The sequence below is a fragment of the Chlorocebus sabaeus genome, chromosome 5, assembly GCF_047675955.1.
Source record: "Chlorocebus sabaeus isolate Y175 chromosome 5, mChlSab1.0.hap1, whole genome shotgun sequence".
NCBI classification, from domain to species: Eukaryota; Metazoa; Chordata; class Mammalia; order Primates; family Cercopithecidae; genus Chlorocebus; species Chlorocebus sabaeus.
The window spans coordinates 71,930,824-72,186,706 of NC_132908.1; the positions used below are offsets into that span (position 1 = coordinate 71,930,824).

The window sequence follows — 255,883 nt, forward strand, 5'->3', positions numbered from 1 at the left end:
CGAAGCCCTGGAAGGACTCAGGTATAAGGTGTATGGGGCTGTTCTCGGCACCTGGTATGCAGGAAGCTCTCAGTTAAAACACTGACGCTGTGGGGGTCGCGGTCTGACTCAGTCTCTCCAGCGTCACACCACCAGACTGCACTTCTGCCTCTGGAGCTCCACTACAGCAGCAGACAGCCCCACCCCTCCGGAAGGATGCCCTGTTCTCCACGGGGCTGAACAGACGAGACTAGTTAGGATGCTGGAGGCTGGCCCAAGTTCTGGTCTCTTGGATAACCTCGGGCAGGGCCTTTATACAACGCCCTTGGGCTCAGTGTTTGACAGGGGAATGTCTGGCAGAAGATTCCAGACAGAGCTGCACATTTTCCAGATGACAGAACTCCTGATGCCATGGAGCGATGCTCACTGAGGTCTTACTGTTCCATCTGGGAAACATCCCGTGAAAGTCAGGATAAGGCCTTGATGCGTGGAGATGGACTCCGACAGAGTAGCCGCAGTCGTGGGGCCTTTCCTCCTGGCCTGCCAGGGATTGGCAGAGGCTTCCTGAAGGAGGTGGCCCTGAACAGGAGTTTAAACAATGAGTCAGGGGCGGCTCACCTCCCAGGGCCTACCTCAAAGTAGATCAAGCATCTGGCTGCTTCACCTCCATGTCTACACTCTGGTACAAGCCACGTCAGATCATGACAATGACCTCCAACTGGCCTTCCCACCTTCACCTGGGCCCCTAAAACTGCTTTTCTACAGAATCTTTAAGAAATTTTTTTTTTTTGAGATGGAGTTTCGTTCTTGTTGCCCAGGCTAGAGTATAATGGCATAAACTTGACTCACCGCAACCTCCGCCTCCCGGGTTCAAGCAATTCTACTGCCTCAGCCTCCTGAGTAGCAGGGATTACAGGCATGTGCCACCATGCCTGGCTAATTTTTATTTTTAGTAGAGACGGGGTTTCTCCATGTTGGTCAGGCTGGTCTCGAACTCTCAACCTCAGGTGCCTGCCTCAGTTTCCCAAAGTGCTGGGATTACAGATGTGAACCGTCACGCCCGGCTGCCTTTAAGTAATTCAAAGAAAGAAAAATTATTAGGCCATGTCCCTTTCCTGCTGAAACTGTTCAATGTCTTCTTTGTCCACTCAGAATAAAACCCAGAGATCTACAAGGGTTGACATGTGTGGTTCCCAGCCCCAGGCTGCACGTTAAAATCACTGGGGCATTTCAGACGCGTCCAGAGGTGTTCTGATTGAGTGGGACTGGAAGTAGGATTCAGCCATCAATTTCTTCTTCTTCTTTTTTTTTTTTAATAGGCCCTTGCTCTGTCACCTGGGCTGGAGTGCAGTGGTGTGATCATAGCTGACTATAGCCTTGAACTCCTGTGCTGAAGCGCTCCTTCCACCTCAGCCTCCTGAGTAGCTGGGACTACATGTGTGCATTACTAGGCCCGGCTAATTAAAAAAAATTTTTTTTGTAGAGACAGGGCCTACTATGTTGTCAAGTTGGTCTCTAACTCCTGGGCTCAAGCAATCCTCCCACCTCAGTCTCCCTGAGTGCTGAGATTACAGGCATGGGCCACCACATACAGATAGTCATCAATATTTTAAATAATAATAATATAGTTCCCTGGCTGGGTGCTTCTCGTGTGCAGCGAGGGTTGCAAACTCCACTCTTCATGACTTAGCCTTGCTAGATTGAACCCTGCTGGCTTCAAGTTGGTGCCTTCCTGCCCAGGGCTTTTGCACTGCTCTTCTGCCCTTGATATGGGCCCCCAGAGTCTCCTCTGATGCATTCCTTCCTTCCTTCAAGTTCTATTCAAGATTGCCTTCTCAGGAGGCCTTCCCTGATTTATTTTTGGTCATAATGGAAATATTATCTTGTCATAGGTTGCTGCGAAGATTAAATGAGATAATCTAGGTAAAACATTTAGAACAGGGCTGGGTAATCTAGGTAAAACATTTAGAACAGGGCTGGGTACATGGAAACCAACAAGTGGGAGGAATTTTTATTTGTGGTATTTACCACTTCCTGATATTGTATAGCTACTTGTGCATTTGATAGCTGTCTATCTGCTCCTGTGAACTATAAACTCCGTGAGGGCTGAAATCATCTTGGCAAATAGTAGGAGTTCAATGAATAACTTTCCTTTTTATTTTTTATTTTTAGAGACAGGGTCTCACTCTGTCACGCAGGCTGAAATGCAGGGGTGCAGTCGTAGTTCACCGCAGCCTCGAGTTCCTGGTCTCAAGCAATCCTCCTGCCTTAACCGCCCAAAGTGCTAGGATTATAGGCATGAGCCAATGCACCTGGCCTCAGAGGCTGTAAAATAATCAATCATTCATTGTACAGGATTCCCACACCTGATTTAACCATTCTCTGCATGTGGATGTTGCGATTCTTTCCATTTTGGGCCAAATAATGTACAAATAATGCTGAGATGAGTGTACTTGTAAGTGGATCTTTCTCCGCAATCTGATTACTGTACTTTCTGAGAATAAATTCCTGGACATTGAATCACTGGGTCAAAAGTATGAAATTTTTTAAAAGTAGCAATCCGGCCGGGCGCGGTGGCTCAAGCCTGTAATCCCAGCACTTTGGGAGGCCGAGATGGGCGGATCACGAGGTCAGGAGATCGAGATCGAGACCATCCTGGCTAACACGGTGAAACCCCGTCTCTACTAAAAAAAATACAAAAAAACTAGCCGGGCGAGGTAGCGGGCGCCTGTAGTCCCAGCTACTCGGGAGGCTGAGGCAGGAGAATGGCGTGAACCCGGGAGGCGGAGCTTGCAGTGAGCCGAGATCCCGCCACTGCACTCCAGCCTGGGAGACAGAGCAAGACTCCGTCTCAAAAAAAAAAAAAAAAAAAAAAAGTAGCAATCCGTTTAATAACATGTCTTTTGTATTCATAAGTAACAAAAAGGCCCTAAATTCTTCAAAGTTTAAAACTAGAATACAAAGCGCGGGATCACTTGAGGTCAGGAGTTAAGAGATCAGCCTGGGCAACATGGTAAAATCCCTTCTCTATAAAAAATACCAAAAAACATTAGCAGGGTGTCAGGCCGGGCGCGGTGGCTCACACCTGTAATCCTAGCACTTTGGGAGGCCGAGGCGGGCAGATCACCTGAGGTCGGGAGTTCGAGATCAGCCTGGCCAACACGGAGAAACCCCATCTCTACTAAAAAAATACAAAATTAGCAGGGCATGGTGGTGCATGCCTGTAATCCCAGCTATTTGGGAGGTTGATGCAGGAGAATTGCTTGAACCCAGGAAGTAGAGGTTGTGTAAGCCAAGATTGCATGATTGCACTCCAGCCTGGGCAACAAGAGCAAAACTCCATCTCATAAATAAATAAATAAATAAATAAATAAATACATACATACATAAAATCAGCTGGGTGTCATGGTGTGTGCCTGTAGTCCCAGCTACTTTGGGGGCTGAGGCGGGAGGATCACTTAAACCTGACAGGTCGAGGCTGCAGTGAGTCAAGATCGCACCACTGCACTCCAGCCTGGGTGACAAAGTGAGACCCTGTCTCAAACAAACAAAAAGCCTGCAATACAATTCAGAGAAACAGGTGGCAACTTTAACTTATTCAAATAGCAGGTTCTGTTTTTTGGGGAAGTTAAAACACCTCTCTTGGAGAATCTTTCTTTCTTTTTTTTTTTTTTTTTTGGTTCCATCACTTGGCTATAATATAGGGTATGAATTTTTATGTATGTATTTATTTTTTTTTGGAACGAAATTTCGCTCTTGTTGCTCAGGCTGGAATGCAATGGTGTGATCTCAGCTCACCGCAACCTCCGCCTCCCAGGTTCAAGCAATTCTCCTGCCTCAGCCCCCTGAGTAGCTGGGATTACAGGCATGTGACACCATGCCCAGCTAATTTTGTATTTTTAGTAGAGACAGGGTTTCTCCATGTTGGTCAGGCTGGTCTCCAACTCCCGATCTCAGATGATCTGCCCACCTCAGCCTCCCAAAGTGCTGGGATTATAGGCGTGAGCTGCCACGCCAGAGTCTCACTCTGTCGCCCAGGATGGAGTGCAGTGGTGCGATCTTGGCTCACCACAACCTTCGCCTCCTGGGTTTAAGTGATTCTCCTGCTTCAGCCTCTTGAGTAGCTGGGATTACAGGCTCACACCACCACGTGGCAAATTTTTGTATTTCTAGTAGAGATGGAGTTTCACCATGTCGGTCAGGCTGGTCTTGAACTCCTGACCTCACGATCCTCCTGCCTCAGCCTCCCAAAGTGTTGGGAATACAGGCGTGAGCCACTGAGTCCGGAAAACCCTCCTTTTTAGTGGAACAGAGCTCACTTACCCTGAGAGGTGAGAGGATAACAGGATTCAGAAAGCACATTCACAGCAACTCACAGATGAACGCACCACAAGGCTGGGCTTGAATGAATCCGGGTCCTTGGGGCAGCATATCCCTCCCATCCAGATGCTGCCTTTAGAGACAGAGCCCTGGGCTGATATGGCAGAAGGTTCTGGAATTCAGGGACAATCTAGTCCAGTCTGTTCCTTGGATGGTCATTCTCCTCCTAGTTCAGACAAGTCTCTCCCAAAGCACCGGGCTCTCTGCTCAAACAGGCAGGCAGGGCTTCCTCGATGAGTCCTCTCCTCTCAGAGGGTTCACATAAGCAGAGAGGGGCACACTTGCCCTGTCTAAATGAGAGAACCCTTTATGGGAGGTAGCTGGGCATTCCATTTTGTGGCCTTGAAAATATGTGCCCTGCCCAACACAACAAACGCACCTGTAGAAGTAATCTAGAAAGAATCAGGGATGTGGAAAATGATCTAAGGGCTAAAGCAGTGCACCACAGTGTCATTCATAATCACAACAGTGGGTGACCTGAATGGCCAATGGTGGAAGATCGGTAAAATAAACCATGGCACAACCACAAATGGCATGCTCTGCAGTCCTTAAAAACCGTGTGCTTGGCCAGGTGCAGTGGCTCACGCCTGTAATTCTAGCACTTTGGGAGGGTGGATCACTTAAGGTCAGGAGTTCGAGATCAGCCTGGCCAACATGGCGAAACTCCATCTCTACTAAAAATACAAAAATTAGCCAGGCGTGGTGGTGAATACCTGTAATCCCAGCTACTCAGGAGGCTGAGGTGGGAGAATCGCTTGAACCTGGGAGGCAGAGGTTGTGGTGAGCTGAGATCGTGCCACTGTACTCCAGCCTGGGCGACAGAGTGAGACCCTCTCTCTCAAAAAAATAATAATAATGTACTCAAACAATGTTGAGAATGTTTACGTAAATGGGGAAATGCTTAGCACGTAACACTTGGTTAAAACTGCACACACCAGTGCAGGCTGATACGACTGTGATGATGGAAACGTTCTGCACCTGCCCGGTCCCTTATTCCATAGACAATAACCATAGGCTACTAATGAACACATGATGTCTTGGGCTAGCACAACTGAAGAACTGAATTTTACATTTTAACAAATTTAACATTTAAAGAGCTGCATTTGGTTAGTGACTTCTGTATTGAATTGCACAGGTACACTAAATCCCAAGTATGTTATGAAAAGGTGTGGGTGGCTGGACGTGGTGGCTCATGCCTGTAATTCTAGCACTTCGGGAGGCCAAGGCAGGCAGATCACTTGAGGCCAGGAGTTCAAGACAAGCCTGGGCAACATGGCAAAACCCCGTTCCTACAAAAAAATACAAAAACTCGCCACGTGTGGTGGTGCACACCTGTAGTCCCAGCTACTCAGGAGGGTGAGGCAGGAGAGTCGCTTGAGCCAAAGTAGAGGACGCAGTGAGCTGTGATCACAGCACTGCACTGCAGCCCAGGTGACACACCCCGTCTCAAAAAAAAAAAAAAAAAAAAAAAAAGAAAAGAAAAAGGTATGAAAAACACATTAAACACATAAAAAATGGCTGAAAGAGTATTCCAAAGTGTATACAGTAGTTTTCTCTGTTAGGCAGGTTATAGGAGATTTAAATTTTCTCTCATTTTCCTGCTTTCAAATTCTCAGACAATGAACAGATTTCTTCTCCATCAGAACAGCAGAGGAATATCAGGAGGAGAAAAAAGGAGGTAAGAGGAGTGCCAGGGGAACTCAGGTTGGCAGGAAGAGCCCAGCGGGGCTCCCCTGGCTGAGCTGGCAGGAGTGGGAGTGGGGAGAATCCGCCTAGCACAGGGCTTGTTTTGACAGGAGTGTGGTGCGTGGGAGTTGGGTCTTCTCCAAGAGGCAGGGCAACCTAGCTGACACACTGCAAACTCGGCTTCGTTGGTGTGAGTGTGTGTGTGCACATAGGTCCTACCATCTGTTGCCCACCTGGCAGGAAAGTGTTGTCTCTTCAGCTGTATTTGTGGGGTCTTCAGTGGATTTTGTTGTTTGAATTTCTCACTTGCTTCCCAGCCTGACTTCAGCTGCTTCTCCCAGTTACCAACAACTTTTTCTTACAAAACACCTGAGACAGTCTCACTGTGTCACCCAGGTTGGAGTGCAGTGGTGGGGCAATCTTGGCTCACTGCAACCTCCACCTCCTAGCTTAAGGGATCCTCCCACCTTAGCCTCCCAAGTAGCTGGGACTACAGGTGTGTGCCACCATGCCTGGCTAATTTTTTTTTGAGACAGGGTTTCACTCCCGTCACCCAGGTTGGAGTGCAGTGGTGCGCTCTCGGCTCACTACAACTTCTTCCTCCTGGGCTCAAGCGATCCTTCTGCCTCAGCCTTCTGAGCAACTGGGACTACAAGCACACACAACCACGCCTGGCTAATTTTTGTATTTTTAGTAGAGATGGAGTTTCACCATGTTGGCCAGGCTGGTCTTGAACTCCTGACCTCAGGTGATCCACTGGCCTTGGTCTCCCAAAGTGCTGGAATTACAGGCATGAGCCACTGCACCCGACCTAATTTTTGTATTTTTTTGCACAGACAGGGTCTCACTATATTGTTCAGGCTGGTCTCACAACTCCTGGGTTCAAGCGATCAGCCCACTTCCACCTCCCAAAATGCTGGGATTACAGGTGTGAACCACCATGCCCGGACGCCGACCCCAACAACTTTTAGGAGACTTCAGCCAAGCTCTTTGGAAAGTAGGAGGAAGTTCCTGCAGGTGAGTCTCGGCAGACATCAGGGATGGAACCTAGGCTGGCTTATTCATTGTGGCTTTGCTGGTGCAGCAGTTTAGGAATTTGAGTTATTTGAAGTGGCAAGGATAAAGAAAGATGTAATTTTCCTAAATACATAGCTGGAGGCCTTTTAATTATTTTACTGCCAAGGAGGTCATAAGCAGTGGTTCTCAAGCTTTGGAGTGCCGAAGAATCACCTGGCCGCTTGTTAGAAGTGGAGATTCCTAGTGTTAAGCCCCAGGGATAATTTAATCAACCCCCTCATTTTATAGACAGGCCAAGGGAGGCAGAGGGCCAAGCCATGTGCCCAAGGGCACCAGCTGGTCAGCAGTGCTGGGATTAGGATCTGGGCATCTGATGTGGGTGTCTTTCACTAATTGCCTTGCCTCTCAATTTGCCTGTGTCAGTTGTTTGCCTTAAAGGAAGTGTTAGATAAAAAGGGCTCCAAGGTTTTTTCCCACCACCAACCAATTCTCCATCACCAACTGGACGTCCGACAATTCAATTCTGACACTACCCCGAATTAGCATACACCCCACAGGTTAAGGACTTGGTCCTACAAGACTGCCCACACTTCTGACACCAGCTACAAATGGGGTGTCCAGGCTACCCATACTTCTGCCCAGCTGGGTATAAATTTGGAGGTTCCCATGAACCCTTCTTTCTATTGGGCTTTTTTGTTTTGTTTGAGACAGGGTCTTGCTCTATTGCCCAGGCTAAAGTACAGTGGTGCAATCTTGGCTCACTGCAACCTCCACCTCCTGGGCTCAAGCAATCCTCCCACCTCAGCCTCCTGAGTAGCTGGGACAACACAGCTACCATGCTCAGCTAATTTTTAAGTTTTTTGGTAGAGACAGGGTCTCACTATATTGCCCAGGCTGGTCTTGAACTCCTAGACTCAAACTGATCCTCCTGCCTTGGCCTCCCAAAGTGTTGGAATTATTGGCATGGGCCACTGAGCCCACACTCCTATCAAGTTTGATAATTTGCTAGAAAAACTCAGACTCAGGAAAGTGCTCTATTCACCACTGCCGTTTATTATGCAGGATGAGAATGAACAGCCAGATGAAGTATATAGGTGAGGTCTGGAAGGGTCCTGAGTGTAGTAGCCTCTGTCCCCATAGACTTGGGGGGCAAGGGGGTTTGGGGTTTTTGTGAAGGTTTCATTACATAGGTATGATACATTAAATCACTGGTCCCTGGCGATTGAACTCCATCTCTGGCCCCTCTCCCCACCCTGGAGGCTGGGAGGGGAGGGCTGAAAGTCCTGTCCCTCTAATCATGCGGTTGGTTTTCTGGCACCCAGTCCCCATCCTGAAGCTATCTAGGGCTCCCCTATGATAAGCCATGGTCTCTCATTAGCACACAAAAGACAGTAAATTCCAAGGGTTTTAGGAGCTCTGTGCCAGGAATACAAAAGCCAAATAATTAATTAATAGTTAATTGAGACAGGATCTTGCTTTTGCACACCCAGGCTGGAGTGCAATGGCATGATCCCAGCTCACTCCAGCCTTGACCTCCCAGCTGTGATTCCCCTGCCTCAGCTGCCTGAGTAGCTAGAACCACAGGCACGCGACAATTTTTTGATTTTTTAGAGATGGGATCTTGGTATGTTGCCCAGGCTGGTCTTGAACTCCTGGGCTAGAATGATCCTCTTGCCTCAGGCTCCCAAAGTGCTGGGATTACAGGGGTGAGTCATATTTTTTTTATTACAACACATGGGGTATTTGCAATTTTTTTTTGGAAAATACCACTGCATTGCAAAGACAAAATAAGCCTTTATAATGATAATGCTTATTCCGGTCGTCTCTAGCTCAGTTGTCTACAGACAGCTCAAAGGCACACGTCGGACCCTGTTGGTACAGGAGGGCTGGGATGTGGGGGGAATGGTGACTGGGAGATGGGCAGGTTTTCCTTCCCATGACTCAGGACCTTGAACTTCAAATTCAAGGAGCCAATAATGGAGCACAATTGCAGAGTGGTAACAAAACTGTGAGCCTGCTAGAGACAACCTGACGGGGTGTTCGATACAGGAAGGGCTCAGCCTGCTGCAGACAGCGCCCTTAGGCACCCAGTGAGCTTAAAAAATGTGTTCCATTTGTCAGTTGGGGTGCCTCAAACTCTGGCAGGCCCAGGTTATAATGCAAACGTGTTAAGTGGAAGAAGGCATGAAATCATTCAGAGATGAACAGGGCTCCTCAGTGGGCCTGGGAGAGGAGGGCTCTGCCCAGTAAGACTCCTGCACACCCTCAGGAGATCTGGCCACACCTCCTACTGAGATAAGGCACTCACAGGAGGTTCAAGGCACAGCCTGGGCCTACTGGCCCAGGGACAGTTCAGCATATGGGGCAGTTTGAAGACAGGCAACTCCATAACTTCTGCCAGAATATACAGACATTGAGTGTAATTCGTTTTGGTGTCTTCACATTTCAAGCTCATTTATCCAGGTCAGGAACCATTTATTTTGCATCTAACAAGTCGAGGCCTGTGCAGCATCCTTCTAACATATGGCCTGTTCATGCCCTGCCTCTGAACATCTGTCACAGCCATGTTTTGGGAGGAGACTGACTCAGCCAGTTTCGCATCGTCAGCTGGCGGGGCAATCCCACTGTGCAGCTGCTTGAGGAGGGGCACGTGGCCTGGCCCAGCCCCCTTGGCTTCCCCAGCCCCTCAAAACCTGCTTTTTAGAGAAAGAAAGGAAGGCACCTGGCAGGCTACTTGTGAGTCACTCATCTCCTGGGAAATGTTCCAGACGCCACTTGGAGGAGATCACTCTGGAAAGCTCCCTGATGCCCAGCAAGCCCATCACCATGGCAACCTATCCATCCTGAGCTGCTCTTCCCGTAGGCCTCCAAAAAGGAGGCTGACTGGGGTGACGCAAGTTTCTCTGAGATGAGGCTCATCTCTTATCGAAACAAAGCTATCTTGAAATATCTCAGATAAATAGATATAATGAATAATATAAGAAATACCTGTGCCACGGCTGGGCATGGCGTCTTATGCCTCTAATCCCAGCACTTTGGGAGGCCGAGGCGGGTGGATCACTTGAGGTCGGGAGTTTGAGATCAGCCTGACCAACATGGAGAAACCCTGTCTCTACTAAAAATACATAAAATTAGCCGGCCGAGGTAGCGCATGTCTGTAATACCAGCTACTCGGAAGGCTGAGGCAGGAGAATTGCTTGAACCCGGGAGGTGGAGGTTGCGGTGAGCTAAGATCGTGCCATTGCACTCCAGCCTGGGCAACAAGAGGGAAACTCCATCTCAAAAAAAAAAAAAAAAAAAAATGTGTCACTACCTCCCAATTTAAGATATAAAACCACAGCTGTAAATAAAGCTCCTTTTTTGTTTAACAGAGGGTCTGGCTCTGTTGCCCAGGCTGGAGGGCGGTGGTGTGATCTCAGCTCACTGCAACTTCCGCCTCCTGGACTCAAGCCATCCTCCCACCTCAGCCTCCCCAGTAGCAGAGACTATAGGCACACACCACCATGCCTAGCTAATTTTTTTTGTATTGTTTTTAGCGATGGGGTTTTGCTGTTACCCAGGCTGGTCTCAAGCTCCTGAGCTTAAGGGATCCTCCGGCCTCAGCCTCTAAAAGTGCTGAAATTACAGCAGTGAACCACTGTGCCTGGCCCAGAGCTCCTTTTTTTAGCGGGGGGGACAGGGTCTTGCTCTGTTGCCCAGGCTGGAGTACAGTGGCGTGATCTTGGCTCACTGCAACCTGCACCTTCTGGGCTCAAGCCATCCTCCCACTTAACCCTCCTGTACCTGGGACCACAGGTGTGCACCACCATGCCCAGCTTATTTTTTTATTTCCTACTTTTTTGCAGAGATGGAGTTTCACTATGTTGCCCACGCTAGTTTTGAACTCCTGAACTCAAGGGATCCTCTTGCCTCGGCCTCCCAAAGTGCTGGGATTACAGGCATGAGCCACGCACCTGGCCCAAAGCTCTTTTTTGATCTCTTATCATATGGCCTTCCTTACCCCACAAGAGACTTCCTCTATGCTGAGCTTAAGGTTTATCACTATATATATACATACATGCATGTTCTGACCCACAGAACATAAAAGCTTTTAAAGTGTATAGAATTATACATCACAAGGGTGGGCAACCAATACCTCTATATTTGCATGTTTTAAAATCTGTACAACTGGGATTGTACGGCAGGTCTTTCACAATTTGATTTTTGCATCAATGCTGCTTACAAGGTTCGTCTGTGTTGATGCACACAGCCGCCAGCTTGTGCACTTCACTGCTAAATCGTATACCATTGTGTGACTGCTTTACAATTGACCCATTCTCCTGGCAGGCATTGGGCTGTGAAGGTGTTCACAACATGCCACCCCAAAATATGCCACTCTGGCCTATTGACTATTTTGAGTTAAAGGCACCTGTGGCCTGGTGAGGTGGCTCATGCCTGTAGTCCCAGCACTCTGGGGGGCCAAGGTGGGAGGATTGCTTGAGTGGGAGGATTGCTTGAGTTTGAGACCAGCCTGGCCAACATGGTGAGACCCTGTCATTAAAAAGAACAAAAAAATTATCTGGGCGTGGTGATATGTACCTATAGTCTTAGCTACTCAGGAGGCTGAATGTGAAGATCACTTGAGCACAGGAAGTTGAGGCTGCGGTGACCTATGATTGCACCACTGCACTCCAGCCTAGGAGACAGAGTAAGAACCTGTCTCTAAGCAAAGGCACCTGAAAAACAGGTGTAAGGACACTCTGACCGTCCTTCTTTTTCTTTAAAAACAGATAAAATTGTCATGTGAAATGAAATCTTTTTTTTTTTTTTTTTTTGAGATGGAGTCTCACTTTGTCACCCAGGCTGCAGTGCAGTGGTGTGATCTCGGCTCACTGCAAGCTCCACCTCCTGGGTTCACGCCATTCTCCTGCCTCAGCCTCCCGAGAAGCTGGGACTACAGGGACCCGCCACTACACCCGGCTAATTTTTTGTATTTTTAGAAGAGACGGGGTTTCACCGTGTTAGCCAGGATGGTCTCGATCTCCTGACCCCAGGATCCGCCCACCTTGGCCTCCCAAAGTGCTGGGATTACAGGCGTAAGCCACCGTGCCCGGCCTATTTTTTTTGATATGGAGTGTGTCACTCTATCACCCAGGCTGGAGTGCAGTGGCATAATCTCAGCTCACTGCAACCTCTGCCTCCTGGGTTCAAGCGATTCTCCTGCTTCAGCCTCCCGAGTAGCTGCGATTGCAGGCGTGTGCCACCATGCCCAGCTAATTTTTGTGTTTTTGGTAAATATGGGGTTTCACCATGTTGGCCAGGCTGGTCTCAAACTCCTGACCTCAGGTGATCTGCCTGCCTCAGCCTCCCACAGTGCTGGGATTATAGGCATAAGCCACATGCCCAGCCAATGTATCCTTCTTTTTTTCTTTTGAGATAGAGTGTTGCTCTGTTGCCCAGGCTGGAGTGCAGTGGCATAATCTTGGCTCACTGCAAGCTCTGCCTCCTGGGTTCACACCATTCTCCTGCCTCAGCCTCCTGAGTGGCTGGGAATAAAGGCGCCCGCCACCACGCCTGGCTAATTGTTTTGTATTTTTAGTAGAGACAGGGTTTCACCCTGTTAGCCAGGATGGTCTTGATCTCCTGACCTTGTGAACCACCCGCCTCAGCCTCCCAAAGTGCTGGGATTACAGGTGTGAGCCACCGTGCCCGACCCAATGTATCCTTCTTATACCAGAAGGAAAGAGACGCTCTTATCACCAAGGAGGGGAAGTTAAAGGCTGAGAGAAATCTGTATGAACCTTGTTAACAAACCTGTATCTTCCCACTTTTCCAACCAATGTAACTCCCCTAGCTCAGGCCCTTTCACCTTGTCACACTTACTACTCTCTGCCCAACCCAGTATATGAGCTTTCAACTCTTGTTTCTTTGGGTCTTCATGTTTCTTGTGAGGACAACTATGTACATGTAAAATAAATAAATAAATAAATAGAGTAGAAGAAAAATTTTTCCTCCTCTACAGTAGTTTCCAAGTTTTTATAATTATCAATACAGGTTAAGCTTTCAAATCCAAAATGCTCCAAAATATGAAACTTTTTGAGTGCCAACATGATGCTAAAAGGAAATGCTAATTGGAGCATGTTGGATTTCAGATTTTTGGATTTGGGATGCTGGATCAGTCTAATGCAAATATTCCAAAATCCAAAGAAATCTGAAATCGGAGACACTTCCTGTCCCAAGCATTTCAGGTAAGGGATACTTTTTCTTTTCTTTTTAAAAATAGAACGCTTCGTGAATTTGCATGTCATCCTGTATTAGTCCATTTGCACGCTGCTGATAAAGACATACCTGAGACTGGGAAGAAAAAGAAGTTTAATTGGACTTAACATGGCTGGGGAGGCCTAAGAATCATGGCAGGAGGCGAAAGGCACTTCTTACATGGTGGAGGCAAGAGAAAATGAGGAAGATGCAAAAGCAGAAACCCCTGATAAATCCAACAGATCTCGTGAGACTTATTCACTATCATAAGAACAGAATGGGGGAAAACGCCGCCATGATTCAAATATCTCCGACCAGGTCCCTCCCATACACGTGGGAATTATGGGAGTACAATTCAAGATCAGATTTGATTGGGGACACAGCCAAACCATATCACATCCTTGTGCAGAGGCCACGCTAATGTTCTCTGTATCATTCCATTTTTATTTTAGTATATGTGCTGCCAAAGTGAGCACCAGACAAGGGGTACTTAACCTGTACTCCTGTCTCTTTGTGCACGTGCTGATGCTTCTCCAAGATGTATCTTGGGAGTACAGTTGCTGCATCCGGGGCCAGGTACAACTCCGGATTTATTAGACATTGCCAAAGTGCTCTGTAAAGTGGCACTAATTTATACTCCTGCAAGTTTGGCTGTCTTGGGGAAGGAGGACTCATGGGCACAATTTAATTACAGTAACGTGGATGGTGTATTTCACTTAATAAAGTGTTGTGAGCTAGGCAGAGCAGGATTATTCACCATCCTCAGCAACCTTTCCAAGGTGAGGAATCTGAGATGCAGGGGTGGAGGGATTTAGCTGGATCCTGGAGATAGGAGGGTTAGAGGCAGGATGTCAAGTCATGTGTCTGACCCCACAGCACTCTCCTTATGTTAGTTTCTCTCCCTCCTCCTCCCTAGCACAGCCACCTTGTACCTCATATGAGCACAGACTCAGCCTATGCATCAGCTTTCTGAGACCACAAACAATGAAAGCTGGCTGCATAGCAGGGAGAGAGGCCCAAAGGAGGGGCTCTGTGGTGTGACCCTGCTGGACTTCTCCATCCCAGTTTCCTTGTTGGGGTCAACTTGCTGTGCACGAAGATTGCATCTGGTAGTATTTTTGGACTTAAGTTGCTCTAGGAGGGCATAAACAAAACCAATAGTAAAAAAGACTTAGCAGGCTGGGCGTGGTAGCTCACACCGATTGCTTGAGCTCAGGAGTTGGAGACCAGCCTGGGCAACTTGGTGAAACCCCATCTCTACCAAAAATATAAAACTTAGCCAGGTGTGGTGGTGCATGCCTGTAGTCCCATCTACTCAAGAGGCTGAGGTGGCGGGATTGCTTAAGCCCAGGGAGGCTTAGGCTGCAGTGAGCTGAGATCGCCCCACTGTACTCCAACCTGGGCGACAGACCAAGACTCTGTTTCAAAAGAAGAAATAGCAGAAGAGGCCAAGACGGGAATCTCTAGCCCAGAGAAGGCGGGGCAGGGGAGTGGCACTCAATGTCCCTGAGTTGCTGAACCTCCCACACACCAAGTGGCTGCAGTCATCTGGGCATCTCCTCTCTTCACTCCCTAACCCCAGGCAGTGTCTCAAAGCAAAGAGGGCAGCACCCTTCACTCAGAAACGCTCAGCACAGAAACGTGACCATGGAGCAGAGCTTAGACGTGGGTGACACCTGGCCACTAGGCCTGTCTGAAGCAAGGCGGGAGTCCTAGGTAAGGACTTCTCAGCAGCACCCCCTCTCCTCTGCAGAGAGTGGGTCAGAAGCTGCCCTAGACTGGGCAGTACCAGAGCTGAGGCCAGGGTGCCTCAGCTGAGCTCATCTCAGTGAACTCTTGACACAAAAATTCGGTACCAGCAGGCAGGTGCCATTCTCTTCATCTGCAAGAACCTTCTCAACCTTTGGTTTTTCTGTCTCCTTGCGCTCAGGTCTTTCCTTCCCAACATGGCGCTGGGATCCAGGGGGTGAAGAGAGGCTGTTTAATCTTGCTCCCTCCCACATCCTGCCCCCCAGCCATGCCATGTGTGTGCAGCCCTGGCTGTGTTACCGGATGACCTCAGGCAAGTTTCCTCCTCTGAAAGGGCAGAGGATCTAACAAGATAGCGTGCCAGGAAGCACCTGGCACGCAGGACCAACCGATCATTTGCTGATGAAGCTAAAAGCTTCTGATCCTTCCCAGGAGCCCACCATTCTCAGCCCAATTCCTGTTTGTTCACCTGTGCTTTTTGGTAATTAAAAAAGTCGTAAGTCTTACCCAATATGCCTGAGCAATTCCAGATCTGGCTAAGGACTGATACCAAAAAGCAGAAGACTGCTCTTGAAAGCCTGTTCTAGGCCCTTTCCACCACCCCGTGTCAGACCGCAGACCACATCACACCACACCACATTAACTACGCCACACCACACACTCCCATCTCGCCACACCAACCACACCGCCTCTGTTCTCCTGCCACGAGGCAGCATGGCACCTGGAAAGCCTGTCACTGGCCTTCCTGGTCCCTGCCCAGGTGCCAGAAGCACCATCACTCCACTCCTGCCCAGGAAGTCTCCCTTGGCCTTCGCAGTGCCAGCCACTCAGTAACCTGCACTGCCCAGTTCTGAAGTCAGGTGCCAGCTAAGTGTCTGTCAGGCCTTAGTCCAGCACCTTTTTATGGGCGCTGACAGTGTACAGCTCACTCAGGATTTCCTTCTTAATGTGTCCCCTTTTGCCCCTAGAGACCTTATGCAGAGTTCCTAATTAGAGCACTGCGTTCCTTAGAAAATAGGTGAGCAGAGCACATCAAGAGGTTTATTTTATTTTTGACATTATCCTGTTTTAGGACAGCTTTTTTCAGTAATGAGAAGGTACCAGATGCCCTGGAAATCTGACACACCCATTTGGGACTTGAAGAGGACAAGAGCAAGGCCACGAAAGTCAACTCCAGGGGAGTCTCTGGACTCCGCAGGACCAGCTAAGGTATCCTTGGACTGTCGTTGTCAGCCATTCACACCACAGCAGGGGACAAGCACTGTGCCCTGCAGAAGGCTGCCAAACACCTCTTAGCACTGACTCACTCTTTCCACTTCCCACTTCCTGCAAACAGTTTCCTTGACAATTTCCAACTCCTGGATAAAGGGACATCACTTCCTTTGGGAGTTAGATAGATGAGTTTTCACTAAATGTGGATGTGAGAGCTAGATAAAATATTAGTCACTTTGGGCAGGATGGTGTCTGTCATGGTTCAAATCAGACTTGTAATTAAAAAAAGGTGATTTTTTTTTTTTTTTTTTGAGATGGGGTCTTGGTCTGTCGCCCAGGCTGGAGTGCAAGGGCACAATCACAGCTTACTATAGCCTTGAACCCCCGGGCTCAAGTGATCCTCCCACCTCAGTCTCCCAGGTAGCTAGGATCACAGCCACGTACCACTATGTGCAGGTAATTTTCAATTTTTTTGTAGAGATAGGGTCTCGCTATATCTACAAGTATATAGCGCCCAGGCTGGTCTCAAACTCCTGGCCTCAAGCGATGTGCCTGCCTCAGCCTCTCAAAGTACTGGGATTACAGGTATGAGCCACCGTGCCTGGCTGAAAAGGTGATTCTTGATTGAAGGCAAACACACTTTAATCAGTCCCACCCATCAGCATGGTCTCAGTGGGTCGGTCCCTGAGAAAGGCTAGGCATTTGCTGCGGAGGCTCAGTCCTTTGAGCATGAGGTAGGAAGAGGGTGGGACAGGTAGCAATGCTGGCAGAGAAGGTAGGTCCCACTGAGGGCACAGATGGGCTCAGGCAGCACAGATGACCAACAGGAATACCCAAGAGTGGTCCATCCCCATCTTGGCACCCCCATGGACACCCACCTGCTTGGTCCTCTGCCTGGGTCACTGGCTGGTGCCAAAGGCCTGCTCCATTCTGCAGCCACAGCACCTAGCCCTTGGGGATGGTCAGGCAGGGCCTGAGAAGACTCCTGCCTCCTGGGGCCTGGCTTACATGTACAAGAAACAGCCACCCATTTGCAGATACCCACTGCCAATGCCCAAGGACCCTGTCTTGCTGGCCAGTTCCCCTGTCCCTTGAACTTGATCCACACCAGTAAGGAGTAAAAAGAAGGGGCCAAAGGAAGTCCTTCAGAGTCTGGGAAGATGATGTGACATAGAATCTGCAAAGCTTGGTTTCCAAGTTGTTAAAACAGGCATAGTTAAGACCAGCCTGGGCAACACAGTGAGCCCCCATCTATACAAAAAATTAAAAAGTCAGCTGGGTGCAGTGGCGTATACCTGTGGTCCCAGCTGCTTGGGAAGCTGAGGTGAAAGGATCTCCCGAGCCCAAGAGGTCGAGGCTACAGTGAACCATGATCATGCCACTGCACTAATTGGGCAACAGAGCAAGACTCTGTCTAAAAAAAAAAAGAAAAGAAAAGAAAAGAAAAGAAAAAAGAAAAAAGAAAAACAGGCACAGGATCTTAGGAGCCAGAGAGGACCTCCTTCCTGGACCAGAGTCCCCTCTACCACACTCATGGCCATTGTGAGACTTGCAGGGTGGGGAGGTGAGCCCTGGGAGGCTGCCCACACTCTCCTAAAACAGCCTGAGCACATCAAAGTCCTTCCTTAGAGCCTCTAACAATCTTTTTCTTTTTCCAGATGGAGTCTCACTTTGTCACCCAGGCTGGAGTGCAGTGGTGCGATCTTGGCTCACTGCAGCCTCCACCTCTCGGGTTCAAGTGATTTTCCTGCCTCAGCCTCCTGAGTTGCTGGGATTACAGGCGTGCAAACCACATCTGGCTAATTTTTGTATTTTTAGTAGAGATGGGGTTTCACCATGTTGGTCAGGCTGGTCTTGAACTCCTGACCTCAGGTGAACCACCCACCTTGGCCTTCCAAAGTATTGGGATTACAGGCGTGAGCCACTGTGCCTGGCCTCCCTGTGACAATTTAAAAAACATTATGCAAAATTCAAATCTATATAGAAGTAGAGAGAATAGTATAATAAATCTAATATACTCCTCTCCCAGCTTCAATAAACCCCACCTACTCCTCTGGGGACAATTTTATTTATTGAGATGGGGTCTCACTCTGGGACCACCTAATCTAATCTAACCTATCTAGTCTAATCTTATTACCTACGTATCTACCTACCTAGTTACCTATGTGCCTCTCTGTGACCATTTTTTGTTTGTTTGTTTTAGACGGAGTCTTCTTTGTTGCCCCGGCTGAAGTGCAGTGGTGTGATCATGACTCATTGCAACCTCTCAACCTCCTGGGCTCAACTGATCATCCCACCACAGCCTCCCGAGTAGCTGAGACTACAGAAATGTGCCAGTGCAACTGGCTAATTTTTAAAAATTTATTTTTTTTAAGAGATGGGGTCTCCCTGTGTTGCCCAGGCTAGTCTCAAACTCCTGGGCTCCCAAAGTGCTAGGACTATAGGCATGACCCACTGTGCCCAGCCTGGGACAATTTTAAAGAACAAATAGAGAAAAGCCCGTTGGTTTATAACAAAGACTTGGGTGTGTCAGGTACACTGGTTAGCTGACCTACTACATACTCCTAATCACCCCCTTCCTTGCCTGTTTTCCATGACACTCACTTTTCCAGCCTTTCCTACAGGTAGAGGTAGTTCAATGACCCAGCTATGGGCACTGAGACATAAATGAAAGTCTGATATGAACTCTCATTGTAAGATGACACACGGGTACATAATACATACACACAGATGCATATATATCAGCCAGAGGAAGCAGTTCATTAGTGAGATGAAGTGAGGTCAGTACAGGAGGCTTTTAAAGAGGTTCCATGTAGATCAAGAGAGTGACAGCTGAAGTCAAGGCAAACAGCACAGTTTAAAGTGGCAAAGTGTGAGACTCCGAAGTAGGGATCTACAAATTGGGAAACAGGGCACCTGTAACAGGATTGATGCAAATAGCCATGTATTCCCTGACAGGCAGCCAGAATCTGTCAAAAAAGACTAGACTAGAGGGGTTTTCTAAAAGACTCATGGAAAGGTAATGGGTGATTGTGTGGAAGTCAGATGTGGGCAGCAACCCTGCTGGGAAAACGGGCACCAGTCAAGAGACAGCAGAAAGGAACCAACATTTCTCCAGAATTGTGACATTAACTGAACACAGGTACAGATGGAGAAACCTGTGTGGGGGCTGGATCCTGAACAAGACAGGCAGGGTCCAAGCACACAGCTATGACTTTCACTGACACACCTGACTTCTCTCTTCATGGCTTGGAGCAAAACAGGAATAGCAAACCCACCTGTAAGAAGAACCCAGCAGGCTTTGCAGCTTTTGTCTTAATCCCTTAGGCTTCACAGGTGTTAACACTGGCTAAAAAGAAAAACCCTAACTTACCACGAACTCAGCACCATTCATTCTATTGGATTCCAGATCATTTTTCAAACAGGGAGAGCGCCAGCTCACGTGTTGCTGAGATACTGGCTGCTGAGATGAAGAACTTTGTGAAACGCAATGGAAGAGGGACTCAGAACTCCAGAGAAAAGTTAGGGAAACAGCTGCCAAATGGTGGTGAATGACGGATGATGAGCCAGAGAGTACCATGTGGGAGGACGTTCACATCAAATCTTGGCTGCTACCTCCTGAAGGTCTGGATGTCCTCTCATCAAAATACTGGCAGCTCTTAGGTTATTCTTTTTTTGTTTTTGAGACAGGGTCTCACTCCCTTTGCCCAGGTCAGAGTGAAATGGCATGATCTTGGCTAACTGCAGCCTCAACTTCCAGGGCTTAAGTGATCCTCCCACCTTAGTTGCCTGAGTAGCTGGGACTACAGGCATGCACCACCATGCCTGGCTAATTTCTTTTTGTATTTTTGGTGGAGACTGGGTTTCATCTTGTTGCCCAGGCTGATCTTGAACTCCTGAGCTCAAGCAATCCACCTGCCTCAGCCTCCCAAAGTGCTGGGATTACAGGTATGAGCCACCTCGCCCACCTTCCTCTGTTATTCTTATGTCCCATTTGGGACCATAACTAAGACCTCGCAGGCCGCCTGTTGTGACGCTGGCCTGAAATGCTCTATAATCACTTAGAATTATTTATCAGAGGGGATGTGAATAGACACTGTGTTCAAATTTAACTTGTAAACTACCTTTCTGAGTAATAAGATCCATAGCCCATAACCATCTAGTGTTGACAGTCGGGTCTTTGCTGCTATGAATTCTCACCACATTAGAGGCCTAGATTGGGAGACCTGCCATAAACTAGCACTCATACCCGCCGGGTGTGTTGTTAGCTTACTCCACCCGTTGGAGGTACTGGTGTTATTCATGCCATTTGCAGACCAGAAAATGGAGGCACAGAAAAATGACCTGTGGTCAGGGCCACAGAGCTGGTCCAGCAAGAAATGGAATGCAGTCTTAGGGATCCTGTCATCACCCAAACCTGTCATGTTACTCGAGTAACACACGGGCACATGCAGGCACACACACCAGGAGCAGGTTGTGGGGTTTCCTGCTTTATTAATATGAATGCTCTCTATCCCCCTTTCCCTCTTCACTGAAGATTTGTTACTCTCCTCTCTGCTGTTCTGCAAAGAATGTCTGACTCTAAGCAGGAAGCCTGGAATTTACATTTTCTTATGAGTATAAAAAAGAAAATCCTTCAGAATATTCTCTGACAAACTAAAAATTAATGAACTATTGAAGTGGGAGCATATCTGAATTTAACTTTTCTTTGGGAAGAGGAAAAAGGCTGAAGGGAAAAAACAGCTAATTCAGCAATACTATATCCTTCTTTTCAGCCTTACATGCCATCAGTAGGAATCCATTCAGGAGAGAGATCAGGAGAGAAGCCCGAGTGGAAATGAGAACAAGCTGCAAAGGGGCCTGGCATTCCAGTCACTCTAGTGAGCCACCTTCTCTAGGTCTTCGGGACAAGGCTGGCTGCAGAAAGAGCCTCTTGGTCCCAGAAAATTCACACCCGGGTTGGTCAGCTCTCTTCACCATGCCTGGCAAGACCTCTGCCAACCTGGACAGACCTGGAATGTGCTGTCTTGAACTGGGTGGGACTTTGCAGCAGAATAAAAGGAAGGTGAGTGAGGTCGTCATCTTCATCATCCTCTCACAGGACCAACTTTTATTTTATTTATTCATTTAAGGACAAATTTTTAAAAGTAAAGTGAATGAAACCATTTGTGATTAAGATACATAGACAGAACTTCAATGTAGAAAAAAAAAAAGACCTTGCTGGGAAACAGATCATGAGAAACACTGGGAAACATTTCACAGACGCACAAAAAGCTCACATTGTAAACAGGATTAAGCTGCTCTTGATTTTGCCTGTAACATCAAGGTTTCATTTTGCTCAGCCTGAGATCTCGCTCAATTTCAAACTGCCTGTGATCCACTCGGTCGAGGAAGGCTTTCCGTTCAATGTACCTAGAAGAAGATGAAAACAGTGTTTGTCAGTAGAATCCAGTAGGAGAAACTCCTTCCCTGCATGGTCCCGTGCCCCAGGGATAAACTAAGTTACAGTAAATGGTGCTGAGAGTGACCACCCATGACTCTTCCAGTACAATCCAAACCACTCACATTTGGTCTAAACAAGGATGGTGAAAATAAAAGGAAGGCAACAGCTTATCAAAGGGAAAGTATATCAGAGGCTGGGTGGCAGGAAGATGCTGCAATTTTCTAACAGGACTTTAAGGTAAGAAGAAAGAATACGGGTTTACACAAGCATGGGTTCAAGTCCTAGCTCTAGCTCACTGATTAGCTGGGCAAAGGAATGAACATCTTTGAGCCTCACTTTTCTATACAGCAGCATGGTGATGCTGTATTTCTTGGCTTTAGTGGTGTGTTGAATTGGTGGGTAAGAGAAAGCTATGCCTCCTGCGTACATACATCAAAACGTGAAATGGGGGCATGTGGTAATGAAGGAAAGAAGACAGTAAAAATGACCTCACAGGGCTGCTGTGAAGATGAAGTGAGCTGAGGTTCATAAACTGCACACTTCAGAAGCGATTTAAATGCTCTGAGCTCTTTTCTTCCCCCCTCACCCTTTTCTCCTCTCCGTGGTATCCCCTCCACCCTGTTTGGGTCTAGGTTGCTTCTGCTAAGATGACAGGAGAACTCTTTCCCTAAATTCCTCTAAGAGAATGAAGTTAAGGGCCTCTGTGGCCTGTAGTCCACACACAGGATCCCCTTGAAAGGTGGACACTCTGCTCCCGAATCTGGTTGGGTTCAGCAAACTTTCCCTCTGTCCTCCAGGCAGGACGGGAAAGCAGCAAGGGCTGAAGCACAGGCGTGCTTGCTGGGAGCGAGGCTGGCTGCTTAATGAGACACAGCTGCATCTTAATGTATCTCCTCGCCATTAACTGTGCTGCGATTTGCCTGGGGGGAGGAGATCTCTGCCGCTAATTAATCTATCGAGAGAGCAAAAATTGCTATCGAAAACGGGAGACATAATTGAATCTCTGCACTAATTTTTCTTTTGTTGCACTGTGGAAAATGTGCATTTGTCATTACAAAGTCATTACATTTATAGTGAGAATGCTACTGGGTTCAGGAACCTGTGTTCCCCTGCGGAGGCCAGGGCCTTGCTTTCCCTCCCAGCGGCATCCTGGGAAGTACCATCCATCATCCTACCTCATTTCCAGCTAGGCCTGACTACTTTGACCCTTCTGGAGGGCTGGCCAGAAATGTACAGGCTCTGAGGCCAGAGGGCTGGAGGTTTGAGTCCTGTCATTTGCTGTCTGTGTGACTCTGGGCAAGTCACTTAACCTTGCTAGTTCTGTTTCCTAATTTGTAATAATGATAATAAATAATGGCTAGTCGACTCCATTCTGAAGGACTGTTGTGTGGATTAAATAAAATAGTGTCTACATCACACCGGGCACAGAAAAGATGCTCAATAAAATGGTAGGTAATGTTGTCACCATGGTTTTAGGAAGCCAGCTTCCAACAGGCTCCTGACGATAGTAGATGGCCCAAGTCTGGACTTACGGTTTCAGCAGTGAGGAACCAAAACACCTGGTCTGGCTCAGATATTAAGCTGCTGTGTCAAAACCGTCCATGAGGCCAGAATGGCTGGAAACACAATGACAGGGCCTGCTCTTAGGTTTGATAAAAGCCCCTGGGGTCAGGGTTGTCAGATTCAACAAATAAAAATACAGGCTGCCTGGTTGAATTCAAACTTCAGAGTCCCTGGCAGTCAGGGAAGCTGCAGACAGTGTGGACCCCTTTGGATAAAAAGAGAAAAAGGGGAGACAGGTAGGGAAGTGTAGACATCTAACAACAAACTCACTTCCCACCTCCCACTAAGAGACCTGTGATTCTCAAGTGGGGGCTGCTAACCAAAATGGCCTCAGAGGCCATTTTGAGGTTCACTACATTTTGAGGTTCACTACAACTGGTCATCTCTCCACCCCAGCCCCACCAGCCCCAGGGAGGCTCACTACCATGGGGACCAGGATTTTAACAGCACTGAACTTTAACTGTCCCTTGGAAGTGCCAGCAGAAAAAAGAGAGGTGAGCCTCAGCATGAGATCTTGCTGTGCTGTTGTTGGCCCGCGGGTGCAAGAAGAATTTAGGGTATGTTTCAAGAGCCATCTTCCAGTGCTACCTGTCTGGGAGATCAGGTGGAGGAAAGGAGTAAGTATGTGGCTTTAAGCATTTGGGGTCTTTCTTCCTGACTTTATTTTTTTGAGACAGGGTCTTGCTTTGTTGCTCAGGCTGGAATGCAGTGGTGCAAACACAGTTCACTGCAGCCTTGACCTCTCAGGCTCAAACAATCCTCCTGCTTTCGGCCTCTCAGGTAGCTGGGACCACAGGCACATACCACCTGGCTAATTTTAAATCTTTTGTAGAGATAGGGTCTCTCCATGTTGCCCATGCTGGTCTCGAACTCCTGGGCTCAAGCGATCCTCCCACCTTGGCCTCCCAAGTGCTAGGATTACAGGTGAGAGCCATTGGGCCCAGCCCTGACTTTCCTGTAAATAAGAAGTGACACTTAAATAAGGATGCTAATTGGGTATGAATAAAGGTCCTGCACGTTCCCAGAAGCTGTGTTGGGTCCAGCTAACCTTGAGACTATCAAGAGTGAAGCCCAGGTTGGGTGCTAAACAGGCAGGTGCAGTCGGAGTTCAGGTTTAGGGAGGCCTCAGGCAGCAATGAGGGGCACATGTGCAGGATGCAACTGAATTCTCAAGGGCAACCCAGACAAAGGCCATCAAGGCAGGTCTGGCGACTATTCCCCAATTCACAGCTATGTGCAGCTGCTAACAGGATGCCTGTGACGGCCTTGGTTTACTGCCAAGAGCTGACCATGAACAAAACTCTTGATATACTCTCCCACTGCCAAGAGACAGAAAAGGTGCTAAGGATGACAGTAGCTCTGACATTTAGTTTTTGTGTGACTTTGGGCAAGATACTTATTTTTATGTGCCTTTTTTTTCCTTCTCTGTAAAACAGGAATAACAATTACAATAACCCTCTGGCAATACAATGAAACTGTGAGAAGTGCTTTGTATACAATAAAACAAAAAAACAGATATGGGATTTGTCACGGGCTTGGGGTTCTTGCTTCCCGTTTCTTCTTCTTTTTTTTTTTTTTTTTTTTTTTTTGGCATTTTTAGTAGAGATGGGGTTTTGCCATGTTGGTCAGGCTGGTCTTGAACTCCTGGCCTCAAGTGATCTGCCCGCCTCAGCCTCCCGAAGTGCTGGGACTACAGGCGTGAGTCATTCTGCCTGGTCTTGCTTCACATTTCTTCTGACTTGACTTTACCTCTACAAGACCCTCAAAACCCAGGGCAACTGGAACAGAGACCGAGAGACTAAATGTCCCCAAAAGAGGAAGGGCTCATTAGGAAGGCCACCTCCTCAAAGGTGGCCACTGAGACTCAGGACGTTTTCATGCACTTTAAGTGGGTCGTGGCCCCAGAACAGACCCACCTGAGGACAAGTGCAATGGGAATCATGGCTCTTGCTCTTGATATGTCCAGGTGCTTTTCTGGCCTGTGAGCAGCCCTTTTGGGGGCCCAGCATGACTCAGCCCAGTCCACAGGGAAGCCCAGTGGTGGGGGGTGCATCATCCCTTTCTGCTCCCATTGCCTTCTGTGGCCCAATTAAGAGGCTCTTCACTTTCTTTAATAAAATATGCTAAGAACCTAAGGGATTTTCTAGTTTTTCCTTTTAGAACCAGGTTAGGCACAACAGGCTCTGACATCTTTTGAATCTTCTAACCCAAATTATTTATCTGCCACCAATTTCCCTGAGATCTAGGCCAATGAAGAGGGAGGGAGAAATGGAAAAGGAAAAGAGAAGGGTAGAAAATGCTACTAGCGAACATGTCAGTACAAGGTGAGCATCCCAAATCCAAAAATCTGAAATCTGAATTCCTCCGAAATCAGAAACCTTTAAAGCACTAACAAGACACAAGTGGAAAATTCCACACCTGATGCCTTTGCTTTCTGATGGTTCAATGTACACAAGCTTTGTTTCAAGCACACAATTATTTAAAATACTGCATAAAATTACCTCCAGGCTTTGTGTATAAAGTACATATAAAACAAATGAATTCTGTGTTTAGACTTGGGTCCCGTCCCCAAGATTGCTGATGATGTAAAAGCAAATATTACAAAATTCAAAAAGGTATGAAATCCAAAACACTTCCAGTCCTAAGCATTTCAGATAAGGGATATTCAACCTGTATCTGGGCACCCACACTGCAGGAGGACAGAGGGCCTCTGAGGGTGGTAAGGTCCAACAGAGTGCTGATCAGATGTGGTCACCCTGGCTGACGTCCCTGAGATGCCTCCTGCACCGCTGGTCAGGAAACGGGAGAGCACAGGGAAGCGTAGGGAAACCTGAGGCAGTCACTAAGGACACACTAAGGCTGCATTACCATCACGCTGCCCAAAGCTAGCATTCTGTTCCCCAAGTGAGCATTCAAGGCAGCACAGACACAGGACAAAAAGTGGGTAAACGCATTTTCCAACACCACAAAGCAATGGGCTATGGAAGCACTCCGAGGCTAGAATAAAGCTCTGGGAATGATGTACAGAGATACAGACTTTGCTATCCTGAGAAATGCAATTGAAAGAAGCAGTTTGCCCAATAGTACATCTCCCCACTTCCGGAGGATTTAACTTGCAAACATCTCAAGGGTTAGACTGGAAGGGCGGTGATTCTAATTAAGTTTCTTCTCCACTGCCTTCTTCCCCTATCACCTCCAGGTTGTGCTGGTTCTGAAACAGTAACTCTGAGGGGTCATGAAAAAAGATTTTTTTTGAGAAAGAAAATTATTTTCTCCAGTCCCTCCTTCATGCCTCTCCAACTCACAAAAACACCTGGTCTCCAATCGTAACTTCAATGGATTGGTCAGACAGCAGCAGCTGGCATTAGCCAGTATTTCTCTTCTCTGTGCATGGATTCCTCCCCCTAAGTCAGTCGGCCCCTGCCTTAGCACTGCTAGATGCCAAGCTGCTGCTGCTGATCACAACCAAGATACCTGTGTAATGGGTTACAGGACTGCAGGGCTGACTCTGATCCTGGAATGCTGTACTGGGCCCTGGGAGTCTGGAGCTCAGAGGAAAAGCAGCAGTTCTTTCCCGGACAGATGACTGTCTCCAGCACAGGGACTTCAACCATCTCCGCTTACTGAAATGACGCCTGGATGGAAGCATCATTCTGATGTATTATGCTCTTCTTTTCTAGGAGGTTAATTCTAATCCTACTGGACTGCCAAACAAAAGCCATGACTATCTGCTAGCTCGTGGGATGGGTGTTTAGACACTGCCATGGTGCAGCACCTGCTCTGGGCTGGTAACAGAATAGGGAACAAGATGTTGCCCTCAGGGGCTTACCATAGATGAACAAAACATGACAACATGCATCAGATGATAGTAAATGTCACGGAGAAAACCAAACAGGGTAATGTGACTGAGGGTTCCTTGGGTTGGGGTTACTCTAGAATGCCATCCGTGTAGAGCCCTGGATGACAAACCAGAGCCTCCCGGGGGAGGAGCACTACATACAGACAGTGAGGCTGGCCTGCAGCGAGCTAGGGGAGAAGAGGACAGAGGTAGGCAGGGGACAGCTCGAAAAGGGCCTGGCTAACACTGATTTGAAGGGCTACCGGGGGGCGTTCCGCAGGGAAGAGATGAAAAATGGTATTTTTAAATGACTGCTTCTGCTGCTGGGTGGAGAATGGATGAAAGGGTACAGAGGTAGAAGCAGGGAGCGGAGGAGATGTCTGCGGCCTGTACTGGGGTGGCGGTAGTGGGGCTGCACGAATATAAATGAGCTGAAGTATTTTGTGATGAAACCATCAACTGGAATTGTGGGATGTTGGTGGAAAGACAGGAAATCAAGGATGAAGCCCAAGTTTTTCTTTTCTTTTTTTTTTTTTGAGACGGAGTTTCGCTCTTGTTGCCCAGGCTGGAGCGCAATGGCATGATCTCGGCTCATTGCCACCTCTGCGTCCTGGGTTCAAGCAATCCCAGCCTCAGCCTCCCGAGTAGCTGGAATTACAGGTGCCCACCACCATGCCCGGTGGCATGAAATACAAAAAAAAATAATTTTTGTATTTCAGTAGAGACGGGGTTTCACTATGTTGGCCAGGATGGTCTCGAACTCCTGACCTCAGGTGATCTGCCTGCCTCAGCCTCCCAAAGTGTTGGGATTACAGGCGTGAGCCACCATGCTCGGCCCCAAGTTTTTCTTTTAACAGTAGGGTACACAGTGATGTGCCATTTTCTAAGAATTCTGAGGAGTGAGGGTTCTGTTTATGGAGGGAAGGCAAGTATTTGGTTTTGAAAGTTAAGTTTGATGTGTCTTGGACAACCAGAAGGAGATGTCCAACTAACAGCTGAAATGTAAGTCTGGACCTTAGTGGAATGGTCAGAGCAGGGGATACTTTTTTTTTTTTTTTTTTTTTTTTTTGAGTCTTCAGTTAAGAATGGTAGCTGCAACTTGCAACTTGTGAGCTTTCCTGGGGAGGAAGAGATGGCTGCCCAGGGCCCAGCCCTGGGACTTTCCAAGTTTAAAGGCCCAGGGAAGGAAGAAAAGCCAGCCAGGGAGTCTGGGCGGAGATGCCACCAAGCTCTGCTTCCCACCACTGTGGAAAATATTCCTGAAGAGTTGGCAGGAACACATCAAGAAGAAATTTAAAGGAATAAAGCATCTAGTTTTCCAGTAAGGCCTGAGGTATGGTGGGGTCAGTAATGGCAGGTGGGAGAAAGAAAAGTGAGCACAGGACTCATGGAAAAGGGAGAGGACTCCTATTGAAAAACATGCCCGGCCTTTCCTCTACTTATGTAATTCCCACAATAATCATGAGAGGTATATTAAAATGTTTCTCCTTTACAGATGAAGAAAATGGGGCTGGTATCCATGGTATGGGAAGACCCAATATTTGAATTGCTTATTGTAAAACATACATACAGAAGAGTGCATGAACTGGGCAAGGGCAATGAATCATTATAAAACAAGTGCTCGCGTGGCTCTGACTTGGTTAGAAGTAGAAGGCTGGAGCCCTGAGGAGGTGCCTGTATAATTCTTCCCCAAAAACCTGCAGCCCACTCAGGTGACAGCCTGCCCAGAGCCTGTGTCTGTGTGTTCATTTCCTTGCTTTAAGTTTCTTTTTTCTCAACATTAGAGTTTCGTTGTGTCTTTTTTTTTTTTTTTTTTTTGTAAAGAGACAGGGTCTTTCTCTGTTGTCCAGGCTGGAGTGCTGTGAGTAGCTGGGACTACGGGTGCATGTCACTGCACCTGTCTTATGCCTCTAGAATTTTGAACCTGTGGTCTTGTGATTCTCAACCTTGGCTGTGCATGAGAATCACCTGAGAAATAAAATTTAAAGATGCAGATATTTGTGACCTACCTGTTCTAGACTCTTGATTCAGCAGCTGTGTACAGAGGTGGTCACCTGAACTTTGGAAAATGTCACCAGAGGATTCTCATGCTCAGCCAAGGTGAGGAACAGAGCTCCAGTCCCTTCACTGGCCTTCACTGGCCTAGGGGCTGGGCTCCCTTAATCCATCTGCAGGAGCCAGAAAAGGAGAGTGAGTGGAGGTATGGGGCTGGGCACTCAAGAAAGCAGATGAGAAGGGCTGAGGCAGAGCACAGAGCCAGTAGATCTGCACTGAAAACATGTAGTCACATCTGTGGAATCTGGCTGGGTGAATGAGGGGAGAAGCCTCAAACAAAGGAGGGGAAAGCAGAGCATAAAGGAGAACAGTATAAGTTAGTTGTTCTCTAACCCAGTTATGTGACTTTCCCCTCCTGAAAAGTTCTCACTAGGCAGATGTTATTTTTAATCTTGTCTTCTCTTCTAGTCTACATTTTGTTAACTCTTCCTATCTTTAACAGCACCACTCCTTACCTTTTTTTTAATTGAAAATTTTTATTTTTTGGGACAGAGTCTCACGCTTTCACCCAGGCTGAAGTGCACTGGTGTGATTACAGCTCACTGCAGCCTCGATCTTCTGGAGGTGAGTGATCCTCACACCTCAGCCTCCCAAGTAACTGGGACTACAGGTGTGCACCATACCCAACTAATGTTTTGGATTTTTAGTAGAGGCGAGGTCTTGCTATGTTGCCTAGGCTTGTCCTGAGCTCAAGCAATCCTCCTGCCTTGGACTCCCAAAGTGCAGGGACTGCAGGAGTGAACCACTGCTCCCAGCACTCTTTACTTTTCTAAGACCGCTATTAACTCAAGCAGAGTCAACACTGTCCAACTCAAATAATCAATATTCAGAAAAGCAATAATGTGTAGCACACACTGATAGTTCCTCTGCTGTCTCAGATCACTGGGCAAGAGTGGAGAACAGGACGGAGCCGCAAGTTACTAGAGCTGAATCTGAATGGAGAGGTTTGGGGCGCATGTCAGAGCTGCCACTCGTGAAGAGACAACACTGCACTTTATCCGGAGCCTTCCCCTGATCACTCTGGCTCCTTTTCCCTGTCCTGTAGCATTCCAGCTTAGACTGACCTAGAAGTCTGCTAGTTAAACAAGCTCATGAAGCTGTTTAAAATGTTTTTTTTTTTTTTTTTGGGCTGGGCGCAGTGGCTCATGCCTGTAATCCCAGAACTTTGGGAGGCCGAGGTGGGTGGATCATGAGGTCAGGAGTTCGAGACCAGCCTGGTCAACATGGTGAAACCCCATCTCTATCTACTAAAAATACAAAAATTAGCAGGCATGGAGGCACATGTCTGTAATACCAGTTACTTGGGAGGCTGAGGCAGGAGAATTGCTTGAACTCGGCAGGCGGAGGTTGCAGTGAGCCAAGATCGCGCCATTGCACTCTAGCCTGGGTGACAGGGTGAGACTCCATCTCTAAATAAATAAATAAATAAATAAATAAATAAATAAATAAAAATACTGGTCAGCTTCCAGGTTCATTTAGATAATCTCGAAGCCTAATTTAGAAATATGACCCCTCCCAAAATAAATCCTTTGCCTATCATTAATAACCTGAATGAGCTAGGTGCAGGGATGTGCCCCTGTAGTCCTAGCTCCATAGGAGGCCGAGGCAGGAGGATTGCCTGAGCCCAAAAGTTTGAGACCAGCCTGGGCAACATAGTGAGACTCTCTCTCTTAAAAAAAAAAACTTGAATGACTTGGACTTAATGCAAACCTTTATGTGACAGGTGTTCCGTAAAGTGCTTTATGCATATTACATATATGTAAGCAATACATGTATTATCTCATGAGATCATCACAACCACATAGTGAGGATGGTATCATTATCCCAATTTTATTGGTGACGGAGCTGTGCCTCAGAGGTGTCCAGCATGCTGCTGGAGAAGAGCTTACTGGTGAGGGGCAGAGCTGCTGAGCAGCCAGGGCTCTCTGAGTGCGACACTCAACATTTCCTTTCATGGCTAGGGGTGAGGACTATTGATTTTGAGCCATGAAGTCACTTCTGTGGTAACTTCCTTAGTGCCTTCTGAGGTCCCTAAGTACTTATGAACACCATTTCTTTCTTTCTTTTTTTTTGAGACAGAGTCTTGCTCTGTCACCCAGGCTGGAGTACAGTGGTTCAATCTTGGCTCACTGCAACCTCCGTACCTTCCAGGTTCAAGTGATCCTCCTGCCCCAGCCTCCCAAGTAGCTGGGATTACAAGCGTGCACCACTATGCCTGGCTAATTCTTGTATTTTTAGTAGAGATGGGGTTTTGCCATGTTGGCCAAGCTGGTCTCGAACCCCTGACCTCAAGTGATCTGCCTGCCTCAGCCTCCCAAAGTGCCGAGATTACAGGTGTGAACCACCATGCCTGGCCACCATTTCTTTCTTGATGTTTTGTTTAATCACCAGTAAGACAAATATGACAAGGAAAGGACCCTTTTTACAACTGAATACATAGGTTATGAACATCCTCTTTGTATTCCACAGTGAAGAGAAAGAGGTGCAAGTGATGGCCTGTGGTGCTGTCTGAGGGCCTGGCCTATCACACAGGCTATAGCCAAGGGTAAAGCCCCACCCTGGGCCATGATGACACAGACAAAAAAAAGAAGTCACAATAATGCAACATCTAGGCACTCCACTGGCTCTGTTTTTGAAGGATTTGAACTAGTTTGGCTTCTCAGAAGGACAAATGATTCAGATAAGGCCAAGGCTGCTACCATGGGCCAGATCCAACCACTAGGCAACTTATAGTTCACTGGAGCTGTAATTCAGCAAATTCAGCTTGGCAGATGTAACTGGCCCTGAGAGTACTCCTCACAAGCCCCGCCTTCCCTCCATCCGCAGTGGCCTTCCCAGTGACACGTCCTGCCCCACACTGGAACAGAGCCTTACTGACAAACCAAAGTGCTCACATTTTTAGTTCCATCATGAAAATCTCCTGCTTGCTTCCAGTGGGCAGTCTGTCTCCAATAAATAATTTGATTTCAGGGTTCTGAGGATTTTCCAAGGCATATAACCTACTCCTTCTTACCCCTCTTTCCCTCGATTATGGATGGCCAGTTCTTCACCAATCCCCTCTTCCTCCTTGAAGCTCTCCCAGTCCAGTTTGGACTTCTCGAGGGTGCTCATTTTCTGTTTCTTGGCACCAATTTTCCCCAAAAGGTTGCTCATGCCACTTGATCTTTTTAACCTAAGGAAACAAAATATGAAAGAGGTAGCAGGTAAAAACTCTGATCTCTAGATTAACACTTTTTCTGCTGCACATGGGAATCCCCTAGATTGGAGCCATTTATCTTAGCGGAAGTCATGTTCATATTTGGGGCATTTCCTTCCTGGTGTGGAGAGCACTGTAAGTAAACTGGAATTCTAATGTGCTTTTCCTGCTTAACACCACTGTCTGCTCTCCTGAGCTGCGAACAGGAAATCCTGCCTCCTTCAGACTTCTGTGGGCTCTGTGTGGCAGGTCTCTGCTTGCAAGGAGGGGAGGAGCAGCACTTCAGGCAGGACTTTGGAGTCACATGCCAAGGTCCAACTTCCAGCTTAACTGTGCGACTCTAGGCTAGTTATTTACTGCATGTTCCTTGGTTTCCTAATCTACAAAGCGAATGCTTACTCACAGGCTGTGGTGTATCTTACATGTAAAGGGCTAAAATTGCACTTGGCACAGCGTCAAGGTGCAATAAGCATGAGCCACTCTGAGTCACTGTCATCGTTTAAACTTAAAGCCCCAGGGGATTCTTTTAACAGAAAGAGAACCAGTTCCCAACACTGATGAGTGAAAAGTCACAGTACTGTAAAAGGATTCTAAAATCAGTTTCCTTTCAACTCCTGTGAATTGGGCCCTGGTTTTTCCCAGGAGGTGGAGAACATTCCTCACTCTGAAAGCTCACATGCGGAATGTACAGCCTGTGCTCCACTTGCTGGTGATGCTATCATGGACAGTGGGAGAAACCCCAGATGCCCAAATTCAAGTCTTGGCAAGTCAAATATTTCCAGTCATTGTTAAACATATGAGATAATGTAAGAAAAGCAAAATGCAGTTAAGAAGATGGTATGAGGGAAGGTTTGGTCTCTTTATGAAATGAAACAAAATCATCTACCAGCATGTAGGAACTTGGAAGTTATTTTCTGCCTCATGGGGATATGCAAGAAAGTTAAACATTTAAAAACTATGAGCTAATGTCAAATGGTCTACTGATAATAATACCTTTACTTGTCTAGAATGTTTGTTCTCCAAGTGCTTTTGTAGCCATGATCTCATCTAACTCTTACTAAGGCCTGTGACACAGGACCCAGTCTCAGAGTTGGAAGGGATCACCTTTGAAATAACCTAGTATCACCCTAACCCATTCCAAAACCCCACATCCCTGCCACACAGCACGGTGAACAACCACTCACCCACTGTGCCTGGGGTGAGCCAACAGGCCAACGTCCACACTGAACACCAGACTGCTGGGACTGAACAATGACCCTAAGCATTCTCATTCTATTAACTTTAGTAGAGAGGATGTCAGCTTCCCTGTTTGGGTCACACCCCAGTACATGCTGAGCTTAAGATCAACTCAGAATAGGCTGGGCAAGCTTCATCATCTTTGTATTAAGTTGGACAAATAAACAAAGTTCAGAGAGGTTAAATGAAAAAACACGGGTCAAAGCAATAGACAACACAGATCCGGGACAAAGCAAGACCTCTCCCGACTCTCAGTCTGCACTGCACTATCTCACCTCCAGATGAGAAGTGACTGGAGAGATTTTCTCTTTAGTTACTTTACTTCCCAGTTTGCTTAAGGGCACTCCAATAGCTCTTTATGAGCTTTCAATTCATATCTTCTAAGCGCTGTTTTCTAGACAACTCAACTCCTACAACGTCACGCGTGCGCACACACACACACTCTTTCTCTTTCACCATTTTACCAAGAATGGACCATGAGTGGGGATATGGAAACTTACTGTGTCTCAAATCTTTTTCCTTCTCATCTTCCTTACTGCTACTGCCCGACTTCTCATTCTTATATCACCTGGATAACTAAAGAGCCTCTTTACTGGTCTCCCTAACCTGTTTTTCCCCATCCTCACTCAGTGGTCCTATCCTGGTATCTACTGACATGCTGTAATTAGACTGAATATTCCAAAACACAAAGCTTATCATGTCTTTCTGCTTAAATGTCTCTTCACTGACTCCTTTTTATTTTATTTTTATTTTTTGAGATGGAGTTTCTTTCTTGTTGCCCAGGCTGGAATGCAGTGGCATGATCTCAGCTCACTGCAACCTCCACCTCCCGGGTTCAAGCGATTCTCCTGCCTCAGCCTCCCAAGTAGCTGGGATTACAGGTGCCCTCCACTACGCCTGGCTAATTTTTTGATTTTTAATAGACAGGGTTTTGCCATGTTGGGCAGGCTGGTCTCAAACTCCTGACCTCGGGTGATCTGCCCACCTTGGCCTCCCAAAGTGCTGGGATTACAGGTGTGAGCCACTGAGGCCAGGCCCATTGACCCTTTTTAAAAATATAATAATTAAAATAAATTTTTATGTATTTACTCTTTTAGAGACAGGTTCTCACTCTGTTACCCAGGCTGGAGTACAGCAGTGAAATCACAGCTCACTACAGCCTCAACCTCCCTGGGTCAAGTGATCCTCCCACCTCAGCCTCCTGAGTTGCTGAGACTACTGGTGTGTGACACCACGTTCAACTAATTTTTTTGTTTTCTAGAGATAGGGTCTTGCTATGTTGCCCAAGGCTGGTCTCAAACTCTTGGACTCAAGCAATCCTCCTGCCTTGGTCTCCCGAAATACTGGGATTATAGGCATGAGCCACCATATCAAGCCTTATCTCAGCTTTAAAACCACTTCCTCCAGGAAGCCTTCCCTAATCTCTGGGTTAGGTGCCCCTGTTGGTATTTCTATCACACCAGTTCTTTTCATATGGGAACACTGATTTTTCTTTAGATGCTTGTGAACTCTTATTTCAGCTGCAGCTGTACTAGACGGTTCTGGGCAAGTGCAGGTTCATTGACTGTTGACAACACCACCAAAAGCACATGCCTGAAGGCTTTCCATTTCTGGCTGCAGGATCTCCTCTGAGCCTGCCTGCATGCCACAAGTACTGCCTGGACAGGTGGTGGAGCTCAAGCCATTGGGGCTAGCCAGAAGGAACACAAAAGCTGGTGGTTAAATGGCCAGCCTCCTACCCCTCACAAGGTAGTTGTAGGAGGTGCCCTGAATGCTTCTCAGAAATTCTCGTGCCATCAAGTCCTTGTGGCCTTGGAATTGTACTCTTATATTAACTTTTCCTTCTTCCTTATCTCATTCTTTCCACCACTCACACCTGCTGCCTGGGATCATTTCCCAAATAAACTCTCTGCACTTAAAATCCTTGTCTTACGTTCTGCTTTGAGGGGAATCTAACTAAGGCTGTTAGGAGAAAAATTATTTTCCTCGTGTAGTCTTTATCTTTCTGTGGCTATTTAAGTTCCTGGGTCTCCAAACCTCTCTAACCATTGACAGAGTTCTGTGAACAATGAGCACTCAATAAAGTCAACCATGTCACCTGGATTACAGAACCAATTCATGGAAGAGAATCAGATCTTTGTAGAACAAAATGTTTTTTAGAGCACTTCTACACTGAAGATTTTACAGGGAGAAATTCACTTTTATTCTTCCATCAGCTCTCAACAGCCCAGAGTTTGCCATTTAATTTGGGCAGCACCACAGGCTATGTATGCCACCTCTCCCATTCAGCCTACAGCTCCAGTGGTATTCCTGGGTTAGGCCATCTTTTTGACGAATTACTTTGAGAAATCTATGAGAAACTTGATTTTTTGATGCACAGCAGTGAGAAGGTTTCCAGAAAGGAAAAAAACCATAATACCCCTTTGGCTTGCTCACCATAAAACATCAGTAAAATGTCAACTGTGCTGTTATGCTTTTGGGGAAGGCTTCCAGCTCTCCTTTCACTGGGTCATCAACATGGTGTAAGATGTCCTAATGTGCTAGTCTCTAAAGCAAAATGATATGTCTTTTATTTGAGGCTAACTCAAAATGAATGACACACTGATAGCAGCAGCCAGGACACACAGGGGGGCTCATCATAACCAGGAGACCAGCAGCTTCTTCCTAGAACCTGGTGTGTGGGCTCCCTCAAGGTTCTGAGCCCTCCCACTCACCCTCCCACCCTGACAGGGGTTTCAGTGTCCTAATCCTGGCGTCATTTCAGCACAGCTTTCAGAAAGGCAGATTTACTATGACCTTGCCCCTTTCTCTGCCACAAAGGTACATCAACCAGGCTTTCAGGAAGCCAAGGCAGGAGAGAATCAGTCTCTGGGCAGAGGCCGCTGACCTTACTCTGAGAAAGAACACAGGAAAACCTACTTCAGCCACGTACTTAACCTCTGGGAACTGTGGCTAGCAGGGGACAAACCAGCACTGGCTCTCCAGGCATCTGGCAGCTGTGTATATTGGAATGGGGAAGTCAGAATTCCCTTGTAGATTTGTTTTCATCAAGAACCAATCCAGTTCCAGACCAACAGAACCACTGGTTTCTTTGTTCTGGATCCTAAGCCGTAGGGCAAAGTACTGCCAGAAAGTACTTTAACAGACCACCCTTCAGACGACGGTACTTCATTGAGTCAAGAGACTCCTCACCCACCTGTTGCAAGTCAAAGTTCAAAGAAATGCACCATGCACTTGCTCACCCAGATTACATCCCGAATGTTATGCTGAGGGACTCTGGAATGTTATTACCAAGATGTTTCCAATGTCACAATGACATTGCAACCACCTCCTCCTGAACATAACGAGACTTTGTTGACCTTACTACCATAAATTTGATGTAAAGACTAATCCTGTTCAAGGAATGTGGCCTTTGCTTTCACCAGCCAGCTTCCATGCCGTAAGAGAGCGTGGCTGAGTGCAGCTCATACTGGTGAAAGAGACACTTATTTTCCAAGCTTATCTTTCTTGCGTATTTTGTTCAGTTATCCATCAATCAGCAATTATCTTTAACTCCCTTCCCACCATGCCAGACCAAGACCTACCATAACACCAGACACCAACCAAGACCTTGATTAAGAAACTAAGAAAAGTAAAAGAGACACAGAATGTAAAATGACAAGTCATGTTTTTCCTTTCTAGGTTCAAAGTTTATAATGATAATTTTCTAGAACTTACTCTGCTTCTCTTTAGCAAAATAAATGTAATTTTAACAAAAATGTCATTGTAACTAAACAATAAACTTCATCCTGTTGAGTCTGTCACAGAGATATTATGGTAACTTGTTTACTTTGTTCCATGTCCATTAGCATGGACTTGGATTTGTCCAACCGATTGATTTTGTAGCAAGAGCACTGTTCTATCTGACCACCCTCAGCAATGCCTGCTGTTTGCTTAAAAGAGGCAGTGGAAAGGAGCTGGGAGAGTAACTTGCCAAGTGGAAAGGCTGACAGGGCTTACCAACTGTTTGTGAAGGACGGTAGGAAGATCTTTCCTGGTGATCTTTAAAATCATCCCCAGGTACCCAGCCATCTCACAGAATAGAATTGTAGGTTTGGAAAGGAATTCAGAGTCTTTCATTCATTGTATTTATCCAACAGAGATTACTGAGAACTTACTCTCTACCAGACACTGTGCTCAGAATGGGGATATAAAAATATATAAAGCTTAATTTTCGGCTTCAAAACAAAAATCCAGTGGAGGACAGATCAACATACAGGCAAACTGTAACCACATATTATGAGGGCACAAAAGAAGAAGAGCTGAAGGGATGTTTAGTCCAACCTCCTTATTTTATAGATCAGTCAACTAAACTCCAAAAGGTTAAGAAACCTGCCCAAGTTTATAGCAGGAGACTTGGGATTAGTACTCAGTGCTCTTGATGCCCAGACTACTGTCTTTTCTGCCTTGCTTGGTGCTAGATTTAAGTCCAAGTAGCTGGGACTATACACATATGTCACCAAACCCAGATAATTTAAAAAACATTTTTGTACAGACAGCGATCTTGCTATTTTGCCCAGGCTGGTCTTGAACTCCTGGCCTCAATCATCCCACTTTGGCCTCTCAAAGTGCTGGGATTACAGGTGTGAACCACTATGTCCAATCTATTACATTTTTAATGGACTAAATCCCCATAATTTGACAATGGACTTACCCAAACACTTTTTTTCTCATAACAAAATATTCAACACTACACTTGAACTGACAGACCAGTACCAAAAGTGGACCGCAAGGGTAGGGTTAACACGTGTACAGAAGCACCACTGACCTTTACTCTAAACTTCAACAAGTGAAGGCTGGATTAAGTCTATGCCTTCTATCTAATACCCTGGATAATCACTAAAATGTAACTTATTTGGAACAAAAATTCTTTGGCAGAGATACGCAGTTTCCCTAGTATTTGTCATCTGCTTACAATGTAGGAATGGACCTTTACAATTTTTTTTTTTTTTTAAGAAATAGAGTCTTGCTATGTTGCCCAGACTGGCCCCAAACTCCTGGGCTCAAGCAATCTTCCTGCCTCAGCTTACTAAGTAGCTGGGACTATAGGCTCACACCACTGCACCCATCAGGAATGAATCTTCCTGTAGCTCATTCATGAACTATTAATATTGTCCAGAGTCATGGAAGGTCTGACACTGGCCTGGGACTCTCTGAGAAACAGGAAGAAAGCAAGCTTACGAAGCTAATTCTTCGTTGAGGGTTGTCTGTCTGGAACCAAGGTTTCTCTTTCACATTTTCTCTGGAATTAGCTAAAATCCATAAGACTAAAAAGTACAACTCAACCCTGGGCAAATTTCACTACCCACCTGTATAAATCTCTAAGTAATCTCCCCAAAGCCCAAGATTAGACCACTCAAGGAAATGGACTTAGAAGCCACTGATGGCATATTAGGGAGCTAGTTTAACTCCTGTTCACTTCTCAACACTGTATTGACAGTACTCTACAGGCCAACGGCCTCAGGAAAGCAGAAAACCAGAAGTATGACAAGTTCCAAAGATTTTAAACCTCTTATGGCTTGAAAAATTGTCAGTACTTTTAAATCTATTAATAAAGTTGATAACAGTGCCAGTAAAAAAAGTGCCATCTATCAGCAAAAGGCAAAAAGAAAAGCTGGCAAATAGCAACAGCTTTACTGTTTTTATACAAATAGAAAATGATTTATTCCTCAGTTCTATTGTTCTTTGCTAAGCCAATAATGAAGGGCACTTACATTTGTCTGATTTGATTTCAGCTGCTCTACGTCTTTATAACGTGTGCCTGAAACATACCTATTTTAGTGACAGAAGTCCTGAATTCTAGTATCTCCTGAAACATATTACAGAAAGCCCTTGCCAACCCTTCCTTCCACGTGTTATTGAGCTGAGGTGTGTTTTGCCCTGTTCTGGCCTCTCAGCTGACTGCCAGGGAGAACTAAGAAATTTTAGCTGACTTTGGTTCTATTTAAATGAAGAGCTCTTCCTATATAAGATACCACCATCCGTTTGTAATTACTAAGACAAGGACTGTTTTCCCAAAAGCAGTAAAGGTACTCTAAATGCACAGACTCCTAGTCTCTCTTATAATCAAGGGCATTCATTTTGAGAATGTCAGATGGGGATTGGGGCTCTCAAGGGACACTGAAATGGACCTTTTCTCTGGGACAAGCTAACTGACCTGCTGGGCAGTCTCAGTACAAGGACCAAGAGAAAGCTAACATTCTTCTCTATGAAGAACAGTCCTTTACTGGTCTATTGTTCCACTGCAACCAACCAACTCGGTGGCTTTGGGTCTCTTGCTACAAGCAGTAATGTGTTGTTTGTGTTTATTACTCTGTTTATTTCAGACTTTTCAGAGAAGCTCTACATTTGATAAGTGTTAGGAAAGTGCAGATCCTCTTCCACACCCTTTCCTTGGTGCATGTAAAACATCTGTGATGCTTGGTTCACGCATATAATGCAGAGAGAAATGCTGCAGGAAGATGTAAAAGAACTTGTGCTACCAGGTAAGCATGTGAGAGTTTTTTTGTTTTTTTTTGAGACAGGGTCTCACTCTGTCATCCAGGCTGAAGTGCAGTGGCATGATCTCGGCTCACTACAGCCTCTGCCTCCTGGGTTCAAGCGATTCTCTGCCTCAGCCTCCTGATAGCTGGGATTACAGGCACCCACCATCACACCCAGCTAATTTATGTATTTTTAGTAGTGATAGGGTTTCACCATGTTGGCCAGGCTGGTCGCCATGAGGCCCGGCCTCAAGTGATCTGCCCGCTTGGGCCTCCCATGGTGCTGGGATTACAGACGTGAGCCTCCCTCCGTGCCCAGTTGGCATGTGAGTTTTAATGTGTGCGAGTATTCATTCCACTCTTGCCTCTGAGGGAAGTTATATGGTGAAACATGCCTTAGTTCTTCAGAAAGCAAAATATCATCAAGCTGTCTTCTCTCTTTGCATGTATTCCCTTGAATTACATAAAAGAAATTCCACAGAGAATCTCACATTGAAAGTTTGAGTTGCTGCCCCTAACCAAAGCAAATGAGATGTCTTAAAGTCAAATGAGTGTTAGTTTTTGTTTGTTTTTTGGGTTTTTTTGAGACAGAGCCCTGCTCTGTTGCCTGAGCTAGAGTGCAGTGGCATGCTCTTGGCTCACTGCAACCTCTGCCGCCGGGGTTCAAGCAATTCTCCTGCCTCAGCCTCCGGAGTAGCTGGGGTTACAGGTGCCTGCTACCACCCCTGGCTAATTTTTGCATTTTTAATAGAGATGGGGTTTCACCATGTTGGTCAGGCTGGTCTCGAACGCCCAACTTCAGGTGATCCGCCCGCCTCAGCCTCCCAAAGTGCAGAGATTACAGGCGTGAACCATCGCACCTGGCCTTGTTCATTGTTACATTTGTCTATTTGAACAGAAAGAAAAGGAAGTGAATAACTACCTTCAATGGCAGTAAGATAAGTTACTTAACGGGCTACAACAAGGAATACCAATACATGGAAGTGCCAATACATGCTACAACATGGATGGACCATGAAAACATTATGCTAAGTGAGAGAAGCCAGGAACAAAGGACCATATATTGTATGATTCCATTATATGAAATGTCCAGAATAGACAAACCTACACAGAAAGTAGTTTAAGGGTTGCCAGGGTCAAGGAGAAATGGGGTTAGGAGTTGGGGGTGGTAGTTGCTGACAGCTAATGACAAATAAGGGGTGCAGGGTTTCTTTCTGGAATAATGAATATGTCCTAAGTTGTAGTGATGCACAATTCTGCAAATATACTAAAAGTCATTTAACTGTAGACTAGTATGGGAATTATACCTATAAGCTGTTTTGAAAAATGATAAATGACTACTCTTTCTCTAGGTACTGGATTTATACGCTCAATTTATCTTTTATTATTCAGGAAAAATAAAAGGAAATAAAGGAAATTTTTATTTTTATTTTGACACGGAGTCTCACTCTGTCACCCAGGCTGGAGTGCAGTAGCACAATCTCGGGTCACTGCCACCTCTGCCTACTGAGTTCAAGCAATTCTCCTGCCTCAGTCTCCCACATAGCTGAGATTACAAGCACCTGCCACCATGCCTGGCTAACTTTTGTATTTTTAGTAGAGATGCGGTTTCACAATGTTGGACAAGCTGGTCTTCATCTCCTAACCTCAAGTGATCCGCCTGCCTCAGCCTCCCAAAGTGCAGAGATTACAGGTGTGAGCCACCATACCCGACCAGGAAAATGTTATTAAAGCAAAAATGTGTTTCCTGGACTCACAAAAGCATCACATAATTGGGCCATCGTTTGGCCAACCTAAAGAAAGGCTTTAGCCTAGGCGACATGGCAAAACCCCGTCTCTACAAAAAATTTGCCAGATGTGATGGTGTGTGCCTGTAGTCCCAGCTACTTGGGGTGCTGAGGTGGGAGGATTGCTTGAGCCTGGGAGGCGGAGGTTGCAGTGAGCCGAGATCATGCCACTACACACCAGCCTGGGTGACAGAGTGAGACCCTATCTCAAAAAAAAAAAAAAAAAAAGAAGAAGAGTTTCCTAGCAGAGCAATTTATAATAATGATATTCAATAATGAGAAATGGGTGCTGGCATTAATCAGCTTTGAGGCTGGCTCTTGCTTTTTCTCCTTTGTTTTTGTAACCTTAAGGTGGTAACTCGGAAGGGTTATGTACAAGAATTTCATTATGGTCTGGTGAGGAATTCCAGTATGGTCTGGTACGAAATTTCCTCCAACTTTATAGTTTGAAAAATGTCAAACTGAAAGAAAAGTTGAAAACAGAACCACTATTTATCTAAACATGCCTCACTTAGATTCAATTGTTAACATTTTGCCATATATAACTTTTCTTTCTAAATTTACTTTTTTGTGGCTGTGTACAGTCATTGCATCACTTCACCTCTACACACTTTAGCATGTCTCCCCCAAGGACACTTTCCAACATACACCCAAAAAATTTAACATTGATATAATGACACAATATATAGTCCAATATAAAGTCCAGGTTCAAATTTCCTTCAACGCACCTCCCAAAATGGCCTTGTCAGTTGCTCCCCATTCTCTCCCATCATGCATCACATTTGAAAGTTTCTTTAGTCTCTTTTAATCTTGTAATCTAGCAGTCTCTTGCCTTTGGTTTTGTTGTTTTGATTTTTGGTCTTCGGTGTCTTGTTCATTTTTAAGAGTCCAGTCTGGTTGACCTACAGAATGTTGCTCATTGGATTTATCTGTTTCCTATGACCAGATTCAGGTTAAATATTTTTGCCAAGGATGCTAAAAAGATGAGGTTGGGTACTTCTTACTGAACTATCATCAGGGGCACTAGTGTCAGGTCAGCCCATCCTGGCGATGCCAAGTGTGATCCCTTTGGTAAGGTTCTGACTGCCAGAACTCTCACTTGTAAAGGTATATTTTCCCTCTGTAATTAATTTGTAATTCATGTAAAATATGTGGGATAATACCCTCAGGAAGTTCAGGAAGTTCTGACCGCTTCTTACTTCTTACGCCTCACTCTATAACGTCTTTGGTTATGTCTACAGACAGACTAGAGTGAATTAATAGTAAAGAATCCTATTTGAAAGGCCAGGCAGTGTGCTGGCTCACACCTATAATTCGAGCACTTTGGGAGGCCAGGGAGGGAGGATCGCTTGAGCCTAGGAGTTCGAGACTGAAGTAAGCTGTTATTGTGCCACTGCACTCCAGACTGGGTAACAGGATGAGACCCTGTCTCAAAAAAAAAAAAAAAAAAAAAAAAAAAAAAAAGTCCTATTTGAAGGACAAATATACAAATATTCAGGAAATCCCCAAAGGAGAGTAAAGCTCTAGCTGTAAAAAAGTCTTTAAAAAGTAAAAGAGCAGTTAACTAGAGAAAAGGCAAAGGGCTATGGGATCTTCAGCAGAGTCCTAGATTGGACAGGCAAGTGGCGAGGACAGAGGCCTCTCTGGTCAATATGGAGGCCCTCACCTAGATGAGTGGAGACTCTTCTCATGGCCTGGTGCCTGGTACGCATGAGGGTTAAATGACATGAAGTCAGCAGCAAAGAAAACCTCTTCTGACCTGCCGCCAGACCTCTAAGGAAATAATACTTCTGAATTTCCCTTCCCCTTTGTCCACTCAAATGTGGTTTCATCTCCTCCCCGGGAAAGAGATAATGCTGCAAGCCCTTCCCGCCTCTGCTCTAGCAATTTCCTTCTTTGAACCACTCCATGGTGGGGGAGTCCTGGCAAAGCAGAGAAGGACACTCCACCATTTCACAGCAGTGTGGGAGTAAAGAAGGCCAGGGGGCTCTCCAAGGAGGAAATGTTGAGTGTAATGGAAACTAGATTCTGCCTGGGGAGGAGATGCTTTGCCCCTGAGCTGCAAACTGCTGTCGCTTTAATTTGTATGATTAGACACAGCTGGGGAGAATAATTTACTGACCAATACAGACAATTTACATTTCTGAGACACAATTTTAAAGGAATTATTAAATACAGCTTCTAACAAAGACCATAATGACATCTTTCTTTATGCAGAACCCTGGGAGCTCAACAGAGGAAAACACAGCTTATTTTCCAGATACTGGTTCCATATGGGCTACCACCAGTTACAGCTGCAGAGGCCAAAAAAAGCTGAGGCATAGTGAGCATCTGGCATTAAAAGTCAATGGCCTGGCCAGGTGTGGTGGCTCACCCCTTAATCCCAGTACTTTGGGAGGCCGAGGTGGGCGGATTACCTAAGTTCAGGAGTTGGAGACCAGGCTGGCCAACATGGTGAGATTCCTTGTCTCTACTAAAAAAATACAAAAACTTAGTCAAGCATGGTGGTGCACGCCTGTAATCCCAGTTACTCAGGAGGCTGAGGCAGGATAATTGCTTGAACCTGGGAGGCAGAGGTTGCAGTGAGCCAAGATTGTGCCACTGCACTCCAGTGCGCCACTGCACCCCAGCCTGGGCAACAGAGCAAGACTCCGTATCACCAAAAAAAAAAAAAAAAAAAAAAAGTCAATGACCCCTTTCAAGGAGAACTGTGCTGTGCTGTGCTGTGACTGTGACTGGTCTGTGCCGGTCTGGAGCCACACATTCTCATGAACACTCCCCTGATCGTTCCCATCAGGGACAACACGGCCAGGCAAATAGCACATCTCTCCAACTAAGTCAACAGGACAGACAAAGCACTGGGCAGAGGATCAATGTGCCTCAGTGGTGGGTTGTTTGGCTGACTGCTGATTAGGGAGTTGGCATGCTTTCTTAAACATCAGCATCCTGCTTTTAGACATTCAGCTTTCTTTTTTCTCCCACGGATGCAAGTCTCTGTCTCTTCATAACGAAACCTGAGGGTGTTAACATAAATTTTCAATTCTTGGGCACCTCTCAGGTTGAGACCAGGCTAAAGTTTCAGGATACAGGGGTGTCCTCAGTCAAATCAGAAATAGTTCCTTACATCATAGACACCTCTCTTAAAACGAGCCATGCCTGCCCCTTTCTAGAAATGAGTAGGCACATTAAGCACACGGTTTTAAATGAAACTCATATGAGCTGAACACATTTTGCAAAATTACTCCCTCTCAATACCAAACTTACTTATTTATTTTTTTGAGATGAAGTCTCTGTTGCCAAACTGGAGTGCAGTGGCGCGATCTCGGCTCACTGCAACCTCTGCCTCCCAGGTTCAAGCGATTCTCCTGCCTCAGACCCCCGAGTAGCTGGGACTACAGGCACATGCCACCATGCCCAGCTAATTTTTGTATTTTTAGTAGAGACTGGGTTTCACCATGTTGGCCAGGATGGTCTCAATCTCTTGACCTTGTGATCTGCCTACCTCGGCCTCCCAAAGTGCTGGGATTACAGGTGTGAGCCGCCATGCCCAGCCCCAAACTTCTCACTGCTACTAAATAAGCATGCAAAATTCCAAATGAGGACGACAGACAGACATTGGACACAGCTGTGATTCTTGACACCTCAAAGTTACGTCTGGGGTTGGAGGGGAGCGTGCTTTATGGTCCTTGCATCACAGGAGGCTGAAGTGGTGAAGGTCATTTTTCAGCACTTGGCACTCCTGCTAGGGTCCTGACTCCCAAATCTATTTTCTCAGTGGCATCCACAACATCACTTGCTCATTCAGTTGCCAGGGTAGCATCTCTGGCTTCCTACAGGCCACAATTCTACTAACATCAATGGGAAACTTTATGAGGCTCAGATCCCAACCTGCCTCTCTTCCTCCAGAGGCAGCTCCCACCTCTCCTTACAAAGCTGGGATACGGCATCATCAGCGTTCCCCCTGTGGTGCCACCCCTCACAACCCAGGATTTAAAGAGCCCTTAGGAAGCAATCTATACAAGGGTGATCACAAGAATGGGGTTACTTAAGCATGAGCATTAAGTGTCACTTTGCTAAGGCAATGCAAGGGATTTCAACAAAGAAATATTCGTTCTCACGTAGTTTGATACTGAAAGCAGAAAACTTTCTTTTTACTGCATACAGGAAATGGTTTTCATAGATGCCAACCACAGCTGAGCCATCTGTAAACCACAACATTGTTTCTCTTTAACAAATGAAAGATTTTTACCCATGGCATCACTGACCATCAAAAAGAATTCCCATCCTCCATCTCTAGAGCAAGAAAAAACAGTAAGTAGAGTTTCTTTCCTTAATCTGCTAGCCAGAGGTTGCTAAAACAGCCTTTTCATTCAGAAATGTAGTTTGTCCTCCAAGGTTCATGTCACCAATCCCTACTGCTAGGTGATGTACAAACCCTTGAACAAGTCCAGTTTCTTTGCATTCTGAGAACCCCTTGGAGCATGCGCTTTTATGTGACCATGACTCACACTGGATCATAATGTAAAACGTATAACTATGATTGAAGGCCAAAAAGTCTGAAAGAGATGCTTTAGCGTGCACTGGCTGGCAGACGAAGGTCTGTTGAAACAAAGCTGGCTGGCTCTGCCAGCATAGACTGAAGGAATACTAGTTAAAAAAAGAAAAAAAAATCAAGTGCAATCAACGAAAGTAGGGCAGAGCCTTCTATTCTTTGATTCTTCCCTATGTATTATTCATTTGCTTTGGGAAACTTGGCATCACGATCTCCCTGCTGTGAGAGCAAGGCCTCTGACCTGGCGCTCCTCACCCCAAACTGTGAGACTGTGTGACTAACACCCTCTCCTGGGGGACCAGTGGCTTTGTTATGGCCTTCCAGTCACAGAGAGGCTCAGCTGGTAACTCTGCAAGGATTGCATGAGCGTGTTCATTGTTCTCAGTGTTCTGATGAAGGAACGGGGCTCAGAATATGGGACACTGATGGTCTCATGTGAATGAAACAACTGAAAGGAGGGAGACTCATGCAAATAAAAGAACAAAATCCAAAAACATGACCTCAGTCACACCAAGGAAGAGTTCCCTCTAAGAATGAAGAGAAACAAGAACCTAAATATAAGCTACTAAATTTACTTGTACTCTGGAAGAATGCTGGAAAATCTGATGACTTATTATTTCTTATTCTCAGCTAGCATTTTTTTTTTAAGAGATGGGATCTTGCTGGTTTTGAACTCCTGGGCTCATGTCATCCTCCTGCCTCAGCTTCCTGAGTAGCTGGTACTCACAGGCACATGTCATCATGCCTCACTCAGCTAGCAGCTAATACTTTAATATTTTAATTTATTATTATTATTATTATAAGACAAGGTCTCACTATGTTGCTCAGGCTGATCCTGAACTCCTGGGCTCAAGGGATCATCCTACCTCGGCATCCCGAAGTGCTGGAATTACAGGTGTGAGCCACAGCGCCCAGTCTGGCTAATACTTTTATAATAGCTTTACTGAGATGTAATCTACATTCTAAAGATTTCACCTATTTAAAATGGTACAACTCAGTAGTTTTTAGTATATTCATTACCACAATCTCATTTTAGAAAATTGTCACTAATGCCAAAAAGCCCCTTATATCCAGTAGCAGTTACTCTTCATTCCCCCAACCAATTCTTGGCAACTACTACTTTCTGCTTCAACAGATTTACCTATCTCTCAGGCAATACTTTAAACCAACCTTGTCCAACTTGCCTTATTCTGTTGTTACTGTTTTGGGCTTTTAGCAGCCTGAAGCCATGTTTTTTAGTTTCTGTCTGTAGTGATAAGCGGAAAAGAGGGGTGAGGAAGGGGCTTTATTGGCTCACCCAGATATAGAAACTAAGAACCCATGACTGGTCTTATTTTCTCCCTTGGACACCCCTGTTTAAACCATAAATTTAAGATTATATATAAGCATCCAGAAGAAACAACACATCTCTCAATTGGTATCTATCACAGCCTCCTACAGGAAACACATTTAAACTTTCCTAATTTGTTTTCTACATGATGGTCATGCATACATTTTGTAAGAAGAATCAGAAATCTAATCTTTACACAGGAATATTAGAATATCTGAGCATTGCTTGAAAAGTGAAGTCCCAGATATCACCAACAGTATTTCGGATCTGTGTTTTTAAAGCACTTGGGTACAGTGGCTTTGCAGTCAGTGTAGAAACCTGTCCCTTCTGCTTAATCAATTTTTATTTATAGTCATGTGTTGCTTGTGTTCTGAGAAATGTGTTAGGTGACTTCATTGCTGTGCCAACATCATAGAGTGTACTTATACAAACCTAGATAGTATAGCTTACTACACGCTTACATTGTATGGTAAAGTTGATTGCTCCTAGGCTACAAATCTGTATAGCATGTTACTGTACTAAGTACGGTAGGCAACTGTAACACAATGGTAAGTATCTGTGTGCCTAAACACATCGAAACCTAGAAAAGGTACAGTAAAAATATGGTACAGTTGAGCATCCTAAACCCAAAAATCTGAAATCCAAAATGTTCCAAAATCCAAAACATTTTGAGCACTGACATGATACTCAAAGGAACATTTCGAATTTTGAATTTCCAGATTTGGGACACTCAACCACTAAGTAAAATACAAATATTAAAAAAAAAAAATCCCAAATCTGAAATGTTTCTGGTCCCATGCATTTTGGGTAAGGGATACTTAACCTGTGTATAAAAGATAAAAAAATGGTACAGCTGTATAGGACGTTTACCATGAATGGAGCCTGCAGGACTGGAAGTTGCTCTGGGTGAGTCAGTGAGTGAGTGGTGAGTGAATGTGAAGGCCAAGGACATTATTGCACACTACTGTGGGATTTTATAACGTCTGTACACTTAGGCTACAATACATTTATTTAAAAAATTTTTTCTTTCTTCAATAAAAATTTAACCTTAGCTTACTGTAACTTTATAAACTTTTTAATCTTTTAAAACTTTTTTTTTTTTTTTTTTTTTTTTGAGACGGAGTCTCGCTCTGTCACCCAGGCTGGAGTGCAGTGGCTGGATCTCAGCTCACTGCAAGCTCCGCCTCCCGGGTTCACGCCATTCTCCTGCCTCACCCTCCAGAGTAGCTGGGACTACAGGCGCCCGCCACCTCGCCCAGCTAGTTGTTTTTTTTTTTGTATTTTTTAGTAGAGATGGAGTTTTACCGTGTTAGCCAGGATGGTCTCGATTTCCTGACCTTGTGATCTGCCCGCCTCGGCCTCCCAAAGTGCTGGGATTACAGGCTTGAGCCACCACGCCTGGCCCTTTTAAAACTTTTTGACTGTTTTGTGGTAATGCTTAGCTTAAAACATAGCACAGCTGTAGAAAAACTTTGTATCCTGTTTCCATAAGGTTTTTTCTATTTTAAAATGTTTTCATTGTTTTTACTTTTTAACATTAAAAAAAAAAAAAAAACTAAGACAAACACACACATTAGTCTAGGCCTACACAGGGTCAGGATCATCAATATCACTGTCTTTCACCTCCTTACTTTGTCCCATTGGAAAGTCTTCAAAAGCAACAACAGGTCTGGAGCTGCCATCCCCTATGACAACAATGCTTTCATATGGAATCCTTCCTGAAGGACCTGCCTGAGGCTGTTTTACGTTAACTTTTTTTTTTTTTTTTTTTAAACAAGTAGAAGGAATACACTCTAAAATAACAATTAAAAGTACACTATAGGGCCGGTGCGGTGGTTCACACCTGTAATCCCAGCACTTGGGAAGGCTGAGGCAGGTGGATCACCTGAGGTCAGGAATTCAAGACCAGCCTGACTAACATGGTGAAACCCCATCTCTACCAAAAATACAAATTTGCCGGGCCTGGTGGCACGTGCCTGGAATCCCAGCTACTCTAGAGGTTGAGGAAGCAGAACTGCTTGCACCCAGGAGGTGGAAGTTGCATTGAGCCGAGATCGTGCCATTACACTCCAGCCTGGGCAACAAGAGTGAAACTCTGTCTCCAAAAAAAAAAAAAAAGAATAATAATAATGATAAGTACACTATAAATACATAAAACAGTAACAGAGCTGTTTATTCTATTTTATATGACTGGCAGCATGGTAGGTTTGTTTATACCAGCATCACCATGAACACACGAGTGGTGTGTGGCTGTATTTATTTTTACTCTGAGCAAGTTAATTTCTCTGAGGCTCAAATAAGTAACCAATTAGTAAAATGAAGATAATAAGAACTACCTTGCAGGGTGATGATTAAATGAGATATTCATCAACTCAGCCCTTATCCTTGAGTGCCTTCAGTGTGCCAGACTCTTTTTTGGCCACTGGAGATAGACAGATTTCTTACCCTCATTTAATTTAGTCACAAGAGACAGATACACAAACAAGCAATTACATTAGGAGAAAACCACTACACAGGAAGTGCAGTAGAGCATGAGTCTGAGATGGGGAAAGCTATAGAGAGGGTGGGGGACGTGTCTGAGAGTTGAAGGATGAGAAAGAATTTGCCACAGGGACAAGGTGGGATAGAGAAGTCCAGAATAAGGCAATAGGCACTGAGATGTGTGTGAATGCACTTAGCATAATGCCTGGTGCACAGCAGATCATCAATACCTCCCGTCGTCCTCACTCTTATCCTCGTGTTATGAAAAAAACTCACTCTAGAATCCAGAAAGAAATTTTAAAAATTGCTGTTGCTGGCCAGGCACAGTGGCTCATGCTTGTAATCCCAGCACTTTAGGAGGTCAAGGCAGGTGGATCACCTGAGGACAGGAGTTTGAGACCAGCCTGGCCAACATGGTGAAACCCCGTCTCTACTAAAAATACAAAAATTAGCCAGGAGTGGTGGTGGCAGGCACCTGTAATCCTAGCTACTCAGGAGTCTGAGGCAGGAGAATCACTTGAACCTGGGAGGTGGAGGTTGCAGTGAGTTGAGATCATGCTATTGCACTACATCCTGGGCGACAGAGTGAGACTTTGTCTCAAAAAAAAAAAAAAAAAAAAAAAAAAAAAAAAATTGCTGCTGCTAGGAAAGATTAGTGGATCTGGGACTTAGAAGTTGCTTGTTCTTTTTCTGAGGCTAAGTCATCTTTGGCAGCAAAGTGTATTTTAAATTTAGATGGCTTCTTTCCCCACAAACTTTTAATTTTGAGAAATTTCAAGCCAAGAAAAGCTGATGTCCTTTAATCAAGAACAGTCCCCCTACCTGGAGAATGGCCTGCTATTTGGACTTGTCTGATTGTTAATTTGAGCTTCTTTGACGGCATCTGGGAGTCTTCTAGCATGGAAAAAGTCCTTGAACTTTTCTCCATCTATACCCACTCTTTGGGTGACTGCATCCAGTCCCATGGTTTAAATACTATTTGTATGCCTATGACCCCCAAATGTCTTACCTTCAGCCCAGACTCTAACTCCAGCTTTATATACCCAACAGCTTTGAGTGCCCTACTCTGCTCTGCTTATAGCCTTGCACATCTTAGTTGTGGGGGACAACATCTGTCCAGTCCTTACCTCCCAGACCCCCTCTCCTAGTAGAGCCCCTTGTACAGTCCCCTTCAAGCATGCATCCACCTTACAGGCCTTGCCTCAAGCTACCCCTTCTCCCCAATGACTCTCTGCCCAGTTATCACCTTGGCTAACTTCCTGACCTCCTTCAAGTCTTTGGTCAAATCTCCATTTCTCAATGAGGCTTATGCTGACCATCCTATTTAATACTGCAAGCTTCCTCTTCATCCCACATACCTGATCCTCCTCCCCTCCTCTGATTGTCTTTTCTCTATTACACTTAGCATTTTCTAATGTACCCCATGATTTATTTGTTATGCTTATTCTTTTACTGTCTATTTCTCTGCTGTAGTGGAAACTCTACAATGGCTGGAACAAATGTCTATTTTGTTCACCGATATAACCCAAGCACCTGGCATGGTGCCTGGCACTTGGTAGGCACTCAAAAAATATTTGTTGAAAGAATGTATGGATCTTGGGAAACCATATCAACGTCACGCATAAATCCCAGTGAAGTGATACTGATTAAAGTAACAACTCCGCATTGGCTAACCTCTTAGTTGCTACTCAAGCTAGCTAGGTTTTCTACAGGGGAACTAAGTATTTCAGAGCAAGCACAGGGAACCATTTATTCATTGCAACAGACATTCTTGAATGGCTGTCAATAGCCTGGAATTTGTCCTAGGCTGGCTTAGGCACCTCTCATGAGAGCCTGCAGAATGTTCAATGATTTTGTCATAAACCGTAATCTGAGGTACAGGGTTTAAGATATCTTAGTTGACAAACAAATAAGGAACAGAATTAAGGAGAAGTCTGGACAAATTTTTCTTTGTTTTTTGGTCCATGAAAACAGAATTTTGTGGTATTGGAGTCATTTTATGACTTTTTATGATCAAAAAGTGTTATTAGAGTCATTTTATGTGAAAATGAAGCTCTATAACAACCAAATCAGGGGATCTACTGAAAGACTCTGGTGTGCCAAATGAGTTTTTCCCCTTGTCACTGGCTACACTGCAGCCAGGTTGCTTTTGTTTGTTTGGTTTTGGAGGGCTAGTTTTAAAGTCATGTACACTACCACGTTATCAGCCAGGAGCAATGCCTTAGTCCACTCTGGAAGCTAAAAACCAACAGTGGATGGACAAAATTGGAGCAATTATCTCACTCAATACTCAGTCAACTGAACAACTCCTCGTCAGAATCTGCCAGAAAGAATTAATCTAGGTGTACAAATTTGCTACAGGCAGCAAGCTAAGCTGCAGAAAAGATGGCCACTCCCTAAAGCTGTCACATCCTGCCACGGCAAGGTAAGAGAATTATGCAGACACAAACTTCCTCTCTCATTCAGTGGTCTGAGCTGGGAAGCACAGTGAACAGGTAAGGCGACTAACAGCAGCTGGAAAAAGATGCAAAAAGGAACTGGTGCTTCTTACCGCTGGGGACCATGGTGCCTGGTAGGAATGTCAGGGATAAAAAGAAGAGCCTAAAATCTTCCAAAGAGAGGGGTAAAATGAGGTCATATATACAGATTCAAGACATCCAAATGGCTTCAGATTTCTCAACATTAGAAGCTAGAAGACTGACGAAAGCATTTTCCACCTATAACGCTATACCCAGAAAACCACAAATAACATGTGAAGGGAGAAAAAAATCATTTCCAGACATGCAAAGTTTCAAAAATTTAGCTCCCATAAACCTTTTCCTAAGGAAGTTATTAGAGGATGAGTTCTATCAAAACAGGGGAATAAACCTGGAAGAGGAAGACATGGAATCCAAGAAACAGAGCTCCACAAAGAGGAAAAAAAAAGGCAGAACAACAGCTGTACAGAAAGCAAAGAACAAAGAGCCCAGACTTGTGCAGGAGGATGGAAGGCTCCAGAGGGATGTTATGGAAAATGGGACAGAAGGGGAAGGATGGGACTGACAAATTATAGAATATAGTAGAATAGTATAGACTATAGTCGAATATAAAGTATGGTAGAAACAGTATTCGGAAGGATTTTATGGCTTTGTTGAAGAGTTTGGAAAAAAAATTTGTGATGGGGACAGAAAATCATCCAGCCAATCAAATATACACATATATACATGAAAGGAAATATAAAAATAGTCCATGCCATGGCTCAGTAGTGAACAATACCAGATAATCAGGTCAATGCCAAATTATTATTATTATTATTTTGAGACAGAGTTTAACTCTTGTCACCTAGGTTGGAGTGCAATGGAGCATTCTTGGCTCACTGCAACCTCTACCTCTAGGGTTCAAGCGATTCTCCTGCCTCAGCCTCCCAAGTAGCTGGGATTACAGGTGTTCGCCACCATGCCCGGCTAAATTTTTTGTGTGTATTTTTAGTACAGATGGGGTTTCACCATGTTAGCCAGGCTGGTCTCAAACTCCTGACCTCAGGTGATCCACTCGCCTTGGTCTCCCAAAGTGCTGAGATTATAGGCGTGAGCCACTGTGCCTGGCCTTTTTTTTCTTTTTTCTTTTTTTTTTTTTAAAGAGACGGAGGTCTCACTATGTTGCCCAGGCTGGTCTCAAACTCCTGGCCTCAGGCAATCCTCCTGCCTTGAACTCCCAAAGCACTGGGATTATAGGTGTGAGCCAGGAATTAGTACATTTTAAAAACTAGAGTGATGGCCAGGCATGGTGGCTCATGCCTGCAATCCCAGCACTTTGGGAGGCCAAGGCAGGTGGATTGCCTGAGGTCAGGAGTTCGAGACCAGCCTGGCCAACATGGTGAAACCCTGTTTCATAGAAAAATACAAAAAAAAAGAAAAAAGAAAAAAAATTAGCTGGGCGTGGTGGCAGGTGCCTGTAATCCCCACTACTTTAGGAGGCTGAAACAGGAGACTCGCTTGAACCCTGGAGGCGGAGGGTGCAGTGAGCCGAGATCATGCCATTGCACCTCAGTCTGGGCGATACGAATGAAACTCTGTCTTTAAAAAAAAAAAAAAAAAAAGCTAGAGTGAAGAAGAAGTCAATAAATAATGATAAATAAAGAAATAGCAGTACAATAAGCACTTTTTTTTTTTTTTTTTTTTTTTGAGACGAATTCTCACTCTGTTGCCTGGGCTGGAGTGTAGTGGTGTGATCTTGGCTCAATGCAACCTCCACCTCCTGGATTCAAGCAATTCTCCTGCCTCAGCCTCCTGAGTAGCTGGGATTACAGGCACATGCCACCATGCCCAGCTAATTTTTTTTTTTTTGAGATGGAGTTTCGCTCTTGTTGCCCAGGCTAGAATGCCCTGGCGCAAACTCGGATCACCGCAACCTCCACCTCCTGGGTTCAGGCGATTCTCCTACCTCAGCCTCCCGACTAGCTGGGATCACAGGCATGCACCACCACGCCTGGCTAATTTTTTGTATTTTTAGTAGAGACAGTGTTTCTCTATGTTGATAGGCTGGTCTTGAACTCTTGACCTCAGGTGATCCGCCCGCCTTGGCCTCCCAAAGTGCTGGGATTACAGGCATGACAGCCACTGCACCCGGCCAATTTTTGTATTTTTAGTGGAGACAGGGTTTCCCCATGTTGACTGGGCTGGTCTCGAACTCCTGACCTCAGGTGATCCACCTGCCCCAGCCTCTCAAAGCACTGGGATTACAGGCATGAACCACCATGACCAACCTAAGCACAGAATTTTACAATATGGACAAAAATACCAAAAGAAACAGCTAAGAGTTTAAAGTGAATGCCCCTGGCAAGTGGACCCTGGACTGAGTCAGGCAATTGTACAGTAGTACATTCTGACTTTTCAAATTATGCATCTGCATGATTTTGATGTTTAAAAAAAATCCCTGATAACCAATTTGACTTAATCAATATCAGTTTCTTGGCTGCTGCTGCTGCTTTTTTTAAGAGACAAGGTCTCACTGTAATCAGGCTGGAGTGCAGTGGCATGATCGTAACTCACGGCACCCCTGAACACCTGAGCTCAAGCAATCCTCCTGCCTCACTGACTTCCCTAATTTTGAACATGTGCTGTTTTATCTCTGCTACTGTTGTCACTTAACATGTTTCTTATTTATTCATAATAAAGATTTTCTACATGTGCAATCCTTTTTATAACATCAAAGTACCTGAAGAGAGTTGTATTTGATAGCATCCTATGTATAGGTCATTTATCCATTTGTTTTAACTAATTTACTCACTCAAAATGTCTTACATTCTCACTCAGTGCTAGCAACCATGCTGATGCCAGGGATACAGAGAGCAAGCATGGTTCCCATTTTTGGGGAGCTATGGCCCCTGACAGTCCCTGATAAATACCAAGAATGAATTCCTCTTTCCTCCTTCTCCCCCAAACACCTGTTATATTTTTTAGTGTTTTTCAGGGCTAAGAACCACTTGCTTTAGAATTCCCAAAGGTTATTAGAAATGCAAACTCTAGGGTTACTTCCCTGACCCCAAGATTCTCAGGGAACAGGGTCCCAGTATTTGCATTTCACTAGCAGCACACTAAGGGTTGAAGGCCACTGTTTAAGTTCCTGATATTCCTCAATGACCCACATGACCACTTCAGTAATTATCCACACATTATGGCTTGGAGATAAACTGAAATGGGCAAGGCTGTGGACTCAATTTAGGTCAGCTGGACCTAGTCATTAAGACAGCCTGAGGCTAGTTTTCAAAAATAATGATCAGCCTGGGATGGTGGCTCATGCGCATAATCCCAGCACTTTGGGAGGCCGAGGCGGGTGGATCACTTGAGGTCAGGAGTTCAAGACCAGCCTGACCAACATGGTGAAACCCCGTCTCTACTAAAAATACAAAAAAATTAGCCAGGTGTGGTGGCGCATGCCTGTAATCCCAGCTATTCGGGAGGCTGAAGCAGGAGAATCACTTGAACCCAGAAGGCGCAGGTTGCAGTGAACCAAGATAGCACCAGTGCACTCCAGCCTGGGCAACGAGAGTGAAACTCCATCTCAAAACAAAAACAAAAACAAAAACAAATGATGAAAGTCTGGCTTTAGGACAGAGGGAAGGCCAGGATGGAGAAGTCTTTCTTCTACAGCTGGTTTTGAACTCTCTAAAAAACACTCAATTTATTGCTCTTTTCCATTGGAAAAGCTGATGCAGAATCATATTTATTTCTTGGTAATTCTGTATGCTGTTAACTAGACATGAAGAGTTTACAACTCTTGTAAATGAGAATGTCTTTCATTTTACTAATTATCAAGTTCCACTGTACATCCCCAAGTACACTGAGTCCAAGTAGCACAATTTGCTATTATTCTGAAGGCTGCCTCTGAGGCAGACAGGCCAGTCCTTATGATAAAATGAAGCAAATTCCAATTATTTAAAAAAAAAAAAAATGTGAGTCTTATTCACCAGGGATACTTCAATGGGCAATGGGACTTATTTCACAGCTATTCAGGACAGGCCTCCTCTGCCACAAGGTGCTGCTTGCTTCTGCACCTGCCCTGTTCCAATGGGGGCTAAATGCAGTTTGTGTCCCTCTCTCCACATCAGAATTCGTGCATTGACAGCAGGGGAGAAGGATGAGTGGCCAATGGCTCAGTCATTTCCATCTTTCCCAGGGTCCTCTCCTCCCTTGACTTGGCATCAAAACTTACATACAGTGAAATGCACAGATTTTTAAAAATTTTGATTTTTATTTTTGTAGAGACAGAGTCTTGCTATGTTGCCCAGGCTGGTCTCAAACTCCTGGACTCAAGCAAACCTCTCACCGTGGCCTCCCAAAGTGCTGGAATTATAGGCGTAAACCACCATGCCCAGCCTGAAACTCACGGATTAAAGGTACTGTTTATCTTCCATCAGTTTTGGCAAATGTATACCCCTCCACAGTCAAAATATAGAACATTTCCACCATCACAGAAGTTCCCTTCCCAGTCAATTCCCCACCCTCCAGCAATGACTATTCTGACTTTTATCATCATAGATAAGTTCTACCTTGTTTTGAACTTTATATAGATGGAATAATAGGGTATTTTTTCTTTTGTGTCTGATTTCTTTCATGCAGCACAATGTTTTTGAGTTCATCCATGTTGTGTGTAAAATGGGTTGTTCCTTGTTATTGCCACACTTTGTTTATCCATTCTCCTATCGATGGACACCTGGTTGTTTCCAGTTTTACACTATCAGGCTTGTATAGCTTTTGTAGAGATGTTTTCATTTCTTTCAGATGAAAACTTAGAAGTAGACCACAGCCTGGGCAACAAAGCAAGAAAACCCTGTCTTGGGGGAGGAGAAAAAAAGGGTTGGCTATATTTTTTTATTACTAAGTCAGTTCTATATATATTTTTATATATCTATATATAAATATATATAAATTCTCTAAATATTTTTATATATTTACAATTCTATATAAATATATATTTATATAAACATACTTCAGATATATATTTTACAATTTTTTCTGTCTGTGGCTTGCCCATTCATGTTCTTTTTTTTTTTTTTTTTTTTTTTTTGAGACAGAGTCTCGCTCTTTCACCCAGGCTGGAGTGCAGTGGCGCAATCTCGGCTCACTGCAACCTCTGCCTCCCCGTTGAAGTGATTCTCCTGCCTCAGCCTCTGGAGTAGCTAGGATTACAAAGGCCCGCCACCATGCCTGGCTAATTTTTGTATTTTTAGTAGAGACGGGGTTTCACCATGTTGGCCAGGCTGGTCTCGAACTCCTAACCTCAGGTGATCTGCCTGCTTTGGCCTCCCAAAGTGCTGAGATTACAGGCATGAGCCACTGCGCCCAGCCAACTTATTCATGTTCATTTTTTTTTTTTTTGGAGACAGAGTCTCGCTCTCTCGCCCAGGGTGGAGTGCAGTGGCACGATCTCAGCTCACTGCAAGCTCCGCCTCCCAGGTTCACGCCATTCTCCTGCCTCAGCCTCCCGAGTAGCTGGGACTACAGGCGCCCGCCACCATGCCCGGCTAATTTTTTGTATTTTTAGTAGAGATGGGGTTTCACCGTGTTAGCCAGGATGGTCTCGATCTCCTGACCTCATGATCTGCCCGCCTTGGCCTCCCAAAGTGCTGGGATTATAGGCATGAGCCACCACGCCCGGCCTATTCATGTGCTTAACGACATCTTTTGATGGGCAGAGGAGAATTATTTGCATGGCTACCAAGTCAACAAACAAGGAAAAAAGTAGTAATGTTACAGATTTGAAGAAACAAAACGATCAGCATTTCTTCTTTAAACTATTTGCTTTTAGAAGCCAATTCTCTATCTTAGCAAATGCAGAACCATTATACTTATTGCAGGCTAAATTTTAAAAGACAAAAATATTTGATGGATGCCCCCTTCAGATATATGCTGTGCTGCTGAGCCAACGCTGATCCCAGGAAATGGCTCTGTCAAATGAGAATTAGGAAGGGAAGTCCTGAAATGCCACAGATTGTCATCAAACCAGAAAGTTGTTATTTTTTGAAATAGAGGGAAGTAAAAAAATATGAAGAAGGAAGTCTGTAAAGCCTTTCATACCACATTCTGGTTTTTAAGACAGCCCATTACTTTTTTTGCTCTCTCCACAAGCAATTCAAAAATAAGGAAGGAAGTTATGGTGGTTAGAGCAAGGCATGAAGATGCCAAGACTTCTGGGCTGCACTCCTAATTCATCTGCTGTGTGGGCTGCCCCCACCCTGGATATATCACTCCTTCACATTTTCTACTTCAGTGACTGAGACACAGAGAGGCCAGCGTAACTCTGTGAGAGGCTGTGAGCATTATTAATCATTAATGTTCTGCCAGAGCCTTTGTACAACAGAGGTATGGAAATACCAGCTACCTCACAATCATCTGCAAGGGCCAGTCATTGCCAGCCTTACCCCTTCCCACACATCCATGACTTGACTTGCCTCCTCCTCACAGTACCTTACCCCCTGCAGCTAAGCGAATGTTTGCCTTTTTTCCCTTCTGTAATTAATCACAACAAAACCCTTTAAAACAATGGGTGAAAAGGACCGGGAAAGACGATGGTTAATGAAGATAAAACTGCACAGTCCCACCTGTCGAGACAATCCAGCCAGCCCGAAGTGCTCTAGAGAATATCTGCACTTCCCTGGGATGCAAGCCCCAGAAATAGGCTACTAGATGGCCAGCTGACCTAGAACCAAGCAGAAGCCATCAGTAGGAGGCAGTGCAGAGGGTGGAGGAGGTTTCTATCAGAATAAAGGAGGAAGGAAGGGAGAAAGGTGACTTAGGCATAAGCCCCTTGCCCCTCTTTTACTATTCATGTTGAAATCTGTCAAGACAAGACTTACGAAGAAACCAAAGCACAAGCTAAACCTTGTGAAATTGAAGTCTAGAAGCCAGGTGCAGTGGCTCACATCTGTAATCCCAGCACTTTGGGAGGCTGACAGAGGCAGGTAACTGGAGGTCAGGAGTTCAGGACCAGCCTGGCCAACATGGCAAAACCCAGTCTCTACTAAAAGCACAAAAATTAGTCAGGTGTGGTGGTACATGCCTGTAATCCCCGCTACCTAGGAGGCTAAGGCACAAGAATCGTTTGAAGCCTGGAGGTTGCGGTTGCAGTGAACCGAGATCATACCACTGCACTCCAGCCGGGGTGACAAAGCAAGACACTCTGCCTCAAAAAAAAAAAAAAAAAAAAAGAAAAAAGAAAAAAGAAAAAGAAAAGAAAAGTCTGGAGACAAAGCAAAACATCTATTCGACAGGTCAACTGATAGACTAAGGGCATGTGTATGGAGGCAGAGAAATGGCTCATGTACCCCTAAAATTATTCTTCATGTGGGTTACAGTCCATGGACCTACCTAATCCTTTGATCATTCTATTTCAGGTTAGTCTTGCCAGCTCATAAATGTGGTAAGTTGCCTCCTGGTTGGGCTTCAAATGCCCTCAGGTATCTTGATTTACAATTACATGTTTGAGCTATTAGAACATGACACAGTAACTTGTTAGATGTCTTGTCAGTGCCCCTTTGCCCTTAGGGGGGAAAAATAACTTAAACCTTTATTTGGCTTATGCTCATGGTCAAAATTCAAAATGATCAAAAAAGGACCCACTGAAAAAAATCTCCCACCTGTTTCCTTTCCCACCAAATTATTTTTTCTCAAAGGCAACCACTGTTACCAGTTTCTTATGTGTCCATCCAGAGAGATTTTCTGCATACATAATCATTAACAGTTTAGACTATCTCCCCTTCCATTGATTTCCTACTTGATCTATAAGCATTTGTGACAAATCTCCATATATTTAGCTTACATTTGTGTTTGGAAATAAAGCTCTGCAAGCAAGAATAAAAAATACCAAGGATATAGTAGGGGCTTGATCTAACACAAAAAATAGATGACTGACTTCAAAATGATGACAGAATTGGGGGGAAGACAATTAGAAGGGGATGAAAATCATCTAAATGAAATTAATATAAGCCTCTCCCAAATAAGTGGGGAAAAAATTGCAGCTGCCCCTCTGCCCTTTTCTTGTCTTCTTTCCTCCCACCATCATCAGAATCACTATCACTTAGGATTTTAGTTTTTATTAAGCAAACACCGAGCACTTTCTCTGAGCCAGACAGACACTGTTCTAGGAGGTGGAAATACAGCAGAGAACAAGACACTTTGCCCTCAAGGAGCAGAATCCTTGTGGTGCAGACAGGTAGCACAGGAACCTGTGTGAAGATGCTAGACCCTGGCAGGCACACGAGTTAAGGGGGCAGGGAAGTTGTGCTGCAGCTAGAGTGCTTGGGGAGGCCTCTCTGAGAAGGGACAGTTGAGAGCTCAGCGATGAGAGGTAGGTAGGGAGCAGTATGGAAACGAGAGAGATGAACATTGTAAGCAGCAAGAACAGGCAGTGATCCTGAGCACAACCTGGTCAAAAACAGAAAAGAGAGTTTGGCTTGAGCCAGAAGGCCCTCCACTTCTTCCTTTCCTGCACATACAACAATACATATATGCCTCTTTAACAACTTAAATGGCTGTATGCCCCTTCACTATTCTGCTCCTAGCTTTTTCAGTTATCTAATACGTATTTCAGGGACCATTCCTGATCAGCACAGAAAACATGTCCTCATTCTGTTAAAGCTTCATGTTATTCCATTGTAGGGAAGAGCCGTAATTTATTCAACAGCGGTTACTGCTGGACTGCCAATGGCAATCCTGTGCCACTACAAACATGGATAGCCACACCCTTGTCAAAACTGTGTTATTTTAGGATTTCCGCCAATAGGTGGAAAATGGCACATCCTTGTCATTTAAATTTGTCTTTTTATTTGCAAAATTTAAGCATCTTTTCTAATGTGTAAGAGTCATTTGTATTTCCTTTCTTGCGAGCTTTTGGTCCCTTGCCCTTTAAAAACTGGACAGTTCCCATGTTTATTGATTTGCAGGGGATCTTATGGAAATCTGCACCTTGTTTGACTCTGAGTTGCAAATAGTTTTCTTCTGGTTTGCTGTCTTTGTTTATGGCGGTCTTTGACATGCACAAGTTTTAAAAAAAATTTATGAATGTATCATTGTTCTAAGCCTTTGAAGGATGTTGTCTCAGTTAAAATGAACTTTCTACTGAGGCGGTGGAATCTGCTCGCTGACGCGAATAATCCAGCTGAAAGGGAGAAGACAGCAATGTGAGAGGGACTAAGTGCAGGAATGACGACACTGGGAGAGGGAGTGAGGCCCGGCACAAAGGTGGAGCAGTGGCCACAGGCAGTACCACAAGGCAGGCAGGATCCACGGGTACTGGCACTGTAAGGATGGTGGAGTCACTGCTTCCAAACTCTCCCTCCTCTTTTCTTGGCCAAACACAGAGCAACTTTGAGGCGCAGGCCATTAGGCTTTACTGCCCTTTGCCCCTCCTTATTGCTGCCACAACTAACTTCTCCAGTCACTCAATCCCCTGTCACTGACTTGTATTAGTCCGTTCTCACGCTGGTATCAAGAACTACCAAAGACAGGATAATTTATACAGAAAAGAAGTTTAATTGCCTCATGGTTCTGCAGGTTGTACAGAAAGCATGGCTGGGAAGGTCTCAAGAAACTTTCAATCATGGCAGAAGGGGAGGCAAGCGCGTCTTACGTGGGTGGCACAGGAGGAAGAGACATAAGTGGGAGGTGCCACACACTTTTAAACAACCAAATCTCATGAGAACTCACTATCATGAAAACAGCAAGGGGGAAGTCCACACCCATGATCCCACCAGGCAACTCCTCTAACACTGGGGATTATAATTGGACATGAGATTTGGGTGGGACACTAATCCAAACCGTATCACTGACTGACAACTTCAGCGCTTGGGAGGGGTTTGCTCTTGTTTTCCTTTTTCCTCTCTTTCAAGTGACTTCAGCATCCACAGATGATCCAAACCTGGCCTCAATTTTTTCAACCTTCTCAGAGCCAATCAACTTTGTCTTTCACCCAGCTTAGCCACTTATTCACACGGCATTCTCTCATACCCAATGAAACTGCTGCAGCTTTTACTTCAAAGGTTCTGTTCTCTGTTCATTTCCTCATACCCTTCTTAGCTTGGATACTTTTGTACTTCCACTGAACTCAATGGCAAATCCAGGAGAGAGAGAGAATTTGTAAGCAAAGATGGGTTACAAGGGAGACATTTACTTCACCTCTCACTCTTCGGGAATGTGAAGCATGGGAGAAAAAAGAGCCTCTGCCTGAGGCTCTTTTTTCTGAGGCAGGTGGCAGTGTTTCCAGGGAACCACTGGGCCATTTCAGAGAAGGCAAGAAGGTAAAGGGATCATTCATCAAGGAAGCAGAAACTGAAAGGAACCAATGGGTTCTAGTGTGTACACAGAATGAGAGGATAGGGAGGGGTTGATTCAGGGAATGTTCAGGGCAGAGTACAGATGACATCTTAAAGATGAGCATGATCTGGAGGACTGGATTTCTGGTGACAACTGCGATGGATATCAGAGCACAGCACGGATGAGAACTTCTGGGTGGCTGTTTCTACGTGTGTCTAGAGATGTCACTGCCGTTGAGAGCGTGCAGCTGCTCACCTTCCAGATGGTTACTGACCTAATGCATTTTCTGGTTTTTTGCTCATCAATTCTTTTTGATCCCCCCTTTCATGCTTCTGGAAAACATCCCTTTGATAATTCTATAAAATAGGGATTATGAGTGAGAAATTGAGTTCCTTTACACCTGAAAAATGTCTTCATTTGCCCTTAATACCTAAGGGATAGCTTCTGTGGGTACAGACTCCTGGGTTCTGGACTATGCTGTTTCAGAACTCTGAATATGTTATTTTATCATCCTCTTGTGTGTTGCCAGAAGACTCTGATGCCCGCTTGATCCTTGATACTTTATAGGCTGGCCAGTTTTCTCTCTCTGGAAGCTTCCATTATACGTGTACAATTTGAGTCTTCTTAAACTCATAACTTCACAGTGGGCACTCAGTGGTCTCTTTCAATCTACAAATTCTTGCTTTTCTTTTTTTTAATTTTTATTTTTTTTTAATTTTTTTTGAGACGGAGTCTCGCTCTGTCGCCCAGGCTGGAGTGCAATGGCCGGATCTCAGCTCACTGCAAGCTCCACCTCCTGGGTTTACGCCATTCTCCTGCCTCAGCCTCCTGAGTAGCTGGGGCTACAGGCGCCTGCCACCTCGCCCGGCTAGTTTTTTGTATTTTTTTAGTAGAAACAGGGTTTCATGGTGTTAGCCAGGATGGTCTCGATCTCCTGACCTCGTGATCCGCCGTCTCGGCCTCCCAAAGTGCTGGGATTACAGGCTTGAGCCACCGCGCCTGGCCCAAATTCTTGCTTTTCTTATGTTCTGGGAAATCTTCTCCCGTTATTTCGTTGGGTTATTTGCTCCTTCCTCCACTGTCTCTGTCTCCTCCTAGAAGTCCTACTTAGATGAACACTGGAACTTCTGAAATGAGCCTCCTTATTATATTCACTTTTCTGTCAGCCTTTCTATCTCTTTGTCTTATTTTATATTCTAGGACAATTCTTTGGCTCGTTCATCCTGCTCACTTACTTCCTTTAGTTGTATCCGTTCTGCTATTCAACCCTTTAACGAGGTTCTAACTAAAGGATCACGTTTTATTTCCAAGGTCTAGGAAATAAAAATCATTCTTTTTTCTTATTTCATGAGTGCAGTATTCTCTTTTTATCCCTTTCAGGGATAAATTCACTTCTCTTAAAGTCTTCTTTATGTTCTACTTATAACGATCCTCCAATGTGAGCTTTTCAGTTCCTTCAGTTTGGTGTTTCTTTTATGATGATGATTTCCCGCTAATGTTTGGTGACTGTTATGTGCTTGCTCATGGCTGTCTAGATCCTCGGTGTGTAAATGCTGCATTACTTCACCACCGCCAATCTCCACTGGTTACAGGGGAAGGGCAGGATATGCAGGGCTTCTGGACTCTGACTTCCACCTTTAATCTGATTCCCTCAGCCTTCTGCCCTTTAGGAATTCCTCAGATTTCTAGACTTCTCAGGAAGCTTCTTTTCTTCTAGCATTGCTAGGACATATACCTAATATATTAGGGATTTGGGGCATACATATGACATGTGTTCAGCCTGCCAACTCGAGAACCATCTTAACAGGAGCCCTTTAGCACTCACCAGGTAGAAGCTGTTCTAGACATGAATCACTAATACCAAGGATCTTACAGTGGAAGACAAAGATTCCTTAAAAATCTTTAAATGGCACATGGAGAAGATGTCTTCAATCCATTTTCTTTGCTTTGCTTACCAAACAAATCTTCCTGTTACTTTTTATGATTTTTCTGGTTTTGTTTCTTTATGATTTTCTCATACTAGTTTTGGGATGCCTCAATAGGACAAACTCCTCTAGTTAGTGAAACAGTAATTATAAGTTAATAAGCAAGCATTTGAGTTTTCTAAAACAAATGTAACATCAGCCTTATGATTGTCATGAATCAATTAATCACAATCTAATCAACTGATAAAATCACATTTCCAGAACCTCAATGTTCCTATGATGATCCTGTAACAGAGATATGGACAATAACCCTGGAGCCTCCTTCAAATTATGGGACATCACCAACAATCAATCACTAAGAGAAGAAATAATTTGGAAGAAGAATTCATTTTTGGTTACTCAAATATAACCCAATTTAAAGGAGATTGTTCTTTCTCTTCTCTAGTAAGCTACAGACAGGATCTGCTTCCTTTAATAAGATGCTTGGTTAATAACACTTATTTACCAAAGTAAAAATTTCTCTTTATTTCCCTCCACACTAAAATATTTACATAAACTCAAACCACTTATGTTGCTGTATTCCAAAAAGTTTCCTGTCAGAGTGAGGGGAAAATTCTTCAATAAATGTCATTGCCTTGAGGGTAAATAGAACATAAATGAAAAACCAGTTTTATTAAGGTTCTGCAATAAGAGAACTATTTTTTGGATGAAATTTCTTTCTGCAAGTGAAGTTAAAGTTTTAAAAAACTTAAGAAAGAAAAGCCCATTGATAGACGCTCTACTTCTCTGTCACAGATTCTTTTCTGTTTTGTTTCTCATTTGCTGAGTAAGAAAAGAGTTAACTCATAAATGAGAGGAATGTTGTTTCAGCTCTACAGAAAGCTTTTAAGGATGAGGTCAATGTGAGGACCAGCTTCTTCATTAACTCATTAACATGACAGGTCACTGTGGCCTCAGGGTTCATTTATCAGCAGGAAAACCTCAGCTGGTAATGGCTGGTTGTTTCCTGCACATCTCAAAATTCCAAGCAGAGAAGTAGACTCCATTGTGAGTCTGTTTCCTGACTTGGAAGAAAAAAAAATATTTTCATGATGACCATTCTTTTCTCAGGCCGGTGTTACATTTGGCCCAAAGACACACTGGGCATGCACAGTGCTTCCAATCCCAGAGCCCTTTCTAATGCTTTTTTCCCTCTCCAGTTAATTATTCCTAATGATGTTTTGTGTATCTCATTGGGTTTTACTGACAAGGCACCAGTTTTTAAATGAATTTTTATGTAAATATTAATGGATGTAAATTAGGCAAGTTGCAATAAATTAGGCAAGTTGCAGCAGTAATGGCCCACCCGTCCACCTGCACCACATACCACCAGCTACAATTCTCCTTGACGGCTGCTGTTCTTCTCTGGGACCTACTATTCCTAGTCCACAATGGGATTCAAAGTTATTAATAACCCTACGGCAACCCAATTGGCTTTGCTATAATGTTCGGAAAGGTTTTCTTTTGTAATCTTGTTCCTAGCATCTACCATGGAGGAAGGAAACTATGAATAGATTATCTTGAGGCTGTCAAGAGAAGACTGGTAGTTTTTCTCCAAATAAGAGATTGGCAGATTAGCAGAGGGTTTAAAGCAAATCTTCGAGGGAACCCTCTCAGTGAGGGGATTATAAATGGAAATCCTATGTTTGCCATTGCTCTGGCAATTTGGGAAGGCTTCTTTGACAGCAGAAGGTTTCAGCAGAGTATAGCCTGACCCTGCAATGCTGACACACTTTCCACAGCTCCAGCCATAGCATTTCTGGGGGAGGCCAAGCTGCCCTGTTCTCTTTCCCCTTCCTGTTATGGCATTTTCCACCGTTTCTAGGACTCCCTTTCTGTGCTTAGTTTATTGCTGTAGTCAAGCAGCCAGGTAACGAGGCAGCGTGGTTCCACAGAAAAATAACTCTAGCTGGAGCAATCAAAACACCTAGGTCTTTTGACGCTCTTCTGGTCCTTTGCCTCTCTGAACTTTACCTTCTGGCAAAAGAAGCAGGTCCCTGTGGTCTCTTTCTCTTCTAAAACTCCAATGGCATTTTATTAATTCCAAATATTTGTATAGTTCACACATTCTAAGTTAAATGCTTTAAGGATGTACCTCATACCTGAGTATCACAGGCCACACCAACAGATGTTTCCAAAGGCCAGCACACTGCCAAAACTTCACTGTCAGGATTGATTTGTGGTTTCTGCTATGCCAATGATTTTATAACCCTCTGTTAACATTGAAGTTTACTTTTTACTTTAAGATGTAGAGAACACTGGTTCTTTTGAATGATCATTGCTGGAAAAATCTGGGATGTATTGTTTTAAAAAACTACTACTTGCTACAGTCACAAATCCTTGCTGGCACTCCTGTCTGCACTAGTGTCCTTCCTCATTCGCCAGGAAGAAAAAGTCAGTAAAACAGGAACTTATGTGTCCAAAACTCTGCCATGTCTCAGCTTCAGAATAGCTTTGGAAAAGGAGATAGTTTTCTTTACCAGCTGACTCATTAACAGAAAGGCTATAAAACTTTGTTTACTTGGAACAAGAGGGGCAGGTAGTAAGGAGGTCACTGCTGGCTCATCACTTCCCATCCCTAGTGGTAGCCAAAGCCAAATGCAGAGTTAGACTTCTGCCTGGCCCTGTACATCCACACACGTGGGCTCTATCTGCATACTACAGTGGAAAAGACATCCTTTTTCTAGGTTCTGACTTGGGGGAAGAACAAATATTTTGAGGTTAGGTGGCTAGGTTAAGAATCAGGAATCTTCCTCTTGCCTTTGGAAGAAATCAGAAGGCAGTGATTCTCAACCTTAGGTGATTCTGCCCTCAGGAAACATTTGGCACTGTCTGGGGAAATTTTTGGTTGTCACAATTTGGGGAAGATATTACAGACATCTAGTGGGTAAGGTTAGGGATGCTGCTCAACATGCAGTAATGCGCAGGACAAAGAATTATCCAGCCCAAATATCAGTGGTGCTAAGGTTGAGGAGTCTGCCCTAGGTTAGATGGCATACCCTCCATCCAACGGGGTCATTGCCGATCTGCTGCAAGGAGGACGGCAGTCTCCCTAGTAAGGCACTCTGAGCTCCCTGGAAGAAAACAACTAGATTTAAGGTCAGGACCATCAGTGAACAAACCCCATAGGTACCAACTTCTGGTTGTTCTTGGGGAAGACAGAGACTTGCTTAGTCCTCAGAAAAATGGAAAAAAGTCCCTGGGCTAAACTGAAAGACTATCACATGACACTAAACATGTTAAAAAATGTTCCAGCAAAAACTCCTTTACATTTTAGCTGCCTAGAGAACAAAATGCTGCTGGCACTAGATAGCAGGCTTCTCCACACACACATGTTCTCTCTTGCTTAACAGCAGTTCCTTTGTTGAGGATTTCACCTCTGAGCAGTCCTCAAGGGGTCTGGGAACAGCTAGGCTATGGTTTCTTTACACTAAATGTGTGGACTCCATTTTTTTCCAGCAAAAAAGGTGCAGTTCCACATGATGTAGATGAGGAACAAATGCTAATGGAACAGTTCCAAGATGGAAAGGAATTGTAGAGAAAATGTACGTATATGACAAAACAGCTAGGTCAATTCCCAGTCATTTGGCGGGTTGGGGGACACAAGGCCCCAGGGCACCTGAGGAAGCCTGGGAAAGAATTCATGACTTCATCACTAGCTCAATTATTTTACAAACTTCCAAAAATAAACTAGGCAATAAGTTTCAGAACTGCCTTGGCCAGTAAACTGAAAATTGTCAATATCCTAGTACTGACTAGCCCTAGTCTCTTTCCTGCCATACCATTCACTGTAACTCAGTTAATCAATGCAGGGTCATCTCGTGCATGAAAGACTGATTTCCTAAGAAGGCAAAGAAAAGGAAATAATTATGTAGATGATTTCATAGTTGAGTAGACTGGGCAATACATAAGCATGCAACATTTTATGCAGAATTTTTAAAAGGCATTTGCAGCCGGGCGCGGTGGCTCAAGCCTGTAATCCCAGCACTTTGGGAGGCCGAGGCGGGCGGATCACGAGGTCAGGAGATCGAGACCATCCTGGCTAACACGGTGAAACCCCGTCTCCACTAAAAAAAATTAAAAAAAAAATACAAAAAATTAGCCGGGCGCGGTGGTGGGCGCCTGTAGTCCCAGCTACTCGGGAGGCTGAGGCAGGAGAATGGCGTAAACCCGGGGGGCGGAGCTTGTAGTGAGCTGAGATCCGGCCACTGCACTCCAGCCTGGGCGACAGAGCAAGACTCCGTCTCAAAAAAAAAAAAAAAAAAAAAAAAAAGAAGGCATTTGCTTGTGACATTTTAAGAATCTCTAGTAGGGTACTCGCTTCAGCAGCATGTATACTAAAATTAGGATCTCTAGTAGGAATCAGTTTTCCCCCATTCCCAAATTAAAGCAGCATGAATAATTTTAGAGGTCTTATTTAGTGCAATTACTGTATGACAACAAGCTGTAATAAACCAGTTACTTAAAACCCAACCGATGAATTGCTTGGCTGCTGGATGAAACTAACTTTGGCGGTAGTGCATAAATTCTGAAACTGATGAAAAGCTTGCTCTGTCAGTGTATACAAGGCTTTGAGGGACTGTGCATGTTTTTTCACTGCTATACACAAACATAAAAAGGAACCAGAGTGATGGCTATACAACATTGTGTATGTACTAAATGCCACTGAATTGTACACTTTAAAAGGGTTAATTTTATGTTAGGTGTATTTCACCACAGTAAGAAAACAAAGGAAATCAGCAGTCAAATCACTTTAATTGCTTTAGAAAACAAAATCGTGGGACTTATGTCCATTAGAAAAATATCTATAAAATATAGGTACAATTCGTGACTGAACAACCATATTATAGCTTATGTTCAGTAGACATGTATTCACCTAAGAAAAACTAAAATAAGAAGAAAAGCTGAATGAAAAGCTACTCAAAACAAATCTTCAGAAAGGGAATAATAACCCTTACGAAGAGCCCAGAAGTAACATAATTTAGAAAGAACATCCTGGCCGGGCATGGTGGCACACACCTGTAATCCCAGCACTATGTGAGGCCAAGGTGGGTGGATTACAAGGTCAGGAGTTTGAGACCAGACTGGCCAATATGGTGAAACCTTGTCTCTACTAAAAATACAAAAATCAGCTGGGCGTGGTGGCACATGCCTGTAGTCCCAGCTACTTGGGAGGCTGAGGCAGGAGAATCACTTGAACCCAGGAGGCGGAGGTTGCAGTGAGCTGAGATTGTGCCACTGCACTCCAGCAACAGAAGGAGACTCCATCTCAAAAAGAAAAGGAAGAAAGAAAAAAAAGAAAGAACATCTTCAGGCTGGGTAAAGTGGCTCATGTCTGTAATCCCAGCACTTTGAGAGACTGAGGTGGGAAGATCACTTAAGCCCAAGAGTTGGAGACCAGGCTGGGCAATCCCAGCACTTTGGGAGACTGAGGCAGGAGGATCACTTAAGCCCTAGAGTTTGAGACCAGCCTGGGCAACAAAGCAAGACCCCATCACTACAAAAATAAAACAAAGGCTGGGCGCAGTCGCTCACACCTATAATCCCAGCACTTTGGGAGGCTGAGGCAGACGGATCACTTAAGGTCAGGAGTTTGAGACCAGCCTGGCCAACAAAGCAAAACCCTGTCTCTACTAAAAATACAAAAATTAGCTGGGCATGGTGGTGCATGCCTGTAGTCCCAGCCACTCAGGAGGCTAAGACACGAGAATTGCTTGAATGTGGGAAGTGGAAGTTGCAGTGAGCCCAGACTGTACCACTGTACTTCAGCCTGGGTGACAGAGTAAGACTCTGTCTCAAAAACAAAACAAAAAACAAAACATTATCTGGGCATAGTGGCTGTGCACCTGTAGTCCTGGCACTTGAGAGGCTGAGCAAGAGGCAGGAGACTTGTTTAAACCCAGGAGTTCAAGCCTGCAGTCAACTATAATCATGTCACTGTTCTCCTCCCTAGATGACAGAGACTCTGTCTCTTAAAAAAGAAAGAAAAGAACATCCCAAAATCTGCGAGAGAGTTTGGTAGTAAGAGATCAAGATCATGTGTTCTTTTTCATGCCATGAGTTATTAAACAAAACATCATTTGTTTTCTTACTGTGATCAATTAGACCACCATGAGGAATATAATTAAGTCAACTTTAAAATCTTGAAAAATGCTGAAAACCTTGAAAAATGTTCAAGGCACATGATAATGGGTCCTACGTTGGTGCTCATTTGCTGTAAGACCTGGTCATGTCATTGGTGACTAAGCTGAGGCTGCACCAGAGGATATAATCAAGGTCTTCTAGATATGAGCTCTGAGGCTTCCTCGTCTCTACTCAAGAAGAAATCTGAAAGTATGCAAAGTGAAAAATAATAGAATTGGATGGCAGTGTGAGCAACACGGAGTAATGGCTCAAATGTCAATGTTCAGTACTCCTAATGCATCTCCCATTAGTACTTCACCGTGCTTAAATTCTGCTGAATCCTCAGTGCTTACTAGCACATGCGTAATGCTAGTAACAGAAAGGTGGTGAGATTGTGTCCTGGATTCTGGAACCAAAGCTGTAGGTAAATGTAAACGAAGTAGCCCAAGGACCAGGAATGTCAATGTGCTGAAGTTCTCTAGGGGTAAACTCTCCACTGTACAGAGTACCAGGTGGACAGACAGCATGAAGGAAGCAACAATAAACTAAGTTTTATATAATCAATACTGCATATACTTTGATTTTCCAAGATAGCCTAAAATCTTCCACTAAAAAAAAAAAAAAAAAAAAAAAAGGTCAACACCTATTATAAGGAATTGATATGTCATCCAAACTCTGAAAATAACCCTGCCCCATCCCATTCCTCTCCTATGAGGTGCCTAATCAAAACTTGAAAATCTATTTAGTCAACAGGACTCGCCCACCCAACTCCTGAAAAACAATTCTGCTTTGCTTGGGAAAACAGAGATGGTCTCGTCTGTCCTTCCATGTGACAGCAAATAGTTGGTGCCACAATGCATCCTGGGAGCTGGAGTTCAGTAACAAGGGTCTGCATTTCTTTATTAATACCATGAAAATGCATCCAAACTGACCTTAAAAATAGAAGGAAGAACAGGCCAGGTGCGGTGGCTCACACCTGTAATCCCAGCACTTTGGGAGGCCAAGGTGGGTGAATCAGGAGGTCAGAGTTCGAGAACAGCCTGGCCAACACGGTGAAACCCCGTCTCTACTAAAAATACAAAAAGTTAGCTGGGCATAGTGGCGGGCGCCTGTAATCCCAGCTACTCGGGAGGCTGAGGCAGGAGAATCACTTGAACCCAGGATGCGGAGGTTGCAGTAAGCCAAGATTGCGCCACTGCACTCCAGCCCTGGCAACAGAGTGACACTCCGTCTCAAAAAAAAAAAAAAAAAAGGAAGAACAAAGCAATATAAAACCATAAATTTAAAGGGAAAACTTTACAGTGGAGACATCTGACAAACTCCACCTTGACCAAATCATTAAAGGTAACATCAGTAATACATCAGTAATACATTGATATATGAGATAAGAAGGGCAAGTCCCCTCTCTGGGGGTCTCTTCAACATCCATAACCTCATTCTAATGAGAAATCACGAAGCAAACCCAAATGAAGAGACATTCTACAAAATACCTGACCAGCACTTTCCAAAGGCAATATCATGAAAAATATAGGCTGAGAAACTGTCATGGGACGGGAGGATACCAAGGAGACATGACAATTAACTAAAGGTGGAAAATGGGTTTGGGTCCTGGAACACAAATGATTATTAGTAGAAAAACTGTCAAAATCTGAAGTCTATTGTTTAGGTAATGGCACTGTACCAATGTTCATTTCTTTCATTTTTAGAGACAAGGTCTCGCTCACTATGTTGCCCAGGCTGGAGTGCAGTGGTGATTCACAGGAGTGATCACAGCACACTGCAACTTCAAACTTCTGGCCTCAAGCATTCTTTCCTCCTCAATCTCCAAAATAGTCAGGACTGCAGGTGTGAACCATGCTTGGCTCCCAATGTTAATTTCTTAGTTTTGATAAATGTACTAAGGTTATAGAAGATGTTAGCATTAGAAGAAGCTGGGTAAAGCGCTTATGGGAACTTTGTGCTATCTTTACAACACTTCTGTAAATCTAAAGTTATTTCAAAATAAAATTTAAAAACAAGAAACAAAAAAATCAATTTTAAGCCCAAAGCCTAAAATTTCCTGGGCTCTGCTTTTGTGGCTCATCTTGAATGGGAAAGAAACGCTCATTTAAAATTAAAAACCTGCAGTAGATCATGAGTTTTTTCCTCTTTCGGCTCACTTTATAATTTTTGTTTTTTTTTTTTTTTTTGAGATGGAGTCTTGCTTTGTCGCCCAGGCTGGAGTGCAGTGGTGCGATCTCAGCTCGGCTCACTGCAAGCTCCGCCTCCCAGGTTCACATCATTCTCCTGCCTCAGCCTCCCCGGTAGCTGGGACTATAGGCATGCACCATCACGCCTGGCTAATCTTTTGTATTTTTAGTAGAGACGCGGTTTCACCGTTTCAGCCAGGATGGTCTCGATCTCCTGACCTCATGATCCGCCCACCTCGGCCTCCCAAAGTGCTGGGATTACAGGCGTGAACCACCGCGCCTGGCCTTATATTTTTAAAATTCAAATTTTACTGCAGTAATTATTTACTGCAAGCTTTTTTTTTGTATTGATATAATTTGCACATCATAAGATACAGCTCTTATGTGAATCATGTCTGTGTTGCCATATTATCTTTCAATTCATGAACATTAAATGTCTTTACTCAGATTTAATTTCTTTGAACAGTATTTTGTAGACTTCAGCAAACAATCGTGCACATCTATTGTCAAACTAATTCCTATTCTTTTTGATGCTTTTGTAAATGAAACTGTCTCCATTTAATTTTTGTTTTCAGAGACAGGGTCTTGCTGTCTGCCACCCAGGCTGGAGTACAGTGGTACGATCACAGCTCACTGCAGCCTCAAACTCCTGGGCTCAAGCGATCCTCCTGCCTCAGTACCCTGAGTAGCTGGGACTACAGGGGCATGCCACCACACCTGGATAACTTTGTTTTTTTTTTTTTTTTTTTTGAGACGGAGTCTTGCTCTGTAGCCCGGGCTGGACTGCAGTGGCCGGATCTCAGCTCACTGCAAGCTCCGCCTCCCGGGTTTACGCCATTCTCCTGCCTCAGCCTCCGGAGTAGCTGGGACTACAGGCGCCCGCCACCTCGCCCGGCTAGTTTTTTGTATTTTTAGTAGAGACGGGGTTTCACCGTGTTAGCCAGGATGGTCTCGATCTCCTGACCTCGTGATCCGCCCGTCTCGGCCTCCCAAAGTGCTGAGATTACAGGCTTGAGCCACCGCGCCGGGCCCAACTTTGTTTTTTTGTTTGCTTTTTCGTAGAGTTGGAGTCTCACTCTGTTGATCAGGCTGGTTTTAAATTCCTGGCCTCAAGCAATTCAGCCTCTTAGAGCCTCCCAAAGTGCTAGGATTACAGGCATGAGCCACTTCGCCAGGGCTGTCTCCTTAATTTCATTTTTGGATGGTTCACTGCTAGTTTACAGAAATATAGTTCCTAGGCTGGGTGTGGTGGGTCACACCTGTAATCCCAAGGCACTGTGGGAGGCCAAGGCAGGTGGATTACTTGAGTGCAGTTCAGTACCAGCCAGGACAAAATGGTGAACTCCCATCTCCACTACAAATACAAAAATTAGCTGGGCGTGGTGGCAGGTGCCTGTAATCCCAGTTACTCAGGAGGCTGAGGCAGGAGAATCACTTGAACCTGGTAGGTGGAGGTTGCAGTGAGCTGGGATCGTGCCACTGGACTCTAGCCGGGGTGACGGAGCAAGACTCTGTCAAAAAAAAAAAAAAAAAGACATATAGTCCCTAGCACTTTGGGAGGCTAAGGCAGAAAGATGGCTTGACCCCAGGTTGAGGCTGCAGTGAGCTGTGTTTGTGCTGCTGCACCCCAGCCTGAGTGACAGAGCAAGACTGTCTTTAATAAATATATATAGTTGATTTTTACATATTGATCTTGTATCTTGTAACTTTGCTGAATTGTTTATTAGTTCTAATCATTATTTAGTGGATTGTTTAGGATTTTCTACATATTAGATCATGTCATCTGTGAATAGTTCAACTCCTTTCTCTCCAATTTGGATGCCTCTTGTATCATTTTCTTGTCTAACTGCCCTGGCTAGAAGCTCCAATACAAAGTTGAATAGAGATGGCATGAGTAGACATACTTGTCTTTTTCCTATCTTAGTAGAAAAACATTTGGTTTTTCATGATTAAGTATGATATTAGTGGTGGATTTTTCATCAGATTGAGGAAGTTCCTTCTATTCTAGTTTGCTAAGTGTATTTTGTTCCTTTTTATAGCTGAATAACATTCTACTGTTTGGACATATATTTTTTTCATTTGTATTTATCAGTTGAAAGTCATTGAGTACTTCTACTTTTTGGATGAATAATGCTGCTATGAACACGTGTGCAAGTTTTTGTGTGGATATATGTTTTCATTTTTTGTGAGTATATGCATAGAATTGTTAGGTTGTATATAGCTCTACGTTTAACTTTGAGAATCTGCCAAACTTTTTTCCTGTGTGGCTACACCATTCTCCATCCAACCAGCAAGGTATGAGAGTTTCAATTTCTCCATACCCTTGGCAACACTTGCTATTTCCATCTTTTTAAATTATAATCATCCTAGTGGGTGTGAAGTATTACCTCACTGTGGTTTGATTTGCATTTCCCTAATGAATAATTATGTATTATAAGCTCTTTTAAATTAAGTATTGTTATTTTAAAATTATTACAGACATTTAATCAGACACTTAATTGGCCATAACTTAAGTAGAGGATAGCCTTAAATTACACTGAAATCCTTGCCAGAAACCACAAAAACATACAAGCATAAGACTATTCATTGCAAGACTGTAATAACAAAAGACTAGAAGCAACCCAAATGTTATCAAAGAAAACTAATTGAACAAACTCTGGTAATTCATACAATGAAATACTTTGCATCTGAAAACAAAATAAATGAGGAAACTCTTAAATGAAATAAAGTAAACTGTATATGCTCTACTACCGTTAATCCAAGATACGCAAGACAAATAAAAATTTAAATGGAAACAAAAGCAATTCCCAAAAATAAATGAATCTAATGTGTCCAACTGGTAACATTACTACAAACAGAAAAACTACTTCAAGTGACTTTAGAACACAGAAATTTGACTATACATTTCTAGTGAAATAAAATCTAATGACAAAAAAAAACTGCAAAAAAAACAAAGCACAACAAGCCAATTTAAACCATTTGTACTAATCATACATAAAACAGATGAGTGTATGTATTGTGAAATAAAATAAATGGATATTTATGTGACATTTCATCATTCCAGTGTTTTATTCTTAGGAAGGTAGAAGCTGCAGATTTAAGATAACCTGAGAGTTCTAAATTTGACTTGGAAGTAGCTGTACTGTTTCTAAAGTGAAGAAATAAACATAGTACAAAGCAAAATATAATTCTTTGCTCTATGTATTGATAAATCTTTGAAACAATGACCAACTCAGTAGCAACTGGCACTCTTATCCCTAATGTCTTGAAATAATGTTTCTCACAGAAAGAAAGCAGGGCTTCCAGATTAGATGACTAATACCAGGTCTGGAACAGGAAATGTACAAAAGGAGCCTGGAATGTTTTGTTACGCCATACAGGCATGGAAGCTAGCAAAAACTATTAAGGTCACTATCAAAATAACTTACTAATTTGAAGAACTTATTTGTCAAATATAAAACAATTTGAGAATCAATAAGGATAATGACTGCAACGGACTGAAACAACATCAAATGTTTAAATTCATGAGTTCATAATAAAAAATACAAATCGGTTACTACGGAGGTTAGTGTACCAACTCATTTTGAAAATGAAAGGAAAAATATTTATCTTTCCTAAATGAATTGGGAAAATAAAAGGATACGAAAAGGTCAATGTCCAAGCTTGGTTGCTCACTCCTATAAGCCCAGCACCTTGGGAGGCTGAGGGAGGTGGATCATTTGAGGTCAGGAGTTTGAGACCAGCCTGACCAACAAGGTGAAACCCTGTCTCTATTAAAAATACAAAAATTAGCCGGGTGTGGTGTCATGTGCCTGTAATCCCAGCTACTCAGGAGGCTGAGGCAAGAGAATCGCTTGAACCCAGGAGGAAGAGGTTGCAGTCAGCCGAAATCACACCACTGCACTCCAGCCTGGGCAACAAAGTGAGACTCTGTCTCTCAAAAAAAAAAAAAAAGAAAAGGTAAATGAAAGAATTTATTCGCTGGGCTCTGTGGCTCACACCTGTAATCCCAGCACTCTGGGAGGCTGAGACGGGTGGATCACTTGAGGTCAGGAGTTCGAGACCAGCCTGGCCAACATGGTGAAACCCCCTCTCTACCAAAAATACAAAAATAAGCCACGCATGGTGGTACATACCTGTAGTCCCAGCTACTGGGGAGGCTGAGGCAGGAGAATCGCTTGAACTCAGGAGGCGAAGGTTGCAGTGAGCCGAGACCATGCCACTGCACTCCATCCTGGGCAACAGAGTGAGACTTTGTCTCAAAAAAAAAAAAAAGAACTTAAAAATCAACAAAAAGACCACCCAATTAAAAAAAAAAAAAAAAGAATTTTTCTTCCTATATGAATTGGGAACCAAACAGAGGAGGAGATGAGATTTATTATCTTTAGAAGCATTACAACAAATAAATGAAGAAATGATAAGATTAGACTGCCATCATTTCATAACCATAAGTGTATCTAGGATCATCAACAGCTACTAACATCACAAAAAAAGAAAACCAGACTTTATGTGTCCCGAAATAGAACATCACTCTAATACAGTCTTGATAAGAAAAAATACATATGTGAAACTGAAATCTAGTCAAATCTTTAGATAAAACTACCAATTTACAAGAAACACACAGGACAGAGAAACATGTTAAACTCTACCATGAGGATGTAACCAGCAAAACCCATGAGGATGTGGGCAACATCCTCAGTTTCTTCAGCTCAGTTTCTTCAACAAATACATTCCAAGTAGAAAAACAAAAAAAAAGATGGAATAGAAATCTGATGATTAAAAAGGACTGAGACAGTGTCAACCAACTGCCATGTATGGACCATACTAGATCCAAACAAACTGTAAACAATTAACCAAACGTATTAGACTAATTAGATATTTAAACACTGACTGGGTATTTGGTCATATCATGAAGACATTATTTTTTCTGGGGTATGCCAATAGTATGTAGTTATGTTTAAAAAGAAGAGATACATACTGAAATGTTCATGGGTAAATATTTTTAGATATATATCAAAAATACATGGGTAAAATTATATACAATATCTGAGATTTGCTTCAAAACCATATGGCTGGGTAGGTAGGAATTCAGGTGATAAATAGTCATAATGGTTAATTACTGAAGTAGATTTTAAAAATGGACCATGGTATTAAAAGAAATAATGACAAAAAATTCCTTAGCAGGGTTTTCAAACCATTTTCTCCTTCAGTTTTAAAGCTTTTTGTTATTTTACTGAATCTCTGTTCTAAGCCCTTTACTGGGAACAGAAAAGACTATGTCCCTGACTATGGTTTGACTTACAAATTTTTGCCTTTATCGTGGTGTGAAAGTGATATGCATTCAGTAGAAACTACTCTGAGTACCCATATACCCATTCTGGTTTTCACTTCCAATACAGTATTTGATAAATTACATAAGATAATCAACACTTGATTATAAAACAGACTTTGTGTTAGATGATTTTGTCCAACTATAGGCTAATATAAGTGTTGTGAGCACATTTAAGGTAGGCTAGGCCAAGCTTTGATGTTTGGTAGGTTGGGTATATTAAATGCATTTTCAACTTATATTTTCAACTTACAATGCATTTATCGGGACATAATCCCATCACATGTCAAGGAACACGTGTAGTTACTTGCTGAGTACCTGCCACGTACTCGCACATTCTCTCATGGCTCTGCATTTGTTCATTTGTGGAGAAGGAAGTTGAAGGAGACCACACAGCAGTATATGGCCAGGGACGAATGTGAAGTCCTGGTCTGCCTAACTCCAGCCTTATAGTCATATGAGCATGAGTCTCATAGCCTTGGTGTTCCCAAAAAAAAAAAAAAAAAAAAAAAATCCAAGACGTATCTCCAAGAGAAGTGTCCTCATGATGTATAAAAACGTGGTGGCACTGTTAGTCTCTCAGTTGTGACAAATGCACCATGGCTATGCAAGATGTTGGGTAAAGGTACATGGCACTCACTGTTCCATCTTTCCAACTCTTCTGTAAGTCTAAAACGTACTTGTTTTCTTAAATGTGGTGAGGAAAGGGAAAAAGTGCTGTTTTAAAAGTCACTGCTTAAATGCAGCAGGGTATCCTGAACTGGATCCTGGAATAACATGTGAAAAGACACTTGTGGGAAAAAGGGAAATTATAATAAAGAGTGGAGTTTGGATAATAGTACTGTCCCATTGTTAATCTCTTAATTTTGACAAATGTACCACTGCCAAATATAAGATGTTAACATCAGAGAAAGCTGGGTGACACCTGCAGGCAGGTACACCTAGGAGATATTTTGGGTTCAGTTCCAGACCACAGCAATGAAGCAAATATCACAGTAAAGTAAGCCACACAAATTTTTTTGATTTCCTAGTGTATATGTAAGTTATGTTTACACTGCACTGTAGTCTATTAAGTGTGTAATAATAGCATTATGTCTAAGAAAAACAATGTACAGATTTTCATTTTTAAATATTGCTAAAAATGCTGATGATCATCTGAGCCTTCAGTGAATCAAAATCATTTTGTTGGTAGAAGGTCTAGCTTCAATGCTGATGAATGATGACTGATCAGGGTGGTGGTTGCTGAAGGCTGGGGTAGTTGTGGCAATTTCTTAAAATAAAACAACAATGAAGTCTGTCACATTGACTCTTCCTTTCATGAAAGATTTCTCTGTAGCATGCAATGCTGTTTGATAGCATTTTACCCACAGTAAAGCTTCTTTCAAAACTGAAGTCAATCCTCTCAAACCCTGCTGTTGCTTTATCAACTAAATATGCACTATTCTAAATCCTTTGCTGTCATTTCAACAATGTTCACAGCATTTTTACCAGGAGAAGATTCCATCTTAAGAAACCACTTTCTTTGCTCATCCATAAGAAGCCACTCCTCATCTGTCAAAGTTTTATCATAAAATTGAAGCAATTCAGTTACATCTTCAGGCTCTGATATGGTTTGACTCTGTATCCACATCTAAATCTCACCTTGAATTATAATAATCGCCACATGTCAAATGCAGGACAAGGTGGAGATAATTGAATCATGGGGGCAGTTCCGCCATGCTGTTCTCGTCATAATGAGTGAGTCTTCTGAGATCTGATGGTTTCATAAGCATCTGGCTTTTCCCCTGCTTGCACTCATTCTCTCTACTGCCACCCTGTGAAGAGGTGCCTTCCGCCATGACTGTAAGTTTCCCGAGGCTTCCCCAGCTATGCAGAACTGCGAGTCAATTAAATCTCTTTTCTTTACAAATTACTCAGTCTCGGCTATTTCTTCATAGCAGCGTGAGAATGGACTAATACAGGCTCTACTTCTCATAGTAGCTCTCTTGATATTTCCATCATATCTGCAGTTACTTCCTCTACTGAAGTCTTGAACCCCTCAAAGTTACCCATAAGGGTTGGAATAAACTTCTTCTAAACTCCTGTTCCTGTGGATACTTTGGCCTCCTCCCGTGAATCACAGATGTTCTTAATGGCATCTAGGATAGTGAACTCTTTCCAGAAGGTTTTCAATAAACTTTGTCCAGATTCATCAGAGAAATCACTATCTATGGCAGCTGTAGCCTTATTAAATGTATTTCTTAAGTAGTAAGACCATCACAGTTTGCCACGAGTGAAAATAAACAAATAAACAAGTAACACTTGAAAGCTGAAATTACTCCTTGATCCATGGACTGCAGAATGGATGTTAACAGTAAACAACACAACATTAATCTTCTTGTACACATCCATCAGAGCACATGGGTGACTGGGTACATTGTCAATGAGCAGTAACATTTTGAAAGGAATCTTTCTGTCTGAGCAGTATGTCTCAAAAGTGGGGTTAAAATATTCAGGAAACTATGCTGGAAACAGATGTGCTGTCATCTATGTTTTGTTGTTTCACTTAAAAAACACAGAGTAGATTATAATTCTTAAGGGTCTTAGGATTTTTAGAATGGCAAATGAGCACTGGCTTCAACTTAAAGTCACCAGCTACATTAGCCCTTAACAAGAGAGCCAGCCTATCACTTGAAGTTTTGAAGCCAAGCATTAACTTCTCCTTCCGAGCTAACAGAAGTCCTAGATGGCATCTTCTTTCAACAGAAAGCTGTTTTGAAAATATAAGAAGAAGAAAGGAAAAAGAAAAGGCTGTTCCATTTACACTGAAAATCTGTTGTTTAGTGCAGCCACCTTCATCAATTATCTTAGCTAAATCTTCTGAATAACTTACTACAGCTTCTGCATCAGAACTTGCTGCTTCATCTTGTACTTCCATGTTATGGAAACAGCTGCTTTCTCTTTCTTTCTTTCTTTCTTTTTTTTTTTTTGGAGACAGAGTCTTGCTCTGTTGCCCAGGCTGGAGTGCAGTGGCGTGATCTCAACTCACTGCAACCTCCGCCTCCCAGGTTTAAGCAATTCTCCTGCCTCAGCCTCCCAAGTAGCTGGGACTACAGTCGTGTGCCACCATGCCTGGCTAATTTTTGTATTTTTAGTACAGATGAGCTTTGCCATGTTGCCCAGGCTGGTCTTGAACTTCTTGCCTCAAGTGATCCACCCGCCTTGGCCTCCCAAAGTGCTGGGACTACAGGCGTGAGCCACCTCAACCAGCCCGCAAACAGCTTCTTTTTTAAAATTACTTTATTTATTTTTAGTTTTTATTTTTTTGAGACGAAGTCTCACCCTGTCACCCAGGATGGAGTGTGGTGGCGCGATCTCAGCTCAGTGCAACCTCCACCTCCCGAGTTCAAGCGATTCTCCTGCCTCAGCATCCTGAGTGGCTGGGATTACAGATACATGCCACCATGACCAGCTAATTTTTTGTATCTTTAGTAGAGATGGGGTTTCACCATACTGGCCAGGCTGGTCTCAAACTCCTGACCTCAAGTGATCCACCTGCCTTGACTTCCAAAGTGCTGGGGTTACAGGTGTAAGCTCCTGCAGCTGGTGAAACAGCTTCTTTCTAAGGGAAGAATCTCATGAACAACCTCTGCTAACTTCAAACTTTTCTCCTGCAGCTTCCTCTCCTCCCTCAGCCTTCACAGAATTGAAGGGTTAGGCCCTTACTCTGAATTAGGCTTTGGCTTAAGGGAATGTTGTGTGGTTGGTTTGGTCTTCTTATGCAGACCATTCAAACTGTGTTCAGATCAGCAATAAAGCTGTTTCACTTTATCATTTGTATGTTCACTGGAGTAGCACTTTTAGCTTCCTTCAATAACTTTTCTTTTGCATTTACAACTTGGCTAACTGTTTGGTACAAGAGGCCTAGCTTTTAGCCTGTCTTGCCTTTCAACATGCTTTTCTCACTAACCTTAAATCATTTCTAGCTTTTGATTTAAAGTGAGAGATGTGACTCTTCTTTTTACTTGAACACTTAGAGGTCACTGTAGGGTTACTAACTAGCCTAATTTCAATATTGTTTTGGCTCAGGGAATACAACATTTACCAATTAAGTTTGCTATCCTATGTGGGTGTGGCTCATGGTGCTCCAAAACAATTATAATAGTACCAGTAAGGATTACTGATTGCAGATGGCCATAATAATAATAATGACAAAATTTGAGATATTATGAGAATTACCAAAATAGGACAGAGACATGAAGTGAATACAAACTGCTGGAGAAATGGCACTGGTAGACATGCTCAACTCAAATCTTCAATTTGTAAGAAACAGAGTATCTGTGAAGCACAGTAAAGCACAGTGCCATCAGATGAGGCACGTCTACATATGGGAACTCTCCATGTCATTTTAGCAGCTTTTCTGACATAATAATCTCTTCAGATATTCAATACATTATTCTAAAGTTTTTTATTAAAAAAAAGAATGAAGCAGCAAGTTATTAAGTAAAATAAATATTTTACATAAAATGAGGTAATTTATTAAATCTTGATTCTTAACTAGGTATCTTGTAACTATTTTTTATGAAAATGAAAGTGATCATAAGCACTTCTGCCAAGAGTGGGAGTCTCCAGGACCCCATTTGTACAACTGAATTGCAAGTTGAATTATCTACTTTTCCTCATGAACACCATTTTTACCTGAAAAAATGACTGGCAGATAAACTATAGTTATTCACACTTAAGTATTTGACAGACATTTTCTCTTTTCTCGAAACTGAACAATGTCTGTCTGTCCAAGACCTGACAGTATCTGTTGACAGTGATAAATTCTGAGCTTTAGAATTTTGGAAAACTTGTTGCCTACCATCGTGAACTAAACAGCTTCCCTGTAAAGATGTTTCTGATTGGCACTGATATTAATGAATGTGACTTGTTGAGAAGGTCTAATGAAAGTAGTCAGCGTTAGAAGAGCTGTATAACCCAGTAACCAGTAGTTTTGAATGCATGCTGTTACATCACTGTTCACATTAGGTTTTGTAGAGAAGAGGGTCTATGTTGCCCAGACTGGTCTCAAACTCCTGGGGTCAAGCGATCCGCCCGCCTCAGCCTCTCAAAGGTGCTGGGATTACAGGCGTGAGCCACCGTGCCCAATATCTTTTTACTTTTTCAATAGGGCTACCAGATAATTTAAAATCATGATATCCTTCCTTCTCCCGCTTCCTGCTCTCCTTAGAAACCTCCCAACCAGGACCTCTGGAGTTGTCACCTCTGGAGTTGACATATCAGGTTTTGAATTCAGAGCAAAACGGTAACAGCCTCTGGCCCAACAGGGAAATGTTTCACTGCCTTCTTGACCAAACCCAATTTCTTTGAGTGCCAGTGTTTTATAAGTAACATCTATAGTTTTCAGTGTTTTATTTGTTGTGCTATCAAACTTAACATTTGCATTGCTAATGGCAACTCTCCAAAGAAAGCTGAAAATGATCCGCTGAGAGACAACAGCTTTCTGCTTGGTTGAATCATGTATACTTTCTACCTGTTAAAACACTTAACTCCCAATAGAGATTGGAATACTTGGTTTTGTGACTTACCCACACATACCTCTTAACAAATCAAAAGATCGCTTCTGGAGGGAGGTAATGTCAGAAAGTGAACACAAGAGTCCTTATAATACAGCTTTATTTCAGACTTGTGGACTCAGCTGGAAGGTGGGGAAGAGCTAGGGGCATCTCAGAAGACAGTATCCCATCTAATTAAGTGTCATGCCCTGACTGGGTATTGAGTCAAACTGCTTGTAGTGAATAAAGTTCCTTGGACCAAAGCAGTGGGGCAGACTCTAAAACCTGGCATGAGATGAATAAAAGAAGCCTTAGGGAAAACAGCTGAAAGATTCTTGTGGCAGATAAAGAAAGCATAAACAAATTTTGTTTTAAGATCAATTTACACATGTGGAATTATAAACACCTATTAGCTGTATCAGTAGCATGGACAGATTAGGTTGTGTATATCTGGAGTTCACGTAACTCTTATCAGTTACCAAGGTGTCACCAAGGCCTCAAGGCTACTGGATTAACCTGTCCATTAAGACATAAATAAAATTGGTTCAATCTACCATTTCATATGTAGGGAAAACAAGCATCCCATCTACTCTATCTGGGTGGTCTTAGGGTCTTTCTTTTACTAGTTGCTTCCAGCTTCATTTTTGTTGGTTGTGACAAATTCCTAATGTTGGCTCTGTGACTCATGGCTCTGTGACACATCGCTCTCTATGTTGGGGACCCATGATGGACACAAACTCAATTCTGCCACCAATGCAAAGCTGCAGGCCATATTAAATGTCTATGGAAGGTTACTACGTTGAGGGGTGTGGGGGCGGAGATCTCAAGCCAGCAGAGTAAACAACCCAGACTTAGATAGAACAAAGTAATAGCCATCTCTTGTTAAGAGTCCTTGGGAACTTTTCATTGACTATCCATTCCCTGGAAGGTCCTAGAATGACCAAGAACATGCTGAAATTTTATGTCAAATTTACACAAACACAAACACACACACACACACGCACAGTATTTTTCTGGGAGGCAAGTCCATAATTTTCATCAGATATTCAAAGACCTCTCTCAAGATCCAAGAAAAGAGTTCCAATTTACCTTGTATTAGATAAACACCACAGTATACTCTAAGAGTAGAAAGAATTTTACCTAGGAAGAACTCAGGTCAGAAATGACTTCTGAAATTCTAAATGCCTTCTTATAGCAACCTTCTGAAAGCCCTTATTTGCAGAACTCTCCCTGACTGCCCCAGGATCAGGGAGGTGCTTTAATCTCTAGTTTTCACAAACACCATGTGCGTACCTCTACCACTACACTGTAATACCATCTGTGCTTCCTGTCTCCTCACTAGCTAATCCAACTAGTAATGGGAAAATACAAATTCAAACTCTAGGACATGCCATTTTATACCCATGAGACCCTCAGAACAGTTTGCCAACACCAAGGATCGGGGCAATAGGAACTCTCACCTGATGTTAAGACTAGTTCAACCACTTTGAAAAACAAATCAACATAATCTTTTTAGGTTAACATTTAAACGTATTCTACAGCCAGCAACTTCGTTCTTACAGTAGTTTTGCACATTGCTGGTTGTTACTCAATGGGTCCCAAATCAATTTAGAGGATCATAGCCATATTTTAATGAAATAGTGTTATATTTTTACCTCATTACACTAAGTACTGCATTTCATTTTATTATACATTAAGTATAATAAAATTTTTGTTTCAGTCATGTGTAGGTTAGTGTGTGTGGGTATACTGGAGTCATGATGAAACTATATTTCTTACTATGGGCTCATGTAAAAACACTCTGCAAACATGGCAACCTGGAGAAACCCCTACACATATGCACAAAAAAGCATGTATGGGAATGTCCACAGCAGTATTTTCCCAATAGCAAAAAACTAGAAATAATACAGGAAAACACAAAAATTGTGGCATATTCATACAACAAACTATAATAAAGCAGTGGATGCTACTGTGCTACTGCATCAAGGTAAATCTCAAAATAACGTAAAGTGAAAAGTAAGTCACAGAAAAATACATGCTGCGAGATGGCATTTATTTCAAGTTCAAAAACAAGCAAATTCAAGTAACAACTATCTAGGGGTACTCGTATAAGTGGCAAAAAAAGAAAAAAAAAAACTATAAAGGAAAATAAGAGGCCGGGCACAGTGGCTCATGCCTGTAATCTCAGCACTTTGGAAGGCCAAGGTGGGTGGATCACTTGAGGAGTTCAAGACCACCCTGACCAACATGGTGAAACCTCATCTCTACTAAAAATACAAAAGTTAGCTGGGCGTGGTGGCACACACCTGTAATCCCAGCTACTTGGGAGGCTGAGGTAGGAGAACTCTTGAACCCAGGAGGCAGAGGTTGCAGTGAGCCAAGATTGCGCCCCTGCATTCCAGCCTGGGTGACAGAGCAACACTCTGTCTTAAAAAAGAAGAAGAAGAAGAAGAGAATGATAAAAAATTTAATATGGTGGTTACTTTCCTCTTTCGGGATGAAAGGAGATGTAAAGAAGGCTGGGTAATAAGTGCATGGGTGTCCGATTTATATTTTTTGCATGTAGAAAATATCTTGTAATTAAAAAAATAATAAAGTTGTCACTAAAATTAGTTTAACAGCAACAATAGAAGTTTCACTGATCACCACCCTCCGTGAGTTTCCTTGAACCCAGATTTTAGGTGTTTTTCTTTTTGAGACAGGGTCTCACTCTGTCACCCAGGCTAAAGTTTGGAGTGCAGTGGCACCTTCTTAGCTCACTGTAGCCTTGAACTCCTGGGCTAAAATGATCCTCCTGCCTCAGCCTTCCCAATAGCTAGGACTACAGATGTGTGCTCGTTTCTAAAATTTTGGTAGAGAAGGGGGTCTCACTATGTTGGGCAGGCTGTCTTGAACTTCTGGCCTCAAGCAATCCTCCCATCCTGGCCTCCCAAAAAGTGCTGGGATTACAGGCATGAGCCACTGTGCCCAGCCCAGATTTTGGTTTCTAATATTACCTACCACTAAAGGAACCAGGAACCTAGATGGGAGATGACTCCATGTCTTGGGCAAAAAACCAATAAAGACCATTCTGGTATTTTCTAGTACTGCCAGAAAGTAAGAATACTTTTCAAAAAAAAAAAAAAAAAAAAAAAAGAATACTTTTCAGACTGCCAGAGTCAGTGTCAAAAGGACAAAGGAATCAGCTCAAAGATAATGCCATTAGCCAATCTATGACAATCTGAGCTTCAAAAAGAAAATAACTATGGTTAACTGAAAGAAACCGAAACAAAACTAATTTTGTAAAAATAATTTAGCACCAGAGGGTCTAAAATGGGTTTTTGCACATGGAAAGGAATACTAGCCCTCTTCTTACATCTCAGTAACTCCCAATGGAAGCACAAGTTAAAGACAAAAACAGAGCATACATAACAATAACCTTTCTGTGGCTGCTTCTAGTAGAAATTGTTGAAAATCAAGATAACTGGAAATCTGCCACTAGTTTACCCCAAACCACACAGAATAGGTCTTATTATAATTGTATTTATATTTTATCTGTTAAGATGTTTAAAGTGCTTAAAAGAACAAGCCACGTTAAATTAATTTGTATGTAATATTTAAGCAACGTTAATTTTCAAGACAAATTCAACAACTGACCATTAAACAAACCATAAAAATATTACGGGTAAGATGTTAAAAAGATTCACATAAGAATTCTTTTCTAAAAGGAAATAGTAAGAAACAGCAGTTAATCTTCCACACCATCTCTAGAAACATCACCCAATGTTAAGACACATTTTTGGCTATCCCTTCAAACATTCCACCCATTCACCAATTTTCTTTTCTTTTCTTTTTTTCTGAAGCAGGGTCTTACTCTGTGGCCCAGGCTGGAGTGTAGTGGCGTGATCTTGGCTTACTACAACCTCTACCTCCTGGGTTCAAGTGATTCTCCTGCCTCAGCCTCTGCAGTAGCTGCGAATACAGGTGCGCACCACCACACTCGGCTAATTTTTGTATTTTTTGGTAGAGATGGGATTTTGCCAGGTTGGCCAGGCTGCTCTTGATCTTCTGGCCTCAAGTGATCCACCCGCCTCGGCCTCCCAAAGTGCTGTGATTACAGGCATGAGTCACTGCACCCAGGCAAGCCAGACGCTGTTTAAGCTTAAAGCCGGGTGCAGTGGCTCATGCCTGTAATCCCAGCACTCTGGGAGGCTGAGGCAGGTGGATCACTTGAAGTCAGGAGTTCAAGACCATCCTAGCCAACACAGTGAAATCCCACGTATACTAAAAATACAATAATTAGCCGAGCATGGTGCCGCACGCCTATAATCCCAGCTACTCAGTAGGCTAAGGCACAAGAATCACTTGAACCTGGGAGATGGAGGTTGCTGTGAGCTGAGATTGTGCCGCCGCACTCCAGCCTGGGTAACAGAGTAAGACTCTGTCTCAAAAAGAAAAACAAAACAAAAAAACACAAAAATCAACTTAGGAAGGGATAACCATGTAAAAAGCTCAAAGAATAAAAAAAAAGTTGTTTTACAACACACAATAGAACTGTCAAAAGGCACTTGTACCCTCCATAAATAAACTGTAGAAAACAACTCTGAACACATGAACATGTTCTCTCCTTGTCTGGTTTCTTTTTGAATTTCTCAATGTCTGTTTCCTCTTTGGGTCCCAGGTTTCCTTGTATTTGTTTTCAGAAGTATTTTTTATTATTTTTCGCTCTCTTCCTTCTCCTATTCTGCAGTATGCAGCTATGGCATGAGCTGAAAGCATGGCCTCAAAAAAACAAAGCAAAAGAGCCTATCTTGACCAATAATTCCCATACCTACAGGAAGTCATTTGTACAAAATGAAGGAACTCAGAAAAACCCAAGAATTCAATGAAGTTATTCACTGGGAGATGCTTTTCCCGCAATCGAATGCTTGCTAGTTCCTAGATTGCAAGATCTACACAAATTGGGTAATATGTCAGATGGGACAGTCCTGGGTCAGTACTGTCATCTCCTTTTCCATGTCTGCCCTACAGTCTTCAAGGCCAGGCAAAAAATATCCTTCATACTAAAAATCAAGTCTCCATACAGATCAGTGGTCTTGCCTATGGCCTATGGTGTTGCATCCTACTTTGGGCAGAGAGGCGGGGCCCAGCTGCAGCTATAGGAGGGCTGATATCAACACTGTGCTCAAAGGCCAGTGGAGTGAAGTTTAAAGTTCAGCATACTCCTCCTTTAAGTAGTCCAATTTCTGTCTTCCAGGCAAGGCATCCCTATGTTCTGGGTTTTCCTGGACAGTCTCAACTTTTAATTTTACTTCTAAATGTATAATTACATTTGACTTTAAAAAATATTGTCAGAATAGGTGTCTTGATTTTTGGTTTGGAAAATATGCTCACCATAGCTCAAGAAACCATGTAACATAATAATGCAGCCAATCTCGACCTACAACACAAGCTGTAAGTTAAGGTACCCTCTAGAACACTACTCTTTGCTCTTCATTCCTTCAGTTGTTATAAAAGCAAGCTTAAGTTAAATTTCTATTTCCTAAGAGGGAAAAGAATTTGCTTTACAATGAAACTGTAGTTCGCAGTGGCCCCTCTTACTACTGACTGCAAAGCTTCTGCCCCACAGTGTTGTTTTACACAGAACAGACACTAATTCTTTTTATAAACAATATTACATGGAACCAGAAGCGAGAGCAGGAGGTCTACGAACAGACCTCAATGGCTGCAGCACAAGTTCCAGCTGAGGTTATGTTATTATGGCAGTGGCAGATCTTACGGCAATGGAGGGCCTTGCAGCTTAAAAGCAAACTGTTGGCTCTGAAATCCAGATACTTGTCTTCTGACAACCCAGTGGTATGTGAACTGAGAATACTGAAAGACTCACCACCAGGAAACAGATGTAAGCATTTGGCCAACTTCATTCAGACACAAGTAAGTGTTAAGTTAGTATAATGCTCTTTATCCTGGCACTGGAGTCAGGTTTGACAAATCCAATAGGGTCTTAAAAAAAAAATACTATTTTGTTTTTCTACAGAAAAATGTAACAACCAAAGAATGACAAAGAATTCTTTGAAATAGTAAAAAGACTTAATGTATGAAAGTCTGAACACCCCAAAAAAAAAAAACAAACAAGCATTTTGCCATCCCCTCTCGTGACACTCCTAAATGGATTATTAATATTTACGGATCGTCTAGTGCACAGTCTTAGAGGAATTAGAACAAATGCAAGAAGCATCGTTTTTTTTTTTGAGATGGTGTCTTGCTCTGTCACCCAGGCTGGAGTGCAGTGGTGCAATCTTGGCTCACTGCAACCTCTGCCTCTTGGGTTCAAGGGATTCTCCTGCCTCAGTCTCCCGAGTAGCTGGGATTACAGGTGCCCGCCATCACACCAGCTAATTTTTGTATTTTTAATAGAGATGGGGTTTTACCATGTTAGTCAAGCTGGTCTCAAACTCCTGACCTCAAATGATCAACCCACCTTGGCTTCCCAAAGTGCTGTGATTACAGGTGTGAGCCACCATGTCCGGCCAAGAAGCATTTTTATCTACGCAAAAAAAGGTGTTTGGTCAAGAACTATCTTCTGGCAACTGTCCAGAACTGCTCATACTGACACAGGAAATTGGTAGGAGTTTCCCAAAGATCCTCATTCATTAATTCAATAAATATTTACTAACAAACTATTATGAACCAAGTACTGAACTGAGAATAGTGAGCAAAACAGATTTAATTCATGCCCTCAGGTAATAGTTTAGTGGGAGAGAAAAGAGGTGAAACACACACACACACACACACACACACACACACAGCCATACAATTATAAGCTGAGGTAAGTGCTAAAGAAAATAATTAGGGGCTATGAAGGTTCATGCCAGTGGGAACCTAATGTAGATTGGAGATGTGTCCTCTGAGGTACTTCTCCCCTCTAGATCTACGTGTCTAAAGTGAAATTAAAAAACAAAAACAAAAACAATTACTTTAAGCAACTTTCTGCCAGAAGGAAGATAAGGGCTTTATTTAACAATTCACTTTCAATGTACCAAGTAAAATACTCAAAAGGTATTTTAAAATAAGCCTCCATTCTACCCTTTGCTGTCTTTTAACTGCCAAATTCCCCTTTCCCCAAGACAAACACTGTTCTTAGTTGCTTGAGTATCCTTCCAGAGATGTGAAACCTGAAGTTCTCAGTGTGGTTCAGGGACCCCAGAGAGACGGGAGATACTTTCAGGGAGCTGAAAAGGTTAAAACTATTTTCATGACAACATGAAGACATTATTTGCCTTTTTCTCTTGTATTCTGTCACAAGTGGATTTTTCCAGAGGCTACAAGGTAGGTGATGGTATTATTGCTCTGACAGCTAATGCAACGTGAGAAGATGCAGAGTCGGCTATCTTCAATTAAGACAGATATTTAAAAGATTTGTAAAAATGTAAAACAATGCCACTCTTCTCATGACATTTTTTTTTTTTTTGGAAAATATACTTATTTTTCACAAAAATATGCTATTTATGTTAACATGTAATGAGTTTACCACTGTTATTTGAAAATAAGTTAAAGTTTTAAATTTCTCAGTTTTAATTTCTACTACTGTAAATATCAGTAGGTATTAAGAGCTCTTTGGAGTCCTCAATCATTGATATGGATGTAAAGAAGTCCTAAGACCAAAGAGTTTGAGAACCACTAAACATTTATAAATGTATGTTAAGTGCTAAACACTGCTAAACACTGGTCATTAACTGCATCATTCTGGGAGATGTTTTTTAGTGTATTTTAAATAGATGGATGCTGATAAGGAAATCAAGTTACTTATCTGTGGCTATAATGTGTTGTGGATTATTTGGCTATCAACACAACACAAATTTCACCATGGTGACTGGCTAGTTGTTTTTCCATAGCATCTTAAATATTTGGTATATTAATATGTGGAGTTACTCCAAGCCCGTAAACATCTTACAAATCAGAAAGTAATTATAACTTTTATGTGATAACTGAAGTTGAATGGCAAGGTTAAACACATCTGTGTTGAGTCAAAAGAGAAGCTATTATTAAATGGAATAACATAGTAACAAAGCAGTTTTGGGGACTAACCCTCCCTCACACAGATAACAACCATATACTCTGGCCAATATATAGAAAATTCTTGCCTATTTGAAGACACTGGAGAGCAACCAAAGCCAGGCAAAATTGGAGTGGATTCAACCTTTGAGAGAAGGGGACTGACTGTGTGAGATTAGTCAGTCTCTGTGGCACAGAGGGACTAAAACTTGAGCAGAAAGATGCTTCTCTATGGGTTAAGGAGACAGGAGACAGTACTAAGTCTGGCTGTCAGACAGCTGGAAAGTGAGGGAGGAAGCCCCAACTCAGTAAGATACACAGTCAGGCATAGTAGCCTGTGCTTATAGTACTAGCTACTCAGGAGGCTAGGGTGGCAGGATCACCTGAGGCCAGGGGTTCAAGGCCACTATACCTCACTATACTCCAGCTTGGGCAATACAGTGAAACCCTGTCTCAAAAAACAAACAAAAAAACAAAGAAGATATACAACTCATAATTCATCAGAGAAGATATACAAGTGGCCAGTAAGCACATGAAAAGTTACTCAACATCATTTGGCATTAAGGTAATGCAAATTAAATACAATGAAGTACCACTACCCATCTGCTAGATCAAAAAGGCCAACACTACCAGCTGTTGATGACGAAGTGGACAAATGGGAACCCTCATGCACTGCTGGCAGGAATGTAAAATGGTGTGACCACTTTGGAAAACAATGAGCAATTCCTTAACATTTATTTGAAAATAATTTACCAGTCAGCATATTTCATTCCTAGGTATTAACCCTAGAAAATGAAAACATGTCCACATAAAGACCTGTACACAAAATGTTCATAGCAGCATTATTCAAAAAGCCAAAAAGTAAAAACAACCCAGTGTCCATCAACTGATGGATGGGATAAGTATAATGTGGCATATCTATAAAATAGAATACTTAGCCAAAAAAAGGAATGAATTATTGATATATACTACACAAGAAGACATCTGTCTTCTGGCAATTGTCCAGAACTGCTCAACACTAACAAATGGGAAATTGATGAGTTCCCCAAAGATCTTCATTCATTCATTTTTGGATGAACTTCAAAAACACCTTATAGGGAGCACACCTATAATCTCAGCACTTTGGGAGGCCGAGGTGGGCAGATCACTTGAGGTCAGGAGCCCAAGATCAGCCTGTCCAACATGGTGAAACCCCATCTCTACTAAAAATACAACAATTAGCCAGGTGTGGTGGCACACGCCTGTAATCCCAGCTACTGGGGAGGCTGAGGCAAGAGAATCGCTTGAATGTGGGAGGCAGAGGTTGCAGTGAGCCGAGATCATGCCACTGTACTCTAACCTGGAGTGGACAGAGTGAGTGAGACAGAGTGAGTGAGACTCTGTCTCAAAAACAAACAAACAAAAAAAACATTATAGGGAGATAGACACTGAAACACTGTATAGTGAAATTTCCAGACAAGACGAATCTACAGAGACAGAAAGCAGATCAGTGGTTTTCTGGAGGGCTCCCATCTTTTGGGGCTGAAGATGGGAGCAGGAACTGACTGCAAATGGGCAGCAGGGAACTTTTCGGGTGACGGAAGTGTTCTAAAATGATATCGTACATGATGAAAGTTACTACTTTAAAAAATTTACTATAGGCCGGGCGCACTGGCTCATGCCTATAATCCTAACACTTTGGGAGGCCGAGGCAGGTGGATCACCTGAGGTCAGGAGTTCAAGACCAGCCTGGCCAACATGGCAAAACCCCGTCTCTACCAAAAATACAAAAATTAGCTGGGTGTGGTGGCGCGAGCCTGTAATCCCAGCTACTCGGGAGGCTGAGGAAGGGGAACCACTTGAACCTGGGAGACAGAAGTTGCAGAGAGCCTGAGGGACAGGAGCGAAACTCCACCTCAAAAAAAAAAAAAAAATACTATAAACTATTAAACTACACATTTGCATTTGGATGAATTTTATGGTATGATAAATCCCCACCACCACCCAAAAAAGCAGTTTAAAACAATAGAAAATTTTAGGGAGAGTATTAACAAAAATAGCTAACACATGCTGGGCCTAATGCCTAGGTGGTGGATGGGTTGACAGGTGCAGCAAACCACTATGGCACACGTTTACCTATGTAACAAACCTGCACATTCTGCACACATACTCCAAAACTAAAAAAAAAAAAAAAAAAAAATTGCTAGGGATGAGGGGGCAGGGTGGGAGAGATAAAATGAGACTTAAAGACTTAACAGTCAGCTGGGTGTGGTGGCTCACGTCTGTAATCCCAGCACTGTGGGAGGCCAAGGTGGGCAGATCACCTGAGGATAGCAGTTCAAGACCAGCCTAGCCAACATGGTGAAACCCCATCTCTACAAAAAATACAAAAATTAACCGGTCGTGACGGCAGGTGCCTGTAATCCCAGCTACTCGGGAGGCTGAGGCAGGAGAATCACTTGAACCCAAGAGGCGGAGGTTGCAGTGAGTCAAGATCCCGCCATTGCACTCCAGCCTAGGTGACAGAGTAAGACTCCATCTCAAAAAAAAAAAAAAAAAACTTAACAGCCAGACCGGATACAGTGGCTCATGCCTGTAATTCCAGCACTTTGGGAGGCCAAGGCAGGTGGATCACTTGAGGTCAGGAGTTCGAGACCAGCCCGGCCAACATGGTGAAACCATGTCTCTACTAAAAGTACAAAAATTAACTGGACGTGGTGGTGGGCACCTGTAATCCCAGCTACTCAAGGGGCTGAGGCAGGAGAATCGCTTGAACACAGGAGGTAGAGGTTGCAGTGAGCCAAGATCGCACCACTGCCCTCTGGCCACAGAGAAAATTTCATCTCATACAAACAAAACAAAACAAAACAAAAAGATTTAACAGTCAAATGGAGTATGTGGACCTTGTTTACATCCTGACTCAAGGAAAGTAGCTATAACAAAAAACTTATGATACAATTAAGGAAATATGAACACTGACTAAATACTTGATATCAAGAAATTACTGTTATTTTTAGATGTAATAATAGGAATTGCTTTTAAAAGAATACTTACTTTTAAGTGATATACACTTGAATATTTACAGCTAAAATGACATCACGTTAAAGTTTTGCTTCAAAATATTCAGTGGAGGTTTTGGTGGTGGAGTGGATGGAGAGCTATCATAGATGATGTAAAATGGGACATATGTTAAGTACTGAAGATGGGTTACATGCATATGGAGATATGGAGATTCATTATGCTAGTCTCTCTATTGTATGAAATTTTCCACAATAAAAAATAAAAGGGGTATAGTAATATCTACCTGCAAAGATTTGAGTATTCAACTTGATAACACATACAAAGGACTTAATATAAAAGACTGGCAAAATACTGATAACTGTTGAAGTTTAGTGATGGGTACAGGGATTCATTATACCTTACACTTTACTTTTGTGTGTATGTTTGACATTTTCTTTTCTTTTTTTCTTTTTTTTTTTTTAAGACAGGGTCTCACTCCAGCCAAGGCTGGAGTGCAGTGGTAACATCTTGGCTTGCTGCAGCCTCAACCTCCTAGGCTCACACAATCCTCCCACTTCAGCCTTCTGAGTACTACAGGCACATGCCACTACGCCCAGCTAATTTGTGCATTTTTTGTAGAGATGTAGTTTTGCCATGGGCCTGGGCTGGTGCAATTTTTCATAATAAAAAGTTTTTTTGCTTTTTTAAGGAGTCTGATACTTACACATTTTCATTACGGGTATCAGCACTTTCCTTTTTACATTTTTCAACAATTTAAACAAAGTAAGGATAAAATGGAATAAAATATTCCAATATTAGCACAAACATGTCTTGCTTTATGAAGACCCAAAACATTTATGTGGCCAATCAGCTAATGTATCAAATTCAAGGTTTGGTTAAAAATAGGCAGATCAGAAAGGTAAGTGTAATATGTGTAAATGAGTTGCTCAAAAGTCCAAAGTAAATACAGTCGTCTCTTCAGTATAGTTTTTGAACGTAAATAAGACTGATTTCATCAGGCATAGGAGAAATTCTTTTTATTTAGGGAATAATTAAAAAAGTAGCTTAAAATACATATTGCAGGCCAGGTGCAGTAGCTCATGCCTGTAATCCAAGCACTTTAGGAGGTCAAGGCAGGATTGCTTAAGCCCAGGAGTTCAAGACCAGCCTCAGCAATAGAGCAAAAGTTTGCTTCAAAAAAAACAAAAACAAAACAACCCACAAAAAAACAAAAAGCCAAAAAACCCACATATTGCTAGGTAGAATTCTAGCTAGATGCAGGCTTCTGCTTTAACTATTATATACATGTAGACACAAGGTTTTGCAGTGGGTTGCCTATTTATTCTCCAATAATCTAAACAGACTATTGATAGAGATGTATGTGCCCACACTTATTTCTTCTGATGAAACTGGAAAAGCAATTTGCAAACCTGTCTACCAGAAACAAAGAAAACTAAGTAAGACCAGGTTATTCTCTGCTGCTCAGAGTCTCAACAATAGGTTAAGGAACCAGAGTTTCCAAACTGGCTCCTTTTGCTTGACCCACACTTTACTTACTGTATTTATTTATTTATTTATGAGACGGAGTCTCACTCTGTCACCCAGGCTGGAGTGCAGTGGAGCGATCTTGGCTCACTACAACCTCTGCCTCCCAGGTTCAGGTTCAAACGATTCTCATGCCACATCCTCCCCAGTGGCTGGAACTACAGGCCTGCACCACCAAGCTCAGCTAATTTTTGTTTTTTTGGGTTTTTTTTAGTAGAGACAGGGTTACACCATGTTGTCCAGGCTGGTCTTGAACTCCTTACCTCAAGTGATCTGCCCACTTCGGCTCTCAAAAATGCTGGGATTACAGGCATAAGCCACCATGCCTGGCCTTGAATTTTTTCCATTATTTATTATTTTTTTCTTTTTTTTGAGATAGAGTTTCGCTCTTGTTGCCAGGCTGGAGTGCAGTGGCGTGATCTCAGCTCACTGCAACCTCTGCCTCCCAGGTTCAAGCGATTCTCCTGCCTTGGCCTCCTGAGTAGCTGGGATTACAGGTGCCTGCCACCATGCCCAGCTAATTTTTGTATTTTTAGTAGAGATGGGGTTTTGCCATGTTGGCCAGGCTGGTCTTGAACTCCTGACCTCAGGTGATCCATTCACCTCGGCCTCCCAAAGTGCTGGGATTACCAACATGAACCACAGCGCTCGGCCAAATTTTTTCTATTTAAAAAATAATGTAGGTGGAGGGATAGCATTAGGAGATATACCTAATGTAAATGATGAGTTGATGGGTGCAGCACACTAACATGGCACATGTATACATATGTAACAAACCTGCATGTTGTGCACATGTACCCTAGAACTTAAAGTATAATAAAATAATAATAATGTGTGGCAGGGTACAGTAGCTGACGCCTGTAATCCTAGCACTTTAGGACGCTGAGGAGAGTGGATCACCTGAGGTCAGGAGTTCGAGACCAGCCTGGCCTACATGGCAAAACCCCGTCTCTACTAAAAATACAAAAATTAGCTGGCATGGTGGTGTGTGCCTGTAATGCCAGCTACTTGGGAGGCTGAGGCACAAGAATTGCTTGAACCCAGGAGGCAGAGGCTGCAACGAGCCAAGATCACACCACTGCACTCTAGGCTGAGTGACAAAGCAACACTGTCTCAAAAATTTAAAAAAAGAATTAAACAAAAATTAAAGGTCCATTTGCAGAAATCAACTCACTTGCAAAAGTACTTGTTTACTACAAAATTCAGGTTGAGATCTATCTTACTTTATTAGTTTATTCATTCATCCAACATGCCCTATACGAGCATACACTGTGCCAAATGCAGAAAAAAGCCAATTCCAGAACTGTAAAAAACAAACAATCACATGTTCATGTGGACTTCACTGTAGTGTTTCGCAGGGCTTCTTAACTTGGGAACTACTAACATTTTGAACATGACAATTTTTTGTTTTGAGGAGCTGTCCTTTGTACTGCAGGATGTTTAGCAGCATCTCAAACTTTTTACCCCCTAAATGCCAGTAGCATCCCTTGCCCTGCCCAGGTTATACAACCAGAAATGTCTCTAGACACTGCCAAATGTCCCCTAGAACAAATACAAGTTAAAACATTTTAAGTAATGTCAACATAATATGATACAACTTCATAATCAATTATATATCTCTCTAAAGATGATTAAACACTGGCTAATATCTTAAGTAAATAAAACTGTGGACATTAAAAAAATAGTGATGTCAAAGCAGACTAAGAAACTTGAATGGGGGCAGGGTTCTTATATATTCATATGTTTTTTAAAAACTAATCTCTAAGCCCTTTGGTTACGTTTCATTTGTAGTTGGGAAATTCCTGTTCTGCTAATTCAGGCTCTTTTCTGAATACAGGTTTATATATTTTAGTGCATGAAAATATTACTATAGCCTAACATTCATAGGAAGAATCTCTTGGTCTTTTTTGAGAACCTCTCAAGTGTTTTGTTACATATTAGAATAATCAGAGGAAAGAAAAGTAAGTGAATTTCAGTCTTGGTATATTCTCCTCTAACTCAAAGGTTTCATTTAGTAGGAAGAGGATGAAAATATTGATTAAATCTATATAGGTTTTTAATTGTTTTAAGTTTCACTTATTTGTTAAGTCTGCTCTCGTTTCCTTGATGATTTCATAATTTCTTTGTCCTAATATGAACTAGTAAGTGAAGATTAACTTTGTTATTTAAAAAGGGGAAAAAGTGAAAAATTACTAATTTTCATTGTGTCCTTCCGTACCAGGAAGTGTAGTAAGACACCTTATTTCATGCTCAAAACAGCTCTATGAAGTAGGAATTACGATCCCTATTTTACAGCTAAAAGAATTAAGTAAAACTATTATTTTGCACCAGGCAAGCCTGTTCAAGTTAAAGGCATACATAATACTCTACCTATTTCTAAAACAGGAGCCAATAATATCCATGACAACATTCTCTTCCCTATACTGTAAAATAGAAGAAGTCCAAAGTAATAGCTATAAGAAGGGTTTTAATCTGAAGAGTTTGACAACAAACTAAGAATCCCCAAATAATCAAAAAGAAAAAATCATCACATCTAGTGGTAAAAAAATTCGGATATATATGGTTTTCATATCTGTTCATGAATAACTCAACAATGGGCAGCAAAAACACACCCACACAATTTCAAGACTCCGGCCAGGAGTGCTGACCAGCCTCAATAAAATGTCAGCTTGCTGCCAAAGGATCCAGATCAGTGGAATTTTCCAGTTCTCTAAGGAGACAAAGCAGAGTTGCCTGCAGACTGGTTCTGAAATCGAACCAGAACTAGAACTTAAAAACAAAAAAACAGACCAGGCTCTAGGCATCAAATTTCTTCTTCCTGAAAGAATCAACAGAAAACCTAAGTGAGTTACTCTAGATGTACTCAATCCAGGGTTTCGTCTGGAAGCCAATTTACTTGCTCGACTGCTTGCAAAGTTCAACTGTTCCTCCCAGGTTTTGTTTCATGAGAGAAAAATAAAACCATCATCTTTTGGCAAGATGAAGTATTAACTTTTCTCATGGTATTGCTGTCACTCACAGACGTAAAAGAAAACGCACACACACACAAATACATACCCTTCGAATGTCTAATTTAAATCCTAAATAACCCAGAGTACATGTGAGGGAGGGGAAAATAAAAGCCTTAGCAAGGAATATTTTAGTTTCAAAATTCTAAAGACAAACTGCTAACTGAAAAGGGAAATTAACTTTATCAACTGTAAAAGAAAAAAATTCATCATCTTCTTGTTTTAAAGGAGTTCCCGGTGTGGAAGCAGATCATACACTTGATTCCTAGTGTAGGAACTGAAACAACTCTGGCCCAGAGATAAAAGGGTGACAGTTTGCTTGACACACCTATGCTTGAGCAGCTACTCCCATCTGTCTACTTTCCCTCCTTCCCCTAAAAGCTACTTAAGTCTCGGTTTATCCAGTTACACGTGCTAAGTGAAAAGAAGGCATAACTCCCAAGCCACGTTTTTGGAAGTAACATGGTGACCCATTTCAACACTTACACACACAGATGTTAAATTGGCCAAAGTATATTTAAATAATCTCATCTCATTCACTCTTGCTAATGCTCACAGATTCATTCTCTTATTGGACTTTCTTCCCACAAAATGACTGGCCTTATACCAAGTTTTATAAACATGAAAAAGGTTGTTTTGTACTAAAAAAGAAGATAACTGCAGGAGAGGGAAGCTTTTCAAAAGAACTTTCACATAGTGGGCAATAAAAATGTCTCCAAGATAAGATACAGAAAACTGGGATCTTTTTCTCTATGACTCCTGCCCACCCCCCTTCTACCTAAACTCACTGAGTATCTAATCATGAACAAAAGAGAGGCACAGTTTGAATTTCAGCTAGAGGTATACACTATATTCAAAGGGTTTGCTTCCCTAAAGACTGTATTTTTTTTTTTTTTTTTTTTGTATAAATGGTGTCTCCCTATGTTGCCCTGGCTGGTCTGAAACTCCTGGCTATGAAACTGTATTCCGCTCTAGATATGAAGCCATTTTGTCCCTTACGAGGGAAGCCTTGACTTCCTCTACACAACTTACTCATCCTAGTTGTAATAAGCATTTTCATTTGAGAAAAAAATTCTGATAGGCATTGTATCATCTTTCTAAACATGAGGCAATCTTTATAAACATACTGTTTCTCAGAAAGAAAATGATAAATAACCTAAATGTCCCCATAGGGAGTCAGTTTTGAAAATTACAGAACTGGCCAAGCTCAGTGGCTCATGCCTGTAATCCCAGCACTTTGGGAGGCCGAGCCAGGTGGATGACCTGAGGTAAGGAGTTCAAGACCAACCTGGCCAACATGACGAAATCTCATCTCTACTAAAAATACAAAAATCAGCCAGGCGTGGTGGTGGGTGCCTACAATCCCAGCTACTTGGGAGGCTGAGACATGGGAATCGCTTGAACCTGGGAGGTGGAGGTTGCAATGAGCCGAGATCACGCTATTGCACTCCCGAGACTCTGTCTCAAAAAAATAAAATAAAATAAATTGTAGAACACTATGCTAGCCATTAACAAGAATCAGATAAATGTATAGGAAATAAGATGAAATATGTTAATATACATTTTTTTTTTGCATTTTCAAGCAAAAAATACAAACTTCAGGAAAATAGGCTTAGATGACTCCATTTATGTAAATAAAAACACTTATATGTGAACAAAAAAGTAGCTCATACAGATACACATTCATATACATAGATTACTAAATGCTTAGGGAAAGGTCTAGAACAGAGCTGTCAAATAGAAATAAAATGGGCGGGGCATAGTGGCTCACGCCTGTAGTCCCAGCATTTTGGGAGGCTGAGAAGGGAGGATCACTTGATCCCTGGAGTTTGAGACCAGCCTGGGCAACATAGTGAGACTCCATCTCTTAAAAAAAAAAAAAAACACGGAAATAAAATGGGAGCCACATACATAGTTTAAAAATGTATTGTAGCCCTATTAAATATAAAAATAAATCAGTGAAATTATTTTTAATACATTTAACCCAATATGTCAAAAATGTTACTATTTCAACAATGTAACTGAAATAAAAATTGACTGATTTTTTCTTACTAGTTCTTCAAAATTTAGTGTGTATTTACACCTATAGCACATCTCAATTCAGACCAGTCACATTTCAAGTGTTCAACAGCCACATATAGCTAGTGACTACTCTACTGAACAGTGGTGACCTTACAAAAACCCCACCAAATTATTAACTTTCATTTTGTCTTCTATATCTCTGTGTTGTTTGAATTTTTAGAAGAACATGTATATATTACTTCTATGTTTCTAAAAAAAAAAAAAACCTAAATGTGTCCATATATGAAAATTAATTCAAGGTAAAACAAAAATCTAAGCATCAAAGCCAGGACCATTAAAAAAAGGCAAAATCTTCTCAACTTTATAGGCAGATTTCTTAAGACACAAAAAGCACTAACTGTAAAAGACAAACTGAACATCAAAATTAAAAGCTTTGCTTATCTAAACACACCACCAAAAAAAAGAAAAAAAAATAGGCAAGATAAACACTAAGAAAAAATTCACAGCATTTACATCTGACAAACTATCCATATTCAGAATATACGAAGAACTCCTACAAACCAATAACAGAATGAAACAACCCAATAAAAATGGGTAAGACTGAAGAGTCACTTTACACATGAAAAGATGTCATTATTATTAGTTTTCAGAGCAATGCAAACTAAAATCAGAGGAGATACCATTTCACACTTACCAAAATAAAAAAGACTGACAAGGCTGGGCAAGGTAGATCACGCCTGTAATAATCACAGCACTTTGGGAGGCCAAGACAGGTGGATCACCTGAGGTCAGGAGTTCAAGACCAGCCTAACCAATATGATGAAAGCCCATCTCTACGAAAAATACAAAAATTAGCCAGGTGTGGTGGCATCCACCTGTAGTCCCAGCTACTCCAAGGCTGAGACAGGAGAATCATTTGAACCCGGGAAGTGGGGGCTGCAGTGAGCTGAGATCACGCCACGGCACTCCAGCCTGGGCGACAGAGCAAGACTCCGTCTCAAAAAAAAAAAAAAAAAAAAAAAAAAAAGACTGACAACATTAAATGTGAACAAGGATATGTACGGACCAAGTAGAACCCTCATACGTCACTGGTAGAAATATAAAATGGTACAACCATCTTGGGGAACAGTTCGGCAGTTTCTTATAACATTAAGACTGAGCATTGTGGCTCATGCCTATAATCCCTGCAGTTTGGGTGGCTGTGGCAGGAGGAGTGCTTGAGCTGGGAGTTTGAGACCAGCCTGCAACATGGGGAGACCCCATCTCTACAAAAAAAATTAAACATTAGCCAGGCACAGTGGTGTGCACCTATAGTCCCAGCTACTCGGGAGGCTGCAGTGGGAAGATCTCTTGAGCCCTAGAGTTCGAGGCTGCAGTAAGCCATGATTATGCCACTGCATTCCAGTCTGAGTGACAGAGCAAGACCCTGTCTCAGAAAAACCAAATCAAAACCCAAACAAAAACATTAAACACATATCTACTCTATGACCTAGCAATTCCATTCCTAGGTATTTAGGTACCCAAGATAAATAAAAATATATGTCTTCAAAAAGATTTGGAAATAACCCATATGTTTATCAGCAGGATAGATGGATAAACTGTGGTATATATGAACAATAAAAATAAAAAACAATGAACCACTGACATACACAGCAACATGATGAGTCTCAAATACATGTTCTTTCACTGTAGGTAAAAAAAAATCCAGGCACAAAAAGTTAAAAAATGTATGCTTTGATTTCCATGGCATTCTGAAAAAGCAAAACTAATCTATCATAATAAAAATCAGTAGTTGCCTGGGGCAAAGAGCATAGGGCAAAAGCAACTGGAAAGGGGCATGAAGGAACTTTCTGGGGTCATGGAATCATACTATACCTTATCTTGGATAGTGGCTATGAAGTAGTAGGCAGGACAGGACTCCGGAGGCGGGGCTTGGACACCCAACCAAATTGATGACTAGCTAAAACAGGTACGGGGCTGAAGCAGCTTTCTGCAAGACACACCCACCAGTGTGCCATGTCAGTTTACCATTGTTATGACAACACCTGAGAGTTACCGCCCCTTCCCATGGCAATGACTTGATGATCCATAAGTTACAACCCTTTTCCTAGAAATTTCTGCATAAACTGTCCCTTAATCTGCATGTAATTAAAAGTAGGTACAAATATGACTGCAGAAATGCCCTGAGCTGCTACTGCTACTCTCAGCACAATGCCTATGTGGTAACCCTGCTCTGCAGGAGCAGTCAAGGAGCTGTAACACTGCCGCTTCAATAAAGCTGTTTTCTTCTACCACCAGCTAGCTCTTGAATTATATCCTGAGCAAAGCCAAGACCCTCCAGGGCTAAGCCCCAACTGGGGGCATGGCTGTGCCCTGTATCAGTTATATGGATGTAGGCAATTGTGAAAACTCATTGAATTCAACACTTAAGGCCCCTGTGAAAATGAACCTACCTACTGTCATAAAAGTCAAATGCTATGGAAACCAAAAAACAGTACTTAATGAATGCTGTTTGATACATGATGAATAGATGAAGACTGAGAAAATATTGAAGTGTGGAGTATAATTATCATTAAAATGCTCTCCATCATTCTTCTACCACTATACTGGTGTGAGTCCACACAAATCTCTTCAATTTACTTGACCAATCACAATTAACATGATATCCTTGTCTCTCTGAAATGCTGCTCTATTTATAACTCATCTCTTTCTCGAATATTTCCAATGAATGTTCATATAACAAGGTTTCCAGCTGAAGTAACAAAAGAAATAAAAGAAAAAGGTGGCAAAGAAGACACTAAGCGTGAGAGAAGATATGAAAAAGACTCCTTGTGTTCAAGTACAACCTAGTCAATTTAGTTCCAAAGGAAGAAAAACATGAAGTCACTAAATATGCTCCTAGTTGAAGGTCAGGGAAACCACTCAGAAAGGCCAACAGTTTACTTCTCCACTTCTCCAGGTTCACTCAGTTCTATTGTGTTCTCACAGGCAGTAAAAACCATAAGAAAATCCTCCAAAGCAACAAACAGACAATTGCCCCAAACTGCCTTAGCAATAAATAGAATTTCACATTGAGTGGCAGAATGTTTAGCTCACATTCCTGTAATGTCCCCTACATCTATTCCATGCAGCAACTTTGCTAGCAGTCACCAGCCACAGTCTGAACACTAGTAACAGGGTACATTATACATCAAAATCCCTTAGATACATTTTAACCCAGAATCTATGGTAGAAAACAACCAACAGTTTCTTGTTATCCACAAGGCAACCCAAAGTTAAGTGCAGGAAAGGCTGAGGGAATACCATGTGCTTCCTTTCTGACTGGAAAACAAGGCTTCCAGGCAACATAGCAGGGTTTCTGCACACTCTGACAGGGATGTGCACTGTAAACTGCATTGCTATAGAAACAACACTTCTACAACTAGAGGACAAGTCAACCTGAAATAAAGGAAATAGCAGGAGCTGCAAAATAGGTCTTGTGGAATGAGTAAGGAACTTCTCACATGTCTCTACTTGAACTATGGCATGATTAAGTCTAAATAAAATGGCATTCCAATCATATAATAGACATTTACAGTCTGTTTCTGGGGTCAGTTACTTGCTGAACACAAGCTATGAAACCAAAACCACCCTGCTTTTAAGATGAAAACTGACAAAATACACAAAACTAAAAGGATAAGAATTAAATGTCCACAGATCAAAGTTTTAAAAAACGGTGATCATTAAAAAAAGCTATTCATTTACTCCTTAATCAAATACTATAAATTATTTGCCACGTAGCAGGCTGGACACATACCAAAAAGACAAAATCTATGCCTTTAAGCTCACAGTGTAGTGATGGAGACTAGGGTGTAAACTGATGATTAGAGAATATGGGATAGTTAGTGCTACAATAAAGGCTATTAAACAAATGCAGTTGCAAAGGGGTAGTAATTAGAGTTTTTAGATACAAGATACAGACACTGGCTGACAGAAAAAGAATTTATTTAAAAGATATTGGGGTAAAAGCAAAGATACTGGTCTTTCCAAGTGTCCATAGAATATACAAGACATAAAATTAATATCAATGGCCCATTAAATTAATATCAACAAATTTAAAAGAGTTGAAATCACAAAGAATGTATTCACCAACAACGTGATCAAACTAGAAAGCAACAACAGAAAGACAACAGAAAACTCTCTGAACACTTGGAAATGAAACAATACACTTCTAAATAATGCATGGGTCAAAAAGAAAGTATCAAGGGAAGTAAAAAATAATGAACGGAATAAAATCATACATGTATCAAAAATTGTTGGACATAGCTAAAGCGGTGTGTGAGGGAAATGTGTAGTAATAAATACATACAGTGTAAAGAGGAAAAGTCTCAAATCAATTATCTAAGTTCCAACTTCAAGAACCTAGTTAAAAAAAAGGCAATATACAGGCAAACCAAGCAGAAGCAAGGAAATAATTATAGAAGCGAATGAAACTGAAAACAAAGACAATAGGGAAAGATCAATGAAACAAAGAGCTGGTTCTTTGAACGGATCAATAAAATCAACGAATGTCTAGCAAGACTGACCAAAAAAAAAAAAAAAGGAGAGAGAGAGAAGGCACAAATTACCACTATCGGAGGGAATGAAATGGGATATCACTACAGGTATCAAAAGGATAAGAGAATATTATGCAGAATTCTACCCAAATAAATTTGACAACATAGACCAATTCCTCAAAAATGACAAACAATAAGACACTCAATATGAAAGAGCCCTGTAACTATTAAGGAAACAATTTGTCATTTAAAAACTCCCAAAAAGGAAATCTCTAGATTAGTGATTACCAGAGGTTAAGGAGGGGGTGAGGGCAGGAGGAAAGTGTATATAACTATAGAGAACATGAGGAATCTCAGCAGATATGAAAATCTTGACTATATGTGTCAATGTCAATATCCCATTTGTAATATAATAAGATAGTACCATAGGGGGAAACTGGGTCAAAGGTACAAGGAATCTCTGCATTATTTTATATGACTACACATGAGTATACAACCTCTCAAAATGAAAGGTTTATTTATATGTTTTTTTTAAAGTACTCTTTAAAAAAAGGGATCGCTGGGCATAGTGACTCATGCCTGTAATCCAAGCACTTCGGGAGGACAAGATGGGCATATTACTTGAGCCCAGGAGACCAGCCTGGGCAATATGGTGGAACCCTGTGTCTACTAAAAATACAAAAATTAGACAGGTGTACAGGTACACATTGGTAGTCCTAGCTACTTAGGAAGCTGAGGCGGGAAAATTGCTTGAACTCAGGAGGTGGAGGTTGCAGTGAGCTGAGATCAAGCCACTGCACTCCAGCCTGGGCAACACAGTGAAACTCCATCTCAAAAACAAGAAAGAAAAGCTACATAGGGTATCTGCACTTAAAGCCAATGAACTTCTATTTTAGGCAAGATGAATGCTTAAGATAAGCGAAACATTTTCCAGATAAAGATCCAGAAATGCTAGATAAAATATACCAAAAAATTATTTTAAGCATATAGCTAAACTCATAAGGAAGAACGGGCAACCCCCGGGTGTTTGGATCAAAGAAGGAACTGAAAACCACAGTAGAGGACATGAGCTGATATAGTGGTTACAGCGGGCGGGTGGGGTGGGGGAAGACAGTTTCAATAACTTCCAGTCTGGGTTTTATTTGCCACGTGATAATAAAAATGGTCTTGAGCTTATGTGCAGTAGAAAACTAGAACTAAGACTGAAAGTGGAAAGTCTACACATCCTCAATGAAAGGATCGAGTTAGAAAAAAAAAAAAAATCATGTAACAGCCCAAGGAACAGAGAAGAAAGTGTATCTAAGCTTTGGGCTGTAGGGGGTAGGAAAAAAGGTCTCTCTTAAGAATCAGAATGAAACCTTGGGCCTGCAACCCACATAGATTTGGGCTTCAAAATTATACTTTCAATTATAATATCTGAATGTTCCAGGCACTCCAAACCAAAGAATTAACATAAAAATTGGCCCAGGCAAGAGCATCTAGAAGAAGCAAATTCATCCCCACTTTTAAGAAAAACAAGTTTAACCCCAGGTCATATAAGATCACACCACAGATAAAACCTCGCTAAAGAGTAAAAACATATTAAACATAAAAGGAAATACTGACAGTGAACTGAAGGATTTTTTTGAGAGTTAGCAAGACAGTAGCAGCTAAATCAACTAGAACTTACAGACAACAAAGATAAAATTTTTGAGCATGTGACACTATCTAAGCTAAATCTCTGCCAAATTACCCTAGCAGTGGCACGTAGAGAGAGGAAGAGTGACTACAGGCTTTATGTAAACTTAGGAAATGATTACAACAGTCCAAGCCTTTCAAAAGACTTTAGAAAATATTTTAATTACATAGCAACAGATGCTTCAGAATGTAAGACCCAGGGCCAGGAGCAATGGCCTATACCTGTAATCCCAGCACTTTCAGAGGCCAACACGGGAGGAATGCCTGAAGGCAGGAGTTGGAGACCAGCCCGGGCAACAAAGTGACCCTGTCTCAATAAAAAAAATTAAGATTAAAATAGTTTCTTTAAAAAGGAAAGAAAGAATGTAAGACCCAGAAAAAGGCAATGAGAGAGGAGATAAAATGAGAGGAGGGGGATATGAATGAATACTTAGAGACATCTTTAAAGTAGAGTTAAACTCACTGGATTGGGCAGTTAGGGGCTAGGGGGAGAGACAAGAAAGGGAAAAACTAAAGGTGACACTGAGGTTGGGACTCAACTACTATTGAGGAAAATAGTGGTACATTCTCCCTTCACCGACAATGGCAGTTTTGGACCAGCAGATGAGAACACTAGACTGGAAAGAAGCCTCAGATTCCAGTCCAGGTTCTCTTTCTTTGGCAAGCTACTTAATTTCACAGATTTGGTTTCTTCACTTCTGTAATACGGGAGGATTTAGGGAAAATGAGTTAAATATTGGACCAGTTGTGGATCAAGGGGTTTCAGAATAAATCTCTTGCAAGCAGCGAGAGATATGGGTCTGGAGCTCAGGAGAAAAGCAATACTGAAAGGACAGAGCAGAGAGAGAATCATCAATGTTGAAAAAATGGTTAAAGCTGCAGCAGTAGATGACTTTTTTTTTTTTTTTTTTGAGACGGAATCTAGCTGTGTCACCCAGGCTGGAGTGCAGTGGCCGGATCTCAGCTCACTGCAAGCTCCGCCTCCCGGGTCCACACCATTCTCCTGCCTCAGCCTCCCAAGTAGCTGGGACTACAGGCGCCCGCCACCTCACCCGGCTAGTTTTTTGTATTTTTTTTTAGTAGAGATGGGGTTTCACCGTGTTAGCCAGGATGGTCTCGATCTCTTGACCTCGTGATCCGCCCGTCTCGGCCTCCCAAAGTGCTGGGATTACAGGCTTGAGCCACCGCGCCCGGCCGATGACATTATTAGATGCATAAAGACAAGAGGCCTGTGAATCTTGGGAAAACCCTGAACAAATACAGAAAAGGCTCAGAGGCAATAAGGCAGGCATGGTGGTATATGCCTGTAGTCCCAGCTACAAAGGAGGCTGAGGCAGGAAGATCACTTGAGCCAGAATGCAGAGGTTGTAGTGAGCTGAGATCTCGCCACTGCACTCCAGCCTGGGCGATGGGAGTGAAACCCTGTCTGAAAAAAGAAAAAAAGAAAAAAAAAAAAAAAAAAAAAGCTCAGAGGCATACCAGTCTTACCGAGAAGGGGTATTCTGAGAGAGAGTACCACAATTAGATGACATACTACACTGGCACAGAGTTGTGTTCCATTTTCCATTGCCAACTAATTTCCTGAGTGATTGATAAAATACAAGCAAAATAAAAGCCTTTGTCACAAACCTTCCCTAGTATCCCTTGAAAACACTGATTTCATTATGATGTTAAAAGTTCTTTCATTGTGGTGTTAAAAGTTCTACTTCAAAGGGTTTAAAATATATATTCTATAAAGACAGACAGATACTTCATAATCTAAGCCTTTACACAGCTGAAATTCTGCCTGGCTTAGGCTTGCAGGATACTGTAAAACACACAGCTGACCCAAGTTAGCCCAACAGGAAAGCTGGTTTCACCACATCAAGACAGAGAAATTGAGGTCACACTGGTCCAACACAGGCTAAATCAGTGTGCCCTTCTAAAATGGTATCAAAAACTTGGATTTAGTTAACCTCATGGCGCAAACAGAAACATGGCTGAAAAGCAGACGTGATGCTTGTGGTTATTGCTCTAAAGGAAACTTCCTCCAAGTTTTGCTTTGAAGCAAATAACACTATACAAGAGACCAAGATCAAGAGAGTTTTGTACATGATATTCCTTGGACCTTCCTAATTCTCACTTCTGGCCAAACAAGTCATGTCATGCTGTATCTGACTGTAGGGAAAACTCTTCTCCTTTTGTTTCCACTTCCTACAGGCACATCATGTCACAAGCAGCTAGGACTATAGGATCTCAGTTTAAAGCAGAAGCCGATGCAAAGCATGAGTTTTTCCTGTGCATTCTCAAATTAGCAACTGTTGAAATTGTATTACATTTCAAATTCAAGGAAATGCTAATAATCAAAAGGTTATGTTTTATGGTCTTAAGCATCCAGAATTACTAGGTCTAAAGACGAGTGTTTGATTAGAATCTTCCATTTCCTCAATGATGGGAAAATATTAGCCTGGCTTTAAATTATTTCAGCTTAAATTTATCATAAATTCGCTTGGGTAATAGGGTTGTGGCACAATCCAAAATTCAAGTAACTGAATATAGTTAAGTGCTGGACTTCAGACGAGCCTGATTTTCAGTCCTTGACCAAAATAATTAAAACACAGCTGCTCAGCCTCTCCCAAAAGAAAAATTCCTCAATCCAAATTAAAGTATTTATCTAATATGAATCTTTCTGTACAGTTAGAACCATTCAGGAAATGGCAGCAAGTTGCCTTTATAAGAACCTTAATCAGAACATAAAAATCACTGATTGCTATGATTAGGAAGAATGACATTCTTCCCTGATGTTGAAACATTTTGAAATAGTACCTTCCAACACAAAGAACCTAAGAGTGAAGCAGCACATAGCATTTGCAAAGGATCAATAAGATACAGCCCCGGCTGGACACGGTGGCTCAAGCCTGTAATCCCAACACTTTGGGAGGTTGAGGCGAGTGGATCATGAGGTCAAGTGATTGAGACCATCCTGGTCAATATGGTGAAACCCTGTCTCTACTAAAAATACAAAAATTAGCTGGGTGTGGTGGCAGGCACCTGTAGTCCCAGATACTTGGGAGGCTGAGGCAGGAGAATTGCTTGAACCTGGGAGGTGGAGGTTGCAATGAGCCGAGATCGTGCCACTGCACTCCAGCCTGGTGAAAGAGCAAGACTCCGTCTTAAAAAAAACAAAGATACAGTCCCAAATTTGGCTCACAATTTATCTCAGTGTTTATAAAATTTAGATTTTTTTAACCTGATCTCTTAAATGACTGAGGATTAACTAACCTTGATAATTTGATACAATATGGAAACTACCTACAGGTAATATGCAAACCTTAATTTATTCATTCCATAACATTTGACAAATGCACAAAATAGTATTACTTTAATAAAAAGTCTGTTTTGGTAACGGTTTTCAAAAGACGAAAAATTTTGGCTGGGTATGGTGGCTCACACCTGTAATCCTAGCACTTTGGGAGGCTGAGGCAGGCGGATCACCTGAGGTCAGGAGAGCAGCCTGGCCAACATGGCGAAACCACATCTCTACTAAAAATACAAAAATTAGCCGGGCATGGTGGCACATGCCTGTAATCCCAGCTACTTGGGAGGCTAAGGCAGGAGAATTCCTTGAACCCAGGAGGCAGAGGATGCAGTGAGCCAAGATCACACCACTGCACTCCTGCCTGGGTGACAGACCAGACTCCATCTCAAAAAAAAAAAAAAAAAAAAAAAAAGAGGAAAAATTTTAAACCACCACACAAACCAACAGGTTATAAAGATACAGTTACTACAATTATTGTGGAGAAATGCAAATAAATACATATTGGTCATTGTATGGAAACTGGTCTTCTCACATAATACTGGCATGACTTCAAATTGCTACTGCCTATTCAGCAGCAGCTATTAGAATTTAAGATGCACATACCCAATAACCCAGCAATCCCACTTCTAAAATTCTGTTCTTCAGAAATAACAGCCTGAGAACATGAAAAACTTACGTGTAAGAATTACCACAGAATTATCAATAACTGTAAAATTTGGAAAACTAGTAAATGTTCATCAATAAGAGAAGGGGCACTCAAACTATGGAACAGTCACAAAATGGAGTACCAGGCAGGCATAAACAAATATAGATGTTTATACTGAACCTGGAGAGATGCACAAGATAAGACTGTTAGGTAAAAATATAAGTTGCAAGAAGAAACTAAATATATGTGTGTATATATATACTGCAGACCAGTACAGACAGGGCAAGTCCATTTTTGTTTTAAGTATATATGAATGCAATACATATGTATGTATACAATATATATGTATATATTCTTTTTCCTGATCATTGATTTTAACTTCTTAATTTATTTTTATATAAACCTTGATAGGTATTGCAGGTACAGAGTATATAGATTAGAAATTGAACAAGGAAAATAATTTTTAAAAGATGTTCCCATGAATACTTGGAATATTTTGAATCTATTAAAGGGAATTTCATTCACATTCTTGATTCAAAGATATTATCCCAGGCCAAGCTAGCTAGTAACTGAGATAAGTATGAATGGAGAGTCTTGTGAATAACATTAATACATATGAATACAATATATTATCATAGCACAGGGAAGGATCTGCACAAAACTGATCATCAGTTAACAGCTATCAGCTTCTAGGGATGAGAATTAACAACTGGACAGGCAGAAAGGAACTTTCACTGCTTTCTCTCTGAAAAAATTTAAGTGGTGGGACTACAGGTCATTTTTACTTTCTTATTTGTAATTTAAAAAAAAAAAAACTCCAAACAACAAGAGTTTTTGTATCCCAAAGAAAAAAATGAGAGAAGAAAAATCATTTCTCACTTTCTAAGCACAATGGTAGAGTTGAAAAAAATAAATTCTAATAAAAGAAAAAAAATAGAAACTGCAGAGTACATAGAAATCTCATACCAAGAGACTAATCTAATTAGGCAAAGAAAAATGTACAACACTCTTTTACCCAATCTTAAGAATGCTGCTTAATGCTTCCTGGGATCTTGGCCAAGACGAGCTATCTTTTCAGGTGGAATTCTGCCCTCTAGTGTACACTAAAAGAAGTTAAAGTCCTATGAAACAATAATAAAGTACTGTTTTAAAGTTAACCAAAATATTTTCACTTCATTCCTAGAGTACCACAATCATCTTCTTAAATGAAGGTCTTCCTTTTCTTGTTCCCAAATCAATTTATATTATCATACTAAGTAAACTGTATGACTATCGTAACTTCACATACCTATTCTATTCTTCCCTACACATCCAAGAAGCACCTAAAGCATTTAACTGACTCATTTTTCTCACCAAGACAATTTGGCACAACCAAGGGTACAGGAATATGACAAAATAAAGTTTTAAAAGCCTGTGATCCTAGCAAACCACCATGGCAAATGTATTCCTATGTAACAAACCTGCACGCTCTGTACATGTATCCCGGAACTTAAAGTAAGATTTAAAAAAGAAAGAAAAAAAAGTTTGTGATTCTGATAGACATCTGGGTCTAAAATCACAGATGTTTGAAACTTATTGGCACTATAATTTGAGGCTAAGAGCAAAGCAAAAAGGCTGCTGTGTGTAATAAAGTTCATCTCTTCATAGAATTTTCTAAGAACACTAGAATTTATTTAACTCCAGGCAACCTTGAAAATCACTATAGATAATTCCTAGGTTCAGAGTATTTGCTGTAGGTATTCAATCCAAACTGATAGAGGTTACATCATCCTGGTGACCATAAATGAAAAAAGTTTTTGCTTTGAAAACTTTTTGGGCCAGGCGCAGTGGCTCAAACCTGTAATCCCAGCACTTTGGGAGGCTGAGACGGGCCGATCACGAGGTCAGGAGATCGAGACCATCCTGGCGAACACAGTGAAACCCCGTCTCTACTAAAAAAAATACAGAAAACTAGCTGGGCGAAGTGGCATGCGCCTGTAGTCCCAGCTACTTGGGAGGCTGAGGCAGGAGAATGGAGTGAACCCGGGAGGCAGAGCTTGCAGTGAGCTGAGATCTGCATTCCAGCCTGGGCGACAGAGCGAGACTCCACCTCCAAAAAAAAAGAAAACTTTTTGGCCAGGCACAGTGGCTCATGCCTGTAATCCCAGCACTTTGGGAGGCTGAGGCAAGTGGACTGCTTGAGGTCAGGAGTTTGAGACCAGCCTGGCCAACATGGTGAAATCCCGTCTCTACTAAAAATACAACAATTAGTTGGGCATGGTGGCAGGCTCCTGTAACTCCAGCTACTTGGGAGGCTGAGGCAAGAAAATAACTTGAACTTGGGAGATGAAGGCTGCAGTGAGCCGAGATCCTGACACTGCACTCCAGCCTGGGCAACAGAGCGAGACTCCATCTCAAAAAAAAAAAAAGGAGAAACCTTTTCTACGTTTGGAGTCTCATTTAGATGCTCAGATTGGCAAGGACTTTATTTCATGATCCGAATTGTCAGATATCCTCTTCCCTCCCAAAAGGATATCACTAGACTCTCCATTCATACTTATCTCAGTTACCAGTTTAGACTGGAATAAGAGCATTGAATCAACAATGTGAATGAAATTGCCTTTAAAAGATTCAAAATACTCCAGATATTCACGGGAAAATCTTAAAAAAATTACTTTCCTTATTCAATTCCTATTTACTCTGTACCTGCAATACCTATAAAGGCTTATTTTAAAACAAATCAAGAATAAGTTAAAAACAAATGAAGCAGGGTATTAACATCCACTGAAGAACATGAAGGCGAGTTAGGTACAGGGTATTCTTACTTATACACAAACCACATCATTCTGGAGTCGATAAGTAAGATAACAACAGTACCACCAGAGCTGCTAAAATCAATCATTTCCATTGTCACCACTAGTTCCTGTAACATTCTATTAAAAGCTATCTCTAGCTAGTCCTATCCTGGAACAAATGATCACTAGAAGAAATGCACTTGACACAAGCTGGGCAAAGATACTCTTACCTGGCTCTCCATCAACATATAAGTTGCCCACAACGTAGGATTCACACCTCAGTAGGAGATGATTACCCTCTAGAAACAGTAATAGCCACTATTTCCCACATCACATCTTGTCCACAGCTTCACTGTTGCTGCTGACAGGTATCAATGTACAAACACACCTGGAACTCATTTTTTTTTTATGTGCTAGACCTTCACTTTCTTGAGACAGGAATGAAACAAAAGTATAGAAAATGGTTATATTAATGAGGAAAAGCTTACAAAGGAAAAGGGGAGAAACAGTCCTCTCTCTTTCTTTTTTTTTTTTTTTGAGACAGAGTCTTGCTCTGTTGCCCAGGCTGGAGTGCAGTGGTCAGATCTCAGCTCACTGCAAGCTCCGCCTCCCGGGTCTACGCCATTCTCCTGCCTCAGCCTCCCGAGTAGCTGGGACTACAGGCGCCCGCCACCTTGCCCGGCTAGTTTTTTGTGTTTTTTTAGTAGAGACGGGGTTTCAACGTTAGCCAGGTTGGTCTCGATCTCCTGACCTCGTGATCCGCCCCTCTCGGCCTCCCAAAGTGCTGGGATTACAGGCGTGAGCCACCGCGCCCGGCCACTCTCACTTTCTTCAAAAGTAACAAAATAGCTTTCAAAGAGTCCCTCATCAGTTATGAAATTGAGGAGAGATTCTTTTTAACAACAACAACAACAAAAAAATCTATCAGGAGGATAAGAAAGAGCAGCGGCAATGGCAAAGTGGCTGAGAGCCCAGGCTTTGGTCTCAAATAGATTTGGGCTGAAATCCAAGCTCGACCAATCATCAACTATGTAACTTCAACGAGTGAAGGGTGCCTCTCTGAACCTCAGTGTCCTGATCTGTGAAATGGGCACAAAGTTAGTGCCTACATCTTGGAATGTTTATGTGGGTTAAGTGAAATAATATATGTAAAACATTTAGAATTGTGCCTTAAATGTGGTGAAGCAGTCAATAAACAGGAGTTATTTATTCTTTCAAAAAGGGTAAAGAATATTTAACCTGCAGTCTGAGAAGATAGTAGGTTTGGTATTTAATCCAGAGAACAAATTGTTTCCAAAAGGAAATTAACATGGTCATCAAAGGGAAACATGTTACCCTAGAGTGGGAAAAACAGTTGCCTACAGGAACCATGCAGGTAATATAAATGAGTAAAGCCACTGAGTAGGGACCACAAAAGGGCAAATCTCATCTACTCTGTGCCAACCCAGTGTTACCATAGGTGAAGAGGGAAGGTAGTGGCAGAAGTTTTCATTTCTCAAGAAAAGCCAGTAATCCAGATTTTTATGTCAACTTTCTAGAGTTTAAAATATTGGCCAAATGAGGAGACTGGGAGAGATCACACCATTAGCTGCTCAGACAGGACGACTCTGCTCAAAAACCAAAGATTGCTGGTGACTGATTACATACACGGAATTTTGGCAAACCACAATGGTCAGCATTACTGTCTTCTCAGTCCTGAGTCTGGGTCTTGTATCTTCAGGATGGTACTGTGAGGGATTCTGTGTCTTCTATCTTTGGGGAAAACATTGCTACACTGACATCACCTATGATGTTGTTTGAGACTCAAAATGAAGGCCTTCTTTTTTTTTCACTCCACGGATCAAGAAGGCTAAAACTATATGGGAAAATGATATCTTTCCGTCTTAAGTTATATTGCTTTAGGTCATTCTCAATCTATAAAGAGGCAGCTAAACAGCAGGCCCTTAATTAAACAAGTCAATGCCTAAGGGTAGGATTACAAATTTTAATGACACTGATGGTGGCCCGTTGTTGGAATAAAGTAAATAGTAAATGTTGGCTTGAAAATAGATAGCAAATGTGGGGTTGAAGCCTGGCCAGCCAGATACCAGCAAATGTTGAGAAAACTGGATGCAAGTAGCTAACAGTACTGGTAGTAAGGACTGGGGAGTGAGGGAAAAGGCGGATCAAGAGCATGGAATGACAAGACCATGAGAATTTAGACACACTAAGCTTTGTGCTTTACTACCAAATGTAGGAGAGTAATTTTTGTAGTCTGATTCCTGCCTCTAATTAAAATTGGGCTTATTCCATTCCCAAAACATAAACTTTGGCTTTTTATAGCCTAAGCAGTGTGCTATTTTAAACACATGGAGGAAATGCATTTTCAGTTACAAACATTTGCTCCTCTAAATCTGTTCTTATTTCTGAATCTGTGCTTATGTTAGCAAAAGATGTGGGACAGGATGTTTTACTCTCCTGCTCTGGTTTTCCTGTATTGCTTAAATCTGTTTAGAGGAAAATAAACAAAGTGTTTCTTTAGGACAATTTCTATAAACTAAAGCAGCTCCCAAAATGAAAAAAACTGTGGGAAAAAAATTTGACTGCATTAATATAATTTTATTTTAATATACTAGATTATTCCTGTAGATCCTTCCTTTGAAAAGACTTTCTATACCCTGCATGTGGAGTGTGTTGACAGATACTAATATTTACACTGATAAAATGTGCCCACTCAGTTACCCCAGATCAGCTGAATTCCTCTTGGCCCCGTCTTTTCCCAAGCACAATTGTAATTGTAAAGCTTTCTGAGATGCATTTCATAAAATGAGCATACCAACCTTGAAGGTCATTCTGGATTTACTCAGAAATCCAAGGTTCACAGTATCATAATTAAACATGTACATTTTAATGTACAACTCTGAAGACTTTTACTCAGGCACTTGGCAGACATATCCTTGTAATGTGTTATGTTCCATCAGGGCTTTCAAAGAAACTGATTTTGGTCAAATTTCACTTTACCCTGTTTATAAGGGAGTCAGCATTCTTTACTGAAAAATATTTCACTTGTATAGCTCCTGGTTGGCCCCTAGATTCCCTCTATACCCTTTCCCACATGGCTCTCTGCTCTAGGAGCTGTTCTATAAGGACAGCCTGATGAAGACTCCCTTAAACCAAACTTTAGTCAGACTCCAATGAGCCCTCTTCTCAACTAAGGCTTGAAATTGGCCCCTGCCCTTGCTGGGCCTGCACAGCCCAGTTTTAGAAATAATTCTGCGCTAAGTCAGTTTAGAGAGAATCCCCTACCCTTGATATCTGATCACACTAGACTGCCTTGAGCAAGAATATCCCTATCCTTGATGTCTCCTCTTAGTAATTTTCCATCCACTGACCACCTGCCTCCCGATTCTGCTAAAAATCCCCAGCTGTTTTTGCTGTATTCAGAGTTGAGCCCTCTCTCTCTACCCTAGAGATAGTCTTGACACCCATTGCAATAGTTTTGGATAAAGTGTTCTCACAGTTTCAACAAGTGTCGGAATATTCTTTAGTAAGTCTCAGAGGGCAATGGAGCTCCCTGAGAGGCTGCAGAGAGAGAAGAAACAGATCTGGGTATTTATTCCCTTGGCTTCCCTCTGGGGGAAGTCCATTACTTAACAGAAGGTCTCAGCTCCTGTCAGGAGGTCCATTCTACCTAACCCTGTCTTCCCCTGCCATTTAACTGCTCCCATTCTTGCCCTTTCAGGCCTAGGGGTAGTAATAGAGTCTCATTATTACCAGCCCCAGGGAGGCCACACCAATATTTGTATCCCCATGGTTTTCCACCACTTTGTGAGTTATTAAACTCTCCTCAAAGTATTGTATTTGAGAATGCCATCTGTTTCCTGCTGGATCTCCCTAATACAGATATCATCTCAGCAGATTTCTTATTCTAAAAAGGCTATTAGCTCTAAGGCAGACAGGCACAGATATGACAAGCAGTGAGATTTCTACATGAGTGACTTAAATAAGCTGATTTTAAGCTGCCATTTCTCCATTCTCTAGTTATTTTTATAATTATAGTAGCAGAGTATTTTCTGAAACATATAGTTTCCAAGTAGAATCTCTAAGCATCAACAGGGATCATTTTAAGAAGAAATATCCAAGGAAACTAGAAGTAAAAACTGTGTTAGCTAAAACTAACCAGAAACCTAAGAAGAGCTTCTTTGCCTTTATTTCCATCTGGTGGTTATATCCAGAGGTAACGTTCATAGTAATACTTCTAATAAGTGCAAGAAACACCTTAATAATACCACATACAAACCTGGCAACTCTTAATCACCTGCTGAAGGCTAATTCCATACACAGTCTAGAGCAGTATTTGTCAAATTCAGATTGTAGTTGATTGTGAAATCAATTCAGCAGGTCCTAACAGTTTTTTAAATGACACTTCTATACGCAATAATGTAAAACAGAAAATCAGAGCATATTATACATAGTAAGCATAAATATTTCACCAAATTTTTGTCTCACCTTTTCACATACCTATTTTTATAGGTGTACAAGGCATAATGTAAAATGTATTCCTTATGATGGGTGGCAGTCAAGAAAGTTTGAAAGCTACTGGTCTGGGCGGCCAGTCGTGATGGCTCACACCCGTAATGCCAGCAGTTTGGGAGGCCGAAGCAGGTGGCGGAGGTCAGGAGTTCAAGACCAGCCTGGCCAACATGGTGAAACCCCGTCTCTACTAAAATTACAAAAATTAGCCGGGCATGGTGGTGGGCGCCTGCAATCCCAGCTACTCGGGAGGCTGAGGCAGGAAACTGCTTGAACCCAGGAGGCGAAGGTTGCAGTGAGCAGAGATCCCGCCACTGCACTCCAGCCTGGACAACAGAGTAAGACTCTGCCTCAAAAAAAAAAGTAAATAAATAAAGGTACTGGTCTGAAGAGAACTCCCTTCAAACAATACAATAAATATAAAGCTAAAAACATGTTTCAGCCTACAGCTTCAAATTTTAAAAATCCGAATCTTTATTAAAAATACAGCTTGCTGGATGGGCGCAGTGGCTCAGGCCTGTAATGCCAGCACTTTGGGAGGTCGGGGGGGCGGGAATGGATCACGAAGTCAGGGGTTCGAGACCAGCCTGGTCAACATAGTGAAACCCCATCTCTACTAAAAATACACAAAATTAGCCAGGCATGGCGGCGCGCGCCTGTAATCCCAGCTACTCGGCGGAAGGCTGAGGCAGGAGAATCACCTGAACCCGGGAGGCAGAGGTTGCAGTGAGCCAAGATCACACCATTGTACTCCAGTCCAGGCGACGGTGCAAGATTCCAATTCAAAAAAATAAAAAATAAATACAGCTTGTTGCCAAACATAAGCATATCAGTAACTGAAATAAAAGTTCTATAAAACAGTATTTATTTATTTATTTATTTATTTTTCTTTTGAGATAAGGTCTCCGTCGCCCAGGCGGGCGTGCGGTGGTGCAATCTCAGCTCACTTCAACCTCTGCCTCCTGGGTTCAAGCGATTCTGCTGCCTCGGCCTCCCAGGTAGCTGGGATTATGGGCAAGTGCCACCAACGCCCAGCTAATTTTTGTATTTTGAGTAGGCATGGGGTTTCACCATGTTGGCCAGGCTGGAAAACAGTATTTACTCTTACCACATGTGATGTGCTCTGATATTTTCTCTTAATTGATGATTCCAAACCACAGCGTACAAAGTACTTGCCTAGAGTATTAACAGGGCAGGTCTGTAGAATTCTGTTCTACAGCTGCCTTCATCTGATTTTATGTCATTTCTATTGTGGTAGCAAGCAATCAAATCCTCTTCCTCCTTAGGCTTCTGTGTAACTACTACATGACTTCTGCTCAGTGGGAGAGAAATATCTCGAGTATGAAGCAGATAAAGATGTAACAGTTGAGGAACTAGCCCCATCCACATGTCCTGGCATTCAGTGCCATGGTACATGCGGAGAGCAGCATCTTACTGCAAGCACCTGCAGCTCCCAGCCTGAGGACATAGGGCAAGGAATGTGCGGAAGCAGCTCTGCAGCTCTGAGCCAATGTCCGATGGGCAGTGGAGGTTAAACATTCCACCCTCCTCAGCCCTCACTGTGTTCTTTCCAATCTCTAAGTTTCCCAGCAGGAATGAGTGCCAGCCACAACTAGCAGTCACCTGCTTGATAACTCAACATTTACTGGCTTCTTTCCTCTCTTGTACCTCTCCACTGGGGCTTCCTGGAATCACCTCTCATATAAACGACATGCACTTAAACCTTTATCTCAGGGTGTATTTCTGGGTATATGCAACCTAAGAGAGTACACTAGTATAACTCTGTTGTTTAGAGCCAGGGTTGCAAAGATGGGGAAGGCCCACCGTAAAAAAGCTCACGCTCCAATAGGAAAATCAACTCTTTTTAAAAATGTGGGGCTGGGCACGGTGGCTCACGCCTGTAATCCCAGCACTTTGGGAGGCCAAGGTGGGCAGATCACAAGGTCAGGAGATCAAGACCATCCTGGCTAACATGGTGAAACCTAATCTCTACTGAAAATAAGCCAGGTGTGGGGGCCTGGCACCACACTCGGGAGGCTGAGGCAGAAGAATGGCATGAACCCAGGAGGCAAAGCTTGCAGTAAGCCAAGATTGCACCACTGCACTCCAGCCTGGGCGACAGAGCAAGACTCCATCTCATTTAAAAAAAAAAAAAAAAAAAAAAAGTGAAACAAAACTTTACTGCTCATAGCAATGACAGGTATGTTCAAGGAGGGAAGGAAGAGGGGACAATATCTGACTGAAGGGCCACAGAAGCCAGTGTAGGAGACTGCAGAACTCCCTACAGGAGTCAGATGGGTAGTCAGGGCTATCCATAGTGTGGGTCTATGTTCACTTCCCTGTGGTAAGTCTTAAAGCCTCTCTGATTTAGTGTAATACTTTACTTCTCACATTTAGGTTAAGAAAATAATTTTTACTTCTTCCAAAAAGAAATAATTCTAGCCTTCAGCTAAAAATAACTCAAGTAATATGAAAAATATGAAAGGAGAAAAACTATTAAGTTCCTGACAATGCGTTAAGAAAATTATTTGTAAATCATCTTTGATCTTTTTATGTTCCTCTGAAATCACAGAGGATGGGAGTGAGTGTTCAACCCAAATCTTCATGAAAAGTTCCAAAGGCGGCTGATATTTTCATTTGAAAAGCATTATTTTTAAATGTAAAATTTACATGTTCAGCTTTGTGTTCAATCCTATAAACCAGGACTTCTTTAAGGCTGGCAACAAATAAGAAAGCTACAGCTAATTTTCTCCCTTCTTTTTTTTCTTTTTAAGAGACAGGATCTCTCTCTGTCACCCAGGCTGCAGTGCAGTGGCACAATCACGGCTCACTGCAGCCTCAACCTTCTGGGCTCAAGTGATCTTCCTGCTTCAGCCTCCACAGTAGCTGGGACACAGGTGCAAGCCACCATGCCCAGCTAATTTTTTTTCTAAGAGACAGGGTCTTAATGTAGCCAGGCTAGTCACAAACTCCTGGGCTCAAGCAATCCTCCTGAGAAAGTTATGGCTAATTTTCCTTTGCATCTTCCATTCTGGTAAACATTGCAGCAAAGGCAAAGCAGCATCATAATTCTCTCTCTCTCAGGCAAGGAGTTTGATCTGTAGTGAAAGCAGGTATTTGCACTGAAAGCTTCTCCAACATGCCAAGTACATCAGGGACTGAGACTCAAATACTCACCCTGACCCAGCAGGGAGTGACGGCAGAGCTGAAGGGACATTAGCTGGTGGTTTTTCTTTCTCATTCTGCTTGAAGAAGGATTTGGCCTCTTTAGATGTAGCATCCACTTCCTTAGTCACCCTGTGCCAAGGAAAAAGACATCAAGCTTACAAGAAGAATAAAGACAAAGAAACAAGCTAGAAAAAGAAATAAAGACAACTAGAAAAAGATCCACTGGGCTTTCAATAAATTATGGATTTTCCCGGCTGGGTACGGTGGCTCACGCCTGTAATCCCAGCACTTTGCAAGGCCGAGGCAGGCGGATCATGAGGTCAAGAGATTGAGACCATTCTGGCCAACATGGTGAAACCCCGTCTCTACTAAAAATATAAAAATTAGCTGGGTGTGGTGGTGGGAGCCTGTAATCCCAGTTACTCAGGAGGCTGAGGCAGGAGAATCACTTGAACCCAGGATGCGGAGGTTGCAGTAAGCCAAGATTGTGCCACTGCACTCCAGCCCTGGCAACAGAGTGACACTCCGTCTCAAAAAAAAAAAAAACAAAAAAAACAAAAAAAAGGAAGAACAAAGCAATATAAAACCATAAATTTAAAGGGAAAACTTTACAGTGGAGACATCTGACAAACTCCACCTTGACCAAATCATTAAAGGTAACATCAGTAATACATCAGTAATACATTGATATATGAGATAAGAAGGGCAAGTCCCCTCTCTGGGGGTCTCTTCAACATCCATAACCTCATTCTGATGAGAAATCACGAAGCAAACCCAAATGAAGAGACATTCTACAAAATACCTGACCAGCACTTTCCAAAGGCAATATCATGAAAAATATAGGCTGAGAAACTGTCATGGGACGGGAGGACACCAAGGAGACATGACAATTAACTAAAGGTGGAAAATGGGTTTGGGTCCTGGAACACAAATGATTATTAGTGGAAAAACTGTCAAAATCTGAAGTCTATCATTTAGGTAATGGCACTGTACCAATGTTCATTTCTTTCATTTTTAGAGACAAGGTCTCGCTCACTATGTTGCCCAGGCTGGAGTGCAGTGGTGATTCACAGGAGTGATCACAGCACACTGCAACTTCAAACTTCTGGCCTCAAGCATTCTTTCCTCCTCAATCTCCAAAATAGTCGGGACTGCAAGTGTGAACCATGCTTGGCTCCCAACCTCTGCCTCCTGGGTTCAAGCAATTCTCCTGCCTCAGCCTCCCAAGTAGCAGCTAGCCGAGATCACGCCATTGCACTCCAGCCTGGGCGACAGAGCAAGGCGCCATCTCAAAAAAAAAAGACACTTTCCCTCACTAAAATTAACAAATGAAACAACGATATATATACGATTTATATATAATTGTATCTCCCTAAAACAACCCAAAGATGAAACAAAATCCCTTAAAACTGCCTAAATTAGCAATAATTTGGGAATGGACGAAAGTAACATGACTGAGAATTTTGTCTAATTTCAAATCTGAAACAATTATCTTCATTAAAACTGAGTCCTAAAGGATCAAATAAAGGTATTTATGGTACCTGAGAATTCAGATAAAGAGAGAATGAGAAATGTCTAATCTCTGCCTAGGCTTTCCAGGTTAACAAAAACACCTGAGGAATGTTGTTTAAATATAGTCTATCTCCCCTCCATGACTTCTCAGCATGAAATACACTGCAGCAGTCAATACTAAATCTCCATACTGGGTTACTGACGTGAAGGCTGAAAAACGCCCTCACACTGCACCCCACACGCAGATTAGCACTCAGACTTAAAGGCCCAGTGAAAGCTGAGATGGGGAGATGGAATATTGGGAATATGGGTGATAGAACTGGGAAATAATGCCTAGGCTGGCACTATTTCAAGGAGAAAAATAAGAGTTTGAAAAAAAAAAAAAAGAGGCCACCAGGCGCGGTGGCTGATGCCTGTAATCCCAGCACTTTGGGAGGCCAAGGCAGGCGGAACATGAGGTCAGGAATTCAAGATTAGCCTGGCCAACATGGTGAAACCCTGTCTCTACTAAAAATACAAAAAATTAACTGGGCGTGGTGGCGGGCGCCTGTAATCCCAGCTACTCGGGAGGCTGAGGCAGGAGAATTGCTTGAATCCAGGAGGTGGAGGTTGCAGTGAGCTGAGACCACGATACTGCACTCCAGCCTGGGCAACAGAGCGAGACTCTGTCTCAAAAATAAATAAATAAATAGAGAAGGCTCCTGTTTTATATCCAAAACAACCCAAAGATGAAACAAAATCCCTTAAAATTGGTTAAAGTAGCAATAATTTGAGAATGGACGAAAGCAACATGACTGAGAATTTTGTCTAATTTCAAATCTGAAAAAATTATCTTCACTAAAACTGAGTCCTAACGGCTCAAATAAAGTGTATTTATGGTACCTGAGAATTCAGATAAAGAGAGAAGGAGAAATGTTTAAACCCTGCCTAGGCTTTCCAGGTTAACAAAAACACCTGAGGAATTTTGTTTAAATGCAGTCTATTATGGCCAGTAGTGGTGGCCTCTTTTTTAGCCCTCTGATAAGTTTTTTCTTGTTTTGTTTGTTTGATACGGAGTCTTGCTCTGTCTCCTAGGCTGGAATGCAGTAATGCAATCTAGGCTCACTGCAACCTCCACCTCCTGGGTTCACACCATTCTTCTGCCTCAGCCTCCTGAGTAGCTGGGATTACATGTGCCTGCCACCACGCCCGGCTAATTTTTTTGTATTTTTAGTAGAGACGGGGTTTCACTGTGTTAGCCAGGATGGTCTTGATCTTCTGACCTCGTGATCCACCCGCCTAGGCCTCCCAAAGTGCTGGGATTACAGGCGTGAGCCACCGTGCCCGGCTTTTTTTTTGTTTTAAAACCAGGTCAGGTACAGTGGCTCATGCCTGTAATACCAGCACTTATGGGATGTGCTATAATAGTAAGCCCAGGGCCAGGCACGGTGGCTCACGACTGTAATTCTGGCACTTTGGGAGGCCGAAGAGGGCAGATCGTTTGAGGTCAGGACTTCAAGACCAGCCTGGCCAACATGATGAAACCCTATCTCTACTAAAAATACAAAAATTAACTGGGTGTGGTGGTGCGTGCCTGTAATCCCAGTTACTTAGGAAGCTGAATCGCTTGAACCTGGGAGGCAGAGGTTGCAGTGAGCTGAGACAGCATCACTGCACTCCAGCCTGGACAACACAGCAAGACTTCGTCTGATAAAGAAAAAAACAGGCCGGGCGCAGTGGCTCACGCCTGTAATCCCAGCACTTTGGGAGGTCAAGGCGGGCAGATCATGAGGTCAGGAGTTCAAGACCAGCCTGGCCAACATGGTGAAACCCTGTCTTTACTAAAAAAAGTACAAAAAATTAGCCGGGCATAGTGGCAGGTGCCTGTAATCCCAGCTACTCGGGAGGCTGAGGCAGGAGAACCACATGAACCCGGGAGGCAGAGGTTGCAGTGAGCCGAGATCCCACCACTGCACTCCAACCCAGGCGACAGAGAGACACTACATCTCAAATAAATAAATAAATAAATAAAAATAAAAGGGCAAAACCAAACCAAAACAAAACAAATACTTCCCTACTCCACTGATGCTGAGCTTGGATACATGACTTGCTTCAAAGGCAAATGAAGTATGAGCTGATCTGAGAGGAAGAGAAGTTTAAACATGTTTGTGCTGTTTCTCCTGCCCCTTGAGTCATAAGGAGAATACACCTCAACTGGCTGCTGGTCCAGAATGGCAGAAAGACATGCTGCAGACCTGAATCCAACAAACAAGCAGCTTGGAGCTGAGCTGAGCCGAGTCTAAATCACTCAATCTCAGATACTTAGAGGAACACAGGCAACAAGTAAATGCTTATCATTGTATATCACTGAGTTTTGGAATGGTGTGCCACACAGCACTAGTGTAGCAAGAGCTGACTGACACATTTACATTTTGTGAGTAAGAAAACTGAAATATAAGGTTAGGTTACTTATTCAAGGCTATCCTGAGATTAAGCAGCAATGCTAGAGAGAACCCTATAGCAGATAGTATATTTCAAAGATGGTTGCCACAAATTTCCCATCCCCACATGCTCTTCCAGAAATCTGATACTATCCCAGTTAGAGGGTGAGTCTGTGTCATCACCCCTTGAGAGTGAATGGGCTTTCGTGGCTGTCTCAACTCAAAGAGTTCTGTGGAAGTGCACGACATGACTTCTGAGGCTAGCGAATAAAAGATGATACAGTTTCCACCTGGCACGCTCTCTCTGTCTGTCTGTCCCTGTCTCCGTCTTTCTCAAGAATGTACCTTTGAAACTCCAAGCTACCACAAAACAAGTCTGGCTACTCTGCAGCCACTATGTTGGAGAGATCATATAGGAAGATCACACAGAGACAAGACGTCTGAGAAGCCTGTGCCAACCCCCAGGTGTTTGAGCCTTCCTAGCTCTGGCATCAGACATGGGAGTAAGGAAACTTGTGAAGTGGTTCCATACTTAGCCACTATCTGATTACAACTGTACAAGAGACCCTGAGTAAGAACAGCCTAGCTGAGTCCAGCTACCCCTGGAATCAAGAGAAATTAAAATAAAACAATTATTTTTTAAAGTCACTAAATTTTGAGGTGCTTTCTTACACTGTTTTAAAAATTACAAAATAAACCCACATCCAAATCTCAGGCTTAATGCAGTGTTCCAGAGTACTAAACTAGAAAGGGTACCTTTAAATTTCCTTGCTCTGGGTAAAATCTGGGGCAGACCAGCTAATGAAGAACAAGCAGAAGCTGCCACTTACATATAGTAATCTGAACACATGCTTTATTCCAATCCTGCCAAAACCCTACTAAATAGTGGTAAGTTTAAAAAGATGAAATTACACAAGGATAATGAGAAGAAATGTAATAGAAAAGGGATGCCAATAGAATTTTCTTCTTTATGTTTTAAAGACAGGGTCTCACCATGTTGCCTGGGCTGGATTCAAACTCCTGGGCTCAAGCGGTCCTCCTGCCTTGGCCTCCCAGTGCTGGGATTACAGGCGTGAGCCACCATACCCATCCCAAATTTTCTGACAGTAGAAAGCAGCCAGGTGCAGTAGCTCGGGCCTGTAATTCCAGCACTTTGGGAGGCCAAGGGCGGGAGGATTACATGAGCCCTGGGCAACACGGCAAGACCTTGTCTCTACGAAAATTTTTAAAAAATCGGCCGGGCGCGGTGGCTCACGCTTGTAATCCCAGCACTTTGGGAAGCTGAGGTGGGCGGATCACCTGAGGTCAGGAGTTCGAGATCAGCCTGATCAACATGGAGAAACCCTGTCTCCACTAAAAATACAAAATTATCCAGGCCACCATGGTGGCACATGCCTATAATCCCAGCCGCTTGGGAGGCTGAGGCAGGAGAATTGCTTGAACCCAGGAGGCGGAGGTTGCAGTGAGCCGAGATTGTGCCACTGCACTCCAGCCTGGGCAACAAGAGCAAAACTTCATCTCAAAAAAAAAAAAAAAAAAATTAGCCAGGCATCATGGTGTGCACCTGTAGTCCCAGCTGCCTGGGAGGCTGAGGCAAGAAGATCGCTTGAAGCCAGGAGTTCAAGGTTACAGTTGGCTATTATCGTGGTACTATATATAGCCTGGGCAACAGAGTGAGACCCTGTTTCAACAACAAAAAAAAGACAGTAGAAAGCAAGTAGACAAGTAATAACTAGATTTGGTTTTTGTTTTCTCTGATCTCCTAAGCCTATAGCCATGTGGAATGGCCAAAAACAGGCAAGCCAATGTGTACTACTGTACCCTAGAAAGGCTCATTAAATTGAGATACCAGGAACCTTTCGAGGTAGAGGAAAGGAATAGGGCTAAAACCAGTTCGAATTCTCCATCAGGAGCAACTAGGTCCCAGATCTCCTTCAGCAGCACCTCATACCATAGGCTACTGCTCTACCCCATCCCCAATTCAGCAGAACCCATTACTCTGGAGAAATGAAAACCACAGAAGTTCCAGACTCAAAAGGCATGGCTGAAGTCCATTCTGAAAACAGAGGAACTACATGAAAATCTATGTATTCATGCTTCCTTTGCCAGAGCAACCCTGAAGCCTAGGTGTTCTATACAATTGAGTTACAAGATAGAGTGCTACCCACCTCACACTGGACTTTACACCAGTAAGAAATAATGTACTGTATTATGATACTGAGTTGCTGAGTTTGTTACCTCAGCCTAGCCTGCCCTGGCCTGTCATATCAATTCTACTAATATGAATTTCACAAAAACAGAAAATACGGGGAAGTTAAAAACAATAAAAGAAAACGTCCTAGAAGTGAAGGATGAGCTTCCATAAAAAGAGCCATAGAACAATGGATGCAGCCAATTTAAAAGCATCCGGCTGGACGTGGTGGCTCACACCTGTAATCCCAACACTTTGGGAGGCCAAGGTGGGCAGATCATGAGGTCAGGAGTTCCAGACCAGCGTGGCAACATGGTGAAATCCTGTCTCTATTAAAACATACAAAAATTGGCTGGGCATGGTGGCTCACGCTTGTAATCTCAGCACTTTGGGAGACCAAGGCAGGTGGATCACGAGGTCAGGAGATCGAGACCATCCTGGCTAACACGGTGAAACCTTGTCTCTACTAAAAATATAAAATATTAGCCAGGCGTGGTGGCGGGTGCCTATAGTCCCAGCTACTGGGGAGGGTGAGGCAGGAGAATGGCGTGAACCCGGGAGGTGGAGCTTACAGTGAGCCGAGATCATGCCACTGCACTCCAGCCTGGGCAATAGAGCAACATTCCGTCTCAAAAATAAACAAACAAACAAAAATTAGCTGGGCGTGGTGGAAGGCACCTGTAATCCCAGGTTCTCGGGAGGCTAAGCCAGGAGATGTGTTTGAACCCGGAAGGCAGAGGTTGCAGTAAGCTGAGATCGTGCCATTGCACTCCAGTCTGGGTGTGACAGGGTGCGACTTTGTCTCAAAAAAATAAAAAATAAAAAGATTCACATCAAGGCAAATCACTGTGAAGTTTTAGAATGTCGGTGATAGAGAAGATAAAATCAAATGACCTAAGTGATAGCTTAAGGAAAAGTAGCCTCTATGTAATTCATGTTTGGTTTTGTTTTTTACTACCTTTATAGAAATGACAAACCTGGAAAGAGTCACCTAAGACAATCAGGTCAACATTTTCTGAAAAGTGACCTAGCTCCAAGCACTGTTAGATGTTGAACATATAAAAAAATACGGCATAACCTTTGTTTTTAAGGAGCTCACAGTTCAGCAGAACAGTCAACCATGAAAGCAGGTCATGGTAATACATGATATATAGTAAGTGGCATAAAAACAGCATGGAAAAAGTATAAACTGTGGGAGTTCTCTCATAATTTCTTAGTGCCAAAGTCCCATCTATATTCACTAGGAAACACTGGTATATTTATCTCAGGAACTTCAGTAATTGACACCAAGTAATACTAGCAGATTACTCTTCATTGACAATATGCCTAGAACAACTACACTTTTAACAAGCAATAAGGGATTCAACCATCAAAATATCTTCACAGTTACTTTATAACTGTGAACACTTAAATTATTATAGACCACCTCTAATGCACAAGAGGGAACCCTGACAGGAAAGGCCTATTATTAGCAATAGTTAATTCAAGTGTTCTCAGCAGAAATTCCATTTTAACTTTATTTTCACTTACTCAGAACTTCCTGAAAGTCTTTATTTGGGAAGAAACTTTCCATGACTGGCTTTTTCCAAAAGGTGAATCATTTAGGAAAGTCTGAGCTAACTGGCTCAGCTGGTTATGTGATAGGGCAGAATACAAAATACTATATTCCCCCATTCCCCTAGGTTAATAAGCTAAACATTTTTCAAGTGTGGACAAAAACAAAATGAAAAGACCAAAGCCCAAAATTTAACATTAAAATACAGTTAGAAAACCCAAGACTAACTTTGTGCTAACACTACCTTACACTTAGACCTACAAATTCCTTCCCATCATCACTAGCTCTTCTCACATTTCTTAAAGATGTAGTAATGTTCTTAACTTGATACAGACACAAAAATAATTACATGAAGAAATTAAAACGTATGCTCAAATCCATACAACAAATTTGTATCTGGTTATCAATGAAAATTCAGATCTCGTAAGTCCCCTCATGAGAATTCCTTATAATGCCTAAATTTAAGTGTAAATAATTTAAGTAAAAAAAAAAAAATCCTGTCAACATGCCCATTATTAACAGGGTTTTTGTTTTGTTTTTTTTTTGAGACAGTCTCGCGCTGTCGCCCAGGCTGGAGTGCAGTGGCCGGATCTCAGCTCACTGCAAGCTCCGCCTCCCAGGTTCACGCCATTCTCCTGCCTCAGCCTCCTGAGTAGCTGGGACTACAGGCGCCCGCCACTGCGCCCGGCTAATTTTTGTATTTTTAGTAGAGACGGGGTTTCACTGTGGTCTCGATCTCCTGACCTTGTGATCCGCCCGCCTCGGCTTCCCAAAGTGCTGGGATTACAGGCGTGAGCCACCGCGCCCGGCCAGTTTTTGTTTTCTTTAGGGGAAGGGAGTTACAGAACTTTCACTTTTCATGTTATATATCTCTGTAACGTATGAATTTTAAAGTAATAAGCATGCATCATTTTGAAATATAATGTAATTTATATGAAAAACCGTGCTTCCATACTCATTTGTTTTTTTATAGACATGGTGCTGCCCTCTCCTGGCAAATTATGAAAACAGCCGACTCCCTGAATACCCATCAAGTACATTTAAAATTACCATCCACTTGTTTTCAAACCCGAAACAGGAAATTTATGGCACAAAACTATCTTAGTATTTATTAACAAGTCCACAACATTATTTTGACCGAAAATTTATGACTTTTTTTTGAGACAGCATCTCACTCTGTCACCCAGGCTGGAGTTCAGTGGCACGATCTTGGCACACAACAACCTCTGCCTCCTGGTCTCAAGGGATCCTTCTACTTCAGCCTCCCGAGTAGCTGAGACTATAGACACACACCACTTTTGTACAAATGGAGTTTCTCCACGTTGCCCAGGCTGGTCTTCAACTACTGGACTCAAGCAATCCTCCTTCCTCAGCCTCCCAAAGTGCTGGGATTACAGGCATGTGCCTCTGCGCCCAGTCTAATGACTTCTTACAGCAACAGTTATTCACCAGCTTTTTGTACACTCTGTGTGAGGGCCACTGGTGAAGTTATAAATAAATATTTCTTAGATAGTCTACATAACACACAGAAAATAATTCAAGCCAAAAAAGACTTAACTTCAAAAAAACTTTTAAACCTATATTCCTAATGGTACATTAATATACTTTCTATACTATGTTTATAGGACTTTCAAACTATTAAAAGTTTATACTGTCAGTGTTCTGTTGGTCCCCTACTGGATGGACAACTCAATAGCTTCCGGAATGATTTCAGGCAGTAAAATACATTACTAATTCATATCATCAATAATTATTTATGGGGCCAGGCGTGGTGGCTCAGGTCTGTAATCCCAGCACTTTGGGGGGCCAAAGTGGGTGGATCATTTGAGGTCAGGAGTTCGAGACCAGCCTGGCCAACATGATGAAACCCTGTCTCTACTAAAAATACAAAATTTAGCCAGGCGTGGTGGCAGGTGTCTGTAATCCCAGCTACTCATGAGGCTGAGGCAGGAGAATCGCTTGAACCCAGGAGGCGGAGGTTGCAGTGAGCCGAGATCGCACCACTGCACTCCACTCTGGGCAACAGAGTAAGACTTTGTCTCAAAATAATAATAATAATAATTATTATTATTATTATTTTTCTTTTTTTTTTTTTTTGAGACAAAGTCTCGCTCTGTCGCCCAGGCTGGAGTGCAGTGGCGCAATCTCGGCTCACTGCAAGCTCCGCCTCCCGGGTTCACGCCATTCTCCTGCCTCAGCCTCCCGAGTAGCTGGAACTACAGGCGCCCGCCACTGCGCCCGGCCAATTTCTTTCTATTTTTTAGTAGAGACGGGGTTTCACCATGGTCTCCATCTCCCGACCTTGTGATCCGCCCGCCTCGGCCTCCCAAAGTGCTGGGACCACAGGCGTGAGCCACCGCGCCCGGCCAAAATAATAATTATTATTAATATTTATGGATCATGAAAACAACTAATTACCAAGGAAAAGGATGCCTTACAATGAAGAATTCTGGAAGGTACTGTCTTAAGATACTGGTGGCCTAACTTATCCCCATCAATGTTGAGTCTCTTGATGGATGAGAAGCATCATCAATGTAGTATTTTTGTCTAACATAATTAATCTGAAGCTCATCATAAACAATGCAGCAATCCAAATTGAGGGACATTATGCAATACAAATGGCCTGGACTCTTAAAAAACAAAAAACAAAAAGTTTAAAACCAACGTTGTGAAATACAGAAAAAGCATGAAAAACAGTTCTAAGTACAAGGAGTTTAAAAACACCAAATGCAAAAACAACAACAAAAGACCAATTATGGTTTTCATCTTAGATTGGATCTTAGAGGTGGCTCCACAGTGCAACGGATAGCACATTGGACTTTTAGATTGGATCTTGGATTGCACAAGAAATACAGCTATAAAGTACATTATTGGGATAACTGGGGAAAAACTGAATGGAATCATTTGCATATAGTGCTATTCAAGTTTTGACTGCAAAACTACCTGTTATTGGTCCAAGATGAGATGGGCACAGAAACTGGGAGTATTTAGAAACTTGTACAGCAATTTGACAATGTCACAATACTCAAGACACGAGCAGTCGGCCCTTCCATTAAACAGAGTATAAATTCAGTTATGTCACATTTGCAAGGTGAGTCACATGTGATATGAATTATCAATCACATGCAGTAGGACATTACAATGTGTGTGATATTTTAGAATTATTTTGTCAACTAAAGCCTAAAAATGTAATAAAATGTAAGCATTTATTTTTATAACTTATTTTTACAATCACTTCAATTGTTAATCAATTGTAATTTTTTAAATTTATACAGGTGCCAGGCATGGTGGCTCACGCCTGTAATCCCAACACTTTGGGAGGCCGAGGCAGGCAGATGGCTTGAGCCCAGGAGTTTGAGATCAGCCTGGGTAAACCCAGCTATACAAAAAACACAACAGGCTGGCATGGTGGCTCATGCCTGTAATCCTGGCACTTTGGGAGAATGAGGCAGGCAGATCATTTGAGGTCAGGAGTTCCAGACCAGCCTGACCAACAAGGTGAAACTTCTTCTCTACTAAAAATACAAAAAAAATTTAGCCAGGCATGGTGGTACGTGCCTGCAGTCCAGCTACTCAGGAGGCTGAGGCAGGAGAATCGCTTGAACCCAGAAGGTAAAGTTGCAGTGAACTGAGATTGTGCCAGTGCACTTCAGCCTGGGTGACAGAGTTAGATTCCATCTCAAAAAAAACCAAATGAGCCAGGCGTGGTGGTATGCATCTACAATGCTAGGTACTCAGGAGGCTGAGGTGAGAGGATTGCCTGAGCCCAGGAGGCATGGGCTGCAGTGAGCCAAGACTGCACCACTGTATTCCAGCCTGGGTGACAGAGCCAAACCCTGTCTCAAAAAAAAAAAAAAAAAAAAAAGAAAAAGAAACAAAAAGAAAAGAAAAAAAAATTTATGCAGATAGTCAGGCGTGATGGCTCACGCCTGTAATGCCAGCACTTTGGGAGGCTAAAGCAGGAGGATCACTTGAGGACAAGAGGTCAAGACCACCTTGGGCAACACAGCAAGACCCCATCTCTACAAAAAAATAAAATAGGCCAGGTGCAGTGGCTCATGCCTGTAATCCCAACACTTTGGGAGGCTAAGGCAGGAGGATCACTTGAGCGCAGGAGTTCAAGATGAGCCTAAGCAACATAGAGAGACCTCGTCTCAAAAAAATAAAAACAAATTAGCTAGGCATGGTGGCCAATACCTATATTCCCAGGTGTTGGGAGCAGGTCCCCCGAAATCTGGCCATAAACTGGCCCCAAAGCTGGCCATAAACAAAATCTCTGCAGCACTGTAACATGTTGATAATGGCCCTAACGCCCAAGCTGGAAGGTTGTGGATTTACGAGAATGAGGGCAAGGAACACCTGGCCCGCCCAAGGCGGAAAACCACTTAAAGGCATTCTTAAGTCACAAACAATAGCATGAGCGATCTGTGCCTTAAGGACATGCTCCTGCTACAGTTAACTAGCCCAACCTATTCCTTTAATTAGGCCCATCCCTTCGTTTCCCATAAGGCATACTTTTAGTTAATCAAATATCTATAGAAACAATGCTAATGACTGGCTTGCTGTTAATAAATATGTGGGTAAAGCTCTGAAGGCTGTGAGACCCCTGATTTCCCACTTCACACCTCTGTATTTCTGTGTGTGTGACTTTAATTCCTCCACTGCCACTGGGTTAGGGTCTCCCCGACCAAGCTAGTCTTGGCACCAGGTATCAGGGAGGCTGAGGTGAAAGGATCTCTTGAGCCTGGGAGATCACGGCTGTAGTGGGCCATGATGGTACCACTACACTCCAACCTGGGCAACAGAGTGAGACCCTGTCTCAAAAAAATTAAATAAAATATGAAAAATAAACAAATAAATAAACGCAGTGGCTCACGCCTGTAATTCCAGCACTTTGGGAGGCCAAGGCGGGTGAATCACAAGGTCAGGAGTTCAAGATCAGCCTAGCCAACATGGTGAAACCCCATTTTTACTCAAAATACAAAAATTAGCTGGGCGTGGTGGTACACACCTGTAATCCCAGCTACCCACGAGGCTGAGGCAGGAGAACAGCCTGAACCCGGGAGGCGTAGGTTGTGGTGAGCCGAGATCACACCACTGTACTCCAGCCTGGGTGACAGCAAGACTCCATCTCAAAAAAAAAAAAATAAATAAATAAAATAAAATAAAATAAAAAATAAATAAATAAACAAAAATAAACAAATAAGCCGGGCGCAGTAGCTCACGCCTGTAATCCCAGCACTTTGGGAGGCTGAGGGGGGGAGCATCACTTGAGGTCAGGATTTCAAAACCAACCTGGTCAACACGGTGACCATCTGTATTAAAAATACAAAAATTAGCCAGGTGTGGTGGCAGATGCCTGTAATCCCAACTCCTCGAGAGACTGAGGCAGGAGAATCATCTGAACCTGGGAGGCAGAGGTTGTAGTGAGCCGAGATCATGCCACTGCACTCCAGCTTGGACAACAGAGACTCCGTCTCAAATAGACAGACAGACAGATAGATAGATAGATAGATAGATAGATAGATAGATAGATAGATAGATAGATAAACAAGCAAACAAATAAATGAAATAAAATAATTAGCTAGTTGTGGTGATGTTCACTTAGAAGGCTGTGGTGGGAGGCTGAAATGGAAGGATCACTTGAGTCGGTGAGTTCAAGATTACAGTAAACAATGATTGCACAACCACACTCCAACCTGGGTGACAGAGTGAGATAGCTCCTGTCTCTAAAAATCAAAAAATAATCCTAGTAGTTCCAGGCAAGAAAGTAATTTAACATGTTTTTCAGTAGCAAATAAATTATACGGGTAAAAATGAAAGTTAGAAGCCTAGAAAACTAGTGTTTCTATAAATTAATATGTTTCATAGAATGTTTTGAATTGTATTTTCTATTAAAAAAATATTCACACATGGCTGGGTGTGGTGGCTCACATTTGTAATCCCAGCACTTTGGGGGGCCAAGGCAGCAGGATCGCTTGAGCCCAGGAGTTCAAGAGCAGCCTGGGCAACACAGTGAGACGACATCACTACAAAACAATTTTAAAAGTTAGATGGGCACGGGTGGCATATACATGTAGCCCCAGTTACTCAGGAGGCTGAGGTCGGGGGAAATCAATTGAGCCTTGTGGTTGGTTGAGGCTAGCGTGAACGACAGAGCAAGACCCTGTCTCAAAAAAAAAAAAAAATTCATGTATAGGAAATTCGGGCTTCCAGAATTCCTTTTTTCTTTCACTAAAATATAACTTAAATTTAATTATAACTTGACAGGATAAATTACTGAAAATGGCTACTAATGAAGCATTTAATATAAACTTTGAAAACACAGTATCACAGGCAGGGTGCAGTGGCTCACACCTGCAATCCCAGCACTTTGGGAGGCGAAGGCAGAAGGATCACTTCAGCCCAGAAGTTCGAGACCAGCCTAGGCAAAATGGTGAAACCCATCTCTACAGAAAATACAAAAATTAGCCAAGCGTGGTGGTATATGCCTGTAGTCTAACCCACTCGGGAGGCTGAAGTGGGAGAATGACTTGAGTCCTGAAGGTTGAGGCTGTAGCGAGCTGAGACTGTGTCACTGCACTCCAGCTTGGGTGACAAACAGAGACTCTGTCTCAAAAAAAAAAAAAAAAAGAAAGAAAGGAAGGGAGGGAGGGAGACTGAAGGAAGGAAGGAAGGGAGGGAGGGAGGGAAGGAGGGAAGGAAGGAAGGGAAGGAAAGGAAGGAAAGGAAACGAAACACAGTACATTTTTTACTTTTATCCAGATTCATTCTGGATAAAGGCAAAAACCGAAAACTCTGAACTAAATGAAACTGCTTTAAAATGTATACTTCTGATCCCATGAAAATATCTGTGTTACACCCTGGCAGATCCCATGTTAAAAAAAAAATTGTGTGAAAGATGGAATGGTGGACGGAAGGCAGGAAGGAGAAAACCAACGAAGAAATAATTTACATATAAATTATCCACCAGGAGGAGCAGAGACATCAATACAACTTAGATTAACAAGAAAGAAATAAGGTCTTTCATCACAATTAAAACTTTAAATATTAATATAAACAGTGGGCCGGGTGCAGTGGCTAACGCCTGTAATTCTAGCACTTTGGGAGGCCGAGGAGGGTGGATCATAAGGTCAAGATTTCAAGATGAGCCTGGTCAACTCGGTGAAACCCCATCTCTACTAAAAACACAAAAATTAGCCAGGCATGGTGGAAGGCACCTGTAATGCCAGCCACTCGGGAGGCTGAAGCAAGAGAATCACTTGAACTGGGGAGGCGGAGGTTGCAGATAGCCGAGATCATGCCACTGTACTCTAGCCTGGGTGACAGATCAAGACTCTATCTCAAAAAAATAATAGTAATAAAAACAAAATAGTGCTCATTCAAAGTGTGTGTCTGACATTTAATACTGAGAATTGATATTTTACTCAGCTTTTTGTTTTTTTGTTTTGAGACAGAGTCTCGCTCTGTTGCCCAGGCTGGAGTGCAGTGGTGCGATCTCGGCTTACTGAAACCTCTGCCTACCGGATTCAAGTGATTCTCCTGCCTCAGCCTCCCAAGTAGCTGGGATTACAGATGTGCACCACCACACCTGGCTAATTTTTGTATTTTTAGTAGAGATGGGGTTTCACCATGTTGCTCAGGCTAGTCTCGAACTTCTGACCTCAAGCGATCCACCCACCTTGGCCTCCCAAAGTGCTGGGATTATAGGAATGAGCCACCATGCAGGCCAGCTTTTTGTCTTAATAACAGAATAAAAGGTAATAGTCATTCCCCGTATATTAACACTTTCAATGAACAGCCTGTATAGTTACATAATTATTTCCTTTTTCCTGTCTGTGGTTCGTTTTGACCACATGCATTGAAATGTAATGTTATGTCTATTAAATCCTTTTTTTCCCCCCACACCTGTCGACAGAGGTTAAAAGGCCCACACTTGGAGGGGGCAGGTGGCCCCAGTCATACGCACACAGTGCTGTGTTGCTGCAGCCTGAGCCCCACGGCCACAAAGAGAGGTAGTAGGGTAACTGCTGAATCTTAGCAAAACGTTAGTTAACTTTTATATTTGTTTTTCTAGTAATTCCTTTGTATTGTGTTTTTAGAAAAGTACTGGTCTGCAATAGATTGAAAATTTTAAGTTGGGGTCCTTCACCATAGATAGCAATCTTTTCTAATGTTAACTTTACTGAATATGAGAGTTATACTGTGTTACAATGGAGAATGCCCTTGGTTGTAGAAGACATGTGCTAAAGTATTAAAGGCTGAGGTGTCACAATGTCTACAAGTAAATCTCAAATGGTTCAGTCAAAACAAAAGAAAAACCCAGATACAAATGGTGAGAAAGAGGCAATACATTAACCAGTGGTGAATCTGGATGATAGGTATGTAGGTGTTTGTTATAACACTATTCTTGCAACATTTCTATAAGTGTGACATTTTTTTCAGAAGAAGATGATGTCAGAGAGAAATTTTTAATAATAAAAAGTTTTGTTCCATACCATTTATAAAAGTGATAATGGCCAGGGAGAGTAGTACAACCCTGAAGTCCCAGTTACTTAAGAGGCCGAGGCTGGAGGATCGCTTGAGCCCAGGTGTTCAAGAACAGCCTAGGCAACACAGCAAGACCCTTTCTCAAACAAAAACAAAAACAAACACAAAACAAAAAAACTGATAATGTCAATTTTTTCATAAATATACCTTCACTAGATAAATAATTGTTGAAAACATTATTTTTAAGAATAACAATTTTAGGGAAAATTGTATTTTCAGAGAGCCTACAGGTCTAATTAATTACTGCCAATGAAAATCAATGTGACTGCCTATAAATTTATTGATTGGCACTTTCTCTGTTCTCATTTAGCTCTAAATTACAAATCTGCTATTTTCACATAATAAAATTGAAATAAATGGGGGAGGGGAAATTACAGGTATGTGGCTCTTACCTAACAACCAGGAGGCTAACCTGGTCAAGGCATTAAGCCCCTACTTACCCTATGGTAAATAAACCTTATTACTCAATCAGAAAAACATTATTAAGGTAAGAAAATAATATTGAGGCAGGGCACGGTGGCTCACGCCTATAATCTCAGCACTTTGTGAGGCCGAGGCAGGTGGATCACGAGGTCAGGAGTTCAAGACCAGCCTGGCCAACATGGTGAAACCCCGTCTCTACTAAAACTACAAAAAAATGGCCAGGCACTGTGGCTCACACCTGTAATCCCAGCACTTTCAGAGGCCGAGGCGGGCGGACCACTTGAGGTCAGGAGATCCAAGATCATCCTGACTAACACAGTGAAACCCCGTCTCTACTAAAAATATAAAAAAATTAGCAGGGCGTGGTGGCAAGCACCCGTAGTCCCAGCTACTCGGGAGGCTGAGGCAGGAGAATGGCGTGAACCCGGGAGGTGGAGCTTGCAGTGAGCCAAGATCACGCCACTGTACTCCTGCTTGGGCGACGGAGCAAGACTCTGTCTCAAAAAAAAAAAAAAAGGCCGGGCGTGGCGGCTAATGCCTGTAATCCTAGCACTTCGGGAGGCCGAGGCAGGTGGATCACCTGAGGTCAGGGGTTCAAGACCAGCCTGGCCAACATGGCGAAACCCCATCTCTACTAAAAACACAAAAATTAGCTGGGCATGGTGGCACACGCCTGCAATCCCAGCTACTCGAGAGGCTGAGGAAGGAGAACTGCTTGAACCTGGGAGGTGGAGATTGCAATGAGCTGAGATCACACTCTGCATTCCAGCCTGGGCAACAGAAGTGAAACTCCATCTAAAAAAACACAAAAACAAAAACAAAACAAAACAAAACAAAAAAACTACAAAAAAATTAGCTGGGTATAGTGGCGTGTGCCTGTAATCCCAGCTACTCGGGAGGCTGAGGCAGGAGAATTGCTTGAAATGGGATACGGGAGGCGGAGGTTGCAGTGAGCCGAGATCATGCCACTGCATTCTAGCCTGGGCTACAGAGCAAGACTCCGTTTCGGAAAAAGAAAATAATACTGAAACCAAATTTGTCTCCTTGTATTTTCTTATCTGATTTCAGACTTCAATGGGGCTCAGATTGCAATCAAGGAAAGTAATAAAGGGAAACATGACTTACCAAAAGTCACAAAATATGGCAATGATCAAGTGGAACAAAACACTTAACTCTTATATTCCCTTGCTTCTGTTCAGCTGACCACTTCGTAAAGCTCAAAAACTACACTGCTATATGTGAAAAGACCTTTCTCATGCTCCCTGATAATTTATACAGCCAATTTTCCTTGAGTTCAAATATAACTCTCCCAAAATATTATGATGGATTGAAATGAGGATAGATGGCTAACACCAGTTAGAGAGAGATGCTCACACTAGTTTCAAAGTTTGTGAAACCTGGAAAAGTTTGTGAAACTTACCGTACTTCTTCACCAGCAAAATCAAACACCTTGGTGATTTTAACTTTTTCTGTTTCTTTAGGTTTCTCTAGCTCTTCTGCTTTTACCAACAATTTACTTGAACTTGTCTCTTCAGTCTCCTCTCCTTTCTACAAAAAAAAACAAGAAACGTAATCAGTTTCACCAAAAGATGAACCATATTGTTTATAGCTACTTTTTATTATTTTTTTTCTTTGAGACAGTGTCTCACTCTGTTGCCCAAGCTGGAGCGCAGTAACACAATCTTGGCTCACTGCAACCTTCCCACCTCCCAGGTTAAAGCGATTCTCCTTGCCTCAGCGTCCAAAGTAGCTGGGATTATAGGCAACCACCACCACACCCAACTAATTTTTGTATTTTTAGTAGAGACAGGGTTTCGCCATGTTGACCAGGCTGGTCTCAAACTCCTGACCTCAAATGATCCACCTGCCTCAGCCTCCCAAAGTGCTGGGATTGTTGGCGTGTGCCACTACACTCAGCCTATAGCTACTCTTAAATGTTTCATCTCTAATTAGTTAAAGGCCTATTGGAAATTTATATGATTAGAGAAGCTTACTCTCCTACCATAGGAAATGCTTTGCTTTTCACTTAGTACAGTTGTTAACAAAAGGCATCTGGTCGATCTCCGTAGGCTTCAAATGTCAGTAATGTAGGGTATTTCTGGAGAGGCATTCACCTTATTAATCTCTCAACTTACCTTAACTTGTGTACTTGGGGGCACTTTTGATTTTGGTCCCACATCATTGAGGAAGCTGGCCCACAGTTCGTCCTCCTTCTTTTTCCTTGCATCCTCTGATCCAATGCCTTTTTCCTGCTCTGCAGCTTCATCTTCCTCCTCACTACTGCTTCCCTCAGATTCTGAATTGGCATCCTCCTCTTCCTCTTCTTCTAATGAGAGGCCACCTTGTTTTCTCTTCCTAATCACCAGCAGCCACAGGCAAAAGGAAAGACAGACAGCACAAAATGATTTCAGTTATCTCTCTCCCAATCCCAAAACACAATCTTGTAAACACAAGAACATTTTAAATTCTGGGACTACTGATTAATGAGTAGAAGAGGTGAGTGGAAGAAGTAAGCTAAAATTTTGTAGAAGAAAAAAAAAAGAATTGGAAACAAACAAAAAAAAGAACTGAGCTCTTATTGCTAACTTTTCTCCAGTCACTTAAAATCAAAGTATGGCATTCTCCTTCTAAATCAGGATCAGCTGTTTTCACAAAGAAAACATCCAAATCACCTAATCACATAATTAATCTGCCCGGGAGGAACATTCTAAGAACATACTTTATGTGCCAGATATTGTTGACTTTTTAAAGCTACTCCATTTGTAGAACAAGTTCTATTGAGAAGAGCCTCAACTTTATTTACACTATTTCTTCCAAGAGTTCTCAAGGAAAAAGAAAAAAATCCATGTTTCTTCCCACTTTCGGAAGACATGAGAGCTGGAATATAGAAAAATTCAAGGACAGGCCAGGCGAGGTGGCTCACGCCTGTAATCCCAGCACTCTGGGAGGCCAAGGCGCACAAAGATATTCCACTACCTTTTTTCTCTTTTTCTTCATATAAACTTGCATCACATCAAGATGAGACAAGGTCAGCACTTCAAGACCAGCCTAGCCAACATGGTGAAACTCCGTCTCTACTAAAAATACAAAAATTAGCCAGACGTGTTGGCGGGTGCCTATAATCCCAGCTACTCAGCGGCTGAAGCACGGAATTGAACCCAGGAGGCGGAGGTTGGAGCGAACAGAGATCACGCCACTGCACTCCACCCTGGGCAACAGAGCGAGACTCTATCTAAAAAAAAAAAAAAAAAAAAAAAAAAAAAAAAAAATTCAAGAACAAAAAAACTGGACCCAAGACTTATAAGAGTACATTGCTTCTTAGACTATTTTGACTTTAGGCGAATCCATCTAATATCTACAACTCTTTTTTCCTTTTCATAAATGATAATCTGCTTTTTGCTTCAATGCCCAGGAAGATAGAAACACCCAAGTGAGGTAAAAGACTTCTATGGAAGATGCCCTTATCTAAGTTAAATAGCCTGTCACAATTTTCATAATTTTCATGGGAACATAAGCCCATACCAGGCCTATGTGAGGCAATTTGCTAATATCTGTATTTTTTAAATTTAATTGCATATATAACCTTAGATCAAACAATTCCACTTCTAAATGTTTCATTTACAGATATATTTATACATGTAAACATTATGTACATTTATGTATTTATGTATACTTTGTATACATGTACAAAAAGAATATTCACTGCAGTCTTGTTTGTTGTAGTAAAGACTAGATACAATCTAAACATCCCTCAATACAGGAAAGCCTAAATAAAGTAAGGCCTATTCATATACTGTAATACTATGTAAAAGAGGAGATACTGCCATGGTACCATCTCTGAGATGTGAAATAAAGAGAAATGAAAATGAGAAAATGAGTATGCTACTATTTATATTTTTTTCTTAAAAAAAAGGAAGAAAGAAAATATAGACATATATGCTTTTACATGCACAGACTATCTCTGGTAGCATAGTTCTTCAGAGACAAAGCAACAAGGGCTAGGAACAGGGTAAACATCTTTTTAGGGACTGAATTTTCTGTTTTAACCATATATACATATTACCTATAAACTTTTTTTTTACATTAAAGCTCAAAATGTTTAAAGCTTTCCAGAGACCAAGAAGTTAATCCTAAAATAACAGCAAATGTTTCCCTCAAAGAGAAAAGGATTAGAAACTCTGGCTTCATTAAATCTATCATCAGATAAATCTTAGCAATCAGGATGGTTGTGACAATAGCCCCTAACTTCTAAGGGCCTTGAGGGCAGCATCACCTGGCTGGAATGCTCTGGGCCTTTCTTTTTTTCCCTTGGGTTTTCTGTGTCTGCTCTTCACCATCCACTTCATCTTCCTTCACTAATTCATTTACATCATCTTCACTATACTCTCCACCTGAAATCACATTAACAGGGTGATCAGACAGGAATAAAGGTTTTCACATCAAGATGAGATACTTTCATCAATACAAGCTTTCACACCAAGACATTTTCATTAAGAAAAAGTGAATTTTCCCCTATTCTTCCATTCTTCACCTAACGAAAACATCATTTCCTTGGGGAAGTCTTCTCTGCCCCTGAAGACTACCCTATGTTCTTCTATCCTAGGCTTGCATGGCAGTCTCTATTTCCGCTCCATAACTCATCCCACTTATATTTAATGTTGGTAATTTCTGCTGTGCTTTATATACTCCAAGAGGACATAAACCCTGTTCAACTTGACTTTTAAGTATTCACTGAATGAATGAGTGAATGAACAGAAATTCCAATTCTACTAATGTGTTTCTCAAAGAAGATGCACTACCTCATCTTGGGTATCTTTCAAATCTAATTTAAAAAACACTTTGTCTTCTCAATAAAAGAGGTTTAAAAGAAAACCTAAAGACTTCCAGTTAAACATAGGAGAAAGAACAAAAACACCCATGTCCCATCTTCAGACACTGACATTCAAGGGTCCCCAACAAAAGAGTGTTGCTTGGATGTCTGACCACATGCTGTGGTACCAGTCAATAAACCAACCCTGCCCACACAGAGATTCCACTATCTTTTTCCTCTTTTACTTCATATAAACTTTCATTTGAGGTGTACACACCAAAAAGCACACAAATCTAATATGCAGTTCAATGGAATGACACACAGTGAACACGCTTGCATAACCAGGGCCCCAGCTTGAGGAAGTGAACATTATCAGCATCTCAGAAGGCCCCTTGTGCTCCCTTCCAGTCACTAACCACTAATCTACCCTTAAAGGGAACCAATATCCTGACTTCTAACGTCACGGGTTAGTTTTGCCAGCTTTTCAACTTTCAACAGGAGCCTTCAGTGTGTACTCTTCTGTGTCTGGCTTCTTTTATTCAACATTTTGTTTCTGAAAGTCATCCACATTGTTGCAATGTAGCTGTAGTTTATTCATTCTCACTCCTAAATAGTATTTCATTGTATGACTATATCACCATCTGTTTATTCATTCTCCTGTTGATGCACAACTAGGTTGTTTCCAGTTTGGAGTCATTACAAACAGTAATGTTTTGATACTCCTGTACATCCAATCAGCTTTATTTATTTATTTATTGAGACACAGTCTCGCCCTGTCACCCAGGCTGGAGTGCAGTGGCGCGATCTCAGCTCACTGCAACCTCTGCCTCCCAGGTTCAAGTGATTCTCCTGCCTTGGCCTCCTGAGCAGCTGAGATAACAGGAGTGCACCACCATATCCAGCTGATTTTTATATTTTTAGTAGAGATGGGGTTTTACCATGTTGGCCAGGCTGGTCTGGAACTCCCAACCTCAGGTGATCCGCCTACCTTGGCCTCCCGAAGTGCTGGGATTACAGACATGAGCCACTACACATGTCCTACAATCAACTTTTAAATACTTCACTCATAACGTACCAAGGACCACCAAACACTTGAGAAAAGCCTCCAATATGAAAGGCAAGATTCAAGATAAACAGAAAGGAATTCAGAGGAAACAAAATTAGTGCAGAAAGAGGGGGTGGGGAGGGGGACAGACTAAAAACTTAAGGAAAAAGGCTTTGTAATTACTATCCTTAAAGAGATAAGAGAAACTGTGGTATCCATGGAATAAAAATAAGACTCTTAAAATAATTAAGAAAAACAACAAAACAAACAAAAAAGCTCGTGAAAACTAAAGCAATGATAAAAGAAATTTAAAAAAAAAAAAAAAAAGACCAGTGGCTCACGCCTATAATCTCAGCCTTTTGGTAGGCCAAGGCAGGTGGTTAACCTGAGCCCAGGAGTTCAAGACCAGCCTGGCCAACTATGAAACCCTCTCTCTACAAAAAAATACAAAAATTAGCTGGGCTTGGTGGTACACACCTCTAGTCTAAGCTACTCAGGAGGCTGAGGCAGAAAGATCACTTGAGCCTGGGAGGTCAAGGCTGGAGTGAGCCAGGATCACACCACTGCACTTCAGCCTGGGTAATAAAGCAAGATCCTGTCTCAAAAACATAAATACATAAATTCAAATTTTTTTTTTTTAAATTCAAATTTTTTTAAAGGCAATCGGAAGGAGCCAGCTGTGTGAAAATCTGGAGAACAAGCATTTGAGGCTGAAGTGGAAACAAGCAACATCCAAAATGGAATTCTGTTTGATATCCCAAACACCAAGGACTAAGTGATAGTGTTTCATGAAGAGAGCAGTGAGTTCCTGGTTAAGACAGCAGTCTGAACACACAAATGTTAATTTTACTTCCTCCTGAATCTCAAGTAAAATCATCAGCACAAGGCCGGGCACAGTGGCTCATATCTGTAATCCCAGCACTTTGGGAACCCAAGGAGAGCGGATCACTTGAGGCCAGGAGTTCAACACCAGCCTCGGCAACATGCTGAAATTCCATCTCTACCAAAAATACAAAAAATTGGCCAGGCATGGTGGCGTGTTCCCGTAATCCCAGCAACTCAGGAGGCTGAGGCAGGAGAATTGCTTGAACCCAGGAGGCAGAGTGTGCAGTGAGCCAAGATGGCACCACTGTACTCCAGCCTGGGCGACAGAGTGAGATTCTGTCTCAAAAAAAAAAAAATTAAGCAGCACAAAAGGACTTTTGAAACATGTAAACCTACAATGCTGGAAAGAAATGGTAAGGAGACAACAGCAACACATCTCCAGAACCTGGAGAGTAAGCAGCAGTTGCTTACAGACTTAGGGAAAGAAAAAGCCTAAGTTGATATGCAACGCAAAATCCTCAAAAGGCACTGGGACCAGAGGTAAAGGTGAGTTCCCCCAAATCAGGGGAAAGCTGTAAGAGAGGCAGTTGACTCTCCACAGGTCTAAGCCATGGGCAACTAGTTCTACCACAGCACCCACCCCTAGCCCCCACCCCCAAGCAAAATCTGAAGGTTGTATCCTGGAGGAGTATGGATGAGGGAATGCCAAGCATAGTTGGAGGACACATAGGTACTTTAAGGAAATCAGGAATATTAAGTGACCAACATAAATACTAAGGCTAAATACTAAGATTCCCAGCACTACTACCCTTTCCTTACATAGCTAGTTTTGCTTGCTACTCATATTTTGAAACTGTATTTAGGTAGGTGGTAAATCTATAAAGAAAAGGAAGGCAGCCGGGCGCGGTGGCTCATGCCTGTAATCCCAGCACTTTGGGAGGCCAAGGCAGGCGGATCACGAGGTCAGGAGATCGAGACCATCCTGGCTAACATGATGAAACCCTGTCTCTACTAAGAAATACAAAAAATTAGCCGGGCATGGTGGCGGACACCTGTAGTCCCAGCTACTTGGGTGGCTGAGGCAGGAGAATGGCACGAACCTGGGAAGCGGAGCTTGCAGTGAGCCGAGATCGCACCACTGCACTCCAGCCTGGGCGACAGAGTAGACCCCATCTCAAAAAAAAAAAAGAAAAGAAAAGCAAGGCACATGTCAATGTCAACAGTACAAATATTCTAGTTATTAAACTGGGTGGTAGGTACATAAGTATCATTTGATTAGTATTCTTTAAACTGTACATGTGATACTCTGCCATATATATATATACATATATTTTTTTTTTTCACATTTTTATAAATATAAGAAAAGCTCAGAGCTGGGCAAGGTGGCTCATGCCTGTAATCCCAGCACTTTGTGGGGCCAAGATAGGAGGATTTCTTGAGCTCCGGAGTTGGAGACCAGCTAGGGCAACATGGTGAAACCCTGTCTCCACAAAAAATACAAAACTTCAAAAATTAGCCAGGCCTGCTGAACTGTGCCTGTAGTTCTAGCTACCTGGAAGGCTGAAATGGAAGGACTGATTAAGCCCGGGAGGCTGAGGTAGCAGTGAGCCATGTTTTCATCACTGTACTCCAGCCTGGGTGACAAAATGAAACCCCATCTCAAAAAATAAATAAATAAAAATAAAGAAAAAACTCAGGTCCAGGCACAGTGGCTCATGCCTGTAATTCCAACACTCTGGGAGGCTGAGGTGGAAGGAGTGCTTGAGTCCAGCAGTTTGAGACCAGGCTGGGCAACAAAGTGAGACCCTATAACTATAAAAAATTTTTAAACATTAGCCAGGCACGGTGGGCATGCCTATGGTCCCCACTACTTGGGAGGCTGAGGGGAGGATCACTTGAACCCAGGAGGTCAAGGCTGAAGTAAGCCATGAACATGCTACTGCATTCCAGCCTGGGTCACAGAATGAGACCCAGTCTCAAAAACAAAAACCACCCCAAAATACAAAGAAACACAAATGTATTTACCTTTTTATCCAGCAGTCCCACTTTTATCCCAGAATATATAATAGGTTATTCACTCAGCACTGTTTGTAATAGCAAAAAATTAGAAACAGCTCAAGTTGTCTCACAGTAAGTGACTGGCTGAAAAGACTATGGTCCATCTAAAGAATGGAATACCACATAGTCATTACAATGCAATGTGTAGAATTTCTATGTATTTACCTTCAAGATATACTCTTAAGTTAAAGAGAAAAAAAAGGAGAGGAAAAGCAAAAGAACAATGTATGAAATATGTCAGCTTTGGATGAGGAAAAAGGAAGAATTAAGAATATGTTTATATTTGTTTGTATACGGAAAAAGCGACACTAGAAGGATAAACAAGAAACTAATGAAAACAGCTCCTTATAACGGTCAGGATAAAACAGAGTAGAAGCAAGAGTTCACTATGTTTATCTCTCTACAGAACTTTGAAAATCCCTTAAATTCAAAAGTTTGAATAAATAAACATAACTGTATACCAAAATAACATAACCACATAAACAAAAGATTCCCAGGACTTTAAAAACAGTATTCTGACTATACATCTTCATCAAGATGCATTCCAAAGACAAAAAAAAAGTTCTACTCTGTGTAGTAACATCAATGTTGGTATTTTGAAACTATTTCCTTTGTATCATAGGTTAAAGCAAGTAATCAATCATGTTAGGACTGTAGATCTTCAGAATAAGAGAAATGACACAATTATAAAATCAAACAAATAGGCCGGGAGTGGTGGCTCACGTCTGTAATCCCAGCACTTCGGGAGGCTGAGGTGAGTGGATCACTTGAGGTCAGGAGTTCTAGACCAGCCTGGCCAACATGGCAAAACTCCATCTCTACTAAAAATACAAAAATTACCAGCCGGTCACAGTGGCTCACGCCTGTAATCCCAGTACTTTGGGAGGCCTAGGCAGGCGGATCACAAGGTCAGGAGTTCGAGACCAGTCTGGTCAGTATGGTGAAACCCCATCTCTACTAAAAATACAAAAAAAAAAAAAAAAAAAAAAAATAGTTGGGCGTGGTGGTGTGCCTGTAACCCCAGCTACTTGGAAGGCTGAGGTAGGAAAATCGCTTGAACCTAGGAGATGGAGGTGGTGGCAAGCTGAGATCACGCCATTGCACTCTAGCCTGGGCAACAAGGCTAGACTCCATCTCAACAAGGCGAAACTCCATCTCAAAAAAAAAAAAAAAAAAAAAATTACCAGGCATGGTGGTGCACACCTGTAATCCCAGCTACTCAGGAGGCTGAGGCAAGAGAACTGCTTGAACCCGCGAGACAGAGGTTGCAGTAGGTCAAGATCACACCACTGCACTCCAACCTGGGCAACAGAGCAAGACTCCATCTCAAAAATAAATAAAATTAAATAAGTGAAAAAGCAGATGTTAAATTAAAGGCCGGGCATGGTGGTTCACGCCTGTAATCCCAGCACTTTGGGAGGCCAAGGCTGGCAGATCGTCTGAGGTCAGGAATTCAAGACCAGCCTGGCCAACATGGTGAAACCCCATCTCTACTAAAAATACACAATTAGTTGGGTGTGGTGATGCATGCTTGTAATTCCAGCTACTCGGGGGGCTGAGGCAGGAGAATCACTTGAACCTGGGAGACAAGAGGTTGCAATGAGCTGAGACGCATTATCTCACTCCAGCCTGGACAACAAGAGTGAAACTCCATCTCAAAAAAAAAAAAAAAAAAAAAGAATTAAAAATATCAATATGAACTCCAACCCTTTTTAAGATAAATATTTCCTAGTTTTGTCCACTAGACAAACGGCATACAAACTACATCATTCTGGTAACATCGAGCATCTCTAAAGTTCAAAGTTGAGACCATTTACCACAAAAAGGCTCCCTGAGAAAAAAAACTCATTTCAGGTCTGAGGCAAAGAAAGCACAAGGTAAAACCAGACATTTTTCTGTGCCAGAAAGCCAGGAAGCTATTTAAAAATAATAGATCAAGGCCAGGTGCAGTGGCTCATGCCTGTAATCCCACAACTTTAGGAGGCCAAGGTGGCTGAGTATGGGGCGGGGGAATGCTTGAGCCCATGAGTTCGAGACCAGGCTGGGCAACAGAGGAAGAGCCTGTTTCCACAGAGATTTTTTAAAAATTAGCCAGGCATAGTGGCACACACCTGTAGTTCCCATCTACCGGGGAGCCTGAGGCAGGAGGATCACTTGAGCCCAGGAACTGAAGGCTACAGTAAGCAAGACGCTGACTCATAAAAAATAAATAATAACAAAAAAGATCAAATTAAAAGGATACAGGATCCACCTTGAAAGAGCTCCTACTGGCCAAAGCAGTGAAGACTTGAACATTAAAACAGGTAATTGTTAGAAAATGAAAACACACTGAATCAATAAAAATCTGTGAGCCCCTCATGATATTAAAAGACAGAAAAAAAAACTGTACCATTTTAGACTGCTATTAAAAATTACTACCTATTTTGAAAATTGTAATTAAGGGAAAAGAATTAAACATTTATATTGTTCCAATTGATAAAGGAAAGCTACACTTTACAGAAAAATGTCAACTAATAAATATAGAAGAACACAGAATTAGAAAAACACTTCTCAAACTCTAATGACAGTAGTAGTTTAGGCAAGGGTTATCAAGTGATGTCAAAAAGCAATTTAAGAAGCTGAGTGTGCCAGAGGTGTGTGAACCAGAGCAACTCTGTCCTGAATAGCGACTGGATAAAATGAGGTTGAAACCTGCTGGGATGCATTCCCAGGAGGTTAAGGTATTCTAAGTCACAGGGTAAGCTAGAAGGTTGGCACAAGATACAGGTCATAAAGACCTTGCTGATAAAACAGCCTGCTGTAAAGAAGTCGGCTAAAACCCACCAAAACCAGCACCATGACAGCTTACAAATGCCATGGCAATGTCAGGAAGTTACTCTAAATGGTCTGAAAAGGGGAGGCATGAATAATCCATCCCTTGTTTAGCATATAATCAAGAAATAACCATAAAAATTGACAACCAGCAGCCCTTGGGTCTGCTCTGTCTATGGAGTAGATATTCTTTATTCCTCTACTTTCTTAATAAACTTGTTTACTTTTCTGTATGAATTTCCCTTGAATTCTTTCTTGTTCAAGATCTAAGAACCCTCTCCTGGGGTCTGGATCTGGACCCCCTTTCAGGTAACAGGTAGTCTCAGCTGCCTGAGAGGCTCTCTTGAGCTCAGGAATTTGAGTCCAGACTGAACAACACAGTGAGACTTCCATCTCAACAACAACAACAACAAAATTAAAAAGCAATTTAAGTTTTAACCATTAAGTATACTGTCACATGGAATACTTTCCAGTTCTAAAAGTTCCAAAGGAAAAAACAAGTATACAACATAGGGATCAGACAGACTGTCATCACCCTGATTTAGTAGTCACCGCTATAGTTATTAACCTGATAGTATGTCTTCTGACGCTATTCAAACATCAGACATCCATCGATAATGCATTCTAGCCAAAATATTTCATTGCAACCCATCGAGCATTTAGATCTAACTTCTGATTTATAGAGAACTAAAGGAATAAAGGAACAACTAAAACAACGCCATGAGAGAATAACTAGACAAATCCAAGAGGTGAGATATGCTGCAGGACGTATGGCTTGATCTTTTCAGCAATCTATGTCATTATAGACAGGGGAGTGTGCTAGACTAAAAGAGACTCAAGGATGGAACTACTGGATATGTGTAGTCTTGAACTCAACTGTGATTTGAACACACAAGCTATAACCATTTTGGAAAATTTGAGTATGATCTGTATGTAAGATAAAACATTTACTAAAATAAATGGGTAGAGACTGTCCACTGAAAAGAGCAGGTTGAAAAGTGATGTGAGTAAACACAATTGCAGGCTGAGGAAAAAATACAAATATCTATACCTAGGAGTACAAAAAAAATCAGAGTGAGTATTCGCTAAGGGATTGACACTGATGGTCTCTAGGTAGTTCCACTGTAATTATTTTTATATTTAACTGCATTTTCTAATTTTGTACAAAGCTCTGCACTAGTTTTGAAAACTTTTGCCTGTTTTCATCATAAAAACAGGCAAATGTTATAGACAGTTCAGACAAGTAGATGCACAAGGCTCTGGATCTTAAACATGTAAAAAAGATGCTTAATCTCATTAATAATGAGACAGCCATGTGGGAGGGGGTCTCGGAGAGTCCCCAGCCAGCCAGCAGACTGGAAGGAATGCGCCCTGGGGTGGAGCCACAGAGGTTCCTGCTCTTTGTAGCGAGAAGGAGCCTGGCCCCTCTTCTTCCTGTGTGGAACCTGGGATTCAAAGCTGTGAGGCAGGAAGCGCAGCAGCAGGAATTCTAGCCTCGCAGTGTCCGTTTCCCCCTTTTTCCCTTGTCACCCAATAAAACCCTGTTTTACTCACACTTCAAATTATCTGCGAGCCTAAATTATCGTGGCTGTGAGACAAGGACTCTGTCTTTAGCTAAACTATGGAAAAGTCCTGCAACAGTAAGAAATAAGCAAATTTTAAATTATACACACAAAACCCCCCAAAAACTCAAGATCAAATTCCATGCAGTTACTATGAGGGGAAAAAAGATAGTAAGAAGCAGAATAACATCTCTGCAGACAATGTAGGCACAAAAGGAACAAATCTTGTCCAGAGACTCAGCACTTCCAATCACCTTTTTAGTGCCCCAAGCGTAAATATGAGCCAAACCAGCTAAGAATCACTATAAATCTGAGAAAGCCTCTTACATAATAAAACCCTAAACAAGCATACAGGGTGAATAAAAAAATCACCCTAGAAGAAACAAAGACTATATTTCCTCATTTTATGAGGCTTGCATTATCTGATACTAAAATCGCACAAGGAAATTACCAAAAAACTACAATCAATATCCCTCATAAACATAGATGCAAAAATCCTCAACAAAATACAGCTGTCCCTCCATATTTCTGGGGAATTTGTTCCAAGATCTCCTCCACCCCAAACAAAACCCACAGATGTTCAAGTCCCTGATATAAAATGATGTCATATTTACATATAATCTAGCATACTTTAAGTCATCTCTAGATTACTTACAACACCTAATATAACATAAGTGCTATATGAATAGCTGTTCTACTGTATTATTTAGGAAATAATGACAAGGAAAAGTTTGTACACATTCAGTACAGATATAACCACCCATTTTTTTCCCAAATATTTTCTCTTTTATTTATTTTTTTTGAGACGGAGTTTTGTTCTTTTTGCCCAGGCTGGAGTGCAATAGTGCGATCTCAGGTCACTGCAACCTCTGCCTCCCAGGTTCAAGCAATTCTCCTGCCTCAGCCTCCCAAGCAGTTGGGATTACAGGCGCTTGCCACTATGCCCAGCTAATTTTTTGTATTTTTAGTAGAGACGGGGTTTCACCATGTTGGCCAAGATGGTTTTGATCTCTTGACCTCGTGATCCACTCACCTTGGCCTCCCAAAGTGCTGGGATTACAGGCGTGAGCCACCGCGCCTGGCCACTTTTTTTTTTTTTTGAGGCCAAGTCTCGCTCTGTTGCCCAAGCTGGAGTGTAGTGGAATGATCTTGGCTCACTACAATCCTCCCGGGTTCGAGTGATTCTCCTGCCTCAGTCTCAACAATAGCTGAGACTACAGGTATACACCACCACTCCCAGCTAATTTTTGTATTTTTGGTAGAGATGGGGTTTCGCCATGTTGGTGAGACTAGTCTTGAACTCCTGGCCTCAAGTGATCCACCTACCTCAGCCTCCCAAAGTGCTGGGATTACAGGTCTGAGCCACCACACCCAGCCTCTTAAAGAGTCTTAAAACTGTGAATTAAAAAAAAAACACATGTTTTCGGAGGTTAAGCCAGGAGGATCGCTCGAGGCCAGGAGTTCAAGGCTTCGCTGAGCTGTGATCTTGCCACTGCACTCCAGCCTGGGTGACAGAGCAAAACCCTGTTTCTTTTAAAAACAAACAAATCCAGGTTTTTCTTACACCTGTAATCCCAGCACTTTGGGAGGCCAAGGCAGGAAGATGGCTCAAAGCTAGATGTTTGAGACCAGCCTGGGCAACATGGTAAGAGACCTCGTCTCTACAAAAAATAAAAAATTAGATGGGTACGATGGTGTGCATCTGTAGCCCCAGGTACTCGGGAGGCTGAGGTAGAAGGATCACTTGAGCCCAGGAGTTTTAGGCTGCAGTGAACTGTGATTGCACCACTGCACTCCAGTCTGGGTAATCAAGCGATTCTCGTGCCTCAGCCCAGTAGCTGGGACTAATTTTTGTATTTTTAGTAGAGACTGGGTTTCACCATGTTGGCCAGGTTTGTCTTTAACTCCTGGCTTCAAATGATCCACACTCCTTTGCCTCCCAAAGTGCTGGGATTACGGGGGTGAGCAACTGCAGCCAGCTTTTTTCCAAATATTTTCTAACTGCAGTTGGTTGAATCCATGGCTGTGGAAACCACAGATACAGAAGGCTGACTACATTAGCAAACCAAATCCAGCTATGTATAAATATATTCTAACCAAGTGAGCTCTCTCCCAGAAATAAGTCTGTCAGAAATTTTAAAATCAATCATTGGGTCAGGCGCGGTGGCTCAAGCCTGTAACCCCAGCACTCTGGGAGGCCGAGACGGGCGGATCACAAGGTCAGGAGATCGAGACCATCCTGGCTAACATGGTGAAACCCCGTCTCTACTAAAAAAATACAAAAAACTAGCTGGGCGAGGTGGCGGGCGCCTGTAGTCCCAGCTACTAGGGAGGCTGAGGCAGGAGAATGGCGTGAACCCGGGAGGTGGAGCTTGCAGTGAGCTGAGATCCAGCCACTGCACTCCAGCTTGGGTGACAGAGCGAGACTCCGTCTCAAAAAAAAAAAAAAAAAAAAAAAAAAGAAAGAAAATCAATCATTGTAATCCACCATATTAACAGACAAAAAAAAGGAAAACCACACGTAATTAAATCAATAGATGAAGAAAAAGCATCGGACAAAATTCACCTCTCTGAAAACTGGGAACAGAGGGGAACTTATTTAACATAATAAGGAATCCTGAGGGACAATATATGCAGACTGCCAAGGTTAACATTCCAGCTCTGTTACTATCTAACTGGATGAATTCCAGCAATTTGCTTAGACTTTGTGCCTCAGTTTTTTCATCAGTAAAATGCAGAGCACAACTGGCACATACCACATAGTGTTAGGTGACTGAGTTAGTAATAAGTTACTCAATGCTAAAGTGCTTAAATGGCAGGCAGACAGACACACACGGCATCTGTGGAAAACCTATAGCTAACACCACATGCAGTGGTAAAACACTGATTTCTTTTCCCCCTTAATATTGGGAAAAAGGCAAAGATGTCCCCTCTCGCAACTCCTATTCAACATCATACTGGAAGTATAAAGTATAACAAGGCAAGCAAAATAAATATAAAAGGCAAACATATTGGAAAGGAAGAAATAAAACTGTTTCTATTCACATTTGACATTACTGTCTGTGTGGAAAATCCTACAGAACCTACAAAAACCTCCAGAACTGGTAAATGAGTTTAGAAAGGTTGTAGAATACAAGGTTAGTATGCAGAACCTGTATTGTATTTCCATATGCTAGTTACAAATAACTAGAAACAAAAACTTTTTAGACAAAAAAAAAAAAAGATACAGACTATATTCATAACGTAAAATGTAAGATTGTTAAACTGTCAGTTCTTCCCTAAATGGTCTACAGATTCAATGGAATTCCAAACAAAATCCAAGTAGGATACTTTTTGGAGAGATGAACAAAGTGATTCTACAATGTATACAGTCGCCAGGCGCAGTGGCACATGCCTGCAATCCCAGCTACTCAGGAGGCTGAGGCAGGAGAATCGCTTGAACTCAGGAGGCCAAGGTTGCAGTAAGCCAAGATCATGCCATTGCACTCCAGCCTGGGCAACAAGAGCAAAATTCCGTCTCAAAAAATAAATAAATAAAGTAAAACTATGTAACTTTTACATAGGAAAATACAGTTAGGCAAAAAAGAGTTCTTAGATATGATTCCAAAAGCACAATCCATAATAGAAAAATTTGACAAACTGGATTTTATCAAAGTTTAAAAATTTTGCTCTGCAAGCCAGGCATGGTGGCTCATGCCTGCAGTCCCAGCTACTACAGAGGCTGAGGCGGGAAAATTGCTTGAGCCCAGGGTTGCAGTGAGCTGAAACCATGCCACTGCACTCCAGCCTGGGCAACAGAGCAAAATTCTGCTTCAAAAAAACCAGTAACAAAAATTGCTCTGTAAACACTATTAAGAGAATGAAAAGACAAGCACAGAGACAAAACACTGCAAAACAAATATCTGACAAAGCAGCCAGGCGTGGTGGCTCACACCTGTACTCCCAGCACTTTGGGAGGCCAAGGCGGTTGGATCACTTGAGGTTGGGAGTTTGAGACCAGCCTGACCAACATGGTGAAACCCTGTCTCTACTAAAAATACAAAAATTGGCCGGGTGGGGTGACTCAAGCCTGTAATCCCAGCACTTTGGGAGGCCAAGACGGGCGGATCACGAGGTCAGGAGATCAAGACCATCCTGGCTAACACAGTGAAACCCTGTCTCTACTAAAAAACACAAAAAACTAGCCTGGTGAGGCGGTGGGCGCCTATAGTCCCAGTTACTCGGGAGGCTGGGGCAAGATAATGGCATAAACCTGGGAGGCAGAGCTTGAGGTGAGCTGAGATCCGGTCACTGCACTCCAGCCTGGGCAACAGAGTGAGACTGCGTCTCAAAATAAATAAATAAATAAATAAAAATACAAAAATTAGCTGGGTGTGGTGGCAAGCACCTGTAATCCCAGCTACTCGGGAGGCTGAGGCAGGAGAATCGCTTGAACCCGGGAGGTAGAGGATGTGGTGAGCCAAGATTATGCCACTGTACTCCAGCCTGGGGGACAGTGAGACTCTGTCTGAAAACAAAACAAATATCTGACAAAGGACTATATCCAGAATATATAATTCCAAAACTGAAAACAACCCAGTGTTTTAAATGGACAAATAATTCAAAAGACACATCACCAAAGAAGATAAAATGATGGCAAATAGGCACATGAAAAGAGAATCAACATCCTTAGGGAAATGCAAACTAAAGGAAAAATTAGCTAATTTTTTTCTTCTTTTTTTTTTTCGAGACAGTGTCTCGCTCTCTTGCCCAGGCTGGAGTGCAGTGGCGTGATCTCGGCTCATTGCAACCTCCGCCTCCTGGGTTCAAGTGATTCTCCTTCCTCAGCCTCCCGAGTAGCTGGGACTACAGGCGCACACCACCACGCCCAGCTAATTCTTTGTATTTTTTAGTAGAGACGGGGCCAGGCTGGTCTCGACTCCTGACCCTGTGATCCGCCCCCTCGGCCTCCCAAAGTGCGGGAATTGCAGGCGTGAGCCACTGTGCCTGGCCTGAAATTAGCTAACATAAAAAACAAAACAAAACAAAACAAAACCCGACCACCCCAAGTGCTGTTGAGGATGAAGCACTTTGAGAGTTCGAGAGTTGCTACTCGAACTCTCAAACATGTTGCCAACAGTAATCACACCACAAAAATTTTAGCAGTTTCTTGTAAAGTTAAACATACACATACTATAAAACCCAGTAATCCTAGATATTGACCCAAGTGAAATGAAAATCCATGTTCACAGAAAAAGCTGTGTGTAAATATTTACAAATAACTTTATTTGTAATCATAAAAAAAAAAACAGGAAAACAACCCAGTGTCCTTCAAATACAGAATAAACTGTGGTATATTCATATAATGGAGTACCACACAACAGCAGAAGGAGCTAATTATTGACATGTGCAACAACACAGGTGAATCTCAAATGCATTAGGCTAAACAGAAGAAGCCAGACACAAAAAGCTACCTACTGTTATGGTTCCATTTAGATTATATTCTGAAAAAGGCAAAACTATAAAGATGGAAAACAGACCAGCGGTTGCTAATGGCTGAGGCCGGGGGTGAGGGAGAGTTGTTTGACCACAAAGAGTAGCAGGGGGAATTTTTTTTTAGAGGGTTGGAGGCTTGAAACTGTTCGTTTTGGTGGTGGTTACACAATTCTAGGCGTTTGACAAAAATCAGAGAACATTACATTGAAAACAGTACATTTTATTGTATGCAAGTTAAAAATTGTATGTGAAATGCTGATACTGCATTTCCAAAAGAAGAAAGAACATAATGCTATAAAAATATTCAAAGTTGGTTGGGCTTGCTGGCTCACACCTGTAATCCCAGCACTTTGGGAGGCCGAGGCAGGTGGATCCCGAGGTCAGGAGATCGAGACCATCTTGACCAACAAGGTGAAGCCCCGTCTCTACTAAAATACAAAAAAAAAAAAAATTAGCCAGGTGTGGTGGCGCATGCCTGTAATCCCAGCTACTCGAGAGGCTGAGGCAGGGGAATCGCTTGAACCCGGAAGGTGAAAGTTGCAGTGAGCCGAGATCGTGCCACTGCACTCCAGCCTGGGTGACAGAGCTATATTCCATCTCAAAAATAAATATATAAAATAAAATAAGAGAGAAAAAGAAGGGCAGAAAGGGGGAGAGAGACAGAAAGAAAAAAAAGAAAAGGAAGGAAAGAAAAGAAAAGAAAAGAAAAAGAGGAAAGAAAGGAAAAAGAAAAAAATTCTAGGAAAAAAAGTTCTCAGAAGGCTCAGCAAAATGGCTGAAAACACTCATACCAAGATATATCATGGTGATATACTAGAAAATGGAAACAGGCCAGGCACAGAGGCTCACGCCTGTAATCCCAGTACTTTGGGAAGCCGAGGCAGGCAGATCAATCATCTGAGGTCAGGAGTTCGAGACCAGGCTGGCTAACGTGGTGAAACCCCATCATTACCACAAAAATACAAACATTAGCCAGGCGTAGTGGCATGCACTTGTAGTCCCTGCCACTCGGGAGGCTGAGGCGGGAGAGTCGCTTAAACCTGCGAGGTGCAGGTTGCAGGGAGCCTTGATGCTACCACTGCACTCTAGCCTGGACAACAGAGCCAGAGTCCATCTCAAAAAAAAAAAGAAAAAAGAAAATGGGAATAAAGAGAATATTCTACCAGCTCCCAGAGACAAACAGACCTTATACATTGAGCAGAAATCAGTAACAAAACATTTATTAACAGCAACATGGGGATCTAGAAAGTAATGAAGCAACACCTTTAAAGTTCTGATGGAAAATTATTTCCAGCCTAGAATTCTGTACTAAACAATCAATCACGCCTGAGGGGCATGGTTACTTTTAGACATTCAAGGTCTCAGAAAAATGTTCCTGACCAGGCATGGTGGCTCACGCCTGTAATCCCAGCACTTTGGGAGGCTAAGGAGGGCAGATCACTTGAGGTCAGGAGTTCAAGACCAGCCTGGCCAACATGGTGAAACCCTGTCTCTACTAAAAACACAAAAATTAGCCACATGTGATGGCGGGCACCTGTATCCCGCTACTTGGGAGGCTAAGGCAAGAGAATCGCTCAAACCCGGGAGGTGGAGGTTGCAGTGAGCCGAGATCACGCTACTGCACTCCAGCCTGGGCAACAAGAGCAAGGCTCCATCTCTAAATAAATAAATAAATACACTGGAGCACTCATAGAAGGTAACTAAGACAAAGTGGAGGCCAGAAGGCAAAGACTGTTTCAAAAGATTAAAGTGAAAATCTAATGAATGTAAATATTTTGGGAGATGATTTAGACAATTCTAAAAGTTTAGAGTCACATTAGTAGAGTTTGACGAAAAGAGTCAAACTCTGTAAAATATTTTAAGATTCTTATTCTGAGCCAAATATGAGTAACCATGGGCCATCATGCAGCCCTCAAGAGGTCCTGAGAGCATGTGCCCAAGGTGGTCAGGGTGCAGCTTGGTTTTATGTATTTTAGGGAGGCATGAGACATCAATCAAATACATTTGAGAAATACAGTGGTTTGGTCCATTAAGACGGAACAACTGGGGGTGGGAGTGCTTCCAAGCTATAGGTAAATTTAAATATTTTTTGTTGGCAACAGATTGAGTTTGTCTAAAAAGAAAAGAATATCTGGGTTAAGATGGAGGTTGTGGAGACCAGAGTTGCTGTTGTTGTTGTTATTGTTGTTTTCAAGACAGAGTTTCACTCTGTTGCCCAGGCTGGAGTGCAGTGGTGCAATCTCAGCTCACTGCAACCCCCATACCCCTGGTTCCAGCAATTCCCCTTCCCCTCCGGAGTAGCTGGGATTACAGGCGCACGCCACCATACCTGACTCATTTTTTTATATCTTTAGTTGAGATGGGGTTTCACTATGTTGGCCAGACTGGTCTCGAACTCCTGACCTCAGGCAATCCACCCACCTCAGCCTCCTAAAGTGCTGGGATTAAAGGTGTGAGCCACCGTGCCAGGCCACTTTTATTTTTTAAATGGAGTCTCACTGTGTTACCCAGGCTGGAGTGCAGAAGCATGATCCTGGCTCACTGCAACCCCCACCTGTTGGATTCAAGAGATTCTCGTGCCTCAGCCTCCCCAGTAGCTAGGATTACAGGTGCCCGTCACTACACCTGGCTAATTTTTATATTTTCAGTAGACACGGGGTTACACCACGTTGGCCAGGCTGGTCTTGAACTCCTGACCTCAAATGATCCACCAGCCTCTGCCTCCCTAAGTGATGGGATTATAGGCTCCAGGGCTCGGCTGAGAACAGTTTTATCATACAGATGAAGCTTTTAGCTGGCAGGCTTCAGAGAGAATAGGTTGCAAAATGTTTCTTATCAGTCTTAAAGTCTGTGTCTATGTTAATGTCGGAGATGTATAATGAGGCAGGTTCAGCCCCCACTTCCCATTACGGCCCAAAACAGCCTCACAGGTTAAATGTTAAGAGCCCTGGCTAAGGAGGAAGCCCACTCAGATGGTTGGGGGTCCTTAGAATTTTATTTTTGGTTTACAGCAGTAAGTACATAGACAGCTACGTAACAACAAAAAAAGGCAATTATTAGCACCAGAGAAAACAAGAAGTGCAGGAAAAGTAATCTGCATAACATACGGTTCAGCTGTAACAGGATGTTTATTCACACTATCATCAGGAAAAAAAACACTGGGCCTGGCCCGGTGGCTCACGCCTGTAAGCCCAGCACTTAGGGAGGCCCAGGTAGGCGGATCACTTGAGGTCAGGAGTTTGAATCAAGCCTGGCCAACATGGTGAAACCCTGTCTCTACTAAAAATACAAAAAAATCAGTCGGGTGTGCTGGCGGGCGCCTGTATTCCCTGCTACTCGGGTGGCTGAGGCAGAAGAATGGCGTGAACCCAGGAGGTAGAGCTTGCAGTGTGACGAGATCCCGCCACTGCACTCGGCCTGGGAGACAGAGAGAGATCCTTGTCTCAAAAAAAAAAAAAAAATCAGTCGGGTATCCTGGCGGGCACCTGTAAGCCCAGCTACTTAGGAAGCTGAAGCAGAACTGCTTGAACCAGCGAGGCGGAGGTTGCATTAAGCAGAGTGCGCCACTGCACTCCCGCCTGAGCAACAAAGAGAGACACTGTCTCAAAAAAAAACCACAACACTGAATACTGATCTAACCAAAATTGAACACAGGTACAATGGCAGATTAGGGAGTTGGGGAGGCCCCGAAGGTGGAAGTCTGTGGGTGTGTTGGGGGTGAGGGGAAAGAGGTCAGGAGGTAATAAAAATGATACCTACTATACATGGGTTAAATCAATAGACCACAACAGTACAACATCAAATTCACAAAGTGGAAAGAAGTTTCTCCTGAGGAACATTAAATCAAATAGGGATGAGGGGTGATGGGAATGCATAGCTTTTTTTTTTTTTGAGGTAGAGTCTCGCCCTGTCATGTCACCCAGGCTGTAGTGCAGTGGCGAGATCTCGGCTCACTGCAACCTCCGCCCCCCGGGTTTAAGCGATTCTCCTGCCCCAGCCTCTTGAGAAGCTGGGACTACAGGCGCATGCCACCACGATGTCCAGCTAATTTTTGTGTTTTTGGAACACACGGGGTTTTACCATGTTGTCTAGGATGGTCTCGATCTCTTGACTTCGTGATCCGCCCGCCTTGGCCTCCCAAAGTGTTGGGATTATAGGCGTGAGCCACCGCGCCAGGCATGGAATGTCTAGTTTTCAACGTGCCTTTTAGAAATACTTCACTAGCCGGGGCGCGGTGGCTCAAGCCTGTAATCCCAACATTTTGGGTGGCCGAGGTGGGAGGATCACTTGAGCCCAGGAGTTCGAGACTAGCTGGGCAACATAGTAAGACGCCATTTCTACAAAAAGAAAAACTTTAAAAAATTAGCCGGGCGCGGTGGCTCACGCCTGTAATCCCAGCACTTTGGGAGGCCGAGGCGGGCGGATCACAAGGTCAGGAGATCGAGACCACGGTGAATCCCCGTCTCTACTAAAAATACAAAAAATTAGCCAGACGCGGTGGGGGGACGCCAGTAGTCCCACCTACTTGGGAGGCTGAGGCAGGAGAATGGCGTGAACCCGGGAGGCGGAGCTTGCAGTGAGCCGAGATCGCGCCGCTGCACTCCAGCCTGGGCGACAGAGCGAGGAGCGAGACTCCGTCTCAAAAAAAAAAAAAAAAAAAAAAATTAGCCGGGCGTGGCAGCCTGCACCTGTAGTCCCAGCTACTCCAGAGGCTGAGACTGGAGGATCGCTTGAGCCCAGGAGTTTGAGGTTGCAGTGAGCCAAGATCGCGTCACTGCACTCCAGCCTGGGCAACAGCAAGACCCTATCTTTAAAAACGAAATAAAACAGAACAGAACGAAATTAAACAAAGAGAATAGGGACGACTCTTGGGTTGGGTTTTGTTAGTCTGTTTCTGGTTTGTTTAGTCTTTCAACTGAGGATCTGAATGGGTGAAGATACTTTCAATGAGATGGGTATGTCTGGAGCAGACCAAGAAGGGGTAACAGGTAGGTTTCTTCAGTTAAGATTCATTGTCACCCCGTTCGGGTTGAGATCCCTAAGGAAAGAAAGTTCTGAGAGAAGAGGATGGGTAGACGTCACAATAAGGCAAAAAGCATCACAGGGGGAACTTCCTATCAGAACTTTCTAACAATCAGGCGGAGAGCAGACAGCTCTATCTTGGACGGGGTGGTGGCCAGCAGCTCTCTCGGGCCAGGGCTGAAGAAAACCTCCAACGCTCGGACTGCCTCCCCGACTTCCGAAGCAGCGGTGTAGTTCGGGGCTGACCGACGAGCATCCCTAGGGACAGGGCCGTGTTCACGTGCCGGTTCCCGCGCTGCAAGAGGGGGCGGCGGCCGGAGCTGGCCCAGGGGGAGGGCGGCACGGAACCGCCACGCGCACACGCCTCGGGCCGGGGCGGCCGAGGATGAGGGGCCTCAGGGAGCGGACGCTCGAGAACGGGCGCCCCCGGGACCACCTGGGCCACGGGGCCGACGCCCGTGGGGGCAGAGCGCGCCTCACGTGAGGCGAGGGGCGGGGCAATCCGCTCCTCGCCTCAGGCGGAATCGCTCACCCGACGGCACGTAGTCCTCGTCCTCCTCCGACGTGGAGAAGTCTTCGGAGTCGAATTCCTCCATGTTGCTGCCGCTTGATGCCGGTCAAACTCGCAGGACCGCAGCAGCTGCCTCCAACGGCAAAGCTCTAGCGAGAGACCATAGAGCCCCGGCAGCGACGACGGCAGCTAGGGCGGCCCCGACAGCGCTTTGCACATGCGCAGAGAGTACTACGTGGTTTCCTTACGACACTTCCGGCCGATGCCTGCGGGCTGGCGTCCCTGAGGCCCTCACTGCGAGCCCGAACCCGCCCGGACGCGGTGCATGCTGGGACTTGTAGTCTTCGGCGCTGCCTCGCCGCCTTCATTTACTAACTCTGCTTAAATAAAATTACATATCTGTGGAAATACAGGTGACCTTCATTAATCATTAGTTCGTAATGTCAAATTCACTTACTTGCTAAAATGTATTTGTAACCCTAAAATCAATCATCACGGTACTTTCTGGGGTTCTTCCCGGGCATGCGCAGAGGGTGAAAATTTGGAGTTGGCGGAGGTACAGGTTCCCAGCTGAGGTTTGAACTAGGCAGAAGCCCCACCTTCTAATTGCACCTCCCGTGCTGTAAACAAAGAGTCCTTTCCGCAATCTGTTTACTGACACTTTTTTTTCTGCTTTTTGTGGGTGCTTTTGCTGTTTAAAATGGCCCCCAAGCGTAGAGCTGAAGCTCTAGCCGGTGTTCCTAAGCAAAAGGAAGACATTGACGTGCCTTACTGAGAAAGTCCACGTGTTGGATAAGCTCCGATCAGGAATGAGTTACTGTGCTGTTGGCCATGAGCTCAATGTTAACGAGTCGACAATCCCGTACATCAAGAAAAAGGTAAAGGAAATTCACCGATCTGTCCGTGAGGCCGCTCCGGATAGTGCTGAAGTGACCTACATCGTGCGTGATGAAGCTATGGAAAAGATAGAAAAGCGGCTAAATTTGTGGATTCATGAGATGTCGACGGATTAAAAACAAACAAACAAAACGTAGTGGACCGCACTGTTGTGAGGCTGAAAGCCAAAGTTATCTATGGTCACGTTACCCAGGGTCAGAGGTATGCTAAACCTTTCTCGGCGAGTGCTGGCTGGCTCGCGCGTTTCAAAACGGCGATACGGGTAAAAAATGTTAAACTTGCTGGTGAGGCGAGTTCTGCAGATCAAAAGGCTGCGGAAGAATTTTAAAAATACTTGCTAAGTGTTATACAGGAAAAGCGTTATGTGGAAGAGCAGGTTTTCAATGAGGATGAGACTGGCTTATTTTACAAGGATATTGGCAAACGAACCTACATAATGCAAACGGCCTCCAAAGCCCCTGGCTTTAAATCATGCCAGGATCATGCACCCTTGTTATTGTGCGCCAATGCCAAGGGCGACTTTAAGTGCAAACCCCTAATGGTGTACAGAACTCCAAATCCACAAGCACTTAACGGGAAATACGGGAACCATCTGCCAGTCCACTGGAGTTGGAACAGAAAAGTGTGGATGATGTCCTATTGGTTCGACAGCTGCTTCATCCCAGAAGTTGAACACTATCTCCAGGGCAGAAACCTTGCCTTCAAGGTTTCGTTTGTTTGTTTTTTAACGGAGTTTCGCTCTGTCACCCAGGCTGGAGTGCAGTGGTGCAATCTCAGCTCACTGCAAGCTCTGCCTCCCGGGTTCACACCATTCTTCTGCCTCAGCCTCCCGAATAGCTGGAACTACAGGCGCCCACCAGCATGCCCGGCTAATTTTTTGTATTTTCAGTAGAGGCGGGGTTTCACCGTGTTAGCCAGGATGGTCTCGATCTCCTGACCTCGTGATCCGCCCGCCTCGGCCTCCGAAAGTGCTGGGATTACAGGCGTGAACCTGTAATCCGCGCCCGGTGCCTTCAAGGTTTTATTAATTTTCGATAATGCGACAATCCATTGCTGCAAAGAACTTGAAAATGCACAACCCAACATAGAAGTTCTTTTTATGCCCCCAAACACTAAGTCTCTCATTCAACCCCTCAGTCAGGGCATAATAAAAGCGTTTAAGGCACACTACACAAGGGAGCTTTATACGAAGGCCTGTGAGGCTCTCAGGACCAACAAGGAAACCGCCATGCTTGACTATTGGAAGTCGGTCACTATACTCAACGTCATTGATTATGTCCGCACAGCCTGGGAGCATTGGTCAGGCTACTATCAATAACTGTTGGGAAAAGGTTTGGCCAGACTGCGTGGAGAATTTTGAAGGCTTTTAAGGTGTTACACAAAATATAAAGAACAGTGTCAGAGACATAATGCATATGGCACAGCAGATAAGTGGAGAGGGCTTTGATGACATGAAGGAAGGAGATATGGAGGAGATTTTGGCAGAGAAGGCAGTGGAACCAATGAAGACCTGGATGAGATGGCAAAACAAGGCATTGGAGTTGATGAAGAGGATGGCCATGAAAGTCGGCCCGAAACTTCCAGAATTGTCCCTCTCACAGCAGCCAGAATACTGGAATGGAGTTCTTTCTGCCTTGGAAAAAAAACTTTTATCGACATGGAAGAGTGTGACTCTATGCTTGATCGAAGCCTCACATTTAAGCGCCTGGCCCTCACTGCGTTTGCCCCTTATACCGAGATGCTTAAAGACTTCAGGCAGAAAAGCCAAGCAGGCGGCCGGGCGCGGTGTTTCAAGCCTGTAATCCCAGCACTTTGGGAGGCTGAGACGGGCGGATCACAAGGTCAGCAGATCAAGACCATCCTGGCTAACACGGTGAAACCCCGTCTCTACTAAAAATACAAAAAAATTAGCCGGGCGTGGTAGTGGGCGCCTGTAGTCCCAGCTACTCGGGAGGCTGAGGCAGGAGAATGGCGGGAACCCAGGAGGCGGAGCTTGTAGTGAGCTAAGATCGTGCCACTGCACTCCAGCCTGGGCGACAGAGCAAAGACTCCGTCTGAAAAAAAAAAAAAAAAAAAAAAAAAGCCAAGCAGGCAAGGCTAATGCAATTTCCCAAGCCAGTTTGGGAGGGAAGATTGCCCACTCCTTCAACAAGTGTCAAGAGCCGACTCCTAAGGTAGAAATGCCAGAGTTTCACCTGCCACCCTCTTCCTCTTCTGCAGAATAAATTTCACTCACCCCTCCCCTGGTTTCTGTGGCACAAGCCAAGGTCGAGAGGTTTAACCACATTGTGCAGGTCCATCAACCATAAGATTTTAGTTGATATTTTTATAAAACTTAGGATGCTCCATCTTTTTCACTTTATTTGTATTGCTGTACTGTAGCGTATACAGTATGTGTGCGAAGTAGTGTACGTGTTTACTGTGGGAACTGTACGGTATGTTATGCTGTTTACTGTATATGGGTACTATATGTGTGTACTCTGTGTGTGACAATGAAAAGGTAGTACAGGCCGGGTGTGGTGACTCACACCTGTAATCACAGCACTTTGGGAGGCCGAGGTGGGCGGATCACAAGGTCAGGAGTTCAAGACCATCTTGACCAACATGGTGAAACCCTGTCTCTTCTAAAAATACAAAAATTAGCTGTGCGTGGTGGCAGGCGCCTGTAATCCCAGCTACTCAGGAGACTGAAGCAGGAGAATCGTTTGAACCTGGGAGTCGGAGGTTGCAGTGAGCCGAGATCATGCCATTGCACTCCAGCCTGGACAAAAGGGCAAGACTCTGACTCAAAAGAAAAGAAAAAAAAAAGGTAGTACAATCTCAGTGTACTAGAGTACATTACACCAAACTACTGTCATTGAAATTTTATTGTAAATACTGCAGATTATTTCTAAGAAAAACATATTAAATAAGGTGTCTTTGAACAGAAACACACATAAAACAAAGTTACATACTGATCAGTTGACACAAGTGTTGACCAGAGTTTCACAGGAACCTAACCCTGTATTTCACCCAGGAGCCATGATTCAGTTTTTGCTAATTCAATGTTCTCGACAACTTTATAGACATAACTACTGTGAATACAAAGAATGGACTATTCAGGAATGCAGTTATCATCCACATGAACTCTTCAAGTTAAACCATATGGAAGTGCAACCATATATAATCTTTACCATGTCTTCAGATTAAAACATTTTAATGATCTATTTATGAGGTAACAATCAGAAGCAAATTCAGAAGAGACATCAATGACTACCATACTATTTGGTTTTGTTTGTTTGTATTTGAGATGGAGTCTCGCTCCCTGGTTCAAGCAATTTCCCTGCCTCAGCTTCCCGAGTAGCTGGGATTACAGGCACACGCCACCACGCCTGGCTAATTTTTTTGTATTTTTAGTAGAGATGGGGTTTCACCATGTTAGCTAGACTGGTCTCAAACTCCTGACCTCAGGCAATCTGCCTGCCTCGACCTCCCAAAGTGCTGGGATTACAGGCGTGAGCTACCGTGCCTGGCAACTATTTGTTTATCCTGTACACAGATAGGAGTTTTTGTCAGCTGAAATGGCTCCTCATTGATACTCTGGACTAGACTGGGTCTGTAAATCCAGGAAATCAAGAAATAAATCTTTTGTGAATCAAGGAATAGACGAGACATGCATGTGATTAATAAGACATTACAATGGCTCTATACCAGCAAATTTTAAAAAATAGCCTTATTGAGACACAATTCACACACCATAAAATGTACCCATTTAAAGTGCACAGTTCAGTCCAGGCACGGTGGCACTCTAGCCTGGGTGACAGAGTGAGACTTCGACTCAATAAAATAAAATAAAATTTGAAAGTGCACAATTCAATCGTTTTTGGTATATTCAGACTTGCACAATCATCACTAAATCCATCTAGAACATTTTCATTGCCCCAAAAATAAACCGTTTCTCATTCCCCATTCATGCTCATTCTTCTCCTCAAAGACCATCCTCTATAGATTTGCTTATTCTAAACATTTATTTCATATGAATGGAATCAGACAATATGTGGTCTTTGAGGCCTGGTTTCTTTCACTTAGCAAGACATTTTCAAAGTTCATTTCTCTTAGGTATATCGTCAGTGGGATTGCCTGATCATATAATTGCCTTACGCCTGTAATGCCAGCACTTTGGGAGGCTGAGGTGGGCGGATCACCTGAGGTCAGGAGTTCAACACCAGCCTGGTCAACACGGTGAAACTCCGTCTCTACTAAAAATACAAAAATTAGCCGGGCATGGTGGCATGCACCTGTAATCCCAGCTACCTAGGAGGCTGAGGCAGGAGAATTGCTGGAACCTAGGAGGCAGAGGCTGCAGTGAACCGAGATTGCGCCACTGCACTCAAGCCTGGGCAACAGAGCAACACTCCGTCTCAAAACAAAAAAAAACCTTTTGAAGAACTGCCAAAGTGCTTTCCAAAGCAGTTGTACCATTTTATATTCTCACCAGCAGCATGTGAGGGTTACAATTTCTCTATCCCCTTGCCAATGCCCTCTCTTATTCTAGCCATCCTAGTGAGTATGAAGTGGCATCTCACTGTAGTTTTCATTTGCACTTCCCTGATGACTAATGGAGTTAAGCATCTTTGCATGTCCTAATTGGCCATTGTATATGTTCGTTGGAGAAATATCTTTTGAGATGTTTTGCCCTTTTTATTCATATTTATTTTTTTGAGATGGAGTCTTGCTCTGCTGCCCAGGCTGGAGTTCAGTGGTGTGATCTCAGCTCATTGCAAGCTCCGCCTCCTGGGTTCCAGCAATTCACCTGCCTCAGCCTCCCAAGTAGCTGGGACCACAGGTGTGAGCCACCACATACGGCTTTGTATTTTTAGTAGAGATGGGGTTTCATCATATTGGTCAGGCTAGTCTCGAACTCCTGACCTCAAGTGATCTACCCACCTCAGCCTCCCAAAGTGCTGGAATTACAGGCATGAGCCACCATGCCTGTTTTGCCCATTTTAAAATTGGGTTGTCTTTTTGTTGATTTTTTTTTTTTTAATGGGGGCTCACTGTTGCTCACGCTGGAGTATAGCAGTGCCACCATGGCTCACTTCAGCTTCAGCCTCGACCTCCCTGGTCTCAGGCAATCCTCCCACCTCAGCCTCCTGAGTAGCTGGAACTACAGGTGCACATCATCATGCCTAGCTAATTTTTTTTTTTTTTTTTTTTGAGACGGAGTCTCGCTCTTGTCGCCCAGGCTGGAGTGCAATGGCATGATCTTGGCTCACCACAACCTCCGCCTCCCAGGTTCAAGCGATTCTCCTGCCTCAGCCTCCTGAGTAGCTGGGATTACAGGCATGCGCCACCACGCCCGGCTAATTTTTGTATTATTAGTAGAGACGGGCTTTCACCATCTTGGCCAGGCTGGTCTTGAACTCCTGACCTTGTGATCTGCCCGCCTCAGCCTCCCAAAGTGCTGGGATTACAGATGTGAGCCACTGTGCCTGGCCACACCTAGCTAATTTTTATACCTTTTGTAAAGACGGGGTTTCATCATGTTGGTCCAGTTGGTCCACTACCAGGCTGGTCCAGTCCTTTGTGACTTGAACATATTTCCTCATATTTTGTGAGGTTTGCACGTTTTTTGAAAGACAGCATCCTGCTGTATTGCCCAGGCTGGAGAGCAGTGGTACATAGCCCCAATGAAGCCTCCAACTCCTGGGTTCAAGCAATCCTCCCACCTCAGCCTCCTGAGTAGCTAGAACTTCAGGTGCACACAACCACACCCAGCTAACTTTTAAAAATATAAATATTTTGTAAAGATAGGGTCTTGCTGCCGGGCGCAGTGGCTCATGCCTGTAATCCCAGCACTTTGGGAGCCCAAGGCGGGCAGATTACCTGAGGTCAGAAGTTCGAGATCAGCCTGGGCAACACGGTGAAACCCCATCTCTACTAAAAATACAAAATTAGCCGGGCGTGGTGGCACATGCCTGTAACCCAGCTACTCAGGAAGCTGAGGCAGGAGAATCGCTTGAACCTGGGAGGCGGAGGATGCGGTGAGCCGACAAGAGTCAATCTCTGTCTTACCACAAAAAAAAAGAAAAAAAAAAAAAAAAAGAGTCCTGCCATGTTACCCAGGTTGTTCTCAAACTCATGACCTAACCCAGTCCTCCCACCAGGGTTTCCCAAATTGCTGGGATTACAGGCATGAGCCACCATGTCTGGCTATTCACACTTTCTTGAAGGGTCCTTCAAAGTCGTTTTTAATTTTGATGAAGTCCAATTTATCTATTTTTGTTTATTTTCCCTTGTGCTTTTGGAATTGTATCTAAGAAAGCTTTACCTAAGCCAAGATCATAAAATTTACCCTTGTTTTCTTCTAAGAGTTTTAGTTCTTGCATTTAGGTTTATGATCCATTTAAGCACACTTTTTTTTTTTTTTTTTTTTTTTTTTTTTGAGACAGAGTTTCGCTCTTGTTGTCCAGGCTGGAGTGCAATAGTGTGATCTCGGCTCACCGCAACCTCCACCTCCTGGGTTCAAGCGATTTTCCTGCCTCAGCCTCCCAAGTAGCTGCGATTACAGGCATACGCCACTACGTGTGGCTAATTTTGTATTTTTAGTATAGACCAGGTTTCTCTATGTTGGTCAGGCTGGTCTTGAACTCCTGAGCTCAGGTGATCTACCTGCCTCGGCCTCCCAAAGTGCTGGGATTACAGGCATGAGCCACCGCACCCGGCCTAAGCACACTTTTCTTATGGGAGAGTAATGGAAAAATAGATGTAAAATTTGAACCCAGTACTTGAGAGTTGACCATTCTTGGCCTCATTTACCTTGGACAGCATAAATGGTGTCCTACAGCAACAAATCAGAATGTAGCCTTTTGTCCCGTCACTGAGAGTCTGGGGAACAGGAGCCATTGCGTTCTCTGGCAGACACTCCCCAGCCCCCATTTCTCCTAGCACTCCATGTGATTGTTCAGATTTACAACTAGAGTTTCTGACCACTTTAAGGGTAATCAGAGTGGGAATTACTTTCTAATAGTTGAGATGAAAAAAAAAAAAAAATTGGTGGCAACCAGGGCAAATCCAGCTTAAAATCATGTATTGTTTAAGTGTTTTATAGCCAGGCCCACAATTACAGGTGGCTCCCAGCTGTAATCCCAGCACTTTGGGAGGCCAAGGTGGGCGGATCATTTGAGGTCAGGAGTTTGAGACCATCCTGGCCAACACAGTGAAACCTCGTCTCTACTAAAAATACAAAAATTAGCTAGGTGTGCAGGCGCACATCTGTAATCCCAGCTCCTCGGGAGGCTGAGGCAGGAGAATCGCTTGAATCTGGGAGGTGAAGGTTGCAGTGAGCCGAAATAGCACCACTATACTCCGGCCTGGGCAACAGAGCACAACTGTGTCTCTAAATAAATAAATAAATAATAAAAGTGTTTTACACAAGTTTAAATTAGTTGCTAACACTTAAAAATGGAGATTTCAAACAGTAACCTAGATTTCCAGCTTCTCTTGAAAATGAGTATCTGGCAAGATTGGGTTAATCATTGAACAAAGCAGAAACAGGTTGGAGCCAAGCAATAGCTGACTCCCTCGGACAGAGCTCTCCACTTGGCCACAGCACAAATCCCTCCAACTCCCTCAAGACTCCTGGCTCACTGTTCTGTTTTCTTGGCAATTTAGGGTATCTTCCCTGCCAAGCTCAGCATCTTTGGTCCCCATCTTCCACTGTCTCTTTCCACTGTCCAACCTTAGGTTATCACCATTTTTTGGAGACAAATTCCTCCTCTTTCGGGTCCCAGATACATATACAGTCTTGGGGGCTTCTGGCTGAACTCTGCATGTATCTTTCTGGGTGCTACAAATATTCTGTCTCTTGATCTGTTAGTCACATAAGCATATATATATGTAAAATACATTAAGCTATACATTTTAAGATTTGTACACTTTACTGCATGTTAAACCTCAATTTAGAAAATTAGAAGGAATGAATGGGCAATCTCCTGCCAGACATTCACTGTATGTGTCTGCAATGGCTGAAACTGCAGCAATCTTGTGACCATGAGGTCAACTACCCAACTTAGTCTCATTTGTTGAAAATGGCATAATAGTGAGATTTATGATGTCACCAAGGGTGTTAACCAAACACGAAGCTTCTCTTCATGTGGACTTACTATTAAAATAATACATTTTCACACCCTGTATCAATACTCACCTATTCCTGCATAGAATCAAACAAAAGCTTCTTGATGGGAATATACAGCCCAGCAAGCAGTTAATAAGAATTTCACGTTCACATGTAAGTACTGTTTAATCACAACTTTGAATAAGAATTTTATCATAAATTAGTAAGAAGTAGAACATAAAAAAAGTTAAACATGTTAGACATTATTTAAAAAATGAAAACTGAAGTCAATTTTATTACAAAAGATTACACTCATTAGCCATCAAAAAAGAAATATAATTCCAACTCAGAATTGAAAGTAATTTTTTATTGATAAACATTTACACTAGAATTAGAAATGTCAGTAGAAAAATAAAATTTAAATAATTTTCTATTGTACAAAGATTTGATCATTTTGACTGTAGCAATTAGTGAAATAACATAATATAAAAAGTTAAGCTGATTTTAATCACAACCAGCCTTACAGAGTGCACGAAAAATAAATGCAAGTACAGGACATTTCTGCGTATGGTTTGCTAATGGCACCGACGCTTCACATTCCAGGAAATGGTCACTTAGGAAAGGTTGATGTGTGCTGCAGCATAATAGGAACTTAATTCAAACCAGAGCAACCAGAAAGGATACTGGAGGCAAAAGCCAAAATACAATTTAAAATCTTAAAGAAAATAAGGAATGGTTTAAAGGTAATTAATGAACTTTTCCTCACCTAGTGTAAACATTTCATAAGAAGTAATATTTTGTGGCCAAAAAAAAGCACAGACACCTCTCTTAAAATATTCATGATGCTCTTGTGTATGAACTTAAGTTGTCATGAAATGCTTTCACTACAAAACCCCATATTCCAGAATCAAGGCCAAGCGCGATGGCTCATGTTTGTAGTCCTATCACTTTGGGAGGCCGAGGCAGGTGGATTACTTGAAGTCAGGAGTTCAAGACCAGCCTGTTCAACATGATGAAACCCTGTCTCTACTAAAAATACAAAAATTAGCTGGGCCTTGGGATGGGTGCCAGTAATCCTAGCTACTTGGAGGCCAAGGCAGGAGAATCACTTGAACCAGGGAAACAGAGGCTGCAGTGAGCCAAGACCAAGCCACTGTACTCCAGCCTTGGAGACAGAGCAAGACTGTATCTCAAAAAAAAAAAATCAATCAAGAAATCAGCTTTTATGGTTAGGAGGCTGCCTCCCTCCCTCTCTTGCATTTATTTTTTAAAAAATAAAGCATAGGCTGGGCGTGGTGGCTTACGCCTATAATCCCAGCACTTTGGGAGGCCGAGGCAGGCAGATCACAAGGTCAGAAGATCGAGACCATCCTGGCTAACACGGTGAAACCCCGTCTCTACTAAAAATACAAAAAATTAGCCGGGCATGGTGGCACGTGCCTGTAGTCCCAGCTGCTTGGGAGGCTGAGGCAGGAGAATGGCGTGAACCTGGGAGGCAGAGCTTGCCGTGAGCCAAGATCATGCCACTGCACTCCATCCAGCCTGGGCGACACAGCAAGACTCCGTCTCCCAAAACAAAACAAAACAAAACAAACAAACAAACAAAAAGCGTAGCTGGGGGGAGGATGTTTCTAAGATATCAGTTTTTGGCAAAAATTTTCAAAACTATATAAGGTAAAATATTCAACACAATTGCCGATATTCTCCCATCTGAGTGACCACCCCCAAATAATTATATATTTGAGACATAAAAAAGAAAAAGAAAATCAAAGATATTCCCTATCATTCAAATAGTCTCTCCCTGAAAACATTTCAAGTTACACTGCTCAATCTATTTTAAAGTCTATATATTTATTTATTCACTGGAGAATATTTCACTTACTGGGAGGGATGAAACATTCAATAATTTGAAGATACCTTTTATATGTGAAGTTTTTAAAAAGAATAGATAATCAAAATATATCAAACAAGAAACAGAAACAAAGACACCTTTCAAAATGCCCTAATTTTTAGTCTTACCTCCAGTGAAAAATGTCTAACATTTTAATCATGTATCAGTATTTCAAAACTTAGCACTTAAGAGGAGGTGCCCACTAACTACTGGCCCATATAGGTAGTGTATCAAATTATACCCAAAGAATGTTTTAGGCAAGAACTCCTTCAACAGGCATTTTTCAGTAAGAGGCATCCTTCAGTAGAGATGACAGAAATCGTTTCCCATAAGAAAAGATACCAATTCCCCAGACTTCTTAAACTGAAGGGATACTTTTGAAAATCACAGCTCTTTAAACAAAAAACTAGAATTTTTTACAATTTGCTTAGAAGAAAGATTTGAGCTTCTTGTTAGGGAATCTGTAAGAATATTTGGCTGCATTATAACTCATAAGTTTCTGCCTGTGTATATGTCACTATAGTTTTGATAAGTTAATTACCAAAATCAATATTATTTATTTATTTATTTTGAGACGGAGTCTTGCTCTGTCACTCAGGCTGGAGTGCAGTGGCACGATCTCAGCTCACTGCAAGCTCCGCCTCCCGGGTTTACGCCATTCTCCTGCCTCAGACTCCTGAGTAGCTGGGACTACAGGCACCCGCCACCTCGCCCGGCTAGTTTTTTGTATTTTTTAGTAGAGACGGGGTTTCATCACGTTAGCCAGGATGGTCTCGATCTCCTGACCTTGTGATCTGCCCGTCTCGGCCTCCCAAAGTGCTGGGATTACAGGCTTGAGCCACGGCGCCCGGCCAATAATATTATTTTAAGACAGGGTCTTGCCCTGTGGCCTAAGCTGGAGTTCAGTGGCGTGGTCTTGGCTCACAGCAGCCTGAACCTCCCAGGCACAAGTGATCCTCCCACTTTGGCCTCCTGAGCAGCTGGGACCACACCCAGCTAATTTTTTTAAATTTTTCAGTAGAGTCGAGGTCTCACTATGTTGCCCAGGCCAATCTTGAACCCTTGGGCTCAAGTAGTCCTCCCACATCGACCTCCCAAAGTGTTGGGATTACAGGTGTGAGCCACTGTGCCCAGCCATAAGTGGTCTAATTAGTCAAAAGAAAATGTCCAGTTTTTGTGATCTCTTCGTAATTCTTTTCTATGAGTTTCCCTGGCAAATTGGTCCTCCTGACTTTTTCTTTCTTTCTTTCTTTTTTTCCAAATTGGGCAGACTCCAGAATCACAGTAGATTCGGAGACTCTCCTACTGGCTATTTTTAATCAGAAGCCAGAGTGCATACTGCTTTAAATGGAATAGATATGTTCATGTGCATGTGACCTCATGGGCTGTTAAGCCTTAATCTCACAATGAAGACTTTCCTTTAAAGATGTCAGATTTATGGCCAGGTGCAGTGGCTCACGCCTGTAATCCCAGCACTTTGGGAGAACAAGGCGGGTGGATCACGAGGTCAGGAGTTCAAGACCAGCCTGGCCAAGATGGTGAAACCCATCTCTACTAAAACTACAAAAACTAGCCGGGCGCGGTGGCAGGTGCCTGTAATCCCAGCTACTCAGGAGACTGAGGCAGCAGAATCACCTGAACCCGGGTGGCAGAGGTTGGAGTGAGCTGAGATTGCACCACTGCACTCCAGCCTGGGCGATAGAGTCAGACTCCGTCTCAAAAAAAAATAAATAAATAAATAAGATTTAATTACCAGAAACTATTTTGAAGACAGATAACCACCACCACTACCACCACACTGATTGTATTCCATACAAAACAGTTTAGGTGGTAAGGATCACATTAGATACTTCATTTCTGTGATCCTTTCCCTTTCAAAAAGTCACAGTTTTCAGGCCTTTTAATGAAAAAGAAAGTTAGGCAGTAGAATAAAAATTTAAATAGCTAAAATTAAGTTTTAAAAAACTCTTGATATTTAAATCTCTTTAAAGGTATAAATTCTTTTGAATAAAAATGTAAAGGGGAGAGGGGTGCATATCTGAACATTAAATTTTAGGCACTTTCTGGGAGTTGATACCCAATACTGTAAAAGTGGGCTGAAGAGTCACCACCAGGTAAACATATTAAGATAAAAAATCAATAACCACTAACTCTAGTTTCAGATGCACTTCTATAGTTTCTCAAGGGTCATTAGTATACCAAAGTCACTAAGAAAAACTGTGATAGAATGCTTAAAGTATCTTATTTGTGCCTCAATGTCCAAACCAATCTGGCTTAAAATTTCCAACTTAAGCCATTTAATAGGGTAGGAATGTTTCCAATTAAATGGAATAAAATTAAGAGAAAAGTGATAGGGAAAGGTGGTACAGAAAATCTTCTAAAAAGTCTAAATTAGCTAGCTTATTTTGATAAAACATACAAAATAACAAATTCACATCTCTTAAAATATCTTAATCAGAGGTCAAGACAGTTGTCCAGAAAATGTCACATTATTCATTGTTATCTACTTTTTCTTTAAACAGTGGAACCAAAGCCTCTACTTGAGTTATACTTAAAATTTTTTTCCTGTTTTATTTCACCAAATTTGTTTTTAAAACTATACTTAACCAAAACCTATTTGGCATTTACTGTCACTAAGATTTAGTAAAGAAAAGAGTTTGCCAAATTTTAATCAAGATTAGGTAAGATTTTAATACAACATACTCTGCTCATTTGAAATAAACCAGTATCTTCCATAGTTTCTTCAAAATATGCGACATCTCACAGAATACTGTAAATTTCAGTGCAAAGGATGCCACCCGAGACACTGTTGACTTGGCTTGGGTAAAGGTACATGTGAAAACTGCTTAAATTAAATATCTACAAAAAAGAAAGCCAAAAGACTTGTTTTGGTTGAGAACGATAGGAGTCCACATAAGTCTTCAATTCCAGGAGCTTCAAAATGAAGAAAAGGCTGAGATGTTGTTCTTCACGTTCCTGTTTATCCAAGTTGCTTCCCTTTGAAGAACTAAGAAAACACTACACTCCATAATGTATTCTTCTGGAGGATTCCATAAAGTTTAGGTTCAACATCTCAGCATAAGGATGTATGCTATAGAGTAGCTAAAATCCGTAAAAAGGAGACCACCACAACGCAAAACGTCTGTCCAGTGCCCAGTGTGAGGGCTTCAAATGGTATCATTTCCTTCCCTGCTGCTCGGTAAACTCCAGCAATAGCTGCACCTGATTTAAAATGCAAGAATGTTAAACAAAAACAAAAAACCAAGATTAACAAACTCATGAAAATACAACATTTAAAATACTACTATAAGTAGAATGTTGCAGATTTTTATATTGAAATCTAAATCTTACAGAAATGTTAGGTCTTCCCTATTCTTTCTGTGGACTACTCTAGGCTTTGAGTATTCATTACATGGCTTGCAGATCACTTTTAGATGCTCACTCCTTAAAACCAAGAGTCTCCTAGATTCATTGAATAAAATAATCTAGAAGAAATAATCAAAATCACAAAGATAGCAATTCCCACATGACCGGATTATGAACTCAAAAATATCTGTGTATTCCCCTACCAGTTACCCCATGCCTAGCCTTTAACAGGGATCTACTACATTTTTGGTAACAAATGAAAAATAGTCTTTTGAGTTAGACTAAGCAAGAAATGTTTCAGGCCACAGGGAACCCCCGCGCCACCTTCCGTCATACTCATAGTTCCCTTCAAGAAATGATGGAGGAGGGAGTAGAGGGGTGAGAAGGGAAGACAGGAGGACTCTAAGTCATATTGTTATTAATTCACAGGGCATGAGAGGAGAGATTCAGGGATTCCTTCCTGTTTCCCAAGTCATTGATTGTTTTTATTATGTTAGTCACTATAACTTCCCGCAAATTGAGAAAACAAAACAAAAACCCCTGTATCTATGCAGATACCCACCTAAGTTACTATAGGAGTTCAGCATTGTACCAAGAAAGTTAACATTTCATTTGTTTGGAAAGAACAGATCCGGCTGGGCGCAGTGGCTCACGCCTGTAATCCCAGCACTTTGGGAGGCCGAGGTGGGTGGATCATCTGAGCTAAGGAGTTTGAGACCAGCCTGGGCAACATGGCGAAACCCCATCTCTCCTAAAAATACAAAAAATTAGCCAAGTGTGGTGGCACGCACCTGTAATCCCTACTACTCGCGAGGCTGAGACAGGAGAGTTGCTTGAACTCAGGAGGCTGAGGTCACTGAGAGCCGAGATTGCGACACTGCACTCAAACCTGGGCAACAGAGCCAGATCCCGTTGCAAAAAAAAAAAAAAAAAAAGATCTGGCCAGGTACAGTGGCTCAAGCCTACAATCCCAGCATTTTGGGAGGCCGAGGTAGGAGGATCACTTGAGCCCAGGAGTTTGAGACCAGCCTGGGCAACATGACAAAACCTTGTCTTTACAAAAAATAGAAAAATTAGCTGGGTATGGTGGTACGTGTCTGTAATCCTAGTTACTTGGGTGGCTGAGGTAGGAGGATCACTTGAGCTTGGGAGGTCAAGGCTGCAGTGAGCTGTGACTGTGCCACTGCACTCCAGCCCAGGTGACAGAGCAAGACCCTGTTCTCAAATAAAAATACATAAATCATAAAAATTTTAAAAAGAAAAGAATAGATCCAGATTTCCCATATGACCTTCCCCCACAAAATGCACCAAATAAAATTCTCCTTGGTCATAGCGTGTTCATTCACTCAAATTTTCTTCTGCAGAACACTTCTGTGTTTTATAAGGTATGATCCCTATTCTCTAGGTACTTGGAATCTAGCTGGGGACACAAGACAGAAACAGATGTGCAATAATTCAAAATAACATACAGTGTCTCAATCACATGTTTACAATTTTTTTTTTTTTTTGAGACAGTATTTCACTCTTTCGCCCAGGCTGGAATGCGGTGCCATGATCACAGCTCCCTGCAGCCTCAATCTCCAGGGTGCAAGTGATCCTCCTGAGCAGCTGGGACTAGAGGCACATGCCACCATGCCTGGCTATTTTATTTATTTATTTTTTGTAGAGACACGGTCTCACTATGTTGCCCAGGCTGGTTTTGAACTCTTGGACTTAAGCAATCATCACAAGCTGGCCTCCCAAAGTGCTGGGATTACACGCATAAACCACCATGCCTGGCACATTTCATAAATGTGATATGAAGGTATATTAACATATTTTAACAAGAAGAAAGAACAGTATTAACCAAAGGTTGGCTGCCTTGAACATTTAGTGATTTAAAATGCCCACTTCCACTGGCAATGCATACATTTTGTTACTAATCTGAAAGACATGTTTCATTGGGCCCCTCCAAAATTTAGGAACACAGAAAGAGTGGGTTGGGTAGAAAGAAGCTTAAGGAACTTGAACTGGGCCCTAAAGTGGGATTGCGATAATGAAGTGAAGAAAGGAAAAAGTATATCCAAGGGAGCAGCAAATGGAAAGGGAACAGATTATTCATAGAGCCTTAAAGACAGAAATGAATACAATATGTATTTGACAATTACTATGTGTCAGGGATCATGTTTAAGTACATCATATACACATTGGCTCAATCATGCAAGGGTATGAGGTGGGTAGTTTCATCCCTATTTTACTAAGGAACAAACAAAGACAGGCCCTAGGAGCCAGTCATCCTGGGACATAAAGTCTCCAAAGAAGCAGTAGGTGACACAGTTAGAACACAGAGAAACTAGGCCACTTTCTCTCAAAAAAAAAAAAAAAAAAAAACAAACCTCAAGTCAAACACACAGAAGGCAAATGATTTCTGCTTGATGCTAAGGTTTCAATTCACAGTGAAAAAAAGTTACAAATCAGTAGGAATATTACATTTCTATATTATAAGAGTATGTTTATATTTACATCTATACCTAAAAAAAGAAATACACGCCACGATGTAAACTGTGGCTATTATTTAGGGATGGGAAAATGGAGGATTTTACATTTTAATTACTTAGAACTTTTAGTTTATATAAAATACACATTTATATTTATGTATGAGCTTTAAAATGATTTAAACTTATTGTTCTCATTTCTGTAACTGTGTCTTATCCCATAAGCAAAAGCCGTAACAAAACAAATGCCCCAAAAACAGGCCTGAAAATAATTCATAACATCATGTTACTCCAATTCTTATTCAGAAAGTCCTAAGGGGAAAAAAATAACCAGAGCACTAACCGGGTACTTTTCTAAACAAGAATTCTTTTTTTTTTCCCCCTCGGGTCTTGCTCTGTGGCCCAGGCTGATGTGCTGTGGTGTGATCACAACTCACGGCAGCCCAGCGTGGACCTCCTGGCTCCAGCAATCCTCCCACATCAGCCTCCCACGTAGCTGGAACCACAGGCACACACTACCACACTCAGCTACATTTTTTATTCTTATTTGTAGAGATGGGCTCTTGCTGTGTTGTTCAGGCTAGTCTCAATTTCCTGGGCTTCAGCAAGCCTCTCACCTCTGCTTCCCAAAGTGCTGGGATCACAGTCATGAGCCACTACATCTACCAAAGAATTCTTGTCATCAGAATTTGTCTCCTATCTTTACAGCAACCACACCCACATGTGTGGAAGTAATTCACCAACTATATTGCAGGGCCAATGCTCAAGTGATAGCTGATCAGAAAGGAGAAGTAGCTTCCGAAAAGATAAATTTTCCTCTTGCTGGTGGCCTCTCTCACAAGATATATCTCACAAAGTTTAACATGACTTCCCTGAAGCCACTGAGATGAAATCTGACTAAATAAGTCAAAGAGGTTAGCCAAGTAATAGGGCCTTGGGGGTAGAAAAAAAAATCAATACATTAAAAAAACTGGGCCAGGCACAGAGGATCATGCCTGTAATCCCAGCATTTTAGGAGGCTGAGGTGGGCAGATCGCTTAAGCTCAGGAGTTCTAGACCTGAGCAACATGACGAAACCCTGTCTCTAAAAAAATACAAAAAAATTAGCCACGCATGGTATGGTGGCACACCCCTGTAGTCCAAGCTTCTTGGGAGGCTGATATAGGAGGATTACTTGAGCCCAAGAGGTCGAGGCTGCGGTGAGCCAAGACTGCGACCACTGCACTCCGGCCTTGCTGACATAGGGAGACCTGTCTTTAAAAAACAAACAAACAAACAAAAAACACTTGTGGTTAAACGTCACTCTTTCCTTCATCCTACTCAGATATGTTTCTAAAATAGGTCGTGAAATTGACTAGTCATATTAAACATTTTTGACTGGTATTTTAATGTCTAACATACTTGTCAAGATTCCAGCAGTAATTGGTCCCACGATGCCCATCAACAGGATGCTTACAGACATGAACCTACCATATTTGTGATGTCTGAGGGTGAAGAGGGCCAGTAATCCAGCGGGGACGTGAAAGAAGAGAGAAGACACCAGTGCCCACAGGAACACACCATACCACATCTCTACGAGGGAAGACAAAGAAAAGTTGTGAATCACTGCCTTTCCCAGGACAATCATTGCAGAGGGTACTCATCATACTCATGATTTCATTTTCAACACCATTTATTTTTTCTTTTTGAAAAAAATTTTTTTAAAGACAGGGTCTCACTCTGTCATCCAGGCTGCAGTACAGTGGCACCATCATGGCTCACTGCAGCCTTGACCTCCTAGGTCTGGGTGTTCTCCCACCTCAGCCTCCAGAGTAGCTGGAACTACAGGCGTGTGCTACCATGCCTGGCAAATTTTTTTTTTTTTTTTGTATTTTCTTTTTTTATGAGACAAGGTCTCACTACTCTGTTGCCCAGGATGGAGTGCAGTGGCATGATCTCAGCTCACTGCAACCTCTGCCTCCCCGGTTCAAGTGATTCTCCAGCCTCAGCCTCCCGAGTAGCTAGGATTACAGGTGCATGCCACCACCCCTGGCTAATTTTTGCATTTTCAGTAGAGATGGGGTTTCACCACCTTGGCCAGGCTAGTCTCAAACTCCCGACCTCAGGTGATCCGCCCACCTTGGCCTCCCAAAGTGCTGGGATTACAGGCATGAGCCACTGCGCCTGGCCTGTATTTTCTTTAGAGATGGGGTCTCATCGGGTTGCCCAAGCTGGTCTTGAACGCCTTGGCTCAAAAGATCTGCCCACCTTGGCCTCCCAAAGGGCAGGGATTACAGGTGTGAGGCCACCGCCCCGGCCTTCAACATCATTTACTTGCAAAGTAGGGTTCATCAGTCAAATATCCAAATATTGATGGTTTTAGAGGGTTCAACAAACTACTGCCCACAGACCCACCACCTGTTTTTTACACAGACTTATCTGAACCCATTCATTAATACTTTTATACATACACACTTATCTGAAAGCATTTACTTTTGTACACACATACTTATTCAACCCATGCCCTTTCATTTAAGTATTGTTTATGGCTGCTTTCCAGCTTCAAGTGCAAAGCTGATAACAGTGACACAGACCACATGACCCCTAAAGCCTAAAATATTTACTATCTGGCCCTTCACAGAAAAAGCTGACCAATCCCTGTACCCTCAAACTGGAAAAAAAAAAAAGGTTCACCTAGATTTCAAAATTGACCTAAATAATGTCCCCTGACCATGGCTGGGCACGGTGGCTCACGACTGTAATCCCAACACTTTGGGTGGCCAAGGTGGGCAGCTCGCTTGAGCCCAGGAGTTTGAGACTAGCTTGGGCAATACAGGGAAACCCTGTCTCTACAAAAAATACAAAAATTAGCCTGGCATGGTATTGCATACCTGTAGTCCCAGCACTCGAGACGCTGAGGTGGGAAGATTGCTTGAGCCTGGGAGGCAGAGGCTGCAATGAGCTGAGATCATGCTAGTGCACTCCTGCCTAGGCAACAGGGTGAGACAGTCTCAAAAAAATCCCCAAAAAAACAAAAAGCCCAAACAAAAAAAATCCCCCCATAAGAGGCACAAGCCCAAGTGCCAATTGGTAGGGTACTAAGCAATCAATGCCTGTTGATCTTTCCTGACCTTTTGATCACTCGGCCTTCTACAATGGATAGCTATACAATTATATTCATTCCACTATCATTTTAAAGACAATGCAGTAAACATCAAGCCATCACCTCCTATTAGGATTTCAAAGCTCTTTAGGATATGAAATAAATACCAGAAAATATAAATGTTTGGCTTGAAGACAAATGGCAGGTAAACAACAGTGCAGGTTAGGAGAGCTGGCTCCTACAAAACTCTAATCACTCGTAAGGTGTCTGTAATTCAGGCAACATTAAGATTCATATAATCATGAACTATGTATGAAAAACTATGCATGAGGCACCCTGGAAAATACAAAGAAAACAAAAGCGTCCTGCTGGAATGTGACTTTACAATTTGTTAAATGGTCCGTGTAGCATTTCCCCCCAGTGAACCCAAGGCAAGGCCTTAGAATCCTCAAGGTAGCTCACTAGCTACCCATAGGGAGGGATTGGCGGTGACACGTTAGATAAAACCCACTGTCCATCCTTGGCTAGAGGCAGGCAAGTAGCAACTGATTTTTGAGATCAGTGAAGATAGCTCAGCAGGGTTTCTTGACCACCGCCCTCTGCCCTATTGACATTTGGACCAGATAACTTTTCATTATGAGGGCTGCACTGTGCACTGTAGGATATGGAGAGGCACCTCTGGCCAGCAGCACTCGCTTCCCAGTCGTGTCAACCAAAATATTTCTAGACATTGTCAAATGTCCCCGGGAGGGCAAAACTACCCTGATTAAAAACCACGGGCTTATAAAGCACAGAGGCTTTATAAGAGCAATGATGGCCGTGCATGGTAGCTCACGCCTGTAATCCCACCACTTTGGGAGGCCGAGGTGGGTGAATCACGAGATCAGGAGTTCGAGACCAGCCTGGCCAACATAGTGAAACCCTGTCTCTACTAAAAATACAAAAAATCCCACAAAAACTTAGCCAGTCATGGTGGTGGGCACCTGTAGTCCCAGCTACTTGGGAGGCTGAGGCAGGAGAATTGCTTCAACCCAGGAGGCAGAGGTTGCAGTGAGCCGAGATTACACCACTGCACTCCATCCTGGGTGACAGAGAATGACACTCCGTCTCCAAAAAAAAAAAAAAAAAAAAGAGCAATAACAGTTAAAGCTATAAAGACAGATGAGGGACACCCTTTGGGGAATTTGACACCAGACTAAGGACTTAACAAAAGATCTGAAGTGCCAATGTAGGTTTTAAGCAGTAAAGGGTTGTCACAGCATTATTCCACAGGCCCCACCTGACACTCCCAGTTGGAATACAAACTGGAAAACCACCTTTTTGCAGGGTAATTTGGAAGTCAAATGTGCATGGCCCTTGCTGCAACAATTTTACTTCCAGGGATACCCCCTACAGAAAAGCATAGGTAGGCAAGGACAGAGGTAACAAGAAGGTCTCAACAGCATTGTCTATAATAGCAAAAACTAGAAGTCACCTGCATGGCTATCACTGTAGGATTTGGAAAACACATTCTGTGCACCCACGTAATAGAACACTACACAGTTCCATTAAAATATGCAACACATGTATATATACTGAAAGGGCAAGATGCCCAAGCCACATTGTGAAGTAACAAAAGCCAGCTACATGTAGAATAAGATCCTGTTTTTGAGAAAATAAACACAATAAACACGCATGTGGAAATGCTTCTATGTACTGAGCATGTTTATTTAATAAATATTTATCAGATAGGCCAGGCGCAGTGGCTCATGCCTGTAATCCCAGCACTTGAAGCCAGGAGTTTGAGACCAGCCTGGCCAACATGGTGAAACACTGTCTCTCCTAAAAATACAAAAAAATTAGCTGGGCGTGGTGGCGAATGCCTGTAATCCCAGCTACTCCGGAGGCTGAAGCATGAGAATCGCTTGAACCCTGGAGGCAGAGGTCGCCATGAGCCAGGGAAAGAGAGCTAGACTTTAAAAAAAAAAAAAAAAAGATAAGAAAAAACAAAGCTTTTGTTTTCACAAGAACTGCTCAGGAAGAATGAGCCTATTGGGATGAACAATTTAAAAGAAACCAGTTAGGGGCATCAATCGGCTTGAGGGGATTAGAAAGGGGGAGGAGGGGAGGACCAGAGGCTTTACTGGAAGCTGTATTAGTACTGTAAGCAAACTGTTAGTGTGTGTGTGTTTGTCCCCAGATCAATGAAAACCACAGTTTTATGAAGGTATTTTTATTCCCTTTACACAGGCTTCTTAATCTTGTTGGGAAGCTGGATTTAAGGGGCTATTGGAGACAAGGGGTGGAGCCAAATCCCCTTAACCCTCCCTTGGCATTTTCACAGATGACTGCTCAAATTCTTTGCTCATTTTGAGTTTTAATAAAGCCTCAATTCAGAGCATATTCTGAATACTTTCAGTGAGAGTGCTCAGGTCTTGTTTTGGATAAATGGTTCTCAGTGAAAACATCAAGGATGTCCCAATTAGGTCTCAACGCTTATTAAAATTAACAAATGAGGCCAGGCACAGTGGGTCGTATCTGCAAGCCCAGCACTTTGGAGGCTGAGGCGGGTGGCTCATCTGCAGTTAGGAGTTTCAGATCAGCCAGGCCAACATGGCGAAACCCTGTCTCTACCAAAAAATATAAAAATTAGCGAGGTGGGGTGGCGCACGCCTGTAATCCCAGTGACGCGGGAGGCTGAGGAACGAATCTTCCTCCACCAATGAAAAAAGTCACCTTTAGTCAACAGTGTCAATCAGAAATTGAGGGCAGGATTCTTGGTCCTCAGGGCTTCAGGCCCCACCTCTTCCACAACAAACCCATATCCTCCTGCAGTTTCTTTTCTGGCCGCCATTAGGCCAGGAGCTATTCCTGCCTTCCGCTGCCAAGAGACTCGCCCTCCCTGGCTGGCAGCAGCTCCAGAGGGGGAAGTGCCTGGGTCTGGATACTGTTTCTCCCTAACAAATGTGCACCCACCAGAGCTGTGGCACCCACAAATCCCTCCTGCCTGGGCAGCTACTGTGGCTCCTGGCTCAGTCAAGAGCAGCCTGGCCTCCCAGCTGAGGCCTCCTGTCCGCCACCCACTGGCAGCTCATCCCCAAGCCCCAGCACGGCACCATGCCTCTCTTCCAACCAGAAAGACCATCTTCTATCCCGAGTCCTCACCTGCCACTCCCAAATCAATCTGACCCTCTGACCACCCAAACACCTAGTCTGCAGAAAGTTCTAGGATGGCACCAGGAATTCACTGGTCCAAACTGGACAAATGAGATGCAAACCTGCCTCCAAGAACTCAGAACAATCTTCACCTGGCTGCTGTCTGCCCCTACTGACCTGAGACCAGCCCTGGGACCCCGCTATCCAGGGCTTCTGCTGGAGATGCCAGAGTTTGAGAGATAAGCTCTGCTTTCTGCAGTAACTCAAGGCACTGCTGGAGCCTGGCTTCCTACCAGCTGCCCCAGAACCACTGAGGCCTTGAACTGGGAGGCAAAGCCTTAATATGCCAGAAACATATGAAGCTGGTAATTTCCAGGAAGGCAGGTTGGAACACAGGTGTGCCATCCAACTGCTAAGGGCTGAATTATGTGCCCCTACTATTCATGTGTTAAACCCAACAGGACTGTGGTCTTATGAGAGGAAGAGATTCTCAATATCTTGATACCTGTCTCTCTGTGACATGTGAAGACATGGTGAGAAGGCAAGTCAAGGAGAGGGTCTTCACCAGAACCCAACTATCCTGGCACCCTAATCTCAGCCTTCCAGCCTCCAGAACTGAGGAGACGATGTCTGTCATTTAAGACAGCTAGTCTATGGTACTTTGTTATGGCGGTCCATGATGAGACAAAAATGTCACCTATCCCCACTTCCCTAGGAGCACAGCCCCTGCCCCAGGAGGCCCGCTCAGTCACCAACCCACATCTCAATTTTCCAAAAAGCTTAAAGGCCAATTTGTAAACAGTGCCTGGCATACACAGCAGGCCAACACCTCTCTGTGGTTTTGAGAAAGGGAGGCACACCGCACCCCCTATAACCCTGAGCCACATCCATTAGCTCCTTCACTATGTATTTTATATAGCATCACTAAAGTCATTTCAAGTAGGAAAAAAAGGTTTTATTATAGATGAGTAGAGGAGTATGCTTATAAAACACTCTCACATGAGGTTATTACAGGACTCTAAATAGCAAAGGCAAACCTGGATCTAAAAGGCTTCTTAAAAAACTAAGTGATTTCCCTTTAATCTACTGCACCTTAATTTGCCATCTATTTAATAGCTGTTTATCGATCGTCATACAGTACTTTTCATTTCGCTGGCTCAAAACTCTCTCAGAAATCTTTGTCTACATATCTTACAGTATTTATTTGTTCACTGCTTTAAAGTAAGTATATTGCTTCAGGTTTGTTTACTTTGGCAGCTAAAGGCACATCATCTCCCTATGGTGAAGTTAAATCAGGTAACTAATTTGTAATACAATATGATATTGGAAAATGAGATTAAGCATTGTGGTAGAATGGGCTCCCAAAGGTGTCTGCATTCCCATCTCCAAAACCTGTGAACAGATTACCTTTCATAGGTAAACGGACATTGTGGTGACTAAAGTAAGGATCTTGCAAAAGGAGATTGTCTTGGATTTTCCAGTTAGGTCTAATGTAATCACAGGATCTTTGTAAGAGGGAGGTAGGAGATGAGAGTCAGAGAGATTTGAAGATGTTATGCTGCTGGCTATGAAGAAGAGGAGGAGGCCAAGCATCAGGGAATGTAGGTGGCCTCTAGACGCTGGAAAAGGCAAGAAAAGAAATTTTTACTAAAAGCTCCAGAAAGAACACAGCCCTGCTAAACCTTGGTTTTAGCCCACACGCACCCAATTTGGACTTCTGACCTTCATAATTGTAAGACAATAAAATCGGTATGGCTTTAAGCTGCTAAATTTGTGGAATTAATCACAGTAGCAATAGCAGAGTCATAAAAACACTAAGAAGTTAATCGCTGATCAGTCGAATATATACTGACCTTATTCTATATGCTGACATATCAGTAAAAAGACTAAGATCCCTACCCTAAAAGATATTTGAGGATTTCCTTGAGGATATATTTTTAGACAGATATATCTTTTTTTTTTTTTTTTGAGATGGAGTCTCACTCTCTTGTCCAGACTAGAGTGCAGTGGCATGGTATCAGCTCACTGCAACCTCCGCCTCCCGGGTTCAAGCAATTATTCTGCCTCAGCCTCCCAAGTAGCTGGGACTACAGGTGCGCGCCACCACGCCCAGCTAATTTTTGCATTTTTAGTAGAGATGGGGTTTCACCATATTGGCCAGGCTGGTCTTGAACTCCTGACCTCAGGTGATTCACCCGCCTTGGCCTCCTAAAGTGCTGTGATTACAGGCGTGAGTCACTGTGCCCGGCCTAGACAGACATATCTTTAAGATAGATATTCAGAGAGATATTGCAGTGAAAGAGAACAAACAGCAGAATCCTCTAGTGGACTCTGTATTAACAAAAGGGGTCTATAATGGCTGGCTCCCTGGCCTCTAACCTTCACAGCAGAGTCACCTAACTTCCAACCAAGGCCTCCTGACCAACCTGGCCCCAAATGGCAGCAATGGAAAGAACCTGAGCCAAGTGGGCAGCCTGAGGCTCAGCACTCAGCCCTCCTTCTAGCTGGCCCCACTCTCATCTTGTGTTCCAGTGAACAACTGGGTCAACACAGCCAGTTCCTCTGGGGTTCTAAGCAGACCACATGAGTCCTCCTCGGGATTAAGAGTCTTATGCAGTCTGGGCAGGGCTCAGTGGCTCACGCCTGTAATCCCAGCACTTTAGAAGGCCGAGGTAGGTGGACCATCTGAGGTCAGGAGTTCAAGACCAGGCTGGCCAACATGGAGAAACCCCGTCTCTGCTACAAGTACAAAAATTGGCTGGGTGTGGTGGCGCTGGCCTGTAATCCCAGCTACTCGAGAGGCTGAGGCAGGAGAATCACTTGATCCTGCAAGGCAGATTGTAGTAGGCCAAGATCACACCATTGCACTCCAGCCTAGGCGACAGAGCTGAACTCTGTCTCAAAAAAAAAAAAAAAAAAAAAAAAAAAGAGTCTATGTAGTCCTGCAACTCCAAGCTAAAGTTAGGCTATCTTGATACTAATCACCCATCAGCCTACAGCTCTGCACGTTGTGCACTGGGAGGCTCCTCTCTTGCCAAATCCCACCTCCCTGCCTGGACGTCCAACTGTCCCCTCCACTCCTTCCTAACAAGAGGACGTGCCCACTGAACTACCAACTGTAGTCAACCACCTGTCTCTGGATACTGCCTGTCTGCTCCTCCCTGGTTCTTGGGTGTGCCCCTGGCCTGCCTCACCTCAGTCCTAGCCTGACCAGACCTTGTCCGTCCTGATGGGGCCTTATATCTATTCTCCATGCAAAGCCATTATTTCCTAAGTTTCTTCTTTGTACAAAGAAGGTTTCTTCTCAAGATGATGCAAATATTCTCAAACTAATTGTGATAGTTGTATAACTCTGTAAATATACTAAAAACCACTGGATTGTACACTTTTTTAAAAAGTCAGAATCATCCCATCTCTGCTCCAAACTCCCCAGTAGGGCCCTCCAGGATCTGCCCTCCCCTCCTTCTCTCCACCTTGCCCACATAGTCCCTCCAGGCACCCTGGGCTCCTCAGTGTTTCTTCTGCAAGCTCCTGTTCCAGGGCCTCTGAATCTGCTGCTCCCTAGCCTAGAACACTTGCTCTTCCTCCAGTAGCTGTTGGCTCATTAGCTCACTACTCACTTTCTTCAGATTTTGACTCCAATATCATCACCATCCAGGGCCTCCCCATCACTTTACAGCAAACAGCATTCCACCTGAGCCACACAGGCCCTGCCCCCTTCCTAGGCCCCTCACCACCAGCTGTTTTGTTTGTTTTCTCTCTCCCCATTTGAATGAAAGTTCTACATGGGAAGGGGCTTTGTTTTGTTACTATGGCATCTTGACTTGGTGCCTAGAAAACAACAGGCACACAATTAACACGGAGCAAATATTTTTTGAGTGAATGAATAAATGACTGGTTCAAGTGTGACCAGTCTTGACTTCCACAAGGACAACACAAAAAACATTACTGGGTTTTTAATTATTTTAATAAGATCTAATTTGACACTGATTTAGTGAAATCTGTATCTTCCGAAGATGAATGTCATTCCTGATACAAGATAAAGATCTCAGTTTCTCGGTTTTGAGGTTTGTTAAAAATGACAACAGTAAAGGAAAAAATTTTAACTGCATTTGTAGTTTAGCCATTTACTTATAATTATTTATTTTTGAAACAGAGTCTCACTCTGTAGCCCAGGTTGGAATGCAGTGGCATGATGTTGGCTCACTGCAATCTTCCCCTCTCAGGTTCAAGCTATTCTCCTGCCTCAGCCTCCCGAGTAGCTAGAATTACAGGTATGCACCACCACGCCCCGCAAATTTTTGTATTTTTAGTAGAGATGGGGTGTCACCATGTTGGCCAGGTTAGTCTCGAACTCCTGACCTCAGATGATCCGCCCGCTTTGGCCTCCCAAAGTGCTGGGATTACAGGTGTGAGCCACCGCAACCAGCCGATTTAGTCATTTAGATGTCTACCTAACCCTCCCTAGGTAAATGGCTAAACTGTAAATACAGGTAATAAAGAAAAAATCAATTCAGTGCTTCCACATATACATAAATACGTCAGAATACTTCAGAACAATGATTCTGCCATAATGAGTTGGCATAAACTGCAAGTAACCTTTTCTGTGGGGCCAAAATAGCAATACACCAGATTCGGACAATGAATGCCACTCCCGTTAAGCAGACTTAGTAGTAAGAGAGGATGCGGATACCCTTACAGTACAGTTTTCATAGACACCATCTTCACCAAATGATCAAACTTAGTAGTACTATCAATGAAGATACAAACTGACATTAAATGTGCAGACTTAGTAGTAAGAGAGGATGCGGATACCCTTACAGTACAGTTTTCATAGACACCATCTTCACCAAATGATCAAACTTAGTAGTACTATCAATGAAGATACAAACTGACATTAAATGTCTCTTTTTTTGTTGAGACGAAGTCTTGCTCTGTCACCCAGACTGAAGTGCAATGGCACAATCTTGGCTCACTGCAACCTCTGCCTCCTAGGTTCAGGAGATTCTCGTGCCTCAGCCTCCCAAGTAGCTGGGATTACAGGTACACATCGCTACGCCTAATTTTTGTATTTTTAGCAGAGTCAAGACTGGTCTTGAACTCCTGACCTCAGGTAATACGCCTGCCTCAGCCTCCCAAAGTGCTGGGATTCCAGGTGTGAGCCACCGCGCCGGGCTGACATTCAATGTCTCTTGATGTGATGTACTGGTGAGTGGACATCACCTAGGTAGGTGGCTTTCTGACCAAAAATGTTTAATCTACATCTAATCATGAAGAAAATCTAACGAACCTAGACTGTAAAACAGTCTATAAAACAATTCACATGGACTCTTCCAAAATGTTCATCTCAAAAAAATTCAAACAAGGAAGGAGTTGCTTCAGCTAAATGAAACTAAAGAGATGGGACAACTTAATGTAATGTGTGAACCTTAGATCATGGAATATATATTTTTTTTTTTTAAGGAAAAAAATCTATGTGGACAATTGGGGAAATTTAAACAAGGCCCATACGTTAGATAACATTCTTCTATCATGTTCAATTTCTTGGATGTGATATGGTTTTGGGGATGATAGAAAATGGTTTTTAGCAGATATATGCTAAGATTACCAGGCATCAAGTAAGTGTTATGACTTCTGCAACTTCCTATTGAATAACTCCAGAGTTGAAATGGGACATGTGACATACATCTAAGTGTTATATTTAGTACATGTGATTAGATATATATGGAAAGAGAAACCCGAAAAATCAAAACATTACTGAATCTAAGTAAAGGGTACATGGGTATTTGTTGTACTGTTCTCTCAACTGTTCCGCAGGCTCGAAATTTTTCAGGAAAGGGGAAAATTAAGGAAATAAAAATTAATCTGGTTCCAGTAGTGCCTCCAGATTGCAAGAACATTTCATTTTTCACACAGCGTCCCCAGAATATCATCAATTTTTTTGATATCACTGTCTAAAGTGATCCCAGCACCTTCTGAAATGACGTGAGCTGCCAGATTCTCATTTCAGGCATACCACAAGCGAACATCTGCATCTGACCCCAACCTGCCTGATGACCTTACCCGCTACTTCCCAATCCCTCTGGGAAAATCCCTGGGCACATAACACCGCAAATCCCAGGTGTGCGCTGAAAGGCGCCTGGCAGTCGCTGCCCAGGGGATAAGAAATCACAGGTGCCTTGTTTGGAACTAGAGGCTGCAATCTCGTCCTCCTTCCCTCTGCTCTGGTCCCTCATAGTCTATGAAGATCTCAGTCCCCTCTACTGGGAGCCCCACCTCCCCTTCCAGGGCCAGGGGCCCCAGTCTTCTTGCCTTTCAAGGTCTACATAAATAACTGTGCCTCCCCTCAAAACCTGTCTCCTCCTTCCCAGGTGAAGTCCTCTCTCCTCCCTCCAGCTTTCCGCGCACGAAGACTTCTTCCAGGCGTTAGAAATCTAAGCAACCCTCCTAGCAGGCCCACCTCACGCCGCAGCGGGGAGGAAGAGTTCAAAGGAAGCTGTGCCAAAGATCTGGAAGGCTTAGTGGGAGAACCGGCAACAGGTGGCACCAGGTCTGGGAAAGAGATTCCTAGAAAGCGGAGCGGGTCTCGGAGCGGGTGGATTTGGCCCGAGGCGCCAGCGATCAGCGAAGGCAAGGGGAGCGCGAACTCTGACCCCTCAGCCGGGCCGGGCCGCTCCGAGGCACCTCGAAGGAGGCCGGGCGCCGTGCGGCAACCCAGGCAGGGCAGGAACCACCGCCTCCCGGGCTCGTGGGGTGCAGCTCTGAACCTGAGACGCTCGGGTGGCGGCCGGGCGCCCTCCAGTCCCGGGCCCACCTGCGGCCGTTCCCTGCACCTCACGCCCAGCGGGACTCCGGGTCCCGTCCTCAGGGACTGGCGAGGACGCGACGGGGAAAGGGGCTCCGGACAAGGAGCAGGATCCAGCTCCAGGAGGACAGCGCCCACCCAGCGGGTCGGCGGCGCACCAGAGACCCCGCCCAGACTCGGGGCGCCCACAGCCCTGCCGAGGCGACGGCGGGGCGCGCAGTGCGCAGGCGCGGGGCGGGCCGTACCTGGGAAGGAGCAGAGGGAAGTAGAGTTGGGGCACAGGGTCCCGTTGCCCACCCGCGGCACAACCTTCAGGCTCAGGATCTGCTGCAGGAGCCCGGCCGACCCGCCGCTGCCGCCGCTCCCCTCGCGCTCCATCCCGTCGCCATTCACCACAGAGAAATGAGGGATAAGCGCCCGAAGTGCGGCAGCGGCCGGCCCCCACTCACCCTCGCTGTCTCAGCGTCACCTCCAGCCGAGGCCCTCTTCCCCCAATCCCAACGGCGCTGCCAAGTGACCGTTGCCTCCTCCAATCACGAGGCTCCGCAGCGCGCGGGCGCAGAGCCAGGGTTGTTCCCGCCCCCAACGTTGCGCAGGGCTCGCACAGACCCAGCCCCACGGACGCGCCCCCTCCTGGACTGCGCTCTCTGGGACCGCGCGCCCCGCTCTGCCCTTCTCCGCAGCGCCCCCTGTGACAAAGTATGGAATTGCATGCGCCCCACCAGACCCGAGGTATGGATTTACCAGGGATCTGGAAAAATACAGTGATGGAACGGATATGTAAAGTTCTAGTTATGACTGAACTCCAGCATTTATGAAACCTTCATGAACAGAACAAGAACGTTCTCTATTTAAAACTGATAGTAGAAAGAGCCCATGCAAAGGCTGGTGTTGGACTGGAATGGGAGGGAGGCTATACAGCCTCTATAGTTTTAAATAAAATTTAAAGAGATTCGGTTCAGAGCAACAAAATTGGATCACAGTTTGTTTGTTTGTTTGTTTTTCTTTTTTTTTTTTTTTTGAGACAGAGTCTCGCTCTGTTGCCCAGGCTGAAGTGCAGCGGCGCGATCTCAGCTCACTGCAAGCTCTGCTTCCCGGGTTCCCGCCATTCTCCTGCCTCAGCCTCCCGAGTAGCTGGGACTACAGGCGCCCGTCACCTCACCCGGCTAATTTTTTGTAGTTTTAGTAGAGACGGGGTTTCACCGTGTTAGCCAGGATGGTCTCGATTTTCTGACCTCCTGGATCACACATTTTTGTCTCACCTCCCTTCAGAGAGCCTGTTAACATGAAGGCAGAGAAATCGTAAAAAGGAATAAGCTAATGTTCCGTCTGTTTGCACTGCTGTAACAAAGTACTTGAGACTGGGCAATTTATTAACAACAGAAATGTATGTTCTCGCAGTTCTGGAAGCTGGGAGGTCCAAGATCAAGGTCGCAGCAGGTTCCATGTCTGAGGACCGCCCGTTCCTCACAGATAGCACCAACGAGGCGTCCTCACATGGTAAAAAAGGGAGCCACTCTCCGAATCCCTTTTATAAGAGTCCTAATCCCATAATGGGGACTCTGCTCTTCTGACTTAATCGTCTCCTAAAGGCCCCTCCTCTCAGTACTATCGCATTCCCATGAAGTTTCAGGACATGCATTTGGGGGAACACATTCAGACCATAGCAGCCAATAACAATGGTGTTGTGGAAGGGAAGTTACCAAGGATAACTGATGTCCACAAGGTTCCAGGTGATGAAGAGGCTTCTGACGAATAATAATGTTTTTGTTTGATCGGTTTGTTTTGAGACAGAGTCTCACTTTGTTGCCCAGGCTAGAGTGCAGTGGCAGGATCTCAGCTCACCGCAACCTCTGCCTCCCAGGTTCCAGCGATTCTCCTGCCTCAGCCTCCCCAGTAGCTGGGATTCCAGGCGCATGCCACCAGCCCCGGCTAATTTTTGTATTTTTAGTAGATACAGGGTTTTGCCATGTTATCCAGGTTGGTTTCGTTCCTGACCTCAAGCGATGCGCCTGCCTCGGCTTCCCGAAGTGCTGGGATTACAGGCGTGAGCCACCCTACCTGGCTGATAAAATTTTTTTTTTTTTTTTTTTTTTTGAGACGGAGTCTAGCTCTGTCGCCCAGGCTGGAGTGCAGTGGCGCAATCTCGGCTCACTGCAAGCTCCGCCTCCCGGGTTCACGCCATTCTCCTGCCTCAGCCTCCCAAGTAGCTGGGACTACAGGCGCCTGCCACCGCGCCCGGCTAATTTTTTCTATTTTTTGTAGAGACGGGGTTTCACCATGGTCTCGATCTCCTGACCTTGTGATCCGCCCGCCTCGGCCTCCCAAAGTGCTGGGATTACAGGCGTGAGCCACCGCGCCCGGCCAAAAATTTTTTTTTTGAGACAGAGTCTTGTTCTGTCGCCCAGGATGTAGTGGAGTGGAGTGATGCAATCTTGGCTCACTGCAACCTTTGCCTCCCAGGTTCAAGCAATTCTCCTGCCTCAGCCTCCCAAGTAGCTGGGATTACAGGTGCATGCCACCATGCCCAGCTAATTTTTGTATTTTTAGCAGAGACGGGATTTCACCATATTGGTTAGGTTTGTCTCAAACTCCTGACGTTAAGTGATCCATCCACCTCAGCCTCCCAAAGTGCTGGGACTACAGGCGTGAGCCACTGTGCCCACCCTGAAAACTTCTTTAAGAATCATTGAATCGTACAGTTAAAATAAATGAATTTTATGCTACATAAATCATACCTTTTAAAATCTTTTTAAAAAGTGACTAAGTCACTAATCTGCCAAGCAAGGTGGCTCATGCCTGTAAACCCAACACTTTTGGGAGGCCAAGGCTGGAGGATTGCTTGAGCCCAGGAGTTTGGCACCAGCCTAGGCAACATAGGGAAACCTTGTCTCTACTGAAAATTCAAAAATTAGTCGGGTGTAGTGGCACACACCTATAGTCCCAGCTAACTCCAGAGGCTGAGGTAGGAGGATCCCTTGAGCTCCGGAGGTCAAGGCTGCTGTGAGTGATCATGGCTCCACTGTACTCCAGCCTGGGCAACAGAAGAAAGCCCTGTCTCAGCAAACAAGCAAACAAACAAACAAACCCACAAGACTTTAAAGATGGCTCAGGAATTTGGTAAATAATTAAAGCTGAAACTTTTTGTCATATCAGTTGAAATGGAAAGACCTGTGATTTACAGGTATTTCCCAGTGGAGCTGCACTTCTTGTTGGCATTTCAGATTCGGTAGGATTATTTTTGTGACAGTGATTAGTGCTGACAGCTTTTTTCCACTAACTGTGTTATATCCAGTGCTGGTCCTGGAAATAAATGGTGTTGCTCCACCAAATTAATCATAATAAAGAAAGAAAGGGAAAGAAAAATAAATAGAACAAGAAGAAAAAGAAATAAGAAATTCCACCAAGCACAATGGCTCACGTCTATAATCCCAGCACTTTGGGAGGCCAAGGTGTGGATCACGAGATCAGGAGTTCGAGACCAACCTGGCCAACATGGCGAAACCTGTCTCTACTAAAAAATAGCTGGGCGTGGTGGCAGGCGCCTGTAATCTCAGCTACTCAAGAGGCTGAGGCGGGGGAATTGCTTGAACCCTGGAAGCAGAGGTTGCAGTGAGCCGAGATCTCGCCATTGCACTTCAGTCTGGGCAACAAGGGCAAAACTCTATCTCAAAAAAAAAAAAAAAAAAAAAGAAAGAAAGAGGAAATTTCTAAAACAGAGGGAATCTATAGGTCACCTACAAAGAAATGAGAATCAAATGGTTCAGTTGCCAAGTGAAGAAGAAGGCTGGATGACAATGCACCAACACCTTCAGTATTTGCAGAGAAAATGAATTTTTTAAAGCTTTAAAAAAATTTTTTTTTTAAGAGACAGGGTCTCATTATGTTGCCCAGGCTGGTCTAAAACTCGTGGGCTCAAACAATCCTGCCTTGGCCTCCCAAAGTACTGGGATTACAGATGAGAGCCACTGCATCCGGCCGTTAACTTATTTTATACTCAAAAGTATTGTGTACAAAATACATATTTTTCTTTTTTTCTTTCTTTCTTTTTTTTTTGTTTGAGACAGAATCTCACTCAGTCACTGAGGCTGGAGTGCAATGGCACGATCTCAGTTCATTGCAACCTCCACCTCCCGGGTTCAAGCAATTCTCCTGCCTCAGTCTCCTGAATAGCTGGGATTACAGGCGGCCACCACCACGCTTAGCTAATTTTTGTATTTTTGATAGAGACAGGGTTTCACCATCTTGGCCAGGCTGGTCTTGAACCCCTGACCTTGTGATCCACCCACCTCGGCCTCCCAAAGTGCTGGGATTACAGGCATGAGCCACTACACCTGACCCATATTTTCCTTTTAATTCAAGAACATTAGCAAGACTGTTAGAATTTTCTCTTGAGCCGGGCGCGGTATCTCAAACCTGTAATTCAGGCACTTCGGGAGGCCTAGGCAGGCAAATTGCCTGAGCTCAGGAGTTCGAGACCAGCCTGAGCAACATGGTGACACCCCAGCTCTACTAAAATAGAAAAATTTAAGTGGGTATGGTGGTGCATGCCTGTAGTCCCAGCTACTGAGGAGGCTGAGGTAGGAGCATCGCTTGAACCCGGGAGGCGGAGGTTGCAGGGAGCCAAGATTGTACCACTGCATTCCAGTGTCGGCGACAGAGCCAGACTCTGTCTCAAAAAAAAAAAAAAAGAAACACAATTCTCTCTTGAGACCTCCGTTTAGGAAGCTTCCTCATGCCAGTTCCCTACCACTACAATTGACATTTTGCATCAATCAAGAAACCTATCTAAAATAAAAATAGGAAGTATAAAAAGGGTCATGAAATACTGACCTTTTAACCATGCTGTCTTTTTGGTGCATTTCCCAGACTAGTAGAGTCTATTAGAAGCGGAAGAAGGCTCATGCCTATAATCCCAGCACTTTGGGAGGCCAACTTCAGGAGGTCGAGACCAACCTGACCAACATGGTGAAACCCCGTCTTTACTAAAAATACAAAAATTAGCCAGGCATGGTGGCATGTGCCTATAATCCCAGCTACTCAGGAGGCTGAGGCAGGAGAATTGCTTGAACCTGGGAGGTGGAGGTTGCAGTGAGCCGAGATCGCACCATTGCACTCCAGCCTAGGTGACAGAGCGAGACTCTGTTTTTTTTTTTAAAAAAAAAAAAAAAAAAAAAGGCCAGGTGCGGTGGCTCACGCCTGTAATCCCAGCACTTTGGGAGGCTGAGGCGGGTGAATCACGAGGTCAGGAGTTCGGGACCAGCCTGACCAACATGGTGAAACCCCGTCTCTACTAAAATTACAAAAATTAGCCGGGCCTGGTGGCGCATGCCTGTAATCCCAGCTACTCCGGAGGCTGAGGCAGGAGAATTGCTTGAACCCGGGAGGCGGAGGTTGCAGGAGCCGAGATGGTGCCATTGCACTGCACTCTGGGCAACAGAGTGAGACTCTGTCTCAAAAAAAAAAAAAAAAAAGAAAAGAAAAAATTAGCTGGGCGTGGTGGCGGGCGCCTATAGTCCCAGCTATTGGGGAGGATGAGGCAGGACAATGGCATGAACCCGGGAGGCGGAGCTTACAGTGAGCAGAGATCGCGTCACTACACTCCAGCCTGGGCGACAGAGCGAGACTCCATCTCAAAAAAAAAAAAAAAAAGTGGAAGAAACCAATTATTGTAGGGTTACATAATCAATTATATATTACATTACAAAACATTATTTTGAATTTAGAATTCTATCTTTAGTTCAATTACGAATTGACAGGTTAAAAAAAGACATTTAGCCTTGTAGGACTCAGAAAATGTAAGTTTCCTGGGCCCTAAGGAAGCTGAGGAGGTGGTCCAGCACACCAGACCCCCTGGCCCCTTGCTGCTCTTCCAACAAGCCAGATGCCTCCCCTCCTTAGCACTTTAGTGTTAGCTCTTTTTGCCTCCTAGACAGGCTACCCATGATTGCCCTTAACATAATCCCTCACCTCCTGTAAGACTTTCCTGAAATGTTGCTTTCTCACTGAGACCTACCCTGATCACCCCATTAAAAATTACAACTCACACCCCTACACACATACATTCCTAATCCCCCGATCCTTCTCCACTTTAATCCTTGGCACTTTCTAATATGCTAAATAATGTAGCCATTTATTAAGCTTATTTTTCGGCTATCTCCCCACCATCAGAAAGCAAGTTCCTGAAGGGCAGGGTTTTTGTCGTTGTTGTTGTTGTTGTTTGAGTCTCACTCTGTCGTCCAGGCTGGAGTACAGTGGCGTGACACTGCAACTTCCGCCTCCCAGGTTTAAGCGATTCTCCTGCCTCACCCTCCTGAGTAGCTGAGATTACATGTGTGCACCACCACCACCATGTCCGGCTAATTTTTGTATTTTTAGTAGAGATGGGGTTTCACCATATGGGCCAGGCTGGTCTCGAACTCCTGACCTCATGATCTGCCTGCTTCGGCCTCCCAAAGTGCTGGGATTACAGGTGTGAGCCACTGTGCCTGGCTGGTTTTGGTTTTTGTTTTGTTTTGTTTTGTTTTGTTTTGTTTGTTTTTGAGATGGAATCTCGTTCTGTTGCCCAGGTTGGAGTCCATTGGCGCCATCTTGGCTCAATGCAACCTCCACCTCCTGGGTTCAAGCAATTCTCCTGCCTCAGCCTCCTGAGTAGCTGGGACTACAGGTGCATGCCACAATGCCCAGCTAATTTTTATATTTTTAGTAGAGACCGGGTTTCACCATATAGGTCAGGCTGGTCTTGAACTCCTGTCCTCAGGTGATCCACCTGCCTCGGCCTCCCTAAGTGCTGAGATTACAGGTGTGAACCACTGCGCCCAGCCAAGGGCAGGGGTTTTTGCTTTTTGTCTGTTTTTGGTCCTGCTGTGTCTCCAGCTCCTACAACAGCCCGGTGTCTGATTGGTGCTCAACCTATAATGTGTGTTGAATGAATGAGTGGAGTTCTTGAGGACTGGGAGCAGAATAACATTAAGACTTGCAGGACAGGCCAGGTTTTCTGGTCTTACCCCTAAAGGAGAAAATGCTCGATTGGCTGGAATGAATTGCCATCTTGGAAAAATGGATAATTCGCCAATCCTTTCCATTTCATCAAGACTTTAGCTCTGGTTCTTTTGTTTTTTGTTTGAGACAGAGTCTCGCTCTATCACCCAGGCTGGAGTGCAGTGGGGTGATCTCGGCTCACTGCAACCTCCACCTCCTGGGTTCAAGCAATTCTCATGCCTCAGCCTCCCAAGTAGCTGGGGATTTCAGGCACACACCACCATGCTTGGCTAAGTTGTTTTTTTGTTTTATTTATTTATTTTTTTTTTTAGTAGAGACCGGGTTTCGCCAAGTTGCCCAGGCTGGTCTTGAACTCCTGAGCTCTAGCAATCCGCCCACCTCGGCCTCCCAAAGTGCTAGGATTACAGCTGCGCCCAGCCTAGCTCTGGTTCTTAAGGAACATGGTCCGAATTGAGTCACTCACAGAGTAAGGATTTGCGCTGTGAGAGGATATCTAAATTGTAAGAGAATCTGCTGGGGGAGGGCGGTGCTTAAATCTAAATCCATTAACGTGTGAAGGTGGGGGGATAACCTACTCAACCTCAGCATAGGGGTCATTCGACCTAAAGAAACTGCTCACCTGATCTACTGGTGTGGAGTGGGCCTGTGGGTGAGGGACAGATTCCAGCCCATGGTAGTTTGAGTGTGTGATGAGCGAGATAATTCAGTAGAGGGCGCCGGGAGAACTGATGACTCGCACTGATCAGGAATATTCCATGCAACTTAGATCCAAGCGTAGACTAGACTACTAAAGTACTGGAAGCAAGTGTGAGGACCATTTTTATCATCGTAGGAGGACAAAGTCGTTTGAACAAGACATAAAATCCACTGACCATAAGGAAAGGATTCACATCCAACAATATGATAAACTAGGTGAAACTTTTTGGAATTTGATTGTGATGAGGTGGTGATTTGATTTCACAGGTATACACAAATGTTTAATCAAACTACACTTTAAGTGTAGATGTTGTATATCAATTATATCTCAAAGCTTTTCTTTTTTAAAGAAGCCTGAGGGGAAAATGCCATAAAGTAAGTTAAAAACAAAACAAAACAAAACAACAATAACAACAACAAAACACAGATGACAAGTTAGGAGAAACCATTTGCAAGAAAAATAACAAAGCACACTCAAAAGAGCCTGCAGTAAGTCGACAGAAACATGGGCAAAGGCCTCGAACAACGAAAAAGGAAAACAGCTGATTAATAAGCATGAAAAAATGTTCAGGTGCCCCAGGAATTAAAGAAGTACAGATTGAAACATCGAGCAATATTTTTCACCCATCAGGTAGGCAAAAATTAAAACAATTGATTTAACCCTGTAGAGGTGATGGGGCAGTTGTGGCGGGGGCGGTCTGTAGGAGTAGGTGACAAAGGCACTGCAAAGGCAAAGCTAGGGGACACAGGGTCTGTGGTGGCCATGAGGAGTTGACACAGTGTTGATGTGGATAATATATCTTCTTGATTGCAAAATAACAAAAATAAGGCCCACCATTGAGGCCCCAACAGCCTCTTGATAGTGGGTGGGTTCTCTACCTATTCCAGCCAACACTGTTCCTATGCACCCATCAGCACATCTAGTGCTTTGATTGCCCCTCCTGAGCTCCCACAGCCACAGCAGAGGCAGCAAGCATGCCTGTGCCTAATTGCGGGTGACTGCTGGGCCTAGACACTTCCAGCTGCATCACAGGGCCTACAGGTAAAGGCAGAGACTAATTCCAGCCCTACCAGTAGGGAGGGAGCCTGAACCCTCATGGAAAATTGGAAGCTGCACGTGCCAGGAGCCCTCTGTTCTCAACTGTATGGGTTAGGCAATGCTTTGTAACAAACCACCGCAACACTCAAATGATTGACACACAATAAGCACTTTTATTGCTCCTGAAGTCTTCGACTTGGCCGGCAGTGCTGGGCTCAGCTGCTCTCGCTCATATGTCTTTATAGCTACTCCTCTCAAGTGGTGGACTCAGTTTCCCCACCTCTGAATCTGGATGAGCCCTGGGACTCGCTTTGGCCAACAGAAGGTAGCTGAAGCGGCTGCGTGTTGATCAGCAGGGGCTGGTGAGGGGCTGGCGGGTCTAGGATGGCCTGGATTGGGACACCTGAACTCTCCCTCCCATAGTCCCTGCTTGTCCAGCAGGCTGGCCGGGGCTTTCTCGGGGCAGAGGTGGAGGTCCGAAACAAAGGAGCACACGCCGGTTCTCTTCAGGTGGAGGAAAGCAGAGGCGTCAACTCAGATTATGCCTTTTTCACGTTAAAAATGATTTTCAGCTGATGGCAATTAAGAAGCAGAAAGTGCAGGAAAAGGTCAGGTTTCCCTCCCCTTTTCTGCCTAAAGGCACAATATAAATTCTCCGTCACTGGAGACAACCATTAACTCTGCCCAGCCAGAGGTGGTACCAGAGGCTGCTACAGACAAATCCTGCTGCATCAGCTTCCTCTCGGATATTTACCTTCCCATAGTTTACTACCTTTGGAAGCCTAAAACTGTTGTCCTTGGTCGTCATTTCTCTACAAATTTACTGTCTTTTTAAAAATGTTGTGTAAGACAGTGTTCCAAGCCATCACTTTGTTACTTTTTGTTGAGGCTTATCCCGAGTGATGTTGGCTGCCTGTGTTAATAAACTGTTTTTCGCCGGGCGCAGTGGCTCATGCCTGTAATCCTAGTACTTTGGGAGGCCAAGGCAGGTGGATCACCTGAGGTCAGGAGTTCCAGACTAGCCTGATTGACGTGGTGAAACCTCTTCTCTACTAAAAATACAAAAAACGTAACCGGGCGTGGTGGTGTACACCTGTAATCCCAGCTACTCGGGAGGCTGAGGCAAGAGAATCGCTTGAAACTGGGAGGTGGAGGTTGCAGTGGGCCAAGATGGCTCCACTGCACTCCAGCCTGGGGGACGAGAGCAAGACTCTGCCTCCAAAAAACAAAAACAAAAAAATTGTTTTTCTTTGTGAATCTGTCTTTTCATTAAAAAGTCTCTTAATCTGTTTTGTTTTGCTATAACAATACCACATACAGCGTCATTTATTTAGAGACAGCGGTCTTGCTCTGTCACCCAGGCTGGAGTGCACTGGTATGATCATGGTTCATTGTAACCTCAACCTTCTGGGCTCACGCAATCCTCCCAACTCAGCCTCCTAAGGAGCTAGGACTACAGGTGCACGACACCATGCCCCACTAATTTTTTTTAACTCTGTAGAGATGGGGTCTCACTATGTTGCCCAGGCTGGTCTTGAATGCCTGGTCTCAAGTAATCCTCCTGCCTCAGCCTTGCAAAGTATTGGGATTATAGGCGTGAGCCACTGAACCCAGCATGGGTCATATATAATAAATAGAAGTTGGCTTACAGTTCTGGAGGCTGGGAAGCCCAAGATCAAGGAGCCAGCATCTAGCGAGAGCCTTCTTGCTGTGTCCTAGTTCAGTGGAAGGCATCATATGGCAGAAGGGCAAAGTGAGGACGAGAGAAAGACAGAGAATGAAATCGTTCATTTATAAGGCACCACTCTCAGGATAACTAAATCACTCCTGAGATAACGTTTTTTTTTTTTGAGATGGAGTCTTGCTTTGTTGCCCAGGCTGGAGTACAGCGGTGCGATCTCAGCTTATTCCAACCTCCGCCTACTGGGTTCAAGCAATTCTCCTGTTTCAGCCTCCCAAGTGGCTGGCATTACAGGCATGTGCCACCACACCTGGCTAATTTTTGTATTTTGAGTAGAAATGGGGTTTTACATGCTTGGCCAGGCTGGTCTCAAACTCCTGACCTCAAGTAATCCGCCCACCTCAGCCTCCCAAAATGCTGGGATTATAGGCATGAGCCACCATGCCTGGGCCCAGAAATAATGTTATCTACCCATTCACAATGGCATAACCCATGTGGCCTAATTACTTTTCATCAAGCCCCACCTCACAACACTGGGGATCAAGTGTCTCCAACTTTGGGAGACACGATCAAACCATAGCAGAGCCCCAGCTGAAAACCTAAGACAGGTGGAGGTAAAGTTTTCCTTCCAAGGCCTATGCTTGAAACTGGCTCACAGGAAGTTGCACTACATTCGTCTACAGGACAAAGCAAGTCACAGGACCAGCCTGGATTCAGAGGTGGGGAAACAGACTCCACTTCTTGATGGCAGGAGCCATGGTCACACAGCACAGAGTGTCAATACAGCAAGCAACTAACCGTGGTCAATGCAGTCACCCCCACAGCAACCCAGAACTCTGTGCCCCGTCACAGCACTGGGCAGTCCCCAGCAATTAAACTTTCCTGTTGGGACTGCACTCTCTTTTTTTTTTTTTTTTTTTTTTTTTGAGACGTGCTCTGTCGCCCAGGCTGTGGTGCAGTGGCCAGATCTCGGCTCACTGCAAGCTCCGCCTCCCGGGTTTACGCCATTCTCCTGCCTCAGCCTCCTGAGTAGCTGGGACTACAGGCACCCGCCACCTCGCCCAGCTAGTTTTTTGTATTTTTTAGTAGAGACGGGGTTTCACCATATAAGCCAGGATGGTCTCGATCTCCTGACCTCATGATCCGCCCGTCTCGGGCTCCCAAAGTGCTGGGATTACAGGCTTGAGCCACCGCGTCCGGCCAAGGGACTGCACTCTCACAGAGAAATGAGACATACGTGATCAGCACCACAAGTATGTACCTACCCAGCCTTGGCTTTACTGTGCCTAGTCAGCCAGGCCACTTTCTTTGTCCTGAAAGTTAACCTGGGTTCACTCTGAGGCTTGATGTACTGCCCATGTGCAGACAGCAAATTGGGGAACCAGTCAAGCATGTCCTGCCACCTTGGCACTCAGGGGAGAATGGGTGGGTCATACGGCAGAGGACTGGGATACAAAGAGGCCATTAATTGCAGCCATCAATAAAATGTGTGACTTAAACAGGGGCAAATGAAGGGATGCTACTGTCTGGCTGGGCATGAGATGGAGTCTCACTCTGTTGTCCAGGCTGGAGTGCAGTGGCATTGTCTTGGCTCACTGCACTCTCCGCCTCCTGGATTCAAGGGATTCTCCTTCCTCAGCCTCCTGAGTAGCTGGGATTACAGGTGTGCACCACCACACCCGGCTAATATTTTGTATTTTTAGTAGAGACAGGGTTTCACCATGTTGACCAGGCTGGTCTCAAACTCCTGACCTCAAATGATCTGCCCACCTCAGCCTCCCAAAATGCTGGCATTACAGGCATGAGCCACCACGCCTGGCATGTGGTTGAAATCTTAACCCACAATATGATGGTGTTGGGAGGTGGAGCCTTTGGGAGGTGATTAGATAATGAGGGTGGAGACCTCAAGAATGGGATAAGTGACATTCTTAAAAAGGCCCTGGAGGCTGGGTGCAGTGGCTCATGCCTGTAATCCCAGCACTTGGGAGACTAAGGCGGGCAGATCACTTGAGGTCAGGAGTTTGAGACCAACCTGGCCAATATGGTGAAACCCAGTGTCTACAAAAATACAAAAATTAGCTGGGCATGGTGGTGCATCCCTGTAGTCCCAGCTCCTCAGGAGGCTGAGGCAGGAGAATTGCTTGAACCCAGGAGGCAGAGAGAGGCAGAGGTTGCAAGTGAGCCGAGATTGTGCCACTGCACTCCAGCCTGGGCGACAGAGCCAGACTCCGTCTCAAAAAAAGGCCCTGGAGAGCTGCCTCCTATTTTCTACCATAAGAGGACACAGCTAGAAGGCACTTGTCTGTGAAAAAGTGGTCCCTCATCAGACAACACCGGTGGCTTGGACTTCCCAGTCTCCAGACTCGTGAGAAAAAGGTATGTTTATAAGTTACCCAGCCTTTTTTTTTTTTGAGATAGAGTCTTGCTCTGTCACCCAGGCTAGAGTGAAATGGCATGGTCTTTGCTCACTGTAACCTCCGCCTCCCGGGTTCAAGCGATTCTCCTGCCTCAGCTTCCTGAGTAACTGGGATTACAGGTATGTGCCGCCACACCCCGCTAATTTTGTATTTTTAGTAGAGGAAGGTTTTTGCCATGTTGGCCAGGCTGGTCTTGAATGCCCGACCTCAGGTGATTCACCCACCTCGACCTCCCACAGTGCTGGGATTACAGGCATGAGCCACTGCATCCAGCCAAGTTACCCGCTTTTAAGGTATTTTGTTATAACCACCTGAACAAGAACAAAGAGAGATACTCTCTAAGCCACGTAGTACCCATTCATAAATCTGGGGTTTTAAATACCTTCCTCCTATTATTGTCACGAGAGACAGATTCAAGTTTCATTGGGTTGAAGCTTCTAAAGCTGGAAGGAACCTAAAATGAGCTTCAACTTCAAGGCTAATGTGCCTCTGCTCCCTCCACATAAAGCAGAAAATGTCAGATCTCCCTTGCCCTGCCTGCTTTGCAGGGACGATGTGGCTCCACAATCCAGGATCCCCCCATCTATGGCCACAGCCAGGATGAGGATCAGAAGCTGGTGACCACCTGCATCCCTCCTGGTAGCTGATGGCAACCGTGAGGGAAACTGCCTCATTTCACAGGTAACAGGGTCAGAAGCTCTGGTGGCATCCAACACAGTTCCCAGACCAGCTCTGTGTTCCAGTGTGACTTGGGTTCATTTATGTGGCTAACTCAGCTTCCCCGTCCTTTCCAGAGGTTCCGTGAGCTTTTCTTTTAAACATGTACCGGATACTTACTGACTCTCATTTCCTGAGCTTGGGACTAAACCCTATACACATCCAGCATTCCTTTACTAAGCCCTTTTGCCCCCAGAGCTAGGAAGTGTAGCTCACAGGCAGGGATCATCCTTTGCTCTCCTCCAAGGCCTGGCCCGGAAGGACCAAGGGAAGACAGATCCAACCCAGAGCCATTTCCCTTCCAACCTCTTGGCAAGCCTGATGAGTTCCACTTCCCCCTGACGGGCACACCTGCCTTCCAGGCACTGATCCTGCTGTCCCCGTCTTGCTCTGCCACTCACTATGCCTGGCTCTCTGCCCAGCCCTCCCCAGCCTTCTCTCCCCCTACCTTTCCCACTTATTGCCTCCCTCCAGGCCTGTCCAGGATGATAAGCTCTGGTCTCAGCATTCAAAGCCTCCTCTATCTGTTGTGGGTGGCAAGCCACCCAGGTGCCAAGGCAAGAGACCGAGGGCACGAGCTGTTCCAGTATAATAAAATACATAAAATAAGAATAGTTCTACTAGATAGAGATCATAGATATGATTATATACGAATATCATTCATCATGAGTTTGTAGCAATTACTCTTTATTCCAATATTATAATAATCCTTGCTCTACAATTATAACCTAGGAAAATCCAGGCCATACAGAGATAGGAGCTGAAGGGGCATGGTGAGAAGTGACCAGAAGACGTGTGAGCCCTCTGTCATGCCCAGAGGGGGCCACCAGAGGGCCCCTTGGTCTAGCGGTAATGCCAGCGTCTGGGAAGACGCCTGTCACCAAGCAGACCGTGGTCTAGTGGTAGTCAGAGCTAGACATCAGTCAGGCCCGCCCACAGTTATCGGGAGGCCTAACCGTCTCCCTGTGATGCTGTGCTTCAGCGGCTACGCTCCTGTTTCACTTTCATGTACACCTGGCTCTGCCCTCTAGATAGCAGTAGCAAAACTAGTGGAAGTATTAAAGTCTTTGATCTTTCTGAAAAAAGCATAGGAGAAATAATGATGTAAGCTGCCCTCTCTCCACCTCGGCTACCTAACAGGGAAGGGCCCCCTGTCCGATGGACATGTGACTCACGTGACCTCATCAATCACTGGAGATGACTCACACTCTTTACCCTTTAGCTTTGTATCCAATAAATAACAGCACAGCCAGGCATTCAGGGCCACTACCAGTCCCTGCATCTTGGTGGTAGTGGTCCCCCAGGCCCAGCTGTCTTTTATCTCTCTGTCTTGTGTCCTTTATTTCTACGATCTCTCGTCTCCGCACATGGGGAGAAAAACCCACAGACCCAGTAGGGCTGGCCCCTACAATCTCTCAGCTGTGTCCCTGGCCATGACTCTGCTTGCTCTTCCCGAAAGCAATTAAAATGGGAAAATCTGACCCTTCTCACCCAGGAGGCAGGGCCTCTCCTCCCCACTGGAGCCCCAGAGCAAAAGCTCTCTCCTCCCTTCATCCTCCTTCTCACCATGTGGTTTTGGACAAGTCCTTTCACTTCTGAGTTTTGCCATGTGTGCATGTGTGCATGTGTATGTGATGTACAGACCTTTGGAGTCTTATCACCACAGTGCCTCTCCACTCCCGGCCAGTGCTAGGGCACCCCCTCAGCTGCTGCAGGATGTATCCCCAGAAGGAGAGAGTTAAAGGGGAAGAAAGCCCTTGAGTAGGAGCCAAGTCATCTGAACGCACACCCTGTGCCCAGAGGAGGTAGGGGCAAGAGTTGCTTTCCATGAAGAGTGAACCTGAGGAGAAGGCAGTTCCAGAGGACTCAGGAAAACCAATAATCAGGAGAGAAAGAAACGTGCAGTCCTTGCCTACTTCAGGGGGGTGCCACGAACTCCTTGGTTAATATAGGGACCTGCTTCTCCGTGCGCCCCAGCCCCCTCTGCACCATGCACTCTCCTCCTGGACCTGGCACCCGCTACAACTGTGGCCTCCACTAATGCCGGAGGTGCGTGGAGGTGGACGATGCCCAGGTAAAGCCGTTCAGGCCTCGTGGCAGCACCAGATCAAGGGCGAGGTTGCGCTGCTCGTCCTCAGAGTATACAGGCCGGTAGCCCAGCAGCTGCAGGGCACCAGCGCACAGTTCCTGCACGCGGCGGATCTTGGCAAAGGGTAGCGCGTGGCGCCAGGCCTGGGAGACGTTGAGCGCATTTCTGGACGAAGTCTTGAAGGCTTCGCGGCGTGCACCAGGTCCAGATCCGTGGGTGATGTTATGGATCCAGGCCTCGAGCTGTGGTGTGAGACTCAGCCCGGTGAAGGCATAGAGCGCACGGATTTCTGCCAGCGGCTCCCGCGCCAGGTCCTCGAAGCGCACTAGGCGGTAGCGGCCGCGCAGGAAGGGTGGCGGCTTGAGTGTGGCGGCCTCGGCGATGCGTACGTGGCTACGGCACACCTCGCGTACCACGCGCAGGCCGGGGTCGGCCTCTACCCACGTACCATTGGTGCCCAGCACGATGCCGTTGTCACGCGCCAGAGCCTTGGCTGTCTGCTCCCGGGAGCGCAGCACGGCCCGCGGGTCGCGCACCAGGTGCACGATGCGCAGGTTGAGCGCGGGGTCACTGAGCAGCGGGTAGAGCACCTGCAGGTTGAAGAAGCGCACCTCCTTGAGCACCACGTGGCTGTAGGAGCGGCAGGCCTCCCGGGCCAGGCTGAAGGGCTGCCGCGCGCACAGTGGCTTGCACACCGCCTCGCTGCTGATGGCGCCTCGGGGAAAGGCACTGCAGGCGGGTGGCGAGCACAGTGCACGGCTCACGGCCCACTGGAAGAGGTCGGACAGGTTGCGGCGCCAAGGCAGATAGGCATCAAACACGTCCATGTCGCACAGGAAGACGGAGCGCACCAGGTCGCGCACAGCCATGTGCAGCGTTGCGGCGCTGCCCTGCGACAGAGTGGTCCACACGTGCCACGCCGGCTCCATTAGGTAGAAGACATCGGGGTGCTGGCTGAAGAGTTGGCCCACGAAGGACGAGCCCGAGCGCCACGAGGACAGCACCAGCACATGCACGCGCTCCTCGCCGCCTGCTGGGGACGAGGGCCCTGGCCGGGAAACCAGAAAGAGGAGGAGGAAGGTCTGCGCCAGGAGGAGCGCGGTCACTGCTGTGCTGGAGACTCGCGGCAGCCACATGCTGACTGCTGGGGGCCTTAGGGAGGAGAGCGCAGCGGTTAGGGGCTGCAGCCTGCACGCCCATCCCGTGCCCCACTGCCCAGTGCCTTCAGGGAGCAGATTCGACCACCAGACCAGAGCCTCCCATGAACATGATGGTCTCAGTGGGGCGCTCTCCCGGAAATGTGGCCTTAAGACATAACTCAGAATCCAGTCTAGCTGAGAGCAAAAGTACAAATGCAGAATGCGGTCAGAAATCTGTCTGTATGTGAGTCCTACCTTCTTAGCTACCTACCCACATTACCATTATCTATTTGGAGAGGGAAATATATTTCAAACGGAATTCCTGTCTTTTGCTTAAGAATTCCTGTGAGGAAACTCTTTTAGGTTGTTGAACTGACGGGCGCTCTGGTGGACGTCACAGCACCGCCAGGCTCCCTGAGGCTCTTCCACTCTGTAGTCTGTGATCTTTCCTCTAACTTTCCACACTACACTGACATACATAGCCTGTGATCTTGAACCAAATATTGGATCTCTCCATGACTCAGTTTACCCATCTGTAAAAGGGGGATGATAGCAGCACATAACACAGGATTTGGGTGGATTATTGGGCAATGGGAAAATGTTTGAATATCCTGGATGGACAGGAGGGACACGCAGTAATGTCCCTAACTGAAGAGTGCCCTTGCTACAGTGTGTGCTCTGCATTGTATGATTTTTTGTTTAAAAAGACAGGTATAACTTTTCTTATGGAAAATAACTTTTCTTATTGAAAATAAGCAAACAGGCAGGACGCGATGATTCAAGCCTGTACTCCCATCACTTTGAGAGGCTGAGGTGGGAGGATACCTTGAAGCTAAAAGTTTGCGACTAGCCTGGGCAACATATGGATAGCCTTCCTGTCTCTACAAAAACATTAAAAAAAAAAAAAAAAGAAAGAAAGAAAAGAAAAGCCAGGTGTGGTGGTGTGTGCCTGTGGTCCCTGCTACTCTGGAGGTTGACGTGGGAGGACTGTTTGAGCCCAGGAGTTTGAGGTTGCAGTAAGCTTTGATTGTGCCACTGCACTCCAGCTTGGGCGACAGAGTGAGACTCTGACTCAAAAAATACAATACAATATCAAAATGAGCAAATAAGGCCAGGCACAGTGGCTCATGCCTGTAATCCTAGCAATTTGGGAGGTTGAGGTGGGCAGATCACCTGAGGTCAGGAGTTCGAGACCAACCTGGCCAACATGGTGAAACCCCATCTCTACCAAAAACATACAAAAATTAGCTGGGCATGGTGGCGCATGCCTGTAGTCTCAGCTACTTGGTAGGGTGAGGCGGCAAAATTGCTTGAACCCGGGAGGCAGAGGTTGTGGTGAGTTGAGATTGCGCCACTGTACTCCAGCCTGGGCAAAAGAGTGAGACTCTATCTCAAAAACAAAAACATGAGCCAATAAATAAAGTGGACAAAGAACACCAACTGTTGCCATCACTGGTGGGGGTGAAGTGCTGAAGGCAGCATGGGCTCCAGAGGGAGGGTGTCCTGAAGCCCTGTGGGTTCACAAGGAGACCAGCTGAGGCGGAGCTGGCATGGAGCCAGAGAAGCAGAGAGGTGAGAGCAGAGTACTGTTCCGGCCAACTGAGGGGACTCACCACTGTCCAGGGCTGCTGGGAGAGCTGCAACGCTGATCATAAATCCATGGGAGATGATGATAGGCTCCTCAGTACCTGGTAAAGCAGGATGGCGATGGAGTCACACTCTACAGGGGAAGATAGCCCCAAAAGTGACATAACTTCTCTGAGGCTCGATTTCCACTTCTATAGAATGGGATTTGCAACATTTAACCTCTTAGGGCTGTTGTGAGATGCTGCTGCAAACACCTATGAAGAGGGGACCTGGGAAAGTATTCCTTACACACATGCCCCCATTACTGTTACTGTCCCTGTGCTGAGCTACTGTTTGCAGAGAAGGAACCCCCTCCACCTGGGGAGTCTCCCCCAAGAGGAGACACCCATAGGCTACCTACTCTTCCAATCCCAGTATCTCACAGGCCATCCTCTGGCCTCCAACAACCAGCCCTTTAGTGGACCTTAAGAATGTCGTATAGGTCGGGTATGGAGGCTCACACCTGTAATCCCAGCACTCTGGGAGGCCGAGGCAGGCGGATCACCTGAGGTCGGGAGTTTGAGACCAGCTTGACCAACATGGAGAAACCCCAACTCTACTAAAAATACAAAATTAGCCAGGCGTGGTGGCGCATGCCTGTAACCCCAGGTACTCGGAAGGCTGAGGCAGGAAAATCACTTGAACCTGGGAGGCAGAGGTTGTGGTGAGCTGAGATCATGCCATTGCATTCCAGCCTGGGCAACAAGGGCGAAACTCCGTCTCAAAAAAAAAAAAAAAGGAATCTCACGCATGTCTCGCAGGGTGGAAGGAACACTGGGCCGGCCTCCCACATTCCAAGGTCCCAAAGTGTTCTTCTCTTTGCACCTGTTGCTTCTGCAATGATCTCAAGACCGGGTGACTTTGGAAGGGAGGGGCCTGGAAGTATTCTCCTTGCTCCTGCATCCTTTGCTCCCTGCCTTCCCCACTCCCCTGTCCAGGTCACCACTGAGAGAAGCCAGGGTCTAACTTGGGAGCAGATCCCATTTCTGCCCCTTCCCCTCATCAGGAGGCAACAGGGGTGGGTGGAGGATGCCCAGCAGCTCTGTCACCAGCCGACTGCACAGCCTTTCTGGGAAAACCTGGAAGACAGGAAGAATAGCCACTCATCTGCTCTGCACATGATCAACGCTCCTCCAGTGCCAGAGGGCTGACGATGGTTGGCTTCCTGCCAGTGGGGCACCAAAAGAGAAGGGAACTCATTTTCTGACTTCAAGTGCTAGGTACTTCAAGTCCACAGGATGACTTAACTCAGCGGGCCCTGAGGGGGGCATGATGATGTCAATTTTTCAGGTGAAGGACTGAAGGCTTGGAGAGACAGCAAGAAAGCTGGGACCCCAGGACTCCTGTTCCTAAGCTCCTGGCACTTCTGATCCCAGGCTGTGGGCCTCTCCTACGTGTGATTGCTCCCTGCAGAGTGCAGGACCCTGCTGCTCTGGCCCAAACACAGTTGTCCTGGCCAGCCCAGCTCTTCCCTGGGTAGGGAGGATCTTGATCCCAAGCCAAGGTATTTGTTACCTGTGTTCCAGGAAAGCCAGAGGTCTTTTTAAGTGACTCACACACTACAGGAACTGCTATGAGATCCTATTACTGAAACTCAAGAACTAGGAAGGTGCTTGAATCATGCTATGCCACAGAGTCTCCAGAAGACCAGTTCCCAGCTGGGAGCATTCTGGTAGAAGCCTTGCACTCAGCACAGTGCACATTTGGGACCAGGGTTCAACATGAGGAAGAAAAAGTCAGGCAGGCCCTGTGATAGGTACTTTTGTCTTCATGATTAAATGCTATCATCCCAAGTCCCTAGGAGGCAGAAATGACCATCCCTGTCTGTTTTAACTGAAGCAGTGGGGCTCAGAGACGTGAATACCCAGTGAGGAGGAAGGGCAGGGGCTTAAATCCAAGAGCCAGCCGGGTATGGTACTTCATGCCTGTAATTACGGCATTTTGGGAGGCTGAAGTGGGTGAAGTGCTTGGGCCCAGAAGCTCAAGACCAGCCTGGATAACATGGCCAAACCCCATCTCTACTAAAAATACAAAAATTAGCCTGGTGCAGTGGTGCAGACCTGTAGTCCCAGCTACTCAGGAGGCTGAGGTGGGAGGATTGCTTGAGCCTAGCAGGCAGAGGTTGCAGGGAGCTGAAATTGTGTGACTGCACTCCAGCCTGGGCAATGGAGAGAGACTGTCTCAAAAATAAATAAATAATAAATAAATCAACAGGCCGGGTGCGCGGTGGCTCACACCTGTAAACCCAGCACTTTGGGAGGCTAAGGTGGGTAGATCACCTAAGATCGGGAATTTGACACCAGCCTGACCAAATGGTGAAACTCCGTCTCTACTAAAAATACAAAAATTAGCCAGGCGTGATGGCAGGTGCCTGTAGTCCCAGCTACTCGGGAGGCTGAGGCAGGAGAATTGCTTGAACCCGGGAGGTGGAGGTTGCAGTGAGCCGAGATCACGCCACTGCACTCCAGCCTGGGTGACAGAGTGAGACTCCGTCTCAAAAAGTAAACAAACAAACAAACAAAAATAAATCCAAGAACCAGACTCTCACTGCAGGGCTCTGTAGTGGGTGTCACAGTCCTGAGCCTTTGTCCGGTACCATTTCCCATCCTGGAAGGCCTATCTCCCCCTTGAAAGTCTTCCCTTGATGAGGGGCACATATTTATTATAGTTTAAGTTTTAGAAAAGATAACACATAGAGGTTGTATAAAATTCTAAGCCAGGCATGGTGGCTCCTGCCTGTAATCCCAGCCCTTTGGGAGGCTGACGCAGGCAGATCACTAGAGGTCAGGAGATCGAGACCAGCCTGGCCAACTTGGCAAAACCCCGTCTCTACTAAAAATACAAAAATTAGCCGGGTGTGGTGGCAGGTGCCTGCAGTCTCAGCTACTCAGGAAGCTGAGGCAGGAGAATCATTTAAACCTGGGAGACGGAGGTTGCAGTGAGCTGAGACTACACCACTGTACTCCAGCTTGGGTGACAGAGCGAGACTCCATCTCGAAAAAAAAAAAAAAAATCTCAAGGTACAGATGAGGGCATTGTCAGCTCATGTTTCATTTGTGAAGACAGGAAAAGAGGCCACACTCCCTGGGCAGACACAGCCCCACACCAGAGCACAAAGCTAGTCAGGCAGAGGAAGTGACATTTCCTATCTCTCATGCCCTCTTCAGCCCTCCAACCTCAGAGGCAATTCTGCTTTAAATTTCCAACAAGTAATTAGTGGGGATGATGGTGATGATAACGATGATGAAAATGATCATATGTTTTTCAGGAGAAGGGTGGAACTAAAAAGTACAAGAGGTCATAAAGGGAATAGAAAGTTCTGTTTCTTGTTTTGGTACCCAGGAGCACCCTAAGCAGTGGTCCTTCCTAAGTCACAGAAAATTTTTTTGACATTAACTCTTTTTAAAATTTATTTTTGTCAAAATACTACGCATAGCTTGAGAAAGCATAAAATATGCCTGGAGGCCAGGCACAGTGGCTCATGCCTGTAATCCCAGCACTTTGGGAGGCCAAGGTGGGAGGACCTCTTGAGCCCAGGAGCTCAAGGTTGCAGTGAGTTATGATCGTTCTACTGCTCACCAGCGTGGGCAACAGAGTGTAACCCTCTTTCTTAAAAAAAATCAAAAACCTAAAGCCACAGCAAAACACTGCAGCTCATAGCTGAAGCTCACAGCTCACAGCTGAAGTACTGAGAGTACATTTCCTTTCTTGTTTTTTCTTGTTTCTCTCAGTTTTCCTTGGGGCTAAATTGCATTAGATATTAGAAAGATTGAAAGAAAAATTTGAAAGATGTGAAAAGTAGAACAAAAAACATAAATGACAGATAAAGGCTGCAAAATAGAGAAAAGATAAGATCAGCAGAAGATTCAATCCAGGAAAGTCAGTGCTCAGGATCCCGATCCTGGCGGAGCTAACAATCAAGTTGGGGCCATTGAAGACACATCTGGTTACGTGACGGTCAAGGGACCTGATGGTGTCCCAGTGGATGGCCTGGACATTCAGTTGCGGGAGGGTCACGTTGGTCCTGGCTTCTAGCCATCCTTCTCTCCTGGATTCTAGCAAAGTCCCCACCTGGTCTCCCTTCAGTCCATCTTGTATAGTTGCCCCCAGAGGTGCCTACACCACACATCTGATCCTGCCATTCTCCTACTCAGTAACCTTCAGCTTTCCAACCGTATCTCCCATATCCCAGGCTTCAGACAGCCGGGAATCATCCCTGTTCATCAAACAAGCTCTATCTCTCCCAGCTCCCTAACTCATGCTACGAATGCCCAGCCCTGACTCCCATTGGGAGGCATCTCAGCCTCGCCTGCAGCCGCCTCCTCTGCAGCTGTCAACGCATGCCCCACTCTGCCCTGCACTGTACTTTGCTTTCTCTTCTAGACTGTGAGCAACCTGGAACTTTGGATTGTGGTTTTTTGCAAGTGAACACCTGTTTTCTAGTGACCCGTGTGAGGATCGGCACTGCACAGGTACACTGGACATGCTTGGTTCTGTCCACTCGGTACCTGTTTTTCCTTCTCATAACAGTATCTAGGCTTTTCCCTGGGGAACCCCCCTCACCCACTCAAAAGTACATGTGGCTCAGATGGGGCTGATCCACCACTCCCGGCTCCTAACGGTCATGTGTCCCAAGACAGGCTCATGTCTATATTCCACACACTGACCCTGTCCCCCCAGCCCACACAGAACTATTGATCTAGGAATGGGACATCTGCTCAACTGCAATTCTGGAGTTTTGCTGATCAAAAGGGAAGAGGAAACTGTCTGTGTGTAAAAGTCAACACAGAAGAGAACTCAGCAGAGAAAGTTCACAGGCAAGCCGACAGCATCATCTAAGCATTTGGATCCAGTTGTGCAAGGTTCACCCATGGACCCCTCAGCTGAGGGAAGCATTCGGTTTCTGCTTAAGTCCCTGGGAGATGAGTTTCTGACACTTACACCCAAGAGTGGTGATTAGATAGTGATAGTGAAACCCTTGGTGGGGTGAGGTGGGAAGGGTGCAGGGGGCTGGCCCTGCTCTGTTTCTCTTTGACAGTGCTAATTACATGGGTGTGTTCAGTTTGTGAAAGTTTACCAAGCTGTGCTTTCATTATCTATACTCTGATGAACGGCATACTTCGATAAAAAGTGAAGAATCCTGACTGAAGAAGATAGTGAGTCATGTTAAGGAACGTCCCAAACACCGAATGAGTAGAGGACGTGAATAAATACTTGCCATTGCAATCAGATACCCTGTGGTCCACATCCAGAGGGAGGAATTCCCCAACAGCCCATATGGCTTTCTGCCGAGCACCTTAAAGTCATCTTCTTCTAAACATCCCTTACCATCTCTTGGTCTGAGAGATCTAGGAAGGAGCTATAGTTCTCCCCGATTTGCAAATGGGAAAAGCAAGACACTGACCAAGGATGGTTGTCCACAGCAGGGTCGAGCTGGAGCCCAGGAATCCTGGCTCTCTGGGCAGCACTCACTCCCAGCCAAGCTCTGTCAGCCCTCGACACAGCAGCTCCAGGCTGGGCGTGGTGGCTCACACCTGTAATCCCAGCACTTTGGGAGGCCGAGGCGGGTGGGTCACCTGAAGTCAGGAGTTTGGGACCAGGTTGACCAACATGGTGAAATCCCACCTCTACTAAAAATACAAAAATCTGGCCAGGTGCGATGGTTCACGCCTGTAATCCCAGCACTTTGGGAGGCCGAGGAGGGCAGATCACGAGGTCAGGAGATCAAGGCCATCTTGGCTAACACGGTGAAACCTGGTCTCTACTAAAAATACAAAAAATTAGCTGGGTGAGGTGGCAGATGCCTGTAGTCCCAGTTACTTGGGAGGCTGAGGCAGGAGAATGGCATGAACCTGGGAGGCAGAGCTTGCAGTGAGCCAAGACTGTGGCCACTGCACTCCAGCCTGGGCAACAGAGCGAGTCTCTGTATCAGAAAAAAAAAAAAAAAAAAAAAAAGAAAAGAAAAAGAAAAAATACAAAAATTAGCCAGGCATGGTGGTGGGCACCTGTAATCCCAGCTACTCGGGAGGCAGAGGTAGGAGAATCACTTGAACCCAGGAGGCGGAGGCTGAGGCGGGAGAATGGCGTGAACCTGGGAGGTGGAGCTTGCAGTGAGCCAAGATCATGCCACTGCACTCCAGCCTGGCAACAGTGTAACACTCTGTCTCAAAAAAACAAAACAACTTCAACAACAATAAAAAACCCAAAACCAAAACCACAACAACAACCACAACAACAAGACACAGCGCCTCTTCCTGTTACCAGCCTGTCCCAGCCCTGTTCATAGAATCTAAAGGAAAAAAATGTAACACTAGGTGTAGATCCCAGGTTTAGATTTCTCTGTTTAGAGTTGGCTGGAGGCCATCCCTGTTCAAGAATCCCAAAGGCACCTGGGCACGGTGGCTCACGTCTATAATCCCAGCACTTTGGAAGGCCGAGGTGGGTAGATCACCTGAAGTCAGGAGTTCGAGACCAGCCTGGCCAACATGGTGAAACGCCATCTCTACTAAAACTACAAAGATTAGCTGCCATAGTGGCAGGTGCCTATTTGTAACCCCAGCTACTCCGGAGGCTGGGGCAGGAGAACTGCTTGAATCTGGGAGGCGGAAGTTGCAGTGAGCAGAGATCACGTGCCGTTGCACTCTAGCCTGGGCAACAAGAGCAAAACCGCATCTCAGTGGCTTTGAGGCATCAACAGCTACCACTGGGGCCAAACTGCTCTAGTGGAGCCCTGGGCATTTGGAAGGGGGAAGGCTAACAAGGAGCGAAAGAAAGAGGAAGAGAGAAAGAAAACAGAAAATGAGGCAAAACATAAAGCAAGGAACATAAAACATAAAACATAGGCTGGGTGTGGTGGCTCATGACTGTAATCCCAGCACTTTGGGAGGCCGAGGTGGGTGGATCACCTGAGGTCAGGAGTTCGAGACCAGCCTAGCCAACATGGTGAAACCCCATCTCTACTAAAAATACAAAATTAGCTGGGTGTGGTGACACACACCTGTAATCCCAGCTACTTGGGAGGCTGAGGCAGGAGAATCACTTGAGCCCAGGAGGCGGAGGTCGCAGTGAGCCTAGATCGTGCCACTGCACTCCAGCCTGGGCAACAAGAGCGAAACTTTGTCTCCAAGAAAAACAAAAACAAAAACAAAAACAAAACATAAAACATAAAGATGGAAGATGAGTGTTCACGGGGGGCAGAAACAAGGAACCCCTGCAAACACCATCTGTGAGGGTTTCCTACATGCCCAGTCTTTCCCATCCATTTTCTGATTTGATCCCCACAGCAACCCTATGACACGGACCTGATGATCATCCCTATTTTATAGATGAGGAAAGTGAGGCGTAGAAAAATTAAGGGAGGCGGGGCATGGTGACTCACCCTGTAATCCCAGCACTTTGGGAGGCCGAGGCGGGCAGATTACCCGAGGTCAGAAGTTCGAGACCAGACTGGTCAACATGACGAAACCCCATCTCTACTAAAAATACAAAAATTAGCTGGGCGTGGTGGCACGCGCCTGTAATCCCAGCTACTTGTGAAGCTGAGGCAGAAGAATCGCTTCAGCCTAGGAGACGGAGGTTGCAGTGAGCCCAGATTGTGCCACTGCACTCTAGTCTGGGCAATAAAGCCAGTCTCTGTCTCAAAAAAAAAAAAAAAGGAAAAAAGAAAAGGGACTTGCCTGAAGAATTCACACAGTGGCTGTTGAGTCAGAGTTGGAAGCCTAGCAGCGTAACCTTGGAGCTCTTCCATACGTAGTGTCAAGTGAAAAACACAAGTAACAAAGCTGACATATATATATACTTTTCTCCCATCTGTGGATGTTCTTAGATGTGCGTGTATTTTTCACACAGTTGGCTGGGTGTTAAAAATACACGAATATCAAAGAACACCCACAGATGGGAGAAAACAGTGGCAAATCATGTCTATAACTTGGGACTTGTACCCAGAATATAAAAAGAGCTCTTACAACTCAACACGAAATGGGCAAATATCCTATTTAGTTTTTTAAGAATGAGCATATTTAAGAAATATAAGAATAAGTAAATTTAAGAATGAATAAAGAAAAAAATTAAAATGAGTAAAGGATTTGAGAGACGTTTCTCTGAAGAAGATACACAAATGGAAAGATGCTCGGCCAGGCATGGTGGCTCATGCCTGTAATCCCAGCACTTTGGGAGGCTGAGGCGGGTGGATCACCTGAGGTCAGGAGTTCGAGACCAGCCTGGCCAACATGGTGAAACCCTGTCTCTACAAAAAATGCCAAAAGCTAGCCAGGCATGATGGCAGGCGCCTGTAATCCCAGCTACTTGGGGTGCTGAGGCAGGAGAATCGCTTGAACCCGGGAAGTGGAGGTTGTGTTGAGCCGAGATCGTGTCATTGCACTCCAGCCTGGGCAACAAGAGTGAAACTCCAACTCAAAAAAAAAAAAGGAAAGATGCTCAACATTTTTAGGCAGTGGGGAAATGCAAATTAAACCACAATGACAAGTCACTTTCCACCCACTGCGAAGGTTGCAATTTTAAAAAAGTAATTATAATAAATAATAAATAATTACAAGTGTTGGTGAGATGATGGAGACGTGGGGGTCCTCATAAAGTGGGAATGTCAAATGGTGCATTTCCTAAAGAAACAATTTGGTGGTTTCTCAAAAGGTTGAACAGAGTGACCATATGATACAGCAGATCCACTCCTGGGTACATACCCTAGAGAACTGAACATATAAGCCCACATGAAAACCTGCTCATGAATTTTCACAGCAGCATTATTCATAATAGCCAAAAAGTGGAGCCATCCCTAATGTCTCGTACATATTATACATATACACATATATACATATATAATACATATATATTATATATGTACATTAAAAAATATATTTATATATTATGTGTATATATATTTATATATATTATATGTATATTATATATATAAACTTCAACATACATGAATTCTATCTCAATAAAGCTATTATTTTAAAAAAATACAAAGTATGGGAGATGTACACTGAAGTTTGGTGTTTTTCTATGGCCAGTTTACAGGTAATTTATTTTATTAGTGCTTCGCTGCATTTTCCAGATAGTCTATGTCAGATTTTTATTACAATGATAAAATACAATTACAAAGATTATTACAATGATAAAACCAGAAATTTCTAATCGGTTAAAGGAGGCTGAGGTGAAGTTTGTCTTTCTCCAGCTATCACTGCAGAGAGACACGTGCCTGCAAATCCATCTCCCAGCCGACCTGAGTACCCAGTTAGCCAGAGAAGGCCAGGGGCATGAATTACCCACTCTGCACTAAAAGTTGTCAGAGCCCCCAAGCACACTCTTAACCCCAGGACTGTGGGCTGGGCCAGGCTGTGGCTGAAGCTGTGCCTGGCCCCCAAGCCCTGGCCATATCTGCCATCTCTGCCAGTCCTGGTGATGCGGCTGCATGGCATCCCCCAGAGGCAGGGGGCTGGGACTGCAAGGCCCAGATGCTGATGGGGAAAACAGATCTGCCTTCAAGAATCTACTGGGAAATGAATTCTAATTAGCCTGGGAAGCGAGCTTCAAGCCTCCCTGGCTCAGAGCCACTGCCCTGGGGCATTTCTGAGCGGATGACCAGATAGCAACACACGAACCCTTTTCCCTGGCTGGGAGCTTTAGGGATCCTCACACTGCAGTTCACACAGCAACTGACTTGGTCTAAATTGTAGTACGTTACAGCTGGAGGCCATAAGGTCTGAGGGCTCCCCACTTCTCGGCAGCAACACACGCAGGGTATGGAGTGGGATTGTACTTTTAGCACATTCGCCTGTTTCCCTAAGTATTGACAGAGTCCTCTCATTACAGGGATAATCTGGAAGGTTCTCTGGTTTATTAACCATTTATTTTAATTACCTTATTTTTAAAAAGAAAATCATTCTTTCAAATCAATAACAGAAAGAAAAAGGAAGAGACTATTTTAGAAGAAAATAACAGGCTGAGGGCAGTGGCTCATGCCTGTAATCCCAGCACTCTGGGAGGCCAAGATGGACAAATCACCTGATGTCAGGAGTTGGAGACCAGCCTGGCCAAACACGGTGAAAACCCCGTCTTTACTAAATATACAAAAAATAGCCGGGCCTGGTGGCATGTGCTTGTAATCCTAGCTACCCAGGAGGCTGAAGCAGGAGAATCACTGGAGCCTGGGAGTCCGAGGCTACAGTGAGCTGAGATCACGCCACTGCACTCCAGTCTGGGTGACAGAGCGAGACTCCTTCTCAAAAAAATAAAAAACACACAAAAAAACAGTAAAATGCAACATGTGGACCTTGTTTGGATTCTGATTGGAAAAAAACATCTGCCAGGAGATACCCTAGAGGTAATCAGATATATTTCGATATTGACTAATAGGTGATATTGAGAAATTATTATTAATACTATTATCACTATGCAGGACAATCTTGTTCATGTATTTCTGGACCCATCTCCCCTCCTAAGACACTAGAAGCAGAATTGGTTTCTGTCTCATTAAAGACAGTAGGTATAGAGTACTGAGGTTAAGAGTGTGAATCCCACTTGACCATTTACTGCATGATCTTGTGCAAGTTACTTCTCTCTGTGCCTGCTTGGTTAAAAAAAATCTGTAAAGCCAGGTGTGGTGGCTCACACCTGTAATCCCAGCACTTTGGGAGGCGGAGGAGGGTGGATTACGAGGTCAGGAGTTCGAGACCAGCCTGACCAACATGGTGAAACCCTGTCTTTACTAAAAATACAAAAATTAGCCAGGCGTGGTGGTGTCTGCCTGTAATCCCAGCTACTCAGGAGGCTGAGGCAGGAGAATCTCTTGAACCTGGGAGGTGGAGAGGTTGCAGTGAGCCGAGATCATGTCACTGCACTCCAGCCTCGGTGACAGAGCGAGACTCCATCTCAAAAAAAAAAAAAAAAAAATTCTGTAAAGTGGGGGAAACAACATAACCCAACTCGTGGGCTTGATTAAAAGAGTGAGTGAGTGGATATTTGTAAAGCAGAACAATGTCTGGCGCACAGTGCATTTATGAGTATTTGCTTAGGAATCTTCCTGGGCCACACTTATATTCTGTGAATCCAAGGGAAAGTCTTTGAACCAGGAAAACCCAAGGACAATGGCTCTACCAGATTCAGGTGCCCCAGTGCCCCAGCAACAGAATGTGGCAGGCACACGCAGGGGCCCCACAAGGACAAACAAAACAGAAGACGCTGGACAGTCACGGCTAGAGGCCTGGCTTCTTTTTTTTTCTGAGATGGAGTCTCGCTCTGTTGCCCAGGCTGGAGTGCAGTGGCACAATCTCAGCTCACTGCAACCTCCGCCTTCTGGGTTCAAGTGATTCTTCTGCCTCAGCCTCCCAAGTAGCTGGGATTACAGGCACTCGCCACCATGACCAGCTAATTTCTGTAATTTTAGTAGAGATGGGGGTTCACCATGTTGGCCAGGCTGGTTTTGAACTCCTGACCTCAGGTGATCCACCTGCCTCCATCTCCCAAAGTGCTGGGATCACAGGCGTGAGCCACTGCACCTGGCTTTAGAAGCTTGGTTTCTGAAGCCGGATTGGGTTCAGTCTGTCTCTACTACCAATGAGGGGTGTGACTTTGAGCAAGTCACTCTCTGGCTCTCCGTGCTCCAATTGACTCTGTTTGTAAGACAAAGGCAGAAAAGTCCTGGCCTCCCAGGCTGGAGAGGAGCCCAGCCCCGGCTGCCCCAGCAACACAGCACCCTCAGAGGCCCTCATACTTGGCCCACGCGCTTGTGGGTTTAAGTCAGCCGAGTCCTTTCTGCTCTTCAGGCCTCAGTTTTCCTACCCTCAAAAATGGGAAACTTGACTGCCTTGCCTCTGTGAAGGAGGGAGGAGAAAGGAAAGTCAACATTTGCTAGGCACCTGTCCTGAGGCCCAGAGGGCCTGTCCTGAAGCCCAGGATGAAGCCGTCAGAAGCAGTGACGCAGGACTCCAATTCCCCTGGGTCTGGTTCCAAATCAACCCACCAAGCTACTGTTTCTCAGTAATTCTATGGAAAAAGCCGTTGGAAAGCTTTTGAAAGTCATGTCCTTTGGAACTCAAGTATCGAGACAAAAGGAGTTCTCCCCTCGCAGTGAGGATCCCCCTGCGCAGCTGAAGCCTCAGCAAGACTTCCAAACCGGCGCCAACAGTGGCGATGCCCTTTCCACGTTGCTGATGGAAAAGCCACCCCTAGTTCTTCCCGTCACCCCAGGTCTCTGGTGCAGGACAGAGGAGCCCGCCCCCCAGCCGACCTGAGTGTGGGGACATCCCCCGTAGAGAGTGAAGAACCAACGCACCTCAAAGCTTGGTGGCTCTGCCCGAGCAGGAGCGGCACGGTGGGGGACGCCTCCCTCCCTGGGCTCAGCAAAGGCTCCCAGAAGTCGTCTCTTCCAAGTTCCACCGCACAGCCAGCTTTTTCTCTTCACTGGGAGAGTCCGCAGGGGCTGACTTGCTCCTTAAGGTCCCAAGACTATTAACGGACACCCGGTGAGGCTGGGAAAGGGACTCTAAGAGGCATGGACGAGAGTTGGGGGGGGACCAATCCACTGGAAGCTCCTGGAGACTAGAGGCAGAGCCAATCTGGGAACAGGGCAGGAGTCCCAGAATGGGATGTTAAGGATGGAGGTGCCCTGGGGCTACCACAGGGAAGGACGCGGCGCAGAGCTCCCTCCGGAGCCCCGCACTGCGGCCCGCGCCCTCTACTCCCCGCGCGCCGGCCAGCAACCCTCGGTGCTGACCTGCGCAGCGCGCCCGAGCGCACACAATGAGGCGCTTTCAGACGTGGCTGCGGTCCCGGGGTGGCCGGCGGGAGCTAGCGAGCTACGGGAAGGAAGGAGCCGGTTGGCCCACCTCCCCGACCGAGGGGCCACGCCTCGGGGGAGGGGCGCTGACCAAGGGCGGGACAGAAGGGCCCAGTGGGGCTGGGGCCCTGAGAGGCGCACCTTTTAGCCAAGGATGTCAAGGGGCGCTGGCAGGGTCACCTCTCATCTGACTACGAATGAACGTTGTACCCCACCCCACCCTAAATCCCCAGAGAAGGGAGGCTCCTGGGAGAATAAAAGTCCTAGCGAAGGAAGTCGAATCTTAATCTTGGCCCTCCTCACTCTCGGGGGCATCCTTGAGGGGAGGTGACTTGGAATCCAAACCCTTCCCAAGGCCACGGCACCTGGATGACACTGGATGACACAGGGACCCGGTGCAGTGTCCCAGCTGGGAGGGGCGGATAGACCAGGTGATCTTAGGAGCTGGACCCGCAGCTTTTCCCCTCCTCCTGCACATTCCCTGCCCTAGCCTAAGCCCAGAGGCGCAGGCTTCATAGCAGGTCCAGATGAAGAAATGATACGTTTCAACAAATAAGATATTTCCAGCCAGGGCCGGGCGCGGTGGCTCACGCCTGTAATCCCAGCGCTTTGGGGGGCTGTAGTGGATGGATCACGAGGTCAGGAGTTCGAGACCAGCCTGGCCAACAGGGTGAAACCCCGTCTCTACTAAAAATTCAAGAATGAGCCGGGCGTGCTGGCAGGCGCCTGTAATCCTAGGTACTTAGGAGGCTGAGGCAGGAGAATTGCTTGAGCCCGGGAGGCGGAGGTTGCGGTGAGCTGAGATTGCACCACCGCACTCCAGCCTGGGCGACAGGGCGAGACTCTGTCTCCAAAAAAAAAAAAAAAAAAAAAAAACTCCCCCTTACAAATAATGGCAGAGCCCAGGCATCTAAAAAGGATGACACATTTCAAGGTCTTGTTAAATAGTGATGGGATCTTAAGAACTCCCTGCTGCTGGGAGAAGAAATGAGCAGTCTTTCTCGGTTGTGGTTTGACACGATAAATTAAGATTCTTAACAATGGTCATAAGCTTTTCGGATTGGTAATTCCTTTCTAGGATCTATCTTAAGGAAATAAACCAGAAACAAGGATTTATGTACAGGGTTCACGTAAGTGTTGCTCATGATTTTGATATTCATTTTTTTGAGACAGAGTCTCTTGTAGCCCAGGCTGGAGTGCAATGGCGGGATCTAGGCTCACTGCAACCTCCGCCTCCCAAGTTCAAGTGATTCTCTTGCCTCAGCCTCCTGAGTAGCTGGGATTACAGGCGCCCACCACCATGCCAGGCTGATTTTTGTACTTTTAGTAGAGACAGGGTTTCACCATGTTGTCCGGGCTGGTCTCGAACTCCTGAGCTCAGGTGAGCCGCCCGCCTCTGCTTCCCAAAGTGCTGGGATTACAGGCATGAGCCACCATGCCCGGCCTGTTCATGATTCTTAAAAAGTTAGAAATAGTGTACAGAACAGAAAGATGTGTGCCAGAAGGCCAACCATGATAACTCTGGGTAGGAGATTGGCCAGCAATCATTATTTTCCTTAGGATCATGTAATGTACATTTCCTTAATGGGCATTTAGAAGTTATCTGGCCAGAAAGATCCAAAACCTCTTTACAAAGCATGAAAAAGGAGAGGGGGAGAGGACGTGGAGAATAGGGTAAGAGGGAGGCAAAGAGATAGAATTGCTTTAATGAGCTGCAAGATGGGCACTCAGTGGGGCATTAGACAACTCACCTGCTTTGGCAGAAACTGGACTAATCATTTGGAAGAATTAGGGATTTCTCTCCCACAAAAAAATTCAATAATTATCTCAAATATGACTGATCTATGGCTTCAGCTCAGTTGATAAAATCCTGTATATTTCTTACCTTTCTTCCTCCTGCAACTATGCTGTGTGGTTCAGTTTCAGAAGCTACCAACATATGCTCTGTAAATAATTTGATATTCACCAGACACAGTTGTAATTTTCCAACCCGTGGCTTCCATATGCCATGTGGATTCCACTAAAACCTAATATACTTGGGGTTGGACCAGGAAACTTTTGCCAAGGAGCTAACAAAAGCTCCAAGGTCTTTGGGCAGAGCCCTGGCACAGCAAGGCTGTTGGTGAGTAACTTGGAGAAGTGTGCTCAACTTCAGCCTTCCCTATTCTTCCTCCCTCCAAAGCCCTGCTTCAAAAATAGCTAATACAACCTTCCATGTTGAACATTTTAATTAGCTTTAATTAGAAAGCTACAGAACATAACAGATTCTTTATACAAGTTTTGCATTCAAATAATTTAATAAAATGCAAACCAAAGTTTATACATCTCTTTAGTCATCTTTCCATGTTTCATTACCTTTTGGGGATTTAAACCACAAACAATTTTTCATTTCAGTCTTAAGAGATGGGGCACACTGGCTCATGCCTGTATTCCTGGCACTTTGGGAGGCTGACACAGGAGGATTCCCTGAGGTCAGGAATTCAAGACCAGCCTGGGCAACATAGTGAGAACCCCATCTTTAAAAATAAATAAATATCGGGGACCGGGCGTGGTGGCTCGAGCCTGTAATCCCAGCACTTTGGGAGGCCGAGACGGGCGGATCACGAGGTCAGGAGATCGAGACCATCCTGGCTAACACGGTGAAACCCCGTCTCTACTAAAAAATACAAAAAAACTAGCCGGGCGAGGTGGCGGGTGCCTGTAGTCCCAGCTACTCGGGAGGCTGAGGCAGGAGAATGGTGCAAACCCAGGAGGTGGAGCTTGCAGTGAGCTGAGATCTGGCCACTGCACTGCAGCCTGGGCGACAGAGTGAGACTCCGTCTCAAAAAAAAAAAAATAAAATAAATAAATAAATATCAAGAAAAAAATTTAGGCATCTAAAATAGCCTGAATATTAAAAAAAGACAACAGGGACAGTATTAGGGAATTCCTCTGCTTGAATACTTCAAAATAGCTTTGTTTCCAAAATTGTTTTTAGTCAGCCTAAAGGAAATGGGTGCTGGAGATGGATAATGATCTCCAAGGTAAACTGAGACACACACTGAGGGGTGTGTTTCCGGGTGAACATGAAGCATGGATCACAGGGGCCATGTCCTCCCAGTGGTAATGACCTGCTTGGGATCAGAAAGCAGCTCCATCTGTCCTTGGAGGAGACTGCGCGTGTCCTCAGGAGATGAATGGGCTGAACAAACCGTCTTCCGTGTGCAGAGGCCCCTTCCAGTCATCTCTGCTCTTGCAGACACTTGCTTAGCCACGAGGGTCATCTGGCTGGACTGCTTGGCATTCTGCTAGTGGCCAGGCTGGACTGGCCTGCCCAGGCCAGCATCCTCTTTACTCCCTCACTGCTTCTTGTGTCCTTCCCAAAGCTGCCTGCCCTACTCTGATGGGCACTGTGGTCCTTAGTCAAGGGAAAGGCCAGCCGCTGGGCTTCCCACTAGCCTTCCAAATAAACTTGTGGTTGTCAGGCAGTGGGAGCCAATCCCAACACCAACTCCTGTTGCCCCTGTCCTTTGCAGGAAGGAGGATGGCTGTCAAGGAGGAGGAGGGCCAAGTGCCCAGGCTGTTGGGTGAGGGCCAGAAAGAACCTGTTGTGACAATCCTTTCTTCCCTCAGTGCTGCTGAGGGGGCTGGGAATGAAACAGCCCCTCTGACTTTAGCCTGCCATCAGGGGCACAGACAGAGGGCAAAACAGGGCAAAGAGCCAGCCACAGTTGGGCAGGGATCCAAGGCTGCTCGGCTGAGCTGATTACAGATGACTGACTGTTGGGCCAAGGGAGATGGACAGTCCAAGTGTCCTTCCAAGTGTCCAAGTCGCCTTCAGCAGTCCTCCCTCATGCCTGTGCTAATGCAGCCCTTGCCCTTGGGCCCTGCCCCTCCAGGTCTCCAGTTAGAGGCCTCAGCTCTGGAAATCAAAGCTCTGAATGGGAAATGGAGATGCCCAGGGGTGCAAAGTGCTAGTGATTGGCATGTTTGTCACAAGAGAGCCCTGGAAAGAGTAAGAGTGGCTCACAATAGAAAGAAGAAATGCACAGCGTGTTTCTCAGTTCAACAGAGGAAAAGTCTCTGCTTGACCAGAGATGGGACTCTTTCCAAGATGTCTGAACTGACTGCCATTTTCTCCCAAAATTCAACTCTAAGGCAAGGAAGAAAAACCCAAAAAAGCTAATTATAGCCTCCAGGAACCCTCAGACCTTTCCACAAACTAGTCCTTGGTGATTCCGCGGAGCTCTGAAGATATGGAACTTGTGTAGAGCAAAACTGGAAAGAACTGTTGTCTCTGAGGGGAAAGGCACACAAGCCCGCATGTGTCCACTGTGCTCTTTCAAAAGGTCCTAAGATGTTCCCAGGAGATGACAGTGAGGCAGCCACGGTCCTGCCGAGTCTTCAGAAACGGCCTTCCTAGGATAAGTGCTCCTTACACACTTCTCCCGGGGCGTCGCTGTCACAGGGATGGTGGTCACCACCTGATTCTGAAACACGAAGATCTTGATTCTTTCAAACACCCAGAGGAAGATAAGCAGGATGCTGACATACTGCACCCAGGCAAACTTTACCATCTCCCAGAATCCTGGCTGATAAGGACAGACAGTTAAAGAGTTGAGGACCACATGGTATAAGTCAAAGTAAACTAAGGTTTAGGCCAGACAGGAAATGGCAAGAATATTTCAAATACTCTTAAGATGAAAGGAATAATGAAAGATTATTAAAAAATAAATATAGATGATTCTGACTTAGAAGAATGGCTCAGAAAGAAACACAAACAGGAAATGATTTCCCCCCCTGTATAAAGAGCAGACTCAGTCATTTATGTGGAGATACAGTGCCATAGCAATTTCCAATCAAAGGTTCCCACATCTGTTTCTGCTGGCGACAAGTTTGGAATCTTTCCTTTTTGGAAGCTGAGTTACCACTGCCTCTCTAACAGAAAGGATGTGATATGGTTTCCACAGGATATTGGATGACAGCATTAATCACAAATGGAGTTTCATGGCTCTGCCCACCAGCCAGAGGAAGCTGGAGTCATTCAGGATGGTGGCAACTGCAATACAATCATTAACCATTAATCCATGATGGGGGCAGCCTATTGGCAAAATACATTGAGGGCTATAAAAATACTTTTTTTTTTCTTTTTTTTGAGAAGGAGTTTCGCTCTTGTTGCCCCAGGCTGGAGTGCAATGGTATGATCTTGGCTCACTGCAACCTCCGCCTCCCAGGTTCAAGCAATTACCCTGCCTCGGCTTCCTAAGTAGCTGGGTTTACAGGCATGCGCCACCACACCCAGCTAATTTTGTATTTTCAGTAGAGACGAGGTTTCTTCATGTTGGTCAGGCTGGTCTCAAACTCCCAACCTCAGGTGATCTGCCCACCTCGGCCTCCCAAAGTGCTGGGATTACAGGCATGAGCCACTACGCCTGGCTATAAAAATATTATTTTATTCCTGTGGGATATTCTGTACTTCAGAACTGAAAGAAATCATTCGAAAGCATTAAAAATTGTGTGTATAGGCCGGGCGCGGTGGCTCAAGCCTGTAATCCCAGCACTTTGGGAGGCCGAGACGGGCGGATCACGAGCTCAGGAGATCAAGACCATCCTGGCTAACACGGTGAAACCCTGTCTCTACTAGAAAATACAAAAATCTAGCCGGGCAAGGTGGCGAGCGCCTGTAGTCCCAGCTACTCGGGAGGCTGAGGCAGGAGAATGGCGTAAACCCGGGAGGCGGAGCTTGCAGTGAGCTGAGATCCGGCCACTGCACTCCAGCCTGGGCAGCAGAGCGAGACTCCGTCTCAAAAAAAAAAAAGAAAAAAAAAAAATTGTGTGTATAAAGTAGATTAACAAATAATTTGTTAAGATACTTGTCAAAAAAATATTTGATATGGTTTGGCTCTGTGCTTCCACCCAAATCTCACCTTGAATTGTAACAAACCCCATATATCAAGGGCAGGACCAGGTGGAGATAACTGAATCATGAGCGCAGTTTCCCCATGCTGTTCTCGTGATAGTGAGTTCTCACGAGATCTGATGGTTTTATTTGGGGCTTCCCCCTTAGCTCTGCTCTCATTCTCTCTTCTGCCACCCTGTGAAGAGGTGCCTACTGCCAGGATTGTGAGGCCTACCCAGCCATGCAGAACTGCAAATCAATTAAACCTCTTTTCTTTATAAATTACCCAGTCTCGGTATGTCTTTACAGCCGTGTAAAACGGACTAATATTTATATTAAAATACGTCAAAAACTTGGAAATGATCGTGTGATCATCTACAATTGCTGAATGGCTGACTGAAAGAATAACATGTTGCCACTCTAAATAATATGTTTGGCTGGACAAAGTCACGCATTCTTGTAATCCCAAGGATCTGGGAGGTCAAGGTGGGAGGGTCACTTGAGGCCAGGAGTTTGGGACCAGCTTGGCTAACATATCGAGACCCTCTCTCTACCAAAAAATAAAAAAATTAGCTGGGCATGGTGGCACGTGCCTGTAGTCCTAGCGGCCCAGGAGGCTGAGGTGAGATGATCACTGAACCCACAGCAGTTCGAGGTGACAATTGGCTATGATTACAGCACTGCACTCCAGCCTGAGCATCAGAACATGACCCTGTGCCTCTTCAAGAAAAAAAATTAGAACTTTGTAGCAGTGTGGGGAAATACTTTTATTACATAGAAATACAAATAATTGCCAGGCGCGGTGGCTCACACCTGTAATCCCAGCACTTTGGGAGGCCGAGATGGGCGGATCACGAGGTCAGGAGATCGAGACCATCCTGGCTAACACGGTGAAACCCCATCTCTACTAAAACTACAAAAAATTAGCCGGGAGTAGTGGTGGGCACCTCAGCCTTCTCCGGAGGCTGAGGCAGGAGAATGGTGTGAACCTGGGAGGTGGAGCTTGCCGTGAGCCGAGATCGCGCCACTGCACTCCAGCCTGGGCGACAGAGCGAGACTCCATCTCGAAAATAAAAATAAAAAATAAAAAATAAATAAAAAAATAAAAATCCACATAAGAATAAAGAGTGAAAAAAGTAAAGAAAAACATCAATTTCTTGGGCCATACTTTTTAGTTTTGTTTTAGAATTCCCTTTATTATTAGAAAACTGCTGCTAATGTATGACATGAAATCAGAAAGCAATACTGGATTTGCAGTCGTCTCCCTTGTGAAATGTTTGTGTGTAGTCTCCACGACGTCTGCTTGCCAAGTAACACTGTAGATGCCTTTACAGAAAACCTCAGCCACTGACCAGCCAAACGAGCTGAGTTAACACATGCCCTGGCCTAGAGCTCTGTAAGGAATGAGCACACTGTGCCTTCTGGCAGGAAGCAGGGGCACTCCTGTTCTCCTGCAGGACTGCTAATGTGGGGAGAGTCACCCACGTCCTCTGCTTCTCTCTGAAAAGCGTGAACAGCAATTTGTCTTTGGCATCTGTTATAGGTGTGGTATGGGGAACAACTCAATTAGGCTTACATTTTTTAAAAGGGAAACTCATCAAGCCAGTGGTGGGAAAATGATGGCATTTAACTATCACTAACCTTCTGGACCATGGGATGCTGGAGGGGTGGGGGCGGTCCCAGGTCTGAAGATGAGGACGAAAAGGACAAATCCTGGACAGCACATTTGCTCCCATCGTTGAGCATTCACAGGTTTTCACATTTTTATCACAAGGGTTCCAGTTCTGCTTGTCTCTGTTGCCCCCACCAACCTTGAAAGTCCTGAGCAGCGGCTGAATGAGCTCTACCTGTGACTCACCGTTCCTCTCCTGGTAGGCAGCAACAATATGGGTGAGGTCGTAGTCATAGGCAAAGGGGCTGGTCCCACTGATCACAGATACCTGGTACACAGGAGGAGGATGTGGTGTGAGCACCTGGGAGACTCCTCCTCTCTTCCTTCTACCCTTCTGCCCACCCAGGCTGGTCCCACAGAGCACCCTCTTGTTCTTGGTGGCCTACTGCAGTATCAATAATCTTCTCTTCAAAGATGAATAAACTCTCTTGCAACAATTTAAGTTCATTTACTCTGTCCTTCCTTCTGTGGGGATGAAAATAAGTGGTCAGTGTCCATGTTTCATGGGTTTTAAAGCTACTTATAAAATCTCTCTCTGCTGGATGTCATGGCTCATGTCTGTAATCCCAGCAATCTGGGAGGCTGAGGCAGGAGGTCTGCTTGAGGCCAGAAGCTCGAGACTAGCCTGGGCAACATAAAGACCCCATCTCTACGAAAAAAAAAAAAAATTCTCAATAAAATAGGCATTGTGGTGCCTCCAGGAGTATGAGGCACAATGAGTCATAAGTAGGCCACTGCACTTCAGCCTTGGCCACAGCGTGAGACTCTAGTTTTTTTATTCAAAAGGTGGTGCGAGGGCAGGCACAGTGGCTCACACCTGCCAGCATGTTAGGAGGCCAAGGTGAGGAGATCACTTGGGTCCAGGAATTTGACACCAGCCTGAGAAACATGGCAAACCCCATCTCTACAAAAAATGTAAAATTTAGTCAGGCATGCTACCATGCACCTTAGTCCCAGCTAGGTGCTCAGAAGGCTGAGGTAGGAGAATCACCTGAGTCTGGGGAGGTCGAGGCTGCAGTGAGCCATGATTGCGCCACTGCACTCCAGCCTGGGGTGACAAAGTGAAACCTTGTTACAAAAAATAAATAAAATTATAAATGAAATTGTTTTAAAAAAAGGTTAGGTGCGGTGGCTCATGTCTGTATTCCCAGTACCCTTGGAGGCTGAGGTGGGAGGATGGCTTATAACTGATAATTTCCCTTTTTCATTTTCCAAAGTACAGCAGCCCAACTTCTATGGTCCCCACTGTGATAAAACAAAGGTGAAGAATGAGTGATTAGATGCATGAGTTCCGGACACAGAAAGTTCCTGGCTCTGTTATACTTTCAAGATGTGAGCCTTTGGGAAAATTAATCACTGTAAGCCCCAGTTTTGTCTTCTGCAAAATGAGTTCATTCTTTAAACAAGTCTCTCTGTGAACTTATCATGTGACATGATAAGCTAGGCACACATGTGATAGTGTATGAGATGCCACTGCTGTCAAGCCTGAGGGAGACAACAAATAAACACATAAACACGTGTCCTGAGTAGGCCAGGCGGCAGGAGGGAGAGAGTGGCTGAGAGATGGTGGAGGGAGGGGCTGCTACTGTAGAAGCAGGTCAGGGAAGGACTGCGCTCCGCGATATCTGAACAGGGACCTGAATGGCGTGGTCAGATAAGCCGCACGGATGCCTGGCAGGGGAAACGGCAAAAGCAAAAGCCCTGAGGTGGCAGCTGCTTCTCGGGTTTGAGGAACAGCAAAAAGGCCAACGTGGCTGCAAGGAAGTAAGGGGGACAGCAAAGGGACCACTGGCTGGAGTGCTGGGAAAGGACATTGCAGGCAGCTGAGAGGTTGCTGTGATGATTAAAGGAGATGATACACGTAAACCCCCGCACTCAGGGGTGGCATATGTTATGGGTTCAGTAAACTGTCTGGTAGTATTTCTGAAATACTTTACATGAACATTTTACATCATCATTTTACATAATCTCTTGGAAACACATACTCCAAGTGTGTGTATGGAAGAGAGAATATGTGTGTGTGTGTGTGCACGCACGCACATGTGTACCTAAAAACAATAAACAATTTAGTTATTCAACAAACAGAGATTTTTTTTCTCTGTCTCCCTCTAGGTGTAAATACAGGTGTATCTTCATAGCCTGAAAAGACTTCATGGCAAGAATTCCTCAGAAGGCCCCTTGAAAGCCACCCACAGAGAAATGTTTCTACTTTTTATTCCCCTCTTCAAAGAACTCAATGAACAGTAACACACAGAAACAAAGGAGCTGGACAATGAGAAGCGCCCTTATGTTGTATCGGGCATCTAGGCCACCACAGCTCAGCGGCTGCTTCTGCTGCAGCCTCAGGTCTCCGTTCACATATAATTGGGATCCCGGGACAGGAAAGGAGGACTGGAGAAACGCCATGCTCTGCATCACGAGGGTCACCATCCTCTGAAATCATTAGAAGGACCAACATACCAACCGCCATCAGATCTGAAGGGCTCTGGGTGCTAAGAGTCACCTGTCTTGGCTGAAACCTAAGGGGCCCTCACATACCTAGCGTAGCCATGCAGGAAACACTGCCTAGAACCTCCTGAGCTATTAACAGCCCATATCAGTTAATATGACTTTAGTGAAAACCATTCGATTGGCCTAAGTTAAATCCCAAGCTACGTGGGGAAGAGGGCCTGCTACAGTGTGGGACTTCTAGAAATCAGAAGAAGGGCTCTGGTCTATTAAAAAGACACAAGGGAGGCCGGGCACGGTGGCTCAAGCCTGTAATCCCAGCACTTTGGGAGGCCGAGAAGGGCGGATCATGAGGTCAGGAGATCGAGACCATCCTGACTAACGTGGTGAAATCTCGTCTCTACTAAAAAATACAAAAAACTAGCCAGGTGAGGTGGCGGGCGCCTGTAGTCCCAGCTACTCGGGAGGCTGAGGCAGGAGAATGGCGTGAACCCGGGAGGTGGAGCTTGCAGTGAGCTGAGATCCAGCCACTGTACTCCAGCCTGGGCGACGCGGCGAGCCTCTGTCTCAAAAAAAAAAAAAAAAGACACAAGGGAGAGGACAGCCTCCCAGTGGACTGACTCACATGTAATTAATTGATAGGAGAAAGTCAGGATGAGCTACACACCGAGAACGTGCTCCGTGGACTGCTGGGGAAGCTCCAGCTTAAAATGTAGCATGTCCATCTTCCCATCCTGGTTCCTGTCTTCCTCTCTAGTCTAGGAAACCCAAACAGGGCCAGCAGCCCCGGTCACTAATGAGTCTGGGAGGAATCCACATCACTTCTGTGTCCTGCTGTACACAACAGCCATTCTCTCCCCCACCAAAAGAAAAAGAAAAATAGACAGATGTAAATGCATTAATACTGGGGTAAGAGACACAAAGTGCATGGCCCCTGAACTTCATATCTGAGTCTTTCAAACGTTCACTGGCCAAAATAAATGGGAACTTGAAGTGGCAATAACAAGACAAGAAACATGTGAATAGCATTTGTCTCGTTTGATCTTTTTATACATTTTTAAAATTTAAAATTTAAAATTTATAGTTGTAAATTTTATTTTTTAAATTTAAAAATATTTTTAAGGCAGGGATCCTCTTACCTTGGCCTCGCTAAATGCTAAGATTACAGGCGTGCACCACTACGCCCAGTCAGATCAGATCTTATTTGTTTTGTACTGGTGTTTTTTTCTTTTTCATACACATGCCTGGATTTGTATGGAAAATTTAAATAGTGTATCAGAATTGTCTTCTATGTCTCTAGAAGCAACTTTTTAAAATAGAAAAACACCTAATCCTAATCATTATGCATTCCGCCAACAAACTCAACAGAAAATCACCAAGCTCTATTTACACATTCTGAAACCACAAGCGTCTCTGCTTCAGATTCTTGATGTTGGATCTCATCTCACCATTCATGTGAGGACCTGGAAGCCTTGTGCATCTTTTAGTAGCAATCAATGAAATGGAAAAGGAATCTGTGTCAAATCAACAAAGCATTAAACCACATCTCTATGATAACTTATAGGCATGAAAGTAAGGAAAAGAAACAGAGATCTGTGGAAGAGAAAAAGACAAATTATAGCTCATGAAGCATATGTAGGCAGTAAAAATAAATTGGTATCCACTCCCACCATCCAATCTGACCTCACAGTGATCCTAAAATGATCAGCAGGAAAGGATGGTTACTGAAAAGTGATCACTGCTGACATGATCCCTCCGTACAACTCTGGATCTTTCTGCTACAAGCGATCCTTCCCCACTGTAGGTTCCCAGAACGATTCTACTATGGTGTAGCAGCATTCCCACCTGGATCCCCCATCTACTGATTCATTTTGATTCCCACCATTACTATTATGTGAGGAAAATAATTGTTGTACTTTTTGGGCTAATAAGGTCATTTGAGATGAAGAAATCCCAGTTTTCAGAAACTTTCAATTATTTATTTCCTTCTAGACAATAATGTCCTTATTGTAGGTCTTGTTTTAGAGAAACCTCCCTCCCTCTTCTCTTGTATACTTTCCCTCTGCTCTGTTTCATCAGCTTCGGGGAGGGATATCTACTATCAGGGCTGATGATCAAGTTACTGAGGTAATTATGGACTAGTCATTACGGGTAGGATGAAAAGAGCCTGCCTTGTCTTCCTGTGAATTTTCTTCAACTGGGACTTGGGTAGAAAATGTTGTGTAACTCTCTGTGACAGATCCACGCCTTCTGGATCTCTAGGGTTGGACAGGAAACAAAGATCACATTTCTCAACTTGCAACAGAGGATAGTGGCCAGGAGACAACTGCCAGACTCCAACACACTGTGGGGCAGGGGAAAAATTCATTTCATTTGATCTTTACAATAAATGTTAAGCCCCAGGCAGGCAGAACAAGTATTTTCCCATTACATAGTTGAGAAAACCACGGGTGAGGGAGGTTAGGGCACTTATCAGAGGTACAGCAAGTAACGGGGAAGACAGAATTTCAGATCAGGTCTTTGACTTCAAATGTGGTATCCTTTCCAGGACTAAAATATCCAGACTTAGTTACTTACTTGCTTACTTATTTATTTATTTTTGAGACAGAGTCTCGCTCTGTTGCCCAGGCTGGAGTGCGGTGGCATGGTCTTGGCTTACTACAACCTCCGCCTCCTGGGTTCAAGCAATTCTCCTGCCTCAGTCTCCTGAGTAGCTGGGATTACAGGCATCTGCCACTTCGCCCAGCTAATTTTTTGTATATTTAGTAGATATGGGGTTTCACCATGTTGGCCAGGCTGGTCTTGAACTCCTGACCTTGTGATCCGCCCGCTTTGGCTTCCCAAAGTGCTGGGATTACAGGTGTAAGTCACCACGCCCCGTCAGATTTACATAAAAATTCAAAAAGAAGACAGTGGGTTGGAAAAGTCTTTTTGCAAAACGGCAGCACCAGGCATCAAAGTCTGTATACTTGCCTGTGTGCATAATTCCGCTCTAAGTTCAGAGAGGGCAGACATGTGGCTCAGCACCACCCATAGTGTCTACTTGTTAAATTCACTCATTAATCTGTTATGAACTTTTGGAGGCCCTACAGGCACTATTCCAGATGATGAGAATATAACCTAAACAAAACAGACAAAGTCTCCATCCTAATGGAGCTTATGTTCCTAACCAAGAAGACAGAAAATAGATTAATAAATATGCAACAATATCAAATAGTGATAAGTAACCACAGAGAAAAATGAGGCAGGCTAAAATGAAAGAATAATGAAGGTAGAATTTAACAAACAGTTTTAAAGAAAATATTCAGGATGACCTGACGTGTTGGAGACCTGAAGGAAGTGAGGTGATGAGGTGATGGGGTGCAACAATGTCTCAGGGATGAAGGATCTAGACTCAACAAGTGCATGTGCTCTGGGTACCCATGGGGCCAGTACAGCTGGCAGAATGGGTGAGAGGGAGAGCAGGGTGGACACAGGGGACAGAGAAGTGAGGATGCAAAGGGTGTGTCTCCCAAAAACAACCTGTCACTAAGCTAGACTCTCACCCCTGTGGGCTAACAAGGGTTGGCTCTGTTATCACTTGGACCACTGAAGAAGTCAATTAATTAATTCCATTTAGTTGAAAGTAAGCCTAACATATGTGCAACAGCTACGAAGGCAGGCATTCAAAGGTCACTACTTCCTCAACACAAACTCCAGGTCACTATCTAACCTCCCACAGGTGCCTGGCCAAGAGAATTCACAAATGACACAACCACTTCACACCTATGAGGTATATGCAGGATTTGAAACAATTATTATATCCATTGATTGTCCCATGTGATCCCTCCACATATCCAAGGAGAGAGGTGGGTACTCTCATGCCCACGATATGGATAGATAAACTGAGGCTGAATAAACGAACTACTGACCTTCCTCCACCAATGAAAAAAGCCACCTTTAGTCAATAGTGTCAATCAGAAATTGAGGGCAGGATTCTCGGTCTTCAGGGTTTCAGGCCCCACCTCTTCCACAACAAACTCATATCCTCCTGCAGCTTGTTTTCTGGCTGCCATTAGGCCAGGAGCTAATTCCTAGCTTTGCTGCCCAGAGACTCGCCCTCCCTGGCTGGCAGCAGCTCCAGAGGGGGCAGCACCTGCATTTGGATACTGCTCTTCCCTGACAAATGTGCACCCACCAGAGCTGTGGCGCCCACAAATCCCTCCTGCCTGGGCAGCTACTGTGGCTCCTGGCTCAGTCAAGAGCAGCCTGGCCTCCCAGCTGAGGCCTCCTGTCCGCCACCCACTGGCAGCTCATCCCCAAGCCCCAGCACGGCACCATGCCTCTCTTCCAACCAGAAAGACCATCTTCTATCCCGAGTCCTCACCTGCCACTCCCAAATCAATCTGACCCTCTGACCACCCAAACACCTAGTCTGCAGAAAGTTCTAGGATGGCACCAGGAATTCACTGGTACAGAGCGAAAAAATGGGATGCAAACCTGCCTCCAAGAACTCAGACTAAGACCTGGTGTGGTGGCTCACACCTGTAATCCCAGCACTGTGGGAGGCCGAGGCAGGTGGATCTCACCTGAGGTCAGGAGTTCAAGACCAGCCTGGTCAACATGGTGAAACCCCATCTCTACTACTACTACTACTAATAAAAATTAGCTAGGTGTGGTGGCGTGTGGCTGTAATCCCAGTTACTCGGGAGGCTGAGGCAGGAGAATCACTGGAATCTGGGAGACAGAGGTTGCAGTGAGCTGAGATTGTGCCACTGCACTGGAGCCTGGGCGACAGACTGAGACTCTGTTCCCCCACCAAAAAAAAGCAAATAACAACAAAAACAAAAATTAGCCGTGCATGGTGGCATGCTCCTGTAATCCCAGTCACTTGGGAGGCTAAGGCAGAAGAATTGGTTGAATCTGGGAGGCGGAGGTTGTAGTGAGCCGAGATCACGCCACCACTGCCCTCCAGCCTGAGCGACAGAGCAAGACTACGTCTCAAAAAAACAAAAAAAAGAACTCAGATTAGTCACCACTGCCTGCTGTCTGCCCCCACTGACATGAGATCACCCTCTGGACCCCTGCTGTGGAAGGCTTCTGCTGAAACTGTGATCAGCACTGCTTTTAGTAGTAATTCAAGGCACTGCTGGTGCCTGGCTTCTTACTGACTGTCCCATAACCATCAGGGCAGTGACCTAGGAGGCAGGGCCCTGATCTGCCAGAAACACATGAAGCTGGAAACTTCCAGAAAAGTGGGTCTGGACACAGGTATGCCAACCAACTAAGGGCTGAACTGTGTGCACCGCAGATCCCCATGTTAAACATGATAGAGCTGTGGCCTTACAAGAGGAAGAGATCTCAATCTCCTGATATCTCTCTGCTCTGTGAGGACACAGAAGGCACCCAAGTTCAAGTCGGAACCCAACCATGCTGGCACCCTTATCTCACACTTCCATCCTCCAGAACTGAGGATGTGTGTGTGTGTGTTCAGAGACATGGTCCCTCTCCGTTGCCCAGGCTGGAATGCAGTGCTTGATCATAGCTCACCGCACCCTTGAACTCCTGGTCTCAAGCAATCCTCCCACCTCAGCCTCCCAAAGTGCTGGCATTACAGGTGTGAGCCATAAGGCCAGCCAATGTCTGTTTTTTTCTTTTGTTTGTTTGTTTTTGAGACAGAGTTTCACTCTTGTTGCCCAGGCTGGAGTGCAGTGGTGCCATCTCGGCTCACTGCAACCTTTGCCTCCCAGATTCAAGCGATTCTCCTGTCTCAGCCTCCTGAGAAGCTGGGATTACAGACATGTGCCACCACGGCCAGCTAATTTTTTGTATTTTTAGTAGAGACAGAGTTTCACCATGTTGGTCAGGCTGGTCTCGAACTCCTGACCTCAGGTGATCCGCCCGCCTCAGCCTCCCAAAGTGCTGGGATTACAGGCGTGAACCACCGCGCCTGACCCCAGGGTCTGCTTTTTAAGACAAACTAATCTGTGGTATTTCATTAAGGCAGCACAATCTGAGATACCAACACTCAACCCTTCCCACTTCCCCAGGAACACAGCCCCTGCCCCAGGAGGTCTGCTAGGTGTCTGACCCACATCTCAATTTTCCTTTTTTTTTTTTTTTCTTTTTGAGATGGAGTCTTACTCTATCGCCCAGGCTAGAGTGTAGTGGCACGATCTTGGCTCACTGCAACCTCTGCCTCCCGTGTCCAGGCACTTCTCCTGCCTCTGCCTCCTGAGTAGCTGGGACTACAGGCACATGTCACCTAGCGCAGCTAATTTTTGTATTTTTAGTAGAGACAGAATTTCACCATGTTGGCCAGGCTGGTCTTGAACTCTTGACCTCAAGTAATCCACCCGCCTCAGTCTCCCAAAGTGCCGGGATAGCAGGTGTGTGCCACCATGCCCAGCTAATTTTTGTATTTTTAGTAGATACAGGGTTTCACCATGTTGGCCAGGCTGGTCTTGAACTCCTGACTTTGTGATCCACCCACCTCAGCCTTCCAAAGTGCTGGGATTACAGGCATGAGCCACTGCAACTGGCCATCAGTTTTCTTAAAAGCTTAAAGGCCAATTTGTAAACAGGATCTGGTGTAGCAGGCCAGAACCTCCCTCAGGTTTTGAAAAGGGGAGGCACACTGCACCCCCTACAAGCTTGAGCCAAATCCATTAGCTCCTTCAGGGACTACATATATTATATAGCATCACTAAAGTCACTTCAAGTAGGAAAAAAAGGCTTTATTAAGGTAGTATATAAAGCTGTTTCAGATGGATGAGATTATTAAAGGATTATAATAGCAAAGGCAAACACAATTCTATAAAACACTTTTTAAAAAGTGATTTCCCTTTAATCTACTGCACCTTAATTTGCCATCTATTTAATAACTATTTGTCGATTGTCATATAATACTTTTCATTTCCCTGGCTCAACACTGTCAAAAATCCTTGTCAAAGTATCTTGTAGTATTTCTTTGTTCACTGCTTCAAATCAAGTGTGTGCATTATCTTCAGTTTTGTTGGCAGCTTTACTTTGGCAGCTAAAGGCACACCAGTTTCCTATAAGGAAGTCAGACAACTAATCCATAATAAAAGACGGCTGGGCACGGTGGCGCATGCCTGTAATTCCAGCACTTTCAGAGGCCAAAGCAGGAGGATGGCTTAAAGCCAGTAGCTGGAGACCACCCATGTGTGGGAACATGTATCTGAGGTCCTGGCTTCTCTGTAGTCCTAGCTACTGGGAAGGCTGAGGCAGGAATTGTGTGAGCCCAGAAGTTGAAGGTTATAGTGAGCTATGATCACATCACTGCACAACACTACACGACATCATTACACAACAGAGCGAGACCCCATGTCTTTAAAAAAGAAAAAAAAAAAAAAAAAAAAAAAAAAAGGCTGGGAGTGGCGGCTCACACCTATAATCCTTGCACTTTGCGAGGCCGAGGTGGGAGGATCATTTGAGCTCAGGAGTTCAAGACTAGACTGGGCCACATGGGGAGACCCTATCTCTACAAAAAATAAAAAATAAAAAACTAGCTGGGCATGGTGGCTCACACCTGTGGTCCCAGATACTCAGGAGGTTGAGTTGGGAGAATCATTTGTGCCCAGGAGGTGGACGCTACAGTGAGCCATGACAGCACCACTGTACTCCAGGCTGGGCAACAGAGTAAGACCTTGTCTCAAATGAATAAAAAAATAAAAGAATATAAGGGGAAATGAGATTAAGCACTGTGGTAGAATGGGTCCCAAAAGGTGTTCAAATTCTCATCCCCAAAACCTGTGAATAGGTTACAAGGCAAAAGGTGTTGAAGAAATGGTTTGCTAGCCTATTTCACAAAATGAAGAAAATAACTTTTAAAAACCCTGTGATTAAATTAAGGATATTTAATCAGTTGTGATTAAAGATCTTGCAGTAGGGGGTTATTGTAAATTTTCAAGACGGGTCTAAAGTAATCATGTTTGTTTGTGAGGAGGAGACAGGAGGTCAGAGTCAGAAAGATTTGAAGATGTTACGCCGCTGGATTTGGAGAAGAGGAGGGGACCATGAGCCTAGGAATGCAGGTGGCCTCTAAAAGCTGGTAAAGTCAAGGAAAGAAATTCTTCCTAGAGCCTCTAGAAAGAACATAGTCCTGTTGACACCTTGGTTTTAGCCCAGAGACATCAATTTGGACTTTTGACCACCAGAAGTAAGAACTGTAAGATTACAAAATCAATATGGTTTTAAGTAGCTCGATTTGGGGAATTAATTACAGTAACAATAGCAAACTTATACAAACATTAAAAATTTATTCATTAATCTGTGAATATTTATTTATTTTTGAGTCTCACTCTGTCACCCAGGCTGGAGTCGAGTGGCATGATCTCAGCTCACTGCAACCTCCACCTCCTGGGATCAAGCGATTCTCCTGCCTCTGCCTCCTGAGTAGCTGGGACTACAGGCACACGCCAACATGTCCGGCTAATTTTTGTATTTTTAGTAGCGACAGAACCTCATGTTGGCCAGGCTGGTCTTGAACTCTTGACCTCTAGTAATCTACCCGCCTCAGCCTCCCAAAGTGCTGGGACAGCAGGTGTGCACCACCACGAGCTAAGTAGCTGGGATTACAGGCACAAGCCACTATGCCGAGCTAATTTTTTTGTATTTTTAGTAGCAATGGGGTTTTGCCATGTTGGCCAGGCTGGTCTCGAACTCCTGACCTCAGGTGATCCGCCCACCTTGGCCTCCCAAAGTGCTGGGATTACAGGCATGAGCCACTGTGCCCAGTCCATCTATGAATATTTACAGAGTTTGTTCTATATGCTGGCAACACTGGTGAAAAAAAGAGTCTAAGATGCCTGCTCTCAAAGAGTTTATTTCTTTAAGGATATATTTTCAGAGAGATATTGCAGTGAAAGAGAACAGACACAGAGAACATAAACACAAGGGGTCTATAATGGCCGGCTCCCTGGCCTCTAACCGCCACAGCAGAGTCACCTAACTCCCAACCAAGGCCTCAAGACCAACCTGGCCCCAAATGGCAGCAATGGAAAGAACCTGAGCCAAGTGGGCAGCGTGAGGCTCAGCACTCAGCCCTCCTTCCAGCTGGCCCCACTCTCATCTTGTGTTCCAGCGAACAACTGGGTCAACACAGCCAGTTCCTCTTAAGCTGGGGTTCTAAGCAGACCACATGAGTCCTCCTCGGGATTAAGAGTTTTATGTGGTCCTGCAACTCTATGCTGAGGCTGGGCTGCCTTGATACTAATCATTGCCCATCAGCCTGCAGCTCCACGCGTTGTCCACTAGGAGGTTCCTCTCTTGTCAAAGCCTGGACGTCCAACTGTCCTCTCCACTCCTCCTAACAAGAGGACGTGCCCACTGAACTACCAACTGTAGTCAACCACGGGTCTCTGGATACTGCCTGCCTGCTCCTCCCTGGTTCTTGGGTGTGCCCCTGGTCGGCCTCACCTCATGGTCTCTGGGTCCTAGCCTGAGTAGACTTTGTCCTGATCAGGCTTTCCATCTATTCTCCACGCAAAGCCAGTAAGTCAATGCCACTGAGTTCGGGATTTCTTCTCGGGATACAGCAAATATTCTCAAATTGATTGTGACAGTTCAAAGGAAGCTGAGCCAAAGATCTGGAAGGCTTAGTGGGAGAACCGGCAACAGGTGGCACCAGGTCTGGGAGATTCCTAGAAAGCGGAGCGGGTCTCCGAACGGGTGGATTTGGCCCCAGGCGCCCGCGCGGAGGGGCCGGGCTGCAGCCCCCGGGCAAAGGGAGCGCGAGCTCTGATCCCTCAACCGGGCCGGGCCGCTCCGAGACACCTCGAAGGACGCCGGGCGCCGTGGGGCAACCCAGGCAGGGCGGGGACCACCGCCTCCCGGGTTCGTGGGGTGCAGCTCTGAACCTGAGACGCCCGGAAGCTCCAAAGGCCAAGACCCGCTCGGGTGGCAGTCGAGCGCCCTCCAGCCCCGGGCCCACCTGCGGCCGCTCCCTGCACTTCACGCCCAGCGGGACTCCAGGGCTCTGCCTCAGGGACCGGGAGGAAGTGACGGGGAAAGGGGCTCCAGGAGGACAGCGCCCACCCAGCAGGTCGGCAGCACACCGGGGATCCCACCCAGACTCGGGGCGCCCACAACCCGGCCGACCCGCCGCTGCCGTCGCTCCCCTCGCGCTCCATCAGGTCGCCCTGCACCACAGAGTTGAGGGGCGAGCGGCCGAAGGGCGGCAGCGGCCAGCCACCAGCACCCTCATCTCCTCAGAGTCACCTCCAGCCGGGACCCTCTTCCCTCCATCCCAACGGCGCTGCCAAGTGACCGTTCCCTCCTCCTATCACAAGGCGCTGCAGCCGGCGAGGGCAGAGCCAGAGTTGTTCCCGCCCCCGACGCTGCGCAGGGCTCGCACAGACCCACCCCCACGGACGCGGGCCTTCCTGGAGAAGCAGCCCCTGCCCTCCAAGTGCGCGCTCTTCCCTGCCCTTCTCTGCAGCGCCCCCTGTAAGAAAGAAGGGAATTGCATGCGGCCCACCAGACCAGGGCTGTGGATTTACCCGGGATCTGGCAAAGCAGTGATCAGAACAGATTTGTAACATTGTAGTATCTAGGCCTGGACCCCAATATTTACGAAGTCTTCATGAGTAGAATAAGAACGTTCTTAGGCCGGGTGCGGTGGCTCACGCCTGTACTTCCAGCACTCTAGGAGGCCGAGGCGGGCGGATCACTTGAAGTCAGTAGTTCGAGACCATCCTGGCCAACATGGCGAAACCCCGTCTCTTCCAAAAATGCAAAAATTAGCCGGGCGTGGTGGTGCGCGCCTGTATCCCAGCTACTCGGGAGGCTGAGGCAGGAGAGTCGCTTGAATCCGGGAGGCGGAGGTTCCATTGAGCCGAGATCGGGCCACTGCACTCCAGCATAGGCGAAGAGCGAAACTCTGTCTCAAAAACCAAAAAACATGCAAAAAAAAAATTTTATCTATTTAAACTGGATAGTAAAAAGCCTATTAACAGGCTGGTGTGGGACTGGAATGGGAGGGAGGTTGGCCTGTGGATATATAGTCTCTGTACAGTGCAACGTAGTTGTTTTTTGTTGTTGTTGTTTTGAGACAGGGTCTAGCTCTGTCGCCCAGGCCGGAGTGTAGTGGCACCATCTTGGCTCACTGCAGCCTCTGCCTCAAGCAATTCTCGTTCCTCAGCATCCTGAGTAGCTGGGATTACAAGCATGCCCCACCATGACCGGCTAATTCTCTAATTCATTCTCTCTCTCTCTCTCTCTCTCTATTTCTCTCTGTCTCTCTGTCTCTCTCTCTGTCTCTGTCTGTCTCTCTCTCTCTCTCTCTCTCTCTCTCTCTCTCTCTCTGTCTCTCTCTCTGTCTCTGTCTGTCTCTCTCTCTCTCTCTCTCTCTCTCTCTCTCTCTCTCTCTCTCTCGTGTGTGTGTAAGAATGGGGTCTCAGCTGGGCGCAGTGGCTCATGCCTGAAATTCCAGCACTTTGGGAGGCTGAGACAGGTGTATCACTTGAGGTCAGGAGTTCGACACTAGCCTGGTCTGCATGGTGAAACCTTCTCTCTACTAAAAATACAAAAATTAGCTGGGCGTGGTGGTGTGTGACTGTAGTCCCAGCTACTTAGGAGGCTGAGGCAGAACAATTGATTGAACCTGGGAGGCAGAGGTTGCAGTTAGTGGAGGTTGCAGTTAGCCAAGGCGGCGCCATTGCACTCCAGCCTGGGCAACAGAGCAAAACTCTATCTGATTAAAAAAAAAAAAAGACAAGAAAAGAAATTTAAAAAAGAACGGGGTCTCAATGTGTTACCCCAAGTTGATCTCGAACTCCTGCCTCAAACAATCCTCCCTGCCCGAGCCTCTCAAAGTGCTGAGATTACAAGCGTGAGCCACCTTGCCCGGCTGCTACCTAGTTTTAAATGCAATAAAAATGGAAAGACCTTCTATTCAATATGACAAAACTGGATCACACTTTTGACTACCTCCCTTCAGAGATCGTGTTAAAATGTAGGCAGAGAAATTGTAAAAAAGGAATAAGCAAGGTCAGGTGTGGTGGCTTAAGCCTGCAATCCCAGCACTTTAGGAGGCCAGGGCAGGAGGATTGCTTGAGCCCAGGAGTTCAAGACTAGCCTGGGCAATGTAGCGAGATCCTGTCTCTACAAAAAATAGAAAAGTTAACCAGATGTGGTGGCATGTCCCTGCAATCCAAGTTATTCGGGAGGCTGAGGTAGGACGATTGCTTGAGCCTGGGAGGCGGAGATTGCAGTGAGCAGAGATGGTGCTCCTTAACTCCAGCCTAGGCGAGAGAGGGAAACTCTGTCTCAAAAAAAATTTTTTTTTTAAGTAAACTGGGTAATTTATAAAGAACGGAAATTTACTTTCTCATGGTTCAGGAGACTGGGAGGTCCACGATACAGGCGCCTGTAGGTTGCGTATCTGGGGAGGACCTGTTCCTCACTGCTGGCACTACCTGTGGGTCCTCACATGGAGGAAGAAAGTGAACCCACTCTCTCAAGTCCCCCCACCTTTTTTTGAAACAGAGTCTTGCTGTCTCGCCCAGGCTGGAGTGCAGTGGCATGTTCTCGGCTCACTGCAACCTCCACCTCCCCAGTTCAAGCGATTCTCCTGCCTCAGCCTCCTGAGTAGCTGGGACTACAGGCACCTGCCACCACATCCAGTTAATTTTTGTATTTTTAGTAGAGATGGGATTTCACCATGTTGGCCAGGTTGGTCTGGAACTCCAGACCTCGTGATCCACCAGCCTTGGCCTCCCGAAGTGTTGGGATCACAGGTGTGAGCCACTGTGCCTGGCCTCTCAAGCCCTTTTATAAGGCTCCTAATCCCATACATAGGGGCTCTGCCCTCCTTATTTACTATCCCCCGAGGCCCCTCCTCTCTTACTATCACATTGATGTTAAGTTTCAACACAAGGACTTTGGGGAACACATTCAGACCATGGCCACCAAGCGATTTCCACAAAGTTTCAGGAGATGGAGAGGCTTGTGATGAATAATAATAAGTATTAATTGAACGTTTTCTGTGTGTCACCAAACCAAATGCTAGCTATGGATTATGTTATGAATCCAAAGCACTGAGTGAAGTTATTATTTTTATTCTCATTTAACAGGTGAAATTTCTATTTAACAGAGATAAAATAATTTGGCTGAAGTCACAAAATTAATAACTGGCTAAGAGGGGATTTGAAACTTGGTATTGCTGGCCAGGTGCGGTGGCTCTCGCCTGTAATCCCAGCACTTTGGGAGGCCAAGGTAGGTGGATCACTTGAGGTCAGGAGTTTGAGACCAGCCTGGCCAATATGGTGAAACCCCCATCTCTACTAAAAATACAAAAATTAGCCGGGTGTGGTGGCGCCTGCCTGTAATCCCAGCTACTCGGGAAGCTGAGGCGGGAGAATCACTTGAACCCTGGAGGTGGAGGTTGCAGTGAGCTGAGATTGCACCACTGCACTCCAACCTGGGGGACAGAGCACACTGTCTCAAAAAAAAAAAAAGAAAAAAAAAAGAATAAAGAAAGTAGGTATTGTTTCCACAGCCTAGTGGTTAACCTTCAGACCACGTTTTGGAGAAAGAAGCCATAACCCAGAAGGAAGCTGCGATGGAGGAGGCACCCTCAGGGCTTGGTGGAGTGGAGAAGAAGGGAGGCTGGACACAGAGGGACCTACCCAGGGTCTAGGTGGAGCACAGCAGCTCTGCCAGCCCCTCCTCTCCTCCTCCATCCCCTGCCCCTCCCACAGGTAGAACAGGCTGACCAAATACTTCAGCTGACCCTGGAAAAAACAGAAAATTTTGGACAGATGCAGTGGCTCATGCCTGTAATCTCAGCACTTTGGGAGACCAAGGTGGTCAGATCACCTGAGGTCAGGAGTTCGAGACCAGCCTCACCAACATGGAGAAATCCCGTCTTTACCAAAAATACAAAATTAGCAAGGCGTGGTGGCGCATGCCTGTAATCCCAGCTACTCGGGAGGCTGAGGCAGGAGAATCTCTTGAACCTGGGAGGCAGAGGCTGTGGTGAGCCAAGATTTCACCATTGCACTCCAACCTAGGGCAATAAGAGCGAAACTCCGTCTCAAAAAAAAAAAAAAAAAAAAGAAACAGAAAATTTAAGAAACAAAGATAAATAATGTGTTTCAATTAGCACATTCAAGAAGATATTGTATGTATAGAACGAAAGCATGATGCCCTAAAAATTGAACAGATAACAATAATAAGTTATTAGAAATTTAAAATATGACTTCAATTTTACAATGTGATAAATGAGTTAGAAAATAAAGTTGGGCTGGGTGCAGTAGCCCATGCCCTGTAATCTAAGCACACTGAGAGGCCAAAGTGGGAGGATGGCTTGAGGCCAGGAGTTTGAGACCAGCCTAGGTAAGATAGGGAGACATTGCCTCTACAAAAAAAAATTTTTTTTTTTTGAGACGGAGTTTCACTCTGTTGCCTGGGCTGAGGTGCAATGATGTGATCTCGGCTCACGGCAACCTCTGCCTCCCAGGTTCAAGTGATTCTCCTGCCTCACCCTGCTGAGTAGCTGGGATTATAGGCATCTGCCACCACACCCGGCTAATTTTGTATTTTTAGTGTATTTTGGTGTTTCCCCATGTTAGGCTGTTCTCGAACCCCCAACCTCAGGTGATCCTCCTGCCTCAGCCTCACAAAGTGCTCGGATTACAGGCGTAATTTTAATTAGCCAGGTTGGAGCCACGCTGGAGCCAGTGTGGTCACTCACACCTATAATCCCAGCACTTTGGGAGGCTGAGATGGGTGGACCACTTGAGGTCAGGAGTTCGAGACCAGCCTGGCCAACATGGTGAAACCCTGTCTCTACTAAAAATATAAAAATTAGCTGGGTGTCGTGGTGGGCACCTGTAATCCTAGCTACCTGGGAGGCTGAGGCAGGAGAATTGCTTGAACCTGGGAGGTAGAGGTTGCAGTGAGCAGAGATCGTGCCACTGTACTCCAGCTTGGGTGACAGAGCAAGACACTGTCTCGAAAAAATAAATTTAAAAAAAAAAAATTAGCCAGGTGGGATGGTGGACCCCTGTAGTTGTAGCTACTTGGGAGGCTGAGGTGGGAGGATTGATTGAACCCAGGAGGCTGTGGTGGCAGTGAGCTATGGTCATGCTACTGGACTCTAGCCTAGGTGACAGAATGAGACCTTATCTCTAAAAGAAAAAGGAAAGTTGAGCACTTTGGGAGGCCAAGGCAGGAGGATCACTTGAGGCCGGGAGTTCAAGACCAGCCTAGGCAACATAGTGTGACTTTGTCTCTACAAAAAAAGAATTTAAAAATTAGACGGGTGTGAAGGTGCAGGCCTGTAGTCCAAGTTACTTAGGAGGCTTAGGAGGGAGGATCATTTGAGTCCAGGAGTTCAAAGCTGCAGTGAGCCATGATCATACCACTGCACTTCAGCCTGGGCAAGGGAGTGAGACCCTATTGCTAAACAAAAAGAGAAAAAAGAAAAAGAAAGAAAAGGAAATTGAGGAAATAAACTTTAAAGGCAAATACAAAATAAAAAAAGAGGAAAGCAAAGCAAAGGGGGGAAATCAAAATTCTCTAACTAGTGGATATTTAAGGAAAAATAACAAAGACAACAGACCAAGAAAGAATCATTTAAAATACAGATGAGACAAAGCTGGAGAGAACCAAGTGCTCCTCATGTGCCTAAGAGAATGAAGGAGGGAAAAAAAAATACTACATCCTTGAGAAATGTCACAACCAACAATAAATAACTGACTTTGAAGTGGTGATTGACCAGTAGCTGTGGCTCATGCCCATAATCCCAGCACTTAGGAGGGTTGATACAGGACGTTTGCTTCAGGTCAGGAGGTTGAGGCTATGCTGATATCTCACCTGATGATTGCACAACTGTGAAAATATATTAAAGTTATTGAATTGCACAGTTAAATGATCTTATGCTATATGAAACATATCTTTTAAAAACTTTTTAAAAAAATGGCCAATGGCCTACTAAAGTTTCTGTTTAGGTTAGTTGGAGTATCTGAAGTGTCATTTTAAACATTAAAAACAGGGCTGGGCGCGGTGGCTCTCACCTGTAATCCCAGCACTGTGGGAGGCTGAGGTGGGTGGATCATTTGAGGTCAAGAGTTCAAGACCAGCTTGATCAACCTGCTGAAACCCCGTCTCTACTAAATACAAAAAAAGTTAGCCAGGCATGGTGGTGCATCCCTGAAATCCCAGCTACTTGGGAGGCTGAGAATCGCTTGAACCCTGGAGGCAGAGGTTGCTATGAGCCGAGATTGCGCCACTGCACTCCAGCCTGGGCAATAGAGTAAAACTCTGTCTCAAAAAACAAGCCATTAACAAAACCATAACCATAAACAAAAACCATTAACAACCGTAACAGTCATCTTGGTTTTCCACTATCTTTTTTTTCTGAGACACAGTCTTCCTCAGTCGCCCAGGCTGGAGTGCAGCGGCTTGATCTAGGCTCACTGCAACCTCTGCCTCCTGGGTTCAAGCAATTGTCCTGCCTCAGCCTCCCAAATAGTTGGGATTACAGACACCTGCCACCACTCCCAGCTAATTTTTGTATTTTTAGTGGAGACAGGGTTTCACTATGTTGACCAGGCTGATCTCAAACTCCTGACCTCAAGTGATCAGCCTGCCTTGGCCTCCCAAAGTGCTGGGATTACAGGCATCAGCCACCGCATCTGGCCACTCCCTTCTTTTAAATATAACTTTCAAATCTGTTTTATTCTTTCTTTTAAGAGTAAAAATTACACAAACTTTTTACATGGCTCAGGTACTTAGCAAGTCAATGAAGTGGAAACATTTTGTCATGTTAGTTGTAATGAAAAGATCTGTGATTTACAGATATTTTCCAGCATTTCAGATTCTGTATGACTTTTTGGCATGTGGCAAAATGATTCGATCTGACAGCTTTTTTCCATAATTCTGCTGCGAAGAAATGAGAATCAAATGGATCAGCAGCCAAGTGAGGGAGGCTGGAAGGCCATGCACCAACACCTTCAATGTTTGCAGGGGAAATGATTTTTTGAAACCTTAATTATTTTAAATTCAAGATGCTTGTATACACGTTACACAATATTTTCCTTTTAATTCAAGAACATTAGCAAGATTGTTTATTAGCGTTCTCTCTCTCTCTCTCTTTTTTTTTTTTTTAAGACAGTCTTGCTTTGTCACCTAGGCTGGAGTGCAGTGGTGCATTCTTGGCTCACTACAACCTCGGCCTCCCGGGTTCAAGTGATTCTCCTGCCTCAGCCTCCCAAGTAGCTGGGACTACAGGTGCCTGCCACCACACCTGGCTAATTTTTGTATTTTTAGTAGAGGGGGGTTTCACCACGTTGGCCAGGCCGGTCTTGAACTCCTGGCCTCGGGTGATCCACCTGCCTTGGGCTTCCAAAGTGCTAGGATTACAGGCATGAGCCACCATGCCCGGCCGATTAGTGCTCTCTCTTGAAGCCTCTTTTTAGGAAGCTTCCTTATGCAGGTTCCCTACCGCTACAGTTGACATTTTGTATCAACCAAGAAACCTATCTAAAATAAACATAGGAAGTATAAAAAAGGTCATGAAATACTGACCTTCAACCATGCTGTCTTTTCGGTACATTTCCCAGACTAGCAGTCTATTAGAAGTGGAAGAAACCGCCGGCCGCAGTGGCTCACGCCTGTAATCCCAGCACTTTGGGAGGCTGAGGCAGGTGGATCATTCGAGGTCAGGAGTTCCAGACCAGTCATAGCCAACATGGTGAAACCCCATCTCTACAAAAAATACAAAAAAATTAGCTGGGCCTGGTGGCATGCACCTGTAATCCCAGTTAGTTGGGAGACTGAGGCAGGAGAATTACTTGAACCTAGGAGGTGGAGGTTGTAGTGAGCTGAGATTGTGCCACTGCACTTTACTGCACTTCAGCCTAGGTGACAGAGTGAGACACTGTCTCAAGAAAAAAAAAAAAGGCCAGGCACAGTGGCTCACTCCTGTAATCCCAGTACTTTGGGAGGCCAAGGCAGGCAGATCACTTGAGGTCAGGAGTTTGAGACCAGCCTGGTCTTGAAATACAAAAAAATTAGCCAGGTGGTGGCAGGTGCCTGTAATCCCAGCTACTCAGGAGGTTGAGGCAGGAGAATTGCTTGAATCTGGGAGGTAGAGGTTGCAGTCAGCCGAAATCGTGCCACTGCACTCCAGCCTGAGCAATAGAGCCAGACTCAGTCTCAAAAAATAAAAAATAAAAAAAATTAAAAAGGCCGAGCACAGTGGCTCATGCCTATAATCCCAGCACTCTGGAAGGCTGAGGCAGGCAGACTGCCTGAAGTCAGGAGTTCGAGACCACCCTGGCCAACTTGGTGAAACCCCCATCTCTACTAAAAATATAAAAATTAGCCAGACATGATGGCGAATGCCTGTAATCCCAGCTACTCAGTGGGGCTGAGGCAGGAGGATCCCTTGACCCCAGGAGGCAGACATTGCAGTGAGTCAAGATCGTGCCACTACATTCCAGCCTGGGCGACAGAGTAAAACTCCGTCTTAAAAAAAAAAATTAACAACTCACACCCCTACACACACATACATTCCTAATCCCCTGATCCCTCTCCACTTTAATCTTTGGCACTTTCTAATATGCTAAATAATTTAGCTATTTATCAAACTTCTCATTCATTGGCTGTCTCGCACCATCAGAATGCAAGTTCTTGCAGGGCAGGGGTTTTTGCTTTTTGTCTATATTGGTCCTGCTGTATCTCCAGCTCCTCCAACAGCCCGGTGCCTGGTTGGTTCTCAACCCATAATGTGTGTTGAATGAATGAGTGGAGTTCGTGAATAACGCAACTGGGATCAGAATAACACAAGACTTGCAGGATAGGCCACGTTCTCTGGTCTTATCCCCAAGGAAGAAAATGTGACATGTGAGATCTTTCAGTAGAGGGCACGGGGAGAACTGGCTACCTGAAAATACAAAGATAACCAGCACTGGTTGGGCGCAGCGGCTCATGCCTGTAATCCCAGCACTTTGGGAAGCTGAGGCAGGCGGATCACGAAGTCGGGAGATCAAGACCATCCTGGCCAACATGGTGAAACCCTGTCTCTACTAAAAATACAAAAATTAGCTGGGCGTGGTGGTGCGTGCCTGTAATCCTAGCTACTCAGGAGGCTGAGGCAGGAGAATCGCTTGAACCAGGGAGTTGGAGGTTGCAGTGAGCTGGGATCGCGCCACTGCACTCCAGCCTGGAGACAGAGCAAGTCTTCGTCTCAAAAAAAAACAAAAAACAAAAAACCCCAAAACCAAACTAAAACAAAACCCAGCCCCATCTCATACTGGTCAGGAATATTAATTCCATGCAACTATAGATCCAAATGTAAAATAGTAAACTACTAAAGTATTAAAAGCAAATGTGGGCCGGGTGCAGTGACTCAGGTCTGTAATCCCAGTACTTTGAGAGGCCGAGGCGTGTGGATCACCTATCACCTGGGGTCAGGAGTTCAAGATCAACATGGTTCTGGCCAACATGGAGAAACCCTGTCTCTACTAAAAATACAAAAATTAGCTAGGCACAGTGGCCCACGCCTATAATCCCAGCACTTTCGGAGGCCGAGGCAGGCCAATCACCTGAGGTCGGGAGTTCAAGACCAGCCTAACTAACATGGAGAAACCCTGTCTCTACTAAAAATACAAAATTAGCTGGGCATGGTGGCGAATGTCTGTAATCCCAGTTACTCAGGAGACTGAGGCAGGAGAATCGCTTGAACCCGGGAGGCAGAGGCTGTGTGAGCCAAGATCGTGCCATTGCACTCCAGCCTAGGCAACAAGAACAAAACTCTGTCTCAAAAAATAAAATTAAAAATAGATAAATAAAATAAAAACTACCTGCCGTGGTGGTGGATGCCTATAATCCCAGCTGTTTGGGAGGCTGAGGCAGGAGAATCATCTGAACCAGGGAGGTGGAGGTTGCAGTGAGCTGAAGTTGCGCCACTACACTCCAGCCTGGTCCACAGAGCGACTGTCCCCCCAAAATTTAAAAGGCCGGGCGCAGTGGTTCATGCCTGTAATCCTAGCACTTTGGGAGGCCAAGGCGGGTGGGTCACCTGAGGTTAGGAATTTGAGACCAGCCTGACCAACATGGTGAAACCCTATCTCTACTAAAAATACAGAAATTAGCCGAGTGTGGTGGCGGGTGCTACCATCACCTATACGTGGCTAAATCTATCATTTTCACTTTTGCCTAGCTGATGGGTAAATGTCACCCAAAAATGTTACTTGATGTTTTAACCTGCATTTCTTTAATTCCCTGGGCAGCTGAGCATCTTTTCATGCTTATTAATCAACCGCCTTCCTTTTTCTCCTTATTATTATTATTATTTTTTTTTTGAGAAGGAGTCTTGCTCTATCACCCAGGCTGGAGTGCAGTGGAGCAATATCAGCTTACCGCAACCTCTGCCTCCCACGTTCAAGCGATTCTTCTGCCTCAGCCTCCCGAGTAGCTGGGATTACAGGCATGTGCCACCATGCTTGGCTTATTTTGTATTGTCCTCTTTTCTTTCTCTCCTCCTCCTCCTCCTCCTCCTCCTCCTTCTTCTTTTAATTAGAGATGATGTCTTGCTGTGTTGCACGGGTTGGAGTGCAGTGGGATGAATCATAGCTCACTGTAGCTCACTGTAGCCTCGAACTTCTGGGCTCAAGCAACGCCCCCCACCTCAGCCTCCCAAGTAGCTAGGACTACAGACGTGTACCACCATGCTTGGCCAATTTTTAAAAATGTTTTATGGACATGGGGCCTGCTTTCATGCAGGCTGAGAGCCCAGCCTGACAGCGGTATCCCACAAGATTCATTTGCCTGGGTGATCTTGAACTCATGTCCTCAAGTGATCCTCCTGTGTCAGCCTCCTGAAGTGCTGGGGTTGCAGGTGTAAGTCACTGTCCTCGGCTTTTTTTTTCTTAGAGCATAATTCAAACCTATAATTGCATGTTTAATCTGTTTGACTATTTGTTTAGTGTCTGCACCCCAGACAAGAGCAAGGGCTATGTGTATTCTGCCACTTACTGTGACCCTGGGGCCTTATACTGGGGCCTGACTCACTGAATCGCTCAACTGGCTGCCCTCTTAAAATGGGAGGAATAATGCTTCCTAGGAATCAAGCCATGAGAAACTAATGTTAAGAAGCGGCCAATAGTATCTGAACCATGTGTAACCAAGAGAAGTGCCGAGAGCCCTGAGCACATACTCTGGGCTAGGTAATGGGAGCCCTTGTAGTCTCTCTTCCCTCTTACATAATCTATAGACGCTAGGAATTTGAATGTGTAGGATCAATTGCAAAGTCAAAACTTCTGCTTGCTCTTCGGGTTTCCAAAGGATAGAAATATGAAGTAGATGTTCTTCTCTAATAGACCATCTTAGTCAGATGCAGATATAGAAAGATTTCAGGGCCAGAAGGGTATACAAATGTAATGAGAATGAGGAGTCTGATTGGCATTGTCCAACATGGAGCCACTGGCCACGTGTGGCCACCGAACACGTGTGGCTGGTCCTAAAGTCTTCGACTTGGCCGGCAGTGCTGGGCTCAGCTGGGCTCAGCTGCTCTCGCTCATATGTCTTTATAGCTACTCCTCTCAAGCGGTGGACTCAGTTTCCACACCTCTGAATCTGGGTGAACCCTGGACTCACTTTGGCGGCAGCAGCAGAAGGCAGCAGAAGTGGCTGCGTGCTGATCAGCAGGGGCTGGTGAGGGGCTGGCTGGTCTAGGATGGCCTGGATTGGGACACCTGAACTCCCCTTCTCATGGTCCCTGCTTGTCCACCAGCCTGGCCTGGCCTTTCTCTGTGGTGGAGGC

At 44.3% G+C, this 255,883-nt stretch overlaps 3 protein-coding genes and 2 pseudogenes across 8 annotated transcripts; all 5 read right to left on the reverse strand.

Moving 5' to 3' along the window:
- Nucleotides 1-13,662: 13,662 nt before the first annotated feature.
- On the reverse strand, nucleotides 13,663-13,775 carry LOC119627827 (U6 spliceosomal RNA; annotated as a pseudogene).
- A 7,563-nt stretch (nucleotides 13,776-21,338) lies between these two features.
- Nucleotides 21,339-163,398, reverse strand: CFDP1 (craniofacial development protein 1). 3 transcript variants are annotated; one of them, XM_038008259.2, is made up of 8 exons: nucleotides 163,185-163,374; nucleotides 143,318-143,435; nucleotides 141,180-141,399; nucleotides 140,465-140,592; nucleotides 122,403-122,522; nucleotides 108,218-108,302; nucleotides 32,173-32,331; nucleotides 21,339-21,672 (listed from the first exon to the last, which is right to left on the reverse strand). In XM_038008259.2, the coding sequence occupies exons 1-7, from the start codon at nucleotides 163,246-163,248 to the stop codon at nucleotides 32,206-32,208; spliced, it is 861 nt and encodes a 286-aa protein (XP_037864187.1). In that variant the 5' UTR covers nucleotides 163,249-163,374; the 3' UTR covers nucleotides 21,339-21,672; nucleotides 32,173-32,205. The 3 variants fall into 3 exon arrangements, with proteins under 3 accessions (XP_037864187.1, XP_007992279.1, XP_007992280.1); XM_007994088.3 differs by lacking the exon at nucleotides 108,218-108,302 and having other exon boundaries at nucleotides 163,185-163,398; XM_007994089.3 differs by lacking the exons at nucleotides 32,173-32,331; nucleotides 108,218-108,302.
- A 3,148-nt stretch (nucleotides 163,399-166,546) lies between these two features.
- On the reverse strand, nucleotides 166,547-166,985 carry LOC140711696 (protein GVQW1-like; annotated as a pseudogene).
- Nucleotides 166,986-172,501: 5,516 nt separating this feature from the next.
- Nucleotides 172,502-193,410, reverse strand: TMEM170A (transmembrane protein 170A). 2 transcript variants are annotated; one of them, XM_007994093.3, is made up of 3 exons: nucleotides 193,154-193,410; nucleotides 181,357-181,458; nucleotides 172,502-177,268 (listed from the first exon to the last, which is right to left on the reverse strand). In XM_007994093.3, the coding sequence occupies exons 1-3, from the start codon at nucleotides 193,284-193,286 to the stop codon at nucleotides 177,138-177,140; spliced, it is 366 nt and encodes a 121-aa protein (XP_007992284.1). In that variant the 5' UTR covers nucleotides 193,287-193,410; the 3' UTR covers nucleotides 172,502-177,137. The 2 variants fall into 2 exon arrangements, with proteins under 2 accessions (XP_007992284.1, XP_007992283.1); XM_007994092.3 differs by having other exon boundaries at nucleotides 181,288-181,458.
- A 12,812-nt stretch (nucleotides 193,411-206,222) lies between these two features.
- CHST6 (carbohydrate sulfotransferase 6) lies at nucleotides 206,223-224,172 on the reverse strand. Of its 3 annotated transcripts, XM_073015581.1 has the most exons (4): nucleotides 223,607-224,172; nucleotides 219,867-220,022; nucleotides 211,302-211,376; nucleotides 206,223-209,701 (listed from the first exon to the last, which is right to left on the reverse strand). In XM_073015581.1, the coding sequence occupies exon 4, from the start codon at nucleotides 209,683-209,685 to the stop codon at nucleotides 208,498-208,500; it is 1,188 nt and encodes a 395-aa protein (XP_072871682.1). In that variant the 5' UTR covers nucleotides 209,686-209,701; nucleotides 211,302-211,376; nucleotides 219,867-220,022; nucleotides 223,607-224,172; the 3' UTR covers nucleotides 206,223-208,497. The 3 variants fall into 3 exon arrangements, with proteins under 3 accessions (XP_072871682.1, XP_037864181.2, XP_007992285.2); XM_038008253.2 differs by lacking the exon at nucleotides 219,867-220,022; XM_007994094.3 differs by lacking the exon at nucleotides 219,867-220,022 and having other exon boundaries at nucleotides 211,302-211,408.
- Nucleotides 224,173-255,883: the final 31,711 nt, after the last annotated feature.

Bases quoted from the DNA above. Each gene is read 5' to 3' on its own strand.
- CFDP1 (XM_007994088.3), bottom strand. From the start codon at position 163,248: ATGGAGGAATTCGACTCCGAAGACTTCTCCACGTCGGAGGAGGACGAG. The intron at 143,436-163,184 runs GTGAGCGATTCC...ATGTGATTTCAG, and splicing joins CGAGGACTACGTGCCGTCGG to GTGGAGAGTATAGTGAAGAT. The intron at 32,332-122,402 runs GTGAGTATTTGA...TTGTTTCCTTAG, and splicing joins TCACTCCCTGCTGGGTCAGG to GTTAAAAAGATCAAGTGGCA.
- TMEM170A (XM_007994092.3), bottom strand. From the start codon at position 193,286: ATGGAGCGCGAGGGGAGCGGCGGCAGCGGCGGGTCGGCCGGGCTCCTG. The intron at 181,459-193,153 runs GTACGGCCCGCC...CTTCCCTCGTAG, and splicing joins TTCCCTCTGCTCCTTCCCAG to AGATGTGGTATGGTGTGTTC. The intron at 177,269-181,287 runs GTATGTTAGACA...ATTTTAAATCAG, and splicing joins TACTGCTGGAATCTTGACAA to GTGCAGCTATTGCTGGAGTT.
- CHST6 (XM_038008253.2), bottom strand. From the start codon at position 209,685: ATGTGGCTGCCGCGAGTCTCCAGCACAGCAGTGACCGCGCTCCTCCTG.